At 43.9% G+C, this 288,358-nt stretch overlaps 1 long non-coding RNA gene and 1 pseudogene across 1 annotated transcript; both read right to left on the reverse strand.

The window, feature by feature from the left end:
• Positions 1 to 17,379: 17,379 nt before the first annotated feature.
• On the reverse strand, positions 17,380 to 237,007 carry LOC144825169 (uncharacterized). The gene is made up of 3 exons (XR_013609310.1): positions 236,947 to 237,007; positions 233,141 to 233,223; positions 17,380 to 18,195 (listed from the first exon to the last, which is right to left on the reverse strand). It is a non-coding gene; the product is annotated as an uncharacterized LOC144825169 (long non-coding RNA).
• LOC144825725 (U2 spliceosomal RNA) lies at positions 96,814 to 96,948 on the reverse strand (annotated as a pseudogene).
• Positions 237,008 to 288,358: the final 51,351 nt, after the last annotated feature.

A 288,358-nucleotide genomic window follows, 5' to 3' on the forward strand; every position in this document is an offset into this window, starting at 1 on the left:
TCCAAAAGCTAACACCTGCCCTGAGCAGTTCTTAGCCATGTTAACCAATGGGAGGTGGATAACATGGCTAAGAGCATTTGCTCGATAATGCATGAATATCGCTGACTTTTCAGCGATATTCATGCATTGCGGCCGTTTTTTATCGCATTTGCGATAAACCTTGCTAATAGCAAGGTTTATCTGCGATAAAAATCGCCGATGTGCGGCGATAATTTTTGTCTCTAAACAAGTTAGAGACAAAAATTATCTCTATTGGTTGGTAATATGCCCCTTAGTTTGGTCAGGATTTAAATTTATATCGCTGTATGTTCTAGGAGGTGGCGTGGTAGTGGTAGTGGTAGTTGTTCTTTTGGTACGTGATATTGTTCTTTTGAGGGAAACTATATTTGGCATTTGGGTAGTGGCTGTTTTAGGTATTTGAGGAATCTGTTCTTTTAAGATTACGCTTGTTGGTTTTTGGAAACCTGTACTAGCTTCTTTAATGTTTTCTAATGCTGTTCTAACTTCTATTTCAGTTATGTTTGGTGGGTGGTTGTGTCTCTGGTATAAAGGATTGTTGCTTCCCTAGTTGTTGCCCTTCCATAACATTTGTTGGAGTAATTTATGCAACATTTCCAATTAACTTTCCGTCCAAATTGTTTCTCTTGGGTATAAGTGTGACCCATGTAGCAGAGTAATAGTTTTCCTTTTTGGCTGGTAACAAATTCAGCTCCTTCTGTCATTTTGTTGTTTGTTAATCTATAAGAAATGTATGTTATAGTTATTTAAAATATAGATGTATTTATATTAAGTTAAATTTAAAAACATTTCTATTGTGCATGTTTACCTTTTTGGCAATTCAGTCTTTGATTTTGATGTTCTTTACTGTTTAGTTGTGGTCTGTATTTTCTGTGTTTTCTTTACCTAAAAAACAAAATGCATTTATTTGTGTTAATTGTTCTGATATATGTTTTAGGTTGCAGTTACAGTTTTTGCTATAAGTTTTAGGTTACACGTATTTTATGTTTTTATAAAAGTCTTTGGACATACTTACTTTGTTAGTTGTATCTTGGTTTTCTGAGCTCTGTTCTCTGTTCTTTGTCAGTAGAGTATTCTGTAGTGGTGCTACAAAATAAAAAGTAGATATGCATCAGTAATTGGATCATGTTTGTTATTTTTTTACAATTTAGCAGTTAGTTTCAGTGGGTTCATTTTATTTACTTACTTTTTATTTACTGATTTTTAGGTTGGGTTTTGTTGTTCTTGTAGGTGTAGTCGAATGTATTCAATGTTTAGTTGTGGCCTGTATTTTCTGTATTTTCTTTATCTGTAAAAATAATGCATTTATTTGTGTTAATTGTTTTGATATAATATTTTCGGTTGCAGTTGCATTTTATGCTATAAGTTTTAGTTTAGACTTATTTTATATTGTTATAGAAATGTTTGGACATACTTACTTTGTTAGTTGTATCTTGGTTTTCTGAGTTGTGTTCTCTGTTCTTTGTTAGTAGAGTATTCTATAGTGGTAGGAGAAAAAACAAATAGATATGTATTAGTTATTGGATCATGTTTTTTTTTAACATTTTAGCAGTTAGCTTCATTTAGTTTATTGTAGTTACTTACTTTTAATCCTCTGAATTGTAGGTTGAATCTTGATGTTCTTGTAGGTGTAGTCGAATTTATCCACAGTATTTTCTCCAGTCGTATTTTGTTTCAGGTGGTTTGTGTTTAGTGGTTAATTGTTTATATAGTGGTTTGGAGTTAGTAATTAGTTTGCTATTGGTCAATTTATATTTGCAGTGTTTTTATTGGTTAGTTTGTATTTTTGAAAATATGTTTGGGTATTTATTTTCCATATAAGGCAAACGCTAATTAATATTTTGGTGAGATAATTTTATATAATTTTTTTAAATAGTTTTAGTTACATTTGTATCGAATTTAATATATTTTAATTGTGAAATGTAAATATATTTATAGTTTGTTATGAGAGATGTGTAATTTTGTATTAATCATATTTTTTAATGTTAAAAAGTGTTATTGTATATTAGTAATTATTTTCGATATTTCTAAATTAACGATATTTTTGTTGTCGATAATTTTACTCTCAATATTTTTTACTTAGTGTGTATATTTTTTAGTAGTCGATAATTAAATCTTTCGATATGTATGTTGTCGATATTAGTGAGATCGATGTTTATGTAGGTTGATATTTAATTTCCGATATTTTTGTAAGTTTTTAGTTCTGTATAGGATGTCGATATTAATGCTTCCGATACTTTTGTGTCATTATTTTTGTAGGACGATATTGTGTCTTTTGATATTATGTCAGTGATTCCACTCATCAATGACCACAATTTAGATATTTTCTTCCTTACTGAAACATGGACTTATTATCCTTAGTTACTCAACATGTCTCTTGCCGAGGTGACAAAATGGGAGGTGGAGTTGTAGTTATTGGAAAAAAGGGATCTCTTCTACTCTTCAAACCGGTCAACTAGCTGACAAACTATCTTATACTTGCATTCTGTTGTATCATGCTCCCGATACTAACTTTTGCCTATATTTTGCTGACTCCCTCTCAACACTTGCTAGCCATACTTCTAAAATTGATCTTCTCAGAGATTTTACTATATAGACGGACAAACCCAAGCTGCCCATGTCAAAAACATTTTATCATTTAAGATGAATCCCTTTTTCATGTAAAATTAATTCTGTCCCAAAGAACTGTATTTGCCATGCACCACCATGCATAGAGCATACTTCATATGCCCTCCTCGTCTTCTATTTTGATATCTAAATTATCTCCACTTCCTCTCACCTGGAGTGACCAAGAGTCCATTTCTTTCTCCATCATGGCCTCCAATATTGGTAGCAAAGTTCCCAGCTCCACTTCGAATCCCTAGTGTGCTTTATCACATGACTGTAGTGGAGGGCTGGATAAATAATATTTCTCTTAAACTGAATTGCTTAAGAAAAGAAAAGCGGTTCGTCCATCTTGGTACCTCCCACTATTCCAGTTGACAAAACTTTATCTTTCATCACTCAGAATAATCAAATATCATCAACCTCTTTTTTGTATTTGAAAATATTGCTTAAGGTTCTTGCTCTTCTTCCCCAGATCTGTTGCTTCTTGGTTTTGCAAGATATTTTAGGATTGCCTCTTCACTACTGCAGAACTGCATATTTTGGCCTTCCCAACTACCTTATAGGATGATTGCAAAGTATTCCAAATTCAGCAGCAAGAAGTCTGCTCACCTTGCCTCACAGAACTCATATCTCATATTGCTTGGCCAAACTCCATCGGCATCCAATGGCAAAAAAGATCACCTTTAAGACCTTACATAACTTCCATAAGGTCATTAATAGGTATTAGAGGTGTTATGCTGGATCATACTCACGTAGCAATCATTACAGGTGAAAAAACACAAATAATCTTTGAGATTGGTTGTAAACGATGGTACTGAACTATACTGCAAACAGTCAATTACCTGCACTCATGACCAACCTAGTTTTTCCATGCAGTGACCTCCACTGCACTGCAGAGGCTGTATGGGGTATCTCTGCTTTATTTTGACCAAAAGGTGTGTTTAATAGGCTATAGGGCTTATAATTACTAATGCAGTAGACCTTTGTCACGATCTTGTGATTTCACCATTTGTGATGAACAGGATGTGCTTCATGTGGATGGGCTTCATGCATACGTAGTACACTGTCACGTGCCTGGTGTGATTTCTGTGTGTGTTACTTACCAACAGAATAATAGGGCATGATGAAGATAAAGTTCAATCAAAGGGACGCCCATTAAAACATGGTTGACTACTGTGACCAAGATCGGGAATAGTATACATTGTGGTTGGTGGCAGCTGATTAACAGGGCTGACGTGCAAGCCTTTTTACTCCAATTTGAGAAGGTTGCCTAATGTCCCCTGGCAAATCTATCTAGTCTGCCATCCCCTGATGAGATATGTGTGTGTATTGTGTGTGTTTGCATAGCATGTTGTGGTGTGAGTGAGGGGTTGGGCTAAAGGAGACCGAGAGTACTGCAGTGTATGAGTAACTCTAAGAAATTGGTTATTCATGTAAAGAGTGAGTAGGCTGGGATAGGTGTCTTCTCTGTCCCTCTTTATGTCTCTGTAATGCTGCTTCTCTGCTTCTCTCTACATAGACAACTGCTGGCAGGTGGCTGTGTGTCTGGTGGAGATCCCAACAAGTCCAATGGAACTGGAAGGGCTACTTCCTGGATTAGACTAATTTGGACATGTCAGCCTCTGACCTGCAAGGAAGAACCGATTTTTCACAAAAACTCTAAGCGAGGGAGTGGCCACTGCTATACATGAACAAAAATGATATTCTGAATATCCATACTGACCTAACGCTGCCAGCTCTGGCAGAAGTATACTGGAGCCCTGTGATTACTTAATTAGTTAAAGGATTAACTGAGCAGAATCCACTGCCCATGGACACAATTGAGGTTTTTCATCAACAATAGACCTAAGACACTGGTGACTTTTCTTCTCATTGAATTGGCCTGAGTGTGACAGGGATGCCCAGCTGTGTCTCACTGTAGATATCCCAGGGGACTAAAGTTGTGCCTCACTGAGGTGTCCAAAAAGGCCGAACATGTCTCTCTTTGCTTGTCTTCCTTTGCAAAGGGGAAGTGGCATAGCGGTTCTGACTAGAATGTCTTTATTGGGGCAGGGGCAAAACTTACTTCCATGAGGTTGGTCCCTGTCTGTAGTGCCGCAGTGAGGAAAAAAACAATACTATGGACTGAAGCTCAATCCTGAGAAATTACCAGTTGCAGAGATTTATTTAAGCATCCATTCATCACTTTTGTTGGTTTTTGGAGTTACGGAAAGCAGACACACTGCAATTTGAATGTGAATATCTCAATCAGAAGTAAAGGTACTGTTATTGATAATCCAAAGATATATTCATTGTTCGTTGCACAACTAGGCTGAAGCCTTACTCATTAGAGGATACAGGTGATTTCTCTGGGATCTATCTGATGTTCTTGACTTCATTGAAATGTTATCATCAAGAAGGCATTTAAAGAATTACTGGATTCATTCGGCACACATCAACAAGGCATCAAGCGGCCATTGACATTCCGCCTACTGTCCATAGGAGGGCTTGCCATATTCTCTTGCGCTAAGATTCACTAGGGAATTTCTACCTGCTGTTTTACACTGTATTTTAAAGAAGTGCAGCATATTTTTAAGTCCAGGGTAAGTTTACTGTCCTGATGGTGGTTTTGCTATGCAACAAGCCCCCTTGCCCTTTTGGTTTGGATAGGGTATGATTTGTGAGTTCTGTGGCCAGTAGACAACTTTCAAAGACTTTGCAACTCCTTTTTTCTCCTGGTTTTGGTATCCTTAGGTTTTCTTTCCTGGGGGCTTTTAAGCTTTTATTTGGAGGTTGTGTTGCTTGGGAACAGGTGCATCGGGGGGGGGGAATGGGGGGGGAATGTTGCACGGGGTTGTCGCTGGAACAGGTGCTGGTGTGGTGCATTAAGTTTTATCTGAGATATAATAAGGTGGTTTGCATTTATGAAGGAACATAGATTGTACATAGTTAGGTAGGTTTAGAGAAGTTAGGAAGGGCAAGCTTGTTTCATAATTGTTGCAAGGGGGAACATGTTTAGGGGAGGGGGTGGGGGGTAAGGCAGGAAGACAATATTTAGTGAGGATTAGTTTTGTACGGCACAGGCCAAGTGAATGTTTTCATAAGGTGCACCTGATTCCAATAAAGCGGCCTTTTTCACACCAACAAGCTAGTCTGTGGCTGTGCTGCCCCTCCTCACTGCGCCCCAAAGGACATGTTGCCAGAGTAAATTAAAACAGTCTTCTAACTGACTCCCAGATCAAGTAGTATCTTTGGTTTGCTGTCGTGTCTGCAACTTTCCGTAGAGCCTGCCTACCTCACCTTCAAAGACCCCACAGCGGAAAGGTCCTGGAGAATCCTGTAGTTCAGTAGTAAGAATTGATGCCAGCCTTACTGGAAAACGACAAGGACTTTGGAACCAGTTGAGAAACTTGTGGTTACCTGATATGGGCTGTGCTTACGTGGACTTCGGTTGTGAAGGCTTGTCGGAGCAAGTCCCGAACACTGACAAGTAACAGTACAATAGTGTTGCATCTTTATCACCATTAAGAAAACATTTCCTTTGGCAACTTTGTGAAATTGATGAAGAAAGGTGTCCCAATCATAAGTACTTTATCTCTTCAAAAGCTGTTTAGGGTGAGCTCTGAGAACTGCAGACCGAACTCATGGCTCTCTCACCAAATGTAAGCTGCTGCGTCCAGGAATGCTTTCAAAACCTTTGCAACAGAAATAACAACTGAAAGTTAGTCCAGATTACATATGATCATCTCTTTGCAAAAAGGCAGTTTTTCTCGGGCTACAGACATTTGGTTGCAATATACGAGGTTCACAGAGACATAGAATCCTTAGGGGCATATTATCAAGACGCAGCGATAATAATCGATGAACGCACTTAGCGCGATTTTTTCTATCGCTGGATTATATCGCCATGATAGCACTGTATTAACAATGCTTAGCGCATTGGCGATATAAAATCCAGCAATAGCGAGGAAATGGGCCAACATCGCTTAAAAACTAGCGAAAATCAATGCAAACGGACAAAAGCTTGCTGATACGACCATGTGGCCTTAACCCTATAATCCACCTCCCATGTTAAGTATGCCTTAATCCGGAATTTAGCAGACGTTAGTTTCCTGCATTAATGGTGAGTTAGCGTGATTATTTTTATCGCTACATTGGTCGGGCTTCCGTTGTAAATATCGCAAAGCTGCGTTAGTGACATTTTTCTCGTGAAGTTTGGTGTGGCACGCCAACTTTGCATCTCACTAACGATGCGAAGCGAGGCCTGAGTAAAATGGGTGCTATAACATGGAAACAAGCACCAGCGTGTCCTTGATAATAATGTAATGAAATTATCACCGCTTTTCATCCGAAAACGGATGCTAAAGTGGCGATAATATTATCGCCCCCTCTTGATAATATGCCCCTAAGTGTTTCTGACTTCAAAACTTCTTTGTCAGATTCAACCTCCTGATTTCACCCCATTGGGCTGATTTCTCCTTATCATTATATTTTAAAGGCAAAGGTAAAATTGCATACCAGCCGAGACCCCATACTCAATCTGATCTCATGACAAAAGTGGTTGGCCACCCTTCGTTCAAAGGTCCTGTTGATATCACGGGATCGACTTCATGATTTTTACCATTGCCCAATGATTGTTAGTGAATATCTTTTTCATTGTTCTTTATAGAAACAGTTTGACTTTAATACATTTGAACCTCAAATTATTATTTTTTTATGGCATTTTGTTAATAAATATTTACTCATTTTGCAGCGTACATGAATACAGCTCCTACTCCTCTGCCTCAACGGCGTTATTATTTCAAAAACTATCTACCGAATTGAAAATATGGATGGCAGGTAGCATTACACCTCTTAGTTACTCCACTCAGAAACAGTAACAGTTCAATCTTGAAAATATATTCAAATGTATTATTCCAAACTCATAATAAAGCGCAAAAAGCGTTCAAAACCTGTAAAGTGGTAGGCGGTAACCATTCTTGCCAATGTTTCTCCCTCGTCCTTGGGCATTTGGCAGAGTCAGATGGGTCAGTTTAGGTTCATACGTATATATAGCCAAACAAGAAATAGTGCCACCCATTAAATAAAGTGAATAATTGTATGAGCTAATTACACTAGTTAATCTTGCATTTTTGTGTTGCGTCTCACGGAACATATTAAACATACAGCAGAATTGGGAATAAACCCTCTGACTTGCCACTATCAGAAACAGGATTTTCAGTATGACAGGACATGATTTTGATGCAAAATAAGGTTGTAGTGACTACTGGGAAAATTCGAGTGCGATTTGCAAGAAGCAGCAACCTTGGACCTCAATTGTGTGAATTTGACTTTGTAAAATATCCAGGAGCAAACCTGCTTTTCTGGGCTTCAAAAAGTCTGGAAACAGATAGATTGTGACACATGAAAGGCTTGTCTACGGCCTAAAAAAATGCAGTCGTTAGAAGTGTAGAGTTCAACAAACTCTGGTTCTGTCACTGTAAACAAACCACCTCAAAGAACCATCCCTTTTCCTGGGATTTTGTGAACGAAAGGTCTATGTAAGAGTTTTTTTTTCTTTTAACAAGGACACATATCAAAGGATTAGCAGCAGTGAGTGTATGAAATGGACATTACAAGGCAAAATTCACTCTCCTTTTTTACGGTACAAAGGTTTCTTCCCTCTTGTTTCAATTCATCACAAGGGCATGCTACACACGAGGGTTGACTCTATTCACACTGGCTACTGGCACGTCCACTAAAGTAAGTTTATTGAATTTTGATAAATACGGACACGGACAGATACACGCCTATGCAGGCTCACTATAGGTACAGGTATATCTATAATTTGATGCTGATGGTTTTGCCACAAAGGACAGGATGCTCTTATTAATGTGGGAGGTGAACTGAGAATATCTAGGATTAAACTATCAAATCATATACTCACTCTTCTGTGCTCTATATACGCGGCCTATCTGGTGTCTGGAAGTGATTCGAAGTGGCTGAAAGTAATTATGGTGGTCCACTCAAAATAAATAAATGTTTATGTCCCTTCCATGTATTTCCACCATTTCCCCTCCATTTCACCTTTCTCTAGGTATCTCTTTTCCAATGGCTCTTGATTATAAACTCAATCTGAGGCCCTAATCATTCTCACCCTCACTACCTGATTTCTAGTCCACCTTTACCTGCTGCTGCTGGCAGGATCTCTTACCGAGTGTTGCGTCTCTAGATGATTATCTTGTATAATGTGTTACAAGCTTCCAGCCATTTTCGATATTTTTATTATATTGTCTTTAAAAGCGGAACTATCTGAAAAGCTGTCAAGAGGGCTGTACAGTCACAAAGGTAACGGCTAAGGACACGTTTGAGGCATCAGACAGAGCTAAGGAGGGACTGGAAGGTCGGTAATATGCAGAGCGGTTGCAGTTTACAAGGTATAGCTGAAGCAAAGGCTTATAGTCTGTGCTTAATTTGAGCCAGTGGTTGCCGCCAAGCACTTATTTTTTCCTTATCGTACATTTCTCAAGACAAGAGTCAGAAAAAACACAAATTGTGAAGATAAGGAAGAGAAATATGGAAAACATGTGACGAAGGAAGAAAGCGGAACATTAAAAGTGAGCAACAAAGGTAGGGGGTGTCTAGTACACAATTAAACAGACATGAAGTGGCGCCGGGAAACCCTTTGTGGGTAGCTGCGCGCCTTATAAGTGCTATAAAATAAATAAATAAATAAATTTAATACTAACAGTCTTGGCGCTCGGAGGTCCGACGTTTAATTGCGCTGGGCTTCTGAACAGAGCCTGTGCGCTCTTTCTTTTACAAAATAAGCACTTAGGGCCAGATGTAGGTAAATGTCATTTACCGATTCTTAATTACCGAATTTTACCGATTCGGTAATCAAGAATCGGTAAATGAGATGTAGGGAAAAAAATCGGTATTATTTACCGAATCGGTAAAATTTGGTATCGGACATTCGGAATTTACCGATTCAGTATTTACCGAATCGGTATTTACCGAATCGGTATTTCCCATTCATCCCTATGGGCCTTTTGGCCCATAGGACTGAATGGGAAATACCGAATCGGTAAATACCGAATCGGTAAATACCGAATCGGAAAGCAAGCAAAAGTGAAACTTAGGAAAACAGCCAATCAGGTGCTACCACCCTCCCCCTCCCTACCAGGAAGTGGCTACCCAGGCAGCTGCAACTAATTAGAATGTTCTGGAGAGGCAGTCAGAGCTGAGCAGAGACACAGAGCAGCAGGGAGAGTCGTATTTGAAGGTTTACCAACAGAAAACATGGCAAGCAGCAGTGAAAGTCAGAAGGCAGAAAGAAAGAGGAAAATAAAGTTCAGCAGCATGGAGCTGCAGGTACTTGTGGAGGAGGTAGTGCGAGTGCACAACAAACTTTTTGGCAGGCACTCCCTCACTGTTCCTGAGTCTGCCAAACGAAAAATATGGCTGGCAATTGCAGAAAAAGTTAATGCAGTGGGAGTCACACCCAGGAATATTGAGAATCTCAAAAAGAGATTTTATGACATCAGGAGCCTCACCAAGAAGAAGATGTCTGAAATAAACAAGCAGGCTGGTGTCACCCGGTGGAGGCAGAAACCCAGCGCCCCCCCCTGACTGACCTGGTGGAGTTGGTGGCCTCAACCATTGAGGCAGACAACGTCTTGGGACTTGGAGATGTGGACAGCTCAGCCAGAGCAACAAAAAAAGGTAAGACGCATGCGCAGCATGACACCCCATACCAACCTGCTTCCCTTTACCCTTTGTGGACAAGCCAACCCCAGTCCAGTACTGCCTGCACTACACAGGAGCAATGCATTATGGGAAATGTAGTCAGCTAATGTAAGACCATGTGTAACTGTGCAGACATCAGCAAGTCACTGAAAGTAATGCAGATAAATGAAAGTGAAATGTGTAAAGCATTTATTGTGGTGACTGTGACACAGTAGCACTCAGTTGATATACGCTTATTTATACCTAGGGGCAAAATCAGGCAGTAGACCCACAGACACAGAAGGGACTGCACCAGCGAGGGAGGAGAGTGAGGAAGCAGGGCCAAGCCAAGTACAAGCCTCGCAGGAGGAGGGTGAGACGACTGGCAGCGCCCATGAAGATGATACTGTACAGACCCCAGAGTTGCCGCACTCCCCACAGCTTTCACAATCCCCTCCCTTGGTATTCTCACCAGAAACCTCCCCATCACTGTTCCTGTCCACTCCTGCAACCCCACCAGCCAGGAGGCGTGTTGTGGCCCCACTACCAGTAATGGAGGCAGCAGAGGGTGAGGCTCAAGTCACTGTAGATGTGAGTTCTGCAGCACAGCAGTCCACAAATGAGCCAGTCACAGCGCGCAGAGGACAACGCAGACCCAGCAGTGCAGGTGGACGTGGATATGGCACTGTGTTCCGTGGGCTGGAGGGGAGCATGGTGCGCATACAAAGGATGCAGGGCAAATCCATCCAAGCCTGCCATCGGCAATCCGAGTCCTGAATGAGCAAATAGGAGACATGGGGAAGGGCATGAGAGACATTGTTGAGTCAAATAAGGAAGTTGCAAAAACGAATGCGGACATTGCAGCAGGGATGCAGCAGATGAGCAACTCAATTACACAGCTCTGCTCCAAACTAGACAGTCTGTCCCACACAAGGCGCAGGGAGGACCGTGTCCACAATACGGCCATCAATCGTCTGGCCACTGCCACATCCCTGCTATGCCGTAGGGGCATAAATATGCAGGAGGCCTTGGCACAGAACACGGCTGAGGTCACCAGGGGCATGGCCAGAATCACAAGTGCACTAGAGGCTATGCTGATTTCACACACTGCACAGAATCCTGCCCTGGACGTGGCAGAGGCTGAAGACAGTAGTAGCCGGAGCAGCATGGCAAGCGCTGTAGTGGAGCCACGGAGGAGTAGCAGGCGCCCAGCTGAGGCTGCAGGGCATGCTGAAAACAGCGACCAACATCCTAGTGGCTCAGGGAAGCGCGGGCGCAAGTGACATTACCGGTCATGGGTGAAGTTACCCGGGACATACAGTCCCCACGTTTATAATGTTTATTTTGTTGCACTTCAGTGCTTGAAAGTTGTGGCAACATTAAATTACGTTGTTCTCATACACAACCTGTCTGTGTCTCATTACTTACTCAGAAATAGTTGCGTGTAGTCTCCTCACGTCTGTATCTGCCATCACTTGGTGTTGACACTCCAGCAGGTTGTGTTTCAGGCACATCAATCTCGTCGTCATGATCCTCATAGTCTGACAACTCCACCTCAGTCCCCTTCTTCATGGCAAGGTTGTGCAACATAGCACAGGCAGCAATGATCTTACAGCAGGTGGTGGGGGTATACTGCCGTGCACCTCCACTCTTGTGCAAGCACCTGAACCTGCTTTTCCAGATACCAAAGGTACGCTCAACGACATTTCTTGTGCTCTTGTGTGCCCGGCTATATCTCCTTTGGCTAAGTGTTGAGGGGTTAAGGTTGGGGGTGAGTATGAAGGAGCGGAGGGCATATGCACTGTCTTCTAAAAGGAAATGGGGGTACATTACTCACATGCATACATGTACTTCTTACTGCAATAGTGTTAAAGGGGTCGAACACTGTGTCTTACCTAGGAGGTATCCCTCACCAAATCCCCTGCTGTCAGCCGTGCATAGATGCCGCTGTTCTGAAATATAAAGGAGTCGTGGGTACTCCCTGGAAATTTTGCCACAAGGTCAGTGATGGCGCACTTGGCATTGCAGATCACCTGCACATTGATGGTGTGGGTGGACTTCCGATTCCTGTATATATATTCAGTGGCAGCAGGGGGACAAATGGGAATGTGCGTGCCATCAATGCAGCCAATGATATTGGGGAATCGCGCCATCTGGTAAAAGTCAGATTTTGTTTGGACCAGTTCAGCATGGGTTGCAGGAAATGTTATATAATGCTCCATCCTCTGTAACATGGTGTCAAGGAATTTTTGGAAGAAGCGTGACAGGTTGCTCTGGGTCACCCCACCTACCGCAGCAACCACGCTCTGGTAGCTCCCAGACGCAAGCAGGTGTAGGCTGCACAGCACCTGCACGTGGGGTGGAATAGCGTGTGCCCTTGGGGTAGTGTGCTCCAACAGTGGTTGGAGGTCCCTGATGAGGTCCAAGATGGTGTCTGGGGCCAACCTGTACCTCTGGAGTATCTCTGCCTCTGTGAGCATGAACAAGGTGACCCTCTGTCTGTATACCTGCTCCTCTCTCTGCCATTCCCTCTCTTCTTCCTCCTGTAGCCGTAGCCGTCTTGCAATGACATAAAATGCCGCCATTGTGCAAAAAGAATTGCATTTTGGGTCCTTTTTTATAGGCTGCACCTGGTTACCACCTGATAACAATCCATGGTAAATACCGATTCTTAAATACCAAATTTCAAGCAAATTCGGTGTTTAAGAGCTTACCTACATCTCAATATTCAATTTTACCACTTCTTATTTACCGATTCGGTATTTTACCGATTCGGTAACTTTACCGATTCGGCAAATTTACCAAATCGGTAAATTTACCGATTCGCAAACTGTTGCGATTCGGTAAAGTTACCGGTTCGGTAAATTTTCTGATTCGAAATGTTTACCGATTCGGTAACTTTACCGATTCGGTAAATTTACCGAATCGGACGATTTTCAGTCTCCTACATCCCAAATGCTCAATACCGGTTGGTAACGGCCGAAAATACCGATTTTCGGCCGTTACCGACCGGTAAAGGGCTACCTACATCTGGCCCTTAGTTGTCACAGACCAGTAGCAGGGCGCCAGCATACCCAATCAGAACTAGAACAAAATGCATGCTACAAATTGACAAATCAGCAACATGGAATCATATTAAACCACAGCTAAGCACATGGCAGGGTTACAAGGCACTGAGTGCAGACAAGGCAATAGACAAAACATAATTGCCCTCACCCTAAAAGGTTAGTAAAAATTGAACGCGGCAGGCATACACAAAGCCTCAAACAACAAAAGAAGCTTACGTTGTTAGTGGTATTATAAATCCCAGCAATTGAGCTAAAAAGGGCCGAGGCTAAAAATGGAGTGGATAAAGAGTAAATAGTGCATTCTGGGTGAGAAATGTAGGGATGACTGGCAACAGAAAGTGAAAAAGAACAGTGCATGATATGACACTCAATTTATACGAAGTAAACAATGCCGCTTTATAGACAGGTTGACAGGGAATATAGCTGAAGCTCTTAGGTGATGAAGAGAAATTCAAAAGGCTTGCGCGGGGCTAGAGTAGAGGAACAGAGACCAAGCATCTCCTCTAACAAGGTATGCAGATGTCGTGTGATTAAACATCTACGTACAAACGATTCCCAATGAGCTGATAAAAAGTGACATAACAATTTGGAAAGGCACTTTGTTTACATGAAGGATGGCATTCTAGATTCTGGGAACAACGCTAGAGAAAACTCTGTAAATTGTAGTTTTCTTCTTAAAAATGGAATTTGGGTGAGATCTTTTGCCTTTGCCACACTGGGACTAAAAGCCTCCAGATATGATAACTTCTAAGAGAGATAGCTTTGAATTTGGAGGTTCAATGCTTTGCCCTAGAGGTATGCATTTCTCATTGAGAGGGGCGCACCAAACAGGAGCTATTTCATATAGACAAGTCTATGGGCGAATATTATTAGTACTGGCAAAGAACTGACAGCAACATTAAGAACATCTCTAACTAGATCTATTTAGTTTTTTTCCGTTAGGCCTATGAGAAGCACAGAATAATAATCAAGTTGGGAGATAACTATTGGCTCAGGTGCTAGTTTCAGATCCTTACATGGGAGAAAAAAATTAATTTAAGAAGATAGAGTTTGGCAGAATCAGTGGTAACTTGGAAGTGCCTCTGGAGGTATACATATACCTAAATAAGAAAATCTATGGATTTTGCAAAAGCAGTAACTTTTGGAGTGGTTTCAGCATTCATTCGGGTTTCAAGAAAGAAATACTTGATTGCTGGGTCAGATTCCATGATTAGGAAAAGGAATTTTGGGCCAGATGTAGGTGAGGGACATTTACCGACTCATAAATACCGAATTTTACTGATTCGGTATTTATGAATTGGTAAATATGAAGGAGGGAGATGTAGGGAAATTTTAAATTTGAATTACTGAATCGGTAACATTCGGTATTTACCGATTCGGTAAATACCGAATCGGTATTTCCTATTGATTACTATGGGCTGTGAAGCCCATAGGAATCAATGGGAAATACTGATTCGGTATTTACGGAATCGGTAAATACCGAATGTTGCAAGGGTGCAGGGGGTGTCACTTTGACACCCTCTAGCACCCGAAGTAAAGGCATGTGTGACATGTGGCACACATACATGCCCTAAGGGCATGTCTGTGTGTCACATTGCACAGTGTGCATGCACAATAGGATTGTGTGGTAAAATACCGACTCTTAAGGACCTGTGACACTCTCAGGAGTGTCACCTACATTTGGATTTACCGAATCGGTAAAATTACCGATTCGGTATTTTACAGAATCGGTAAATTTACCGAATCGGTAAATTTACCGATTCTGTAAAATATTGGCCCCTACATCTAAAAACCCAAATACCGGTCGGTAACGGCCGAATTCGGCCGTTACCGACCGGTATTTTCTCTCCTACATCTGGCCCTAAATCTCTAATGCATTATATTTTAGGTGCCTCCGTTCAATGCAATTCATTATTTAGTGGCAGGTAGATTAAATCTTGGTTGTATATTCAGGGGAGTCCAGTGTGAGACATATTTAGGTATCATCAGTGTATTGATGAAGCAAGGTGGCAAGATCTTAAGCAGTAGCCCAAATGATTAAACGCACAGATTAAAAGGCATGATGACTAAAGCCGATACCTATGTGACACCACACGAGACAGGGGTGAGATCAAGAGTCACCAATTTACTGTAATTGGAAGTACTGAGACATACATGAATGAAACCATTTCAAGATGACTTCCTTCCAAGCTGCCTATGTTTGAGAGTGTCTAGGAGAACTTGATGGTCAACAGTGTCAAATACACTGCAGTTAAATCCACTAAGATGAGAAGATAGGGGAGGCCTTCATTAAATGAGGTAATGATATCATTAACCACTGTTAGTGTGCAACTATCGTACAGTGGCTTGTCCTGAAACCAGACTAGGACATTTTAGGACTTTTTTTTCTGAATATGGATAATTAGTTTGGAGGAGGCAGATTTTTTTGTGACATTAGCAAGGAAACGGAGACCAGATATAGGATGGTAGTTTTTACCATCGGGGGATCAAGATTACTTTGATAAAGAAGGAGATAGGCATGTGCAACTTTAAAGTAGTTTGGCACAACACCATTTTGAAGGGAGGAATTATTGATAGCTAATAAGAGAATATGGAGTAAACAATATATTTGGCAATATGAGGCGGGATTGGGTCGTCATAGTATGGTGTTGGTTTCTTATGCGAGACAGGTATGTTATGTTATATGGGTATTTGTATAGCGCACGTACACCAACAGGCTTCTTGGCGCTTGACAGTGGAAATAAGGATTTCTTCAGAGAAAGAAATCTAAGAGGACACTTGCTTTATGTGAGAGTGGGATGTGGAAACTGCAGAAGGGATACCGGAACAGTTCTGAACTGATCGAGGATACAATATTAGAAATATCAAGTCCTGTCTGAGTTTGTTAGTTTTGTCAGAGAAGGATGATGCATATTCATTGCATCAGGGCCACAAGAGTAAGAGTTATTCATTTGAAATTTGATAGTATTAAAGTCTTTTGGTCTCTATTTAGAGAGGTTCACTCGAGAAGTGAGACACAGTGCTTTTGGAGAAAGGATGCATGACTAGTGTTGTTTTCTTTTTAGTGTTCCATGAGTGAGGAACAGAGGAGTTTTAGTGACTCTCCACAACCTTTTAGTGTCTTTGAATTCACTACTTTGTGACAACCACTGAAACTCTTTTTGTTCACGTTTCTCAAGGAAAGAGGGGTGATGTAATTGATGATTGCTTTAATACAGAAACTGTAGTTTTCAAAGAGAAGATTTGTGTTGATGAAGGCAGTTTGACCCCACATATAATTGTTCTTGGTTTGAGCCAGTGCAACAGCGGTTTGGGTGGGTATTAAGATTTGGATCAGGAAAGTATCTGAGCAATCTGATTTGATCTGGTCTAAGGTTTGGATCCGGTCTTGTTTGACATCAGTGAGGTCAAGGATAGGGCCTTTACCGTGGGTAAATGTGCGATAAACATGGAGGAGATCTTGGTGTCAGAGAAATGATACCAGTTTACACATTATGCAACAGACTACCAAGTAGGAACAAATTAAGTTACACAAACCAACACCAGGCACCATAAGCTAAGACCAGACACACAGGGCCTGAACCCATTACTCGCAAACCTGGATTTTTTAATTTAGCACAAACAGGTTTATTAATTGTGTTTAAGTGCTGCTGGATGGGGTAGATTATTCAAAATCATTCTTCAGAACACTGCTAGACCATGGGTGTCCAACATATAGGTCCAGGAGAGCTGACTCCATGCCAGACTCTCAGCACATCTACAAAAGGCAGAATTATGTAACATTTAATTTTTTTAGTCAAAAAACAATAAAGCAAATTCACAAAAGGTTGTAATTTATTTTTCTATATAAATATTAAAACATGGCAACCAAAATATTCATCCTCTGGGTAGCAATAAATTCAAATGTTCAAAAAAGAAAACATAAAAATGGGTTGGGGAAATAGTGTCCTATCACAGGTAAAAACAAAATTCGGCTTCAGCTTTTGTGCTTGCCCCCAGTGATACTTTATGCTCCTATTTTCTTTTGGACTGGGATGGATTTTAGGGGTTTAGTGGGAGGAACAGAGTCTGGGTGTTTTGGGGAAGAAGGTATTGGGGTATGGTGACCTCTTGGGGCAGGGTGAGGTTTTGGGGCACATTGAAGTATTGGGGCACGATGCGGTGTTGAGACAGGTGGGAGGTGGAGTAACAGGACCTGCTGGTGAAATTGGGGCAGGTGGGGCATTTGGGGCTGGAGGAGGAATCGGGCAGGCTGAAAAACAGGGGTAGACGTCCCAAAGCACCAGTGCCCAAGGAGCCAACACCGTAGACAGGACCTCTCTGTTGGGCAGACAGACATCATCCAGGATGTCAACTACTTTCATTGGTTGCTGACTGACACCCTGGATGGCATCCAACAATGCCCTCTGCCCTACAGAGATGTTCTTAAAAACCTCCAGTGCCTCCTCTGACACCAGTGCTGGTTGGATGCAAGAAGGGGAAGAGGTGCTCAGGGCGAAGGAATCTCCAGACCTCTTTCGGAGTGGGTGCTGGCTCGGTATAGGGGTGAGGAAGGAGTGAGGGTGGTAGTAGTGCTAGTTTTAGTGGTGGTTATAGGAGCAGATGTATTCTATGATGTTTCTGCTGCCACCACAAAGGGCTGGCCATGGTTGGAGGCCTCAGAGTATGATGGAGAAGTGACCTCCTGGCCAGCTCCCTCACACTCAGTGCTACTGGGTCCTTCAGCGTTGGCGGCACCTCCTTCTGACTTGCAGTGGCCCTCCTGCTGTTCTCCCTGAGAGTGGCCTGTGTCTCCCTTACTTGCAGCAGGAGGAAGCTAAATGGAGACATAGGCGCATGTCAGTTACAAAGTACAACAAAATATACATACAACTAAGATGTCCTGATTTATTTCAATCAATGTAAATATTCTGAAGAGAAGACAAGTAAAGTAACATCACTGAATATGTTAAGTCACAGATTGATGGTCAACCTAACAATTACAATGTAAGCAGATTCTTTTAGGACACAAAAACAGGGTGGCCTATCTTTAGAGTTTTATAGAGCGTATACTCTGTCACAAATGTGGTATAAATCCTGTCTGCCACATCACAAGTACCATAGACTATAATAAACTTATAATACTGTGGACAGGAAATCTGTCACATTTGCGAAGGAGTACCCATCTGTTAAACTAAGATTTTGGCCCATAGTACATACTGCTACATTAATATTTTTTAAGTTTGTAACAGGAATGCCCTCTGCATGGTGTTCAATCCCAGCCATGGCCTGTGTTCATAACTTCTAACACATTTTATGGACTATAAGGACTTATCATCAAGTACCCATGTGTATGTGAAGACTTAAGCCTTCTTAATGAAAATAGTCTGGTTATGCACTTGCCCACAACTTGCAAGTCCACAACTAGTATTCCTCCAAATAGCTGCCAAGGGATACTTGTCCATGCAATATAGTTGTGTATTTTGCGAGGTAAAACCAATGCATCATGATCTGTAGATATCTGATCATGCCCAACACCTTTTAGTGCTCCACAGGAGTGTAAATGTACTGACCACCTTGATGAAGGGGCTGGTTTCATGTTTGTTAGGCAGTATGTGCCGTCACTAACATGGCAGATAGCCAGTCCGCCATATTTCAAGTGCATTATTGCCAATGGCATTTGTAATAAAGCAGATGGGATATTCATCATGTTTGCGATGAAGTACTCTTTCTACAAAAATATAAATAAAATTCTTTCTTTTTAGATTCTTAGCTAACCTAAGCATACATAAATTAGCACTGATATTAATTTGAAAACGTTAACATGCAAACCTACATGCAGAAAATAAGTAATAGATTGTTAGTATTGACACAGAAACCACTGTCTACACACACAGGGGCATATGTACAAGGAGTTAAAGCCACTTAGCGGGACTTTTCCGACGGTTGTGCGGCACGATTTTTATCGCCTTATGTACAAGCTGCCGCTAAACTCTGTTAGGAGCAGTTTTTCTGCAAAAACTTCCATTCTAAAGGTTGCCACGTCTGTTATTGATAATGACATGCAAGGGAGGCGTTCCCGCGCAAAACCGGCTGTTAACCCCACTTCGCAATATTTACAAGGGGTTACCTGAACTTTGGAGGAACAAAAAAACTGCTGCTAACTGCAGTAAGAGGCAGTTTTTTAAGACCAGAAAATAGCTGGTCTTACAAATGGAGATAACACTTGGGTCCTCTTTTCAGCAGGGCTTGCTGCTGGACAGCGCAGCAAGCAATGTTGCTGCACTGTCCTGCAACAAAACTACAGCCAGGAATGCGCACCATCAATAAGATAGTGCACATTCCTGGGCCTCAGTCATGAAAAGTGTTGCAGCGCTGCGACAAGACATCGTTGCACACTTTTCACTACCCCCTTCTTAAAACACTATGGATGTGCGGTATTCACAGGCTAGCGCTCCATGACGCAAGTAATGACAGATACGTCTAGAATCCTGACATATCTGTCTGAGCTAAAGTCACGCATTGCTGCAGTCGTGTCACAACCATGATGCAACTCCAGCAATGCATAGGGCCAGCCTATCCATGTGGCACTGAGTCATCCTTACATCAGCCATTAGGCAGGCATAAGGTACTGATGCAGTGCCGTTCATGAGGGGTGACAGGGTGTCGGTGCAGTAGGAGATCCATCGGTGGCGGTTGCGTGCCACGGTGTCATCGTCTGTAAGTGTTGGCTGAGTGATGGTGCTGAGGAAGTTAACGAGACGTTCTTCGGTGGCCTTGTTCCATCTGTGAGGGGGCGATGATGACGATGGTGTACGGTGGGCATGGTGCTGACGTGATGTATGCTATGATGGTCGGTGCAGGAGAGTCCGGTGGTGTGGCTGTAGTTGAAGTTCCCAATAGCGGAGGAGACGTGCTCGACCGCGTGTCCTTCTATGTGGCTTGCTGCGGTGACGAGCTGCTTGAGTCTGATGTTGAGGAGCTTCCCCAGGAGGGGGTGTTGTTCTGGTCACTGTGGTTCTTCAGGTGGAACTTGAGTTCACTGAGTAGGATGTTGTCGGTGGATCGGAGAGCCTGGGGTGCAATGAGGTCTATAACGGTATCTGAAAATGGAGGTCCATGGCCTGGGGGGCCTGCAGATGAGAGTGCCACAGAGGATGGACTTGGGGTTGGTTCATATCTGGAAGTTGATGTGTTCCATGGTCACCGTTGGGTCATCAGAGTGCGTGGTCAGTTGGAGTGTGCTTCTGTAGGTGATGACAATGCCTCCACCTGGACAATCGGGTGGTCCTTTCGGGGTGATTTAGTAGCCATTAGTGATGGCGATGTCCGGTCCGGCACAGAGGTTGGTCCTGGCAGGCGATGTGGTGTCCAGGGTTGATGGGGAGGAGGGTGCTGGTGTTGTAGCGGTGGAGTGTCCGATAGGAAGGGTGCTTGGTGCTGCGCGCGTTCCATGGGCAGATGGACACAGACGGGCTTGCCTATGGCTTGCCTTTGGCACGGGAGACACCCATTACAACGCAGGCATTACATCGTAATACCTTTACAACGCATCCCAACAACGCAGGAGCTTTTACATCGTATTCCATTATTGTGAGGTCAGTAGGTATGGGTTTCGGGTGTCGGAGATGAAATTTGGGGTGTATTATGGGGTAAAATTTGAAATTGGGGTGCGCATTCGGGTCAAATATGATTTTTAGGGTGTCTTTTGGGGCTCAAAGATGAATTTTAGGGTTCAGGGTTTGCTTTGGGGTGCAAGGGATAGTTTTAGGGTTGCACTCACTGAAGTGGGAATAGTAATATTTACATCTCCGCTATCCAACACATTCCCTACTGTTGCAATATGCCTAGTATTAGTATGCATTGTAATGGAATGCGATCTAAAGGTATGCGTCATAACTTCATATATACCTTGGGCACACTAGTGGTACACCCGCTGTGCATGGCCGCACAGCGGACACCATTGATAAGTGCTGCGGGGGGACTGGACAGCTGGGAGATGGGAAACGCCAGAAAGGATCAATGAATGGGGTGTGGATGCGGGGGTGTGTGTGTGTGAGCGGCTGTTGTACATATTTAAATGAGAGAAATCTTACCTTGAGGCCGGGTCCCGTGTCTTCGTTGCTCCTGCTCTCCTGAGTCTGCTTCCAGGAACAGGAAGTAGACAGCCAGGCTCCCTCCCCTAAGCCAATCACAGCACTGCAATGTGGCATTGGGATTGGTCTTTGGCACCGGGACAAGGCGTTCATCCAGGGGCTGGAGGGGTATTTGGGCATGTTCTCCATTGAGGCTGTAATGCAGCCTGTATTGCGAACAGGACAGTGCACATGACTGCTTGGGAGACCTGAGTGGGCTGACGAAACAGTCATTGTGCACTTGAGTGGGCATGCCACTCCACACCTGCCCTGCTCCGGGAGTGGAGCAGCCCTACCTGGACTCCCGCCCGCAAAGGAAACATAGCACGATTACATCAGGAAGTTATCATCATGTGATGATATTTCTTCTTCTTGCACTGTTTGAAAGCAGTGGGACGACACTCTTCCGCCATAGCGGGTGAGCTGCCACTGGGGGTGTATCATCTACAGGTGCTAGGCCTGGGCGACTCGACCCCCGGGCCTCCTCCATTACGCGTCCCAACTTCTCCTTACCTAGACATTGACACCATGGTGCAATCCGCTGCAATCTCTCCAAATCTGTGACTCAGCCAGCAGGAGCCTCAGCCAGGTAGGATTTCACAAGCCTGGGTACAGCAGTCACTGGCAATTCCGCTGGTGAACTTCCCGATGCAGCTGATGCAGCATGGCCCCCTTAGGCATGAAGTTGCAGCGCTCCTACAACACACATTTGGCGCAGCTCAAGGGCCTCACCCTCCACAGCGTCCGGCCAGCACAACATCATCCGGCCTGTGATGCAGTGAGGCGCCGCCCGCCACTGGCAATCCCTTCTGTGCACCCTGGTGTAGTGGTGGATCGTAGTATGTGAAGCAGACCTTCCTACGTTGGTGCGCAGGAGTGCCTCTACCATTCACAGCTCCAAGGGACTCAAGGCGGTCTTCTCACACAGGTCAGCAACGTGTCTCCATGCGACCTGCCAGACTTCACCATCAGGTGCAGGTGATTGCCGCGCCTCAATGTCTACTGCCCCGGTTCATTGACTCCACAGTTTCTCCGCATGCCACTCCAGGCTCCAGACGCAGGTCCAGCGAGACATCCAGGCTCCTGGTGCAGGTCCCGTGAGGCATCCAGGCTCCAGGCGCAGGTCCAGCGAGACATCCAGGCTACAGGCGCAGGTCCAGCCAGTGGGGCATCCAGGCTCCAGGCACAGGTCCAGTGAGGCATCCAGGCTCCAGGTGCAGATCCGGCGAGGCATCCAGGCTCCAGTCGCAGGTCCTGCAAGGCTTTCAGGCTCTCACACTGGTCACCCTAGATGTTGGGTGGTTTGAGTGGGTTGTTGATGTGTGCTGCACTTGGCTCTGGCTGCTCCATTCTGCATTTCATTGGTTTTTTTGCCTATTTTCCATTGGGGTCGACTGATAGGCTATGTTTTCCATTAGAGGCAAAAAATCCTGAACCTATCGCCATGTAGCGACGGCTTGTAAATACGTTGCTAACATTGCAATATTTTTCAACGGTACACGGCGGTAAGAAAACTGCCGCTATTTAACGTTAGCAATAGTTTTCGCCAGTTCTTGTACATATGGCCACAGTGCCTGATTCATAGTTTTTGGATGAGTTACACTATGACAAATGTGACGATATTACAAGTGCATTCTATCTTATGGCACTTCTAATATAGATGACAGTATATCTGTCACACTTATGACACAGTATTCCATCCATCAAAGTATAAAGAAGGGCTTTAAGCAACATCAGTGCCTACATCTGTGATGAAACGTACCCCCCTTGTTCTGCTCCATGGCCTTCAGCTCCCCTTTCAAGTGAGGTTAGGCCCCTGCAAGAATGTGCCGCATCAAGAGGTCAGCGACCACTGCACCTGCTTTTTCTGCTTGGAGCACCTTCCCAACTGGTTTAGGGCGATCAGGCATGTCTAGCCCGAAGGTCCTCCTACCATTTTCTGTAATAGATGCTATGGCACCTATAGACCTCCCGGTGGTAGACACTCCTCGCAATGGCCCACAAGATGTTCTTCTTGTTATAAGGGCTGACTTATACAGAGGAGGATGCAAAGAAAAACAAAATGCTAATAACAATTATGTAGTGGCACACACCACACATTTAAAAAATACATTATTGAGCTATTATCGGAATATTGCGTAACATAACATTGGTCTGATTTCAAATTATTGGCCAATGATTTTGAACTTTTTGTTCAGGACATTACTCCATGTTGTGTGATGGCATCCACTGCCATACTCTCTCGCTTGGTGTATATAAACAACAGTAACATTTCTCTGTGGCATTATAAATGCATTTTTGAATCTGGTCCTTCATTATATTTTTTGGAGTGTGATACTCCATCACAAAACTGCCGCATATTCTGTCTGTATATTATATCTGACACTGGACATAACGGACTTTTAATATAACTGATGAGATATCCTTTTGTGATGGAATATCTCATCCCTCAAAATCTAAATCTGACCCTATGGTCAGATTTAGAGTTTTGCGGTTATAGGACAGCAGCCAAAAAAGTGTGAGTAGTCTTGGCCACCCTATGTAGTGTGTATAGACATCAAAATACTCTGCATAGGGTGGACAGAACATCCGCTACTTTTTGAAGGATCTTCGGCATCCACCTATCTCTAAATCAGGCCATTACTTTATTTCTTCTTTTCTAAAATGACATTTAAAAAGTGTTTGAAGATGTACATAGGTTAATTACTAGACATGTATTAAAAAAACAATTGTGTCTGTTGCATATTATATTTTTGTATATGTAATGTCACCAACAGTATTCACATTGCAGCCAAGTTATATGTGTCTGCATTCATTTTATTCAGTTTCTGATTTAACAAATATGTCAATCTAACTTGTGTAGTTATATCATTAAGTATTGCACTCATATTTTGCAGAGATGTCCATCTTCTACCCCAGCAAGATGAAGAAAGATACACCAATGTAATAATTGTGTGTATCGACCATGTACAAATATATAGACAACGCAGGATAGACACACCATTAAGAAGTGCAGGTTTAACCGCAACATCATATGAGCATGTGAACAGCAATTATAATACGACTATTTACTGGACATCAGAATTTAAACTGCCTTCCCGCCTATTGTGAAGATTATGGCAGTGTTACATTTCTGTACAACTGGTTCCATTAAAAAAACAGCGGGTGACTTAAATAGAACGCTTCCCCCAATGTTTTCAGTTATCCTCAACCATGTCCTGCATGTTATGCTCATATGCATCCTATGGATAATGCTACACTAAACAATATCAAGGCAGATTTCTATGGATTGGGAGGCACATACACGTGATAGGTACCATCTGTAGAACCCACATTGTATTGGTGCCACCTCATGATGGGGAGCAAGTGTACTGCAAAGGGAAGCATTTCACTCCATCAATGAGCAGGTAGTTTGCATTGTGGACATCTACATCACCAGTGTCTATGCAAAATGTCCAGGTTCGACCCATGACTTGCTGGTGCAATGCAACAGCTGCAAACTATAACAGATGTCAGGCCTTGCACCAAGTAACGCTTGTTTTGTTGGTAAGTCTCAATCATTAAACTATTACGAACTGTTAAACTGTTATAATTTGGCCAGCCACATAACAGCTCACTAACATGTGTTTTTGTGATGATATTTTTGAGGGCACCGAGGGTATCTGAGTCGTGCCTGGCTACTGCAACCCAATAATGCCAGCGTAAGTCCACTTCAATGATGGCCACGTGAAAAGTAGTGGCTATGTGGAGTAGAAATTAGGACTCCGGTAGGACCAGTTCAGGTGGCTGGACAAGAACAGAGGGGACATCCTCTGCTCTACTGGCAAGGTCCGCATGATTGTACTGTTTTTTTAAATGCTTCATAACATTATCCTGCAGAGGAATATACCATTCAAACCTGATGTGGGTTACGAGTGGCAACCCCAACATTGAAGTTAGTGACATGCATCAGCAAGATAACAGTGATGAGGATGAAGGACTGGCCTCAGGTGTGAACTCACTGAAATCATCTTTGCCGGATGGTAAGTGACTGCAATAGATGTGTCATTTGGTCATTAGGAATCTGGACATATCCTCCTTGATAATGAATGGTGCCTACTGCCAATTATTTTACTTTCAGAATGTGGCTTCTTGTTAGTTTCAAATGTCCTATTGAGATGATTAAATTGCTTGAATTTAGAAACAAAAAAATCTAATATCATGACCATGCATGTTGACAAGGTTTGTAGTTCAGCTGTAGAGAATGCCTTGCAAAAATGTTTGTATAACCATGACATTGGAAGACAATGTTAGCTTAATACTCATTATTTTATCTTCTTAATCCTTCCATGTTGTTCTTTCATCTGCTGGGTCACTAGGGAGGTACTGGTAAATACCTTCACCTGTCGCACAGATATTGGCTTTGGAGAGTTCTACAGAGCAAGTTCCTTCCCCTTGTTGGAATGGTGGTGATTTGGTTCACTGCATACTTCCTCTCAATCATGGAGTGATGCCAATGTACATGAGTTTCATGAAAGGGGCCTAGCACATGGTGTGCGACTAAAAATCAAAGTTGATGTTATCAGCTTTACCCAACCCCCTGGAAATCTAGTGTTTCCTATGCCTGTATCTGAGTGTAATGTGTGGAAAAACATGAGGGTAACCAAATGTTTTGGTGAAGACTACTATTTGGGCTCCTGCAGTATTTAGAGTGCCAGTTGTCACTGATATCTAACACTAATGTATGATCTTCACAATAGTTCGATTCCTCACACAGTTTCCATTGACACAATCATAACTAGATTTTCCTAACGCCTTATACATTTTTTCAATTCAGATCTGTACTTCCTAATGTTCTGTCTTCCCTGTAAGGTCTATATTTAGAAAAGCGTCTGTACACATTGTTGATGTGACCTTCTCCCTTGCTGGAGTTTTGGATGTCTGCCACATTTTTAAAATTGTTAATGAAAAATAGAAAAATATGTTAGTATGACTCTTATTGTTTGTGGTAATGAAATGTGTATTATCTGTCTAGACTGCATGTTTGGCAACGGTTTTAACTTTGATGTAAAGTATTTATGGGTTGTGACAAAATCAACTCTTTGCAAATTATTCCAAAAAGGAGGTTTTTACAGATATTATTTGTATTTAGTAATGATTTTATTTCAAAACAAATATATAAATGTTTCACCAGTTAAGACTCTGTGAGATGCTCAGAATATAAGGGAACTTTGATGCTGGATAAGAAAATTACAAATAGGCAACAGTTGTTTACAGTTCTTCCCCCAGACAGCACTCCATGAGCAGATGGGAGATGTGTGATCATGAGGTGGATTGGTAGAATTGTCCGCAAACTCACATTAGGACCTCACATTTTGTGTCTCTTGGGGGTAAATTCATTGGTGGTGTCTCTAATAGGGCTAGATGAATAACCCCATCTAAAGAACCCTGAGGTGTCCTGAGTGAGAACGTGGGAGGGCGGGTGTGCCTCTATGAGCACAAGTGTCCCTCTTTCTGTGGTGCTAATAGCTGGAGATGTTTCACGGACAGACTTAGCAGCAGATGGTGCTTGACCATGGAAAGTGACAGCTAAATCAGACACTGCTACAGTCAGTGTTTTGAAGCCGTTCTGGAACACCCCAGAATGTAGAGTTTGCAACCTGAGGTGAAACTACAGGATATTGTACTGGGCCGTTCAATGAGCTGGCCCAGTTGATCCTTCTGCTGCATAGCTGCACCAATCAGGTCTCTACTTACGGTGGTGAAGATGGTGACCACATCCACAGCCTCTCTCCCCACAGCAGGTCCCACTCCTGCCCTTTCCAAAGTACCCTGTGACCTTGACTTAGTGTGTATATACAACAAGAGAGGAAGGGAATGCTTGGCTACTCTCCTACCCCAAAATTCGTAACTATTAACAACAAAAGAGAGCCTACAAATTGTGAATTATTAAACGACAGTTTGTCTAAGATGAGGAACAACACAGTGACAAAATTGATTTAATTTAAATGGTCAAAAAACAAGGGCCTAAGTGCAGAGAAAAAGATTATAAAAGAACCCTCACTCACCCTAGTGGTGACATGCTTCATCATGGGGTTCAGTCACAGATGGGGCCGACTATCCCCACCTGTGTGCTTCAACGCCTGCATGTGCAGCGGAGCAGGTATGTGAAAAAGAAATGGTGTGAGTGATCAGTGATGGGAAAGTGTATTAAAAGATCACAGCTGTGCCTCAACAAACTGTAGTAAAGGCCAGTTGTTCACAATAAAAACAGTGAAGTTACTGGGATATATATTAAAATTCCAGTGACTTAATGTGGGTGGTCAACATGTTTCTGCTGGTTAACGCCATTTTGACTCAGCTTTCATCAGGACCCAAACAACAAAAAGAAAAACGTCCTATAGGGGTCCACACACTCTAAGGCGTGCCCACACCGTTAAGACTCCAGAGAAAAGACAAAAAAGGGGGGGGTTTATACTCTCCTCTTTTGGACTCACGGTTTTACCCGTCATCAATGTTCCTGCTAATCGTCAGGATGTATTCTGTGGAATAATCAGACAACAAACATATATATTATTAAATACGTCCCTAGCAGTTAAATGACCAGCTGAGTAACTCTAGTCCTATTCCAGTTACTCTATTTTCAGCACATTGATGTAATTTCAACATGTAATGACGCTATTTAGGCAAAAGTACACGATAATCAGAATATACATAGTGCCACCACTCCAATGGAGACATTGATCCTATTGAATCGAAATTCATGATTAAAATACCAGCTATCACTGAATCAAAGGAGAGAGGGAGGACTAGGTAAGCTAGTCCGGATCCCCGTAATTATATGTCAAAATCAAGAAGGACTAGCTAGGTTTTATAAAAAGAAGACTCAATGGAGTACGTATGTCAAGAAAAAACCGGTGGGTTTTTTGAAAGCCCTCACCCACCAACCTAGTTGGTGGCATGCTTCATCATCGGGCCCACCACAGTGGCACCTAACGTGCCCCGGGTGTGCTTCGACGCCAGATTACTGCGGAGCTGGTATAATTGCTGAGTGTGCAGTGTGGTGAGTGTGAAGGTGAAGATTAAAAAGCCATACAAAAATCCCAGCACCCGAGGGTAAAACTATTTTAATATACTGGGTCTCTGTTGGCAAATTAAAAGGCAGACGGACACGGTGGAGTATGGATTATGACCTCCAGTGTCCAGGGTCTACATGTTTCAGCCTGGCCTTTCTTAATTTTAAAACAGGCTTTCCTCAGGACCAAGTGAGTATGTGTGGGTTTTAAATAGATAATTTACAGTGAGTGTTTTTTGTTTTAATGTGTAGCACTCCCTACGGTGCTATATGGGTGAGAAGGGGCTTCCCTCTCGCTTTGACAGTATTTAGCGCCGCAGAAGGACGACAGGTCCAAGGAGGAACCAGATCGACATCTTCGGTCTTTTTCTCTGCCAGGCGACCCAAGAAGGCTTTGAACAGATAAATACTGTCAAAGCGAGAGGGAACCCCCTTCTCACCCATATAGCACCGTAGGGAGTGCTACACATTAAAACAAAAAACACTCACTGTAAATTATCTATTTAAAACCCACACATACTCACTTGGTCCTGAGGAAAGCCTGTTTTAAAATTAAGAAAGGCCAGGCTGAAACATGTAGACCACTGGACACTGGAGGTCATAATCCATACTCCACCGTGTCCGTCTGCCTTTTAATTTGCCAACAGAGACCCAGTATATTAAAATAGTTTTACCCTCGGGTGCTGGGATTTTTGTATGGCTTTTTAATCTTCACCTTCACACTCACCACACTGCACACTCAGCAATTATACCAGCTCCGCAGTAATCTGGCGTCGAAGCACACCCGGGGCACGTTAGGTGCCACTGTGGTGGGCCCGATGATGAAGCATGCCACCAACTAGGTTGGTGGGTGAGGGCTTTCAAAAAACCCACCGGTTTTTTCTTGACATACGTACTCCATTGAGTCTTCTTTTTATAAAACCTAGCTAAAATACCAGCTATACATAACATAAAAATCTAGTCCTCAACGCTGACCTAGGAGGCCACGGAGGCTAAATCCCAGACACAGGAAAAGCGGACTTTAGTCAAAAAAAGGGAGGGAGCACTTACGGTGCTTGCAAAATCAGCATGCCTCATGGACTCACAGTGTTGGGCATGTTTTCACTCCCAGCTCCGTCTGCTGAAAATCAAAAGATACACAATAGTAAGTGCAAGGGATTATCGCTATGAATACAACGTATACACTGTGAGGACCGCCCCAACGTAAAACCGGGTACTTCCTCACAGAGACTTCGCGCATACACTTACTGTGTGCCGGGAGACTCGCCGCCTGAAACCTGGTGTGTTTGTCACTGCAGCCCGGATCTTACCATCCACATTTGCTTAATGGTTTTTAAAGTTCCGTATTCCGACGTGTTCCGGCGTACTAGCGCGTCATCAGTCACGTGATCATGACGGTGTCACGCAATCGCGGAACTGATACATGCAGTATTTTGTTGTTTTTAACTGTTTTATGGAAACTTAGATGTACGTTTCGATATAGATCAGCCGACCTAATCGCAATTTTATTTGTCACAACGCTCATAAAGGAATGTAAATATTTCTATTTTCTTACTTCAAGTTCATGATAACGTGAGTACACTTCCGGTATATGCAAATCTAAAGGCTAGACCGCTAACCCCTTCACCGTAGTAAAGTTAAATATTAGTGATTCTCAAAGGATGTTTGATACAAACTATGGTGTCACAAGGATGATAACTTTACAAACTCGCAAAAATATGAAGGATTCAGATTCCGAAATTAAACAGATAATCATGTAAATTATTTAATTTCATATGTTGCAAATTTATGAACATCGGGATTTGAGGGGTTATTTAAGTACATTACCCCACGGGATATCATCATTAAGTCCCACCTGGTGAGACGCTAAGCGATGAACCCATCTCTGCTCCTGTTCAAATAACCTTTGTTCATTGCCACTCTGTAAATGTTCGATCACTGTCCAGTGGAAATTATCGGGGGAATGTCTGTGATCCAAAAAATGAGTGGTCATCTTGGTGTTGCTCTTCCCGCATCGTATGCTACTCCTGTGTTCGCATATACGTAATGTGACCATTCTTTTTGTCATTCCCACGTATCTTAAACCACATGGCCAAGTTATTAAATAGACAAAATTTGTTGTATTACAATTAGTGTGGCTTCATTGTTCCCAGATTCTATTGGGTTCCAAGGACAATGTTTTCGAACTGCTTGTGAAGGGGCAAACACTACAACTCCCGCAAGGATAGTGGCCCACTACAGATGGTAGGCCCCACAGATTCAGGACGTTTCTAGTCATTTCTGGTGTTTTCCGGGGGCGTATATGGACCAAAGCATCCTTGAGGCTTTTTGCTCTCTTATAAGAGAATAAAGGTTTGTCCCAACTGCAGGTATTGGATGTGAGAATCCTCCAGTGTTTGTTAATAATACGAGCCACCATATTTGAGGCTGTATTAAATGTTGTTACACAGGTAAGGGTACTTCGCCATTCACTACTGTAGGCTTATCTTCAAAAAGGGAATCCCGATTTTGATTTCGGGCCCTTTTGTAGCTTTTTGACAGAAGATGTCCAGGGTACCCTCGAATTTGCATCTTATCAGTAAGATCTTTGGCCTGTGACTTGTAGTCTTGAATATCCGAACAGTTTCTCCAAATACGGAGAACACTGTGTGGAGGGGGTTGGAAGGTGGACTTCAGTCTAAAATTCGTATCCCCCTGCGTCCTCTGTGTAGAGTCTGTCGTTTGTCTCTCAAAAAAGCTCTTAAGTCTTAATTTTCGAAAAAAATCAGTCAATTCACAACGTAGTCTAAAAATATCTAGGCGAGGGGTAGGGACAAACCCCAGACCCTTTTCCAAGATACTTTGCTCATCCTCTGTTAGGATTACATCAGTCAAATTGGTGACTAAACTTTCTGGTTGCTTGGGCCTGCTCTCTGATCCGCAGTTTTGCTTCTTGTGTTGTCGCCCACTGAGTCCGACTGCTCCCAATGGACCTGATTTTGTCCCTTTCGTTTTCCCCTTGTGCCCCGGCCCCTCCCTAAAAAAGAAGGTTGGAACATTGGGGGCTGATAGAATGGAGGTTGCATGTGGCCAAAGGGCTGATTCCAACCCATCATTGGAGGGAAAGGAATTTGAGGGGGAAATGTATTTTGAAAAGGTGGGCCATCTTGTTGGTATGGCTGCCAGTTAGGATTAAACATACCTCTACCCCTACCTCTTCCTTTATTCCTCCTGTTAGAACTCCCAGTACTAGAGCCACTTGATTGAGAGTCATCAGAAGCGTTGGAACTATAACCCGTTTTTGTTGAAGACAGACGGACATGGAGGACTTAGGTCTCTCTTATAGTAGAGAAGAGGTTGATGCGCTCTTAGGAGATGCAAATTTATTCGCAGATGCCTCAATATCCCAAACCATCTCCCAAACAACGGAGTGGGACAAATTGGGTGAATTGAAAAGAAGCTGTATCAGAGCAATTTTGCATGGTACAATGCTAAAACAATATTTACTGAAAAATACTGCACCCAAAGGTTTATTGGTGACTAACGCTCCAAGAATTTTTCTGGATGATGCGGTGTTCCGAAAGGAATGGGCGCAAATAGCTTGGCACTGCACCCGGGATTGGGCGATTCTTATAATTAAAACTGCTCTGCGACTATCAGAAGCCATCCAATTAGAAATACAAGTTACTGAAGCACACTTTAAAGCAACCCTGACGGGTTACAAGAAAAGATTGGATGATCTTAATAAAGAGCTCAATGATTACAAAGAAAATTTAGCCCAGTCAAAGGGACAGAAATTGCAGAAAGACCTTAAAAAGTGGGCATACGAGAAGATATATCCCTACTCGGTAGCCGAATATACCCCTTCAACAAAAACGGGTTATAGTTCCGACGCTTCTGATGACTCTCAATCAAGTGGCTCTAGTACTGGGAGTTCTAACAGGAGGAATAAAGGAAGAGGTAGGGGTAGAGGTATGTTTAATCCTAACTGGCAGCCATACCAACAAGATGGCCCACCTTTTCAAAATACATTTCCCCCTCAAATTCCTTTCCCTCCAATGATGGGTTGGAATCAGCCCTTTGGCCACATGCAACCTCCATTCTATCAGCCCCCAATGTTCCAACCTCCTTTTTTAGGGAGGGGCCGGGGCACAAGGGGAAAACGAAAGGGACAAAATCAGGTCCATTGGGAGCAGTCGGACTCAGTGGGCGACAACACAAGAAGCAAAACTGCGGATCAGAGAGCAGGCCCAAGCAACCAGAAAGTTTAGTCACCAATTTGACTGATGTAATCCTAACAGAGGCTGAGCAAAGTATCTTGGAAAAGGGTCTGGGGTTTGTCCCTACCCCTCGCCTAGATATTTTTAGACTACGTTGTGAATTGACTGATTTTTTTCGAAAATTAAGACTTAAGAGCTTTTTTGAGAGACAAACGACAGACTCTACACAGAGGACGCAGGGGGATACGAATTTTAGACTGAAGTCCACCTTCCAACCCCCTCCAAACAGTGTTCCACCGGAAATACTGGCTTTTGAACAAGCCGTGGTCAAGGAAATTGAATCCTTGGCACCCCCAAATCCTTGCAAAAATCTGACAGCGGGTGAATTTAAGGCCATACAAACCTTGCAGAAGAATACTGACATTGTAATAAAAAGTGCAGATAAAGGGGGAGGTGTTGTTATACAACACAAGAAGGCCTATGACCAAGAGTGTAGGCGTTTGTTGAATAATGAGACCAATTACGTCTTATTAAGAGAGGACCCATCTGAGAGTCTAAAATCTGAAATAGTGGAACTTGTGATGTCAGCGGAATATGAGGGATTGATTACCAAACAAGAAGCTGACTTCCTAACAACATCAGGGGGCAAAATTCCATATTTTTATACTCTCCCAAAGACACATAAAGGGATTCTTCCACCTCCAGGGAGGCCAATTGTCTCAGGGCTGGGCTCTTTGCTTGAGCCCTTGTCCAAGTACTGTGATTTCTTCTTAAGACCCATAGTTGAAACCACCAGTACGTACATAAAGGACACCAAAAGCTTACTAGCTATGTTGGAATCTGTCACTTTACCTGAAGGACAATGTTTTTTGGCTACACTAGATATCGAAAGCCTTTATACTTGCATTCCGCAAGATGCGACCATTGAGGTAATTGCCCACACATTAGAGACCAACCCGTGGGATTATAATACATCAAAGTCCTTTGTGGTTGAATGTGCCTCTTTGGCCCTGAAAAGGAATTTCTTTCAATATGAAGACCGGTTATATTTACAAGCCACTGGTACTTCCATGGGCAGTACCTTTGCCCCAAGTGTGGCGGGTTTGTATGTATTTAATTTTGAAAAGTTACACATTTTACCCGCCAACAACCCGTTCTGTGATAACATCATTCTATGGCAAAGATACATAGATGATGTGCTTTTGATTTGGAGAGGAAATGAGGAATCACTGGTTTCTTTCTTCACATGGGTAAATAATTGCGACCCGAATCTCAAGTTCACACATGAGCACAATGAGTCCACTGTAGTGTTTTTGGATGTCACCATTACAAAGGTTGCCAATGAGTTAAAAACCAGAACCCACTACAAACCGACCAATAAAAATAACTTGTTACACTATACGAGTTTTCATCCCCGACCATTGAGGGAGAATTTGCCATTCGGACAGTACCTCCGTATTCGGAGAAACTGTTCGGATATTCAAGACTACAAGTCACAGGCCAAAGATCTCACTGATAAGATGCAAATTCGAGGGTACCCTGGACATCTTCTGTCATAAAGCTACAAAAGGGCCCGAAATCAAAATCGGGATTCCCTTTTGGAAGATAAGCCTACAGTAGTGAATGGCGTAGTACCCCTTACCTGTGTAACAACATTTAATACAGCCTCAAATATGGTGGCTCGTATTATTAACAAACACTGGAGGATTCTCACATCCAATACCTGCATTTGGGACAAACCTTTATTCTCTTATAAGAGAGCAAAAAGCCTCAAGGATGCTTTGGTCCATACACGCCCCCGGAAAACACCAGAAATGAATAGAAACGTCCTGAATCTGTGGGGCCTACCATCTGTAGTGGGCCACTATCCTTGCGGGAGTTGTAGTGTTTGCCCCTTCACAAGCAGTTCGAAAACATTGTCCTTGGAACCCAATAGAATCTGGGAACAAAGAAGCCACACTAATTGTAATACAACAAATGTTGTCTATTTAATAACTTGCCCATGTGGTTTAAGATACGTGGGAATGACAAAAAGAATGGTCAAATTACGTATATGCGAACACAGGAGTAGCATACGATGCAGGAAGAGCAACACCAAGATGACCACTCATTTTTTGGATCACAGACATTCCCCCGATAATTTCCACTGGACAGTGATCGAACATTTACAGAGTGGCAATGAACAAAGGTTATTTGAACAGGAGCAGAGATGGGTTCATCGCTTAGCGTCTCACCAGGTGGGACTTAATAATGATATCCCGTGGGGTAATGTACTTAAATAAACCCTCAAATCCCGATGTTCATAAATTTGCAACATATGAAAATAAATCATTTACATGATTATCTGTTTAATTTCGGAATCTGAATCCTTCATATTTTTGCGAGTTTGTAAAGTTATCATCCTTGTGACACCATAGTTTGTATCAAACATCCTTTGAGAATCACTAATATTTAACTTTACTACGGTGAAAGGGTTAGCGGTCTAGCCTTTAGATTTGCATACACCGGAAGTGTACTCACGTTATCATGAACTTGAAGTAAGAAAATTGAAATATTTACATTCCTTTATGAGCGTTGTGACAAATAAAATTGCGATTAGGTCGGCTGATCTATATCGAAACGTATATCTAAGTTTCCATAAAACAGTTAATAACAACAAAATACTGCATGTATCAGTTCCGCGATTGCGTGACACCGTCATGATCACGTGACTGATGACGCGCTAGTACGCCGGAACACGTCGGAATACGGAACTTTAAAAACCATTAAGCAAATGTGGATGGTAAGATCCGGGCTGCAGTGACAAACACACCATGTTTCAGGCGGCGAGTCTCCCGGCACACAGTAAGTGTATGCGCGAAGTCTCCATGAGGAAGTACCCGGCTTTACGTTGGGGCGGTCCTCACAGTGTATACGTTGTATTCATAGCGATAATCCCTTGCACTTACTATTGTGTATCGTTTGAATTTCATCAGACGGAGCTGGGAGTGAAAACATGCCCAACACTGCGAGTCCATGAGGCATGCTGATTTTGCAAGCACCGTTTAAGTGCTCCCCCTTTTTTTGACTAAAGTCCACTTTTCCTGTGTCTGGGATTTAGCCTCCGTGGCCTCCTAGGTCAGCGTTGAGGACTAGATTTTTATGTTATGTATAGCTGGTATTTTAATCATGAATTTCGATTCAATAGGATCAATGTCTCCATTGGAGTGGTGGCACTATGTATATTCTGATTATCGTGTACTTTTGCCTAAATAGCGTCATTACATGTTGAAATTACATCAATGTGCTGAAAATAGAGTAACTGGAATAGGATTTACTCAGCTGGTCATTTAACTGCTAGGGACGTATTTAATATTATATATGTTTGTTGTCTGATTATTCCACAGAATACATCCTGACGATTAGCAGGAACATTGATGACGGGTAAAACCGTGAGTCCAAAAGAGGAGAGTATAAACCCCCCTTTTTTGTCTTTTCTCTGGAGTCTTAACGGTGTGGGCACGCCTTAGAGTGTGTGGACCCCCGTAGGACGTTTTTCTTTTTGTTGTTTGGGTCCTGATGAAAGCTGAGTCAAAATGGCATTAACCAGCAGAAACATGTTGACCACCCACATTAAGTCACTGGCATTTTAATATATATCCCAGTAACTTCACTGTTTTTATTGTGAACAACTGGCCTTTAATAAAGTTTGTTGAGGCACAGCTGTGATCTTTTAATACACTTTCCCATCACTGATCACTCACACCATTTCTTTTTCACATACCTGCTCCGCTGCACATGCAGGCGTTGAAGCACACAGGTGGGGATAGTTGGCCCCATCTGTGACTGAACCCCATGATGAAGCATGTCACCACTAGGGTGAGTGAGGGTTCTTTTAGAGAATAATCTTTTTCTCTGCACTTAGGACCTTATTTTTTGACCATTTAAATTAAATCAATTTTTTCACTGTGTTGTTCCTCATCTTAGACAAACTGTTGTTTAATAATTCACAATTTGTAGGCTCTCTTTTGTTGTTAATCGACCTTGACTTAGTGGACATGGGTGTAGTGCTTCCTGGCTTCATAGCAGATATTGTGGCTCTGGTTCGTTAGGAGCCAGGACAGGGGAGGTCAGAGCTGTTGGAGGGGTGGGGCCACAGGGGGATTGTGCAACATTGATGTTGGCAATCTGGACAGAACTCTGCTTCATGTTATAGGTCTTGTGTCCACAGGTAGAGGGAGAGGGAGAGGGAGAGAGAGAGAAGGAGAACAAGAGGGAGGGAGAGAAAGAAAGAGAAAAGGCAGAGGTAGAGGTCTAAGGTGCTGGCCAGCCAAACCCAATGGCTCAGGATAGTTCTAAGATGTTCTTCATTAACAGGTGGGCTGCTCCCACTGAAGGCTTGGGATTTTGGATCCTCAGGAAGAGTGGACCATGCTATAAAGGCAGATTACTGTGATCTTTGTGTGTTACCTGGAAAAAGGAAAGAAATGCATAATATGTTTGTTTTGCAGTCAAATTTAGAGAAGACGGCCAGCCCAGAGGTCATTCAGTATATTGAAAGGAACTTCTGTCACGGCACTTACTTTCATGGCCATTCACCAAACCTTTACAATGTTTTGGTTTCAGAAACAAATGTCCAAAAATGGGAGTTTGTTTCTGAAAAACAAATTACCTGTAAACCTTGGGAGTTTTCCCCTAGAGTGTGGGGGTCATTCCCTCTTTTCTCCAGTCTCTTACTGCCAGGTTTCTTCTAGTGGTGACAGACAGGAAAAATATTACACCATCCACCCTAAATAGGGTGAGCTGTGTAATGTTCTTCAGCCAATGGCCCTACCTCATTTGGGCCGTCAGAGGAAGTATTCTGTTTACAGAGCCAATAAGGGCTTAGTTGATGAAATACTTAAGTATTGCCCATCTCTAAATGCGGCGGCTGGGCCGAGAATTTGGAGGACAAGATTTGCGATGGAGTACCCTATCCACCCAACTCTAAATTGGGCTCTGAATATCCTCTCTTTCAATATCCTTTTTAATTTGTAGAAAGACACAAAGGCAGTGTAGAATGGAGTTTGGAGATATTACATTCAACTAAATTTCTTTTAAGTTACATGTTCATTCAAAGTCTTAGTTATAGTCTTTATATCTACCTAAATTTCCTACAGTTTTGGAATAAGCATTTGTGAGTAATTAACAGAGTTTACAGCTAATACATATAATGCATTTAGTCTTGATAGTGGGTTTTTTAAATCGATCATATGTATAATTTTCTGATGTTTTTTAGGATATTGTTATGGCACTTGTGATTTTTTGGCACTAGAAGTGATTTATGGTTGCATGGTGGCTGTGGCCTATTGTGCTCTTTCCCTTTTCAAGGGTAGGTATGCATTTTCTGCTGCTACGTGTGTAGTCAACTATTCCTCAGATACTTAAACACAAACAATTTTATGGAGTAAATTTCTTCGGCGCATCGATTTCTGAAAAAATTCAAAATTTCTATAATTTGGATTTTTGGTTGGGAGTATTGTGCTGTAGATGTAGTATTATGAGTGCCTTAACTTTGTCAAATAAATCATCTCATAATTTTCTTCTAATGTTTATGAAGCTTGTTTGGTTTGATTGTTAACATTTCATATATACCACAGCTTGTTGTGTTACTCATTGTAAGATCCCATTTAGGGCCCATATGGGAGGCCTGGGCTACTGGACCTGAGCCGTGGGGACTAGAGAGCTAAGGTTGCTTGACTCTCATGTCCCAAGTCCTACTATGTTGTACCAAAACTGTGCCAAGTCCAAATCCTCAGTATTAGATTGTCAATGGGAGTGATGGTAAGCAATCATGGACCTTTCAGGGAGGTTTATGTGGGAGTATACAGCACACTCATAAAATGACTACTGCCAAGAGTGCATTAAATATGTTCAACCCAGTGCTTCTGTTTCAGTAGTATCAAATACTTTATTTCAATATAAAACACAATTACAAACACACTAGAAACAATATCAGATAGACAATATGCAGGTATGAGGTGAATACATCTATGGTGGCAGATTCTCTGTGACTCAACCCACCCCTTTTTATAGTGTAGGGTCTACTAGGCAAGATACACAATGCATGTGCAGCACTACCGCCGAGTTCTTACTTAATATCTGTGACTGCTTTTGCTACAGACTTCTGATCAATCACCTGGCATTAGCTAGCTACGGTGGCTCTTCCACTTACATTATGTTCTTACCAGGGCTATGTTGCACATCAATTGAGTGACACAGCTGTACCACTCTGGACAGTAGGCGAGGGCTCTGCAGTATTCGTAAGGGACTTATATATACATTACTTTACTTCCACTCTGATGTAGATGGGGCGATGGATGTGGGCTTTTCCTTTTAAAAAAGATGAGAACTTCATTACATTTTCAAGCCCTCAACTCACATTTATGGGTGAGGATCATGTGTGCCACAGTAGTGTGTTTCTAGATAGATTCATAACACTTTTCCAATCCGTGACTTTGTTTTATGTATCATTAGACTCATGTGTTTTAGTTTAATTGGGTAAATACATAAAAAAACAGAAAACAGTGGTAGAAGAAAACCCAGAACTGGAACAGTTGTGCCATGGATTCATCTAGTCACCCTAGTACTACTGCCTAATTTTGACATGGCATTGTATTGGTACTTGAGAGCTAGCTGAGCTATCTGACTATAATGAGACTAGGTGCCTCTCACAGTGTGATGTGTAAATTGATAGATGTTGCAGTTACATAGAAGAGGGTGTGAGTCGTGGTAAAAATATGATGTCACACCTGTTTCAATCAGTTTGTGTGAGATACATTGAGAATGATGTGGCAGAGTGAGGAAATGGTGGCTTCTGATTACATAGGGAATGAGGAGAGTTGTGACAAACATCAGGTAGTATACATCAATGAACTGGTTGATATTATTGCAGAAATTTGCGTTAGGGAGTAGGGGTGTGGAGTATGGGGGGGTGAATTGATTAGTGAGAGAGAGCTAGTGTTTGTACTTGCTAGTCTCTACTCTGCATGGAACTCTTGTGATGCCTTCTCTATGGAGTATAGACAACACCTTCCCCTCTCAGAGCATGAGGCTGTGGGACCTTGGAGACACACCGCCAGTTGTCAGGGCCTCTTAGTGAGCCCCAGAAGCAAGGGAATGGACACTCCCCCACTGATCATTCCATCGCTTGCGGATGTCCTTTTGTGAGTGCCTGATGTTAGAGACAGCATTCACCTTTTCACAAAACTGGTTCATATTTCCTTTCTCTGCCTCACATATTTTACCTGGACCTGTGCTCCAATCAACAGGGGCTCAATCCTAATTATTTCACCCACAATCTCAATTAGTTAATTTTCTGGGAGTTTGGGTTGTCCTCTACCAGCCATGTTTGAATACTGTTAAACAGGAGCCCGATGCTGCTGCATTTTGTGAGTGGTATATGGTTTGTGTGGTTTGGGGAGTTGCTTTCGTTGTGGAAACTGCTGCTGTTGATGAGTTGAGTTTGAGCTGCCCTCCATCATGAAGGTCCCTCTGTTCCCACCCTGATGCCTGATGCCAGTCAAATGTCTGCCATATAAACATTAACAGAGGCTGTTTGACGATGGAGGAGCCAACGACTGAGGACTGAAAGACAGCTGACGGTCCTTCCTCTATATTTATAGATGGCGGACCATCAGGCAAAATGTTCAGGCCTGATGGATGGCTGAATTTGTTCTGCCATAATAAAGGAATGATGATCCATCCACAAATCTCTAATTCTGACCCCAGGTATTGAAAAATGGTAAGAGATTTAAGCAAATGTATGGTATTCAAATGTGCACATGTTAATATGCTTCGATAGGAAGCCAAGATTCTGCAGGTTGTTGACTCAGAAAGTAAGAGGATACTGAAGATCAAGGGTAAAAAGGCAACTAGAAAAAACATGTCCCCTCTGGTACACATCTCCGACCCTGACATACATTGTAAAGATGCCCTCATTTTCACTCAGTTACCAGTTGCGGCTGGCATCTACGGGGAGGGTACAATAATATAAAAAATAAAATGAAAATTACTGAACTCAGTGACATCCTCGCTCAGGACTTCTTCTTTTCCTGACACAGGAACCGGATGCTGGAACTCCCTTGGTCAGTCCTGGCGCTGCCCTCACCAGCATGAGCAGCACCAGGATTGGCTGGAGCGGCCTCACTCAGCACTCCACAGCGCTCTGGAGGCTTTGGCTGGCTCTAACCCAGCTGTCTTAAGACAACTGGGTTAGAGATGTTTAAAGTGCGCAAACACATTTCATAGACCAGACATCGGATGGACCCTCTCTTATATTCTCTTCTGTTTTTCCCTCTACCCCATTGGTGGGCAATGACTTTGATTTTGTTGGAACTTGTCAGCTGATTGGGAGATCGGGACTTTGCCTTGTGACCTCCTCTCACTCCAAGGGAAACCCAGATGAGATTCGGATAGCCCTAAAGTGGGAGTTTTCGGTATGGAGGGGTACATCATGTGGACCCTCCTTTTACTGACTATGACTACCAGCTATAGAGGACAGGCAGTGGTGGAGGCGAGACAGTTTATATTGGCAAGTCAGGCCCTTTTTAGCTACACATTTCTGGAACAGGCTTCTACTGCGTTATCCCACCTTTTCGTAAATGGATCTGCCAGTCTCCTGGCAGTTGGGTCCTTCGCTCATCCATTTAGGATATGGATGTTGTGGCTGTGTCCTTTTACAGATGCATGGAAGATGCATATATAGAGTGTATGTGACACGTTTTCCGTAGTCATATTTTGTATTTCCTACATCTAATTGGTACCTAAGATGGAGGGTTGGAGAGAGCCCATGTAGCAGCTGTGAATTGCAGGGCTCTTCCACGGCATTCCAGGGATGCTTTTTTGTGGGCCAGACCTTTGGATGTGGAGGAGAGGAGAAAGAGGGCCCCTTTGAAGCTACGGTGCTTCCTCCTGCCCTTCCTTGTCCACTGTTATCTGGAAGGGCTACCTTCGATACGTGCTTTCTCCTGCCCTTTTCTGGGCCACTGTTATCTGCAAGGGCTACCCTTCATAGGTTAATAAAAGGCTAATTAAATGTGACTTTTTTTACCCTTGTTTTGGACCTCACCTGCACACTTACAACTTCACACCAACCAAGAAGTGATAGAACTGCACAGAAACGATCTCAGAGCTGATTTAACAAATATGGGCCACAAGCTTCCATCAAACATGTCAAGATTTCTCAATCACAATCCGGGATCTCTGCACCAGATTGAAAAGAGCTGCAGGGTTGGGACATTTACAGCCAAGTCCCCTTGCCATGTTCATGAGCATAAACCTATGAACTTTATCAAGACAGGCATAAGGAACTGTCTGGAACATGCTTCAGAGGATAGGGTAGGTGTCCTGCTCTGGAGAAGCATTAGAGTTGCCATTGTCTAGAGGGGTGTATAGAGAAAGGGGGGATATAAAAGGGCAGAGACTGGAAGAGTCGAAGACTACCACTGCAGCACTAGGAAAGGACCCCTTCCTTGTGAGGATGAGACCCAGATATCACCAAATGACTCAGCAGTGTGAGAACTTTGAACTCCTGTGAACAAAGGTTAATGTGGAACTCATCTCCAGCTAAGTTCAGTTTCAGAACTAAACACGAAGGGCCTGATTACGAGTTTAGGTGTTATTTATTGCACCTGATAATTAATTATACCACGAGTGACGTTATTTATCCTATGTGAGAAATAACACAGATTACGAGTTTTGTGGGAATAAATTGACAATTTTGGTGTTTAAAGTACTAAAATCCGAATAGTATGTTAAATATCATGTGACTATTGGATATGGCTATCAGATATGTTAAATACGTTCAAACTCGTACTTCCAACCCATGCCTAAACTGGGGTTTACGCATCGGTTGTTATACATCAACCACATCATAATCAGGCCCAAAGAAGCCATGCAGTTCCCACAATGAACCAAGAGCACCGAGGAAAACCACATTAGCCAGACATTTGTATCCAGAACAAAGTATTCACCAAGACCACGAAGGGTGGTCACCTAGGTTGTTGTGGATTTTGAGTTTTGTGTTGAGAGCCGTGTTGGGAGCCATGAGACAGTGACTCCATCACAGCCTTCTTGACTGTTGCAAGCATTGCCTTCACACACATCATGCCAACACACTTGTGCACAAGTTAGCAGGATTAGCACTCTTGTGAGCCACCATGTTGAGCAGCATGACCTACCAGCAGAATACAGGAATGGCCTGCACCGCCAAGGAACTGAGACAACATAAAAGGTATTATCTATTGTCAGAAAATATGGGAGGGGGACACCAGATCTTCACCAAAAGGGTGAATAACATTCAGTACTTGCCCACAAGCTGGACAGTCTTTCTCTGAGACTCTCCAGATAAAAGCCCACTCCAAGGGTGGCGCCTATGTTACACTATGGCGCTAACCAGTTCCTTAGTTTCTTCTGTCCAATCCCGTGGAAGCAAGATATAATCTCAGACGTTAGCACCCTACGCCAACCAACCACTGACTCTGTACGAATTCTGACAGAAGACAGAGTGGATAAAAGAGGAAACGACGTCCTCCATTAGCCTAGTCCTTCTGTGTGCAGGTAATTCTCAATGGTATACTTTCTGATCAGTATGCAATGTGTCTGTGTGTATTTAACAAATGAAAAAGAATTGATAAGCTTAGGGTATTACAAGGTCTAAAGAATAATCTTGTTTACTTCCCCTGAATTTAGCTTACCAAAGACTTCCCTCTCTCTCACTTAAGACTTTGGACCTGATTTACATTTCAGTGGATAGGTTACTCCGTCACAATAGTGACAGATATCCTGTCCGTCAAAATATAAATTCCATAATATCCTATATCCTATGTGATTTAAATTTCGGAGGACAGGAGTAACCTGTCCACTGATATCTAAATCGGGCCCTTTTTTATGGGGGGGGGGGGTGCAAAACAATATATGCAGATGATGATCCCTAGAGAACCACAAACAATACCTTTACTGAATAATTCTGATAAAATGTAGTAACCTATGTTACTTCCCTGTAGGGACCCTTATATTACCTATTTAACCTTAATTTAAATGCGGGCCTATTCTATGATGTAATCAAGAGAAACTGTATGCCATGGACAAGGTGGGACTGGATTAGGTTGAAGCAACCCAGTAGGAGCTGCAAAGGGAAACCTTATTCTGAGCACACGTTTCTACAAACCTCCACAAATTACATTGTATCCTTGACTATTGTAGGCCCCCAAAAATGTCTTCTGACCAGATAAAGAGTTTTTCTCTCCTCTGGATGACTCGCTAAGTGATTAGAGTGACTTAACTGTCAAGTCAGTTTCTGTAATGCTTTGGTGGGAAGGAATAGGGCATCATTAACATAATAGAAATCACCTTTCTAGATTCATGATTCTTGTGTCAAAGCCTCTTTACTTTCCTCAGCCCTTTGTTCCTGTTGTATCTGAGTCACAAATTCATTAACTGACATAAGTCCCACTAGTGTTTTGGTGGGCATAATGGAAGGAGAGTCATCCAGGTTTTGAATAGGGTATCATCCATATCGTGATAAAATATCAGCCTTCCAATTCTTTTTTACTGGATGGAAAGTCATAATGGCACTTTGTGAAGCAGGAGCTTCCACAACAAAGAAGTGAGGTAGGTCTATATGGCTAAGCACTGGGAACGTGACAAATCATTCCTTCAAAACCTGAAAAGCTTTCTCAACTTCTGAACCTCATTGAAATTCTATCAATTTTTTCTGAAAACATGTTATGGGAGAAAGTACGGCTGAAAAACGATTGATAAAGCAAGTCATCATATCGCCCACTCAGCCCTGCAATCCAAATTTACAAAGCCCAGGCACGGGGGGGAGTTATTTATGGGGGAGAGTTATGGGGCTATATTCCGTTGCATAACTTGCTGACCACAGAAAATAAATTCCTCAGGCAGCTGACATCCCTCCCCCTAAGTACTCCTCTCCTGCCCCTGAGACTGGACCTGGGTCTGAGGCCCATTACAGAGGAACTAGGGCTTAAACCATTAATCTTTTGGCGTCGTCTTTGGAGCAGTCAAGACCTCACCACTTACAGAGCTGAGCTACAGGAATTTTTATCCCTGCCCAATGCCACCAAGACGCCTTGGTCAAATTACATCAAGAGTACTTGTGAGATCCTTGGACTACCAGAACTATGGTCAGACCCGGAAAGTACAAGCATGAGGATTCTGAGGAAAGCGCTGTCCAGAGCGTACTACGATAATATGCTTCTTCGAGCTCTGGATAGCACTCGTGAAGGTTCCCTAACACACCACTTCATTAAAATTAAAGACTCATATAACCTTGAAAGCGTTCTGGATGGCATGACTCCAGCTCTAACAAGAAAACTATTCCCGCAGTGGAGGTATGGGACCCTCCCTCTTGGGTCTTTTACCAAAGCATGGTCCTGTCGGCCTGCAACAGAGACGTGCCCAGCATGTGCCCATACAAAGGAGAATGATGTGCATGTCGTTTTCTTCTGTCGTGCCTACCGGAAAAGCAGGAAACATTGGCTTGTCCCCCTCCTCAAAAACTTGGGTTTTAGAACATTTTTACCTGCATACAGAGTTTTAAAGACTGATTTATCCCCGCCAATTGTGTTCGCTATAGCAATATTTTTAACCGCAATGTGGTATGCTCGCATCAGACTGTTAAAGGGGGTCGGAGACTCTTGACAAACTGGCATCCCTTGACTAACCGGCACCTCTTTTTACTAATTTTCTTAATTCTTAATGCATTTTATATTAATGATATATTGATATTCCGGATTATTAACTAATGTGATACATTTTGTACATCTTTTATGATCATGTGATCGAAATAAAGATTTGGAATTGGATTGATAAAGCATCAGTAAAAATTGGCAAAGCCTACAAAAACTTTACACCTCCTTCACTTATTGAGGGGATTTCCATTTTTTATTCTATCCATATGAATGCAGGCAGGAGAAATGACTAGCCCCAAGAATTTAACTTCAGTAACATGAAATATACATTTCTATAGTTTTGTCTTGTAACTTCTGCATATTAGATCTTACGTGGTCAATGTGTTCAGTTTTAGAATTTGAGTAGATCAAACTGTTATCAATATAGACCACACCACAATGGTCTATGAACTTGTGTAATACCTCACTTATAAAATATTGCATAGCAGCCAGGGCCTTGCACAATCCGAAGGGCAACAGGAGGTACTAGTAGAGATCAAATTTAGTTCGGAATGTCGTTTTCCACTCATTGCCCTCGTGGATGCGCACACAATGGAACACACACCCCTTTAGATCTAATTTGCTATAAATTGTTGTATTCTTTACTTGGTCTAATAAAGATAGGATCAATGGCAGGATAACTGTTTATTTTATAGAACATAATTTGGTGCTTGGTAATTTATGCACACACGAAGCACTCCTCCCTGCATGGGGACAAAAAATAAAGGTTAGGAGATTGAAGACTGTGATGGACAAATTAATCTAATCTCCAAAAGGTCACTAGGAATTCTCGAAGACGAAGATTCTCACGGTATAGATATAAAATATCGAGTTGGAAATGTCGACCTGCACTAATATCGAGTTGGAAATATCGAGACACAGAAATATCAACAGCAAGAATATCGGGGTCAAGAATATCGAGTATAAGGTAAGAAATAGTGTTTTTAAATATATCGGTCATTAATATCGCTTGCAAAAATATAGTTGTTAAAAATATTGTTTTTTACTTGGTCTAATAATGATAGGATCAATGCCAGAGGATACCTGTTTTGTTTTATAGTAACATAATTTGGGGCTTGGTAATTTCTGCACACACTAAGCTCCTCCCTGCATGAGGACAACAAATAAAGGCTAGGAGTTTGAAGGCTGTGATGGACAAAATTAATCCAATTTCCAAAAGGTCACTAGGTAATGTAGGGTAAAAAATATTAAGTATTTTAATATTTTAATTTATAATACAATATACATTTATAACATTTTAAATTAAATTATAATTATTATTTATAAATAGTTTTTAAGTAAATATATTACATTTTATTTATGAATGTTTACGTTTCTTTAAATTACCTTTTTTACTTATAATTGGTCAAATTTACAAATAAATCAGACTTTTCTTTAAGTCACATTTATTATTTAATTAATTTTACATTATTTTTTATACATATAAAAACGATATTTTGTACATCAATATTTTTTTTAGATATTTTTGTAGTTACAATGTTAAATATAGGGGGTCGATATTTTTGACAATGATATTTACGTCCCGATATTTGTGTAAGTTGATATTGTGGTGGTCGATATTCTGTCAGTGATCCGATTTTCACATTCTGCTAGAGCATAAATGCTTTGAAAGGAAGGTCTGCCCCCAGGTTGGAGATCTATATGACAATCGAAAGATTACTACACTGCACTAACCATTTTTGTCAATTAAATATTTAAAGTCCCTATAGGCTTCAGGGATTAATAACTTCGTGTCTCCCGGAGTGCATTGAAGACTCCCATGATTCAATTTACTTTCTGCATGCAATGTTTAAGGCAATAGGAAGATCTAAAGTTCTGTGATTGTGTTCGTAAAGATATGAAACTCCAAAAATTGCTCTAAATTTAAGTGCTGAAATTAGACCAAACTGGACCTGTTATTGATGTCCACTGAGAATCGTCATGGTTAGCTGAACTGTTTGGGTATTGATTGGTCCTGACGAAATTTCCCTGCCATTTATTGTACAGATTTTTTCTAACTAATCTCTAAGTAAAACATTGGTGTGGGAGCACACTGTTTCACCTCCCAGCAGGGTCGCCCCTAAGCATCATGGTAGATGCAGTCTGACAAGAGAGTACACTTGCAAAGTCTTTAGAGTGTTTCACCAGGTGGGTGCACATTAGTGCTGGCCATCTCTGGACACGTGTTTCTAGATTATTATCTGTCATCAGCAGAGATTAGGTATTATTTGGGGTTGCTGAGCAGGCTGCCGTATCCTTGGAACATAGTATATCTCCAGGCGCGCAGGTGCCTCTCCACAAGCTCGTCAGCCCACAGTGGCTAGAGGGAGCCTTCAAGTAGAAAATTGGCGTGGGAGCACACTGCTTCACCTCCCAGCAGGGTCAACCCTAAGCATCATGGTAGATGCAGTCCGACAAGAGAGTACACTTGCAAAGTCTTTAGATTGTTTCACCAGGTGGGTGCAGATTAGTGCTGGCCATCTCTGGACACGAGTTTCTAGATTATTATCTGTCATCAGCAGAGATTAGGCATTATTTGGGGTTGCTGAGCAGGCTGCCGTATCCTTGGAATGTAGTATCTCTCCAGGCGCGCAGGTGCCTCTCCACGAGCTCGTCCGCCCACAGGGGCTCGAGGGAGCCTTCAAGTAGAAAATTGGTGTGGGAGCACACTGCTTCACCTCCCAGCAGGGTCGCCCCTAAGCATCATGGTAGATGCAGTCCGACAAGAGAGCACACTTGCAAAGTCTTTAGAGTGTTTCACCAGGTGGGTGCAGATTAGTGCTGGCCATCTCTGGACACGTGTTTCTAGATTATTATCTGTCATCACCAGAGATTAGGCATTATTTGGGGTTGCTGAGCAGGCTGCTGTATCTTTGGAACTTAGTATCTCTCCAGGCGCGCATGTGCCTCTCCACGAGCTCGTCAGCCCACAGCGGCTCGAGGGAGCCTTCAAGTAGAAAATTGGTGTGGGAGCACACTGCTTCACCTCCCAGCAGGGTCGCCCCCAAGCATCATGGTAGATGCAGTGAAGCAGTGTGCTCCCACACCAGTTTCTTACTTAAAGGCTCCCTCGAGCCGCTTTGAGCTGACGAGCTCGTGGAGAGACACCTGCGCGCCTGGAGAGATACTGCGTTCCAAGAATACGGCAGCCTGCTCAGCAACCCCAAATAATTTTGCCTAATCTCTGCTGATGACGGATAATAATCCAGAAACACGTGTCCAGAGATGGCCAGCACTAATCTGCACCCACCTGGTGAAACACTCAAGACTTTCCAAGTGTACTCGCTTGTCGATCTGAACTTCATCTACCATGATGCCCAGGGGCGACTCTGCTGGGAGGTGAAGCAGTGTGCTCCCACACCAGTTTCTTACTTAAAGGCTCCCTTGAGCCGCTTTGAGCTGACGAGTCGGGGAGAGGCACCTGTGCGCCTGGAGAGATACTGTGTTCCAAGAATACGGCAGCCTGCTCAGCAACCCCAAATAATTTATTTTTATTTTTTTTTATTAAGAATTTCATCAGGATGATACAGTCAAAGTGTCAGAAAACAATCATTAACAGTAACTTCTCCATAGACAACATCTTTGATAAGTGTTGGTTCTTTGCATGTACATTCCATCATAATACAGTTCTATGACTTCAGTTCGATCCTTCCCATCTCGCCGCCTCATCCCCACTCTGTATCCCACCCGCCTCGAAAGGCAACCTGTCCAGTGAGAAATAAACCATATTAACATCATGCACTACTGTCAAGATTGGTATCTATAATTGAGATAAACAGTCAAGTATCGCTGGGCCCTCCCCAACCCAGATGTTCCCGCTCCAAACAGCCCCCCCCAGAGACCGTAAGCAATCTATAAGTATACTGTATGAATTTATGGGCTAGCGTCAGGGTCTGTGGTAGGGTGTGGAGGCTCACAAATATTTCCACGCGATTCGTTCCATTTTCCCCATATCCTAGACCATTTCTGGGGGCACCCCCTATTCAGATAGACTGCTCTTTCCGCCACCATTGCCGTGTCCATGTCGTTTTCCCACTGTGTTCAAGTGGGGGTTGTTCCCGACCCCCAGTTTCTTGCAATATTCCTTTTTGCTACTGCTAATCCCAGTGTGGTCCATGTCTGTAACGCTCTGTTAAAGTCTGTAGGCCTCCAGATGTTTAATAGGCAGCATCCAGGATCTAGCCGTATTTCTGCCTCGCCCACCTCTGAGATCTCAGTCAGTACCCGCTCCCAGTATGTTCGTATGTTAGGACATTCCCAAATGGCGTGGAAGTATGTTCCCCTTTGTCCACACCCTTGTAAGCAGATCGGATCTGGCGTGTGTCCTAGCTTGTGTAGCATAGTGCGTGAATAGTATACGCGGTGTAATACCTTAAGTTGAATTCGTTTCAGTCGCGACGGGATGGCTGCCTCCTGGGGGACGCCAGAGCATTCATCCAATCGGAGTCTTCTATATCCCCTATTTCCGCTTCCCACTTGCTGCGTAGCACCACCATGGGGTCTGGGAGATTATTTACAAGTTTACGATACGTTTGCGATATAGTCTTCTTTTCCAGGTAATCCGTGAGAAGTCTGTCCTCTAGGGGGGAGGATTCAGCAAGTGTAGTGCCTGCTGGGATTGCGCTCTGCAGCGCGTGTCTAATTTGCATGTAACTATCTCTCTGTATCTGCCATTCCATACTTATCTTGCAGGGCTGTAAATGATATTATTTCTCCTCTAACCCACAGGTCCCCTATCTTCGTGATGCCAATGAGGTCCCATTGCCTGAACCCCTTGGTGTTAGCCAGGGTACCCAGGCGGCGTGTGTCCCAGAGTGGGGTGGCCAATGTGAGTACTCCCTCCCATCCAAGGGCCCTCTGCGCTGCATGACAGATTTTGACCGTGTGTGCCGTGGGACCGGTGAGGGCGTGACGCCGTTTGTTTGTGTAGAGGGCCTTCATCAGTTTTGTCCACTGGTAGTATCTGTCTGTCAAGTCTGTAGGCTGGTTCATGGTGTGGGGTGTGAAGCCATTGATTCACTGTCATCAGTTGTGCCGCCCAATAGTACTGTTTGATACTTGGTAGAGCTATACCCCAGGATCAGTTTGGTGTGCGCTATTCGAGCCGGCTTTCCGTCCCACACAGGGAGGAGACCTCTGCATCAATTGCTTTAAAGTAGGATAGTGGGACCGGAAAGGTGGTGTTATGGAGTGCATAGAGAAACCTCGGCAGCCCAAGCATTTTATAGAGCGCCGCCCTGCCCAAAAGTGTTAGCGGAAGGGACCTCCAGTGTGCGACATCCGATCTGAGCCTCTGTAGGGGCTTCAATAAGTTTTTTTCCATGAACACAGATTCCTGCCGGGTGACATAGATGCCTAAATATTTAAATCCTCTGGACGCTGTCTGTAGTGTGCATCCAGGGGGGAGAGGTGGCGTTTGTCCGTGCAATACATATATTAGTGATTTCGCCCAGTTTATGGTGTATCCTGAGTAGTCACCGTATGACCTGAGCACGTTCATCAGTGCCACGAATGAGTCTTTGGGGGAAATGAGATATATTAGCACGTCATCCGCATACAGTGAAATGCGGTCCTCCCATCCCTCTCCCCACGTAATTCCGCGAATGAACGATTCCGTTCGCACTCTCACAGCTAGGGGTTCCAGGATAAGCGCAAATAGAAGCGGGGATAAGGGGCACTCCTGTCGGTTCCCGCGTCTCAATGCGAACTCCCTAGAGATATGGTCATTGGCAACCACTTGGGCCACAGGTGCTGTGTATAAAAGTCTGACCCAGCTACAAAATTTGGGGCCAAAACCCATTTTCTGGAGCACAGCAAATAGGAAGGGCCATTCCACAAGGTCGAATGCCATAGTGGCGTCTAATGAAAGGATGGCTGTGTCTTCCCGCAGTAGCGGGATGCGGTGGAGCACCCCATGCAGACGCCGAAATTAAGGGAGGTGTTGCGTCCTGGCATGAAGCTGGACTGATCCGGATGGACCAGCGCCATGAGGTGGGGTTGCAAACGGAGGGCCAGCAGTTTCGCCAATATTTTCGCATCTGCATTCATTAGAGATATCGGGCGGTAGGAAGATACCTGGTCCGGGGGTTTGCCCGGCTTGTGAATTGCTACGATAGTGGCCAATCTTTGGTCTTGGGACAGTGTGCATTGCGCTAAACATTCATTATACATGGGGAGCATGTGCGGAGTAAGCTTTTGGGCTAGTTTTTATAGAGTTCCACCGGTAGGCCGTTTGGACCAAGCGCTTTCCCGGTGTTGAGGGCCGTCAGTGCTTTTCCAACTTCGTCTGTCGTTAGGTCGTTCTCTAGCGCTTGTGCATCTTCTGCAGAGAGTGTGGTCAATGGGATATTGTCGAGGAACTTTAGACAGTCCTCCTCTGTCACCGTGTCCCGTGAAGTGTATACTTTTTCATAATATGCGGCCAGGTCGTCTACTATGTTAGGGGGATCTGTGATGGTGGAACCGTCCTCCCGTGTAATCTGAGCTATCCATCTTTACGCCCTCTCCTTCCTCTCTATCCAGGCTAGCATTTTCCCAGTTTTATCCCCCAGTTCATAGATCCTATGTAGTGTGCCCATGTGTCTTGTCCTTGCCACCTCTTCCGCGTATGTCTTGTATTATTGGGTTGCCAGTCGTAGAGTATGGGCAGTGTTGGGAGAGGGGTCCAGTGTGTGGGCCATCTCTGCCTCCTGTACTGCACCCTCGAGCGAATCGTGGTGTTCCCTCTGTTCCCTCTTGTGCCTAGTGATTGTGGATATAGCTTGCCCCCTAATGACTGTTTTGTAAGCCTCCCAAAGAATGGAAGGTGAGGTTACCGAGGTTAGATTTTCCTCAAAATGGAGATCTGTGGAAGTTTGTAATGCTTTTGCCATTATAGGATTATGCAAATAGCCTGGGTATACAGGGTATATCCGTCGTCGTCGAAGGAGATGCGTGGTGTAGATGAGTTGGATCGGGGAGTAATCCAATATTCCTCTTGGCAGATGGTCTATGGCTGCTATCTTCTCTGGGGTTATCGACAGTGTCAATATGTAATCTATACGGGAGAGACTGTTGTGTGCCCCTGAGTGAAATGTATAGTGGCGGTCCCCTGGGTTTTTGAGCCTCCAGGCGTCTATAAGACCGATGGCCTCTAGAAACTCATTAAAGACTTGAGTGGGTCTGGTCAGTTCTCTGGGAGGGCTGCGATCTATGGTAGCATCAAGTACCGCATTAAAGTCGCCCCCTATAATTAATTCTCCCTCAGGGAGCTCAAGCAGGAGTTTCCCAAGGTCTTGGAAGGCTCCCTGATGAAGTGTGGGGGGTATGTACACCAAGACTATATTATAATTACGACCTACCCACTGACAAGCAATCGCAGTGAATCGCCCCTGATCGTCTGTCCATGTGCGTTTCAGTATTAATGGTTAGCTTTTGTGTATTAGGATACCTACCCCGCGTGACCCTGAGGAGAATTCTGCATGTGAGACCATTTTAAATCCCCACCGGTTCAGTGCTTTGCAGGCCATTCCCATTAAGTGTGTTTCTTGGAGCATGACCACCGCAGGGTTTCGTCGTTTCAGGTACTGTAGGACTAACCCTCTCTTAATTTTGTGCCTCAAGCCATTCACATTCCAGGAAATTAGCATAAGGGGGGGGAGACCAGTCGCGGCGACTGGGGATTGGTGCCCGGTGATTCAACGTCTGCCATTATGCCTTACGTGTAAGTGTACCCCAGCCATCGTAATGGTCGAAGGAAACCAGCTTATCTTTATGCCTCCGTGCATGGGGTAATGTAGTCGGTTGAGCAAAGGAGCCATCGGTGGAGCAATGAGCCATGTAGTGATCAAGAAGTATTTAAGCAAGAGCCGGTGTGTCTTCAACAGTGCGTGTGTTCGCGGCGGTAGTGTCCAATAAGTCCAGTAGGAGTGACTATGGAGAAAGTCAAGAACAATCAACAGAAACCAGAAACAAAACAAACGTCTGGTCACTAAATCCCTTAGCCCCCTCCCCGCCCCCTTGTCCGATGGATCTACAACCTCCCACCTATCCAGCATAGAACAAAAAGTAAGAAAAGTCAATGCATTCAAAACCCATACCCCTGTGGAAAATTAGTGCGTTTTGGTGAACATTATCTGCGCCATCTTGCCTCTTCCCCTGATGCCACACTTTTGTCGTGCGCGCCCGCCATTTTAAGATGCCCCGATCAGAACAAACCCTTTTGCATGCCGCTGGCCCCTGACATAGCCCTTTGCCTTCGCTAAGCCTGCACGCTGACCACCCCCTGCTTGCACCTGCCTTGAGTCATAAACCCCTCTTCGGCACTGCTCTGCCCCAGGCCCTCATCCTGTTCCCAGCGCGACACCTCCCTGCTTCCCCGTCATGACCTCCGGCCCTTGTTGATGCAAACCCCTTTTTCCCGTGTGCCCGTTTGTCTTCCCCGTTCCCAGGCCGACACCTAGCTCTGCCGATACCAATCTCTTGCCCCTCCCCCTACAATAGGAAGCTTCCCTCCTCAAAGGACCCCCGAGATGATCAAAGCCCCCCCCCATCCCACGAGATCCGATCGAAACCCGCACACTCCGTGAATCGGCGGAATACCCAGCTGCGCAATGATCATCACCTGTTGTGAACGGGGCGGGGACTTCCACTGTAGCCTTGCATGGGAACGGGCTGGGAAGGGGGGATTCTGAGGATGTCTTTCCGTACATCAAAGTATCAACGAGAATGTGTTACATGTAATAAAGAGATAAACTTGTGTATAAGAGGCCAGGCCTCGGGGATGCAGTTAGAGCACCTCAGAACGATACCTTCTGTCCGTTTCGTTGTGTTCTCCTCCGGAGAGAATAAAAACCTTGTTTCCTGCTTTTCAGTCTCCAGCGCCTGCCTCTTCATTGATTTAAATAACTAGAGGGTCACAGAGGCAATACCGCCGGGCAAATATCGATTGTCCCCGACCCGATTGAACTTTTTACAATTGGCGTCCCAAGCGTGGGGCCCATCAGCGACTCGTGGATCCAGTGGGAGAGGTCCCGACGACAGAGTGAACGACTGCAACGATCGGGAGAGCTCTTGCCCAATAGACCCTCGTCTGGCAGCCGATCATCCGAACTTCACTAGTTCCGAACAGACCTCTCTCGAGCGATCTACGGTCCTGACTGGGAACCATCAGGAGTGCCGTGAGAAATACGAGAAAAAGAGGACGATCGGGCGCTGGATTCGGAAGACAAGAAACTGTCCACATGGTCCGGGTAAGGTCGTGTTGCCACGACAAGTTGCGAAATTTGTTTTGATTGCTTGATTGTTCAAAATACTAGTATTGCTCTGTTTTTTTTTATTTAGAGATTCACTGTCTGCAAACGGAGAAACAACAGGCTCCCTCTCCCTTTGCAAGCAGTGGAGGATAGGTAGGGTAGCAGCCGTGCTTGTTCTTTTTCTCCCCCACTCAATAATTGCTTGAAACTGAACTGTTGTTCACAAACTATTGTTTCCTGGAGATTCCCTGTCTGCAAGCAGGGAAGAGACCACCCTTTTTGCAGATAGTGAAAAGGGTAGGTAACGCAGATCTTTGCGGTCCTACTCATTCTCCCCATTGTTATTTATTGGTCGTTTGGTTTTATATATTTTTTTGATCCATGAGGTATTCACTACCTGCAAACAACGTAGAATAGAAATATTCTGTCTAGTCTTTGCACCTAGTGATAAGATAGGCAGTGCTGACTTTTTAGTCCCTCGTTACGAGCCGTCATGTCTGTCTTCTCCCCACTGATAAATAGCCTGTTTAGCCCGGACCGGGTGTTAGAGGTGGACCATATAGCTCCACTAGAAGGCACCCCTAATAAGGACATGTTCATAAACTATGGGTTAGTCACCATAGCTTATAATAAATTATGGCACAGGTATACCGAAGATAGCCAAGACAAACAGTGGCCACTGGCAGGATCCTTTGACCTTGATAAAATAGAAACGTTAGAAATAGCCCTTCGAAATAATAAGACGACGCAATTATGCTCGACAGTCTCGGTATGTGGCGCAGAGAGGCTACGAAACGACAGAGAAAAGACGAGGATAAACCAAGTAGGGAAATATACCGACAGGACAACCCCAGGACACCGCTACCCACAACTTATCCCCCGACACTATGCAAAGGACGACCAGACTTAGGGTCAGACCAATGCGCTTTTTGTAGGTATGTCGGACACTGGAAAGCCCAATGCCCGACTCTACTGAGCGTGAGTAAAGGCAAAGGGCCGACAAGAACGACAGACCGACAGTACGAGAAAAGGCGCGAGACAGAGAAGAACCCGACTTACATAGACAGACCAGACAGAACCACCACGTTTGACTATGCCCGATGGCACAGATTTCGCCAGGAAAATCTCAGCGGCATGCTCAAGTTCTCCTAGGTCGGGCAATGTCAAGACGGGAACCCAGCCTCGTTTAAAATTCACAGACGGAAAGAGATAATTATGACCAATAACTGTTTTTATATTTGTCTTGGGTCTTTGTATGTCGTACTTGTACTGTCCCCCGTCTGAGTTCGTGTGTATGTAATGTACAAATCTGCGTCATCCCTCTACACGTGTTTCCGTGTTACTCGACCCCTGTTAGCAGAAACTTAGCATAAAAGCAACCTGGAAAGAAAGAAATGATAAAACAAAATCCGTAGACCATTAATAAACTTGAACTTTTAATTTAACACAACAAACAAGGAATAATAACGATAAACTGTAGAAAATGAAAGTCAAACAGAACATTCGCCCCCCCCCCCATTCTGGAACCTTCCAAAGTAGGGCAGGGTTACGGCTACGCCCAACCAACGGCAACCCATATAAGGCGAGCCCCGCCGCCAACTCTCGGTCAGGAAATCTTAACGTATGGGGGAGCCGGAGGAGAGGCAGGAGCCCGCAGCCTGGGCATTTGCAGGTAGTCCCGCCACATGTCTCCTTGGCCGGCCGCAACGGGCCTGGAAAGACTAAGGTAGTCCCGCCACATGTCAAGAGGAGAGCGAGGCACCTCTTCCTTTTCTCTTCCGTCACAGCCGCAGCAGTCCTGGACGGCGGGATGTCCTGCACGTACCTCCACAACAATTTGTCCAAGTTGGGCTGGGAGGGAGAGGCGACGCGGACGAGCCTCTCCCACCTCCACCGGTAGGAGGTTTCCCAGCCCCCAGCCCGACGCCGAACACCCCCAGTCAGGCGATGGTGCCCATACTTCCACAGCACCGGACACACCATGGTGGCACCCCAGTATTTGCGCAGCACCGAACGTACAATGGTGGCACTTGGGGAACACCGGATGTGGAGAGGCCTTCATGCGGGGCGATGAAAAGGAGCGGCATGGAGTGCACCGGGAGAAGGAGACGATGTGAACGAGTCTCCCTCGCCCCCCCAGGTGGGGGCATCACAGCTGCACCCCAGCTGGACGTCCCGCTCTCACAAAACAGGGACCTCTTCCTTTCACTCCGAAGGGTCTCTTCCATTCTTGCAAACTCGACGAGAGTGGCCCCTGTAGGGCCTCAAAATGGCGTCTGGATCCGCTGGAAGGCGGGCCCCGGCCACTAGAGTAACTTTGGCCAGCCGTATAACTCGAACATTTGTCCCATGGAGCACGAGCCCCCATCTCCGACAGCATCTCCGCAGCCTTGAAGATCATACAAAGGTCCCCGGCGGAGCCTTCGGCCTTTGCAGGTTTCCGGTAAGGGACGGCTGCCTCGATCGCCAACGAAACTAACATGACATTGCCACACCTTCTGTTAGCGTGAATTCTAGAACTGCCGAAAAGGACTCTGGTCCAAACTGCCAGTAATGGAAACATTTCCCCCTGATGCTGCTTCCGGACTGTGCCGGCCCCGCCCAAAATGGCGCTGGTATCAATCGGAACTTACGAACACCTCGTGGTGTTCCTTCGCACTAATATAAACTTGATGTTCTGAGATTTTTGTGATCCTTTGTACACTTGGCTAGAAAAGACAAGGAGAGCTCACTCGACGAACAGTATGAAAGAATCCCCATTACAAATGTTGATTACAAATGTACACTGTATTATATTTTTATAACCGATGTAAACCCCATTTACGACGCACACGTACGGTATGCATATAGGAAATCTGATTACAACTATTGTGATTATGCTTCTGAATTATGAAATATATGCCCCCGAACCCCCAGCCAATTAATAGACGTTTTAGTCTCTTACAAATGAATGAGTAAAACTTTCCGATGTTTTTATTGTTGCAAACAACACCCCCCCCACTGTACGCACTTTAGCCATTGCCACGACCGACCAAATACGACCACACCCTCCTAATCCATATGCTGAAATGAATTTGCAAAATAAAGTCTTTGAAACTATGGACGGGTATTGCATGCTTTATTTTAAAACAATATGGGATGGGTAGGAAAGTTCTTTTTCTGTGCACCCTACTCTGCTCTCTCTTTAAGGTTAAAGGAAGATGGTTGCCCAGCCCTGGAGGACGGATCGGATCGACAACACGACACTCCGCCTTAAAAGTACGCGACTGACTCATGAACTCTCGCGTAGAGGAAGACCGTGACTTCCAAGGATGGGTAAAACGAATGGTGTAAATGAGGGAATGTAAAAGGAGGGTGAAATGAAATAATGTAAATATTGTAAAGTACAACGTTCCAAAGTAGCAGGGACCCAAGAACCGAAGAACTTTAGAAAGCCACGGCGTTGAAAGAGGTTTAAGGATCCCGATAGTGAGATATATCCATTGACTAGATACCTCGCACTAGGCACCTCTGGTTTCCTTTTTGTGTTTCCCCGCACACGCCCTACATGAACACACTACCCCCCCCTCGACTCCGAAAACCATATCCCCGGGGACCCTGCCCCAAGGAGGAAAGACGAGTAAGAGGTAAGTAAAGGACTTATGAATCCATGTATTTGAATGCGCGCGAATGCTGTCTCCCCCACCCCCCCCTTTTTTTCCTTCCTCTGCAGGTTACATCAGAGATTACAGCCAAGGTGTGGCGAAGATCTGAGACCTTGCCATGTCTAAATACACGAAACGGACTAGCGCCGCAGGGTGGTGTCTAAGCACGCCTGCAAACTACTCACGTATCGAACAGACCCGAAAAATTAGCACAACCTGATAAAAAGTGATCACCCTTAAACCAGACCGGACGAATGAACCCATGTCACGCATGATGCGAAACTGTGAGGGAATGTGTGTGTGTGACTGGGGCGTTGACCCAACTGGTCAAAGGACCGAGAATGCGAGAAAGTGCGACAAAATGGTACCTCCTTTTTTCTTCTTTCCTTTTCTCAAAGCACGTCCCCTCTACCCTGTCTAATGCTCAAACTGCATGATTACAAGATTCTAACGCGGACTCGTGAATACCCTTTACTGTGTAATGCACTAAATAGCCTTTCTTGAATGCACTGCCGCCCTCTCTGTTGCACGTGTACTATTTAGCCTGCCGTTGCACTCTCTCTCTCTCTCTCTCTCTCTCTCTCTCTCTCTCTCTCTCTCTCTCTCTCTCTCTCTCTCTCTCTCTCTCTCTCTCTATTTTTGCACTACCACTCTTCCGAGTGGTTAGCCCCGAAATTGGCAGATTGCCACCCCTAGCACACCACCTAATTGGCTTCAAATACCGTCAGTATTTGCACAAACGCTTGTCTTTAATACAATCACCCTGAGGCCGCGTCATTACCTCTCCTTTTCCGCTAGAAGTCAATGAACCCAGGTTGGGCCGTAAGGGAAAGGACAGGTAAGACGACAGAGGTTCCCTAATCTGGCCCGAAATAAGGGAACTACATGTCAACGGCTCCTATAGTATAAAACAAGGACCTCAGAATACGCGACCCTCCCCTCCCCGAATCGTCGCAATACCCAAACCAGAAAAACGATCACCCCCGTTACCTCCCCTGTCTATGTCCCTGGTTGTTTCCCATAAAACCCCTGTCCTTCCTAGTTAAGTAACCGGGCTGTAAAAGGTTACGTAGGACCCAGAATGATGTTTTACAAGGTTAACAGACTAGACCAAGGTAAAGAAATCATCAAAATGAACCCCGCAGTAGTTGAAAAACAGGATGCACCGATAGAAAGGAAATGTTTAGCCCTGTTCGTCTCTCAGCAAAATACCTGTGTAGTACCATGTTGACGACTCACTGTACCCTTTTGTAAATGTGAAACTCTAGAGAACGGCATATCTTTGCCAGATTTGTCTCCCGAAGGTGGGTTACCATCAGATGAACTGTCATGCCTGTAATAAATGATTATGAAGGAAAGTCGTAGTAAATCCAACAGGTCCGCCACCGGTCATTCATATGCCAGTTGTGAACATTAAATATAACGGACATTTTCATTCTTTGCCTGGAGCTGGGAGAGAAATAGACTTTTTGATTATCTTCATCTGCAAATTTTCTAAAGACTGTCTTTTCAAACTTGTTTAAGGGTACTGCTGTTGGAGGAGAGAAGGACCGGATGTGGGAGCACGAGGCCCGACTGCAGACTAAGGGACACCTGCGACATTAGCCAAGGCGAGACCACGACTGAAAGGAGCTGCAGGACGAGGCACTGTTTTCGGCAGCATGAAAAGAAAGGGTCGACCTGATGCCCCTGCTCGACGTCCAGTGCCTGTCGACAAGTCCCCGCTCTCTGAATTCCGTCGCACGCCCGCCCATTTGAAGTCTCTCGTTCCCCTAGTTTGTTCCCAATTTGGCCTTGCTCCATCCCCCTTTTTCCTCTGACCTACCCTATGGACTGTTTTGAACGCTCTTCTTCCATCGGAACTTTCTGACAATCACCTCAAAGGACACAGGGCGAAAAGGACCTTTCCGACCAGAAACGCGAGGAAAGGGTCGTGCCCTGCAACGCAGAACTTAGAACAGAGCTGGACTTGTAGCTCCACCGCCGGTGCTCAACAGCGCCAACGAAAGACCACAAAGAACAATGAGAACTCATAAAACTTCGAACATTCGACATCTTCAACCACCGTTTTGCTACGCCTCATTTCTCTCCCAGCCGCCATTGTATTGATCCTGCTCCAATCCGAATCTGAAACATGTATTAACCTGCCAGTTCACGTTATGATATGTACTTGCTGCTCGCCGTTTTTGTATTTCATTCCTATGACTTTCCTGCTTTATCAAATAGGTGCACCTCCTAAAAAAAAAAACTAGAAACCTCAAAATGTATTGTTTACAACTCTTTTCCATCTAGGGTTCCTACCGTTTTCTTTCTCATGCTCACCACAGTAGAACCGAATAGAAAATGAACCAGCAAGATGTCTTGAATATGTTAAAGGGAGGACTGTGGAAAATTAGTGCGTTTTGGTGAACATTATCTGCGCCATCTTGCCTCTTCCCCTGATGCCACACTTTTGTCGTGCGCGCCCGCCATTTTAAGATGCCCCGATCAGAACAAACCCTTTTGCATGCCGCTGGCCCCTGACATAGCCCTTTGCCTTCGCTAAGCCTGCACGCTGACCACCCCCTGCTTGCACCTGCCTTGAGTCATAAACCCCTCTTCGGCACTGCTCTGCCCCAGGCCCTCATCCTGTTCCCAGCGCGACACCTCCCTGCTTCCCCGTCATGACCTCCGGCCCTTGTTGATGCAAACCCCTTTTTCCCGTGTGCCCGTTTGTCTTCCCCGTTCCCAGGCCGACACCTAGCTCTGCCGATACCAATCTCTTGCCCCTCCCCCTACAATAGGAAGCTTCCCTCCTCAAAGGACCCCCGAGATGATCAAAGCCCCCCCCCATCCCACGAGATCCGATCGAAACCCGCACACTCCGTGAATCGGCGGAATACCCAGCTGCGCAATGATCATCACCTGTTGTGAACGGGGCGGGGACTTCCACTGTAGCCTTGCATGGGAACGGGCTGGGAAGGGGGGATTCTGAGGATGTCTTTCCGTACATCAAAGTATCAACGAGAATGTGTTACATGTAATAAAGAGATAAACTTGTGTATAAGAGGCCAGGCCTCGGGGATGCAGTTAGAGCACCTCAGAACGATACCTTCTGTCCGTTTCGTTGTGTTCTCCTCCGGAGAGAATAAAAACCTTGTTTCCTGCTTTTCAGTCTCCAGCGCCTGCCTCTTCATTGATTTAAATAACTAGAGGGTCACAGAGGCAATACCGCCGGGCAAATATCGATTGTCCCCGACCCGATTGAACTTTTTACACCCCCTCCCTGCCTCCCTGCCCGGCGGACTAAGAACCTTCCACCTCCCCAACTGAGCAGAGTTCTTGGTGTCCCAACTCAAGTGTATAGTTCGTGGGGGTGAGACTTCTGTGTCCGGCTTTGAGCCCCCCCTTCCATGACTGTCCGTGCAGCGCCGCATTAGACCAGCATGTCCTACCTTCAGGAGTCCCATTCCCCGGATCTGAATCCCACCTCGGCTGACCGTCCGTGACTGTGGGTTAGTAACTTCCCCGTTCCCAACTGGCCAAGGTCCATCTCAGGCCCAGGTCATGGATGTGGCCGCCTATCTCAGCGCGGTAGTCTCGGTTCCATGTTACAGGGTTCAATCCACATTGTCCATAGTGCGAAGGCGTCTTCCTATTCGGTCTCGTTGTGCATTTGCGGTCTTCCACCTCCGTTGTGCCGCTGCGTGCCCTGGTTCCTGGGTCCCCTAGCCGGTCTCCAGCTGTCCAACCACTCCTGTGCCTCCTTCGGCGATTCAAAAAACCACGTTTTTCCTTCCGATTCAACACGCAGTTTCGCAGGGAAAATCATTGAGTACTTAAGTTCTCGCACTTGGAGTTCTTTCTTTATATCTATGAAGCTTTGTCGTTGTTGCGCCACCGTCGCAGTGTAGTCTGGATAGAAATTGATTTCTGAGTTGTCGATTTCTATCGGCGGGTGGACACGTGCAGCCTGTAAAATAGCGTCCCGATCCCTAAAATTAAAGATTCGCGCCAGGATGGGCCGCGGTGGTGCTCCCGGTATAGGCTTTCCTCCCGGCACTCGATGGGCCCGTTCCACCGAGAAATAATTTGATAGTCCTTTTGGTTGGAGCCGATTATGGATGAGGTCTTCCACATAGAGGTCTAGGGCAGGGCCCCCTGCTGATTCTGGTACGCCTATAAGGCGCACGTTGTTGCGCCGTGAGCGGCCTTCTTGGTCGTCGAGTTTAGCTTTCAGCATGGCGTTATCATCTTCGAGTTTTTGCACTTTGCGCTGTAGGTCCGTAGTGTCTCCCAGGAGCCCTGTAGTTGTTTTTTCCACCTCCAAGAGTCGGTCTGACATTTTCGCAAAGTCTGCCCTCATCAGGGAGATGTCCATTGATATCGTACCCATGGAGGTTTGCATCGTCTTTAGCGCCGCCATTACGTCTTGCAGTGTTACTTTTTCTGCGTTATTAGACTCACTGTTCGGTTGAGGTGGCGTTCGTGGTGTTTCCCCTCTCACGTCATCCGGGGGATCTTTGCGAAACGCATATTTGTCCAATCTTGGGGCCTGTTGCCCTTTCAGCCCCTTGCCACTCATTATCGCTGACCCAAGGTATGTTGTGTGGGGTGAGGTTCGAGACGGTGGGGAGCAGCTTCATCATTTGTTCGTTATAGTCTTTACTTTCCCCGCGTACAGTGTAGTATTGTGGGAGGCACTGTTGTCGGGCGGGCCGTGCACCCGCAGCTAGGATAGTACTGTCTAATATGGTAGTCTTGTAGCACCCACCGCCCGACTAACTTGATGATGGTCGCTTTGCCTGCACGCACCGGGTCGGTATGTGTATACTGCCAGCTGTTGTCTCCCGTGAGGGATCCCTTCTCCTCTCAGTGACATCCAGGAGCTGCCGCTCCTCTTCACCGGCCACTCAGTCAACCTGACTATACTTTCGAGTAGCAGGGCTCCGTGGGACTGTACTGCAGAAGCCCAAGGTCTGTTTTGGGACGCGGCTTCACCAACGCGGGTCTCCTGCCCAGCGGGGGACGTCCGGTCCCACCATGCAAGTACCAGGGTGTTCTGCAGTCTCTCGCCTACCCGCTTCTTGTGGGGGTCCACTCCGAATCTTCCGGATCTGTGCTGCAACGTGTTTGCGCCCTGAGTCGTGCCTGGCAGCTGGTGTCTGTCGGCATCAGCGCGGCGGCTGCCGTTCCAGATTCCGAATCCCGCCGGCCCCGCCTCTACTTTAGTCCCCGGCTCTCGGCGCCAAAACAGGCCGCAATCTGCTCTTCGGTGCCCTTACGTCAATTTCAAAGGTACGGTCACACGGCTTAGTGCAATATGCACTGGAGGATGCACTGCTTCAGATGCTGCGCTGTAGTATCTGCATAAGCTGATAAATGATCGGATTTGTAGGAAGAGGGCTCTTCAGTCACAGAGCTTCGCTAGGTTGCGGCCATCTTGGCTGAACGCTAGCCACGCCCCCCAACCCCAAATAATGTTGCCTAATCTCTGCTGATGACGGATAATAATCCAGAAACACGTGTCCAGAGATGGCCAGCACTAATCTACACCCACCTGGTGAAACATTCAAGACTTTCCAAGTGTACTCGCTTGTCGATCTGAACTGCATCTACCATGATGCCCAAGGGCGACTCTGCTGGGAGGTGAAGCAGTGTGCTCCCAAACCAGTTTCTTACTTAAAGGCTCCCTCGAGCCGCTTTGAGCTGACGAGCTTGTGGAGAGGCACCTGCGCGCCTGGAGAGATACTGTGTTCCAAGAATACGGCAGCCTGCTCAGCAACCCCAAATAATTTTGCCTAATCTCTGCTGATGACGGATAATAATCCAGAAACACGTGTCCAGAGATGGCCAGCACTAATCTGCACCCACCTGGTGAAACACTCAAGACTTTCCAAGTTTACTCGCTTGTCAATCTGAACTGCATCTACCATGATGCCCTGGGGCGACTCTGCTGAGGAGGTGAAGCAGTGTGCTCCCACAGCAGTTTCTTAATCTCTAAGTAATCTCTTTAGCAAAAGGAAAAATTTCCTGTTGCCCCGGAGTCAATAAACATATCAACAGAGCCTTTGTTATTAGGCATCCATTTCAATTGCACAGGTAAATGAAAATGTTGTATCGAGCTTTCCAAAGAAGAATTACCCAATTCTGAAAAGACCTTTAAACCCTCCTCACCTGTAGCTTAAGTACTAACAATTATCGGGCACCCAAGTTTCCCTACTGCTTGACAACAGCAAAACTGCTCTAGGTTTACCTTTGGGCTTACTAGTACACTCACTAAGGTAATGTTCAATGGACCACTGCCTGTTCTTAAAAAAAAAACCATTTCATTTTCTTTTTTTAAACGCATCTCGTTTTGCTGCATTTCAAAAGAAAAAAATTGCTTTATTTAAAAGTAAACTCAGACATGGTGGTCTGCCAAACCCAGCAGGTCATCATCCCTAAAATGGCTCGGCTGTGATTCCTAGTTCATTTAACATTCATGAGGTAGGTCAATTTGCGACATACTAGGAATCTGTATTTGGAAATAAAAAAGTTCATACATTAGAAAAACCAATTTTCTAATTGCGATTCAAAGATAATTGCAATTAGGAAAGTGGTATTCCTAATGTTGATACATCAGGTCCTAAATCTCTTGGCATATGTTCAGACCAACACCCCCTATTCCTTCTCATGCTGATAAAACATTCCAATCCACAAAAGAATTTTTAGATTTCGAAAAAAATATGAAAAAATGAAAATGTCTGCTTCGACTCTAAAGACTTTCACTTGACTGTCCAGTTAGTTGTCATATCATGCTTCGATTACAGTAATACCATTATCACAGGTGTTCATAAAGTCTTCCTTGGTGCCACTTGAAGCCCTGAAGAACTTAAATTCCCTACTTGTTTCTGGGGCAAAACAATTTAACCACATCACCCAATTCTTGAAAAGTCTCCAGCAGAAGCAAAAGTCTCAGTAGCAGAGAGTTTTTTGACAGATACAACTTGGCTGTCAGACATAACTTCCCTGGTCGAGCCCTCGCTCTCTGGAACTCATTACTTGACAACCTCAGATGGCACGAAGGACTAGATTTTGTTAAAAATAAAAATTCTACTTGTTTAGCCACTAACATGATCTGTAATTACATTTCTTCTTCGCTTCTATTCCTCTGAAATCTTTTACAACGTTTCCCTTTCTTTACCGTATGTCAGCTCATACTACCTCTGCGCTAACTTGATCCTAGCTTTCATATAATCTGCACCTCCTCTGCTGCCCACTGTTCACTTTTTCAGACACCCATCTCTCTTCCTTCTGTGCCTCCCTCTCTTCTCCCCACCCGATTTCGTCTACCTCCTTACCTCTTTAGTTCACAGTCTTATGTTCTTTGTTACCCTTCCTGTGCATCGCCCGTTTATTCCTTAGCACCTCTCTCCCAAAACTATTAACTGTTAATTTCTTACTATCTGCCTTCAACCGTTGGTGAATCTCTGTTCTATGATTGTTGAATCTATGTGCGCTGCTTCCTATAGTTATAGTTCTTAGTGTCTGTTGTAAGGAGATGTTGGTCTCCATATTGCTGTTATATCTATAAAGCGCACTAACACCTGACTTCGATAGCCTCGCTATATAAAACAGGTTATAAATAAATGTCAAGCATGCATTGGTAAATTGTGCCCTACGATGGACTAAGTGCTATTGTTGTATATAGGCTAGCACCATGCAAAAGTATCTATGTCAAACTGACTGCATTTGCTTGTGTATGTTGAAATGTTGTTCACATCATTTGGACCCATGAACTTTCATTGCTTCCCTACAAGAAGAGAGCTCATGCTTTATTTTTCAAACTCTGCTCTCCAAGATTCTACAAAGCGACTGAAACTGACATGATGCAGTAATGAGTCTGTGGTGTGCAGCTGAGAAAATATCCACATCTGAGTGTGTAATGGAGGTTACGATCCATCTTTCTGAGAAACCTTAAACCTCACAGGACACCTCAATTAAGCAGATTACCCACGTCACTAAAGAACGAATTCTATGTAAAATACAGAAAGGCCACTTTGCTCATTAATTTGGAAACTCAAAATTACTGGAAGAATACAACGAGAGTGGGGGATGCACATCGCGGACTCTTCTAGCAGAAATGATATCTCCCAGGAAGGTCAACTTTTGCACGAGTAGATTTAGGCCACAATAAAGCACATATGAAAAGACATAATTAAGTTAAGATACCTTTGTGAAGGAGGGTCTCTCATTAGAGAAAAGTCATCCATTGATATACAGGCAGATGCATCAAAGAAAATACCGGGAGCAAACGGCCAGATTCTCAGAATCTGGCCGTTTGCTCCCGGTATTTTTGCATTTGGGATGCATCATCCCAAATGCAGAAATCGCAATTTAAGGAATCTCTAAATAGTGATTCCTTAAATTGCTCTTGCATTTAAGGAATCCCAAAATGACATTCCTTAAATGCAATGCATGAAACCCAAAAAAATAGCGACTTCGCTAATAGGGGGAGCCAATTACCATGAAGTTGAACTTCGTGGTAATTTGCTAAAACTTTGAAAAACGCACTTTTGTGCATTTTTCAAAGTTACATGTTGCGCACACACATGCCCTTAGGGCATGTGTGTGTGTAACATTTGTGCACAGGTCCATTTCAGGGGTGCTACAGGGTGTCCTTTGGACACCCTGGCACCCTTGAAATAGCGGAACATTAGCGATTCGGTAATAGCTAATCGCTAATAAGGAATGACTCCCCATTCATTCCTATGGGCCTTTAGGCCCATAGGAATGAATGGGAAAGCCATTCCTTATTAGCGATTAGCTATTACCGAATCGCTAATAAGGAATGTTTAGGAATCGCTAATAACATTGCGATTCCTACATGCATCCCGTTTTGCGAGCCTTTATTAGCGATTCCTTAAAATTCGCTATTAAGAACTCGCAAAACATAACTTTGATGCATCTGCCAGCTAGTGTTTATTAATCGCATTTAAGTCTTCATAGGGCTTTCCATGTCACCACTAACTATTTCATGTAAAAGGGGAGTCAGTTACATCATGACACTGTTGATGCAACACGTGTCACGCATGGTCCCTTTCTCTTTTCTTTCTTATTATTAGAAGGCCACTCCAGTAGTTGACATTACCAACACATTAATACCTAAAAATCTGGCTTATAAACATTAAAAATGTAAGGGGTGAAACAGCCTTTACAAGACAAACGCTGCATCTTTGATGAAGTATCAAAATCTTTGCCAAGGAACCCGTGGAGCTTGGATTATCGAGTCACAGCAATGCTCTGATAAGACTGTTGTAACTACTTCTAAAACGTGTTAAGAAAAATACCCTCAAACCCACCGACCATGAAGGCAAGCATATGCCGTCTCGGGCCTGATGGTCCATCATATACGCCGCAGTAACATTGAGCTCTTTACAATGGCAACCAGATCAATTTCATGGCAATATTATCTTTGCAACAATTATGAAAAACATTGTGTCTGTCACTCAGCTTACGTAAAGAACATCCAAGATAGATCTGTGGTGGTCAGGAATATTTTGCCAACAATTATCCGTTCTCAAACTTACATTACTAGCTGTCAGAGGGAAAAGTGGGGTAAAAGGGGGAGGGGGCTCTTATCTTGATGATTTTTAACAATGGGGGTAACAGGATCACACCACCTGTACCAGTCTCCCAACTTCCCCCCGCACCTGCACCAGCTACTCAACCACCCCCTCTTTCAGCTACTCAGCCCCCCCTAATGACTACGAGAAACCAATCCACTTTGATAGGGGGGAATAACAGTGAGGGGAGAAGTGAGACAAATAGAAGACCCTCAGTTAATCTCCCCACAGATTGTGCTCCATACATAGTAGTATTAACTAATGTACCTGGGGTGGATTCCCATCTTACTGAGTCTCGGATAGAACTCCACGATTCTCTGAAAAATAAATCAGTTTCATGGCTGAATAGAAACTGTGGGTTCCCACTCTCTTTCTCAGATGATATAATATCTACCCGCAGAGTTAGCTGGATAGGAAATTCTAGGAAAAATACTAGGGGGGATTGTATTATCGTCAATTTTAAGTATCCGCAGCATGTCGCTACAGTCCTGCTTAGAGCGGCTTCCTTACCAATTGTTGACAATACTGTATGTGCTCGCCCTCTTGGTTTCTTTTACAACCACCTTGGCAATATTCCACATTGACACACTGTTCTGCCCAAGCCAGTTTCATCTTTACTTAGGCGTGGTTGTGTTATTCCTCCCCAAACTGGGAATCAACCCGCGAATAGACTGGACCCATATCATTACAGGTTGCCCAGGCCAAATAGTCAATTTGATCAACCCCTCCCAGTGACCAACCAATATATTCCTCTATCATCTCTGGAGGAAAATTATTGACTGCCAAATATCCCGAGGACTAACGTACAGCCTTCACATTCCTCTTATAGGATTATGACATGGAATATTGCTGGAATTAAGGCTAAAGCAGGGAATGATATTTGGATCAATTCATTAAAAAGCTATGATATTATAGCGTTCCAAGAGACCTGGGATCCGACAAATAGCTTTTCTTTGGATGGGTACAGTCATTTTTGCATTCCAGCAACCTGTAGTGCGACAGGCAGCGCTAAGGGTGGCTTATTGAGTTTTTTTAAACTTGACCTAAAGGGCACATTAACTTTGTGTAATTCAGGATGTAAAACTTGTTTAATTGTGGAACTATCCCTTTCTGATACTCCTAAGATTTTATTTGTTATTTTTTATAATTCATGTGCCAATGAGTGTACCAGTTTAAATCTGGACCTTTTGGAGAAATTTCTGTCGGTCTATAGCAGTAATGTGGATACTTTTGAAATAATTTTTTTAGGGGACTTTAACATTCATCCCTGCAACCAACCATGTGCCAATATAGAAGAGGAGGGCCCCCCTTATTCTTCACATATGCATCCCGAACACTCGAAACGGGGTGAGGCCCTCGAAAACTTTCTGGCGAGATGGAATCTTTATGAGTCAGGTTGCGGGAAAGGTGGCTCTAGGATCCCCACATTTAAAGGAACAGTCGATGGTACTATTATTGATTATATTTTTATGTCTTCTTTTGTATTGTGTAAAGTTTTAATGTATAAGACTGAGGTCTCGGTCTTCAGTGACCCTAACCCGAGGTGTCAGTAGAGATAATACCCGCAGATTTATTAACCTTCAAAACTGTGACACATAAGGGTGGCCTAAATGTGATTGCCTAAGACCAAGGACGTAGGCTAAAATGGTCAAACATAGTTCCTGAAACTTTCCTGCAGGATGTACGGTGCAAGATTGAGGACGATGTGGCTATATGCCTAGAGAAGCAGGCTCAAAACATTCATGTGGTCACCGCTTTTGATAACATCTGTATACAAATTAACCAAAGCCTACTTCCTGTCCCCCGACAGACGAGACATCATGGTAAAAGATGGTTTAATAAAAGATGCTCCAGGGCACATATACTTTTACTTAAGGCACTGAAGGCTATCTCCAAAGATAGAGTAGAGAGAAATAGCCAGTTTAAGATCTGCATATAAGAAAGCTATCCAAGATAGGAAAAATGAGCTGAAAGAAGAGGCCTGGTTACAATTACTTGCCCCTGAGACTTTAAAAAATAGTGGGCAGTTCTGGAAAATTGTTAATCAACCGCTATTCTCGGCTGAGGATAACTCTCCCCTAGAGTCCAACATCCCGGACGAGGATTGGATTTCACACTTTGGGAAAATCTATTCTACCCCAGACTCGGAAAAACAGCAGAATAATATACTTTCTAGTTCTGAGGGTTTACATGTGACCTTTGATGAGATAGAGGTAGAAAGAGCGATTGAACAGACTTTAAAAAATAAAGCCCCAGGTCCAGACGGGGTTCCCTCAGATGTTTTTAAATGTGCCCTGAAATTTTGGTCTAAAATTCTGTGTAGTGTTTTTAACGCCCTGAACCAAAATAATATCCTGGTGTCTTGGAAAAAATCCATCATTATCCCAGGTTTTAAAAAAGGGAGATAGGCAGGACCCCTCCTGTTATAGACCTATCTCCCTAATAGATTCCTCGGTAAAAATTTTAGGACGGGTTGTTCTGCATAAATTAATGGACTGGCTCGACGATAGAGGGGTTCTGTCGAATTTGCAATATGGGTTTAGAACGAAAAGAAGTACTTTAGACCAATGTCTTAACCTGCAATTGCTTTTAGATAAATATACCAAGGCAAAAGAGGGGTCAATGTACCTGGGGTTCATGGACCTCTCATCGGCATTTGACCTTGTAAATCGGTCAAAGCTATGGCAAATTTTACTTGACATCGGACTAGATCGGGCCTTAGTTAATCTCCTGGCGGACTTACACTCGGGACTTCTGGCTTCTGTCCGAGTTACTGCTGAGGGGCGCTGCTCTAGCCATTTTAACTCAGAAAGGGGGGTCAGGAAAGGGTGTATCCTGGCCCCCCTTCTTTTTACGGTATACATCAACGCCCTAGAACCTGCATTAAAGGAGGCAACTCTTGACATACCGCGTATAGGGGAACTTGGTATTCCAGTTCTCCTCTACGCGGATGACGCTGTCCTTCTTTCACGGACGGGGGTTGGACTCCAACGACTGTTAAATGTTTTTGGAAATTTTATGGGATCCCTGGATCTTAAAATAAATGCAAAGAAGTCACAAATTATGATTATGGGGAGGTGCAGCAGGAAGAAGCAATTTAAATCTTTTTTCTGTTGCGAAGAAGAACTCTGCAGAGTGCCCACATTCCCCTATCTTGGGATTACTTTTGATGAGAGGGGGAATTGGGGTCCGCAACTCAAAAATAGAAATATCTCCCTCACAAGAACTACTTCTGCACTCCAGGGTTTCACAAAAAAACTGGGGGCAAGACCTATAGCTGCACTAATGAAGATATATAAGGCAAGATGTATTGCAGTAGCCACTTATGGTAGCTCAATATGGGGCTATAGTGTTTTGGATAGCCTACAGATGACCGAAAATAAATTCCTGAGATCAGTCCTATCAGTGCCACAGTCCACTCCCTCATACACTATCCATTCTAAACTGGGGGTAGGGTTCATTTCTGACATGATAAGAATTGCCCCCGTAATATGCTGGATGAAGACCTGGCTAAACCAGGAAATCTCCCTGAACCATATAATCATGAAAGATTGTCTCCTACTAGAAAATTCCAGTAAGATTCAGTGGTTGACATATATTAAAAATAGCTTTTTTAAACCAGGGATACCGGAGCTTTTCTCCTCCCCAGAGATAATAACATCTAAGGACATTTCACAAATTAAGGGAGCCATGGCACAGATGTTGTCTCTGGAGAGAGAGAGGAAATAGAGCTCAGAAAACCTACTGAAAGGGCTAATCTTATTGTTGCCAGTTTACCAGGACCAGAAATGTATCTTAATATGGTGAACCGTCCTTACCATAGGTTTCTTTTAACCCGTTTTCGTTTTAACCTGATCCACTTGAATCTCGGTCATTTTCTTAAATGGAGCACTCCTGAAAATGCATTGCCGTGTTCCTGTGACAACTTTTCCATTCAGAACACATTGCATTTTGTGATGTTCTGTGGTCACTTCACGGAATTAAGAAAGAAATTCCTGGTCCCAATACTTAAGGAGGCGGGGTTCTTGCAAGTCAAGCCTGCTCTCCTGTACTTGCAATTATTAAAGACCCCCGGATCACTTTTCATGTCGCTAGTTATTTAGTGAGTGCTATTAGAACTAAGAACAGGAGGATGATTAATTGTACTTAAATGTCCATGGATATACATTAGAATAATGTTTGCACTGTATAACTGATAGCTAGGGTGTCTAAATTGGTTGATGTTTTTATTCTATTTATTGTGATTTTATAAAATTTTATGAAATTGCTGAGAAAATTTTCTAATTGGCTTAATATTCTTCTTTTTATTATGTGTATGTGCTGTATTGTACCATTGTCTTTTTATGATATTGATTTATCGAAATAAAGTATTCTGACTGACTGACTAACAATAGAGGTCACATTATTCATGCTCATTAGTGCTATTTCTCATTTGGAAACGGAAAAAAAGATTCAGAGAGAGCTTGCCCAGTTGCAGAAGATTGCTTCAGTGCACTCCATCCCTTGTCTCATGAGGACATTGCTTAGCACCTGTCCACAATGCACCCCCGCTCGATATCCGGCATGTTGAAGTGATCAGAATCCTTAAAGCACAGTCAGTGAAGGGGACAACCCAAAAGAAGGTTGGGAATCAGGGGCACTGTAGCACGTTTATCCTGGGGATCCTCAGACTGATTCCAATAGGTGGAGATGTACAGTTTGCAAAGCTCGATCTTTATGTCTGGCATGTGGTAAGAAGGTATTTTTGCTGTAAATCATGTGCCACGGAAGCCACTTTGAAGCACCACACCACAGTCTGAAGACGATACAAATCAAACACTGTGGTGTAATTGATTTGTTATAGTAGCCAGTAAGACAACTGAGTACACACTGTATAAGACGGAAAAAACGTATGGAGGCTCACTGAGAGCTCTGCCATTGACAATCCAAACATAATTAAAGTGAAGCTCGATATGAACCCCGCTGGGGTAACTAAAAGTCACAGCCACGGGCGTTATTTTGTTAAGTACTCTCCATGTTGCATTCAGGAAGAAGGCCAGGACCATGTACCAGTAGTGACATTTGCCAAGCTAGAAATTTACCATACTGACAGTCTGAATCACAAGCAGCGATGTGGAAAATATACCAAACACCACTAATATCCTTGGTTGGGTGGCAAAAGAGGCAAGACAGAAGCGATATTTTCACGTCTTCTAAAACCTGAAATTAATTGAAATTTCACACATCTAAGACACATCTAAGACAGGTCATAGCCTGACTTGTTTTCAATAGCGCGATTAAAAAATATATATATTGCTGTGAGCTTCTGGAACCACTTCAATTGCTACCAATAGAACGTCTCTGCACCTTCAACAGATACAGGTGGAAATGCAATGTACAAAATTGGAGCAAAAAAAGAGATGGGGTTTATCCATGCCGCTTGCAACATTCATTGATGCACATTCCTTTGAAGATATAAGAATAGGAGTCTCGAGTGTGCTTTATTGAATTGCTGGCTTTGTGATCTGTTTAGGGAGTGATGGCAAATTTCATGTTGCATGAATTAAATTGAGATTGTACGCATTTCTAACGGAGCATTTGCTGTTTTCATTGATGTCACTGCTAGAGATAAACTCTACTTGCAGGAATGATTGAGGCTAGATATTCATTGTAATAGTGCTCTGGTTAACACCGTCAGTGCAGTTCTGTCAACGTTTTGCAATATACAAATATATTAGGTGTATGTATGAAGTATTAAATAAACTGAAATATCACGGCATCCCCACATTCTGAACCCCCACCACCATCCCATGACAAGCAGGACCCACAACATCAAAACATGTAGGATAGTTAATGGTGAAGTCCGGTGAAGAGCAGAAAAAGTAAGACTACCTACAAACATACCCTCAACTAGAAGTCATGTAAATTCATAGAGGAAACCTTCAACAACAAAGCAATAGCACAAGAGTGCCTCCATCTTTTATTGAAGTTTAAAGCCTCGTTTCTACTGCTCATTTGAGTGATTTATTTCTCCGGTCTTCAAGTCTTTAGTGAAATGTAAAAAGAGTGATAAAATGTTTTCAATAATATTAAATCATAAATGAAGCATTTACACTGTGTGCAGCAACACTGCTACAATATGCCAATAGAAAACCCTTGTCAAACGAGGAAAACAAAATTAAGTGAAAGACCAAGATAGTAAACACCAAGGCACTAATTCATAAAGCCGCTTGACCATCTAAATTTAACTTAAATGTGAAAATAGCAATTGTTTCGAGTGTAAAACCATTTTCGACATTCAATGTGGTTTCACAATCGCGAAAAGATTAACTCATGCAAAGATTTCTGTGTCAGCAAATTGATTCCCAAGTGTGGAGAGTGTTGTTCCAAACTGGGATGGCCTCTGGAAGTTTGGGAACGCCCACAAACATATTTTTTTGTGAGTATTCGCAAACCTTCTCCTTCTATGGCGGCGGCCATATTGGGTGTGGCTTCAATCCCCCGCGCTCTAGTCGCGCATAAAAGGGGTTTCCCGAGCCCGTTTGCTCGTTTGATTGAGTGTCTCTTGTGTCCCTCCTGAGGGGGAAGCCGGGAGGTTGTGCTGCTGTGTTTTTAACCTGAGTAGAAATTTAAAATCACTGTAAAATCGGCGTTTCTTAAACTTTGCTGCAACACTGCCCCATCAGCTTGATTTAAGAAGCTCTTACTGCTGACTCCTTCCCCCTCTTCCCTGTTGCCCTGGGCCACTCCCAGCCGAGTATCGACGCTGTGGAGTTGGTCCCAGGTTCAGACAAGCGGTGGCCATATTGGGTGTGGCTTCAATCCCCCGCGCTCTAGTCGCGCATAAAAGGGGACGTTCATGCATCCGCGCAGCGGACGCAGGCAGCCGACGCGCCGGACCTGCGCCGGAGTCGTGCCAGAGTCCTGCCCGCCTGCGCCCGTCAGCGCCAAGGAGGCGCAGGAGGCCCCCACCCCCCTTGTTTATTCCTCTCATGCTCTTAGGGACCTAGACGGTGCATCTGATGCACTACCTCCGAGGATCCTAGATTCTATCTCTGCACTTGGCATTGCGCGGAACGTGCCTCCTCCCTCCCCTGGCACTAAACAGTCATCTGATCTCAGTACTACTGAAACACGTATCCGGGTTTTATACTTAAATACACGCTCACTGGTCAAGCATCAGGTTGATCTCTTTCTCCTTCTCACGACGAAAGGCCTGATATCCTTTACTTACCGAGACCTGGCTGACTGATGATTCTCTCCCTGACATCTTAGCAGCTCTGCCCCCGATTATTACCTGCTTAACACGAACCGACCTTCTGGTCGTGCCGGCGGTGGGGTGGCAGCTGTCATTGGAAAGGAGTTTAAATTCATCTCCACGTCTTCTTTCACCCTTACTGACGTGGACAATCTCATCATTAGGCTGGAGACTGGAGAGGGAGCTCTCACCACTGTCATCCTCTATCGTCCCCCCCACCCTATGCCTTCGTTCCCTGCTGCCTTCAGTGAACAGCTAGCTAATCTACTCACTTCATCTGCTTGAGTCGCCATTTTTGGCGACTTTAACTATTGGTATAACGATAATGATGCTGGTCCTCATGCGGCTGAGTTATTCGAAGTCCTTACCAGCTTCAACATGAACCAACATGTTACTTCTCCCACTCATACTGGGGGCCACATCTTAGATCATATCTGGACTTATAACCTCACTCCCTCCTATCCTGTGATCATCCCTTGTATCTGGTCCGACCATCATTTGATCGACACGGTGATCTCAGTCAGGGGTTGCATGAAGGTCCCTCCCATGGCCGGTGGGAATGCCCGTAAATGGAGTACTCTTGACTCTCAGGCATTCCTTTCGTTTTTGGCTGAGACTCGTCCCCCGCTGTCTAATACTGCGACTGTCCATACTCTGGAGGAAGACCTCACTGGCTGGATCATCAAAGCCAGCGATCGTTTTGCCCCTCCCTCCAGATTTCCTCGCTCCCGGCACAGTAAGTCCCACAAGTGGTTTAATCCCACTTTGAAAGCTCAGCAACTCGAACTGCGCCAAACGGAACGTAGGTGGAGACGCAACTACCTGCCCATCGACAGAGAACTATATGTTGCTGCGAGAAAAAAATATAAAGATGCAATTATGGCAGCTAAAGCTCTTCACATCTCGGAAAGGATCCTCACTGCTCATAATAAACCCAAGGAAATCTTTTCAGTCATGAGGGAGCTCATGTCTGATGCAAGGACTCTCCCCTCTCAGACTCCGACGCAAGAATCTTGAAATGCCTTAAATAATTTCTTCATCGAAAAAATCGCCAAGATCAAGAATACTATCCCTTCTGTCTCTCCTGATGATATGCCAGCTTCCCCCCGAAAACCCGCTCTCATTACTCTCTTTCCCAGCCCTCGACCCCAGCACTTTGGCTAAACTTGCTGCTCGGGTCAAATCGGGCGCGCCCAACGATTGCTGCCCTCCCTCTGTTTTCCGTGACATCTGCCTGTCCTTACCGGACTGCATCTTGCCTTTGCTAAATGCCTCACTGGAGGCAGGAGCAGTGCCCAATTCCTTCAAGGAGGCTGTCCTTGTGACCTTATTGAAGAAGCCTGGAGCTGACCCGGACGATCTCGCCAACTATCGGCTTATCTCTCTCTTGCCCTACCTATCCAAACTCCTGGAGGCACATGTTACTAGCTGCCTATCTGAATTTATCGAGTATTCCAACTTTCTCGAACCTAATCAAGCTGGCTTCAGACCAGCCCATTCCACCGAGGCTGTGATCCTGGCAGTTATGGATATGCTTAGGGCTAATGCCGATAAAGGGACATCACAGGCGCTCGTCTTATTGGATCTGTCGGCCGCATTCGACACAGTGGACCACAACATCCTTGTCCACCGTGCCGAGCAAGCCGGCATCCGAGGCCTGGCTTCTGCCTGGCTCAAATCTTTCTTGTCGGGCAGAATGCAGGCGGTCGGGCTAGGTCCCTTCACAGCCGCGAAGGTCCCATCCATCTGCGGAGTGCCTCAGGGATCTTCCCTGTCCCCTCTGCTTTTTAATCTCTACCTTCAGCCGCTCATTTTGTCCCTGAAGAGGTGGAAGGTCACCGTATTCAACTATCAGACGATCTGCAAATCATCTTTCCGCTTAACATCCCAATGCAGCTCTTTGCCAAGCAGTGATGCTACACATCCAACACTGGATGAACTCCCACCAGCTTAAATTGAACCCGGGGAAGACCGAGTTAATCCTTCCAGGAAACAGTCTCACTCACTGGGGCCCACAGTTTTGGCCGACTGAGCTTGGCTCCCTGCCCGTCCCGGCTAAGTCAGCAAAGAGCCTTGGGGTCATAATTGACTCGGAGCTCTCTCTTAAGCCTCAGGTGGGTGCGGTTGTGTCATCATGCATGTTCCAACTCAGAAAAATCAGGAAAGTTCTCACCTCTTGACCCCGGAGGCTCTGATACAAGTCCTGATTGCCTTGGTGCTCTCCCGCCTGGACTTTTCAAACTCCCTCGGCCTACCCAAATCCCTCCTTAATAGGCTCCAGATTGTACAGAACCAAGCGGCAAGACTGGCCTATAAAACCCCAAAGTGGCAATCTGCGAGACCACTGCTTCGCAGACTCCACTGGTTGCCGGTGGAGCAGAGGACTGCATTTAAGATCGGCTGCCTGACCTTCAAGGCTGTGTCCGGGACCTCCCCTGCCTTTCTCAAATCACTGGTCGTCCCCTACCGCCCGGTACGTAATCTCCGTTCTTCTCATCGCCTACTGCTAGCTGTCCCTCCTACCAAACTTAAAAAATCTGGCGGTCGGAGATTCGCTTACCTTGCTCCCTCCTTTTGGAATCAGCTGCCCCTCTCGCTCAAATCTGCCAACTCCCTCCTGGCATTTAGAAAACTTCTAAAAACTTACCTTTTCACGCAGACAGGCTAGACCCCCGTCTCCCCATCTCACAGCACTCAACCAGCGTCAGGAAACCTTTGGTGTCAGTGCGCTATATAAGAGCCCCTTAAGATAAGATAAGATAAGATAAGATCCATTCCCGCTTGAAAATCGTCAAAGATTTACTGTTGGCAAGCACATATGTAAATCCCCTTTCAGTACTGAAACAGTTAGAGACCTCCATAAATAAATAGAGTGTCGGGGAATGTGTTTTTCCATGGGCAAAGATAATCTTAATAAAGAAAAATAAAAGAAGTTAGCAAGTATTGTTTGTAGCATGGAACAACATTTATCTGTTGAGATAGATGCTGGAGAAACATGAAGATCGGAGATGATGGCAGAGGAGAACATTGGGTCCCGGCACACTGGGGTAATGTTGGAACCAACTGCAGAAGCAAATGTCATCAGGAACTGCTTGCATCCAGCGGACAAGATGGAGACTGGGTCTTAGATACGCCCTGGAAGATGCAAGGAGGCTGAGAGGATAGCTCTGCATCCTGTCTAGGAAGTGATGAGTCACAGAAAATAAGGCATGATGGCTTTCAGATCCACATGGTGAATGAGAGACGTCGTCGAAGGAGATCAGGAGAACTCCATGGACAGTTCCAAAATTTCAGATATAGCATCAAGAGGAATGTGTTAGCCACTCTAGAAACATGATGGGATAAGGACAGTTCTCACGTCCAGAACCCTAATCACAGAGAAGAAATGAGGGACCAAAGGCAAGGCATACAACAAAAAGTCAAACAGTATACTAAAGCAAGGCAAATAGCAAAGAGAGGGTTGTTAAGCCCAAACTCAGGATAGTCAAAGAGGAAGATCTGAACCAGAAAGAGAAGCTCTAACTCTCCATATTTCTTCAACTCCAGGCAAGGGTGGTGGATGGAAATGGCGTGGAGGCCGTTTGAAGCTTATAATAGAGGTAGACTTGAAACAGAGTAGGAGGCTTTGACACCCCATCTTTCGTTCATTACAGATTGACCGAGAACAGTTCTAGGATGCTGAATAGTAGCAGATGGGAATCACCTCAGAACTATGTATAGTGTTCCTCCAAATTCTTACATTCTGTGTTCCTCAAAATACCATTCTGAGAGTGCTTATGGAAACCCTGGTGAATCTCAAAGCATCCAAAACAAGTGTAAATCTATCAGGACTCGAGATTTTGGCGTGGTTCCTCTGGCGAAGATAATCCGCCTCTCTCCCCATGATAAAGATCAATTCAAAATGGTCAGGCGATTTCAGTTGATGTTTCCTAAGTTAAATTTGCCCGGCGTAAAAACGCCTCTAATACCATACGAAGTTATTCAATAAAGAGGCAGGCGCTGGAGACAGGAAGACAGGAAACAAGTTTTATTCCGACGGAGTAGAACACATCAGATCGGACAACAAGGTATCGTCTCGAGGTGCTCTCCCAGCCTCTTTGAGACCTGGTCTTTTATACACTGGTTTAGGACATGTGAACGTTCTTTATTACAACAAGGGCATTGTGAAGTATGAGAACGACATCCCCGGCACCCCCCCAGTTCCGGCCCATTCCAACACATGACAACAGTAGAGGCCCTTTCCCCTCATATGATTGGGAGGGGGCTATCACGCAGCTGAGTGTTCTGCCGATTCCTACGGAATGTGTGCGCCTGATCGAATCTCAGGGGGTGGGGAGGTCATGATCAATAGTGGCTCCTTTCAGGAGAGGCGAGTGCATACAGTAGTGGGCAATAAACTGTATCCTCAGGCTAAAGGATGACCAGCGGTTCGTACAGGCAGTCGGGCTCAGAGGAAGGGGTCATCAAAGGAGGGGTATTCATGGACGGAAAGGAGGTGTTGGTCAGGCGCAGGATGTGATTCCCTGAGACAGAGTCATGGGAGGGGAGGGTTCATGACTTGTGCATGTGAGTGCGGGGGCAGCCAGGGTGCGCAGGGAAGGCTTGCAAGGTTCAGGGAAGTGTGCTGACGGGCGATCGTGAACAGGGAGACCATGGTACCTAAAATGGCTGTCGTGTATGCTCATACGTGAGTCTGCAAGATGGCGTAGATGATGTTCAGTACACGAACTAAAATTCCACAGTCCTCCCTTTAACATATCTCGCCAGCTTGTCAGTTCGGATCAATCCCCATGAGACCACGCACCTCTATCTCGTATAGGGGACTCATGTGCTCAGTTTTAAAGTTCAAAGTCTTTGGGCACATACAGTTGGAAATGAGTGCACATAAATGTGGTAAACATTGAATACCTAAGCAACACCCACACAGTATCATGATTGGTATCAATATAAACGTAAACAATCTCCATCCCCAGTCCTTCAAAGTGTCCCAGAACCAGCCTCCAAGCGACCATCCTTCCTGCTCCTGGTGAACCTCTGAGGACAGTCTGTGGAGGTGTTCGATTGCTTTGTAGACTGAAGGTGAGTTATCTGGCACGTAGGTGCAACAGCTGGAGCCGATGATGCGGCATGCACCTCCACGGTCGGCCAGAACCACATCTAGAACAAGGCGGTTTTGAAGAGCCACCAGGCGGACTGCCTGAAGCTCAGCCGTGTTGTTAGCAAGGATGCCAGCGGTGATGTTAATGGTTGTTTCTACTGCCTGAGTCAGGTGTCGGATAGCGCGGCTATTTGCCATTGGTCCCCACAGAGGAACAAGTCCCTTTGCTGCATCCAGGAACTGTGCTCCGGTGGAGTCGGCTTGTTCAACATCTCCGGCGCGCTTTTGCCGGTGGTGGTAGGCTGAAGCCACATACGTGGGAGGAAGAATGAAGGCGATGTAGCACGTACCCCTCCAGCCTTTTGGGAGCCAGGTGTAAGCTTTGGTGCCACAAACAAAGTACATATTCGGGGAAGCAACAAAGGAGGGGGGGTCAGCTGAGACCAATGTTTTTGTGATGCGGCAAGAACTGTGACCCACCAGCTGCGTTCCTTGTCCTTCGAGGCATACGAGTCCTGTGACATTGATGACAGACAGGGCCACGGTCAGGGTGGCAGCCGTTTGTTTCCGCAGGTGGGAGAAGGTGGGTCTGGCTGGATTGTGGAGCACTTGCATTTCGACCCTTTCTTTGGCAGGGATGTTCGTAAGGAAGGTTGAACCTGAAATTGCAGGACAAAAGGGAGCAGACGTCTTTCCTGTTTTGTTCAGCCAGAACCCATAGTAGAAGTGTGACACTGTTTGACCAGAAGCGGCGTTGTCCTTGTGGCTTTCCTGCATGAGGATCAACCAGGCGAGGCAGGAGCCGTGAACTGAGAAAGGAGAAGGGATGAAGGGGATGGAGTGTCCGGTAGCATGTGGGAGCAACCCACATATCCAGCAGTTCGTGGCATTTGCAGCAAGGTTGTGCTGGTGCAACAGTTGTACGAAGGAATTGTTCCAGAACTCCTTACGCCTTTCTCGGAGCTGAGGTGAAAGGGTGATCAGGTGGTGCTCTTTCATGGTGTTTGGCTGGACAGTGGTTGGCAACATCTGGTGAGCGGGTGTGCTTTCCTCCAAGATCCAGAAGGAAGTCATGAGGAGGAGGCAAAAGAGGAAGACAATGAAGAAAGCGATTGTCTTTGATTTGTGCAAATTATCAGTCTTCGGGTTCCTGTAGCGGGTATTTCCTGTTGCTTCCGACGTCTTCTTATCTGGCGCTTCCATCATCTTCTTATCTGGCGCTTCCATCATCTTCATCTTCAAGGTGCTCGGTAGTGGGCAGAACCACAGACTTTGTTTAGCTTCTCTCCGGGTAACCCTTGGTTGCTTTGGGTCACCGTTCTGAGATTTTTAACTTAGTCAGTGGCCTACTTAGCCGAAGCTCCCTCCTTTCGACGCAGGAAATACCCTTCTCGGGAAGGCACAGTGGGATCAGAGTGTTTTGCAAGTTCAAGTGCCTCGGTATCAGGATAGCAGTTCAGTGATGGTCGGTCTTTATTCAGGAGCTCTTCTTGGGTGCTGACGTTGTCTGTCGTGGCCAGGGTCGAGGAAACCTTCTTGCAGTGGTGTGCGTGCAGCCAGTTCTTCTTCCCCTCCACTCGAAGAGCCGTTCGAGTGGTGATCAGTACTTGCCAGGGGCCCGTCCACCGGGGTTCCAGACTCTTCGCTCGTTGAAAGTTCCGGATTAGGACGTAGTCTCCCGGTTGGATATCGTGACCGGGACCCCTGGAAGCATCGGGGATGGCCTGCTGCACCTGTTGATGAATGACAGACAACGTTTTACTTAATTTGTATAAATAATCTGACAGCAGGACGTCGGGGACGTCGTGAATGGAGGTCGGTTTGGGGGCAGTCCAGAGGTTCATAGGCCGCCCAAACACAACTTCGTAGGGGGTCAAGTGGTGCTTAGTGGGAGTGGAAAGCATTGATAGTAATGCCAGTGGAAGGGCATCTGGCCACTTAAGTCCTGTGGTGGCCACTATTTTTGACAGTTTCAGTTTCAGTGTAGCGTTGTGTCGTTCAACCAGGCCAGCGGATTGGGGGTGGAAGACTGCATGGAACCTCTGTTTTACCCCCAACCCCTTCAGGATTAATTGGATAACTTCAGCTATGAAGTGGGGGCCATTGTCGCTCCATAAAATTCGACAAAGGCCGTAGCGAGGGAAAAACTCCTTCAGTAGTACTTTGGCAGTAGTCATGGCAGTGTTATCTCGGGTCGGATAGGCTTCCACCCATTTGCTGAAGGCACATACAATGACTAATACGTACTTCAAGCCTTGGCACCTCTCTAATTGGATGTAATCCATCTGGAGGACCTCAAAGGGGTGGTCGGGGATCCCAAACCCTCCCCGGGGTACCACAGTTCCTTTCCCGGGGTTGTGTTGTAGGCAGATAAGGCACTGCTGGACCAGGCGTTTGGCCGAGTCGGGGATCTTGTTGTTGTGCCAGACTTTGGAAATGAGTTCAATCATGGGGGCAGAGCCTATGTGTGCAGGGGAGTGTGCCATTGTCAGTATGGGGATCAAATATGCATCAGGCAGCAACCATTTGTTTGTGTCTTTTGTCCGCCAGCAGCCTTCATCCTCCCTTAGACCCACCCGCTCCCACTCAGTCAGTTCGTGTGGTGTGCTGGCCGATTGGATGTCCCTGATCGTTTCCCTAGCGTCGGTCCATTTTTCTGCTTGTGACCTGGTCACATACATGCGTGTCGTTGTCCTATTCTCAGCTGTGGTTCGGGCAGTGATGTCGGCTAGTGCGTTTCCCTGTCCAACTAAATCTGTCACTTTCTTGTGTGCCTGGCACTTGATCACTGCTAATTGTTTGGGGAGAAGAACTGCTTCAATCAGGGCGGAGACTAAATCTCCGTGAAGGATGGGCGTACCGTGGGACGTCAGGAATCCCCTTTCCCTCCACAGGAGCCCAAAATGATGAACCACCCCGAAGGCGTACTGGCTGTCCGTGTAAATGTTTGCCGTGGTTCCTGCCGCTATATACATGCTCGTGTGAGGGCAATTAGTTCTGCTGCCTGTGCGGATCGTTGTGTGATGCGAGCTGTTTCAACTACTGTTCGAGCTGTCGTCACCGCATAGGCAGCAGAAGTGGTGCCGTCTGGGAGTTTGATACAAGAGCCATCTACCCATAGTTCTCCATCAGGATCTGTAAAAGCAATGTCTCGGAGGTCAATTCTACTCCTAGTCTGTTCGTCCGTGAGGGTCACACAGTCGTGTATAGGGGGCACGTCGGGGTCATTTTCGGGCAAGGGTAACAGTGTAGCAGGATTCAATGTCGTGCATCTCTTCAGGGTGATGTGGGGTGCAAGTAGAGTCAATTCATACCCTGTCAGTCGTGCACTAGTCAGGTGTTGAGTCTTGGTCTGGTTCAAAAGGGTGTCAACTGCATGGGGCACTAATACCGTGGGAGAGTTCGAAAGCACAATTCCCTCACTCTGGCGGATAGCGACAGCAGCAGCGGCTACTGCTCGAAGGCAGGCAGGTAGAGCTCTGGCGACTGGATCAAGAGTGGCAGAGAAGTAGGCACAAGGGCGTTGTTTGGCGCCGATGGGCTGAGTTAGAACAGACAATGCGCATCCCTCCCTTTCGTGAGTGAAGAGGGAGAAGGGCTTGGAGTAATCTGGTGTTCCTAGAACGGGTGCCGAGCAAAGGGCATCCCGCAACTCCGTAAAGGATGCTTGGCATTCGGGAGTCCAAGGGAGTGGGAACGGAACATCTTTGGCCAACAGGGAAAGTAGGGGTTTTATAATGAGACTGAAATTTGGTAACCATTGTCGGCAGAAAGAAGTAAGGCCCACTAATGAACGGACTTGCTTCTGTGTTTTTGGAATGGGGGTGTCTAGGATGGTTTGGATTCGGTCGGGCGTAAGTTTCCTCCCTTCTTTGGACAGGAGATGGCCTAGGTATGTTACTTGGGGCTGGCAGAACTGCAGTTTCTTTTTGGAGACTTTGTGGCCATTCTCCGCAAGAAAGTGCAAGAGTTGGATAGTGGCTGTGATTGCAAGTGGAGTGGTGTCGGCCGCCAAAAGGATATCATCAACATATTGGATCAACACCACTCCATCTGGTAGTTGGACGGCGTCCAGCTGTCTTTTGAGGGCCTGGCTGTAAATGCTGGGACTTTCAGTGTAGCCCTGGGGAGCTCTACAAAATCGGTATGAACGTTTTTTTTAAAGTGAAGCCGAAGAGATAACGGCTGTCTGGATGGATGGGGATAGAGAAAAATGCATTTTTAAGATCAATAACGGTGAAGGTGGTGGCAGTGGACGGGATGAGGGTCAGAATGGTGGCGATGTCTGAGACTACGGGGTACTGTGGCACCACCACTTTGTTGACTTCTCGCAGGTCGATGATGAAGCGGTACGCTTTCTCATCTCCCTCACCTTGCTTCTTAACAATGGGTAGGATAGGGCTATTGCAGACATTACTAACCACTTCCTCTACCACTCCTGCATCTACCAAGGACTGAATAATCGCTACCAATGCCTTCTCGCCTTCGGGCGATATCCGGTACTGTGGGAGATTCGGGAGTATTGTATCTGGTCGAACAGTTATGTGTACAGGATCGATCATCATTCGTCCTACATCCGAGTCGTTTCTGGCCCATAGGTACAGGGGTAGGGTATCAAGCAAGGATAGGTCAGCATCTGCTATGGTGTACATATGTCGTGCGGGGTAGGGTCTGGGCATGCTCGGGTTGTCGTACAGGATGACTCGGACTCCATCCGGGGAACACCTAATAGTAGCGCGGAAATGTTTCAGTAAATCAATACCCATAATGGCGTCAGGGGAGTTGGAGGAGAGCAAAAACGTGGTGTCAGTGGGATTGTTTCCTAGGTCAAAGGAGATAGGTACAGATAGGGGATTAGTGGAGGGCGTTCCATCGAAACCTATCGAGGTAATGTGTGAGCCAGACAAGGGTGCCCTTGGAATCAGTCGTTTTGATAATACACTACGTGTTGCTCCAGTGTCTACCAAAAATTGAGACTTTGTACCCAGGACCTTAGCAGTGACGTAAGGACCTTGCTGGTCAACACAGAGCTCGACTGGATCCCTCCCTTGCCCCTGGCAGTCCTATGCAGAGTCGTGAGCATTGTTGCAGTCGGACTGTTGGCACTGATTCTGTCGGGGGCGGTCAAATGTGTTTGGTCTGCCAGGTCGGTCATTGGTGGTGTCGTGGGTCTGCCCTCGCCTCTACCCTCCAGTTTTGGGGCCATTTGCCATGTCCCTTGTCTCTTTATTTTTAATCAGTTCTCGAAGGGCCGGGCATTGGGACTTCCAATGTCCAAATTCTTTGCAAAATGCACACTGGTTCTCATCGAGGTCGGTTCGTGGAGCACCAGGTGTGGGGTTGCGGTCTCTAGGGGGCGAATTCCTAGGGGCATTCGACTGGTAGTTTCCCCTATACCGTTCCCTTCCTGTAGTCACTTCATGTAATTGAGCAATCATCACTCGTTCCTTTAAGTCCTTTTTCTTTTTCTCATTCGCCCTCTCGTTCTCGTTCTTTTGGTGTTCATAATACTGAGCCATCTGAAGGATAGCTGCAGGTTTGGAGGCTCCCCAACTACTCTCACTCGTCTGTAACTTTTGGGAGACCTCTTGCGATAGCCCCTTTACGTAGTTTTGCACGAATAGGTGTTGTCCGGTTGCGGTGGTCATGTCTTGGCCACTGTAGTCGGAGAAAACCGTCTCAAATCGGGAGAAGTATTCTGATACGTCCTCCTGAGGTTTCTGGCGGCAAGCCGTGACTACCGACCAGTCTACCTTCTTTTCTGGGATCAACGTCTTTAGCTTCTGCACTATTTTGTCGGGGAGTTCCAGTATGTCTTTTACAGGTTTCTATCCGGGCTCTCGCTGCCCATCTAGTTCAGTGAGTTGTTTCCAGGTGTGTCCGAACAGATCTGTGTGGTCGGCTTTCCGGATTTGCTTCCACACATCAGCCGGTAGACACAACCGAAAAATAAATCAATGTCCGATAGAGTCATTATGGTTGAGACCAAGGCTGTGCCTAGTTCGGTATAAAATGCTGTAGGGTTCTTTCTTAAATCGGGCAGGGTTTGCCTGAAAGTTAAAATATCTTGCCGATCCCATGGTTGGTAAACCCAGTTGTACACAACCCTCCCTTTTGCATCTGCGTGGTTGATATCATCGTTTGTTCCCTGACCTCTTGGGGGAACCCAGTAGGGGGCGGCTTCTCTGATAGGCATCATAGTGTTGGCTGCTTCTAATGAGGGCTCAATCGTCTCAGGGACTGTGATCTTGACCTCTGGTTTCTGTTCCGCGAGGTGGCGGAAAACCTCAAGCGTTTGCATGAAGAGGTCCGCCACATCGCTTTCAGTCCCATCTCCAACATCGACCCTTCTATATAGAGCCGTTAGTTTAGCAGGACCCTTATTCTGGTACCTATCCTCATAGGCGTTCAGGGTGTGGTAGCTGAACCGTAAAATGAAATGCCGTCTGTGACTACCGGCATGTGAATTGTGCATATTCATCGCATACTCTTCGCTCTCCTTCCGTTCTACCAGGGTCTTTGCTATCTGGTCGATTCCATCCCGCTCATCTTTGCTCAACCTATTTGGTCTGGCTGTTAGCTGTTTGCCAGTCTCGAGTTCATCTGGTGTTGTTACCAATGCGGCCGGTGCGAAGGCCGTAAGAGCCGGGGCACTAGCGCTAGAGTCACCCACGCCTGCACTTTGAACTGGTAAGTGTTGTGCTAGAGGTAGGCAGGGAGCATATGGAGGAGGCATGTAGATAATTGGAGGACCGAGCAGTAACTCGTCATTTGCCCGCTGTTTGGAGGGCATCTCCGGGTAGAGCGTAGGGGTGGTCCTGACAGGGCATTGGCCTGCCAGTCCTGATTCTTGTGTTTGTTTAACTTCCTCTCTTCTTCTTATTTCTTCATCTAGTTCTTTTGCGGCCAGATGGGCTGCTTTTCGTAATCCTTTCACTGTTTTTGCTTCTTCTCTTTTCCTTCGCTGTTCTGCTTCTTTGCGCCACATGCCAATACTATCGAGCATAGTGGGCGTTACCTTATTTATTTTTACAGCTGCTTCTAGTGTTTTTATTTTATTTTCATCAAAAGAACCTATCAGTGGCCACTGACTTTCAGGATCCTTTTTTGTATATTTATGCCATAACTTACTATAAGCTATAGCGACTAGTCCTTGCTTAGTAAACATGTCCTTATTAGGGGTGCCTTCCAGTGGAGCTGGATGGTTCATCTCTAATAAGCGGTCCGGGTTGACCCAACTATTAACCAATGGGGAGAAGATAGGCATGACGGATTACAATGGGGGGCAAAAGCCTGCACTACCTATCTTTTCACTACTTGCAAAGACTGGACAGAATATTCTATTCTACGCTGTTTGCAAATAGAGAATACCTCCAGAAAGAACCAATTCCAAACAGTCAATGTTTGGACAAACAATCAATCAATGAGGAACGAAATAGGCACGACGTGTTAAAGGTTTGCGTTACCTACCCTTCACTATCTGCAAAGGGAGAGAGAATATTCCTATTCTTCCCCGTTTGCAGGCAGAGAAGATCCTTAAGAGAACCAACTTCGAACAATTCAATGCTCGATTCAAACAATCAATCAATGGGGAGAAAAAATAGGCACGGCAGATTACAATGGGGGACAAAAGTCCGCGTTACCTACCCTTCACTATCTGCAAAGACTAAACAGAGTATGGCGACTCTGTGCTTGTTTGCAAATAGAGAATCTCTCAGAAACAATCAATAAGTAATACTAGTATTTTCAAACAATCAATCAATCAATTTCGCAATTTGTCGTGTGTCACGACCTTACCCGGACCGCATGGACAGTTTCTCGTCTTCCGCTTCCAGCGCCCGATCGTCCTCTACTCTCTGTTGCTATCGCGGCACTCCTGGTGGTTCCCAGTCAGGACCGTGGATCACTCGGGAGAGGTCTGCTCGGAATCAGTGAAGTTCAGATGATCGGCTGTCAGACGAGGGTCTATTGGACAGGAGCTCTCCCGATCGTTGCAGTCGTTCACTCTGTCGTCGGGACCTCTCCCACTGGATCCACGTGTCGCTGATGGGCCCCGCGTTTGGGACGCCAATTGATAAAGATCAATTCAAAATGGTCAGGCGATTTCAGTTGATGTTTCCTAAGTTAAATTTGCCCGGCGTAAAAACGCCTCTAATACCATACGAAGTTATTCAATAAAGAGGCAGGCGCTGGAGACAGGAAGACAGGAAACAAGTTTTATTCCGACGGAGTAGAACACATCAGATCGGACAACAAGGTATCGTCTCGAGGTGCTCTCCCAGCCTCTTTGAGACCTGGTCTTTTATACACTGGTTTAGGATATGTGAACGTTCTTTATTACAACAAGGGCATTGTGAAGTATGAGAACGACATCCCCGGCACCCCCCCAGTTCCGGCCCATTCCAACACATGACAACAGTAGAGGCCCTTTCCCCTCATATGATTGGGAGGGGGCTATCACGCAGCTGAGTGTTCTGCCGATTCCTACGGAATGTGTGCGCCTGATCGAATCTCAGGGGGTGGGGAGGTCATGATCAATAGTGGCTCCTTTCAGGAGAGGCGAGTGCATACAGTAGTGGGCAATAAACTGTATCCTCAGGCTAAAGGATGACCAGCGGTTCGTACAGGCAGTCGGGCTCAGAGGAAGGGGTCATTAAAGGAGGGGTATTCATGGACGGAAAGGAGGTGTTGGTCAGGCGCGGGATGTGATTCCCTGAGACAGAGTCATGGGAGGGGAGGGTTCATGACTTGTGCATGTGAGTGCGGGGGCAGCCAGGGTGCGCGGGGAAGGCTTGCAAGGTTCAGGGAAGTGTGCTGACGGGCGATCGTGAACAGGGAGACCATGGTACCTAAAATGGCTGTCGTGTATGCTAATACGTGAGTCTGCAAGATGGCGTAGATGATGTTCAGTACACGAACTAAAATTCCACACCCAAGGCAGCTCAACATAAGCCTATATAAAGACATTTCTAAGAATAATACTATCCCTGGGGAAAGAGAGGTAAAAAGGGAGAGATAAAGGTAAAGTTCTGTCATTATGGTGACTCAGAAATGCAGGAACTTTCTATAAAACGAAGCCTTCAGGTTTCTGTATATTACATAATGACACCCACAACCACATCCCAGGATGGTGTTTACCAAGGTAGGGTGGAGGAGGAGCTATAACAAGCCACACAGTTACCAGGATAAAAGGCAGAGAACTGAAATGGAGGTAAACCTAGGTCATGGAAGTCTTCAGTCTTTCTGGAGTCATGCAGAAGATGGAGCACATGGTTGAATATACTTGTTTTGGTAAGTAATTCAGAACTGTAGGCATACAGAGGACAAAGGGGAGACAACCATATAAGTGGGAGCTAAACAGAGGGTACAGAGAAGGGGAATAACAAAAGTGCAGGGTCCCCAAACAAATGAGAACTGTAAAAGAAACAGAGGAAGCCCAACACCCGCTGTTGCCAAGCTTCAACTACTTTTGACTATCATGTTTGCTGTTCTTTTAACTTATACTGCCTTTGATGCCCCAGAAGTGTAACTTTCTACTAAAGCACCTGACCCCTCAGGCCTAAGGGTTCTGAGCCCTATTCACTAAGGGCTTTCTCAGTCGCCACTTCCTTGTCTTCTGGAGTTTCTGCCTCTCTATATGTGAACCAGTGGTGTAACTTGTTTTGAAGTATAGTGTTCTACGTACATGTTGGTGTTTTTGAAATACTTTTCCTTTGCAAATGGGTTACCACCCCAATTTGGGGTTCAGTAACTTTTCAATGAATTTCAAAAGCTATTTAGGCCCTAAACCATTGATACATACAGATATGAATTGCTATTTGGAAGAGACGCCTATAACATGCCGCTTTTAAATAGCCATTACTTATCCATTTCTAAATCCAATTATTACTGACTCCTAAAAAAGATTTAGTACATTGCTAAAAGCAGTTTTTATGAATCCCATTGTTTGTGGCTGAAAAACGACTTTGTACATCTGGCCCCTGGTGAGTTAGGTTTCCCATTATCAACACCTGGGGGTCAATTCCGATTCGGAAAAAAAACGTCCGTACGATTTGTATCCGGAGCCCTCTCCGTACGAATCGTACCCGTCCGTCCGAGTCGCGTAGTACGATCCGTATTCCGTGAATCCGTCCGAATCGTCGCGATCCGTACGTATTGCAAGGCTGAAACCGTGAACCGTACGACTCGTACACATGCCGTACGACTCGTACACATGCCGTACGACCCGACGAGTACGCTCCGGACCGGGGTATGAGGACGCGATTCGTACGGTCCACGTCAGGTAAGGGCGAGTCGTACGGAAAAGCACACAAACACATACACACCGTACGGTCCGTACCCCCCATGATCGCAGGGGTACGCACTGCACCCCTGCGATCGTGGGGTGTACGAGCCGTACCCCATGTACGATGGGTGTACGAGCCGTACCCCATGTACAATGGGTGTACGAGCCGTACCCCATGTACGATGGGTGTACGAGTACGATGGGTGTACCCATCAAACATGGGGTATGGCTCGTACACTCATCGTACATGGGGGACGGCTCGTACACCCATCGTACATGGGGTACGGCTCGTACACCCATCGTACATAGGGTACGGCTCGTACACCCATCGTACATGGGGTACGGCTCGTACACCCATCGTACATGGGGTACGGCTCGTACACCCATCGTACATGGGGTACGGCTCGTACACCCCATGATCACAGGGGTACGGTGTGTACCCCTGCGATCATGGGGGGTATGAACCGTTCCCGGGGGGGCTGTTCCGTACCTGTTGCGGCGCAAACTCTGCTTTTACGGCTGTTTTCAGCTCCCGTAGAAAAAGGGTCGTACGGTGCGTACCCGACACGTATCGTACTTGCTGGGTTGTAAAAACCAGCCACGAACCGTACAGATGTGGCGCACAGCGGGTTCCGAGGGAGAATCGTACGGAGATTAGAGTCGTACGGTCTCTGTATGACTCGTACGGAGTACGGCTCCTGGTACGAATCGTACTTCGTCGTACGTACGGGGGACGTTGCAGGGTACGATTCGTATGGGAAAAACTCTCCGAATGGCTATTCGGAGCGGTTTTTCCTGAATCGGAATCGGCCCCCTAGTGTCTGAGGTTGCTGGGATGGGCAACTTGAAGGATGCTCTGCCCTTCAAAGTGAACCAACCAACAACATTCTCAGCCTTAATGGATTTAATGCTGCAAAACGATGCACAATAACGACTCAAGATATTAATTCGACAAAATTGTACTCAGCATACATGGCCTATCAAACACCTGAAAATGGCAAAAGTACGGATCCTACTCAAGAATCCATGGAAACTGAAGAATCAAGAAAGGCACTCTCAATGGAAGCATGAGAACAGCATAACAAAACTGGGTTTTGCATTTAATGAGGAAAAGCAGGACCTTTGGTGAGAGCTTTCCCGCGGTTGCTCAACGCATTTTTGAATTACAGACTTGAGAGGAGCTTGCAAATTACTGAAGTGTCCGTTACAAACAGAAATCGTAAATTTTTGCAAGATACGATTGCCACTTCCCACAGACCGGTCATGGATTTAGCTCTTATTAATTCCAGAGCATCCAGATGCTTTATGGATAATCAGTTTAAAGCAGTTCCACACAGTGGCGTAGCTTGCTTTTGTGTCGCCCACAGTGGTCACTGGGTTTGCCGGCCAGCAGCCGCATGAAGAACGGGGACTGCTGCTGGCGAGTTCTGTGACGGCCGCAGGTAAGAGAGGGGAGGGTAGGCTGCTGCCCCCAAATCTCATGCCAGACCGCAACACCTGCCCCTCCCTCCCCCCCTTGCTACACCACTGGTTCCACAGATTCTTGTTGAGGAAAAACCAGTGAAGGAAGAAATGCAATGAACTGACGGGGTTGCTCTCATGTCCGAAGTCTACGATTCAAGACTCTGCCTTTACTCACGGCCACTCAGACGGGCATATAGCGGATTCAATTTGATTTAATAGATGCTCTTTCTTTTTCCATCATACTTGGCACTACATGGTTTAGGAAATATAATCCTCAAATTGAAAGGAATACGCCAGAGCGATTCCTAAATTCATCATACTATAAGTCTTATTTTTTCCTGACGTCCACGATGGAAAATACCCAGGGCCTGATCCACAAAGGTAAGTTACAATTTTGAGCAAGTTTACAATTTGTAGTAAGTTTACTACTTTCAGTATGGTATTTATACAAAATATCGAGTTGTAAATATGGGGATACTGAAATATCTGAAAAATATATTGTGATGCAAAAATATTGGGATGCAGAAAAATAGTTGTCAAGAATATCGAATTTTTAGGTAAGTAATATCATACCCAAGAATATCGCTGTTGTTAATATTATTTACAGTGATAATACAGTTGTAGAAAAAATCATGTTTTAATTATCTTAATGTGTCTTAGTTCATAAATTAATTTTATGTGGCATTGTTTGTAAAATTGTTAATAATCGTTTTAAATATAGTTTACAAATGTAAATGATTCTTTTTTTATTTCATTGATAATAGTAATTCATAGTGTAGTAGTAGGTAGATAGGTTTATAGGAGTATTGGGTGGGAAGGTAATTAAGTAATAATGAACAATTAATTATAAATGTATTATTTCATTGCTTTTTAATTATATAAATTGTACAATAATTATACTTTTGAGTAAAATATTAGGTTCAGGTTGTTGGGTTTGTAGGGGTATAGTGTGGAATGTTAAGTAATTAATAATTAACAATGAATTATTAATTTACTATTAGTTATTTATTTGATTATTAATTATATAAATTGTGTAATAACTTTATATATTAGTTATATTTTACATGTGGGCAGTTGGGTTTGTACAGATATAGGGTGCAAAGCTAATTAAGAAATAATTAATTATCAACTATATATTTATTATAAATTATGTAAGTGATACTTAATTATGCACATTATGTAAGATTGATTTATTTTAGTTATATTTCAGTAGTGGATTGCTAGATTTGTAGGGGCACATGGTGGCACGTTAATTAAGTACAAATTAATTAACAAATAATTGTTAATTTATTAGTTACTTGATCATCAAGTATGTAAACTGTGTTATACCTATTTATTTTAGTTACATTTTAAGTGTGGGCTGCTAGTTTTGTGAGAGTATAGTGTCTGAAGTTAAGCGATGAATATATAATTTGTTATAACAATTGATAAATCAATTATTACATTATTTATTAATCATGTACATTTTGTAATTGTTTTTTACATTTTATCTATATACTTAATTGGGTAATTAAAAAAATTCATGTAATGAGTTTTATATTTGTTCTAAATTAATAGGGTTATTCAATATATGTAATGCGTTTGAAATGAAGTACTTTCCCTACTGTTGCACAGACTAGAGTGGGAATAGTAAATAAACCCCCTCCAAAGTCCAACGCTTTCCCTACTGCTGCACAGACTGCAGTGGCAATAGTAAATCTAACCCAACCGAAATGTATTGCTTTCCTCCTGTTGCACAGACTGGAGTGGAAAAAGTAAATCGTACCACTCCAAAGTCCAACGATTTCCTTACTGCTGCACAGACTGGACTGTGAATAGCAAATATTACTCCTCCGAAGTGCAACTCTTCCCCTACTGTTGCGCAGACTGGAGTGGGATTAGTAAATGAAACCCCCCCAAAGTCCAACGCTTTTCCTACTGCTGCATAGACTGTATTGGGAATAGTAAATATTACCCCTCTGAAGTCCAACGCTTTCCCTACTGTTGCCCAGACAGGATCGGGAATAGTAAATTGTACCCTTCTAAGTCCAAAACTTTCCCTACTGTTGACCATTTTGGAGTGCGAATAGTAAATGTAACCTCGGTGAAAGCCTAAGCTTTCACTACTGTTGCTTAAACTGAAGTGGGAACAGTATATCTATTACGCACAGAATTCAGTACTTTTCCCAATATTGTTTAAATATATCTATTATTAGTATTATTTTTTAAGTTTTATATTATTTATATATATTTGTATTTTTAAGTACGGTAGAAAGACAGTTTGTTCCGTAGAAACAATGGAGACTGGTTAAAGAGCATGGTTGTCGTTTTTGTGGGGGAATGAGTAAGATTATATGTCTGAATATAAAATGCAGTGAAGAGAAATGCAAAGGACAGAAGTGCGCTTTGGGGTGAAGGTCTGATTGATTATTTTGCAGTAGTACTGTGATTTATTGTTCAATTATAGGCAGCGCAAGGCAGATATTTATATGGGTGGATGGTTTTCCATTATGAAATTAAACTAATAGGTGAATTGTGGGCGTTTACATTTCCTTTTGGCATGAGACAAGCAATGCTAGATGGAACGCTACTGGACTTAGCTAGCATTTAGTATCGACATGGCCACATGACCGTAGGATATATTCTTATATATATTTTTATATGTATTAAACTGCTTTCCTAAGATCTTTGGATCCCCTGTTGCCTTTTTGTGTATTAAACTGCTTTCCTAAGATCTTTGGATCCCCTGTTGCCTTTTTGTGTATTAAACTGCTTTCCTAAGATCTTTGGATCCCCTGTTGCCTTTTTTGTGTATTAAACTGCTTTCCTAAGATCTTTGGATCCCCTGTTGCCTTTTTGTGTATTAAACTGCTTTCCTAAGATCTTTGGATCCCCTGTTGCCTTTTTGCCCGAGAGCGCAAGACATTCATTTTGTAGATTTATTTTGGATATTTTTATATATATATATATTTATTTTTAGGATCCCATATCACTGGTATTGAATGATCACAAAAGGAGAACTTTTTTCGATGCTTGCTATAGCATCACAATTTGATCCAGTTGAATGGACAAGGTGAGAATATGACAAAAAATAAGAGATTTTTACTTAGGACTTATTACATTGCCTTTCAATTGTGATCAATTCAGATATACATTCTTTTAAAAGATATGATGACTACTATGGAGATTTGGAATAATATAAAGTTTTAAAATCCCAAAAGAAAGAAGAAGGGATCTCAACACCCTTATTAGAGTAAGTGTATTCAGAACTCAGAGTTTAGAGAAAGTTGATTAAAGAATGTTACACATGAAAATGATATAGTCATGAATTGTCATTCACAGGTAATTGTTTTAGGAAAAGTGCTATACCTAAAGTCCAGAATTCACATTTGAGTACTTCACGTAATAAATGAACAGAGAGACAAACGTTATTATCTTAAGGTAACTATTTATATGAATTGAACATGTATTATTGAGAGGTAGAAACAAGTGCAGCCAAAATTTTGAATGAGCTAATGTGTTTCCCTGGATAGGCCTATACAATTTCTTTTAAGTTTATAACAAAGTTATTGTAAATATTTGGTTGCATAGTTCTAAACAAACTATGTCGAAATGTCTATGGTAAATATATTTTCTTTACTACAGTAAATGTGAATTTGTCAAGATTATGTATTTTCCTTTTCAGCATATAATTGGTTTATTATTGTTTTTCTGTCCTTAAGATAAAGTACTGATGTATATTTGATGGTATTCTGTTAACAGCCCTGAAGAAGCGCAATGTGCATGAAACACGGATTGGGTGTGGATCATATCTGCAGTATAAAGATACACAACAAGTAACTCAATAAGGAAGAACAACAAGAAAACTATGCAAGACTGTGCACTGTGTAACTCTTGTTTACATCTCAGTACTGTTATTTTGGTTTAGATTGTAAAATACTGGTGGGGATTGGTATACTGTGATTATAGCACTGGGCTATATTCCTTTTACACAAACGTTGCTTATGACCAAATGGCTCCACTTCCAGCACTCTCGGTCGGTGCCGACGTTTGGAGCGGAACCATGCCCCGCAAAAATCTTCTATCAACAAGTTTTACACTGCACTCCTGGAGTTGATTCTGCAAATACCTTTATGCATCACAGTTATGTGGGTCCCTCACTTTGCTTCTCTATTTATACACAATTCCTACTTAGCTTTTAATGGAGAATTGTGGAATATGCAGTTCTAGAGAAAGTGAGTTTGTTAAAAACATTGGTTACATTGTGCACATTTTTTTAAAGCGCTATTTCAGTTCCTTATATGCAACTGAATGGTGCGGAATTGGCTAACACCATTTCGATTTTCAATTTTATGTTCCAGATCCGACTATTGCCAGTTTCTATGGGGTCTAAATGTGTATTCATCATTTTCCTGGCTATATTCACTGATGTCACACTGGGTCCCCGAGTGAGTGAGGTGTGTAGTCAGGACTACTAGTAAGCCCTGGGGATAGATTGCATGCTTGCCCAATTAGAGATTGGGCCTACACTATTAAGGTGCGACCATCGGCTGATCATTGAACTACTATGTCCCTCTTGGGTGATTAGGGTACACCCTGAGACTGCTGCCTGAAAGGTATAGAGGGTATGAGCGCACATTGTGTTCCTAGTCTTCAACGACTCATGGGGAGAAATAAGCAGGCGGGGCCACCCAGGGGAACATCACGGAGCATTATACAACCCCGGCCGCCACCTCACAATGTGCTACGAGGCATACTTCTGGCAGGGTGATCGAGGAACTGACCAGACGGCAGGGGAGTTTTCGAGGGCTGAGTGACTTGAGGCTCTAGGGTTGCCCTGGAAAAAACAAAATAAAGACTGTGGACCTTGAGGTCAATCTCTTATGCACTGACTTCCACAAAGTCTCTGATTAAACTGCTCAGATACTACACTTGATCTTAGCCAAAAGGCAGAGAAGCGATTCCACAAAGTCTCTGATAAGGTACATCTAGCAGAGGGCTCCATCAAAGAACTGCAAATAAAGGTGTCTGCCTTGAGGAAGCGAGTTGAGGCTGAAACCGTTATGTCTTGCTCTGTCGCCCTGGAGGTTAGGGTGAAAGATGTGATGGGGCGCTCCGGTTGCAACAATGGAGTCTACTGGGATTCCTAGAGCAGGCTAATGGAACCAACACTGAGCAGTTTGTTGAGGCTTGGATTAGGTTTACCCTAAAGCCCAGTGGGCTGTCCCCCTTGTTCATCATTGAGAGGGCACACCATACACTGTTGGCTATGCCATGGCCTGAGGCTCTGCCACGGGCCATCATTGCCTGTATTTTAAACTATAAAGATAGGGACTATATCATTAGACTGGCCACAGACACTGATATTGTTAAATATGAGGACCCAGATTGCACTAGTAAAAGTCCAGGGAACCTGGAAGACATTCCTGGAGGTAAGGCCAAGCTTCGCTTGATGGACCTCCGTTACATGTTGTTAAACCCAGGTAGACTGAGAGTGCTTTCAGGGGGCACATCTCACTTTTATAATACTCCTGAGGATGTGGGACAGTGGTTGGAGGTCTGGGACAAAGTGCCTACGGAACGCGCTGGCTCCTGGAAGTCTGGAACTTAGAGGTTGTCCACTCACAAGAGTTAAACTGGATGATGAGAGAGAGGCCCGACACTGACCACCGCCAGTCCCATGAGAGGGCAGATCTTGTTAGAGTGGAGATACTGGATGACAGCACTATGGCACTCACCTGCCCATATCAACAGCTCGTATCGGGAGCGCCTTTGCTGTGGGCAAGACCTCTGGCCCCTGGTCGGAGTCACTGCCCTCCCCTGTGCAGCTCCAACATTAAGGTTCTGCCCGCCAGGTAGGTGTTCGAAGCCCTCGCCACCCGCAGGCTCCTGCCTGCACCTCATCCCTGGTGTTGTAGTGTAAGGGCCCCCTGTCTCCTGCTATTCCACTTGGTTATGTGTCTTTTGTCTCTTGCATCTTTTCTCATCTCTTTCTAGTTGCCTCTTTCATATTGCATTTCCTTCTTTTTGCCTATCTTTTATCTCTTTGCCTCTTTTTTCATTTCTTTCTATTGCCTCTTTTCCATTTCTGTCTCTTTTGCCTCTCTTTCTCTTCCCGATCCCTCTTCCCGCACTCCCAACCGCTCCAGCCCGTGCGTCCCCTCCCCCAGTATGTCATTCCCGCCTCCCAAATGACTGCCCTCCCATGACCCCAGTTAATGGCGGCCGCTGCGAGGCAAGGACAGCAAGACCTCTGACCCCTGGTCGGAGTCGCTGCTCTCCACCGCAGCTCCACTGTTAAGGTTCTGCCCTTAGCGCCAGCTTGAGCCCTTCAGGTAGGTGTTTGAGGCCCTCCTCTACCCGCAAGCTCCTACCTGTGCCTCATCCCTGGTGGTCTATTGGAAGAGCACCCTGCTCTTCTGCTATTCCGCTCAGTTCTGTGTCTTTTGTCTCTTACCTCTTTTCTCATCTCTTTCTAGTTTCCTCTTTCATATTCCATTTCCTTCTATTTGCCTGAGTCTTTTGTCTCTTTGCCTCTTTTTCATTTCTTTCTATTACCTCTTGTCCATTTCTGACCCTTTGCCACTCTTTCCCTCCCGCTCGACTCTTCCAGTGCTCCCCACCGCTGCAGCCCCCATGACCCCTCCCTCTAGCATGTCCTTCCCGCTCCCGCCTCCAAGCTGACTGCCCTCCCTCCGACCCCTACTTAAAGGTGGCTGCTGCGTGGCAAGGAGAGCAAGACCTCTGAACCCTGGTCAAAGTCACTGCTCTCCCCCACGCTGCTCCACTGTTAAAGTTCTTCCCTTAGTGCCAGCTTGAGCCCTCCAGGTAGGTCCGTCCTCCTTGCCTCCACCGATGACATCCGTGCCCTCCTCGACCAAGGCCACACGGCAGCCCTCATCCTCCTGGACCTAACAGCAGCCTTCAACACCATCTCCGACCACACACTAGCCACCAGACTCCACAACGCAGGCATCCAAGGAAAAGCCTTAGCCTGGATACATTCTTTCCTATCAGGCAGAACACAGAGAATAAGACTCCCGCCCTTCCTCTCAGAACCAACAGAGATCAGACGCAAAGTATCCCAAGCAGCCGCGGGCCGTGGAGGGAGTTACGGTGGGGCAGGGAGGCGGGGAGAGGGAGGGACAGGGTGGAGAGGGCTAAAAACCGGCACATGGATAATTACAGGTAAGTAAACAATTTAAATAATAAAACGAATTTCCTAGCGCGCACTGCATCGCAAAATGCGATGCAGTGCGCGCTACGAAATTCGTTTTATTAATTAAATTGTTTACTTACCTGTAATTATCCATGTGCCGGTTTTTAGCCCTCTCCACCCTGCCCCTCCCTCTCCCCGCCTCCCTGCCCCACCGTAACACCCTCCACGGGCCGCGGCTGATCCCAAGGATCCTCCCTCAGCCCTACACTCTTCAATGTCTACATGGGCCCCCTCGCAACCATCGTCAGAAACCATGGTCTCAACATTGTCTCCTATGCTGATGACCCTCAGCTCATCCTCACCAAGGAACCCAACATCACCAGGCACAACTTCCAAGAAGGAATGAAAGCTGTTGTGACCTGGATGGCCAACATCTGCATGAAGCTCAACTCTGAGGAAACAGAAGTCCCCATCATTGGCTCCACCCCCTCTGCATGGGACAACACCTGGTGGCCCCGCCCTTGGACACCCACCCACCCCAATAGACCACGCATGTAACCTTGGAATCATACTCGACTCTTCACTCACCATGAACCGCCAGATTAAAGCCATATCCTCCACATGCTTCAACACCCTCCGCATACTACGCAAGACATTCAAGTGGATCCCCCCCAACTTTAGGAAAACCATCACCCACACACTCATCACCAGCAGACTGGACTATGGCAACGCCCTCCATGCCGGAATCAACAAGAACCTCCTCCACAAACTCCAGACCATCCAGAATGCCGCAGCCAGATTTTTCCTCAATATCCCACGACACAGGCACATCACCCAACACCTCCACAACCTCCACTGGCTCACTGTCAAGAAAAGGATAGCCTTCAAGGGGCTCACACACGCCTATAAATTCCTCCACAATACCAGACCCCAATACCTCAATGACAAACTCTCCTTCTACACCCCCAAGAGAAACCTCCGCTCACCTTACCTCACCCTAGCCACAGTCCCTCCCTTCTACAGGACCAGAGCTGGTGGACGATCCTTCTCCTACCTCACAGCCAATACCTGGAACAAACTCCCCCTTCATCTCTGATGGAGTCCGACACTGCACCAATTCAGAAGGGACCTCAAGACCTGGCTCTTTGAATGACCCTAATGGAACTGCTCACTCCCCCCTCACCAGTGCCTTGAGACCCTCACGGGTGAGTAGTGAGCTATCCAAACCCCTGATTGATTGATTGATTGATTGCTTAATGGATTCAGATGGACACTTTGCTGCTGACCGAATCAGAAGCTGGGGGTAGATCCTTATGATGCTGTTGTACTTTGTGTATCATTTGTATAACAACTCTTGCTTTTTCCTTTCCAGGAAGGACTCATCTCATTTCCTCTGTCACATAATTTTGATTAGGAGTGCGGAGGGAGAGCGCGCATCCAAGGATTTATTGGGTTACATCAAAATAGTTGTTGTGGCAGAACATTCTGTTTAGGCTTCATGTTTAAGTTTTACATTTGAAGGAAAGATGTCATGTATGTGGGGCAAGAACTATATTGGATTTACAGTGTCAAAGGTTGTTGTTACGCTGCATTTCCGTGGAGGGGGTAGTTCATGGACCCCGCTATATGGGGTCACTTGTTAGCAGTTTTGGCAGAGCATGTATCATGACAGTCCAAATGCTTTTGAGTCCGGCGGTGGTGGCAGGGTTTGAGGGGGTGACATACTATGCCTATGGCTGAAAGAATCAATAGTCAAATGGAATGTCTGCGGGCTCTGAGGATATTCCAAACGCTATATGGTCCACTCTTTTCTTTGACACCATAACATTCACTTTGCTTGTCTGCAAGAGCTCCATCTGGGGGCTGAGAAGACCCAGAATTTTCACAAAAAGTGGAGGGGTCACTGTTCTCTGCTTCTTACTCATCCTATGTCAGAGAGGTAGTTATTCAGTGGCTCGTGGTCGCTTTAAGCATACTTACAGTGAGGCAAATGACGAGGGAGGGTACGTCCTGCTTCAGGGCACCCTAGCTGGGAAAGAGATCACGCTCTTAAATTCACACAATCCCAGTATTGATGAGGACATTTTTTTGAGGGTATACAGGACACGTTGGCAGATGGCGTTGGCTCCTCCATATTGTGAACTGGGGACTTCAATTGTGTTTTGGATGGGACAAGGGATCGTTGTCTGCCAAGGAGGGTTCTGAACCATTGATCAGCCGCGGCCCGTGCAGGTAACAGCAGTGGGGTGGTAGGGCAGGGTGGGGAAGGGGGGTTCTGACAGATGATGACAATTTATGATTTACTTAATTTCCCCTTGTGGTCATCTGTCGAATTACCCGGTCCTACCGCCCCACCACTCTTAAGTGCATGGGCCGCGGCTGCCACTGATGGAGGACTAACTGAGCAGAGCAATGCAGATTTTGGGCCTCTTTTATGGATGGCAGATGTTGCACCTGGACAGCTGAGAACCTATGTGCCAGTTTCAGACGCATAATGCTTACAGTCGACTGGACCACTTCTTGGGAGGTGTAGATCATTCCCGGATAGGCGCAGTGATGCACATGGTCAGGTCCCTCTTGTATCATGCCCTGGCTTTACAATCTCTGGACTGGGATGGGAGGTTGACTGGGTTTCAAGCATGGCGTATGTCCTCTGCTTTCCCTACGGATGTCACTTATAGGGCAGACTTAGGGATGGCTGTAGGGAATTATATATCTGAGAATTAGGGGAGCACAAATACCAGTGCCCCAGAGAGGCAGTAGTAAGGGGGAAGTTCATAGCCACTGCTTGTGGTGTGTGCAGACAACTCATAGTGGATTTGAAGACTCAGGAAAGCCAGAAACTGGAAGTGCATACAGCAGAAGTGCACGCAGTGACTCCGGTGACCCATAGAGAGCTCCATTCCCTTTGGGACATTCTGGACAAACCTGCATTCAAGTCCAATCACCAGATGTTGCATAGGGAAGGGGATAAATATGGTAAGCTGCTGGCTTGGGTCTTATGGCGGGAAACATGTGTCTATGTGGAATGCACAGAGTCAATTGCAATGCCGGTGGCGAGATATCCTGTCTGCCCTGGTGGACCACTTTAAGCTAGTGTATATAGAGCTGGCCCATGGGATTTCATTGGAGGAGTTGGGTGCTGCCATGAACTTTCTTAACAAGTCTAAAGCACTGGCTCATGATGGATTCCCAGCAGAGTTCTATTGCACTTACTCTTCCACTGTCAAGGAGAAACTAGTGGAGGTCCACCAGAAGGCAAAAGGGAAAGGTCTTCTACAGTTGACCATAAGAGAGGGAGTGGTCTGCGGACCCCTCCCCATACAGTCCTCTCACCATACTTAATACAAATCTAAAGTATTGTGCAAAATCCTTTCGAGTAGGCTCTGTGGAGTAGTCGGAGATCTGATCCATGAGGACCAATGCTGTTTCATGCCAGCATGTAGCACCACTCTCAACCTCTGTGTGCTGGCTTGTGTTCTTCATGATACTTTGGATGGGGAGGGGGAGATGGCCTTAGTCTCCGAAGATCTTGAAAAGGCATTTGACACTGTGGATTGGGCCTTTTTTAATAGTGGTTCTGCATGGAATGGGGTTTGGACCCGATTTCTGTGCATGGATTCATTTACTATACACTGAGCCTTCTATACATATCAAGATGGGGGTGAAGTCTCTGAAGCCTGGCCAGTGGGATGGGGCACTTGCCAGGGTTGTCCTCTTATGCCTCTTTTGTTTGCTTTTGCAATTGAACCTCTTACGCTGTTATTGAGAGCGTAGCTCAAACCCCGGAGGATCAAGGTGGGGGACACTACCCACATTGTTTCGCTGTATGTGGATGATGCATTGGTATATGTGCGTACACCTTGGGAATCTGTTCCAATCCTAATGCATTTATTGGATACCTTTGGTTGGGCCTTGGTCTTAGGATCAATATCCATAAGTCACGATTGTTTCCTTTGGGTGGTCTGGTTGGGAGACAAAGGGACCAGCTCCCGGATGTCGGTCTCTGGTGGGAATTGGTTGGCTTTCGGTATTTGGAAATCTGGATTACACATACTGGAGGCACAGCATCAATGTAGGAATGTGGACAGGGTTCTGACGGGTTTGGAGAACTTCATTAAATTCTGGAATATGCTTCCTCTTTCGGTGATGGGCAGGGCAGCCATAGCAACAATGTTATTCTCCCCCACTGTCTGTAGATTGTGCAGAACTCTCTGTTCCAGATGAGGAATTGGTTTTTCCGAAGGCTGAATAGCGTGCTGGTGAATCTCCTTTGGGCAGGTAAGTGCAGAAGGGTGGCGTATGCAACACTGAAGAAGTATTTGGAGGATGGGGGGTTGGCGGTCCCAGATGTGCAGTTTAACTACTACAGAGCCCATCTGCAGCATGCAGCTAGATGGCTTATATAATCGGAAAATTGGGAGAAATAACTCCTAGGACTGAACTTGGAGGCAAAACTTAACCCCATTTGTTGATGCGAGTGGGCAGGACCAGACTCCGGTCCTGTATCTGCTTAAGAAGAACATGGGGGTGGTCCAAAATGAAACCCGTACAGCTCCCTCTATTAAAGAGTTAAAATAGTGGGGTCTGGCTCTATTTGGGAATATTGACACAACCATGTCTATGGAGCAATTGCAGGAGGGGCGATGTCTAGTGGCAAGGGATTTTTCCCCCAGCGATACCTTCATCTCTTTCCAGGATGCACAAGAAACTTGAAATAGGACCAGTCCATTTTTTCGCTATGTAAAGTTATAGAGTGTGGCAAAGGAACTCTGGACAGATTTTCCTGAGGCGCCCCGGCCCCCTGGTATCCTGGACGGCCACTTAATTAAGCACTTTTACAAAGTCCCCAGGAGTGATATGCAACCTCAGCAATTTCTTGCACTTGGGGCCTGGGAGAGAGATTTAGGTACACCCATCTCTGATTCAACAGCAGGTTTATGCGCCTGCATTTTCATTTCCTGCATAGTACTTACATCACCTTTTATAGCCTCAACAAAATAGACCCCACTAGAGAAATTACATGAGCACAATGCGGGAAGGTCAGGGCCACTTTCATGCACTAAGCATGGGATTGCGCACAGGTTCAGGATTTTTGGGAATTAGTGGTGCCTTGCTTAGAGCAGGACACTGGGGTCCATGTTCCACGAACACCACTCACCTGTTTATTGGGAGGGGTGATCCGACCAAAGGTACACAAGATCCCATATAAACTGGTCCAGTTGGCCTTATTATTGGCAAAAAGAAGAGTGGCCACAGGGTGGATGGGCACCAGGGTCCCGCTGCTGACATCTTGGTTGAGAGACCTGTTGGAATGGGGGTGGCAGAGGATTGTCACACATGGATGATGGGGCTGCTGAGGCCATTATGCTGTGGGCCTAATTGCTGGGTATGTTTCAAGACAATGACAATGCTTCCTTCAAGAGTAGCTCTGAGGCGGAGGTTTAATTTGAATATGAACTGCTGTGTATGTATATTTTCTGTTGACCAAGTACATAATGGGATTTCCTTGTATAACGATCGGCTTGTTGCCTTGGTTTGCTGTATGCGCGGCTTAGGGCATTTTGTGGTGGCAGGATGATCCCACCCGTGGACCCGGTACGCTTCTTGATTCATGTGTTTGATTTCAGACGATATATAGAACTGTCCGCATGCATTGTGTGTTTTGTTGTTTGCTTAAAACCAATAAAATACAGTTAGAAATGTACATTATATTAATGTTATATATTAAAATATTCAACATTTATGATGAAAACTATATGGGACACAGGGGCCCAACTTCAGCTGGCTTCGAGGGTGGCATCCACGCTCGTTTCCACCGGTGCATGCACACTAGTGGGAAAGTAAAGCAGGTATAATTGTACTTCCACTAGCACTACCAGTGGAACATTTTCTTTTCTTTTCGGAGACTCTCATCCCCGAGACTTTCAGACCGACCTTGGGCAGGTCATGCAACAGGAGGAGCTCTATATTGTTATAGAGACGATTACTGGAGAGGTGGACAATATACTGGGGTGTGGAATAAGATCACCAGAGACATCCTACGATGGATGATGACAGTGACAGACATGCAGGCCGTATTCTTTTGCAGAGAGCGCAGGGGGAAATGCCATGAGGGATTCGATGGTATTTACAACTGGAAGCCCCGCGCCAGCCTCACTGACCGCCCCTCTGGGTCCCGGTTCAAGTTGCGAGGCAATTTTGTTTGGACATTACTTGTTAGAACCGGGCCGGCTTGCCCTCTGGGATTTCCTTTCCAGTCTGTGGCGAGTGGGGAGCTGAAGGAAAGATTTCTGGATGCTGCGAGCTGGGGCTGTAATTCTAAAGTGAGTGGAGAACATGAAAAAACGAACTGTGCATTTGGGCTGACTGTATTACAGCGCTTGGGGAGAGACAAGTAAAGGGGAAAGTTACACGCAAATTGAAGCGCTTCCCTTTAAGAATGTCATTGCATTTCCCCCTGCGCTCTCTGCAAAAGAATAAGGCCTGCGGTGATAAAAAAAATCATGTGGGTCATTTGAAAGTCAGAGACTCCTCCCGTGATCAAGGCTTGCAGAAGCAGAAACGTTGGGAAAGGGACGCCTGATGCCTTCGTGCTGTTCCACATATTAAATGATATTACAGCAATCCAGCCAGAGTCAGTGTGCCTCTTTGTTTGAAGGAGGGATTCGATGGTATTTACAACTGGAAGCCCCGCGCCAGCCTCACTGACCGCCCCTCTGGGTCCCGGTTCAAGTTGCGAGGCAATTTTGTTTGGATATATATATATATATATATATATATATATATATATATATATATATATATATATATATATATATATATATATATATATATATGAAGAAAGCAGTCCAGATTCCGAATAGATGTCGGAATCAACGGTCGGGACCTCAAAATGCCTCGCAACCAGCAGCAAACACAGCCTCAAGGAAAATAAATCCACCAGTGGAAACAGGGAAGACGTAGTTTTATTTAGGGTGACGCGTTTCACTCTACAAGAGAGCTTGTTCACACAGCGCGCCAGAAACAAAAAAAGTGTTTATATAGTAGGCAAAAACAAAGGACTCAAATGAGAAACACCAATGCTACACGCCTTCTCAGAGTAATAGGCATAAAGAATTGACTACAAAAGAAAACGTGGTGTGGAAACAAAATAACTAAAAGCATATCCAGTAGAATACTGAAAAGCTCACGGTCACAAAAATGTACACAATGTTTAAACATACTAGAATGTAGCAGGTATTTATATTATATACACAGGAATAATTTACAAAAGGGAACAATGTATTTACAATACAAGATGACGGCCAATGCCATAATGACCCTTTCTGAGGCAAGGCTGTTCAAATATACAAGAACAAGAAAATGATGACATAGTGCCAAAATAACCTTGCCTAACTGAACTTAAAATGAGCAGCTAAGAAAAAGATCCTGTGCAAAGAATTACGAACATACTACAAAAGTGTAAATGGGACCTCAGCAAAAATAAGAAAAATAAATAATAAACCAAAGTCGAATGAGCAATGAAATAAGAGAAAGCAGAAAAACAAAAATGAAATAATAAATGGGTGATAGTAAAAAAGACAAAATATACACGATATATATAGTGAGCTACAGCTTAGAGGAGAATGCTTGACAAGACCCCACATAATTACTTTGCATACAAAATGTTACCATTAGATGTCAAATATAACAAGAAAAATCATTTCAATATCAAAAAAGACCACCTAAATCAAGTATATACAAATGAAGGTTAACCAGCCGGCCAACCACTTTGTGATAATCTACGTCACATCAGAAAACATGAATCAAGGTAAGAATGATTTCATAAATCAAAACCTGTCACCATACAGTTTACAAGAAATTGCTCAAATCTTCGGTCAAATTTAAACCATTTGGGGCCTTGATATCTAAGGCAAGAATTAAATGAGATTCTTTCTGCCGAAGAAGTTTCATCCTGTCCCCTCCCCATCCGGGTTGAGGTACAGAGCACAAAACTGTATATTCGAGATCCCTTAATTTTTTATCGTGAACAGCTCGAAAATGTCTCGCGACAGGATAGTTGTTGTCGCTATTGACAATAGCACGGATGTTTTGCAGGATCCGTTGGTGTACCGGAAGTTTAGTACTTCCGATGTACTCCAAGTTACATGTGCATCTGAGTTTGTACACAACATATTCCGATCTGCATGTAAGGTGTTCACGAATAGGGACAGGTGTGGAGCAAAATGCGGTGCAATAGTAGGTACTATTTTTGGCAAAAGTGCAGGCTCGGCACGAAGAGCATCGGAAGAACCCAGTTTTCATGGTCAAACTTTTTTTAGGCTGACCCTCCGGACTGGCTCTGTCAAGAGCATCTCGCATGCTGGGAGCTCTTCTAAATGTAATGTTAGGTCTAGTGGGCAATATAGGTCCAAGAATGACATCCGTGAGGATTATAGGCCATTCTGAGGTAATAATGCCCCTAATTTTGTGCTCCTGGGTGCTATAGTTGGTAATAAGGCGCACAGTGCTATCAGTAGTGGAGACCTTTGGAGCCTGGGGCATCAACAATGTTTTACGTTCAAAACTGCACGCCTTGTGGAGAGCCTTATCAAGAATGGAATCAGAGTAACCCCTATGAATGAACCGTTGTCTAGATTCATTGAGACATCTTTCCAGGGAGTCATTTTCACTGCATATTCTGCAGATACGAATGAACTCCCCATAGGGGATGCTCTGAATTGTGTGGCCAGGGTGAGAACTGTGAGCATGTAAAATTGAGTTGCCTGCAGTAGCCTTTCTGTGCAGGCAAGTTTCGATTTGGTTGTTTTTGATGAAGATGTTTACATCAAGGAATTCAGCTGAGTCGGTCGTGATGGTAGAGGTGAACTTGAGATTAAGAGAATTCATATTGACCTCTCTAACAAACATTTCAGCTTTGTTCACTGATCCCTGCCAGATGATACAGACGTCATCTATAAAACGCCAATAGTGTTTGATGTGAGGTAACCATCGGCGGTGTGTGGATTTGAGCTCGTGCTCCTCCCACCAGCCCACATGCAAGCATGAGTAGCTGGGGGAGAAACACGAGCCCATCGCCACACCGCGAAGTTGTTGATATATCTGACCCTGGAACTTAAAAAAGTTAGTAGTTAAGCAGATATTTAACATTTCCATCAACATAATGTTATGCTCACGAAAACAAATGTCTCTTCTGTCCCAAAAATATTTACATGCTTGCATGCCATGTTGATGGTGTATCGACGTGTACAACGATTCGATATCCATTACCAAAAACAGTAGATTCGCATTCCATTCCACTTCCATAAGTTTGACAAGAAAATCCGTAGTGTCCTTAACAAAAGATGGAAGATTCTGCATATGTGTCTGCAGAAAAAAGTCTATATATTTGGAGATGTTTTCATTATTGCTTCCAATAGCAGCTATAATAGGACGACCTGGAGTAGGTATAACTTGTTTGTGAATTTTCGGTAGAAAATACAAAACCGGTGTGTTGGGATGCTCTTTTACCAAAAAATTACATTCGTCTTTAGTGAGTAAACCTTTTCGCTTCCATGTGTGGATTTGTTTGCGTGTAGACTCATTACATTTGTTCATCGCAAACTGGGAAGTTAAATGATAACAAGAGGAATCATTAAGGTGTCTCTCGGCTTCAGTGATGTAGTCCTTAGTCGACCATAGCACAGTATTTCCCCCCTTATCAGCATTTTTAATTATAATGTCTTTGTTCTTTTGAAGTTTACTCACCAATCTATGGTATTGCTTGTCATTATATTTAGATTGATTCTTCTTGATTCCTGTTTAATGCTTTTAATTCAACAATCACTCTGTCACTGAAAACATCCACCGAATCACGGGGCATGATTGGTAGAAAAGTAGATTTTGGACGAAAAGGAGTGTTTGCTGAGCGGCTTGTCACAATACTTTGACTCACAGTAGGAGTGGGTTGTGAATCATTCTCAAAAGCTAGATCCAGCAAGTTTTGTAGCCCCGCTACAACTTGGACTTTCAATCCCGGTGTCATCATATTAACTTTGGCTATAGACTCAGTTTGATTCCTTTTGGCTTCGAGTCTAAAGTATTTAATAAGTTTAATCTTACGGATAAACTTATAAATATCAATCCTGGTCTGGTTATATGAAAACCTGTTCGGTGGACAGTATGACAACCCCAGAGAGAGCAGTTGCTGTTCTTTTGTAGTCAAAGGAAAGTCAGTAAGATTGATGACAGTATTCTCTACCGTGGTCGTTAACTTCTCCAGTTCTTTTTTGCTTTTCCGCGTGTGGTATTTACGTTTGAAGAGGACCCTCCTTGCGTGCCTGCGCTGGCTGTTTGATAGCCTGGTTTGCTCTGAGGTTGCCGGGAGCGCAGGGAATAACGCCGGTCCTCGCTCACAAAATTAAGTTCATCTATTAATGTGAAGTTTTCACAGTTGGTAAGACCTTCTGCTGATCTTACTTGTGTAACGTCGTCTTCACTGCCGGATGTGAGCGAGTTCAACGAGAGATTGTCACTACCTTCAGATGGTATCGTGCTGGCAGAGGTTGATGGTTGATTGGCTTGAGCGATGCCTGCATTAGCCACTGCTTTACGTTTTAAATTGTCATATTTTCTCGAGAATGTAAAGATTCTCCCTGTGGCATAATCGTTTTTATCTCTGGCGAATTTTGTGATTTTCCGCTCAATGATGGTTTCTTCCAATTTTTTTATCCTTATATCAATCTCTGCCTTGGTTTTGGTGATCAGATCGGTCTCTCCTGATGCTTCCAATAGACCATTCACTCGGTCGATTTCAAGTAACAGTTTGTTTCGGTCAGATTCAGCATACTTGATCAAAATATGCACACTATTCATTGAGTATTTCAAGTTGTTTTCCGCCCATTCTTGAAGCATCTGGGGGTCCGGATTCTCATACGTGGGGACAATAAGTACTCTTAAGCCCCGCGGTATTCTGTTGGCATCCCTATATTTCTCAAGGGATTTCTTCTCCCACCATTTGGAAATTTCACCACGGAGGAGTTTTTCTAATGTTTTTAGTAGACTTTTCACATTGTTATCAGCCGAGCCTGGTGCCTTGTTTGTTTGTTTAGGGGCAAGAACAGGGAGACTGTCAAAGCGTGTCTCAGCTGTAGCTTCTCTGTTTCTTAGCGCGTCACTTGAAATCATAGTCTTGTGTTTAAAATACACATACGTCTAACTCGGAATGAAAAATAACAATCCGGGACCCTGTGTTTTAATGAAGAGGCAGACTGCTGGTAGAAGTAAGAGGTAATCCCCACACCCACTACTGCGTGAATAATACCACAGCCCGCGTGAAGCAGAGGAGAAAAGAAGAAACCTTACCGGAATCGGTGTCGGGTTGTCCTCCAGTCGGCCGACCGGCGGAACGAGCCTTCCACCACGCCTGAAAGGTTAACAACTTCCTCACTCGCAACGCGTGGCAGCTGATGCAAAATTTCAACGCGTAGACAGGGGGCACAGCAAAGGCAGAATCCAACGATTCAAAAAACGGAGAGGCGAAGCAACACCTCGGAAGCAGCGCCGACACTGTGCCTCACAGAACGGGGAGGGTCCAGAAACCGGGAGCAGCCAATCCCGGGAGAATTGAATGAAGAAAGCAGTCCAGATTCCGAATAGATGTCGGAATCAACGGTCGGGACCTCAAAATGCCTCGCAACCAGCAGCAAACACAGCCTCAAGGAAAATAAATCCACCAGTGGAAACAGGGAAGACGTAGTTGTATTTAGGGTGACGCGTTTCACTCTACAAGACAGCTTGTTCACACAGCGCGCCAGAAACAAAAAAAGTGTTTATATAGTAGGCAAAAACAAAGGACTCAAATGAGAAACACCAATGCTACACGCCTTCTCAGAGTAATAGGCATAAAGAATGGACTACAAAAGAAAACGTGGTGTGGAAACAAAATAACTAAAAGCATATCCAGTAGAATACTGAAAAGCTCACGGTCACAAATATTTACACAATGTTTAAACATACTAGAATGTAGCAGGTATTTATATTATATACACAGGAATAATTTACAAAAGGTAACAATGTATTTACAATACAAGATGACGGCCAATGCCATAATGACCCTTTCTGAGGCAAGGCTGTTCAAATATACAAGAACAAGAATATATATCCAAAACTAACAGGAAGCCCAAGTGAAGCAGATCCACACGAAGTTGAATAGGCACGTTTTCTTTATTTGCATCCATTTCACAGCTCGATCCCCAAAATGCTCCGAGCACAACCTTCTATCATAAGAGCCTGACGCGTTTCAGGAATTGTCCTTTCATCAGAGGCAAGGTTCGAAAGTTCTGAGAAACAGTCTCTGGTCGTACACCTCTTCAAATACAAATCACCTGCCAAGTGGGCGTGGCCTATCTTGCACTGCATTCTGTGCCTTGTAGTGTACTAACCCTCTTCCCACAGTGGGGCTGCTTCTCTGACTTCTCAATAACCACTATTGTTCCCCCAGTGGGTTGAAGGGCAGCGCTGGGAGCCTTCGGAGAGCGCTTTGTAGCTGCAAAATCGTGCCAAAGCAGCGCCCCCTGCAAGGCGCCAGTCTTTGCTTCGTTCCGTGGCAAACTCCTGGAGTGAAGCCTGCCTTGGACCCTGGTCACAGGTGGGGTCCACCTCTCGACCGTGCAGCAGCCGAAAATGATCCAAAACTAACAGGAAGCCCAATTGAAGCAGATCCACACGAAGTTGAATAGGCACGTTTTCTTTATTTGCATCCATTTCACAGCTCGATCCCCAAAATGCTCCGAGCACAACCTTCTATCATAAGAGCCTGACGCGTTTCAGGAATTGTCCTTTCATCAGAGGCAAGGTTCGAAAGTTCTGAGAAACAGTCTCTGGTCGTACACCTCTTCAAATACAAATGCATTCTGTGCCTTGTAGTGTACTAACCCTCTTCCCACAGTGGGGCTGCTTCTCTGACTTCTCAATAACCACTATTGTTCCCCCAGTGGGTTGAAGGGCAGCGCTGGGAGCTTTCGGAGAGCGCTTTGTAGCTGCATAATCGTGCCAAAGCTTGATGTGTGAACAAGAGCACTTGATGCTCTAAACTCGTCGCTGTTGAAAGGTCATCAATAAATCTTACCTTGCCAAGCTGTGGGGTCCGTTTCTTCATTTCGCCGCTGTGGCGGAGGTTTTGAAGATTGCTGACATATATATATATATATATATATATATATTCACAGAAAAAACCATAGGTTATAGACCATATATAGTTAGGAATTAGCATTTACAAAACCTTGAAAATTCACTGAAAAAACCATAGGTTATAGACCATATATAGTTAGGAAATAGCATTTAGAAAACCTTATTTTACTCACACAAAACCATTGAAATTCCATATATAGTTAGTTGCACTAACTATATATCGCGCACCTGCAATCCACTGCTGATGATGTCACATATTACATCATTCATGACATGGTCAGTGACATCACTGATGACATCACTGATGACATCTCAAATGACATCACTGATGACATCACTGATGACATCTCATTTGACATTACTGATCACATCACTGATGACATCATTCATGTGATGATACAATGAACCTCTTCAGACTCTAATATAACCTTAGATACACTCAGTGTAAACAGACACTCACAGACTGTCACTCATCCATGGAGTTACTCACACACCTAGTCAGTCTTGCAAAGAATCAATCACACCTCGATTTCCTCAACTATATAGTTATACACACCTTACTTATTGGAACATATAATAACACATATTTACTCTGTTATACAATCCCTGATACAAGTTCACAATAATCCATACAGCCACTCACACATTCACTGGCTCTTATGCACAGTTATTTATATATGTCAACTATCACATGTACTGTGTTTTACATATGTACTTACTTTGACATGTAGCACTGAGATATCCATTCACTCACCAATACACTCATGCACACAGTCAACCGCCCATACAGATGTTTCCACATGCACTTTTGAACCCATACATCTAGTGAATCAACTGCTCACACATCTATGCACAGAGTCATACACCTCCCAGACACCCACACACACACTCAGTCTCCCATACAAATACTTGGGCAACTAATCAATAACCCATATAGTTAGTCATATAGCTAATGATCAACACATGCATCAGATTACAAAACAACAGACACAATGATGCACAATTTAAAACAGTTTAGTCACTAACCCATGCACTCAGTGAGACACATTTAATCACTCACTTATACAGTCAGTCATGCACCTACTAAATCCTTCATCCAGACACTTATACATCCACTCATTCTTCAATATGTAAGACATATTTTAACTTTACAGAAGCATACAGTCACTGGATGTTGTCATCAGTGATGTCATCAGTGATGTCATTTGAGATGTCATCAGTGATGTCATCAGTGATGTCACTGACCATGTCATGAATGATGTAATATGTGACATCATCAGCAGTGGATTGCAGGTGCGCGATATATAGTTAGTGCAACTAACTATATATGGAATTTCAATGGTTTTGTGTGAGTAAAATAAGGTTTTCTAAATGCTATTTCCTAACTATATATGGTCTATAACCTATGGTTTTTTCAGTGAATTTTCAAGGTTTTGTAAATGCTAATTCCTAACTATATATGGTCTATAACCTATGGTTTTTTCTGTGAATTTCATTGGTTTTTTAACAGCTAATATCTGTAGCTGTAAAATGTATTCTTCTTTAAATCCAAAAATATATTTTATATGTTTATGAATATTTTTTTTTTTAAATATTTTTTTTTCTTCGTTCCCGCTTCGCGAATCAGGAAGCTTCCCGTTAGCTGACCTTGATGCCGCGAAATAGACCGCGAGCCGGTAAACGTTTCTTTACCGCAAGTGCCGCGTTAGAAAACAACATTGTGACGCCTCCCGTCCGCATGACGTTCCACGTTGTCGCTTGATACGTCATATGACGTGCTACGTTAGCGAACTGGTACGCGAAGCGAGTGCCAAAGCGCAGGTTTCTGGAAGCAAACAGGGAGGCCCTGCAAAGCGCTTAACGTAAACACAGCAAGTCATGTGACTTGGTAATAACACTTTTCATTGGTTCATTTCACTTTTGGTTTCCTAATGATGTAAGACTAGGTCATATAATCTAAAATGAACACTTTTGATTGGTTGAGAACTCTTGTTTTTCCCAAATGATGAAAATCCCTCCTTCTTTCCTCACTCTGACTTTCATCATTGTGAGAGAAAGACCCTTTGTGATCACTGAGCAATGGCTTCTTTAGTAGCTTCAGCTGGTGCTTCCCCACCACCTCCACCACATCCAAGGAAGAGTGGACCACCTGCTCAAGTTGTAATTCAACAAGAAGAAGAAGAAGAGGAACAGGAGGACGAGCACGAAGAGAGGCAGTTTTTGCCTGAGCAGCCCAAGACGTCTCACCGGAAAGAAAACTTCATTTGGCAATTTTTTAAAATTCCCAAAGGTCAGAAAAAAGTAAATGCAAGATACGTAACTTGCCTTATATGTCAAGATAGACTGTCCAGAGGGACCGACAAAAAATACAGTTTCGGAAACTACACAATGCATCGCCATATGACTAGGTGGCATCCTAACAACTACAGTGCTGCACAGTTTCGGAACGACCTAGATAATCTCCCTATTATGGCCAGAAGATCTGTTGTACCGGAAGTAACGGGACCAGAGGGCAGGGAGATGGTGCCAAATATACAAATGAGATTTGGTGAAGTAAAACACACCTGCGTATTTTGCGATGGATTCATTTCCTACGGAGAAAGAAGCATCACTCTGATCAACAGAGCTATTGACTATCATATGCAAGTTTGTCCGAAACGCCCAAAATAATAAATACTTCTTTTTTTTGTTTTGTTGCTCCTGTTGAGCCCTTTACAATGAATCGTTTTCATTGCCCCCTCCAAGAAAAACCCAAAAAAATATAAAACTGTTCCGAAAGATTCAAAAACAGTAAAAAAATGTTCAGAAAAATAAAAAAAAAAGTTCTTTTCAGAACTACCTCCCCGTTATTAAAAAATTGGTACAATATTTGGAACTGTGCCAACCTCTATTTCTCTTAGTTCGCTTCCTAGTTCGCTCGCTGGTACGCGAACTGGAAGCGAACCAAAAACAGTAAGTATAAGGGAAGGAAACACACACTTATGTTAAAAGAAAGACAGCTATAGGGGAGTAAACTAGAGATACTATTACCCATAATCCACTACTGATGATGTCACATATTACATCATTCATGACATGCTCAGTGACATCATCAGCAGAGGATTGCGGGTTTCTTGGCAACATGCCTTATCCACGGTTTAATAACGCTGCCTTTTGCTTTATATAAGTTTTCAAATTGTATGAAATATATACCAATAGGTCTTTATGAACCTTTAGGTAGTGCTTTTGTTCATGAGGTCTGGTCGCTTCCATACACATACAGATGTTTCAAAGATGATCAAGAAGTTTATCTGAATGGAGAGGAATGCACTGAGACGCCAGATCATTCACTAATGTGTAGGCACATACAGTTACACGATTCATGCAACAAACACCGACCAAATATGGCTTGCGTGTTGCAAGGCACGCCAGTTCCTGCTATCATCCCCACGTTCAAGTTGTTGGAAAATGGTAGTTATTTGATGCTCAATAATGAAGATTGTTCTGAGTTAATTAAAAGTATTCCTTTTATCGTAACAGTAAGTGAACGGGTTATTTGCTGCAGAAATGTTCTATTTCCTCCCACACATGAACATAGGGAGTTTTCAATCTGGCCACAAATACCAACCTTGGGACACGTTTCAACGGCATGACAAGAATAAGAGCTCTTTTGTCTCAGAGAGAGGTGGCCTTGAGTTCGGCCCGTGAAACTTTCGTACTTCACATAGCGAACACCCGTACACAGGTTTGCCTTTCAATTTCAGCAACATGTTTCCGACTATCTTTAACGCATCCTCCACAAAATCCCTGGCACACTTTTTTAAAGTTGTTACCAGTGGTCTCGTGACTTCATTTGAGAAAATCTTTGGAGTCATCCCTGCTCCCTTTCATTCCATTTTCTCCACTCTGGTTCGTGGATTGCATTTTTACTTGCATTACCAGCGGACGCTCTTGTGCTTTTTTACATTTTTAAATATGGATGTCCCTCCTATGCAACCTCCGACCCTGCAGCTGCTGACACTGTTCCGCAATCGCATGCTAGAATATTATGGCACAATGCCGTTGGCGATATTAAGCACGGCATATGGATTATCTTTTCGGTTCTCCTACTTCACCTGTGTCCAGCCTGTATTTCACTGCCTGACCTGTGATTTCGATTGGGCCATTGATTTGTGTCTCTGCGGACCGGTTTCTCCTGACGTCGACTTTAATCAGCTGATGACTCCTATCATTACTCACGAGTTGATTTGTCCTGGCGAAAGGATTATGGCTGTGGCATTGATGCATGGACTACTTGGTCCCTGGAATTTACTGGCGGCAGCACAGTCTTTCTTGGAACACAGCTTTCTTGAAAACCCACCGAGCTGTCCTCTGATGGTGATAGAGGATCCGGTGCTGGGAGAGCACGTATGTTCTTTTCCGCTTTTAAATTGGATGGCTGAACTGTTTTCGGATGAAGACGGTGACTTCCTATTGGAGGCTGTTGCAGCTTATTTTGCATACACAGTTATGTCATAGACCTTTTTCATGTTTCATATGCTGAGTACTAGCATTTCATTGACAATTCATTGACTTATTTGTCAAGTTTTTATTATTTACCTTGCCTATTGGCTTAAGACTCGATAAAGTACTTGGCTGTTTTATTTTTCTTTAGCATTGAATTTTCCTAGTTTTTAATGCTTTACCTTGCGGACCGTCCACATATAAACTTGCAATCTGCTCTCATGAGATGGCACTTCTATTATCTTATTCAGTTCGTTTCCGGATCATGAGGAGGTGTCATCTAGGTCCTGGATATCTTTACACCGTGTTAAGTTAGCATGGGCTCATTACCGGTTTAAACGCCATTTTTCCTTTTTTGCAACTTCTGCACACGACACTTAGTTGTTGCTTTAGCTTTCCACCTAGTAGTTCATCGTGGTTTACATGAGAATAATATGTTATTGGTCTACTATCTGCTTTACTTGTTAAACTATATCTGTACAGCGAGTGCTAAAGTTTCAAGAACAACACGATACAGAATTGTTATGAGGTCTGATCTCCACGACTTCATACTCATAACATAAGTGCAACTTCTGCCAATTCTGGGCATGAGGCGGGTTTTATATTGCTTTGCCGAACACACATACACAACAGTTGATGCGGTTCACATGAAGAGAGAGCTGGTGTATGCTGATGTGATTCCTTCAAATCTAAGACACTAAAGTATGGGCACGCCCTAAACCAACACAAAGAGACCTTCTTAGCAAATAATATAATATGTGTATTAGGGAGGGTGAGATATAAGCAGCCGCGGGCCGTGGAGGGAGTTACGGTGAGGCAGGGAGGGGGAGAAGCAGGGTGGAGCCCTCTCTACCTTGCCCCTCCCCCTCCCCGCCTCCCTGCCCCACCGTAACTCCCTCCACGGCCCGCGGCTGCTTATAAGTGTTGCTAACTCTTATTCATTTACAGCATGTTAACATACTGTCACCATTCGCTTTTTATGTACTAGTAACTATGCTGGTAATTTTGCTACTGATAATATGTGTACTTGTATTCTCCACCCTGCTTCTCCCCCTCCCCGCCTCCCTGCCTCACCGTAACTCCCTCCACGGCCCGCGGCTGCTTATAAGTGTTGCTAACTCTTATTCATTTACAGCATGTTAACATACTATCACCATTCACTTTTTATGTACTAGTAACTATGCTGGTAATTTTGCTACTGATAATATGTGTACTTTTATTATCTAAGGTACTACGCCTGAGAAGACGGCATTAGTAAATAAACATTTCAAATACACATGTGTTCTTCTTAACTCCATGTTCTGGTTTCTAAGAAATATATAACGACCGACTGTTCATGAGTTCCACGTATCCTGAGGTACTATAAGTTCATATTCTGGATTGTCTAAACATTGAGAGTTTGTTATATCCAATGTGACACTGTACCTAGCTTGCTAAATAGTTTTTGATTACTAACGTGAGTTTTGGGACACCCTAATTCGCCGAGGTTCCAATCCTCTGTCCACAGTTCTGTGTGAGAACAGAAACCCTGCGACAGGGGCACCCCCGACCCTTGCTGGACCTTCATCACACTTGCGATACAACTCCAGCAATGCGCCACCTTTACGGCACAGATACATCACGCATCTGTGCTGTTTTTGCCCCATGATGCGCCGCATTGTAAATGCAGCACACCATAGGTGACGGAACAGCGGCACAGAATGACTAACACATCCCTGGTGATGCGCCAGTCATCATAAATCTATCCCTATGCTTCTTATCTTGTTAGAGATGAACCGCCATATGTATCATCAAAGTTATTTGCATTTCCTAAATAGCGAACTTTAAGGAATACATAGCGATTCTTTACCATTCCTAGTTTGCGATGAGCTATTTGCTAATTAGCCGAATGTAGCCCAATGAAGCCCAATGTAGCCCAAAGATGGCCGCCAGACACACAAAAAAACAAATGTAGCCCAAATATCAGCCAGATGTAGCCCAACTATAGCCCAGTGACAGAATGACCAATCAGCTTCGCAAACCTCCGTTACGCGAAGCGGAGCGCTGTTACAGATATATATCTTTTTTTGAACGTTAATTTCTCAAAATCCACTGGAGCACATATATTGAGACCTAGCAAAGGCACATCGGGCTACCAGTCCCTAATATTTTGCCAAGTTTCGTGCAAATCCATTCAGCCGTTCAATTATTATTTTTATTATTTTTTTTTGCCCCGCGGGGCCCTTTTAAAACCTCCACATCAAACCTAGGGGGTCAGCGAGGATCTACTATGCCCCCTTATAGTTATTTCCCCCTTTGTTTTGACCTCCTCTTGTCTCTCGATCCTACCGAGAGACAAGATGGCGGCCGCTACGGACTGTTTGGAATGTTGACAGACGCCGGAGAACCAATCAGCTTCGCTTCACAAAGCTCCGTTGCGCGAAAAGTCCGCGAACCAGAGCGCTAACCGGTCCGCTGTTACAGATATATATCTTTTTTTAAACGTTAATTTCTCAAAATCCACTGGAGCACATATATTGAGACCTACAAAAGGCACATCGGGCTACCAGTCCCTACAATTTTGCCAAGTTTCGTGCAAATCCATTCAGCCGTTCGGGCTAAAAGTGAGGCCAACCGCCCTATGGAAAACTCAATGTTAAAAACACGTTTTGGGACCCCCCTTTTTTCTCGGCCCCCACTGGACGAACCCCCCCCAAATTTTCAAGGGCTGCTCAGAAACAAAATGTGCCATTTTCCTGAAAATTTCAGCCAATTCCGTCCACAAACGCCAAAGTTATTAGACATAGAATTTTCAAAAAACCCATAGAGAAAAAATCCTAACTATATATACCTACTGGCGACCGCCAGTAGGTAATATATATATATATATATATATATATATATATATATATACACTTTTTGTTTCTTGTTTGATATGTACTTTTGTTATGCACTTGGTAACACAGAGCGCTCTATTGTGTATTCATCCATTACCAGGCCTGTCAATCCGCTTGGGGCTTACATTTCGATATTGGACAAGTGCAACATTATCCGTTACTGGCCCACTTTGGGCTGCAGTCCTTTTTGATGCAGCAGACATTGGGACCATATGGTTATGAGGGAGCAACATTTGTCGTCACCTGGATCCATGTGGTGATTTTCAGACACTGTGTCTCCATTTGTAATTCCCACCTCCCGGTCTTACGCACCTTCCTGCCTGCCTTCAACCCAATGCATCAGTCAAACATAAAAAGCATGTCAGTGACCGACCTGAGTGACACACATTTATTTTGTTAACTCACATTTCCATTTAGATATAGTTAGACATTATAAGATGGCAACTGCATTTCAGACTTTACAGTCCTACGTAGACATCGAGCACATACGCATTGTCCTACTTCTGTGTTTAGCCTCACATATGTATTGACCCTCTGTATTTTATCTCACTGTGTGATCGCTGCATGGTCGAAATGTGTTACGCTGGGATTTATGAAGGAATACATCTTGTTTGTATTGCATCTCCATGATTTTCCTGAGACTGCGCTTCACTTGCGATTTGGAGTGTAAACTATATATATTTATTGAAAAATGATATTTTTGTATGCTTTTAACAATATTTGTGTGAAGCTATTTTTGGGGGGATATTTTTGTACTTCCCATTATATGTATAGGGAAGCAATACTGTTGTAATCAATAGTTTTAACACAGTACTTTTGTATCACAATATTGTTGTTTTTCATGTTGTGTCACTGATCCATCTGTATTCATAAACTCCGAGTGTAAACTTACTACAAAAGGGTAAGTTACATGCCTCCACCCCCAGAGTAATAACAATGACTTACTTCTATATGGGTAGGTGAGGTCCCTCCCTAAGCCAGCCCTGACCCCTTCTTAACACCCTCTTTCTCTTCCCCAATCCCATCCTCTTTAGTAGTAAGCCTCCCTATTTTCCCACCCACTCCTGTATCCCTCCCAGATTTACTACTATGATCTATAATTCCATGTGTAGAGAACTTCCCACATATAAGTACAGATAAAATGTACACTTTGCCTACACTTACACATAACATATTAAAAAATGCAGTATGTGAATCAGGCCCCTAGTCTATAACCTGCTTCATTCTGCGGCCGGTTTTTTCAGAGTCTGCCTAAGGAAAAAGGGAAGAAAGGGTGATTCCACCACAGTCCAAAGAATTTGCAGACTTGTTCTGAAAAGTGGGAGCCGAGTCCCTTCCTTCTAATTGACGCTATGACTGCAGGATTGATTTGATGTCGGAAATGGCTAATCCTCATGGCAAAATGTATATCCCTTGATAGAAGGACAAAGGTCTTCAGCGGTATTTACAGAAGAATTTGGGGAAAAAACTTAATTTGCCACTTCACTGCTCCAGCAGCCGTGCTTATCTTCTTGGTAATAAAAGAAAATGAATATTCAACATGCATAGACTTCAGAGAGTTGAATGCAATTACCATACGGAACCGGTATCTTTTGCGTCTCATTTACAGACATCTTGAGCACGTCAAATCTGCTAAGATAGTCTCTAAGTTAGATCTTAGCAAAGCATTTAACTTAGTGCGGTTTTATGAGGGGGGGATGAGTGAAAAAGGCATTTAACACCAGGTATGGGCATTTTAAATATTTGGTTATACCATCTGGCATCTGTAATGCCCCATCACTTTCCAGCATTTTGTAAATATATTTAGCGACATTTTGGATGTGTACATAGTGGTATACATGGTTGGCATTCTGATTTACGCATTTATTCTGGAGCAATATTGATGGAAAGTCAAGATTAAGGAAGCTTTGCCTGTATTTCAAAATTGTACTACACAAAAGAAACCAGGGGGTCTAAATGCCAGCTAATCTGGCTAGGCCGCTACTCTGGACTCGCAGAGTCTCAGGGGTGCTTAAGTCACCAAAGGACAGCCTCTACAATCGGGGTGGACAACTACCAAAGTATGAAAAAACACCAGACACAGTACAGACCTCAAAGAACAGTTCAAAACATTGGGTTACAAAATCCAAACCATTTAGTAATGGATGACCATCAAAAAGACTTGATGATCAGTCATATCATCTGGCCATCCCAGGTGTGAATTGGCTAGTCCCCTGATCATTGGGACAAAAGCACCACACCGTTAATTGCTGGTCTTGGATTTAGTTTGCCAACATATATACGCCGCCATCAGATAGCTGATCTTTGATGGTTAAAAAAGTTTCAGTGCAACATAAGACAAAAAATAGTGAATTAAAATAGGGGGATGTGTCCTCCATACACAAACTTTTATTCTTTAGCCGAACAACAATCCCTAATTAAAAAACAGAACAGTGCAGACAGCAACAAATATCTGTCTAATAACGGACCAACATGTTTCTGCCTGGTGGACGACCTGTCCCATGGCTTTCATCAGGGCCTCTGCTCTATAGTTAGTTGCACTAGTTATTAAGGAAACTGTGATCAAATCATAACAACATACCAAAAAAGTTCAATAATAAAGGTTGGAAACGATACAACCTGTACCAATCCAAAACACTATTCCTCCATGTCAATCGAAATGCATGATTCTATGGAGAGAACATAGAGTGATTAATGTCATGTAACAGTGTCTGCTATATCAAAGACTTCGAATTTAATAATCAATTTTTGCTCACCCGTCGTGACAGGGAAAAAGACCTCACCTCACCTGGACCATGCTCAGGTTCCACGAGGCCCGCACTATGGAAATAAAAGGAATACAACAAAGAGTATGGAGACATATTGAAGCTAGTAAATAGGCAATTCAGATAATGTCCCTCAGTCCCCTCTGTTATGCATATCAACTTTTATCCACTTCTAACAGAAAAACACTTTATGTCACCTGATAGAGTATATGCCCAGTCTCAAAATATCCCCTCAAGAACACATTGTTTCTCTTCTTAGTACCTCTCTGAGACAGAGTATCTTACATCCCTCTAAAGGCTGATATTACCTACTTGTTTACCAGTAGGAAGAACTCTAAGGGGGACCTTTGTCTCTAAATCCCTGGAGTATAGAGGTACACATGTAACCCATCGTAAAAGAACTGTAGGGTTTCCAAAAAGTCATCTGCCTTACCTCTCCGTCGGTACCTCAAGCTCAATCCTGAGTCTTGGGGGAGGTACCGATCTGGAGATGCCAGGCAGTTTATGTGCATCAGGGACTACTTGCAACTGCACCTGTATCCATGCGCGTTAATCAGTGTCTCGCGCATCATCAAAACAATAGTAATAACTACAAAGGAAGAAGACGCACACCTATTCAAAATAGAGCATATTTCTTTATCCGATGTGCGCTTACCATTCGTTTTCTTCAAGAAGCTAACCTCGCCTTGGTTAGTACAGGAACAATGTACTAACGCGATCACTCTCGCGTAGCGGACTACAAAATGACGTCATGCTGTCATCTTTTGTAGTTCCACCGCGGAGTGCGTTGTTCTATATTTTCAAAAGGGGCTCTTGAATATCTTATCTAGTGATGGTTATGGACCAGATACTTATGGTCATACCTGATTTGACAGTAATAAAACCATCTACATTTCCTCATCAATGAACGGAAAATATAGTTGATACTAAACTACAAAGTGACGTCATGGCGTCCATTTTCGTAGTTTTTTATGCCATCTCGTTTTTTATTTCTTTTGTATAGACAACTTTAAACTCTGTCTGAGCCCAGACAGAAACAGTAATTTTAAGGCTGTATAAAGACCGAGGCTGTATAAAGACCGAGATATAACAGATGCAGGGGCTTGCTCATATAATAAACTTTGTGTTTAATTCCCTGATATTTACAACATAGTTGTTAGGAGATAAGCCTTCAATTTGAATACCCTGTTAATTTCCGTATCATTTTTTGAGTATGTAAATTTAAACTTTGTCTGAGCCCAGACAGCAGCAGTATAACTGTAGATGTATAAAGATGTATAAAGACCAGGCTGGATGTCTTATACCGGATGCAGGGGCTTACTCGTAGAAACCAACCTTATATTTAGTTGCCTAGTATTCTCAACCTAATAGTTGGGAGATCAGACTCAGATTAAATTCCCTGTACATCTAAATCTAATAATTAGGAAATAAGTCCTGCATCCATATACCATCCCCTACCGAGTGTTCTATGTTACATCAAGGTCTACAGATCCTCCGATAATGCATGATGGCATAACCTTAGTGTATGGATCAGTTTCTACAGGGAGGTCCATGGGATGTCATCTTTCAATCCCTCCGCATCCGTGCGGAGCTTAAAAATCAATTTCTGCTCTTTTTGGAACAGATATCTAGAAACATCACTTATATGCATAGGTATAAATGGCTTTTCCAGGACTGTCCACTGAAAATCTGTTTCACAATGTTGCTTCTCCAAGAAATGTCTAGTAAGCTTCGTCATAGATTTTTTACATCGAAAGGAGCCCTTATGCTCTAACATTCGTGTCCGTACCTTACGGGTAGTCATCCCTACATACCTGATGGAACAGGAGCATGTTAGCAAATAGATTCGATTGTTACTGTTACAGTTGCTGAAATTTAACTGCGACCAAGGTCTGTTGGTACCTATATCTATTTCTGTAGAGTGCTTGGTCTGAGGGCAAACTGAACAGATGCCACAAGGGTGGTGTCCCACCACAGGAGGAAGATTCCAAAGGGTACCCAGTGCTCTTTTGGGAGTCTCCTTAGGACGAGTGTGTACAAGGCGGTCCCGAATGCTACATGCTCTTTTAAATGCAGAAAGGAGCAAGGCGATCTTTTCGTTACTATGATTAAGGATCCGCCAGTGCTTTCTGATAATTCTCTGGATATTGTTACTCCAAGTATTGAAGGTACTTACAAAAGTGAGCCTACCAAGAGGAGGTTTAGGAACCGGGGGTTCTAAAAGAGCATCCCGGTTGTTATTGATTGCTCTCTTCCGAGACTTCTTAATCAATCCTCTTGGGTAATGTCTCTCTTTCAATTGTAATGACAATTTGTTGGCATGAACATTAAAATCTTCCTTATTGGAACAATTCCTCCGAACTCGTAGGAACTGACCGTACGGTAAATTTTCACGTAAAGATTTAGGATGTGACTATCAAAGAGAAGTAAGGAATTTCTCGCCCACGGTTTTCTGTATAGCTCACTCTGTAGGCCAGTAGGTGTAACATATATAGACAGATCTAGGAAGGCTAATCTTTCTTTATGGGCCTCCACCGTAAACTTTAGATATTGGTTCCTGCTATTTAACCATAGATGAAATTCATTAATAGAGTCTATGCTCCCTCTCCACACCACCAACACGTCATCGATGTAACGCTTCCACCATCAAATCGATGCGTGGAATGTGTTGGTGGGGGTGAGTACGTGCTGTTGTTCAAAATGATGCCCGTAGAGGTTTGCTAGGCTTGGCGCAAAAACGCTGCCCATGCTTGTGCCCGATGTCTGAAGATAAATCTTATCTTCAAATCGAAAAAAATTGTCCTTCATGGCAAGCCTGGCTAGAGCCATAATGAATGATACCGGTGTTATGGTATCACAGATATTATCCCTCAGGATGGATGTAACGACTTCTAGGGTCTCATCCTGAGGGATAGAAGTATACAAAGACTCTACATCGAAAGAGACCAATAGGTCTCTTTCAGGATCAAACTCAATTTGGGGCAGAACACGTAGGACATCCTTTGTGTCCTGGAGGTAGGTAGGCATCTTCTGTACAATGGGCCGTAAAAATACATCAACGAAGGAGGATAGGGGTTCTAATGCAGACCCTATCCCGGAAATGATGGGCCTTCCGGGATGCTTACGACAACTGAATGATGAACATGCATACTTGACCTTACAGCAAGACCCCACCGAAGATGTCATGAAACAGATCAGGGTCCTGGTGGAGGCGGCATCATTAGAAGGATGGATTACTCGGAATGAAGCAGCCTTTTTGGTAGCTGAGCACCCGGTCATATCATACTTTTATATTCTCCCGAAGGTGCATAAGCCTCAAAGGCCCCCTCCCGGAAGGCCCATCATTGTATACTTCTATCCCTCAGGATGAGACCCTAGAAGTCGTTACATCCATCCTGAGGGATAATATCTGTGATACCATAACACCGGTATCATTCATTATGGCTCTAGCCAGGCTTGCCATGAAGGACAATTTTTTTCGATTTGAAGATAAGATTTATCTTCAGACATCGGGCACAAGCATGGGCAGCGTTTTTGCGCCAACCTAGCGAACCTCTACGTGCATCATTTTGAACAACAGCACGTACTCACCCCCACCAACCCATTCCACGCATCGATTCGATGGTGGAAGCGTTACATCGATGACGTGTTGGTGGTGTGGAGAGGGAGCATAGACTCTATTAATGAATTTAATCTATGGTTAAATAGCAGGAACCAATATCTAAAGTGTACGGTGGAGGCACATAAAGAAAGATTAGCCTTCCTAGATCGGTCTATATACGTTGCACCTACTGGCCTACAGAGTGAGCTATACAGAAAACCGAGGGCGAGAAATTCCTTACTTCTCTTTGACAGTCACCATCCTAAATCTTTACGGGAAAATTTACCGTACGGTCAGTTCCTACGAGTTCGGAGGAATTGTTCCAATAAGGAAGATTTTAATGTTCATGCCAACAAATTGTCATTACAATTGAAAGAGAGCCATTACCCAAGAGGATTGATTAAGAAGTCTCGGAAGAGAGCAATCAATAACAACCGGGATGCTCTCTTAGAACCCCCGGTTCCTAAACCTCCTCTTGGTAGGGTCACTTTTGTAAGTACCTTCAATGCTAGGAGTAAAAACATCCAGAGAATTATCAGAAAGCACTGGCGGATCCTTAATCATAGTAACGAAAAGATCGCCTTGCCCCTTTTTGCATTTAAAAGAGCAAGTAGCATTCGGGACCGCCTTGTACACACTCGTCCTAAGGAGACTCCCAAAAGAGCACTGGGTACCCTTTGGAATCTTCCTCCTGTGGTGGGGCACCACCCTTGTGGCATCTGTTCAGTTTGCCCTCAGACCAAGCACTCTACAGAAATAGATATAGGTACCAACAGACCTTGGTCGCAGTTAAATTTCAGCAACTGTAACAGTAACAATCTAATCTATTTGCTAACATGCTCCTGTTCCATCAGGTATGTAGGGATGACTACCCGTAAGGTACGGACACGAATGTTAGAGCATAATAGCTCCTTTCGATGTAAAATATCTATGACGAAGCTTACTAGACATTTCTTAGAGAAGCAACATTGTGAAACAGATTTTCAGTGGACAGTCCTGGAAAAGCCATTTATACCTATGCATATAAGTGATGTTTCTAGATATCTGTTCCAAAAAGAGCAGAAATGGATTTTTAAGCTCTGCACGGATGCGGAGGGATTAAATGAGTACATCCCATGGATCTCCCTGTAGAAACTGATCCATACACTAAGGTTATGCCATCATGCATTATCGAAGGATCTGTAGACATTGATGTAACATAGAACACTCGGTAGGGGATGGTATATGGATGCAGGATTTATTTAATAATTATTAGATTTAGATGTACAGGGAATTTAATCTGAGTCTGATCTCCCAACTATTAGGTTGAGAATACTAGGCAACTAAATATAAGGTCGGTTTCTACAAGTAAGCCCCTGCATCTGGTATAAGACATCCATCCTGGTCTTTATACATCTTTATACATCTACAGTTATACTGCTGCTGTCTGGGCTCAGACAAAGTTTAAAGTTACATACACAAAACATGATACGGCATTAGAAACTAATGGACGCTATGACATCATCTGGAGATTAACAGGGTATTCAAATTTGAGGCTTATCTCCTAACAACTATGTTGTAAATATCAGGGAATTAAACACAAGGTTTATTATATGAGCAAGTCCCTGCATCTGTTATACCTCGGTCTTTATACAGCCTCGGTCTTCATACAGCCTTAAAATTACTGTTTCTGTCTGGGCTCAGACAGAGTTTAAAGTTGTATATTCAAAAGAAATAAAAAACGAGACGGCATAAAAAACTACGAAAATGGACGCCATGACGTCACTTTGTAGTTTAGTATCAACTATATTTTCCGTTCATTGCTGAGGAAATGTAGATGGTTTTATTACTGTCAAATCAGGTATGACCATAAGTATCTGGTCCATAACCATCACTAGATAAGATATTCAAGAGCCCCTTTTGAAAATATAGAACAACACACTCCGCGGCGGAACTACAAAAGATGACGGCATGACGTCATTTTGTAGTCCGCTACGCGAGAGTGATCGAGTTAGTACATTGTTCCTGTACTAACCAAGACGAGGTTAGTTTCTTGAAGAAAACGAATGGTAAGCACACATCGGATAAACAAATACGCTCTATTTTGAATAGGTGTGCGTCTTCTTAATTTGTAGTTATTACTATTGTTTTGACGATGCGCGAGACACTGATTAACGCGCATGGATACAGGTGCAGTCGCAAGTAGTCCCTGATGCACATAAACTGCCTGGCGTCTCCAGATCGGTACCTCCCCCAAGACTCAGGATTGAGCTTGAGGTACCGACGGAGAGGTAAGGCAGATGACTTTTTGGAAACCCTACAGTTCTTTTACGATGGGTTAGATGTGTACCTCTATACTCCAGGGATTTAGAGACAAAGGTCCCCCTTAGGGTTCTTCCTACTGGTAAACAAGTAGGTAATATCAGCCTTTAGAGGGATGTAAGATACTCTGTCTCAGGGAGGTACTAAGAAGAGAAACAATGTGTTCTTGAGGGGATATTTTGAGACTGGGCATATACTCTATCAGGTGACATAAAGTGCTTTTCTGTTAGAAGTGGATAAAAGTTGATATGCATAACAGAGGGGACTGAGGGACATTATCTGAATTGCCTATTTACTAGCCTCAATATGTCTCCATACTCTTTGTTTTATTCCTTATATTTCCATAGTGCGGGGCCTCGTGGAACCTGAGCATGGTCCAGGTGAGGTGAGGTATTTTCCCCTGTCACGACGGGTGAGCAAAAATTGATTATTAAATTCGAAGTCTTTAGGGTGACACAACTCTGTTTTGAAATAGCAGACACTGTTACATGACATTAATCACTCTATGTTCTCTCCATAGAATCATACATTTCGATTGACATGGAGGAATAGTGTTTTGGTTGGTACAGGTTGTATCGTTTCCAACCTTTATTATTTAACTTTTTTGGTATGTTGTTATGATTTGATCACAGTTTCCTTAATAGCTAGTGCAACTAACTATAGAACAGAGACCCTGATGAAAGCCATGGGACAGGTCGTCCACTAGGCAGAAACATGTTGGCCCTTTATTAGACAGATATTTGTTGCTGTCTCTCTTGCACTGTTCTGGTTTTTAATTAGGGGTCGTTGTTCGGCTAAAGAATAAAAGTTTGTGTATGGAGGACACATCACCCTATTTTAATTCACTATTTTTTGTCTTATGTTGCAGTGAAACTTTTTTAACCATCAAAGATCAGCTATCTGATGGCGGCGTATATATGTTGGCAAACTAAATCCAAGACCAGCAATTAACGGTGTGGTGCTTTTGTCCCAATAATCAGGGGACTAGCCTTTTCACACCTGGGATGGCCAGATGATATGACTGATCATCAAGTCTTTTTGATGGTAATCCATTACTAAATGGTTTGGATTTTGTTACCCAATGTTTTGAATGGTTCTTTGAGGTCTGTACTGTGCCTGGTGTTTTTTCATACTTTGGTAGTTGTCCACCCCGATTGTAGAGGCTGTCCTTTGGTGACTTAAGCACCCCTGAGACTCTGCGAGTCCAGAGTAGCGGCCTAGCCAGATTAGCTGACATTTAGACCCCCTGGTTTCTTTTGTGTAGTACATATAGTGTTGCTGGGGATATGAACCAGGCGTGGGTCTTTAATTTTGAATCCCTTTGACCCTCTCTCCATTGTTTGTTTGTGATATTGTATTTCAAAATTGCCAAGTATCTTCTTGGAATATATCATGTGAAAGTTAAGGCACTTTTAGAATGGCCTTCTCCATAGAGTGTTAAGGAAGTACAAAGATTCATTGGATTTGGCAATTTTTATCTGCAATTTATAAATAATTTTTCTCCCATCATCCAACGCATTGCACAATTAACTAAATAAGGAATACAGTTAACTTGGGGAGAAGAACAGGAAACAGCCTTCAACTAGCTTAAAGACACCTTAATGTCGGCACCAGTTTTAAAATATCCGGACTCACTTACTGCCCTACGTAGTAGAGACTGACGCCTCGTCCTTTGGCATAACAACAGTACTGTCACAAAGAGAATCTAAGACTAACGAATCTCAACTTGTGGGATTTTATTCCCGAACATTGATATGGAGAATAACTACGCTATTTATGACTGAGAACTCTCAGCAATCCAAGCGGCATTTAGGCAATGCCTCAAAATAACACTCTAAATAGGAGGGATGGTATTATGGGTTACCCTCCGACAGCCAGTACTCCGTTGGGCTGTAAGAGGAGTATGTTGAAGACAGATTGAGAGTAGGCTCCATTGTCAACATACTTATGGTCTCTAAATCGGGCACGCAGACCTTAACTTTGGCAGAGAAGGTACTCCCTTGCCATTGCCACAGAGTAGCCTGTCCGCCAAACTCTAAATCAGCACCTAAATGTCAGCATTGTTACTTTGGCTCTCTGGCAACAGTCAACCCTAGTCAGAAAAGAATCATAGAACAAGTTTCAAAAGACGTTTTGGTGGCTGGTTTGATGATTACTATCAATGCAGCTGGAGTGCTTTAACGACTGCCCACACCTCAACATCCTGGAATATGATCTCCATAAACTTTATTGTTGAGGTATCTCCATCAAAAGACTACACAGCAAGCTTGGAAATATTAGACTACTTCACTAAGAGGGAACATTTAGTCTACTAAAAATGCTACCCTCTGCAATGGAACTGCCTAGAGTCTTTACCATGTCTTTCATCTGCATAGTCTACCTGAAATCATTATCACCGACAGTGGAACACCGTTCGCATCACATTTGTGGACTCAATTAAAAAAAGAATAGGTACAAAGAACCTCAAATCTATGAGTTACCATCCACAAACTGATGGTCAGACAGAACAGTTAAACCAATCACTTGAAACATACCTGCATCATAGTGCATGTCACAAGTCTGCCCCATTGCCTGCACTATGATATTTGTAGACAGTTCTAGCACATTGTTTCGGTGTCCTACTTCGTGCTTTGCCTCCAACCAGTTGGGGCTGATATTCTAATAGTGGATTAAATCAATTTTTTAAAAGCATTTCTCAGGAGTGTGTTTGTGGATGTGTCATGGATCCTCGGGTGCACTTTGAACAGCATTAGTAATCTGGACCTTTGCTTTACAGATGCCAGTGATTGGATTTGAGTTGTATTTGTCAGTTATCAATTTTCATGATGGCTGCATGGTCGAAGTGCAAATTACAGAAGTTCTTAGTAAAGTCTCTTCTTTTTATGGGATTCTGCCTGACTTGCAACTTCAATTCATATTATCTTGCAATGCATCTCTTAGGAATAAGAAAGGTACTTTTACTATAGGGTTGGTTGTAGGCAGAATGAATTGTCATCCTCAAATGGCAATACTAATGTTAAACTTAATTATGATGAGAAAGCTTATTGGTTATGAATTCTGCACATTAATTAAGTATATGTTTACAATTTTGTATATCATTTTAGCAAAGGCTGATTTTGATAGTTTTGTCGTTTCAATTTTTACAACTAAGATTTTGTGTTCATTATCACTTTTTAAAAACACATTGTATGTGTAAGACCATTTTTGTAAGTTGATCAACAATTATTCTATCTAGATACATTTTAAATGACCATGGTACAACCGGTGGTATTCTTAGGGGCATATTTATGGGATTGTAATGCAAGGCAGTGCAGCAAGTCAGCTTGCTGCATTGTGCTGTGTTACAACGAACGAGCAGAAATATGCCATATTTATGGCAATACGCTGCATTCCTATTCTTTCCCCGGTGCTGGTGTACAAAGAGATGCCTAACGCCAATGCAGGCATGCTTGCACCATGGTACCAGGGTAACTGTGTTGCATGCAGGATTGTTTTTGTGCAGGATGAGACAACTTCTTACTCAAAAACAATCTTGAGAGGCATATACCTCTTTCTATGTGTGCTGTAGAATGCAGCACACGTAGAAAGAGAAAGTAAAGTGGAAAAATAAAGATATTTCACCTCCTTAAGCCTCACCTGAGAAGGTGTATCTTTTGGGCACATTCCCAGGCCTTTCAATTTTGGTAAATTTGGGAATGCATCAAAAACTAAGGGAGTTGCATGGGAACACACACGCAACGCCCATGGAAGCACCTTCCCAGGGCAAAATAAGAAAAGCAGTGAGTTGAGCTCTTTGAGTTACTCCAGATTTATGAAGCTACTCTGGGCTATGCAAAGTGGCCTTGCATGGGTTCATAAGTCTCACTTTTGAGTTGCGGCACTTTTGCTCCATGTTGAGTGGTGAAAGAGCAACACAGCTGAGCAAATAAATATGGCCCTTAGTGTATAAAAGGCAAGTCATTAAACCTGGTAACTGTCTAAATTTCACCTAGAGAACCTATTGAGGCATTTCCCTGCCTCTTCATATTTTTTACATTGTGCCATATCTCCAAGTGCGAGTTCTAGAAGGGATGTGGTGAGCAGCCTAGTAATAAGCATTGGCAAAGTCAGTATGCCTGGCTTTAATGTGCTAACACATGTAGCAACATAATAAAAAGGAGCCAGCGAAGAGGACAGAGGCTACAAATGAAGCACTCCTGTGTTGGCACAATACATCCAAAGAACCAACAGCATTAAATGAGAGACAAATACTCCACTGGGCGGAGTCAGGATATGAATGAGAAGGTCTAGAGCCAATGGCTGAAAGAGGCTGTGAGAAGAAAGGCAATTATTCAAAGGGACAGACCAATGCCCACTATATATACATACTTCTAGCAAAATGTCTGCTTGACAGCTGTAGTTACCACCTCTTGAAACAATCACAAATCTGGGTTTTCTTCTAGTGGGTGTAGGTTGATTAATGTCTAGCTCCTGGATGAAGAATGCTGGATGACATTCCAAAACAGAAGCAGTAACAAGAAATGCAGAAGAGGTGATTCCCATACTAAACTTCGACCACCAGCTCAGAGGAAGCGCAGTCATTCTGCCACCCTGACAGGGTACTAGGCCTTTTTGAGAAATGGAAAACATTATATGGTGTGGTTGCGTGACCTCACAGTGTAAAAGTGTCACAAGTCCATATCAGGTCAAGTTAGGTTTGCTTGTAAAGCCTTAGGTCAGTCCTGGGTAGCTGTGGCTCAGAGTAGTCAGGCTTTATCAAAGGAAGTGTAAAGAAATTAGAAGCACAAACACAGTAAAACTAAAAGTAAATACACTAAAATAAAAATACAACACCAATTTATAAAAATGGGTTATACTATTACCTTTCAATAGACACCTGAATGACAAACATCTACAGGAGGGATCCGGAGAGATATATTTGAGAAGAAACAATAAATCACTGCATTTTCACTCAGTGCAAGAATTTATTGTAATAGATCACAATAGCGATTTAGGGTTAGTCACAACAAGAACATTGAAAACAGCTATCTAGGCACTTTTTGGGGATGCCAAATCAAATTGGGAGCTAGTCACAGGGGCCATTCAGGTCGGAGGGGACAGTTACCTGTCGGTTTTAGCAATCTCTAGTCCAGTTCCACCTCCTTAGGTAGGACCGCTATTGAAGTCAATGGAGTGGTCCTGGTGCTAGAGATACAGGATGCTGAAAGATGCTGAAGATTCTGGGGATGCCGAGCTGGTGCTCTGGACCTGTTTGTGGTCACCCCTTGGTGCTCGGGCTTGTGGTTCATCTTTGGCCTCAGGGGTGGATCACCAACAGGGTCCAGGCGATGCTCAGTGCAGGCCCAGTTGCCATTGGTCTACTGGTCTCCGGTTACAGCAATCTGAGCAGTTTCCTTTGGATGGCTATAACTTTCTTGCAGGGTGCCCAAACTGCACTCTGATGGCCTTCATGGGTCCAGCAACTCAGGTTCACCTCATGATTTTTAGGACTTGGTCTCCCTGACTGCAACTCTGTATCGAGCAGTGGCCAGGCTTCTTGGCACTGGGCTCTCAAGGGTGCAGGTTTCTCAGCTTTTGTGGCCCTGTGGCTGTTACAGGGAGTCAGCCAACTGACTTCACAAAGCTACTTCTTCTGTCTGGTAATCTTGGGCAACTTTTCCACGAGTGGGGCATCACAGGCATAGTCCTCTCTTTGCCGGTGCAGTAGGTGCAGACCAGTATGTGCTGCAGTCTTTCTTTGCTGGGTCCAGGGAGCAGCAGGACTATCCTTCTTCCAGGACCATAATGATCTATGGTCGACAGCAGGGGTGCTACCTTAAGCCTCGCTTAGAGCCTTTGGTATGGTTGCAACTAACTAATGGAATACGAGGTCTCTTCTGGTGTGATGACTACTTCATGTGAAGTGTGTGTTGTAACCTTTCTCCTTCTTGCCAATGGTATGTTCCCCTCCTGTTCCTTTGGTTTCTCACTCCAGGAGCTCACAGTAGAATGTTGACACCTGTGTCAGTTGTGAATAGTGGATGGCCAAATAAACAGGCGATGAATAACTGCGAAGGGGGCAATTTGGCCATGTCCCCTCTGTGTGCTCTCTCCAGTTACAAGTTCAATAACTAAAGAAAAGAAGGGACTCACCTGATATTTGTTGTACTTGGACTAAGTGAGAAGACTTAAGGTTGAGTGATTGTTGTACAGTTAGCGGAGGCAAGGAAGTTGCAGACATTCATCCCGGCATCTTATGTGAATCAGGTGGAGATCCTTATCAACGGTATGCAGTTTGACTTGTGAGCGGCGGTGCCTCAGCGTGTACCTATCCTTCAAGCACACTTTAGGAGGATATCAGTGGACAAGCGAGTGTCGTCACTAATCTCAAGTAATGGCCGCCTCGTAGTGTAAGGCTACGTTGTGCTGGATTGTTCTTGCAGTCACATGCCTGCCTCTGCCTGACCAGTGTGGGGAAGCATCCGTCAGGGTTGAGGAGGCACAGGAGTCATTCCTTGAACTCGCATTGCCATCGGAGTTTCTGTTGGAGGATTCCTCTTCATCGCTCCGTGGTGAATGCAGGCGAGTGCAGGCGAGCGATGTTCAGACTGAGGGAATTCAGAATAATTCTCTGTGAGAAGGCGGAGTAGCGCTTTCCATTCCCTGGCACAATTCCATGGCACAATCCTTTTTAGGAAACGCGGTGAGAATCTGGAACTCCCTTCCGCCGCAGCTCCGGACCACCACCTCCTCCCAGGCCTTCAAAACTAACCTCAAAGTTATCCTCCGTCAAAGACACTTCCAAATGTAATCCATGCCCTCTCTATTATCTGAAGGAAGCCCTTCCGTTATAGAAAAATCTACTGTACATGACTTTGGAAGTGTCTTCCCAGTGTGTTCTTGTGGTTTGAGAGTCTGGCATTTATTGCGGTATTATCTCTCTACCTGTGTTTGTACTCGTGTGTAACATGCACCCGTCACTTTCTCTTGTAACACACTGTTTTCTACCTCTTACATTTGTTTTATTTTCGATACCTGCAGAAGTGCCATCATGACCTACGTAATGTTTGTTCTTGTGCTTGAGGGCCCTCCATATATTGCAGTATTATACCTATGTTTACTTTGTACGCTTTTGTAACCTGCACACGTCACTTTTTCCTCCTGTAATGCACCGTTTGCTACCTTTTATATTTTGTTGGTTCACGATTGTCACTTTTGTAATGCACCGTTTGCTACCTCTTGTATTTTGTTAACTCACGATTGTCATTATTGCTTCATTCAATGTAACATTTGCTTTTGTTTTTGTTTTTTCACTTGTAATGTTCTCATGTATCAGTTCTGTTCCTATTGTGAAGCGCTCTGACACCTTCGGGTAAAGTCTGCGCTATATAAAAACGCACAAATAAATAAATAAATAAATAAATCCCTCACCCAGCATATTCCTCTGCCTTTCCGGGGCAGTGTCTCCTCCACCCATCCTGTCAGGGGATGTGGAGTGTGAGGAGCGGGGAGACTGATCTCCTGAACGTGCGCACTTCTCAGTCGGAGAGCTGGAATACTAGCTTTCTTGCCTGCGCCGTGTCAGTTCTCTGAGGTGAAATCGACGAGGGAGTTGTAGCCTCGCCAGGCTTTCCATGTGTGTTCTGGCGCACTGTGAGTAAAGGGGATAATAATTATTCCATGGCCTTTCTGACATTCTGTGTGCTCTTTCCAGTCACGTCCCCTGAGATTGACGAGGGAGCAGAAGCCAGTTTAGTTCTTGTGCATTTTGCATAAGGGGAAACACATTTTTTTCTTTGCCATTCTGACAGCCTGCCGTCCAGTTACGTTCCCTGAGGTGAAATTGACAAGGGAGCGGTGCCGCCAGATTTTCCAATCTAGTTCTTGTACATTTTTAGTAGGGGGAGAAGTTAACTAATTCTTTGCCATTCTGACAGCCTGTCGTTTTCTTCCCTTCTGGCTTACCTAAGTCCCCTTGTTCCTGCAACACATTCACCGTGGTTGGTTTTAATCGTAATTTTTGCAATTTTCATAACTGCCACCGCTCCACTCCCTCATCACAGGCTTGGTTCTCTTATACAATCCTACCATCCCCATATATATATATATCTTTGGGGACAAAGGACATATTCTGTCCAAGTCAATTCCACCAGTTGAGTTCTCCTTGATGATTCTTATATAGTTTTCCGCTTGGCAATCCTACCTACCCACTATGATGGCGGCAGCAGGCATGAGCCAACCCCCATCCTTTTTAAATGAGGTTGGTGAACCCGAGATAAGCTGGAAAGAGTGGGTAGAATTATTTGAGTCCTATCTTTTTGCCAATGGGGGAGAGCACTTCACTTCCATGCGCAAGCAGCAAATTCTTCTCCATAACTTGGGAGTGTACAGGCGCAAAATATACGAGACATTGCCTGAACCAGAAAGCGAGGGAGGAGAAGCAGTTGAGGGTATGGACATTTTTTAGAGCACCATGGTCAAACTAGAGGCACATTTTTGGGACAGAATAAATGTAGTACTGGAAAGACACAAGTTTTTTGGAAGGGTGCAAGGGAAACAAGAATCTGTGTCACTAACTATATTGCGGCATTGAGAGGTCTCACCCAATTGTGCGAATTTGGCAATCTCACAGATTCACTTGCAAGAGACCAGTTGGTGCGGTGCACTAACAATATGCGCATCCAAGAAAAACATTTGGCAAAGAACCTCAACCTAAGAGAGGATGTTGCTGTAGCTAAGTCAGTGGAACATACCACCAAGTGCATTAAAGAAATGAAGAACTAAACGGATGAAGTGGCCAGTATCCAGGAAGAGGGAGAGAACAGTGAGGTTTTAAAAGTAAAGAGTAAAGAAATATTATACATCAAAAACACCAGTAGTGAGAGAAATGTAAGGTGTTTCAGGTGTGGCAGTAGAAATCACCTAGCTAATAATATTCATTGCCCTGCTAAAAGTGTTACTTGCAAAAAATGCAATAGAAGGGGACATTTTGCAAGGGTGGGCAGAGAAGGGGAACCCCATGTCAAGGAGGGTGGGGGGTGTAGAAGGATCTTGGGGCAAAGAGATAAAATGTGTACTGCCTATCGAGAGTAAGTATGTATTGCAAGTTAAAGATTGCTCAGGAACTGTCAATATTATTTACCCAAAGTGTGATGTATCCTTGAGTAACTATGTTGGCAGATTCATGTTCCCCTTTTACGTTGTTAAATAAGAATGATTTTGAGTGCTTTGTGGAAAAAGGTACAGAAAGTAGACATCTTGCCCACAGGTTATAACAAGGAGACCATACCTCTGCTAGGTATGAAGGAGATGCATATTGAATTCAAAGGCAGAAACACATATGGGAAGGTATACATTGTAGAGTCAGGATCCAACCTGCTGGGCATCATTCTGGATCCAAACAAGGAAGAACAAGTCCTACTTATGGCAGAAAATGTGGAGGGTGGAAGTATATGTGACGAGGTCCCAGGATTGTTTCGGGAAGAGCTGGGTCTTTTACAGGATTTCCAACATAAAATAAAACTCAAGACCAATGCCAAACCTGTAGTACATAAACTGCGCCCTGTGCCACAACAAATGAGAGAGCCCTTGAAGAAAGAGCTTAACATACTGTGCAACATGAGCATCATAGAACCGGTGGAGTGTTCTGAATAGCTGGCGCCAGTCGTGATCGCAGCCAAGGCCAGTGGAGAGGGCATCCATCTATGTGTAGATTTGAGGAGCCTCAACGAGAGTATATGGGTAGAAAGACACCCACTACCAAACATAAATGAGATGCTCAGCACTATGTCCCAAGCGAAGTATTTCAGCATCATTGACCTATCGATGACTTACCATCAGGTGGACTGCACCCAGAATCTAGACCATTCACGCATTCATAACCCCGCATAGGGCGTACATGTTCAGAAGGATGCCTTTTGGATTAGCATCCACTGCGGCAGTTTTCCAGAAGATCATGCAGCAAATTTTGAAGGACATAAACTGTTCAATGTGTTTCCAGGACTATATCTTGGTGTATGGTAGAAACGGGGAGGACCACAACACCACCCTTAGACTCGTTTTCAAAAGACTCATGGGTGCAGGGTTGACAGTAGAGATGTCTAAGTGCAAGGTAAGGGTTACGTCGGTCGACTACCTAGGACATTCAATTTCTGAAGAAGGATTTAGACCTAAAAGCAACCTTCTCGGTGCTGTGAGAGATGTTCCATATCCAAGAAACAAGGAGGAACTCACGTCCTTCTTAGGGTTGATGGAATATATGGCCAAGTACATTAAAAACTTTTCATCCAAATGTGAACCAGTACGAGAATTACTAAAGAAAGAAAAGGAGTTTGAATGGAATGAACAACATAAGTGTGAAGGAGATGCTCTCAAGGAAGAGATCTTAAATTAGCTGGCTTTAGGTGTATTTGATCCACATGGTAAAACCATCCTCACAACAGATGCGTCCAACAAGGGTCTGGGGGCCACCCTGTCTCAAAGGAACAGGAAAGAAGAAAAGATTATTGCCTTCGCATCCTGTTGTATTACAAATTCTGAAACAAATTACTTCATAATTGAAAAGGAGGCCCTGGCATGTTTCTGGGCAGTGAAGCATTTTAAATTCTTCCTCTCACTTCCATTTTCACTGTGAAGGGTATGGGAAATTGAACTCCACACATCGGAAAATGGATATTGGGTTTAGAGAATTTTAACTTCAGAGTGGAGTACGTTTCGGGCGAAGATAACAGAATGGCAGACTTCTTATCTAGAACGCCTTTGGAAGTGGAACAACCTGAGGAAATGCTTGACAGCCCCATCATGATTGTAGATAACCCCGCCATTACAGAAGATGAATGGAAAAAATGCATGGAGGATGACAAGGACTTGGGAAGACTGAGAGCTGTATTGAGAGAAGGGTGGCCTAGCAAGTGCAGTGATCCGGAGGCAGAACTCAAAGACTTCTGGGAAGTCAGGAACAAACTGAGTGTCACAAAGGACAGAGTCTATCATCAAAACAAAGTTATACCACCTGTGGGCCTTAGAAGAAGAATAATGGATCAAGCGCACGAAGGACATTTAGGATGTAACATAACCAAGAATAGAGTTTGTGCTAATTTCTGGTTCCCCAGGATGGACTCCATGGCAGAACAGTTGCTGAAGGACTGTGGGGCATATTATCAAGACAGGCGATAAAATTATCGCCTCTTTAGCGGCAGAAACTGACGCTAAAACGGCGATAATGAGCTTGATAATATGCTCTATGGAATTTCAATTGAAGCCCATGTTAGATGTGAAGGACATCTAACCTGAGCTTCAATTGAAATACCATACAGCATATTATCAAGCCCATTATCGCTGTTTTAGCAGCAGTATTCTGATGCTAAAGCGGCGATAATTTTATCGCCTATCTTGATAATATGCCCCTGTGTTAGTTGTGCCAGAAGTGATAAATCTGAATCCTTATGCAAGGCTCCTCTGTCCCCTGTCACGGTGCACCTTAAACCGTGGAGTAAACTGGCCATGGACATAATTGGACCCATGGACAACCTGGGGGTCCAAAAGAGGTTCATGTTAGTCCTATTGAACTACACCTCCCATTGGGTTACTCAAAAATGTACACATCGGATAAACACTAATCCAGTCCTGGTTTTCCTCAAAGACGTGTTCTCTAAGGAGGGCATACCCTCCACCCTTATCACTGACAATGGGGTGCAATTTACGTCCTAACTTCTGAAGGAGTTCTTAGAGAATTTGAACATCAAACATAAGTTGACTGCTCTATATTGTCCCAAAGCCAATGGCCTAATTGAGAGGGCAAACAGACTAATCAAGGAGCACATCCAACTGGCCATTGCCAACGGTCATGACCTAGAAACATCTCTGCGTGACTGTTTGTGGGCATACCACACCACGCCCAACATAGTAACTGGAATCTCCACTTTTGTTTCCCTCAGGAGGAGAGAACCGTGCACCAAACTTGTCCCTAGTGGGTTGGGTGGAGGTAGGGCTGTGAATATCAACCATGAGGAGTTCGGTAGAAAGGTTGACCTGCACTAAGCTAAGTACAAGGAATGGTACGACAAAAAGAACGGGGTCAAAGCCCCCACCTGGAGAGTTGGTGATGTCATGCAGATCAAAAGAAGTGTGAAGGAACCTCATGGCCTAAGTAAATTCTACCCTCTTGGTCACATTGTATAGGGATTCAACAATGTTGTTCAAATGGGTAATGGTGGAGTTGTGACAAAGTTGTCAAGTCCCATATGGTTTCATCATAAGTATCCCTGTGTTGAATCTGTTTAATCATATAGGAAGGGGGGTGTTGTAACCTTTCTCCTTTTTACCAATGGTATGGTCCATTTCCCTCCTCCCCTCCCGTTCCTTTGGTTTCTCCTTCGGGAGCTCACAGTATAATGTTGACACCTGTGTCAGTTGTGGAGAGTGGATGGCCAAATAAACAAGACTTCTAATTACATAGGTTTCAGACATTTGTTATTATAACAGTGTGGCATCTAGCTATCCCATGGTGCACTATTCTGCCTTCTCCCAACATGCTGAGGCGCCCCTCTCTCTCTGTGTGAAGCTCCCAAGACCAACCCAGAGGTGTGGCTACTTGGAGGCTACACTCCCCTTGAAAAATCAGTTTGACAATGGTCTTTCCCTCTTTGCCTGAGATGCCAAACTTTCTGCCTAAACAATAGAGCAGCCCCTTTCCACTGTAACTACCATTTGCTCTTCAAATGTGGCTTACCATTTGGAACTTTTTTAGGCTCACACCCACTCTTACCATCCTGCCTGGAGGAAGTCACACCTCTTCCCTCTGCAGGTTCTTAGTTCATCTTCATCAGAGTCATTCTCATCACTCCCCAGGTGGGAAGCAGGCTGCCTCAAGGATAGCAGCATGCGAGCAACCGAAAACGGATACTGGAAATCTTTGGTAACAAAGTGATAACTTTCTATATTTGCCATTTGTAAAAACTATATGAAATTTGACATAAGCAACAAGTCAGGTTTAATGCAGCAATTATATTGATACCTTGAAGTACCAGGTTTAGGAGACCCATTTGGAAGTAGGCAAAGCTGTTATCAGCATGTAACTCCATGCTTGCCAATGGGGCTACTAGATGTGCTACAGTAAAAATGACAATGCAGGATTCTTACAGCCTAATAAAATTAATATAATGCACCCCATCTTTAGTGCTCATTAAGCCTATCTTAGGGGTGACATACAAATATTAACAAGCATTTACAATGCAATGGTTTTGCCTTTGTTAAAGTTTGAGCTATTGGCATTGCTCTTGACATTATTTTTATTTATGTTTTTTTTTAACATAAATAAATGGCATTGTCATTTACCATGCCACTAGCTTTATCTCTCGCGAATGACACACAAACACCCACAGAGAGCCCCCCCACACACACACCCACACCGAGCCCCCCACACACACACCCACACCGAGCCCCCCACACACACAGCCACACAAAGCACCCCCACACAGAGCCCCCCACACACACCCACACAGAGCCCCCCCACACACTGCGAGCCCCCCACACACTGCGAGCCCTCCCCCCACACACTGCGAGCCCCCCCACACACACCCAATGCCCATATGCTTTCAACTGTGTCCACACGCAACAGTAATTTCCTAACAAACCCACCCATGCCCCTACCTAGCTGCCTTCATTCTAACCCAAAAGCACTTCCCAATTCCCCTCTCGAGAACTGTCCCTCAGCACCACATAACCACTCCTACCCAAAAATAATATATATATATATATATATATATATATATATATATATATATATATATATATATATATATATATATATATTACCTACTGGCGGTCGCCAGTAGGTATATATAGTTAGGATTTTTTCTCTATGGGATTTTTGAAAATTCTATGTCTAATAACTTTGGCGTTTGTGGACGGAATTGGCTGAAATTTTCAGGAAAATGGCACATTTTGTTTCTGAGCAGCCCTTGAAAATTTGGGGGGGGTTCGTCAAGGGGGGGCCGAGAAAAAAGGGGGGTCCCAAAACGTGTTTTTAACATTGAGTTTTCCATAGGGCGGTTGGCCTCACTTTTAGCCCGAACGGCTGAATGGATTTGCACGAAACTTGGCAAAATTGTAGGGACTGGTAGCCCGATGTGCCTTTTGTAGGTCTCAATATATGTGCTCCAGTGGATTTTGAGAAATTAACGTTTAAAAAAAGATATATATCTGTAACAGCGGACCTGGCAGCGTCCCAGGACGCGTACTTTACGCGCAACGGAGCTTTGTGAAGCGAAGCTGATTGGTTCTCCGGCGTCTGTCAACATTCCAAAAAGTCCGTAGCGGCCGCCATCTTGTCTCTCGGTAGGATCGAGAGACAAGAGGAGGTCAAAACAAAGGGGGAAATAACTATAAGGGGGCATAGTAGATCCTCGCTGACCCCCTAGGTTTGATGTGGAGGTTTTAAAAGGGCCCCGCGGGGCAAAAAAAAAAAATAATAATAATAATCGAACGGCTGAATGGATTTGCACGAAACTTGGCAAAATATTAGGGACTGGTAGCCCGATGTGCCTTTGCTAGGTCTCAATATATGTGCTCCAGTGGATTTTGAGAAATTAACGTTCAAAAAAAGATATATATCTGTAACAGCGCTCCGCTTCGCGTAACGGAGGTTTGCGAAGCTGATTGGTCATTCTGTCACTGGGCTATAGTTGGGCTACATCTGGCTGATATTTGGGCTACATTTGTTTTTTTGTGTGTCTGGCGGCCATCTTTGGGCTACATTGGGCTACATTGGGCTACATTGGGCTACATTTGGGCTCCAACATATATATAGGCCAATGTAGCCCAATATATATTTTTCAAAGTTAATTTTCGTAAAAACCACTGGAGCATATATCTTGAGACATAGCAAAGGCACATCGGGCTACCAGTCCCTACAATTTTGCCAAGTTTCGTGGAAATCCATTCAGCCGTTCGAGCTAAAAGTGAGTCCAACCGCCCTATGGAAATGAAGGAAATGAATGGGTAATTTGTAATTAGCAAATAGCTAATCGCAAACTAGGAATGGTAAAGAATCGCTATTTATTCCTTAAAGTTCGCTATTTAGGAAATGCAAAAAACTTTGATGATACATATGGCGGTTCATCTCTAACAAGATAAGAAGCATAGGGATACATTTATGATGACTGGCGCATCACCAGGGATGTGTTAGTCATTCTGTGCCGCTGTTCCGTCACCTATGGTGTGCTGCATTTACAATGCGGCGCATCATGGGGCAAAAACAGCACAGATGCGTGATGTATCTGTGCCGTAAAGGTGGCGCATTGCTGGAGTTGTATCGCAAGTGTGATGAAGCTCCAGCAAGGGTCGGGGGTGCCCCTGTCGCAGGGTTTCTGTTCTCACACAGAACTGTGGACAGAGGATTGGAACCTCGGCGAATTAGGGTGTCCCAAAACTCACGTTAGTAATCAAAAACTCCTTAGCAAGCTAGGTACAGTGTCACATTGGATATAACAAACTCTCAATGTTTAGACAATCCAGAATATGAACTTATAGTACCTCAGGATACGTGGAACTCATGAACAGTCGGTCGTTATATATTTCTTAGAAACCAGAACATGGAGTTAAGAAGAACACATGTGTATTTGAAATGTTTATTTACTAATGCCGTCTTCTCAGGCGTAGTATCTTAGATAATACAAGTACACATATTATCAGTAGCAAAATTACCAGCATAGTTACTAGTACATAAAAAGCGAATGGTGATAGTATGTTAACATGCTGTAAATGAATAAGAGTTAGCAACACTTATAAGCAGCCGCGGGCCGTGGAGGGAGTTACGGTGAGGCAGGGAGGCGGGGAGGGGGAGAAGCAGGGTGGAGAATACAAGTACACATATTATCAGTAGCAAAATTACCAGCATAGTTACTAGTACATAAAAAGCGAATGGTGACAGTATGTTAACATGCTGTAAATGAATAAGAGTTAGCAACACTTATAAGCAGCCGCGGGCCGTGGAGGGAGTTACGGTGGGGCAGGGAGGCGGGGAGGGGGAGGGGCAAGGTAGAGAGGGCTCCACCCTGCTTCTCCCCCTCCCCGCCTCCCTGCCTCACCGTAACTCCCTCCACGGCCCGCGGCTGCTTATATCTCACCCTCCCTAATACACATATTATATTATTTGCTAAGAAGGTCTCTTTGTGTTGGTTTAGGGCGTGCCCATACTTTAGTGTCTTAGATTTGAAGGAATCACATCAGCATACACCAGCTCTCTCTTCATGTGAACCGCATCAACTGTTGTGTATGCGTGTTCGGCAAAGCAATATAAAACCCGCCTCATGCCCAGAATTGGCAGAAGTTGCACTTATGTTATGAGTATGAAGTCGTGGAGATCAGACCTCATAACAATTCTGTATCGTGTTGTTCTTGAAACTTTAGCACTCGCTGTACAGATATAGTTTAACAAGCAAAGCAGATAGTAGAGCAATAACATATTATTCTCATGTAAACCACGATGAACTACTAGGTGGAAAGCTAAAGCAACAACTAAGTGTCGTGTGCAGAAGTTGCAAAAAAGGAAAAATGGCGTTTAAACCGGTAATGAGCCCATGCTAACTTAACACGGTGTAAAGATATCCAGGACCTAGATGACACCTCCCCATGATCCGGAAACGAACTGAATAAGATAATAGAAGTGCCATCTCATGAGAGCAGATTGCAAGTTTATATGTGGACGGTCCGCAAGGTAAAGCATTAAAAACTAGGAAAATTTAATGCTAAAGAAAAATAAAACAGCCAAGTACTTTATCGAGTCTTAAGCCAATAGGCAAGGTAAATAATAAAAACTTGACAAATAAGTCAATGAATTGTCAATGAAATGCTAGTACTCAGCATATCAAACATGAAAAAAGGTCTATGACATAACTGTGTATGCAAAATAAGCTGCAACAGCCTCCAATAGGAAGTCACCGTCTTCATCCGAAAACAGTTCAGCCATCCAATTTAAAAGCGGAAAAGAACATACGTGCTCTCCCAGCACCGGATCCTCTATCACCATCAGAGGACAGCTCGGTGGGTTTTCAAGAAAGCTCTGTTCCAAGAAAGACTGTGCTGCCGCCAGTAAATTCCAGGGACCAAGTAGTCCATGCATCAATGCCACAGCCATAATCCTTTCGCCAGGACAAACCAACTCGTGAGTAATGATAGGAGTCATCAGCTGATTAAAGTCGACGTCAGGAGAAACCGGTCCGCAGAGACACAAATCAATGGCCCAATCGAAATCACAGGTCAGGCAGTGAAATACAGGCTGGACACAGGTGAAGTAGGAGAATCGAAAAGATAATCCATATGCCGTGCTTAATATCGCCAACGGCATTGTGCCATAATATTCTAGCATGCGATTGCGGAACAGTGTCAGCAGCTGCAGGGTGGGAGGTTGCATAGGAGGGACATCCATATTTAAAAATGTAAAAAAGCACAAGAGCGTCCGCTGGTAATGCAAGTAAAAATGCCAATCCACGAACCAGAGTGGAGAAAATAGAATGAAAGGAAGCAGGGATGACTCCAAAGATTTTCTCAAATGAAGTCACGAGACCACTGGTAACAACTTTAAAAAAGTGCGCCAGGGTCTTTGTGGAGGATGCGTTAAAGATAGTCGGAACCATCTTGCTGAAATTGAAAGGCAAATCTGAATTAAAAGTATTCCTTTTATCGTAACAGTAAGTGAACGGGTTATTTGCTGCAGAAATGTTCTATTTCCTCCCACACATGAACATAGGGAGTTTTCAATCTGGCCACAAATACCAACCTTGGGACAGATTTCAACGGCATGGCAAGAATAAGAGCTCTTTTGTCTCAGAGAGAGGTGGCCTTGAGTTCGGCCCGTGAAACTTTCGTGCTTCACATAGCGAACACCCGTACAGAGGTGCAGACCCTTTTCAATTAACTCAGAACAATCTTCATTATTGAGCATCAAATAACTACCATTTTCCAACAACTTGAACGTGGGGATGATAGCAGGAACTGGCGTGCCTTGCAACACGCAAGCCATATTTGGTCGGTGTTTGTTGCATGAACCGTGTAACTGTATGTGCCTACACATTAGTGAATGATCTGGCGTCTCAGTGCATTCCTCTCCATTCAGATAAACTTCTTGATCATCTTTGAAACATCTGTATGTGTATGGAAGCGACCAGACCTCATGAAGAAAAGCACTACCTAAAGGTTCATAACGACCTATTGGTATATATTTCATACAATTTGAAAACTTATATAAAGCAAAAGGCAGCGTTATTAAACCGTGGATAAGGCACGTTGCCAAAAAACCCGCAATCCTCTGCTGATGATGTCAGTGAGCATGTCATGAATGATGTAATATGTGACATCATCAGCAGTGGATTACGGGTAATAGTATCTCTAGTTTACTCCCCTATAGCTGTCTTTCTTTTAACATAAGTGTCTGTTTCCTTCCCTTATACTTACTGTTTTTGGTTCGCTTCTAGTTCGCGTACCGGCGAGCGAACTGGGAAGCGAACTAAGAGAAATAGAGGTTGGCACAGTTCCAAATATTGTACCAATTTTTTAATAACGGGGAGGTAGTTCTGAAAAGAACTTTTTTTTTAATTGTTTTTGTTGTTTTATATTTTTTTTATTATTTTTCGGAACATTTTTTTACTTTTTTTGAATTTTTCTGAACAGCTTTATATTTTTTTGGGTTTTTCTTGGAGGGGGCAATGAAAACGATTCATTGTAAAGGGCTCAACAGGAGCAACAAAACAAAAAAAGAAGTATTTATTATTTTGGGCGTTTCGTACAAACTTGCATATGATAGTCAATAGCTCTGTTGATCAGAGTGATGCTTTTTTCTCCGTAGGAAATGAATCCATCGCAAAATACGCAGATGTGTTTTACTTCACCAAATTTCATTTGTATATTTGGCACCATCTCCCTGCCCTCTGGTCCCGTTACTTCCGGTACAACAGATCTTCTGGCCATAATAGGGAGATTATCTAGGTCGTTCCGAAACTGTGCAGCACTGTAGTTGTTAGGATGCCACCTAGTCATATGGCGATGCATTGTGTAGTTTCCGAAACTGTATTTTTTCTCGGTTCCTCTGGACAGTCTATCTTGACATATAAGGCAAGTTACGTATCTTGCATTTACTTTTTTCTGACCTTTGGGAATTTAAAAAAATTGCCAAATGAAGTTTTCTTTCCGGTGAGACGTCCTGGGCTGCTCAGGCAAAAACTGCCTCTCTTCGTGCTCGTCGTCCTGTTCCTCTTCTTCTTCTTCTTGTTGAATTATAACTTGAGCAGGTGGTCCACTCTTCCTTGGATGTGGTGGAGGTGGTGGGGAAGCACCAGCTGAAGCTACTAAAGAAGCCATTGCTCAGTGATCACAAAGGGTCTTTCTCTCACAATGATGAAAGTCAGAGTGAGGAAAGAAGGAGGGATTTTCATCATTTGGGAAAAACAAGAGTTCTCAACCAATCAAAAGTGTTAATTTTAGATTATATGACCTAGTCTTACATCATTAGGAAACCAAAAGTGAAATGAACCAATGAAAAGTGTTATTACCAAGTCACATGACTTGCTGTGTTTACGTTAAGCGCTTTGCAGGGCCTCCCGGTTTGCTTCCAGAAACCTGCGCTTTGCGACTCGCTTCGCGTACCAGTTCGCTAACGTAGCACGTCATATGACGTATCACGCGACAACGTGAAACGTCATGCGGACGGGAGGCGTCACGATGTTGTTTTCTAACGCGGCACTTGCGGTAAAGAAACGTTTACCGGCTCGCGGTCTATTTCGCGGCATCAAGGTCAGCTAACGGGAAGCTTCCCGATTCGCGAAGCGGGAACGAAGAAAAAAAAATATTTAAAAAAAAAATTATTCATAAACATATAAAATATATTTTTGGATTTAAAGAAGAATACATTTTACAGCTACAGATATTAGCTGTTAAAAAACCAATGAAATTCACAGAAAAAACCATAGGTTATAGACCATATATAGTTAGGAATTAGCATTTACAAAACCTTGAAAATTCACTGAAAAAACCATAGGTTATAGACCATATATAGTTAGGAATTAGCATTTAGAAAACCTTATTTTACTCACACAAAACCATTGAAATTCCATATATAGTTAGTTGCACTAACTATATATCGCGCACCCGCAATCCACTGCTGATGATGTCACATATTACATCATTCATGACATGGTCAGTGACATCACTGATGACATCACTGATGACATCTCAAATGACATCACTGATGACATCACTGATGACATCTCATTTGACATCAATGACCACATCACTGATGATATCATTCATGTGACAATACAATGCATCTCCTCACATTTTAATATAACCTCTGTTTCACCCAGTGTTAAAAAGAGAGTATAATTTTTGAAACCATTGACACACCAATACTAGTTACTACATACGCACTCACTGATTGCTACGTCTACACACACCTTCACTCATTCACCCATACAATCATTCATACATACAATCACTCATCTTTACAACACTATCATATGCACTCATACACCTATACAGACACTCACAGTCTGCCACTCATCCATGGAGTTACTCACACACCTAGTCAGTCCTGTAAAGAATCAATGACACTTCCATTTTCTTGTCTATACAGTTAAACATAGAGCACCTTACATTTTCAAACATATACTAACACATACTTACCTTCTTATACAATCATTGATACAAGTACAGATTGATCTGCACAGAGTCACACACCTCCCAGCTAGCCACACACACACTCAGTCTCCCATACAAATACTTGGGCAATCAATCAATAACCCATATAGTTACTCATATAGCTACTGATCAACACATGCAGCAGTTTACAGAACAACAGACATAATGATGCACAAATTAAGACAGTTTAGTCACTAACCCATGCAGTCAGTGAGACACATTTAATCACTCACTCATACAGTCAGTCATGCACCTACTAAATCCTTCGTCCAGACACTTACACATCCACTCATTCTTCAATATGTAAGACATATTTAAACTTTATAGAAACAAAAAAATCACTGGATGTTGTTATCAGTGATGTCATCAGTGATGTCATTTGAGATGTCATCAGTGATGTCATCAGTGATGTCACTGACCATGTCATGAATGATGTAATATGTGACATCATCAGCAGTGGATTGCGGGTGCGCGATATATAGTTAGTGCAACTAACTATATATGGAATTTCAATGGTTTTGTGTGAGTAAAATAAGGTTTTCTAAATGCTAATTCCTAACTATATATGGTCTATAACCTATGGTTTTTTCAGTGAATTTTCAAGGTTTTGTAAATGCTAATTCCTAACTATATATGGTCTATAACCTATGGTTTTTTCTGTGAATATATATATATATATATATATACACATATACATATATTGCAGTTTTATATAGCTCGAACTTAACCCGAAGATATCAGAGCGTTTAACAGACAAGCACATTATTTTTAGGCAGAGGGGATTACGTGATTTGCACAGAATAACAATGTTTAGGCCTGCCGCCAGACCGTAAACTGGTTCGTTCCCCATCTTAAAAGTTGGCCGGCCCAGCCGTTAAGCCACAGCCTCTAGCACCCTCTATCTTTACATCATTAATCTCGTGCCCCTCACCCCTCCGGTGGCTCCCTCCATCGTCTCGGGATCAGCAGGCTGCGCACTGAGATCTCCAAACGGCTCCATCACGAACAGTATCTTCTGGGTGACGTCACGCCGCCACCCCCACCTTGAAAAAAGAGCTTGGGCTGGCAGCGGAAGAGGAGAATAAAACACCACACAGAACACTAAATAAAAATCTTCCGTTGCTGAGAACAATTGATACCTCAGAGACATTTTAGTATGTTAAAAAAAGTAACATTTTCGGTAATTTATAAAAACATATTTAGTTTAAAATATAATACAACCCAGCAAACACATTTTTACTCCTATGAGTGGGGCTTTACCATCGTTTACCAGGTTTTTCAATATACCCTATATTTGTTTTTGTTTTTGCTTTGAGAGGTCACCTAAATATCCCGATTCATTCCAACCGCTCCGTCATCGATTTTTTAATCCATCAAGTGAGCGTCCGTCGTGCTTTCCCTTCCAGAACTCTTCCACCTGTGATCATGTGCAGCAGAGGTTTGAGATCCATTCTGACCCTAGTGGGAAGAGCCCCATAGACGGTCCCTAAAATGAGTGATTCCCCAGCGGCGGACGGTGGCCTCGTTTGCTATTATTCTTTCATGGCCTTTCACTTTTGTGCAGCTTTTAGCCCCACATGACTGGCACCTGCAGTGACACACGCTCCCTTGTAGACATTGGAATGGCCCTTTCACGTCTGCAAAGACACTTTCAGGCTCCCCCATAGAAATACACTTCTTTAGGACTCTCATCGGTACAGCCACTTCCACAAAGGTATACACATATATTGAAAAAAATTCAGCCAATCCAAAATCGCTCCTTTTTCTCCGGTCGAGGAGTCGCCTCATTTGTCTTCTTAATAATCTTTTTAGGCTTGATACCATTCACAGAAATATTAAACCCCAAAACAGGTTACTTTATCTTTCTGTTCCTGAAGTGTGCTTCTTTATTGTCAATGTACGCCACTCTGCTCCGCTTACAAAATAAGTCCTACGGGCTCAAAGATTTCCTTGAGATGCCTATGCTCTCTCCAACAAGGCTGCTGAGTACTCTGGAGTTTCACCTCATCCTATTTCATTCACCACCTCGCATTCCCAGACTCGTACCTGCTTTCTCCTGATATCACACTTTCGCCATCGTTCATTTCCTATTATTTTCTACCTGATCTGCATTCTCTTGTCTTCAGCCCGCAGTCATCAGCACACACAGGCCAGAGAAGGCACCAGAGCATCATTTCACATTAGCAACACCCAGTGGCAGAGCACAGGAGCTTGGCAGCACCCTGAGGGAGGACAGACTGAGAGTCCACAGAGAAGGCACCTCGAATGGTGGGTCCTCTAGCCTTGTCCTGCACTCGTCTCTCCGGGTGGGACTTGCGTGGATTGCAGACCTGAAGACACAAACGGGAGTCGGGATAGGGACAAGTCTCTCTCCTTAAGCATGACTTGCCTAATATGAACTAGTGTGACCTCACACAAGTGTGAACTCAGAGTTTGCTTCCTTGTGCAGCACTCCGTGTGTGCGCCATCTGCAACCAGGGACGCTCAGTTCACCTCTGCCCGTCTATACTCTGCAACTAACAGTGTTTCCCTTGTAGAAAGGAATCTCACCTATGTTGATTTACTTTAAAAAACAAGCACCTACGAGGACACGGGGGGGGCGGGAGAGGACACGGACGGCGGGAGGGGGGCGGGAGAGGACGAGGGGGGCGGGAGAGGACACGAACGGGCGGAGGGGGGCGGGAGAGGACACGGACGGGGGGAGGGGGGCGGGAGAGGACACGGACGGGGGGAGGGGGGTGGGAGAGGACACGGACGGGGGGAGGGGGGCGGGAGAGGACACGGACGGCGGGAGACAAATGACTGAAAGAAACGCTGGCTCCAAGCACGCTATTAAGGAGCAAAGTGCTAACAAAAAAAGTTCAATAGTTGAGAGTCCACAGAGAAGGCACCTCGAATGGTGGGTCCTCTAGCCTTGTCCTGCACTCGTCTCTCCGGGTGGGACTTGCGTGGATTGCAGACCTGAAGACACAAACGGGAGTCGGGATAGGGACAAGTCTCTCTCCTTAAGCATGACTTGCCTAATATGAACTAGTGTGACCTCACACAAGTGTGAACTCAGAGTTTGCTTCCTTGTGCAGCACTCCGTGTGTGCGCCATCTGCAACCAGGGACGCTCAGTTCACCTCTGCCCGTCTATACTCTGCAACTAACAGTGTTTCCCTTGTAGAAAGGAATCTCACCTAAGTTGATTTACTTTAAAAAACAAGCACCTACGAGGACACGGGGGGGGCGGGAGAGGACACGGACGGCGGGAGGGGGGGCGGGAGAGGACACGGACGGCGGGAGAGGACACGAACGGGGGGAGGGGGGCGGGAGAGGACACGGACGGCGGGAGGGAGGCGGGAACGTGCCGGCAGGATCAAAATTCCACCAATGAGCAGGAAGGCAGGTGCCGGCAATGCCGGACCAGATTCAGGGGCGTTCCCGGCTTTTGGCTGACGTCGCGTGACATAGCCAAAAGGGAAAAATTCTCGGGAACGCCCCCGAATCTGGTCTGGGATTGACAGACAGAGCCCTCTACCAATGGCTAGCCTCCATTTATGGAGCTAGCCAATGGGAGGAGGGGGCGGATACCCGACCCCACATAGAGATATCATTAGATTTTGCTAGCGCATGCGTACTTCGTACGCATTGCGTAGGCAAAACCTAAAAAGGAATGTTTGGGCTGGAATGGCAAGGTCGAGTTAGCATATTAAAAACCGCTCTGCCAGTCTCCAATAGCAGACTGGGAACCATGCTTTGCTTTGCCACACTTGTGGTGGCACAATAAGTGCTACAGTCCATGAGGGACACTTAACTTACAGGCCCTGGGTATCCCTGGTACCTTTTAATAGGTACTTATGAGTAAATTAACTTATGCACTTTTGGGGTAAGCCAATTAAACATACACTTTTCAAGGGTCAGTGCGCTAGCACTGGGGCCTGGTTAGCACCTCCTAGTGCACTTTCAGAGTTGAAAAACCAGCAGCATCAGTCCAAACGTTTAGGGATGATCATGCAGAAAGAGACATTTCCTTACAGTCAGAATACTGTACACAGAAATACCTGACATAAATACCATGCTCTAAATATTGTTTACAAACATATCATCTCATTAGTTGTAGATTTTCTTTTACTAACCCGAATGGGGTGACATGTTTTTACATGCTGTTCAGAATACAATATTCATGTCAGGCAATATAATGACAAAAGTGAACACAACGAAGGGGGGAGCCCTTATAACCCACTAGAGCAAGGGCTACACCACAAATTATGCGAAAAGAGGAAATAGATCTAGCGGGACAAATGTATGCAGTAAATGCCACAGCCCACTTTTTATTTGTGGCTGATGGCGGGGTAGCTCACTTGCTGTGGTTATTTTTTTTTTTTTAAACAATTATTGGGGAGATATGGTTTTAACTCAATAATAAAAGCTATTGCTGAGTCAAATCTAGGGATGTACAAAATTTAGACTGACACTCTTCGGAGTGTATTAATTGCATAGAATCAAAATAACAAAAATCATAAAAGGTCATTAACAAACCATGACGTATTTCAACTCCCAATCAACTTACAAAATATACACAAACTGATAACAAAACATGTAATGTACTAGGTGAAATGGTTGTTCGCAACTGATGGATATCTAGCCCTTATTAAGGGCACCAACAGAAAGGAACTTCTACCCGTAATAGCATCAAGTTCTTATTAGACCATCTAGGGCCAGATGTAGGTAAATATATTTTACCGACTCATAAATACCGAATTTTACCGATTCGGTATTTATGAATCGGTAAAATATAAGGAGGGAGATGTAGGTAAATCCAGATGTGGATTTATTTTTATATATATATTTTATATATATATATATATATATTTTATATATAAATATATATATATAATATATATATATTATATATATTTTATTGATATAGATTCGGTAAATACCGACCGGTAATGCCCATTCATTCCTATGGGCTTCAAAGCCCATAGGAATGAATGGGCATTACCGATTCGGTATTTCACAAGGGTGCAGGGGGTGTCACTTTGACACCCTCTAGCACCCCCAAAACAGGTTCGGGTGCCATGTGGCAGGCATACCTGCCCTAAGGGCAGGTCTGCCTGTCATATGGCACAGGTGTGCATGCACACATGTGCATGCACACCGGAATCGGTATTTTACCATCAAATTGAATTTGATGGTAAAATACCGATTCTGTAAGGCTTGTGGGACTCAGAAGAGTCCCACCTACATATCAATTTTACCGAATCGGTAAAAATACCGATTCGGTAATTTACAGAATCGGTAAATTTACCAATCGGTAAATTTACCGATTCTGCCCCCTACATCCCAAAATCCATTTACCGGTCGGTAACGGCCGAAATCGGCCGTTACCAACCGGTAAAAGCCTACCTACATCTGGCCCCTAGTGCATTACAAACATTAATTGGCATCAACATTAATTCTGTGGTCTAGCCCAAAAGGGTTGGTATCTTTTTTTAAGGTAATGAATGGTGCTGGTCCTAAATGGTAAGAGTCAGCGTATTTCGGCCTCCAAGTTGTGGCATCCTCAGGACGAAGAGGGACCGGAATCACCCAAACTTTCAAAAGAACACTATATATGGATTTACAATAATGGTTGGGATACACTATGAAATAAGTAATGTGACATTTAAAAGAGAAGAGGTCAAGAAAGTAGGTCTACAGGTGTGCATCTTATTAGATAGCTCTTTCCCAGCCACACCGTTCTGTGTGTCATTCAATTGTGCAGGTCGCAATGATGTAAATCATGCCTAACCACCCGAAACAAATTTAAATGAACAAAGTGTTGTGATAAAAATAAGACACCATAGTATGCATGTGACTCAACTCTGAACGCAATTTTCAAGTAATACCTACATAGAGCCTGCCCCACAGAAGTGAAGGGGCATGCACAACGGTATATATACGGAATCATGATTTGTGTAGTGTGGGGATGCAACAAAGTGCACCTTGAGATAAAAAAGGGGGATCTGCTTACCTACATGGTTAAACCATCAAATCTAAATGAGGAATGAATAAAACCAGAAAAACAGTGAGTGCCCTGTCAGAGGACCCTAGAAAATATAGTGCAGCAGACTGAAGGGTTATGAGAAAAACGTACTCAGAATGTACGCAAATTCCGTGTTCCATCTCAATGTATCTTTCTTCAAAAGAAGGAGGATATCCGGGATGATAACTCTCTCCTAAGTGCAAAAAATTGACTGGTAAATGTGAGGCAGAGAGAAGCTTGCAGGCGGGTCATGCATTGGAAATAATGCAGTACAAATAAAAATGACTTACTGGTCAGTAGTGTGAGGAACTGCATGTGTCAGTAAAGAATCTTGAAATTGAGTCCTCGTCCTTATTCGCTGTCGCACTAACTAATAGTGCGGAAGACACTACGGCTACTGCAACACTATAAGTTATTATGGTTTGCAATTGTATACCTAATATAAAGTATTACCACCTAACAAAAAGTCTAGATGTAGGCATGAAACTTGCAAATGAATTAGCTCTGCGTAAACACGTAAACCGACTTTAAGCATGATGCTGAAGCAATCCTATGTTGAAACCTCGACATAAACTCATTGGGCAATAGCAATTGTGCACAAATTGATTAATTGATGAACTGAAACTTTCAGGGAGTTAAGTAATCTAGCGATAATATAGGGATGCTGATAACAACAACACACATTAGAAAATTAAAAGGGGTTTAATTGCTGGAAAAATAATTGTAACAAGAACAAGTGATGGTCAGAATGCAGAACAATATCATACATTCACCCCAGTACAGAGATCTGGGCCTAAATCCATTGTTTTTTTGCTCCTCATGCCATTCCAGTTTGCACCCAGCCATATGCAAATCAGTCTTGACTCTGCGCCCAATGGGAACAGTCCAGCCCGAACTGCCAGGCCAGGTCCTCCCTGGACTGCAAACAAGCATCCTAAGACCGGTTTCGGGCTTTCACCCCTCATCAGCCAGAATAGCTTGACTCCAGTGGCATGGAGAGCACGGGACTCAAGTCTGAGCATACCGTCCCACTGGGGGTGTCAAATGCAAAAAGAACACTTGATGGTAAGAATGCAGAATAAAGTCATACATTCACCCCAGTACAGAGATCTGGGCTTAAATCCATCGTTTTTGTCACTGGATTCAAGCTAGCCTGGCTGATGAGGGGTGTTGCCCCGAAACCGGTCCAAGGATGCTTGTTTCTGGTCCAGGGTAGACATGGCTTGGCAGTTCGTTCTGGATTGTTCCCATGAGGCACAGGGTCAAGACTGATTTGCACATAGACGTGTCTGAACTGGGGTGGTGAATTGAGCTAAACAATGATGATGGATTCAACCCAGATCTGTGACTGGGGTGAGTGTCTCTAAGGTTTCAGTGCGCCGTCCATCATCTCCTTGTGTTTGCTTTGTTCGCCTTAAGTTGGCAGGGTATGCCCAGATGTGGGTCCATTGCCCACTTTGCCACTAGATTCAAGATAGCCTGGCTGATGTGGGGTGTTACCCTGAAACTGGTAGCAGGATGCTTGTTTCCAGTCCAGGGAAGAAATGGCTGGCAGTTCGATCTGGACTGTTCCCATGAGGCACAGTGTCAAGACTGATTTGCATATAGCTGTGTCTGAACTTGGGTGGCGAAGTGAGCTAAAGAATGATGATGGATTCAACCCAGATCTGTGACTGGGGGTGAGTGTCTGAAAAGTTTAAGCGCTCCGTCCATCATCTCCTTGTGTTTGCTTTGTTCGGAAAAATAATTGTAGCAATGTTTATTAATAGCTGACTGGTTCCTCTACTTAATGGTTTTTCGGACCAAACCCCATAGTTTTACTTCTCCATTTGATTTTTTTATGCTCTGCAACTTGTAGTAAATTTTGAATGAAAAAATTATACCAGCCAATGCAACAGTGTGTTTTTTCTGGAAGAGCTTTCTGCTGCAGGACTTCGCATTAGCGAATGGCTGCCTTTTGTTGTTTAATTGGGCTCTTTTGAATCTAGTGCAATTAAAAGCCAATACCCAATTTTTTGTACATATCTGTTTTTTATATTTATATTTTGGTCTGAGCTCATGAATGTCAAATAAGAAGTTAGAATGTTTCCAAACAGAAATGAAATTGTGTTGTGGTGTCTCTATGAGTGGTCGGGGATATCAATATTTAAACACACAGCCTACTCAACTAAACAACTTCTACAGCAACTGTAGCAGCCATGTGGGGACTTGACAATGTTTATCCTTTGCTGTGTGTGCATGGCTCACCCTCCTCCTGCCCCCAGCAGAATCCGTTGCTCCTGGCTTCAACGTCAGCTGTCAATACCTTGCTATCCATTTTCAGCAACATCCAGGCATTACAGTCAGACGAGAATACTGATTAGTCAACACAATAAACCCAAAAGAAGAATTTTCACCCATAGTCACGATGGCCATTAAAGAACATCAGAACTAACATGCGGCCTTTGCTTGGTAGGCACCTAGTATGTTCTTCTAGAAACTAGCATATTGTTTTGCCTCAGCCCCAAACTGAGGCAAATTGTCCCAACTTGCTGTGGCAACTGACATGACAAAGTGTACCCTTTTTAGGTCTCATCTAGGCAGCGCTTGCACTGTCTCTTTGAGACATGCTATATTCAGGATATGGTATCAAAAGGTATTGGATCACGCACTCAGTTATGTTCAAAGGTTAACGTGAATAGTCTATAATGTAATTCAAATTTAAGGGCGTGCACTGAGGTATCATCCCCTAGACCTGGGTGTATTGGAAATCACCACAGTTGCACCTCCCCGCCGGGAAGTGTCCCTCAATATGCACTGCCTGAGTCCAAAATGGCAAATTTAATCAAAAATAAAAAATGTTTTAAACAACGATATTGAGTTATTCAAATGATTCTTTTGAATCCATTATCCATGCTCCATTAATCAAACGTGCATTAGCCCCAATGCACACACACACACCAAATGCATTTTGGGCAGATAGACCACCCTTCTTCAGGGGATAATTTCCTAAAAGATCCGAGAAGGAATGAATGAGATGACAAGCATTCCAAAAAACGAAAGAAAAAAGTGATAGTTTGCTTGTGTGTTAACCCCTTCGCTGCTGGCGTCGGCCAATGGCCGTCGCGCGCACTACCTTCGTAGTGCTGCGCACGTCCGTTGGCCGACGCGGCCCCGCCCACTGCGCTAAACCGCCACACCGCGGCGGAATTGCCGCCACGGTTAAGTTGTTAAGCAAAACATGCAAGATAACTTTAAGTGTCTTGTGGCTGTCCACAAAATTAAAAAATTAAATTAAAAAACAACATAGTGACTGAAAAAAATGCCAAAAAGTGCTGTAACAAAATTGAAAACCGGCATTGTGATGTTGACAATAGCCGTGATGTGGAGTAAAAAGAAACTAAATACCGGGTTGCTGTGACAAGTGACACGCGCTGTGGTGACTGTATCGAAATGAGGTGAATATACAGGTTGCAAGGCAATGATACATGAATGTATCAGTCCCGACACAGTGTTTTTTTAAAACTTTATTGAAATGTTTTCATTAACAGAAATAAACAGAGACATCATGTTATGGATCAATGATCACAGTGTACAAGGTTATCCTCAGACTTACATTTTCATTACCAGTAGTAGTTACATAACATACACCCACATAACTGCTCACAGCTTCGTCTGCTGATATTTAGGACACCATCCTATCACATCAGAACAGTAACATCAATACTTCACATTGTATCGCCCGCCTGCTACCACCAAGCTCCACCTGCCAGGGATGGGGGGGTCCCAAAAGAGCTACCAGACTGTTAGACTTTAACTTGCCTATGCAGCAGGCAGTCTCCAGTCTCACTCAGGACCAGGGGTGTCCACACTTCCAGACTCATTATCTTTGGAAGTCAGATAGGTTTGGTACAATTCCCAAACATTTTTAGGTTGGTAGCGCAGGGGAAGATCACTATAATTTTCAGTTTCAGTGCTGCAGTACACCATATCTCTCAATCAGCATACCTTAGTGGGTGCCGGACCACAAGACCAGCACATCGCCACTCTGAGTCTTGCAATCAGAAGCCCCATGTTGACCAGGTGCCGTACAGCTTTTGGCAAAGGAGTCAGCATAGGGTCAGGAGTCAGCACAGTAGCGATGATGTCTCCCAGGATTTCAAAGATCTGGTCCCAGTAGTTGGCAATACACGGGCACAACCATGCCAAATGCAAAAAGTCAGCCAAGTCTGTACCACAGCGCTCACAGTCAGCCGAGTCGCGCAGCCCATACCTGTATAGCCTCTCTGGGGTGTAGTATACCCTGTTAAGAAATTCGAAGTGTATTAGCATGTGGCGACCATTTAAGGAGATGCGTTTATTGCTCTCGCAACAATACTTTCATGTTTTGTCATCAATTTCTTTACCCAAATCCTCCTGCCAGGCCAGCCTTGCTTTATTATAGTGATTTTCCCTGTACCCCTGCACCAGTTTGTAAATATTGGATACAATACGTACTGGTGTGTCTATTTTTATCATGAATGTGAGTGGGGCTACCTCAGGCGGCTCATCAAGGTCGCTGCTTCAGATCTCCTTCCGCAATTACCTTGCCCTACAGAATTGAAATCTTGTAAGCAAGGTGTCATGTTGGTCCGACGTCCCCACATCATCCCATATCTTAAATTTGCCCTCTGTGCACATATCACCTATTGTGATTGGAGCTAAGTGCCCGGGTAACTCCCCTATCTTTGCATGGCGGCAGCCAGAGGCACCACTCCAGTGGTGTCAATGGGGAGTATAAAATGGCTCCAGCCTGTAGCTTCAGGAGGTGTTGCCAGGCGTGTGAAGTTGAGTTGATAGAATCCAAAATTCCAGTTCTGTGATCTGGAGGATTAAACAAAAGGGGCGGGAGCAGCGACGCCACAACTCTTTCAATCTGAATATGTGGAATACCGGCAGGGCCGTGTACCCAGTAGTGTGCATGCACACTTTGTGCCAGTCCTGACACGCTGTGTGAAAGCACACTTGTGAGATATATACTTATGCTCGCACAATCATACAAATATTCACTGCTTCTAAATTTGTGTTACCATATTGCACTTGGGTGTTTATCATGCAGATCTCAGGAAGCCAGACTTTGGTGCTTGCAACACGGATAAGTAAAGATGCAACAGAGACGCCGATTAATGGCCATATTTAACCAAGAAAGTGAAAAGGGTACTTTCGTGATCACCCGAAAAAAGTGGTGACCATCTTAAAGTGGTGTGAATGTGTATAAGTGTTCAAAGTATATACTGGTTCACTCGCTTTGACCAAATATAACGGAGAACTAAAAAATAAGAAAGGATTCATTTGATTGAACATATACAGAAACGAGTAAATAAAATTAAACAAAGAAACAGAAATGAGTAAATAAAATAAAACAAAGAAATTGCATGGTGACTCAGAAAGAAAGAAATCTAAAGACACTGGAACAGTGGTACATATAAAACGTTGCAAGTATCATAACGATGTTACAGGGGCACAAGAAGTGTGTTACTTGTATAGATAAGACAGACAACACAGTTCACAGGTAACAGCTGTACTCAATACAGTCATTGAGACCGTGTGGCAGCGAAGTATTCATCTTCTTAATTCAGAACGTTTCACGCTGTATTAAGAATTTGCAGTTGTCTCTTCCTTCTTTGATGTCCACAACTTCACACACTAAAAACCGCAATTGTCTGATGTGATTGTCAGTTGCAAAATGTGTAGCCACCACTGATTTAGGGTTTCTGATGTTACTTTTGTGTTCATTCAGTCTTGATCTGCCTTTAAGTTTTACCAATGTATCCCAGCCCACATGAGCATTTCAATAAGTACAGCACATTTTTCGAGTCACATGTGGCTGTAGTGAAAAGTCTGATCTTGTAACCTTTAGTTGGATGATTAACTGTGTTTCCATGTATAATATTATTGCAGTTCCCGCAGTTATGGCATGGTATTGTGCCTTTGTACGTTGTGATAAGATTGTCTGGTTTTTATAAAGGATGTGTTGAAATATCGTTGTTTAAAACATTTGGATGTTTGATTAAATTTTCCTCTTTGGACTCAGGCAGTGCTTATTGACGGACACTTCCCGGTGGGGAGGTGCAACTGTGGGTATTGAGGATATGGGCATAAAGCTCCACCTACTTTCCGCCCATTTGTAGGTCGAGCCTGAACAGCGCATCCGCTGTAGGTGATCTGTTATATCTTCATTGTGGAGTCTGACTCCTCCTATGGTTAGGATTGGGTTGTGTGTATGTCAGTTAAAAGTTGTAGCCTGCAAAGGGCTACTCGTGGGTGCATGTCTCACCTCTTCTGAAAAGTTTACTCCCGTGGATTATTGCCGCGGGAGCGAGCAGCTGCGCGCCAGGTGGCTGTTACAGAGGGACGCACGTTTGCTCTGACAGCTCTTCTCTTGATGTGTATTTGTCTGGCACGAACAGTGCATTCAAGCCGCCGACTATGGATTGACTTGATGACTTTCTCCCCCGTTTTGTCAGCATGCTTTTAATTTGATTCCTGTAGTCTTTTATTTACATTACCGCGTCTATTTACATTACGCGTCTCACAAGCATGTATCACTCACAAGGCTCTATACACTAATTCCCCTGCATTTCTCGCCCAGAAACTTGTGGTATCCGGAGGAGCTAGAAACTCCCGGTCCACCAAAGACCCTGGAATCTGGGACCTCTCGTTCGTGTAAAATGTATATACCTGTTTTTATCCCGAATGTTTCCACCCCCCTCCTAAGTCTTTTGTATACAACTTGTTTATTCTGTAAATCGCTCTGATACCCTAACGGGTCAAGTTTGCACTCTATAAAACACTAAAATAAATAAACAAGTAATCTCCCCGTCTTTCCCCACCCCCTCACACAACACTGGTTGCCCGCCCCCACCCTTCTGAGATTGCTGCTTTTAATGAAAACTTGAGCAAATATATAGTGTGAGGACAGGGTGATTAAGAGATTTTATTCTTTTGCCTTCACATGTCACACGGAAACATGACGTTTGCTTCATTCCTTAGCTTTCAAAAGCAGAGTTGTTGGGAAAAACTGAGCCTCCAACCAGCACGCTTGCGGGAAAAAAAACGTACAATCGTGCCTTCTCTGGGGTGCACCAAGAATATAGAACTTACTCCTGCCTGCCATTAGAAGAATTCCGTCTCTGGCATGCTTTAAAAATGAGGCCAAAATCTTCGTAATGGGCAAATTCCTCACCTAACTCTTGCATTGCAATCACCTCGGAGACTTTGTTCTACTTCCTATTACTGCCACAACTTGGATTATCCGGATGCTATAGACCCGGCACCTCCGGGCATCCCACCCTGGAATCTGGGACCTCTTGTTCGTGTAAAATGTATATACCTGTTTTTATCCCGAATGTTTCCACCGCCCCTCCTAAGTCTTTTGTATACAACTTGTTTATCCTGTAAAGCGCTCTGATACCCTAACGGGTCAAAGTTTGCACTCGATAAAACACTAAAATAAATAAACAAGTAATCTCGGTGTGTTTTCCCCCCTCACACAACACTGGTTGCCTGCCCCCACCCTTCTGAGAACGCTGCTTTTTAATGTAAAGTTTAGCAATTATATAGTTTGAGCACAGGGTGATTAAGTGATTTTATTCTTTCGCCTTCACAAGTCACACGGAAACATGACGTTTGCTTCATTCCTTCACTTTCAAAAGCAGAGTTGTTGGGAAAAACTAAGCCTCCAAGCAGCACGCTTGCGGGGGAAAAAACGTACAATCGGGCCTTCGCTGGGGTGCACCAAGAATATGGAACTCACTCCTGCCTGCCATTAAAGAATTCCATCTCTGGCATGTTTTAAAAATGAGGCCAAAATCTTCCTAATGGGCAAATTCCTCTCCTAACGCTTGTATTGCAATCAGCTCATCGACTTTGTTCTACTTCCTATTACTGCCACACCTTGGATTATCCGGATGCTATCCACCTGGCACCTCCGGGCATCCCACCCTGGAATGTGGGACCTCTTGTTCGTGTAAAATGTATATACCTGTTTTTATCCTGAATGTTTCCACCCCCCCTCCTAAGTCTTTTGTATACAACTTATTTATCCTGTAAAGCGCTCTGATACCCTAATGGGTCAAGTTTGCACTCTATAAAACACTAAAATAAATAAACAAGTAATCTCCCCGTCTATCCCAAGTCCCTCACACAACACTGGTTTGCCCTCACCCTTCTGAGATCGCTGCTTTTTAATGAAAATTTGAGCAACTATATAGTGTGAGCACAGGGTGATTGAGTGATTTTATTCTTTCGCCTTCACATGACACAGGGAAACATGACGTTTGCTTCATTCCTTCGCTTTCAAAAGCAGAGTTGTTGGGAAAAACTGAGCCTCAGGTACGCTCTCCAATTGGCTTCCTCAATTTGATTAGCGCAGCTGCCACAGACTTGTGATGCTATTACGCTGTACGCGCTGTGTTGTGGGTGGCAGTGTTTTTATGCATACATCTCAACACTCCGAGCCCATAAGGATAATGAAGTCGGGTGTATGTGTTCGACTATCCCATTGAAGGTAGTAGTGAGGAAAAGTTAATTGGGAGGGTGACGAATCTTTGCTAGCCGAGTTGAGTGACCCAGCTGAAATTTGTGGTAACCATTTGGGATGGTGGAAAACAACACTAGGGCTTTGCTGAATGTGAAACGTATACATGTGTGTAACGTGGCTCTCAAGTGGGGCATAAGTGATGTACAAATAATGTTATTAACTTGTTTTAAGTCGATAAGTTGTCATATAGATCTGGTGACTGTACTGATGAGTATAATAGATCTTGTGACTATACCGATGACTAAGATAGTGCAATATGTTTGGTGCAATTTGAGCCAGGCCCACTACTTTCATAGTAAGCTTGACAGTTTACTGCAGCATTTATATTGTGTTTACTACCCCTATGTGTGTTGCTGAAGCACTTGCCTACATGAGCGGCATGCTACACAGAGTAGAGTGTGTGGTTGGAGAGATAATGTTTTGATCCTATGCGGGAAGTGTTTCCTGGCCGTGTGTGATGACCACTGAGGTGCTGTTATGGGACGCTGTCATAGCAGTGTGTTGGATGACGAAGAGCAAGAGACAGATGCATAGTTTTATGTTTTTCTGTATGCTGGTAGCTTTGAACAGCTCTCCATGTACCTTATGGGTTTTCATGATATAGATAAAATCTGAGATTTTGGTTATAGTTGTGGTCCTGAGCTGCCATGGTTGGAGGGAGAGAGAAGTGTTGGGATGGACATTTTTACTATCCCATGTGAGTGTCAATGTGAGATGTAAAGAAGCGGTCAGCTTGTACTGATATTTGGGACCTGCAGTGAATAGACTATGTAAAGCCCTGCAAATTGTGCAGTAATGTGTAATGTGTGACAGATCTCTTCAGTTATTCCATTCCTGTTCATTTGATGATATTTGTTTTTTGGTTTTACAGTGCTGGTGATAAACTACCTTCACAGCAGATATGTGACTAAGAGGTATTAGTTACAATTTGTTGTTCACAACTGCATGTTATGGTTATATATATATATGTGTGTATATAAATATAAATATATATATATATATATATATATATATATATATATATATATATATATATATATATATATCCAACCAAAGACCCCTTCGTGAACAAAGCCAGAGGACACAACAGGGAAATTACGGGACGCTTAAATGACAGCTTGGTGTGGCATAATGTATTTCGGCAACTAAACAAATTGCAACATCCCTGGAAGAAAATCTTACATGCTTTCACGCAGTCACTTCAAAGAATCTCCTCAGTAGCCTCACCATTCAGCTAATTCACACCACTGTACTGAATGCATTTCAGCGTTAGCCTTCCTCAGATGCCGATAGTTTGACCGGGAACACCCCGCCTTGCACCCTTGATATTCGCAGGTCAGTTGATCACTTTCAGTTGCAGTTCGGTATTGAAAGAACAGCTCCCATGATACATTGTTCTGGTAAGTACCTGAGGGGATAAAAGCTGTAAATCCTGGCAAGGAGTGGGGATATTGTAAATGTTCAATATATATTTATATATATACATTTATATTACACAGCAAAGAAGAAGAAGATCGCACTCCAGACACCAGGAATTTTCGTAAAGCTTGTTTATTCAAGTATAGTGAAATCCGCCACCATTCACCACCCAAGAAACGTTTCGAACTAGAAAAGTTCGGTTTCACGGTATAGTGAGTCCGTTTTCAGTGTTACTTTTATATAGTGCAATGTGAAAAACCACAGAGGTGCATTCTGGTTATTGAATTTTCAAGGGTATCAGCTTAATTTCAGTTTTAAATCAAAGTCTATCAACTTTTAATTCCTGTTTCGCATTCCACACGTTATTATTGATTTGTATTGGTCTACTGTGACTGTATGTCTGAAGGTTTTACATCCGATCATAGTGATATTTTGTCAGACTATTCAGTTCTTTTTACGATTGACCAGGTATAGTACCTTCAATTCTGTTTGCGAGTTTTATATAAGGCCCAAAATAGTAGAGGCCATGCACAGTGCTAACGAGGTATAGTAACTCCTCATGACCAATTATCCATGGTGTGTGAGATGTCAATTTGTAAATCATGCGGGGTATAGTACCCAAAGTTGTTCAGATTGCTGCCATTGGAATTAAAGATGAACATGCATTTCTTCATCCCCATTCAGGCCGAACTTGGTTTTAAATCGAATAATGAGGCACGATTCCAATTTTCTCAGTTTCATTGTGCGATTTCTGCCTCTTTCATTAGCAGGTACAGTTGCAATTCCAAAATAACGGATGTTTTCACAATTGGTGTTATGTTGTAGATGAAGATGTTTAGAGATTGCATATGTCATGTCTTTGTTATGGATTGCTCGGAGATGTTCCAGTATTCGCTTTTTTAACGGACAGATTGTACTTCCGATATATAGCGGATTCCACAGGTGCACTCAATCCTGTTCACTACATACATTACATATGGTTTCGCACATGTTATTCTTGCTGTAATTTCAAATGTTTTTCCCCTAGAGTCCTTGATGTTAGACACTGATCTTCCAATTTTACAGGCTTTACATTTCCCACAGTGTGAGAATCCTGTTTGTTTAGATGTTAGCCATGTTGTTGGTTTTGATGCTGAAAAATGGCTTCTTACCAGTTTGTCCTTTAGAGAAGGAACTTTCCGATATGTTATCTGTGGATGATCCCCAAGTAATGTGCCTATGTCAGGATCTTTTTCAAGATATTTCAATACTTTGAAAGAATTTTTCGGATCTTAAAACTTTCCTTACTATAGGTCAAGATCAATCTCGTAGTTTCATCATTTGTTGGCTTTGCTTTGTTGATGAGAGTTTCTTCTCGGGAGATTTTTTTTGCTCGTGTTAACCCTGTTTCTACATCACTGTACTTGTAACCTCTTTTCAAGAAACGTTTTTTACTGTCTTCAAAGCTTTTTTCTGTCATTTCATCAGTGGAAACGTTTCTTCTCATTCTGATGAACTCTCTATACGGAATACTTTTGATCAGTTTTGACAGATGGTAGCTTGTTCCATGGAGGATGCTGTTGGTGGACGTCGGTTTTCGATAGATCTTTGTTTGTATATGCCCCTCTTCAATGTACACTTGGACGTCTAGATATTGTATTTTATTGGAACTGATGTTGTATGTAAATTTCAGTCCTAGGTCATTGGTATTCAAAGTTTCAAAGTATTCTTTGAAATCCTTTTGACTTCCGTTCCAAATTAAAAATAGGTCGTCAATGTACCTAAGCCAAAGCTCAATTTTGGCAGTGTGTATTTTGTTATCCTCATTCCATGCCACACATTTCTCCCACCAGCCCATGGTGATGTTTGCATAGCTGGGGGAAAATTATATTCCCATGGCAGTGCCACGTTTTTGATTGTAGATTTTATGATTGAAGAGAAAGATGTTATTGTTCAGGCATAGCTTGACCATATCCAGCAGCATTTTTGTGTGTTTCAATTCTTGGATACTCCTTTATTTTAAGAAGTATTCTACGGCTCTGAGACCAATGTCATGAGCTATAGATGTGTATAAGGATACAACATCAATAGTTACAAGTTGGAAACCTTTTTGCCAGCCTGTGTTCGCAAATATCCTCAAAAAGTCCCCTGTATCATTAATATAGGAGCTGAGGTTTGTCACTATTGGAGCCAGATATTTATCCACATAAATGGAAATGTTCTCATATAGCGATTGGCAACTTGGCAGTATAGGCCTGCCAGGTAGATTGATCAAGGTTTTGTGTACTTTTGGGAGGAAATATGTGGTTGGCATTACTGGGCTTTCATTAAGTAGAAAGAGAGCTTCATCTTCATTTAAAAGGCCATCTTGTTTTCATGTGTGAATTCTTTTTGCTAGATCTAATATTAAGTCATTGTTTGGATTTGATGGTAGTTGGGTATAGTTTTGTTCATTCCCTAGTTGTTTCATGGCCTCTTGAATGTAGTCCGTCGTGTTTAGTATCACTACATTTCCTCCCTTGTCCTCCGGCTTGATTGTTATCTTCTCATTTTTCATCGATGTTTGATAGTGCCAAGCATTCATTTTTAGTCAGGTTTTCCTTTTTATTGATTGATGTGCTATTCTCCATTTTCTCCAATTCTGTTATAATGAGCTTGTGGAATTGATCAATTCTGTTTCCAGGGCAAAGAGTTGGACAAAATTTAGACTTAGGTTTTAAGCCAGAGCTTTGATGTCTATTCGTTCTTATTCCAAGGTCTTCCACTATCTGAGTTTCAGTTAATTCATCAGCTTCATTGTCAAGTGCAAGGTCATATACAGTTCTTTTAAATTTGTTATGTCTTCTATGACTAGTGACATTTGTTCATTGCCAGTGATTTGTTGACTTAGTTCTCTTGTTGTTGTTCGCTTTGCGAAGAATTTTTTCAATTTCAGTTTCCTAATCTATTGTATAGGTCTATTCTTGTTTCTACGTAATCGTGACGTTGTTCAGGACAAAAGGATAGACCTTTGTTGAGGACACTGGTTTCTTCTTTGGTGAGAGTATAATCAGAGAGATTCATGATAGGATTTTCCTTCATTTGAATGTTATTTATTTTCTTGCCATTCTGTTGCGTAGTAGATCGTCTTTTGTTTTTTCCTTTGCCTCTATGTGTTTTTCTCCTCCTTTTAACTCCGTGGTTTGATGGTTTGTTTTCCCCTCTTCCTCGACCGCGTCCTCTCCCACGTATTTTTGGGGTTTGTTGATCCAAATAGATTAGTTTCATCTCGTCTAAAAAATGGGTCCGTGTACTGGCTCTAGATGTTTGTTCTTCTTCACTCCAATCTGATTCTGATTCGCTGACGTATGGTTTGTCTGTGTCAGTCATTGGTAATTTTCCTTCATGCAGTGGTTTCTTGAGGCCTTCAAAGCGTTTTGCAAACGTTAGAATCGAACCTGTTTCATAATCCAATTAATCTCGTCTGAATTTTCTTTATTTGCGTAATTCCACCTCGTCTTCATATTTGTCCAAATGTTTTCCATTTCTTTACGAAGTTTTCTGCTTTCATCATTTTGATTCAGGGCTGTGATTATTTCTTCCAGAGCTTGTATGTCTTTATGTAGTTCCTCCACATCTTGCTTAGCATATTTAATGATGATAAGGACCATGTTCCTGGAACAGCTCATGCTATTATTTGCCCATTCTCCCAGCATTGCTGGGCGTGTATCCGGATGATTTGGCAGTGTGAATATTCGTAAGCCTCTCGGAATGCGATTGTATTCAATATATTTCTCCAATGTTATGATTTCCCAGCTCTTTGATATTTCTTTTTTCAGTAATTTCTCTAATTGAAAAAATAATTGTTTGATGTTTTTTACAGGGTGTTCTTTTCCCGCAGTGTCTCTTTCTTGGGTTTGTTCATGTGTACCCTTTTTGAATAAAGTTTCCGCTTTTTGAGATCTTTTGGCTGCCCGTGCCTCCATTGCTGATAACCTTGAATATGTTAACCTCACTTTAAGGTGGTGCTATTTTGGTGGCGGATGCTTGCTCTTCCTGTGTACTTTGGCTATTGTGAGATTTATTTTCGTCTCAGAAATAGTCCTGCGCTACAACGTCTTAAGCAAACAAATGTTTAATATCGCTTTTCCTTTCCGTGTGCCCCCCGAATCCTTATTACCTGGTGGGTCCTCTGATTCAGCGGTGTCCTCCCGACTCCGCTTTGGCAGTGTTCCCAGTCCAGGAAATGAAGCACTGCGGTTTCAGCACGTCTTTCTGGTTCTCTGCGATATCCGTTTGTCAGCATTCAGGGATCACCGTTGTATGTACATATACATACATATATATATATATATATATATGTATATATATATATATATATATATTCACTGAAAAAACCATAGGATTCACACCAGTTATAGTTAGGAATTAGCATTTAAAAAACCTATTAAATTCACAGAAAAAACCATAGGTTTGACACCAGTTATAGTTAGCTGGAAATTTTACTGACATAAAACCATTGAAATTCCCACGTTATAGTTAGCATTCAGGGATCACCGTTGTATATACATATACATACATCTATATATATATATAATTATATATATATATATATATATATATATATATATATATATTCACTGAAAAAACCATAGGTTTCTCACCAGTTATAGTTAGGAATTAGCATTTAAAAAACCTATTAAATTCACTGAAAAAACCATAGGTTTGACACCAGTTAAAGTTAGCTGGAAATTTTACTGACATAAAACCATTGAAATTCCCACGTTATAGTTAGTTGGACTCACTATAACTCGCGCGCCCGCAATGCACTGCTGATGATGTCACATATTACATCATTCATGACATGGTTAGTGACATCACTGATGCCATCACTGATGACATCTCAAATGACATCACTGATGACATCACTGATGACATCTCAAATGACATCAAGTTTTGTGGAAATCCATTCAGCCGTTCGGGCTAAAAGTGAGTCCAACCGCCCTATGGAAATTAACATGGGGAAAACATGTTTTGGGACCCCCCTTTTATCTCAGTCCCCGCTTGACGAATCCCCCCCAAACTTTCAGGGAAGGAGCGGAGCGGAGCTGGCCATTTTCTTTGAGAAATTCAGCCAATTCCGTCCATCAACGCCAAAGTTATTCCCAATAGAATGTTGCGGATTTCCTATGGAAACTAGGTCCTAACTATAACTACCTACTGGCGACCGCCAGTAGGTAATATATATATATATATATATTACCTACTGGCGGTCGCCAGTAGGTATATATAGTTAGGATTTTTTCTCTATGGGTTTTTTGAAAATTCTATGTCTAATAACTTTGGCGTTTGTGGACGGAATTGGCTGAAATTTTCAGGAAAATGGCACATTTTGTTTCTGAGCAGCCCTTGAAAATTTGGGGGGGGTTCGTCCAGTGGGGGCCGAGAAAAAAGGGGGGTCCCAAAACGTGTTTTTAACATTGAGTTTTCCATAGGGCGGTTGGCCTCACTTTTAGCCCGAACGGCTGAATGGATTTGCACGAAACTTGGCAAAATTGTAGGGACTGGTAGCCCGATGTGCCTTTTGTAGGTCTCAATATATGTGCTCCAGTGGATTTTGAGAAATTAACGTTTAAAAAAAGATATATATCTGTAACAGCGGACCGGTTAGCGCTCTGGTTCGCGGACTTTTCGCGCAACGGAGCTTTGTGAAGCGAAGCTGATTGGTTCTCCGGCGTCTGTCAACATTCCAAACAGTCCGTAGCGGCCGCCATCTTGTCTCTCGGTAGGATCGAGAGACAAGAGGAGGTCAAAACAAAGGGGGAAATAACTATAAGGGGGCATAGTAGATCCTCGCTGACCCCCTAGGTTTGATGTGGAGGTTTTAAAAGGGCCCCGCGGGGCAAAAAAAAATAATAAAAATAATAATTGAACGGCTGAATGGATTTGCACGAAACTTGGCAAAATATTAGGGACTGGTAGCCCGATGTGCCTTTGCTAGGTCTCAATATATGTGCTCCAGTGGATTTTGAGAAATTAACGTTCAAAAAAAAGATATATATCTGTAACAGCGCTCCGCTTCGCGTAACGGAGGTTTGCGAAGCTGATTGGTCATTCTGTCACTGGGCTATAGTTGGGCTACATCTGGCTGATATTTGGGCTACATTTGTTTTTTTGTGTGTCTGGCGGCCATCTTTGGGCTACATTGGGCTACATTGGGCTTCATTGGGCTACATTCGGCTAATTAGCAAATAGCTCATCGCAAACTAGGAATGGTAAAGAATCGCTATTTATTCCTTAAAGTTCGCTATTTAGGAAATGCAAATAACTTTGATGATACATATGGCGGTTCATCTCTAACAAGATAAGAAGCATAGGGATAGATTTATGATGACTGGCGCATCACCAGGGATGTGTTAGTCATTCTGTGCCGCTGTTCCGTCACCTATGGTGTGCTGCATTTACAATGCGGCGCATCATGGGGCAAAAACAGCACAGATGCGTGATGTATCTGTGCCGTAAAGGTGGCGCATTGCTGGAGTTGTATCGCAAGTGTGATGAAGCTCCAGCAAGGGTCGGGGGTGCCCCTGTCGCAGGGTTTCTGTTCTCACACAGAACTGTGGACAGAGGATTGGAACCTCGGCGAATTAGGGTGTCCCAAAACTCACGTTAGTAATCAAAAACTATTTAGCAAGCTAGGTACAGTGTCACATTGGATATAACAAACTCTCAATGTTTAGACAATCCAGAATATGAACTTATAGTACCTCAGGATACGTGGAACTCATGAACAGTCGGTCGTTATATATTTCTTAGAAACCAGAACATGGAGTTAAGAAGAACACATGTGTATTTGAAATGTTTATTTACTAATGCCGTCTTCTCAGGCGTAGTACCTTAGATAATAAAAGTACACATATTATCAGTAGCAAAATTACCAGCATAGTTACTAGTACATAAAAAGTGAATGGTGATAGTATGTTAACATGCTGTAAATGAATAAGAGTTAGCAACACTTATAAGCAGCCGCGGGCCGTGGAGGGAGTTACGGTGAGGCAGGGAGGCGGGGAGGGGGAGAAGCAGGGTGGAGAATACAAGTACACATATTATCAGTAGCAAAATTACCAGCATAGTTACTAGTACATAAAAAGCGAATGGTGACAGTATGTTAACATGCTGTAAATGAATAAGAGTTAGCAACACTTATAAGCAGCCGCGGGCCGTGGAGGGAGTTACGGTGGGGCAGGGAGGCGGGGAGGGGGAGGGGCAAGGTAGAGAGGGCTCCACCCTGCTTCTCCCCCTCCCCGCCCCATCGTAACTCCCTCCACGGCCCGCGGCTGCTTATATCTCACCCTCCCTAATACACATATTATATTATTTGCTAAGAAGGTCTCTTTGTGTTGGTTTATGGCGTGTCCATACTTTAGTGTCTTAGATTTGAAGGAATCACATCAGCATACACCAGCTCTCTCTTCATGTGAACCGCATCAACTGTTGTGTATGTGTGTTCGGCAAAGCAATATAAAACCCGCCTCATGCCCAGAATTGGCAGAAGTTGCACTTATGTTATGAGTATGAAGTCGTGGAGATCAGACCTCATAACAATTCTGTATCGTGTTGTTCTTGAAACTTTAGCACTCGCTGTACAGATATAGTTTAACAAGTAAAGCAGATAGTAGACCAATAACATATTATTCTCATGTAAACCACGATGAACTACTAGGTGGAAAGCTAAAGCAACAACTAAGTGTCGTGTGCAGAAGTTGCAAAAAAGGAAAAATGGCGTTTAAACCGGTAATGAGCCCATGCTAACTTAACACGGTGTAAAGATATCCAGGACCTAGATGACACCTCCTCATGATCCGGAAACGAACTGAATAAGATAATAGAAGTGCCATCTCATGAGAGCAGATTGCAAGTTTATATGTGGACGGTCCGCAAGGTAAAGCATTAAAAACTAGGAAAATTCAATGCTAAAGAAAAATAAAACAGCCAAGTACTTTATCGAGTCTTAAGCCAATAGGCAAGGTAAATAATAAAAACTTGACAAATAAGTCAATGAATTGTCAATGAAATGCTAGTACTCAGCATATGAAACATGAAAAAGGTCTATGACATAACTGTGTATGCAAAATAAGCTGCAACAGCCTCCAATAGGAAGTCACCGTCTTCATCCGAAAACAGTTCAGCCATCCAATTTAAAAGCGGAAAAGAACATACGTGCTCTCCCAGCACTGGATCCTCTATCACCATCAGAGGACAGCTCGGTGGGTTTTCAAGAAAGCTGTGTTCCAAGAAAGACTGTGCTGCCGCCAGTAAATTCCAGGGACCAAGTAGTCCATGCATCAATGCCACAGCCATAATCCTTTCGCCAGGACAAATCAACTCGTGAGTAATGATAGGAGTCATCAGCTGATTAAAGTCGACGTCAGGAGAAACCGGTCCGCAGAGACACAAATCAATGGCCCAATCGAAATCACAGGTCAGGCAGTGAAATACAGGCTGGACACAGGTGAAGTAGGAGAACCGAAAAGATAATCCATATGCCGTGCTTAATATCGCCAACGGCATTGTGCCATAATATTCTAGCATGCGATTGCGGAACAGTGTCAGCAGCTGCAGGGTCGGAGGTTGCATAGGAGGGACATCCATATTTAAAAATGTAAAAAAGCACAAGAGCGTCCGCTGGTAATGCAAGTAAAAATGCAATCCACGAACCAGAGTGGAGAAAATGGAATGAAAGGGAGCAGGGATGACTCCAAAGATTTTCTCAAATGAAGTCACAAGACCACTGGTAACAACTTTAAAAAAGTGTGCCAGGGATTTTTTGGAGGATGCGTTAAAGATAGTCGGAAACATGTTGCTGAAATTGAAAGGCAAACCTGTGTACGGGTGTTCGCTATGTGAAGTACGAAAGTTTCACGGGCCGAACTCAAGGCCACCTCTCTCTGAGACAAAAGAGCTCTTATTCTTGTCATGCCGTTGAAACGTGTCCCAAGGTTGGTATTTGTGGCCAGATTGAAAACTCCCTATGTTCATGTGTGGGAGGAAATAGAACATTTCTGCAGCAAATAACCCGTTCACTTACTGTTACGATAAAAGGAATACTTTTAATTAACTCAGAACAATCTTCATTATTGAGCATCAAATAACTACCATTTTCCAACAACTTGAACGTGGGGATGATAGCAGGAACTGGCGTGCCTTGCAACACGCAAGCCATATTTGGTCGGTGTTTGTTGCATGAATCGTGTAACTGTATGTGCCTACACATTAGTGAATGATCTGGCGTCTCAGTGCATTCCTCTCCATTCAGATAAACTTCTTGATCATCTTTGAAACATCTGTATGTGTATGGAAGCGACCAGACCTCATGAACAAAAGCACTACCTAAAGGTTCATAAAGACCTATTGGTATATATTTCATACAATTTGAAAACTTATATAAAGCAAAAGGCAGCGTTATTAAACCGTGGATAAGGCATGTTGCCAAAAAACCCGCAATCCTCTGCTGATGATGTCACTGAGCATGTCATGAATGATGTAATATGTGACATCATCAGTAGTGGATTATGGGTAATAGTATCTCTAGTTTACTCCCCTATAGCTGTCTTTCTTTTAACATAAGTGTGTGTTTCCTTCCCTTATACTTACTGTTTTTGGTTCGCTTCCAGTTCGCGTACCAGCGAGCGAACTAGGAAGCGAACTAAGAGAAATAGAGGTTGGCACAGTTCCAAATATTGTACCAATTTTTTAATAACGGGGAGGTAGTTCTGAAAAGAACTTTTTTTTTTATTTTTCTGAACATTTTTTTACTGTTTTTGAATCTTTCGGAACAGTTTTATATTTTTTTGGGTTTTTCTTGGAGGGGGCAATGAAAACGATTCATTGTAAAGGGCTCAACAGGAGCAACAAAACAAAAAAAAGAAGTATTTATTATTTTGGGCGTTTCGGACAAACTTGCATATGATAGTCAATAGCTCTGTTGATCAGAGTGATGCTTCTTTCTCCGTAGGAAATGAATCCATCGCAAAATACGCAGGTGTGTTTTACTTCACCAAATCTCATTTGTATATTTGGCACCATCTCCCTGCCCTCTGGTCCCGTTACTTCCGGTACAACAGATCTTCTGGCCATAATAGGGAGATTATCTAGGTCGTTCCGAAACTGTGCAGCACTGTAGTTGTTAGGATGCCACCTAGTCATATGGCGATGCATTGTGTAGTTTCCGAAACTGTATTTTTTGTCGGTCCCTCTGGACAGTCTATCTTGACATATAAGGCAAGTTACGTATCTTGCATTTACTTTTTTCTGACCTTTGGGAATTTTAAAAAATTGCCAAATGAAGTTTTCTTTCCGGTGAGACGTCTTGGGCTGCTCAGGCAAAAACTGCCTCTCTTCGTGCTCGTCCTCCTGTTCCTCTTCTTCTTCTTCTTGTTGAATTACAACTTGAGCAGGTGGTCCACTCTTCCTTGGATGTGGTGGAGGTGGTGGGGAAGCACCAGCTGAAGCTACTAAAGAAGCCATTGCTCAGTGATCACAAAGGGTCTTTCTCTCACAATGATGAAAGTCAGAGTGAGGAAAGAAGGAGGGATTTTCATCATTTGGGAAAAACAAGAGTTCTCAACCAATCAAAAGTGTTCATTTTAGATTATATGACCTAGTCTTACATCATTAGGAAACCAAAAGTGAAATGAACCAATGAAAAGTGTTATTACCAAGTCACATGACTTGCTGTGTTTACGTTAAGCGCTTTGCAGGGCCTCCCTGTTTGCTTCCAGAAACCTGCGCTTTGGCACTCGCTTCGCGTACCAGTTCGCTAACGTAGCACGTCATATGACGTATCAAGCGACAACGTGGAACGTCATGCGGACGGGAGGCGTCACGATGTTGTTTTCTAACGCGGCACTTGCGGTAAAGAAACGTTTACCGGCTCGCGGTCTATTTCGCGGCATCAAGGTCAGCTAACGGGAAGCTTCCTGATTCGCGAAGCGGGAACGAAGAAAAAAAAATATTTAAAAAAAAAAATATTCATAAACATATAAAATATATTTTTGGATTTAAAGAAGAATACATTTTACAGCTACAGATATTAGCTGTTAAAAAACCAATGAAATTCACAGAAAAAACCATAGGTTATAGACCATATATAGTTAGGAATTAGCATTTACAAAACCTTGAAAATTCACTGAAAAAACCATAGGTTATAGACCATATATAGTTAGGAAATAGCATTTAGAAAACCTTATTTTACTCACACAAAACCATTGAAATTCCATATATAGTTAGTTGCACTAACTATATATCGCGCACCTGCAATCCACTGCTGATGATGTCACATATTACATCATTCATGACATGGTCAGTGACATCACTGATGACATCACTGATGACATCTCAAATGACATCACTGATGACATCACTGATGACATCTCATTTGACATCAATGACCACATCACTGATGATATCATTCATGTGACAATACAATGCATCTCCTCACATTTTAATATAACCTCTGTTTCACCCAGTGTTAAAAACAGAGTATAATTTTTGAAACCATTGACACACCAATACTAGTTACTACATACGTACTCACTGATTCCTACGTCTACACACACATTCACTCATTCACCCATACAATCATTCATACATACAATCACTCATGTTTACAACACAATCATATGCACTCATACACCTATACAGACACTCACACTCTGCCACTCATCCATGGAGTTACTCACACACCTAGTCAGTCCTGTAAAGAATCAATCACACTTCCATTTTCTACTCTATACAGTTAAACATAGAGCACCTTACGTTTTCAACCATATACTAACACATACTTACTCTCTTATACAATCATTGATACAAGTACACATTGATCTGTACAGAGTCACACACCTCCCATCCAGCCACACACACACTCAGTCTCCCATGCAAATACTTGGGCAATCAATCAATAACCCATATAGTTACTCATATAGCTACTGATCAACACATGCAGCAGTTTACAGAACAACAGACATAATGATGCACAAATTAAGACAGTTTAGTCACTAACCCATGCACTCAGTGAGACACATTTAATCACTCACTCATACATTCAGTCATGCACCTACTAAATCCTTCGTCCAGACACTTATACATCCACTCATTCTTCAATATGTAAGACATATTTTAACTTTACAGAAACATAGTCACTGGATGTTGTCATCAGTGATGTCATCAGTGATGTCATTTGAGATGTCATCAGTGATGTCATCAGTGATGTCACTGACCATGTCATGAATGATGTAATATGTGACATCATCAGCAGTGGATTGCGGGTGCGCAATATATAGTTAGTGCAACTAACTATATATGGAATTTCAATGGTTTTGTGTGAGTAAAATAAGGTTTTTTAAATGCTAATTCCTAACTATATATGGTCTATAACCTATGGTTTTTTCAGTGAATTTTCAAGGTTTTGTAAATGCTAATTCCTAACTATATATGGTCTATAACCTATGGTTTTTTCAGTGAATTTCAATGGTTTTTTAATAGCAAATATCATAAGCTGTCGAATGTCAAGTACGTGGTAAGAATTTTTTTTTTCGTGTTTATGCACACTGATCTGCTTTGATTGCTGCCCCCCACCCCTCATTTCTATTAGGAGTACTCTCTCTTTGCAGATAGTGAAGGGTAGTTAACGCAGCCCTTTCCCCCTTTGTAATCCGTCGTGCCTGCTTCTCTCTCCATTTGATTGATTGTTCTCTTTGGTTCATTCTCTATTTACAAACAAGCACAGAGTCGCAATACTCTGTTTAGTCTTTGCAGATAGCGAAAAATCGTGTAAAAAAACAAAAGGAATCGAGCAAAATCAGTAGGCCACTAATGGGATCTCTTTTGACCTCGCTAAAATAGAAACATTAGGAACAACCTGTTGAAAATAGCAATGCGTATGTATATAAACGGCGTTCATTTGTGTTCACAGTACCCCTTGTTGATTGTTTCAATCGAGCATTGAATTGTTCGAAGTTAATTCTCTTAACGATCTTCTCTACCTGCAAACGAGGAAGAATAGGAATATTCTATCTCCCTTTGCAGATAGTGAAGGGTAGGTAACGCAAGCCTTTAACACGTCGTACCTATTTCATTCCTCATTGATTGATTGATTGTCCGAACATTGACTGTTTGGGAATTAGTTCTTTTTGGAGGTATTCCCTGTTTGCAAATAAACGTAGGAAAATCTTTGCAAGTAGTGAAAGGGTACGTAATGCGGACCGTTCTCCCCCGTTGTAATCTGTCATGCCTATCTACTCCCCACTGATTGATGCACCTTTTTCACCCGGACCATTTACTAGAGATACGTCATCTGGCCCGACCAGAGAGCACCCCTAGTGAAAAGGACATATGCAATAATAACGAAGTGATCACTGTATCCTGTTAACAGAAACTTTACCATGAAACAACCTGGAAAGAAAAAAATAGGAAAACGAAAATCAGTAGGCCACTGATGAACATGAACTTTTATTAAACAACGAACAAAGAAACGATAACATAACGTAATGATAAAACCTATTAATGTCCTAGAAACAAGAAAACGTTAAAATATGCCAGTGGTGAGAGACCAGAAAAACAGTAAGAGAAACCAAATCACCCCTCGCTGTCCCACCGCCTGCCACGCCAAAAAAATCGATAGACTAGGGAAAATGCAAGTCAGTAGAACATCCACCCCCACTCTGGAAACTTCCAAGGTGGGGCAGGGTTCCGGCTACGCCCAGCCGGGAGCAGCCCATATAAGGCAGGTCCTGCTGCCACGCCTCGGCCAGGAGATCCTAACGTAGGGTGTAGCCGGAGGAGAGGCCGAGACCAGCGGGACCCGGCCAGGGGATTGCCTTTACAACGCTGAACAGTTGCAGGGGGGGGGAATGTCTCCTCGACCCTCCCCTCTCTCTCCCAGTCCGGCCGCGGTGGCCCTTGAGAGTTGCAGGTAGTCCCGCCACATGCTCTTCCGGTCCGACCACCAACGGTCGGGGGGCCGAGGCCGACGGGATCCGGCTGCAGCCGATAAACCAAGAAACCCGTTCATGGGGCCAGAGCCAGGGGCGTCCGGCCGACATCCACCGGAAGCCCGGCCCGAAGACGGACGGGACACTTCTTTCTTTTATAATGGCTGCGACAACACTGGAGGGGGATGTCTTGCACATGCCTCCGACCCCCCCCTCGTCCTCATCGCCTGGTCCGGCCATAACAAATCTCAAGCGAGACGCCGTGGGGTGCACTGGGAGGGAGAGACGGTGCGAACAGGCCTCTCCCGCCTCCCCAGGTGGAGGCTTCCCAGCTGCACCCTCAGCGCTCCAGGCGGTGGCATCCTAACAACTACAGTGCTGCACAGTTTCGGAACGACCTAGATAACGGTTCTTCCACTGTGGCCATGCTGCAACGTCTCGCCCGGCAGGGTGGAGCCCGTCCGCTCATGTGACCCCGCGATCGCCGGTAGCTGCCGAACTCTCAAAATGGCGGTCGACCTGGCAAGAGCGGGCCCAACATAAAGAAATGGCCCGGTCACTGGTTGACTCCACCACCGTAGTCCTCCACGACCTTGAAGATTCTAGAGGAGCCGCGGGAGTCTCCGACCCCCGATGGGGAATGACTGCCATGATCGCCCGTGGAGTGACGAAACTGTATCCGCGGGACGTCGGCGCTCCCATGCTGGCGCCAGCCTCACTTTGAATTACTACAATCCTGCAGACCTCACTTCCGGTGAAAGCACAGTGTGACCCGGTAGGAAAAATTATTGCACCCCCTCCCCTTTTTGACTGATAGTTCAAACCACCGATCCTTTCCTTTGCCCTTTTAACGGAACTTTGGACTGCCTCCCCCTCTTTTACATTTTCTAGAGAAAACAAAACATTAACCACTACATTAGCATAGCAGTTGACACCAGAACTGTTTTCAAATTGAAAACCAACAACATCTTCAACAGAATCCTTTTTGTTTCTGCTGTGACCCTGCTACAGCACAGGCATTGTCCCCAGCAGTAATTCTGCAATGCCGGTAAGAATAGCTGTGGTGCCTACTGGACTCACTCACCCCCGCGGCGCCCCACGCCGTTTTTTGCTGGGCGGCAACTTACTAGACATCACTTTCGTGCCATCTAGATTTCAGCGCGTTCTGCTGCCTTGGAACTATTCGCACAACAGACCGCTACTGACAAGAATATTTCATTATTGGTGCTGTCAATTTCAATAAATCTATTGGATAATTAAAAAGAAATTGCCACGGTCTCTTCGTTGTTTAAATGTTCTTACTGTTTTTGTTTTGTTGTATATATTTATATGTTATTAAAGTTTTATATTCCTACTACTTTGTTGGAGTGCTATATATTTTTAATGTGACACATAATTGTAAAAACTTTGATGTACAAAGAGTCATTCCTGGAATCTTCCGCTTCAGGCTCGGTCCCCTCCCCAATCACAATACAGGATGGTTTTCAGATAGTAGGAACGCGTGTGCTGTGACGGATCACATCGGGTGTGGGCCTTGATCTACTATAACTCCTTTGAAGAGGGGTGATTCTTTACAGCTGGGGCCATAAACTACATCTGCAGGGCTAGCTGATAGCCTAGGACCGGCCTGGACATTCGGACACAGAGGAAGAGGAGTGTCAGAGGGTGCGGTAGTGAATAGGGCGAAAGGGAGGTGTCGGGCGGGCACAGAGTGTGATTCTCAGGGAAGAGCAGCGCAGATGGGGGAAGGTTTATTGCCCATGCATAAGACAGAGAGCGGTGGTGACCAGTGCCTGGGGGAGATGCTTACGAGGGTGAGGAGCCATGCTACGAATCGACAGCGTGCAGAGAGTGGGTCTGGTCAAGACATCTAAAATGGCTGCCGTGCACGACAAAAGTGTGGCATTTTAAAAAAGGCAAGATGGCGCAGACAATGTTTTTCAACACTTCCTCATTTCCTTCGAATCGAACGTTAACAGACGTTGGGGCATATTACCAAAGTTAAGCGATATTTATCGCTAACGATGCTTACCAACCAATTTTTTACCACTAAGCATCGTCAGAAATTATCGAAGATAAACCTTACTATTATCAAGGTTTATCGCAAATGCGATAATAAACGGCCGCAATGCATGAATATCGCTAAAAACTCAGCGATATTCATGCATTACCGAGCTAATACTCTTAGCCATGTTATCCACCTCCCATTGGATAACATGGCTAAGAACTGCTCAGGGCAGGTGTTACTTTTTGGAGATATTCGCGCTTAGCGCGAATATCTCCAAAAGTTGGTAATAGGAGATAGATATCTTGCATGTTGTAATGCAAGTTATTGTGGTATATGGAACTCATACCATAATCTCTCAGGAAAGCAGAAACTGATCCTTTTGGGACCGCCTAAAAAGGCCTAGGGGGTGAGGAGTACTCTACTTTGCCCCCTTTTCACGTTCCGAACTATTTTATTTTACTCTCTTCTGTAATTACACAAAATACCAGCGATAAGATGCATCGGAGACACACACTGAGAGAAAGGAGGCCGGAGATGAAGAAGACATGTCAAATACACATTGGAGATAATATAGTGGCAGAAGGGAAGTAAATATGAGTAAACTTACCATGTAACATAAAAATGTTGCACTCTATACTATAAGTCTCATTTTATACTACAATCACTTCGCTACAACCTCATAAATTAAAAATAAAAATAAATAATGTCTCAAACAATTTTTGATTTCTAAATATAAATTTATTCTTCAGAATTTTCTAAATTTGAAACAACTAGTAACATGTCCTCATCAGTAATTTCCTCTTCAATCATCTCATCTGGAATCTCCTCATTAAAAGTCTGCAATGATGATTCTTGTAACTCTATGGTCTCCAAACACTCGATAAATTCGCCATCAAGAGATTGATCAAAAAAATCATTCAAGTCATCTCCTCCTTCTGACAATATTTCATTATTGGTGCTGTCCATTTCAATCAATGTAGTGGAATCATTCAAGTCATCTCCTCGTGACAATATTTCATTATTGGTGCTCTCAATTTCAATCAATGTAGTGGAATCATTCAAGTCATCTCCTCCTTGTGACAATATTTCATTATTGGTGCTGTCCATTTCAATCAATCTAATGGAATCATACAAGCCATCTCCTCCTTGTGACAATATTTCATTATTGGTGCTCTCAATTTCAATCAATGTAGTGGAATCATTCAAGTCATCTCCTTGTGACAATATTTCATTCTTGGTGCTGTCCATTTCAATCAATCTAATGGAATCATACAAGTCATGTCCTCCTTGTGACAATATTTCATTATTGGTGCTCTCAATTTCAATCAATGTAGTGGACAATTCAAAAGAAATTGCCACGGTCTCTTCATTGTGAGCCATTTTATTTTGAAATTGCTTGCTGTAAATTGCAGAAAAAAATAATCACTTTCATTTATCGTTTTTAGTAATACATAATATAAAACTAACTTCATCAAGTATTTAGTATAACAGAAGGACTGCAAATAAATAACAGAAAACATTTTTCAAATTATCTTCAAGTGTACAACATAGTTCCCCTTACAAATTAACAACTCACCTTTTTAAAAGTAGCAGAAGTGTTAGTACTGTGTAAATCAAACACCAGAAATTCACCACCAAAAATTCCTCACAAATGTACCTCAGACAGTAGTATCACAAAATGGCTGTGGTTTCCTCTCATTTGACATATATACATAACCAATTAACTTTCATCACACACAAATACAAAACCAAAGTAACATTTTAATTGGTTCTAAATTTCAACACTTTCAAATGTGTTTTCCCCATGCAATTTTCCATAGGACATTTACATACGTCTACAGCCTGAATGGCTGAACGGAATTACACCAAACTTGGCAAAATGGTACATCAAACCTAAGAGGTCAGGAAGGATCTACTATGCCCCCTTATGGTCATTTCCCCCTTCGCTTTGGCCTCCTCTTGTCTCTCAATCCTACCGAGGGACAAGATGGCGGCCGCTACGGACTGTTTGGAATGTTGACAGACGCCGGAGAACCAATCAGCTTCGCAAAGCTCCGTAACGCGAAAAGTACGCGAAGCGGAGCGCTGTTACAGATATATATCTTTTTTTCAACGTTAATTTCTCAAAATCCACTGGAGCACATATATTGAGACCTAGCAAAGGCACATCGGGCTACCAGTCCCTAATATTTTGCCAAGTTTCGTGCAAATCCATTCAGCCGTTCAATTATTATTTTTATTATTTTTTTTTGCCCCGCAGGGCCCTTTTAAAACCTCCACATCAAACCTAGGGGGTCAGCGAGGATCTACTATGCCCCCTTATAGTTATTTCCCCCTTTGTTTTGACCTCCTCTTGTCTCTCGATCCTACCGAGAGACAAGATGGCGGCCGCTACGGACTGTTTGGAATGTTGACAGACGCCGGAGAACCAATCAGCTTCGCTTCACAAAGCTCCGTTGCGCGAAAAGTCCGCGAACCAGAGCGCTAACCGGTCCGCTGTTACAGATATATATCTTTTTTTAAACGTTAATTTCTCAAAATCCACTGGAGCACATATATTGAGACCTAGCAAAGGCACATCGGGCTACCAGTCCCTACAATTTTGCCAAGTTTCGTGCAAATCCATTCAGCCGTTCGGGCTAAAAGTGAGGCCAACCGCCCTATGGAAAACTCAATGTTAAAAACACGTTTTGGGACCCCCCTTTTTTCTCGGCCCCCACTGGACGAACCCCCCCCAAATTTTCAAGGGCTGCTCAGAAACAAAATGTGCCATTTTCCTGAAAATTTCAGCCGATTCCGTCCACAAACGCCAAAGTTATTAGACATAGAATTTTCAAAAAACCCATAGAGAAAAAATCCTAACTATATATACCTACTGGCGACCGCCAGTAGGTAATATATATATATACATATATATATACATATACACATATATACACATATATATACACATACACATACACATATCGCCAGTAGGTATATATAGTTAGGATTTTTTCTCTATGGGATTTTTGAAAATTCTATGTCTAATAACTTTGGCGTTTGTGGACGGAATTGGCTGAAATTGTCAGGAAAATGGAACATTTTGTTTCTGAGCAGCCCCTGAAAATTTGGGGGGGGTTCGTCAAGGGGAGGCCGAGAAAAAAGGGGGGTCCCAAAACGCGTTTTTCCCATGTTAATTTCCATAGGGCGGTTGGACTCACTTTTAGCTCGAACGGCTGAATGGATTTGCACGAAACTTGGCAAAATTGTAGGGACTGGTAGCCCGATGTGCCTTTGCTAGGTCTCAATATATGTGCTCCAGTGGATTTTGAGAAATTAACGTTCAAAAAAAGATATATATCTGTGACAGCGCTCCGGGCAGCGCTCCGCTTCGCGTACTTTTCGCGTTACGGAGCTTTGCGAAGCGAAGCTGATTGGTTCTCCGGCGTCTGTAAACATTCCAAACAGTCCGTAGCGGCCGCCATCTTGTCTCTCGGTAGGATCGAGAGACAAGAGGAGGCCAAAGCGAAGGGGCAAATGACCATAAGGGGGCATAGTAGATCCTCCCTGACCCCCTAGGTTTGATGTGGAGGTTTTAAAAGGGCCCAGCGGGGCAAAAAAAAAGAAGAAAAAAAAAACGAACGGGTGAATGGATTTGCATGAAACTTGGCAAAATTGTAGGGACCGGTAGCCCGATGTGCCTTTGCTGGGTCTCAATATATGTGCTGCAGTGGATTTTGAGAAATTAACGTTCAAAAAAAGATATATATCTGTGACAGCGTCCCGGGTAGCGCTCCGTTTCGCGTACTTTTCGCGTTACGGAGCTTTGCGAAGCGAAGCTGATTGGCTCTCCGGTGTCTGTAAACATTCCAAACAGTACGGAGCGGCCGCCATCTTGTCTCTCTGTAGGATCGAGAGACAAGAGGAGGCCAAAGCGAAGGGGCAAATGACCATAAGGGGGCATAGTAGATCCTCCCTGACCCCATAGGTTTGATGTGGAGGCTTTAAAAGGGCTCCGTGGGGTGCGCCTGGTTAGCGTAACGGGAAGCGGACTAGGGAGCATACTACAAGGAAACAAGAATGATTGACTTTTAACTTATTGTATGTTTATAGACTTTTTTTTACTTTTTTTTCTGCCGAGTGACGTCTCGGCCTATCTCCACGGGATGCAGTCCCTACCATCTCGGCGCTTAAGCCCAGGGGGACCGGTAGTGTGGGAGAGATAACGTCTGTTAACGTTCGATTCGAAGGAAATCAGGAAGTGTTGAAAAACATTGTCTGCGCCATCTTGCCTTTTTTCAAATGCCACACTTTTGTCGTGCACGGCAGCCATTTTAGATGCCTTGACCAGACCCACTCTCTGTACGCTGTCGATCCTTAGCATGGCTCCCCACCCTCGCAAGCATCTCCCCCAGGCACTGGTCACCCCCGCTCTCTGTCTTATGCATGGGCAATAAACCTCCCCCCATCTGCGCTGCTCTTCCCTGAGAATCACACTCTGTGCCCGCCCGACACCTCCCTTTAGCACTATTCACTACCGCACCCTCTGACACTCCTCTTCCTCTGTGTCCGATTGTCCAGGCCGGTCCCAGGCTATCAGGTAGCCCTGCAGATGTACTTTATGGCCCCCAGCTGTAAAGAATCACCCCTCTTCAAAGGAGTTACAGTAGATCAAGGCCCCCACCCGATGAGATCCGTCACACCACACGCGTTCCTACTATCTGAAAACCATCCTGTATTGTGATTGGGGAGGGGACCGAGCCTGAAGCGGAAGATTCCAGGGATGCCTCTTTGTACATCAAAGTTTTTACAATTATGTGTCACATTAAAAATATATAGCACTCCAACAAAGTAGTAGGATTATAAAACTTTAATAACTTATAAATATAAACAACGCAACAAAAACAGTAAAAACATTTAAACATTTTTAGGAAAAAAGAAGGAACAATGGTCAGTAGCGGTCGGTTGTGCGAATAGTCCCAAGGCAGCACAACGTCCTGAGTTCTGGACGGCACCCAGGTGATGTTGCCTGGGTGCCGCACTGGTTTTGGGTATCCTACAATGCTGCTCCGAATAACGGCGTGGGGCGTCCCGGGGGGTGGCTCGTCAGTAGCGGTCTGTTGTGCGAATAGTCCCAAGGCAGCAGAACGCGCTGAGATGTGGATGGCACCCAGGTGATGTCAAGTAAGTTGCCGCACTGGTTTTGGTATCCCACAATGCTGCTCCGAATAACGGCGTGGGGCGCCCCGGGGGGGGGGGGGGGGTGAAGCGGCGTGAACGGGCCTCCCCAGGTGGAGGCTCGTCTGCTGTAGTGGGGCGCCCCTTTACCGTTTCAGTTGCCATTCCGTGGGGCGTCCCGGGGGGTGCGGGGGGAGGCCTCGTCAGTAGCGGTCTGTTGTGCGAATAGTCCCAAGGCAGCAGAACGCGCTGAGATGTGGATGGCACCCAGGTGATGTCCAGTAAGTTGCCGCACTGGTTTTGGTATCCTACAATGCTGCTCCGAATAATGGCGTGGGGCGCCCCGGGGGGGGGGGGGGGTGAGGCGGCGTGAACGGGCCTCCCCAGGTGGAGGCTCGTCTGCTGTAGTGGGGCGCCCCTTTACCGTTTCAGTTGCCATTCCGCCCGCTTTTGGTACACTGTGGCAAAATACGCCATTCAGCTGAGTTGCGCCCACTCTTGCGGTGCAGCGATAGGCGGCTGCCACAGGACTCTCAAAATGGCGGCAGGCTCTTTCCTTTTTGGGCCTGGTCCACTGAAATGGCCCTGGGACACTTTGGAACTCGGACGCTTGTCTACTAGGTCTTGGACCCCATTCTCGAAAGCGTCCCCTCAGCCTTGAGGATTCTACAAAAGTCTTGGGGGCCCCCGACTCCTGCAGGCTTCCGGTGGGGAGCGGCTGCCATGATTGCTCGCGGAATGACCACGACGGAGCCACGAGATGGTGGTGCTCTCATGCTGACGCCAGCTTCAGTCTGAAACATCCAGAAACAAGGTGGGGCTTTCATCGTTTGGGAAAAAAATAAGTTTTCATCCAATGAAAAGTGTTATTTTTAGGTCATATGATCAAGCCTTCCATCATTAGGAAACCAAAAGTAAAATGAACCAATGAAAAGTTTTATAAACAAGTCACATGACCTGTTATGCGGCATAGGGTATAAAAAGCGTAGAAAATCCGTTGGCACGTGAGGCGGCGTCAGTAGCGGACCGATGTGCGAATAGGCCGAAGGCAGCACAACGCGCCAAGATCCGGATGGCACCGAGGTGGTGTCTAGCAAGTTGCCGCACTGGTGTGGCCATCCTACAATGCTGAAAGTCGGCGTGGGGCGCCCCGTTGGCCTGTGAGTTCGCGTCAGTAGCGGACTGATGTGCGAATAGGCCGAAGGCAGCACAACGCGCCAAGATCCGGATGGCACCGAGGTGGTGTCTAGCAAGTTGCCGCACTGGTGTGGCCATCCTACAATGCTGAAAGTCGGCGTGGGGCGCCCCGTTGGCCTGTGAGATGGCGTCAGTAGCGGACCGATGTGCAAATAGGCCGAAGGCAGCACAACGCGCCAAGATCCGGATGGCACCGAGGTGGTGTCTAGCAAGTTGTCGCACTGGTGTGGCCATCCTACAATGCTGAAAGTCGGCGTGGGGCGCCCCGTTGGCCTGTGAGATGGAGTCAGTAGCGGACCGATGTGCGAATAGGGCCAAAGGCAGCGCAACGCGCCAAGATCCGGATGGCAACGAGGTGGTGTCTAGCAAGTTGCCGCACTGGTGTGGCCATCCTACAATGCTGCGCCGAAAGTCGGCGTGGGGCGCTCCGTTGGCCTGTGAGTTCGCGTCAGTCAGTGGGGGTTGTTTGAGGATCTGACTGCATTGGAAAGCAATGTGATGCTGTGCGTCGCCCCCAAGATGAAGGTTCCTCGTCTGCAGTGGGGCGCCCCTTGGTGTTTCACTCGCTATGCAGCTGAGTTGCGTGCGCACTTGCGGCGAATAGGCAGAAGGCAGCACAACAATGTTTTCGGAATGGAAGACACCACAAGGCGCTGAGATTCGGTTGGCACCGAGGTGGTGTCTAGCAAGTTGCCGCACTGGTGTGGCCATCCTACAATGCTGCTCCGAATAACGGCGTGGGGTGCCCGAAGGGGGGGGGAGGCGGCGTGAACGGGCCTTCCCAGGTGGAGGCTCGTCTGCTGTAGTGGGGCGCCCCTTTACCGTTTCAGTTGCCATTCAGCTGAGTTTCGGCCACTCTTGATGCTACAGCGACAGGCGGCTGCAACAGGACTCTCAAAATGGCGGCCTGTTCTTTGGATTTGGGCCTGGTCCACTAAAATGGCCCTGGGACACCTTAGAACTCGGACGCTCACATTTTTTTTCCTTTCCTCTACATGCAAAAAAGGTAAATGCCCGGTACGTTACCTGCCTCATCTGCCACGATGTACTCTCCAGAGGAACCGAAAAAAAATATAGTTATGGTAACTATACCATGCATCGTCATATGGAGAGGTGGCACCGATTAATTATAGTGCTGCACAAAAGAGAGATTTGGAGGAGAACCCCCGACCTGCCAGTACATTCACCAAAGAAGTGGCACTGACAGCATCAGAGGCAAGGGAAACGGTCCCAAATATTTAGAAGAACTTTGGAAAGATTAAAATGAAATGTTTAGATTGTGGCAAATTAATTTCATGTGGACAGATGAGTGTTACTCTAATAAATACAGCATATGAACATCATCATAGTCGATGGTTGGTAGAGACATTTTGACTATATCCTGGACCTGCCCGTCCTCGCCCAAAATGGCGCCGGAATAAATGGGACTCGTAACTCCTTGTTGTGTACTGGTTGCTGAACCTTGAAATCACGAGATACGTATGCAGTTTTGAAGCACATGGCGGGCGGGGACGAGAATTGATTGAATATTTCGACATCCCTATTGATATTAAGTTCTGATGTGTTATTGATTACTGTACTATTGAAAGTTCGAATTAACGTCACCCATGGTACTTGCCCGCAAATGTATATCTAGATAATTTTATTGTAACTGGCTCTGTCGTATTTTAATTATAAAATGTACGTCCACCGATTCCGCAACTGTTAGACACCTTAGTTCTTGCAACCTAATGGCCCGCCCGTTACGTTCCTCTACAGTGTAAATGTCTACTCATCATATACGATTACAGTTTGCTCCGTGGCCGGCCCACGTGGTTATAGGCCCGTATTTGTATACTGACATTTTCACAATAAAGGTTTTTAAAAGAAAACATGGTAGTAGTATTTACATTGGTAAAGTTTTTAATAATAGTCACTGTTTTAGAATCAGTAAAAGGCAAGTGAAATAAAGCAGTCCAATTTCATGAAGGGTAAAAGGTATAATACGCAGGAATGCAGTAAAGATAAATGGTCAAGGGCTGTTGTGTTTCTACTTCTGCAACATAAAGTGATCGATAAGAATCTGATATTCAGGCGTATCGGCGACTAAGACAGCAGGCCGAGCCTCTTTTGCTCAACGGCTCCGTCATGGGACGAAGAAACGTCCTTTTTCTCGAAAAGGGAATATATTTTACTTGCAGGACAGTTGTAAATTTTCCGGGAAAGTACATTAGCCTGGAACATTATAACATATGTTTAAGAAAAAATCATGTTCGAAAGTAGTAAAAAGCGTAATTTTTAGGTCATATGACCAAGCCTTTCATCATTAGAATAAGAAAAGTAAAATGAACCAATGAGAAGTTTTATTAACAAGTCACATGACCTGTTATGCTTACGTTACGCGCTGCGCGCCGCGCCCCAGATCGCTTCTGGGAAGCTGCGCTTCGCGCACCGGAGCACTTCCGGATGCGCTAACGCGGCGCGTCATATGACGCATTACGCGACAACGCAGGTCCAGAATATAGTCAAAATGTCTCCACCAACCAGCGGTCGGAACACAACCCCTTTCAGCAGGCTAAATAGTTCTGTTAAATGACAACAGAAGGGACAGGCAACAAGAACCATCAGTCAAAGAGGGGAGGGCAAGTTCTTCTCTACCGGGTCACGTTGGGGCGCTACCGGAACTGATCGAATTGGTAGTCTAAAGTGTTTCTGGATGTTTCAGACTGAAGCTGGCGTTAGCATGAGAGCACCACCATTTCGTAGCTCCGTCGTGGCCATTCCACGAGCAATCATGCCATTTTGAGAGTCCTGTGGCAGCCGCCTATCGCTGCACCGCAAGAGCGGGAGCAACTCAAGTACATGGTGAGCGAGACGCTGTAGTCGAAAGAGCGGGCGGTAAACAGCTGAATAGCGGAAGAGGCACAGTGTAGCAAAAGCGGGCGGAATGGCAACTGAAACGGTAAAGGGGCGCCCCACTACAGCGTGTCTTTAGGTGAAACGGATTGTGGGACAAGGTCAAGAATGGAAGAGTCACCAAAAGGCAAAAAGTTCCGCTTGACCCCGGGAGCCGGCCACCTATGTCGGGGGCGATCGCAGGCCACACCAGGGCAACACGACTTGCGGAGGGGGCCGGAGCCAAGCGCCCCCTCCGAGTTCGCGCCATGAAACCGTCCCTCGGGGGCCTCCGTCAAGCGGTTCAGGGTGGCACCGCATCACATTGTTTTCAAATGCAGTCACGTCCTCAAACAGCCCCCACTTACATTGAGAATAGTGAAGCTGTAGCAAGTACAAATAGGCTTCAGACAGTGTTACAAGCACTCCTCAAAACTTTGAACTATCAGAGTGCATGAGTTTCATGCTCGATCGATTGAGCTAGCCGGATCGGGCAACAAAAAGTATAAAATAGTTATGTAAATAGTTATTTAATAAAATGTTTTACCCTGTTACTTTGCTGGTGTGTTGTATATATTTGTAATATTTGCATAGAGTTTATCGTTATTTTGGGCGGGGTGGGTGGCGGAGCCGAGCTGTCTTGCAGCCATCATGGTGTGGAGCTCAGTTCATCTCACTAGTTTCGTATTTCTCATGAGGGGTAGTTCCTAATGTTTCTATTTTAGCGAGGTCAAAAAGAGATCCCATTAGTGGCCTACTGATTTTGCTCGATTCCTTTTGTTTTTTTACACGATTTTTCACTATCTGCAAAGACTAAACAGAGTATTGCGACTCTGTGCTTGTTTGTAAATAGAGAATGAACCAAAGAGAACCAATTCTAAAACAGTAAATGCTTGGATAACAATCAATCAAATGGAGAGAGAAGCAGGCACGACGGATTACAACGGGGGCAAAGGCCTGCGTTAACTACCCTTCACTATCTGCAAAGAGAGAGTACTCCTAATAGAAATGAGGGGGAGGGGGGGGCAGCATTCAAAGCAGATCAGTGTGCATAAACACGAAAATGTTTTTACTTACCACGTACTTGACATTCGACAGCTTATGATATTTGCTATTAAAAAACCATTGAAATTCACTGAAAAAACCATAGGTTAGAGACCATATATAGTTAGGAATTAGCATTTAAAAAACCTTGAAAATTCACTGAAAAAACCATAGGTTATAGACCATATATAGTTAGGGATTAGCATTTAAAAAACCTTATTTTACTCACACAAAACCATTGAAATTCCATATATAGTTAGTTGCACTAACTATATATCGCGCACCCGCAATCCACTGCTGATGATGTCACATATTACATCATTCATGACATGGTCAGTGACATCACTGATGACATCACTGATGACATCTCAAATGACATCACTGATGACATCTCAAATGACATCACTGATGACATCACTGATGACATCTCAAATGACATCACTGATAACATCTCAAATGACATCACTGATGACATCTCAAATGACATCACTGATGATATCACTTTTGACATCTCATTTGACATCAATGACCACATCACTGATGATATCATTCATGTGACAATACAATGCATCTCCTCACACTTTAATATAACCTCTGTTACACCCAGTGTTAAATACAGAGTATAATTTTTGAAACCATTGACACACCAATACTAGTTACTACATACGCACTCAGTGATTCCTATGTTTAAACACACATTCACTCATTTACCCATACAATCATTCATACATACAATCACTCATCTTTACAACACTATCATATGCACTCATACACCTATACAGACTCTCACACTCTGTCACTCATCCATGGAGTTACTCACACACCTAATCAGTCCTGTAAAGAATCAATCACACTTCCATTTTCTAATCTATACAGTTAAACATAGAGCACCTTACATTTTGAAACATATACTAACACATACTTACTCTCTTATACAATCATTGATACAAGTACACATTGATCTGCACAGAGTCACACACCTCCCAGCCAGCCACACACACACTCAGTCTCCCATACAAATACTTGGGCAATCAATCAATAACCCATATAGTTACTCATATAGCTACTGATCAACACATGCAGCAGTTTACAGAACAACAAACATAATGATGCACAAATTAAGACAGTTCAGTCACTAACCCATGCACTCAGTGAGACACATTTAATCACTCACTCATACAGTCAGTCACGCACCTACTAAATCCTTCATCCAGACACTTCTACATCTACTCATTCTTCAATATGTAAAACATATTTAAACTTTACAGAAACACACAGTCACTGGATGATGTCATCAGTGATGTCATTTGAGATGTCATCAGTGATGTCACTGACCATGTCATGAATGATGTAATATGTGACATCATCAGCAGTGGATTGCGGGTGCGCGATATATAGTTAGTGCAACTAACTATATATGGAATTTCAATGGTTTTGTGTGAGTAAAATAAGGTTTTTTAAATGCTAATCCCTAACTATATATGGTCTATAACCTATGGTTTTTTCAGTGAATATATATATATATATATATATATATATTCACTGAAAAAACCATAGGTTTCACACCAGTTATAGTTAGCTGGAAGTTTTACTCGCATAAAACCATTGAAATTCCCACGTTATAGTTAGTTGGACTCACTATAACTTGCGCGTGCAATGCACTGCTGATGACGTCACATATTACATCACTCATGACATGGTCAGTGACATCACTCATGACATCACTGATGACCCCATCCAGTGAATGTGTGTCTTTGTGAAAAATAAATATTAGTGAGTAATGTTTAAATATTTAAATATATGTATTAGTGTTTCACTTTGAGTATAAGTGGCTGCATGGGTTGGTGAGTAGCTACATGTGTATGTATATGAGTTATTAGATGTTTTTCTTGGTATCAGTATGAGTGTTTGTATGGTTTAGTGGGGGTATTACTTAGCACATAGATGCATGAATGACTGACTCTCTCTTTGTATGTGTTTTGAAGACAGCATATGTGCAGGACTGTATGGGTGGATGAGTGTGTATATGTGTGTGTTAGTGACTGAATGACTGTCTCACTAGTGTCTTTATCAGTAACTACATATGCTTTTATCTAGTATATGTGAATATTGATGTATATAAGTGAGTATATGTGAGAGTGAGGGATTGTAAGAGTTCCTGTTTAAATAATTATGTGTTTATATAAGTGATTTTTTAAGAGAGTAAGTATGTGTAAGTTTCCTTAGAAGTGAGGTGGTAGTGTGTGTATAGTTGTATATGTAAATAAATGGATGTTTAATAGTTTATTTGCATGTGTGAGTATGTGTGAGAGTATCTTTTGGATGACTATCGGTGTGTAACAGGATGTATAGGTGTATCACTACATATGATGAGTAAGTATATGTATGAGTGACTATATAGAACTGTTTGTGAATGAGTGGATGTGTATATAGATGGTGGAATTACTGAATTGGTTGTTATAACTGGTATGGGTATCTGCATTTTTTTGAAAATTTTATTTTTTATTTTTGAATATGTGTTTCAAGGGTTACATTACAGTGAAAGGAGGTCTGTCACTCTGTCACAAGGATGGTGTCATCAGTGATGTCATGAGTGATGTCACTGACCATGTCATGAGTGATGTAATATGTGACGTCATCAGCAGTGCATTGCACGCGCAAGTTATAGTGAGTCCAACTAACTATAACGTGGGAATTTCAATGGTTTTATGCGAGTAAAACTTCCAGCTAACTATAACTGGTGTGAAACCTATGGTTTTTTCAGTGAATTTAATAGGTATTTTAAATGCTAATTCCTAACTATAACTGGTGTGAAACCTATGGTTTTTTCAGTGAATTTCAATGTTTTTTTATAGCAAATCTCTATAGGTATGAAAAGTAATATTTTTTTAATTACGAATTTTATATTGTATAATTATGTAAAAAAAAAATTTTTTTTTTTTTATATAGTTGAGCGTCCTGATCGCGCTATTGCCGCGAACGAAAACAACATCGTGACGTATCGCGCAGCCGCGTGATGCGTCATATGACGTACTGCGTAAGCGCACCCGGAATCTCGCGATCGCATACGATCGCGCAACGTCTCGACTCGCTTACGCCATGCGCCCCGGGGCACGCCCCGGGGCGCGTAGCGTAAGCGCGTCGGGTTATGTGATCTGAAAATAACACTTTTCATTGGTGCAGATCAGTTTTGGTTTCCAAATGATGAAAGCCTGGATCATGTGACTTGAAAATAACACTTTTCATTGGTCCAGAACAGTTTTGTTTTCCAAATGATGAAAGACCCCACCTTTTTTCCTTATACTGACTTTGTCCTTTGACTGAAGAAGACCTGTTTTGAGTTCTATCTCTACTCTTTACTAGTATAAAATGGCTACAGTAGCAGCAACAGCTGGAGCATCTGCCCCACCACCACCACCACCACCACCATCTAAAAGACCACGAGAAGATTACATTGGTGGTCAAGAGGAAGAGGAGGAGGATGATGAAGAGGAGGCACAGACAAGGCAGTTCCTGGCTGAAGATAAACAGCCCTACAAACCTAAAGAGCACTTTGTATGGGAGTTCTACAAAATCCCAAGGGGTTTTAAAAAAGTCAATGCTGCAAAGGTAACTTGCTTGATTTGTTGTGCTGAGCTGTCCAGGGGGAACCCTAACAAAAAATATTCCTTCGGGAATCATACAATGATTCGCCACATGATGCGTTGGCATCCAAACAATTACTCTAATGCAGAGTTAAGGGACCTCTGCAGTAAGCTACCCCCATCAACGTCTAGACCCTCAACATCAAAACAACCCACTCCATCGGGTCCGGGGGCAAGAGACACATTGGCTACTATTCAACCTAAGTTTGCCGATTACAAAATCGTGTGCAAATATTGTGCGTGCAAATATTGTAACAAGACACTTTGCTATGGTGAGCAAAGTATCGAACTTATCATGGTTGCTGGTGATAACCATAAGTGTCCAAGAAAACCCTAATTTTTCCTGATTTTTTTTTGCTCCAGTGAGCCATTTACAATTCCCTGTTTTCTGTTTCTCCCCATAAAAAATACAAAAAAAATATAAAAGTGTTCAGAAAAGCCAAAAAAAGTACAAAATGTTCAAAAAAACATAAAAAAATATAAAACAACAAAAAGAAAAAAAAACAGTTCTTTTTAGAACTACCTTTACTTTATAAAAATAAACCTATATTTTTAAAGAATCTCTGTCAATCTTTTTTCTGCAGGTTACGCGTACCGGTACGTGCACCGGGGCGCGCACCGAGGCACGCACCAAAAATAAAAAGAAAAAAAAATTAATGAAGGAGTTAGCATGAGGGAAGAACACAAAGAGAGTAATGTTAAGAGAAAGAGAGCTACAGGGAGAAACACAGAGGGATTGTTTATTACATAGTAAAAAACAGAGAAGGTGTAATGGGTGAAAGTGAGAAAAGTAAAATGAATAAGGGAGCGAAAGAAGGGGCGAGAGAGGAAGAACACTAAAGTAGAGATAGTGGGAGAATGTGAATGGGTGTTGAAAGAAAAAGAAAGGACAGTAAAAAATGGAGAATGAAGGGTAGTGGCGGAACCGGGATAAATGAAGAACGGTGAAGGAGGGTGAGAAAAGACCAGTTAGTGTAAGTAAAGAGGGGTGAAAGAGGGTGAAAAATTGAATTAGGATAAGACATGGGGAGTGACAAAGAGAAAGGACAAAGAGAGTAAAGGAAACAGTGCCTGAATGGGTTTGAGTGAAACAGCAAAGAAAGGTAAGTAATGCAGTGTGTGTGACTTATAGGGATTCAGTGGGTGTAGGTCGGGATATGGGTGTCTAAGGTGTGTCTGTGGGTGTGGGTGTGTGGGGTGTTTCGGTGTGGGTGGAGGTGAGGGTGTGTGAGATATCTGTGAGGGGTGTATGGGTGTGGGGGGTATCTGTGTGAGATGTATGTGTGTGTATGGAATGTGTGTGTGTGTGTGTGTGTGTGAAGAGTGTGTGTGGGTGTGGGTGTGTATGAGGTGTGTGTGTGTGGTGTGTGTGGGGTGTATGTCAGAGGTGTGTGTATGTGTTGGGAGGGGGATGAGGTGTGTGTGTAGGAGTGAAGTAAATAATTAAGAAAAAGAGAATGAGTGAATAAGTAAAGGAAGGGAACAGAGGGTAAGTGAAGTAAAGAATGGGAACTGAAAGAAGTTGAATATGAGAGGGGAAATAGGGAAAGGGGAGTAAATATGGAGAATAAGTGAGGGAAGCAGAGTTAAGAAACAGAAGTGAGGTTCGATGAGAAAATATTAGTGAGGTTAAAGCAAAGGGTGATGACAAACTACATTTTTTTAGTCACACTTACCATATAATTAATGTAAACTTAATTACATGTTTTTACTACACTTTGTATCTATGAAAGAGAGAAGAAAAAATAAGTTATAATTAGTAAAATATGTATTTTAAATTAAAAGATACAAATGAAGAGGTTAAAAATCATAACAGTGTATTTAGAAATAAAGTAAGAGTGAAGGACACAGAAAGGGAAATAAAGTAAGGTAGAAGGACAAAAAGAGAGAAAAAAATAAAAAGGAGAGCAAATTACTAAGAGTAAAGAATATAGATTCACTGACACCGAGGAAGAGAAGAACAGAGAAATGAACTGAAGGTAAGAAAGTTATTAAAACAATGTGAGTTAGCAAAACTAAATCAGGAAACAGTAGTAAGTAAAAAGATAATGACTGAGACAGAAAAGAGTCTAATTAAGGATGCATTTAGAAGAATGAGGAATAGAAGATAACTGAGAGTAAGTGAAGAACAGTCATAGAGTGAAGGGATGAAGGGAGAGAGGATAATATAGAAGGTTTGAGGGAAATAGATTGAGGAAGTTAGTAGACAGACACACTAAGAGAAAAACTGAGTGAGGTGGAGTACAATGAGTGGGAAAAGGAAATGAGTAAGGGAGCAAAAAAAGGAAAGAGAGGAGAAGATGAGTAAAACAGTGGTACTGAGAGAAAATCATTTAGTGATGAAAGTAAAGAGAAGGACATTGAAAGAAAGGAAATGAGGGATAGTAATGGAACCAGAGTAAAAGAAATGGGATGAAGAACGATGAGAGAGGAGCAGTGAAGTTGTTGTAAAAGAAATGATAGAAGGTAGATAAACACAAGTGAACATAACACAAGGAAAGTGAGGCACTGAGGACATAGAAGTAGTGAACGAAAAATAGAGAGAAGAGGTCAAAAGAAAGGAGCAAAAAAAGATAAGCGAGGGAGAGTGGGTGAGTTATAGTGATAGAGTGCGATAATACCGCTGAGTGAGTAAACAGGAATTACTAAAAGAGCAAAGGAGGAAAATACGGAAAAGGAAAGTAAAGCAGAAAGACTGAAACCTGAAAAGTTATGCAAGGGAGAGAGGCGATGCAGACAGTTGAAATGAGAATGAGGGGTTGTCAAAGAAGTGGAGTAAAGGAACGGGGGTTACAGAGAGTGAGAGAAAGACATTATAAGTGAGTAGAAAGAGCTGAAAGAGGATGGAAAAAGGAAAGTGAATGTCAGAGAATGGGAATACAATTTATTTTACACAATCCAAAGTATAGAATAACTTGTACAACATGTTACATAGTTTATTTTTGCTGTTCTCAGAATATATTGAATTTCACTTGAAACAGTGAGTTCAAATTACTCATCATATGACAGCGGGAAAAAAAACCACAATCTAAACGATTGTGTTTAAAAAAAAAACTTAGATACTGACAAATGACAAATGTACACTAATCTTTGATTGACTTACTTTTCCTTGAGGCCAAATAGTATATCATGGAGGTCCTTTTTTCATTGCAAAGTACTCTGCTGTTCACTAAAAAATTCATTTAATCGACTTTCTAGAAGAAAAGCTCCAAGAACATCTGAAATATTTTCATTATTTTCATATACTCCTTTTTTTCAGTCATGACTCTTTACTCATTCCTGTACCTTTTCTTTTGGCCAAATAGTGTCAGATGTATGAGTATATTTTCAAATTAATTCTAAGAAACTATGAAAATACCTTTTTTCCGACGTTCTGAAAGAAAGGCTAATACAACATTTTCACAATATTTAAGTATTTGTAAAACCATCTCTGACTCACTCATGTTCATCATTTTGTATAATACTAATATCACTTACTATGAGATCCACTTACAGTACCTATATGACAAGTCAATTTTTTATATTACCTGGATCACTTTTACTCAGAATATATTTTTAAACAGCAAAATAACCTTTATTAACTGCTCCCGTCTTCATAGGCCAATTACCTTTACTTAAATTTTGGTTGTAAAAACACTAGGTATGAATTTTTTAAGCCAAAAGCCAAACGTTGTTTGAAAGTCAAATGAGTGTCGTTACAGTGGGTCCAACCTGTACAACTTTTTAAATACCATGTGTAATGCCCTGATGTTGTAGAAGGACCGTCATGAAAAATAATAGCTACAGTTGCAAAGGTTCTTCCTGATATTGATAACTGAGAAGCCACGAAATTTTTAATAGAAGTTGTCAATTTACTTCCATCAGGTCTACATCGTTGGAACATTAAAATGACATACTGACCATAATTTTGTAGAAATAATGTGGACAGCATTGCAGACTTACATTGGGTACACACCATATTGTGATCCGCTGCTTTAACTAGATTATTAAAAGGCACTGATTTGCAGTCTGGTAAAGTCAAATATATAAATCTTTCAGTGTCTATTCTAGTAGTACTTGATGAAGTACAGCTGTCGCAGTCATGCTGCCATTGATAAGAAAGGCTAAAAAGATGTTTTATATCTACACCTTCATCTTCCAATACATCAAACATATACATTAAAAAATCCTGACAATCCTGCTGAATATTCTGTGAAAATTGATTTTGACCAGAACATATGTTCCCAACAGAACAGAAGCAGCCATGTCCGATATGGAAGCAGCCACTCTAGCCTCTTCCTACGATACGCCACCCTCCGACTCACCTAAATCCAAAATACAAGTGATCACAGGTCTCCGACAAGACCTTCCCGTCACAAAACACCCGAGACCGCCCGTCCTGACCACCATACCTAGGGCGCCCAAGGAAAAGAACGCCAGCAACAAAAAGCCTTTTACCAATTGCCTACTCATCAACTATAGGTCGGCCTCCTTGCATGCAACAGAACTAGCAGAGGCCATCCTCTCCCATGACATCGACATTGCCTTCCTCACGGAGACCTGGCTCAACAAGCTATCCCCTCCATGCCTAGACATGCTTGTCCCCCCGGGCTTCTCCCTCATTAATAAAGACAGAAAAGACCAGAGAGGAGGAGGGATAGCTATCATCCATAAAGACAACATCGCCATCATGGAAACAAACTCATTCGACTACAACTCATTCGAATGCCTCTCAACCAACATCAAGACCAATGACAATGGCTCCTTACTGTGTCACCTTCTCTATCATCCTCCTGGTAAAAACTCAGAATTTGGAGAACAATTAGCCGACCTGATAGCTCAAGGTGCACTTGGCGATACCAACAATATAATTCTTGGTGACCTGAACCTACGGTGGAACGAGACCAACAATCCGCTAATCCAATCGCTATCCACTCTCCTCTGTGACAACAATCTAACACAGTACTGCACAGAAGAGACACACTACAAAGGAGCCACCCTCGATGCCATCATCGAGCAAAGAAACAAAATCACTATCAATCACATACTTCCCGTTGACTGGTCAGACCACCACATGATCCTATTCCACATAAACCAACTTACTCTCTCTCAACCGGAACTACGAGACCCCCCCAAATGGCTGCGAAACCTCTCCGATGTTCCAATGGGAGTCCTCGAAGAAGAGATAAGCTCACTTCTCCCAGACAACACTAAACACCTCTCTACTAATGACCTCACTGACTGTTACAATGCCAAGCTAATTTCTATCCTCGACAAAGTAGCGCCCCTAAAACTCAAAAAGAGTAGAGTCATCCCATCCAGGTCATGGTTCAACTCCGAACTCAACTCCGAAAGAAGATTCCTAAGAGCCAAAGAAAGAAAGTGGAGAAATAACCCTTCTTCTATTCTTCGTGACCAACTCAAATCAGCGCGCAGGAAGTACAACAATCACATAAAAAACAAAAAATCCAGCTTTTTCCGCTCAGCACTGGACAGTGCCAAAAACAGACCCAAGGAGCTATATAGCATCACCAGACAACAAACCTCCAAGCCCATACCCTCCTCGGTGCAGGCGTCCAAAGAACAATGCAACAAGTTCGCCAAATTTTTCAAGGACAAGATTACAAAAATCGAGCTCTCACTGGCCGATTTCAACACGCAGCACGCAAAGAGCAATGCGGCTCGGTCACCAGACCTCCCACCTGTCCTCTCTCCTGGTCCCTCCCCCAATTCCTGGCTCAGTTTCCATCCTATCCAAGAAACTGAGATAATCACGCTGATCGCCACCTCCAAACCCTCAGCCCATATCCTTGATCCCATTCCTCCCCTACTGACCAAAAAAATGAAGCACGCTCTAGCCCCGCTCTGGAGCACAATCATAAATAGCTCCCTGAAAAGCGGAGTGGTTCCTGACTGCCTCAAAATGGGCCAAGTCTCACCCCTGTTGAAAAAACCCGGACTAGATGTGACAGATCTAAACAACTATAGACCTGTGTCAAACCTCCCCCTTCTCTCAAAAACACTTGAAAGATGCGTACTACATCAACTGACCCAGCACCTGGACAACATCAACCTCCTGGACCCCCACCAGTCTGGCTTCAGAAAAGGCTGCAGCACAGAAACGGCGATCCTCAATATCATCGACAATATACATGGATCTCTAGACTCCGACCAATGCTGCCTCCTCATTCTCCTTGACCTCTCGGCAGCATTTGATACTGTTGATCACAAACTCCTCATAAGGACTCTCCAAGAAAGAGCCGGCCTTGGTGAGGTTGTCCTCAAATGGTTCTCCTCCTTCCTCCACAACCGCACACAAAAAATAAAAATAAAAAACTTTACCTCCGACCTCCAACAAGTAAACAGGGGAGTCCCTCAAGGCTCGGTGCTTTCACCGCAACTCTTTAATATGTACATGGAACCTCTTTCCAAACTACTCAGAAAAGCCAACATTCACTTCCATCTCTATGCAGATGATACCCAGATCTATCTGGAAACAACCTCTCTCAAAGACATACAAAGACTCAATGATGTCTTGAAAGATGTCCAACGTTGGCTCACAAGCAATCACTTAAAACTTAACCCTGACAAGACAGAGACACTCCTCATCTCAAATAAGGAAGACAACCCACAAATTGCCGAGTGGTTAAAAGCCATTGATGCACTTAATGGAAATCCCTAGGCATTACTCTCGATCCAAAACTGAATATGACGAGACACATCAAGAATTCGGCCAAAAACGCGTTCCTTAGCCTAAGACTACTGAACAAATTAAAACCCTACATTCCGCCCAATGACCTCAAACAGGCCACCCAATCTCTGGTTCTGTCAAGACTGGACTATGGGAACGCAGTCCTCTCAGGAATTCCAAAATCACACTTGGCTCCCATCAAAACAACGCTACATGCGGCTGCTAGAATGATCACCGGTATCAAGAAATATTATCATATCTCCCCCGCACTCAAGGAACTGAAATGGCTCCCAGCAGAAATTCGGATTAGCTTCAGAACAGCTTGCCTCACCCATAAAGCCCTTCACACCGGCAAACCAGATTACCTGGCAAAAAAACTCATAAAAGCAGGTCAGTCCAGGAACCTAAGAAGCTCTAACTCCCTTCTACTCATCCCAGCTAAGACCAGAAAGAAAAAAACTGCTGACCGATCTTTCACTGGAAGCGCTCCCAGAATCTGGAATGCCACCCCCCGCATATCAGAATCATTCCCTCTTATGTAGAATTCAAACGCCAACTCAAAGACCTGTTCCTCAACCGCTCCTTTGGAAATGGATAGTGGGGAGCAATTAACAATGATCGAGCTCCGCTCCAGCTCTAAGACTCTGAAGATCCTTGAAAATGTCATTTACTTCAATGTGTTGCTCTTTCATTATTTATTTTTTTTTTTTCTTCGCTCCTCTGTGGATATGTCTCCCCTCTATTCTTTATCTGTTGATTATCTGTGCTGTACCTACTGTAAAGCGCTCTGATACCCTGGAATCTGGCTAGCGCTATAGAAAACTTCTTAAAAAAAATATATATATATATGTCTAAAAGATTTCGAATTTCTGAAACACTTTCTATTTTTGCTCTATCACTGCTACATTTCTCAAACACGGAATTCAACAAACAACAGAATCTTTGATCCCGATTTTCAACAATTTGTTCTTGTATATTTTGAAGAAAAAAAACAACATTAACCACTACATTAGCATAGCAGTTGACACCAGAACTGTTTTCAAACTGAAATCCAACAACATCTTCAACAGAATCCTTTTTCTTTCTCCTGACAATTACAGTTTCATCTACTTTTTGTCTTTTTGCTACTACCTCACGCAATTATTCTTATTTCTTCTTTTTCGGCCTACCACACGTTTTTCAAACAGAGGATATTGAGGCAAATGTGGAGCATACTCTCTTCTTAACCTATTGTATTCTTTAACACAATCTAGATCTGCACAAATCTTTGTTTCATCACACTCAATCAAGTACAATCCTGATAAAGTTCTGACTCGTGATAATGCCACATATGCCATACCCTCTTTAAACACAGAACTTCCAATGTTCACCAAAGCGCTATCTACACTTAAACCTTGAGATTTATGAATTGTCACCGCATATGCCAAACAAATAGGAAACTGTTTTCGGTGAACATATAAGTCTTTCACAAGCAAAAATCTAGCTGAACAACGACAAATTTGTTCTATTTCATCAATGCCATCAAATTTAATTTTTAAAATTTCAATTCCATCTCTATTTTTGTAATTCACAAAACCAACAACATGACCCATTGCTCCATTTACCAGACCTCTTTCAACATTTAAATTCCTTCTCAAAATGATACGACAATTTAAACACACATTCAGAGTCTTTTCAAAACCAGCAGTTTTAGATATAGTCTTCTCTAATGATCCCAATTTTGATTTCAAATTTTCCGACAAAATAATTGTTGCTCCCATATGTTCAATTTTATCTATAGCTTCCAGTTTCACTATCTCCTCATTTTCTAACTTTAACATTTTGTTGTTGAACATGGAACATTCTTTCAGAGTTGGCAACAAACATATGCCAGATTTCTTCTCGTTAATTTTCTTAAAAATATTCTCTGGAAGAATGTTTTCATTTGGGTACAAATTTGAAATTAATCGTCCATGTAAAGCTTCTTTCCCTTGCTGACTTACTTTTCCGATTCTTACATCTTGTAGAATATTTTTATAATCTTCATCCTTTGCCTGCCGCATATTTTGAAGCAGTTCTGCATATTTGAAGTTTAACCATATATTAACGTTTCCAATGCTTCCTAGGCCCTTCCTGGTATCTTCATGCGTGAGCATTTTGAACACAGGTTGTCCTTTCACTGGAGTCAACTGCAATAGATCTCCAAAAACAATAATATGTTTTCCTCCAAATAAGACATCATAGTCTGTTCTAAGAATTTCTTGCATTCTCAAATGCACAAAAGCAAGCATTATATTTGACACCATGCTTACTTCATCAATGATAAGAAGTTTCATTTTCTTCAGGACTCTCGAAACTTCGGAACACGCATCTCCAGATAGCTTCTGATATTGCAATTTGTTATCATGCTCCACTGGCAGCATCAGTAAACAATGTAAAGTAATCCCTTTAATATTATGTGCTGCCAGCCCAGTTGGAGCGGTAACAACACAAGATAGCGGTGATTCAGTCCTTTTCTGCAGATAAGTTGCAATTGCTTTAATCAGAAAACTTTTTCCAGTTCCCGCTTCTCCACTTACGTACAGTTGGACTGGTTTAAAAGATGTACATGAGCACTCTTTTTTCTCATGAGTGAATCCATGTTCAATCTGTTCTGTGACTTCGTCATATATCTGTTTCTGTTCAAGGTTTAGTTGTTTCACCAAATCTTCTAAGTTAACTACATCATCTTGAGCTTGTTCCATAGCTCTTTCCACCTCATCCATGGCAGTGGCAGCTTCATTTTGAATAATTGGTCCTCCAAGTGGATCCTGACTCAGAGAAGCAGAACTCTGACTGTCTTGAGAACTATCTCTAGCAATCTCTGCAGCAATTGTGGCTTCTTGCTCTATTTCTTCGTTCAACATTTGCAGATAATTTGGAAAAACAGGACATTCTATGGTATCCTTGGTTGCATTAAAAGAATCTTCGTAACAGAGAAAATCACCAAGTAGTTCCTCTTCTGTACGCCATGGCTTAAAGAGTTGCAAAAGAGCTAAATAGTAAAATTCCCTTTTCTCTGGATTTTCGCAACTCAATTTTCGATGATTAATCAAATGACCTTTTCTCTGTTTCACTAGACATCCTTCACATCCAATGACAGCATATATTCCATTGTCGATATCTTCTCTGATGTTCCTCTTATAAATATATCTTTGCAGAACTTCATAGAGACAAGCGTGCTCAAGATAAGGACTTCTATTTGGATAGTATGTATCTAACATGTTTGTCTTCAAAATATCTGTACTTTCTGGTTCTTTCTCCGCCAAATACTCTATTTCTTGTACAGATTTCAAAACTCGATTTTGTGTTGCAGCAAGACCTAGACTCACCCAAATGATGGTTCTAGATTTGGCATAGAGACTTGCTGATGACAATCGATCAGAACATTCATATGCTCCAATTTCTCGATGCGACATAATCTTCAGACTGTAACTGTATAATTTCTTGCTTAGACTCTTTTCATGTGAAATGTCCTCCCACATTTCCTTCAGTTCTGTCTTTTCTTTTTTTGTGATATAAGACGTCACATATCGAGCCACAGCAATAGAGTTGTCAGCAACGAATTGAATATCCATTTTAGCATTCCACATGGACAAAATCACTGGGTTATAGTCGTTGATGTACTTGGACTCTTCGTTTCTTTTTAAATTGTATGTATTTTTTGGTGATTTCCTCGTCACAGTATGTCGCAGAGAAGACATCAAATTATTTACTCTTCCTTTAGAAATCACTGGCCGTGGAAAGCTGAAACGACATATTGTGTAGAACTTGTCCTTGTTTCTGAATTTTCGACGACAGTACTTTCCACAACGATGGGATTGAAAGCGTAAAACTTGTTGCCTTAAACTGTTTTCTTCGGTAGTTTTCGGAACAGCACATGTTGAATACTCTTCAATGAAGCTCATCACTGTCTCATCCGAATCTGTTCCAAATGTGGGTGCATCTTTAATCCACAACAACATATGTATATGAGGAGCACCTCTCGCTTGATACTCCTTTCTCCAAAAGAAATCCAAAACCTCTCCAAGTGGAGGATTTTTTTTGTTGGTAATAAAAGACATCATAGCTTCAAATCTATGATTGAAATATCTGCACACATTCACTGGATCCAAAGAACACAGTTCTCCAGCAGTTTTGAAATCTATATTTTGAATATTTGCATTTGCATCCCGTAGAAATTGAAGTAAGTCGTCCCATGCATACTCAGCACAGCTAAGAGTAAGGAACCATGTAGGAGTTCCTAAGTTTCTTAGCATACATTTCAATTCCCCATGACGACGGAACCAATACTCATTTGTACCACGCTGACATGCCATGAGATTGATTAAATGAGATTCCAAAATATTATCTTGCACATTCACTTTCTCCATAAAGTCCCTTGCCGAAACATTTTGCAAATGTGCTCCACTTTTCAGTATATGGTTTGCTGCATAAGAAAGCCCAGACAAGTCACTTTCATACAGTAGATGAAACAAATAGGTATACATTGACGAAACCTTGGATCTTCAGCATATAATCTTACAGTTCGATATTCAGATGCAGGAATTTGAAGTGGTCGATCGTCATATCGTCCACCTCGACCTGTTGGAAATAGCTGTGGAAAACAACGAGCTTCCAAACTTTCTTCCCATACACTAATGGGACTTCCTTTTGCTGCTTTCATTTGAAACAATTCAATTGCATTCCCCATTACTTCTTTGGAATGCAAAGGATGAACAGTATAATGTTCATATATTTCTTCACTTCTAGACACATCAACTTTTTCAATTTGGCCGCCTGAACAATCACTGTCTTCATCTGCAGCTGTTTCCTCTGCTGCAACACATACATCTTTGTAATACTCATTGTTTTTGACTAATTACAACGTTGCCTTTTTGACTTTCCTAACATCCACTAAATCTTGCCAGATTTTCTTACTCTTTGTCGGAACCCCATTAACTAGAATAACTAAAGGTTCCTCTTCTACTTTTTCTATACCAATTGTATCAATATTTTTTTTGAAATCTAGAGGCAAATAAACAACTCTTCCCTTTAATCCTCTCTGCAAATCTGTAGGAGGCAATTTCCCTATCTTAGGCTCCATGCGAACAAATGCCTGAAAAGGATGGACACATTGAATCAAAATAGACTCATATGTATTTAAATCCATCAATTCACGGGGAATGTCTACCAACTCCAGATTATTATGAACAGCTCTAGCAGGCATTCTGTTTTGATTTAATTTATCATAACAATATTTACAAATACGCTGATCAGAACTCAAATCAAAACAATTCTCCACCCACAAATAAGTTGCAAAATCCTTCCACTCATAATTATTTATCTTTTCACTTTTTACGTATAAATCAACTAATCTATTTTGATGCTTATAATGACTTCGTCGACAACACACACAAGTACAATTCGGCTTTTCACTTGATTTCACCTTAAACCTGGTAATTTCCTGCTCAAACCTTTCTGTACTTGAAATCTGTACATTGTCTTCCACATTACCTTGAATTGCTGTGTCAATTTCTACACTGTCCTCTTTTTCACCAAAATAACAAATCTCAATTTCTTTACAAATCTTCTTCACATCTAATTCAGTTCCATGCAAAAGAGCACTGTTTAATTGTTTAAGCTTAAGTGCTGGACTTTTTGCATAATACAACATTCTCACTAATTTCCTCATTTTGGTATGATGCACTGCTAACATCCTAAAATGATGAAAAACACTCTGACAGACTTTTCTAGAAAGACAAGCCAGTGAATGCCCTTGCAAACCTGTGTTTTCTCTCACTCTGCAAGGATCTAAGTCTTGCAACAACTTCACTTTCTGCTTTAGACTTTTCTTACTATATGTACGTAAGAAATTACAAAACAAATCAATTGATTCCTGTCGCACACTACAAATACGACTACACTTCCAAGTGTACACTGGACCCTTAGTACGTCTCCCTAAAACTTCATCAGTTAACACCTCTTCTGGTTCTCTAGGCACAAGTTTCTCTTTTTCAATCGGACAACCGTCTTTCACTTCATACGCTCGACCGCTGGTGTCAACTGCATGCACTAAATCATTCTACTGGAAGTAACTCTCCTCATTAAAAAATGGCTCACAACTTGAACTGTGCATCCATTCTCCTGAAAAAACTTTACAAAAATTAGTACGATTAATTACTCTTTTCCATCTACTGTTTGATTTGAAAACATAAATTGTCTTGTTAAGTGTCCTAATTTTATTAATTATTAAAATAAATAATGTTTTCTTAACTTCAAAAGCCTGACCAACAATCTTCTCTACACTTTTCTTTTTCTTATAAAAAGCAGCTCCCTGTTTACCTTTCCTAATATTTTTTAACAACTTTAAAACCACCTTATTGCGAAACATTCGTTTACGAATGTCTCTAAACTGATTCTGCCTTCTATTCCTATACATATTATTCTCTCCTGCTCCAGTTGTAGGATTCTTTGAGGGTCTCTCCTTCCTTTTCAAATTTACTCTCTCATTCTCTTTTTCTACATGCTGTCCGACATTTTTTTTTTAACGACATATGTTCCGTAAGAAAGACTTAGTTGTCTTACCAGGAGCTTTGTTCCTGTTTTTTGAAGTATTTGTTGTTGAAGAGTGCTGTAATTCCTTACTCTTGAAATCTTGATTTCAATCTGTGTTAAAGAAAAAAATAGCACATTATAGACCACTATTATCAAACAACAAAGCAATGACAAAAAGCAAACGGTCTATTTAGGGTTACAGATCAAGTGAGGATTCTCCAAGGGTGCAGAAGAGGTGAGACCTGTATTGAAGAGTGTAGTGGAAGAGAGGTATGTCCACAGGTACAAAGAAAGTGAGACCTGTGTCTAAGAGTGCAGTAGGAGATAAGCTTCATGAAGTCTAGTCCACGGCACTCTTACACACAGGCTTCACCACCTATGTTCCCCAGGAAAGGCCTCTCTCCCACTACAATCTTAAACACAGGCCTCACCTCGTCTGTCCCTCTGGACATGCCTCACCTCATCTACACAATCTACTTCCTAATCTAAGGTAACACAGGTGACATTATTGTGAAAAGATGAAATATATGTATTTAATCATGCAGACACTATTTATTCCTTCTCAAAAAACTAAAAGTCATTGTTTTCCACCAAAATCGTTTTTTAAATAACATTTTAGACACACACTGCAGGTCCTATGTATAAGCATTCAGTGTCCATGAGTACAGTGGAGAGGACTAAGCTCCTCTCACCCTTCGACAAGCCTTACCTCATCTCTGTCGTCTGAACAGGCCTCAATGTATTGATTATAATTGATAGTAAGTAGGTGCAGATGAGGTGACGCATGTCCAAGGGTGTAAATAAGCTGAGGCCTGTCTAACCATGCAAATTAGTTGAAGTCTACTCAGGGTTGCAGATGAGGTAAGGATTGTCTAGGGGTGCACAAGAGGTATGGCCTCTATTGAAGAGTGTAGTAGAAGAGAGGTCTGTCCACGGGTGCAAAGAACTTGAGACCTGTGTCTAAGAGTGCAGTGGGGGATAGGCTTCATGAAGCCTAGTCCACTGCACTCTTAGACACAGGTCTCACCACCTACGCTCTCCAAGAAAAGCCTCTCTCCCACTACAGTCTTGAACACAGGCCTCACCTCCTCTGTCCCTCTGGACATGCCTCACCTCATCTGCACAATCTACCTCCTAATGTGAGGTAACACAGGTGACATGATTGTGAAAAGGTCAAATTTTTTTATGTAATCATGCACACACTATTTATTCTTTCTCAAAAATGTAAAAGACATTAATTTGCCCCAAAAATGTTTCAGTAGTGCAATGAAAAGCTTATACATATGACCTTTTCTCTGTTTTTCAAATTTTATTCTAAAAAAAGATTATGAGGCCTAAGCAAGAGTGCAGATGTGATGAAGCCTGTCCAGGGGAGCACAAAAGGTGAGGCTTGTGTCCAAGAGTGCAGTGGACAGGACTAAACTGGAGTAGTGTGCAAAAATAAGATGAGCCTCATTTATAAAGCCCTGCATCAGTTTTCCACTGCTGATGCGTCACTTTTTGTGACGCATTGGCGGCATAAAACATGTGCCTTGTTGCGCCATATTTAAAAAGTGACGCATGTAGGTAGATGCGTCACTTTTTAAACCTCTGCGCCACATTATACCTCTGTCAGGTGTAATGTACACAGAGGGGTCATTTCTCCGCAGAAAGCCTACCAAGCATTACCAAAAAAATGACACAAACCAACAGCAAAGAAGCTCAGTGTGCTTCCTAATCTGAGGTAACACAGGTGACATGATTGTGAAAAGTTCAAAAAATTTTATGTAATCCTGCACACACTATTTATTCTTTCTCAAAAATGTAAAACTCATTGATTTGCCACAAAAATGTTTTAGTAGTGTAATGAAAATCTTATACATATGACCTTTTCTCTGTTTTTCAAATGTTATTTTAAAAAAAGATTATGAGGCCTAAGCAGGAGTGCAGATGTGATGAAGCCTGTCCAGGGGAGCACAAAAGGTGAGGCTTGTGTCCAAGAGTGCAGTGGACAGGACTAAACTGGAGTAGTGTGCAAACAAATAGATGAGCCTCATTTATAAAGCCCTGCCTCAGTTTTGCGCTACTGATGTGTCACTTTTTGTGATGCATCGGCGGCATAAAACATGTGCCTCACAGCAGGCATAAGACTGAGGCAAACGCTTTCACATGGGGCTTTCCCCATGTGAAAGGATTCTGACACCTAAGCAGGAGTGCAGATGAGATGAAGCCTGTCCAGTGTAGCACAAAAGGTGAGGCTTGTGTCCAAGAGTGCAGTGGACAGGACTAAACTGGAGTAGTGTGCAAAAAAAGATGAACCTCATTTATGAGGCCCTGCGTCAGTTTTTCACTGCTGATGCGTCACTTTTTTTGACGCATCAGCGGCATAAAACATGTGCCTTTTTTGCGCCATATTTAAAAAGTGACGCATGTAGGTAGATGCGTCACTGTTTAAACCTCTGCACCACATTATACCTCTGTCAGGTGTAATGTACACAGAGGGGGCATTCCCCCGCAAAAAGCCTCGTAATAGTGACGCAGTGAAATCTATGAGATTTCACTGCGTCACTTTTAGGACACTGTTACATCAAAATCTTGCACCTGCCTCACAGCAGGCGTAACACTGAGGCAAACGCTTTCACATGGGGCTTTCCCCATGTGAAAGGATGCATTGCTGGAGTTGCGTCACACACTCCAGCAATTCGTCACTTTTGCGCTTACAGATACATCAGAAATACTGACTTATCTGTAAGTCCTAGAAACATGATGCATCATACATTAAATATAATGCATCATTGACGCATCGCTATTTTCATAAATAACGCTCTCAGTGTGCTTCCTAATCTGAGGTAACACAGGTGACATGATTGTGAAAGCTTTAAATTATTTTATTTAATCATGCACACACTTTTTATTCTTTCTCAAAAATGTAAAAGCTATTAATTTGCCCCAAAATCGATTTTTCAATAACATTTTAGAAACACAGTGCAGGTCCTATGTACAATCATTCCATTTCAGTACTGAAAAGTCACTATTTTACAAAATACATTTCCTATCTCTTGCAAACATTCCTACCAAGCATTACCCAAAAAAATGAAACAAACCAACAGCAAAGAAACTCAGTCTGCTTCCCAATCTTAGGTAAAACAGGTAACATGATTGTAAAAGAATCAAATATTTTTATATAATTATGCACACACTATTTATTCCTTCTTAAAAATGTTAAAGCCATGGATTTGCACTAAAATCGTTTTTCAATTACCATTTTAGGAACAGAACACAGGTCCTATGTACAAGCATTCATTTTCACTACTGAAAGGCATTAATTTGCCCTAAAATCGTTTTTTATTTAATATTTTATGAACAGAGCACAGATCCTAATACAAGCATTCATTTTCACTACTAAAACCCATTGTTTTGCACTAAAATCGTTTTTCAATTAACATTTTAGAAACACAGCACAGATCCTATATACAAGCATTCATTTTCACTACTGAAACCCATTGATTTGCACTAAAATCGTTTTTCAATTACCATTTTAGGAACAAAACACAGGTCCTATGTACATGCATTCATTTTCACTACTGAAACCCATTCATTTACCCTAAAATTGATTTTTAAAATAACATTTTAGATACAGAGTGCAAGTCCTATGTACAACCATTCAACTTCACTACTGAAACATCACTATTTCGCAAAATACAAATCCTCTATTTTACAAATATAGAAACCATGCATTTCCAAAAAAATCACACAAACCAACAGCAAAGAAAATCAATGTGCTTCTTAATCTGAACTCTCCATCTGAATGAATCATAACTCACCTTTACAAATGCTTTAGGAGATTCAGAACAGTGTCAGATACACACACCAATATTTCTTTAGCAGAGCAAAAGGTATGTTCTCCAGGCACTGCAACCATTAATGGCACAGAAAACCTCCAATTCTATGTCAGGACCGGAGGCTTCAGATTATGCTTTTCTCTCTTCGCTGTTTATTTTACAAAACCACACAGCAGCCAGAAAAGCAACTTATTTTCTCGCAAAAAATATATATGTCAAACACCCAACATGGGTTAAGCATATAACATGAGAAAAAACACATGGGATAAACCACAACTCCCATCAACCCAAGAAGCATAGTCCTTTCATAGTGTCCATGACGTCAAGGTAGGGCGTCCATCTTAGGCTCTCTTCCTCTTTCTTCGCTGCTTCGCAGCCAGTTAAGTGCCTTTTTCCCTCTTCTCCCGCATAATGGGTGTAGCGGGATGGTTTGGGTGTTGGCACTGGGTTGTTACTTAAATAATTGTTGGGCTCCTATAGCGGGTTTGCACGTTTGTGTTTTTTCCCTTTCAGAGCCCGTGTTTCTGTGCTTTGTCGCGGGGACGTTTTCGCCCCTGACGCGACTGTCCCCGGAGTTGCGGCCTGCTTCTGTGGCCGCCAGAGGGCGCCGTCGCGTCTCGTTCTCCCCGGCGCGGCTTTCCCTCTGACGGGAGCCGCGCTGAGGAGAGTGACAGCGTCTGCAGCCTTCGGTTGCCGCCTCACCGTGACGCCCGGTCAGGGTTGTACTGTCCCTTGCTTCTTGACGCCCCGTGTGGGTCTGTATTGGCGGATTACCGCTCCTGACGCCTGCGGGCTGTACCACAGCACAAATTTGTTCACTTTGCCCCAGCTGTTAAGTGCGCTAGGGAGGCGGCATTGAGCCCGGTCTCGTGTGAGAGGGCCTGAGCGTACTGGGAGGGGTGCTGCCTCTCATGCTTCTGGGTTCCCAGATCTGAAAACGTTGCTAGCCTTGGGTTAGCCCATACCTTCTGGTACCTGCAGCCAGTCTTAAACCTTCCCCTACCCTCGGGCTTTAATCATGGCGGAGGGGTACTATGTGGAGGAGGAAGAGTCCCACCAGTACCTGGGGGACGACGAGTTTTACGAGGCAGTTGACTAGTCTATTTATAGATGTGTCCAGGAGATTGTGGGCCCTATGGAGGATAGACTCTCGGCCCGCATAGTTGAGGAGTGCGCGAAGTTGGCCCCGGTACCCCTGGGGGCCCAGGGGGCCTTCCCCACTTCTCCTGAGGGCAGACCCCCCGCCCCCAAAAAGGTGTGTAAGGCTGGTGGCTCGGGGGCTGCGCAGGGCGTGGATAAGGACGCCTTTGAACGCCTCAGAGACGCGTTTTTGGCGAAGGCGACCGAACCCGAGGCCTCTGCGTCACTCCCGGCCCCAGGCCCCCCAGCGTCGACGGTGACAGCCCCTTCCACTCCGGGAGGGCTCTCCCCGGTGGACACGGACGATGACGGTGACTCGGTGCGCTCGTGGCGACCGTCCGGATCAGCGGTTGAGTTGCCCCACGACGCCTCAGGTATGTTGGATCCGGATGATATCATCCATCCGAGGTCGGCGGCCTGGGCGCCGGGCGACAAGGTCGCGAAATTCGTGGCGGGGCGCCTACGCAAGCCACTTGAGAAAGAGGCACGTAGCTGCCTACGGGGAGAGTGTCCGCGACCTACGCTGGAGGGTAAGGTGGCCATGACCCCGGAATTGGACGGCAAGATGGCCACCTTTATGGCCAAGTTTGTCAAGGACCCCCGCAAAGGCATTGATCGCTCATGGCGCTCATGCCAAGATAAATTGCTAGACACCATAGGCCCCTTGACCAAGATACTTGATATGGCAGAGGACGCCAAGGTCTCTGGTTCCGCCATTTCACCTGAGGTACTTTCCAATTGGGCGCAGAGGGCTGTCATCTTCTTGGGAAACGCCAACTGCGCCCTCTCGACCGAGCGTCGACGCTCCTTGCTAATCAAGTTGGATCCCAAATTGGGAGACTTAGCCTCCTCGGAGGCAGGAGCGGTGGCTCAGGGCGGTCTATTTGGAGACCCTTTCATTAAGGAACTCGGCAAGTTCGTTTCCACCTTCTCCTCCCTGGATAAAGCCCAATCCACCATTAAGAGGGTGTTTAATCAGCGTTTTTCCAGGGGGGCCGGTCGCGGTAGGGGCCTCGGGACCGGCCGTGGCGGCCAAAATCAGCAGAACAAGGGACATGGCTCCGGCAGAGGCCAACAAAATTCCTCCGCCAATTACAACACCTTTTACCCTTCCAGAGGGCAACGCTTCAGAGGAGGCCGCGGCACCTACAGGAATGACGCAGGAAGCGGCAATTCACACGGTGAGTGTTATCCCGGCGGACAGCGTCCGCATAGGGGGGAGGCTGGCTTGTTTTCCGGACTCTTGGTCAGCGCTCACGAACGACGCATGGGTTCTTCAAACCGTGCGCGGTTTCCACATAGACTTTTACGACCGGCCTTACCAGCCGAGGGATCCGCGCCCCATTCTCTTTTCCCAGGCGGATGCCAGGTTGATCGACGAGGAGGTCTCGGCGTTGTGCCGAAAAGGGGCCGTCTGTCTATCGACAAGGCATCCGGCAGGTTTCCTCAGCAATATTTTCCTTGTGGAAAAGACGGACGGGGGAAAGAGACCGGTGATAAATCTCCGGGAGTTCAACGGTTGGCTGGTCTACAACCACTTCAAGATGGAAGGCATCCATCTTCTGAGGGACATTCTCTTAGCCAACGACTGGATGGTTTGTTTGGACCTCAAAGATGCCTACTTGGTGGTTTCTATTCACCCGCCACACAGGCGATTCCTTCAATTCCTCTGGCGGGAGCAGGTATACGAGTTCACTGCCCTTCCTTTCGGGCTCTCCTCGGCCCCATGGTGCTTCACCAAGCTGTTGCGCCCGGTGGTGGAAGTCCTTCGGAGCCAGGGCATTCGAATGATTGTCTACCTGGACGACATCCTCCTCATGGCGCAATGCCCCAGGATGTTGACCCTTCAGCTCAACCAGACGATCACCTTGCTGCAAGACCTGGGCTTTATTGTCAATCAAGACAAGTCTGTGTTGACGCCTTCCCAGCAGATGGTGTTTCTGGGGTTCCAGGTGGACTCGGTACGGGCCACCTTGAGCCTCCCGACGCGGAAGATGGCCAAGATAAAACATCAGCTCCGACAGTCGATCGGCAAGTCTCACACTTCCCTGCGTCAGATCGCCAGGATTGTGGGCCTTCTCTCGTCCTCCATCCAGGCGATCTTTCCGGGGCCGTTACATTTTCGGGCCCTGCAATGCCTGAAGGCGTATCACCTCAGGCGAGGCCTCTCCTACGACCAGTTAGTTCCACTAACCGACGAGGTGAGGGAGGAGATGTCCTGGTGGCTCACCCATATGGAGGCCTGGAACGGCCGGGCTATTTTCGGTTCGGTGCCGGATTTGGTCATAGAATCAGATGCCAGCAGATCGGGCTGGGGCGCCCGTTGCGGCGATTTCTCCACAGGCGGAGGCTGGTCGTCAGAGGAACGGCAACTTCATATCAATTGCCTGGAACTGCTCGCGGGCTCCTTCGCGGTTCGTTGTTGGACCAAGGACGCGGCGACGTCGTGCGTCCTTCTGCGAATGGACAATGTCTCGGCGGTTCGCTATGTAAACCACCTGGGCGGCTCTCGGTCCAGGGCGTTAGCGAACCTGGCGAGGAATTTCTGGGACTACTGTCTCGCGCACCAGGTCTCGGTGACGGCGGAGTACCTACCGGGTCAAGCCAATCAAGTGGCGGATTGGCACTCGAGATACCTCAGGGACTCGAGCCTGTGGAAGCTGGACGCTCGGGTGTTCCTTTGGTTGGACACCCTCTGGGGCCCTTTCTCGGTGGACCTTTTTGCGTCCCGCCTCGACTTCCAACTGCCGAGGTTCTTCAGTTGGAGGCCGGACCCCATGGCGGAGGCGACGGATGCGTTCCTCCAGGACTGGAGCCAGGGGCGGCCTTATGCCTTTCCTCCCTTTTCCATGGTGATGAGATCAGCGGCCCTTCTTCGCCGCCAGCAGGCGGACGTGGTTATGGTGACGCCTTGGTGGAGGTCTCAAGTGTGGTTTCCGGTTCTTCTGGAACTTTCTTGGGATTCTCCAATCCTACTCCCCCCGTTTCCTCGCCTTCTTCTCAATCCGTAGGGGACGCCACATCACCTGATAGAGCAGGGTTCTCTCCGCCTCATGGCGTGGAGACTTTCCGGCGACGCTGGTCGCTCCCGGGGCTTTCGGGCCTGGCTGAATCCTTCCTGTCAAAGGCATGGGCTAATAGTACCACGAAGAGATACCGGTCAGCCTGGTCCAGGTGGGTTCGTTGGTGTGTTCGACGGGACCTGGATCCCTTGGTCGCAGGCGTCGTTCACATTTTGAATTACCTGGCAGAACTGGCGGAGGGCGGCTTTGCTTACCGGACCATCAATACTATACGCTCAGCGCTCTCGGCGGCCCACGAGCCGTTAGATGGAAATCCGGTGGGGGAACATCCTTTGGTTTATAGGCTCCTTCGAGGAGTTCGCCTTAGTCTACCCCCGGAACCGAGATACTCAGTTCTTTGGGATGTTAATGTAGTTCTGAATCTATTCCTGTCGTGGCAACAGAACAGATATCTTTCTTTGAAAGAACTTTCGGCGAAACTAGCCATGCTTTTGTGCCTGATTTCTTGTCGCAGAGTGTCCGATGTCCGAGCTCTAGACATCTCGGCAAGAGTTTTTTCCCCGGATGGGGTTACCTTTACGGTGGGTCGTCGTACAAAGTCCGCAACGAGATCTATATCTTACCCGGCCTTTGTGGACGTCCCCAAGCTGTGTGTTGTTCGGTGTTTGAAAGCGTATGAGGATGCGACGTTGGAACTTCGCCCTCCGGGCGAGAGGCAGCTTCTGATTGCTTTGCGCAAACCGCATAAAGCGGTGTCTTCTCCCACCATAGCCCGCTGGGTGCGGTGGGTGTTGCAGGAAGCAGGTATTGATACCAAGCAGTTTGGGGCTCATTCGGCCAGAGGGGCCATGGCATCGAAGGCTTTCTCCTTGGGAGCGCGTTTGGAGGACCTAATGCGGGCAGCGGATTGGTCCTCAGACTCCACGTTCAAACGGTTTTACTTTAAACCAGTAGTGGATATTGCGAGTCTGGTGGTCAGTCAGCTTTAAACCAGCATAATCTGAAGCCTCCGGTCCTGACATAGAATCGAAATTTGCCTAGCATAGTAACGGTAAGTTTCAATTCTATTAAGGACACGGAGGCGAGGATTATCCCACCCTCTTCTCCTACGGATTTTCCCTCTCCGTATTGGTGTAAGTAAGACTTCTTATTGATTTGCGATGCTTTGCCTGTGCATTGTTATTATGGCTTTTCGTCCAGTGGACCTTCTTTCCGGTCAGTGGACTTGACACCGCTGATGCTGTGGTTCTCTTTCCTTTAGGTAATGAGGCGAAACAGGACCGAGGTTGAGGTTACGTGTCTCGCGCGAAGAAAGAGGAAGAGAGCCTAAGATGGACGCCCTACCTTGACGTCATGGACACTATGAAAGGACTATGGTTCTTGGGTTGATGGGAGTTGTGATTTATCCCATGTGTTTTTTCTCATGTTATATGCTTAACCCATGTTGGGTGTTTGACATATATATTTTTTGCGAGAAAATAAGTTGCTTTTCTGGCTGCTGTGTGGTTTTGTAAAATAAACAGCGAAGAGAGAAAAGCATAATCCTCGCCTCCGTGTCCTTAATAGAATTGAAACTTACCGTTACTATGCTAGGCAAATTTCGATTCTACACACATATTCCTCATGGTAACCAATCAAAACTCTTCCCTCTCTATTTTCAAATCAACACCCTTCCCCCCCTCAGCCCTTTCTACCTGTTACCATAGCAACTCCCTCCTCACTGAGCTTCCAGGGTTAAAAGTTTATTCTACAATGTTGCAAATCAAATCAGCAAGCATGTTTGACCTCTCAATACACCAGCTTATCCACTGCAATCTTTCTTTAAATGACTTTTTCTTAACCATTCAAATTACATCTTTCACATAACAGAACCATGCACCCTAACTTTCAGTTTTCAACTATCTGAATCCACCAATCATTGCTTGTGATTCAAGAGCACTGAAACTCCACAGTTTTTTTTTGCAAACTCCTACTGTTCCAACTGCCATTTTATTCCTACACTTCATCTGACTGCACCAGAACCTCCTCTCACCATGTACTCTCTCTGTATTATTGGACATAGCTACATTCACTGGGCTCAAAGGTATGCAGCTACCAGAAATTTTCACAACCTTGATTTACCAAATGTGCACATAAAATGGATTGGCCAAAGAGGATTGAGATGTCATCAATTGATACCATTGGTGAAAACCTTTTACCATCTGCCACACCCTGACCTCATAATTTTGCACTGTGGTGGAAATGACCTTGGCACTTTGACTGGGGTAGGTCTGGAGATGCTTTTAAAGGACACCTTTGGGAAATTGACGACAATTTTTCCACAAACTGCCATGGTATATTCCAATATGTGCCAGAGACAGAAATGGAACTGGTCCAACCAATTTTGTCCACAATTTGAGAAAGCACGGAAACATGTGAATAAATCTGTTTCTGCTTACATGAGAGACTATGGAATGGGTTCAATATACAACAACTACTTGCGTTACAACATGCAAGATATCTACAGAGCAGATGGTGTGCACTTCTCAGATGAGGGGAATAGAATATTCCTCCTGAATTTAAGACTGTGCATTGGTACCTACTTGTAGGTACCTAAATCAGCCACAGAACCCAAAAGCTCTCTTCAGGGCTACCCTACCTCTGATCACTCTAAATGATTTTCTTTTTCTAACTTTTTTCACTATTTTTCACCGAAGTACGCTCCCCGGTACGCTTCCCGGTACGCGTACCGGGCGCTCCCCCCGCGAAAAATTGAATTTTTTTTCCCGCCTATATGGGCCTCCTAAGACCCCCTCAGAAAACCCAGAGGGTCAGGGAGTGCCTACCATGCCCCCTTATACCCATTCCCAACGTTGTTTGTCCTCCATTTTCTGTCTCAAATCTACGGAAACACAAAATGGAGGACTCCCGTAGCGCTGCCGGTACGCGTACCGGGGCGCGCACCGGGAAGCGCTCCCAAAGATTTTAAAAGTTAATTTACATAAAAAACACTGGAGACACTTTCACCAAATATAGAATAGGCCATACTACATACCAGTCCCTACCATTTTCCCAAAATTGGTGGAATTCCATTGAGCCATTTGGCCTGTAGCCCTCTCTAAATATCCTGAGGTGAATTACTTGACAAAAACACATCTGAAGTGTTAGAATTTACAACCAATTAAAATGTTACTTTCATTTTCTACTATTATTTCATGACATTTGATTGGTTATGTACATGAATATATATAAAGAAAGAGAGGGAAACACAGCCATTTTGACTACTACTTCCTAAAGTACATTTCAAAAGGATTTTCACTGAGAACTTAAACTTCTTTTTCAAAGATAAGATGTTATTTTGAAAACTGAAGTATGTTTTGCACTTTAAGTTAATTTGGAAAACAGTTTCTGATAGTTATATACGATCCCTCTGTAATAGTTATAGATTGAGATAGGCTTCTCTGTTATAGTTATGGATGAAGTTAGGCTTTATGATATACACTTTTTTATATTTCTACTTCCAGCCTGATACCATACACTGCCCAAAGATAACTTCACTGTTAAAAAATGAAAACTACCTGTCTGAACTTAAACCCAACAGTGCCCTATCTCTACTGATATATTTATTTTTTATGCAAATTACAGCAAGAAAATGGAAGGAGAGCAGAATATTTCCTTCAAAATTGTTCTGGAGAACAACGCTGAAAAAGTTATTGAAGACAATGATGACTTAAATTTCATGGATGAATCACGGGACTATGAATTAGTTAAATGTGTAGAAGCAGTAGATTCGCTGATTGAAAATGAGGAAATTTCCGACAATGTGTTGTTAGAAGTTCTGTTAAATTTGGAAAAAAAATCAGAAAAATAAATTTATATTTAATAACCAAAAATTGTTCGAGACATTATTCATTTTTATATGTAATTCATAAACTAGTACCAAATTGATTATAATGTAAATTCAGACTTATAGTATACTGTGCAACTTTTTTATGTTACATAGTAATTTTGCTCATAGTTACTTCCTTTCTCCCACTATATTATCTCCAATGTGTATTTGACATCTCTTTTTCATCTCCTGCCTCCATGTTCTTTCTGCTTTCCTGACAGACTATGATATGGATTCCATATACCACAATAACTTCTGTAACAACATGCAAGATATCTACAGAGGAAACGGTGTACATTAAATTTAAGACTCATCATTGGTACCTACATGTTGGTACTTAAAACACCCAAACAACACAACAACTCTATGCAGAGCTACCCTACCTCTAATCACTTAAAATTATTATTTTACTGTTTCACTGGGTTTTCCCCAGGGTACGCTCCCCGGTACGCTCCCCGGTACGCGTACCGGGCGCTACCCCCGTGAAAATCGAAAAAAAAACAATAATTCGTTTTTGGCCCCCACATCAAACCTAGGGGGTCGGGGGGTGTACCCTGCCCCCTTTTGGTCATTTCCCCCTTTGTTTTTTGCCACCTCTTGTATCTCGATCCTACCGAGACACAAGATGGCGGCCACCGCGGACTGTTTCGAATGTTTACAGACACCCGAGAGCCAATCAGCTTTCCGTGCGCAAGTCGCGTAGCGCGCCCAGTGCGCTCCCCGGTACGCGTACCGGGGCGCGCTTATAGATATATATATTTTTTTTAACTCAAATTACTCAAAATCCTCTGGAGCACATATCTTGAGACATAGCAAAGGCACATCGGGCTACCAGTCCCTACAATTTTGCCAAGTTTGGTGAAAATCCATTCAGCCGTTCGAGCTGAAAGTGAGTTCGACCGCCCTATGGAAATTAACATGGGGAAAACACGTTTTGGGACCCCCCTTTTATCTTGGCCCCCGCTTGACGAATGCTCCCCAAACTTTCAGGGAAGGAGCGGAGCGCCGCGAGGCAAAGTTAAGGAAAATTTCAGGCAGATTCCTCAACCGGCGCCAAAGTTATTCCCAATAGAATGTTGCGATTTCCCTATGGAAAACAATCCTAACTATAACTACCTACTGTCGACCGCCAGTAGGTAATATATATATATATATATATATATATATATTCATGCTCCAGGTATCCCTTTCTTGGAAATGCACTCGCAGAGGTTGGTGTCACAATCCTTTATTAGGAACAAACATCTCCCAACGCTGTAGGGATTACAGCATGTAAAGGATTGTGACACCAACCTCTGCGAGTGCATTTCCAAGAAAGGGACACCTGGAGCATGAATTTAATACGCGGCAGTCCTTGCTGCGGGGAATGCACCACCATAAGAACTGTGGGCCACGGGCTGACTTGATATGACCTGTGATGTGGGACTTGGTTGGTATCGCATGAGCATCGCCACGCTGGGGCCCATCTGCGGGCTCTTATAAAGGACTGTAAAGGGCAGCAAGTGAACATTGATGTGCCTAATTGTGGGTGTTATTTTTCAGGACACACTACAGGACCCAGAATGCTTTGCCCCGAGATGGGCGTGGGATGTGTTAAAAATGTGGGTGTGTCCCTTTACATCAGTCGAGCCTCTGAGGAAGAAGCAATCTGCTTTGAAACGCGTAAGGCTTTTCGACATGCTGTAATCCCTACAGCGTTGGGAGATGTTTGTTCCTAATAAAGGATTGTGACACCAACCTCTGCGAGTGCATTTCCAAGAAAGGGACACCTGGAGCATGAATTTAATACGCGGCAGTCCTTGCTGCGGGGAATGCACCACCATAAGAACTGTGGGCCACGGGCTGACTTGATATGACCTGTGATGTGGGACTTGGTTGGTATCGCATGAGCATCGCCACGCTGGGGCCCATCTGCGGGCTCTTATAAAGGACTGTAAAGGGCAGCAAGTGAACATTGATGTGCCTAATTGTGGGTGTTATTTTTCAGGACACACTACAGGACCCAGAATGCTTTGCCCCGAGATGGGCGTGGGATGTGTTAAAAATGTGGGTGTGTCCCTTTACATCAGTCGAGCCTCTGAGGAAGAAGCAATCTGCTTTGAAACGTGTAAGGCTTTTCGACATGCTGTAATCCCTACAGCGTTGGGAGATGTTTGTTCCTAATAAAGGATTGTGACACCAACCTCTGCGAGTGCATTTCCAAGAAAGGGACACCTGGAGCATGAATATATATATATATATATATATATATATATATATATATATATATATATATATATGTCATAATATGCCGTGTCAAACCATAGGCCAGCCCTTCAAGTTTCAAATATTTTTCTATTATACTGTTTGCATTAGCTGCTTTCCCTGCAGTTTGCACAATCTTAATACATGAAATATTTCGTTGATCTGCAACGGGGAGATTATAAACTAGGGCCCCCATTTATGAGGCCTTGCGTCAGTTTTGCGCTTCCAATACGTCACTTTTTGTGACACATCGGCGGCGTAAAACATGCCTCCTGTTGCGCACTATTTACAAAGTGACGCATCTAAGCAGATGCGTCACTTTGTATAAGTCCCTGCACTACATTATAGCTGCGTCAGGTATAATGTATTCAGGGGGGGGGGGGGCGTTCCCGCGCAAAAAGCCTCGTAGAAGTGACGCAGTGAAATCTATGAGATTTCACTGCGTCACTTCTAGGACGCCGTTGCATCAAAATCTTGCGCGTGCCTCACAGCAGGCGAAATACTGACGCAGGCCCTTTCACATGGGGCTTGCCCCATGTGAAAGGACGCATTGCTGGAGTTGTGTCACTTTTGTGACACACTCCAGCAATGCGTCACTTTTGCACTTACAGATACGTCAGAAATACTGACGTATATGTAACTCCTTGCGACATGTGTCAAACATTAAATATGACGCATCAGGTATGTCGCAAGGAGGGCGCACTGAGAAGTGACGCATCGCTGCTTTCACGAAGCGATGCGTCATTTCTAATAAATGAGGCCCATGGATTGGTAATCCATGCCTTTCTGCCTTTCTTTAGGAGTAGTTTACAGTACTGCATGTAAATTTCCCTTCATCAGCTCCATACAGAGTACAACCTAATCTGAAATTAATATAGTAATTTCTTTGTCACATTTCAAAGATACTAAAGGTATATATGCACATAGCTATTTGAATGTACTTGTGGTACTGTCTTGCATGCAGTGCATTATGGGTAGGGTGGATTTACCATATTTTCGGCAGGGTGCTTTACCATATGTGACCAAATGTTTGATGCTCATAAGGGACCTCTAGGAGCAGCTTGCAGTACTGCACCTAGATAAACAGTGCTGGTGCCTTGCTCGCTAGGGACCTCTAGGAGCAGCTTACGGTACTTCACCTAAACATGCACTGCTGGTGCCTTGCTCACTAGGTACCTCTGGGAGCAGCTTGCGGTACTGCACTGAGACATGCAGTGCTGGTGCCTTGCTCGGTAGGGACCTCTAGGAGCAGCTTACGGTACTGCACCTAGACATACAGTGCTGGTGCCTTGCTCACTAGGGACCTTTAGGAGCAGCTTGCGGTACAGGACCTCTAGGAGCAGCTTGCGGTACTGCAACAAGACAAGCAGTGCTGGTGAATGCTCACAAGGGATCTCTAAGAGCAGCTTGCAGTACTGCACCTAGACATGCAATGCTGATGCCTTGCTCACTAGGGATCTCTAGGAGCAGCTTGTGGAACTGCCCTGAGATATACAATGCTGGTTCCTGGATCACTACATGAGCCTTTGCAATGCACTAGGTCTCGCATTACTGAAATTATGATCTATTCGCGTAGCATTATTATTTTCAACGCCAATACCTCAAACTATCAGTATTGCGAGACTTACTGCATTGCAAATACTTGTTGGAGAAGCCAGTGGTGTTTCAGAAGAAGCAAGGGGTGTGATCTGTGGAACTGTACTCTAGTAAAGCGCAGAGAAAGCAGGTCTGTCCTATGCCATGAAGCCATTGACTAAGCAGAAACTGATCAACATGTGTAAGAAGTTCTCAGAGAAGAACCAGAGCTGGGTCTCCCGTGTTACACAAGCGTGCTTTAAGGCGGAACCTAAGGCAGGTTAGCTAAATCAGTGTGATGTTAATCCGAGTTCATTTTACAGACAGACTTCCTGGGCAATAGCAACTGCCAGGAGTATTAGGGTTGGTCGGGCTCTTGTACAGACCAATCAAGAGGGGGAGCAGGCTGGAAGAAAACAGAACTTTGCCATTAAAATAGATAAAATGGATGGACAAAAGGCTTCTCTATATGTCTGTTCAAATGAAAACGCTTTTACCAGCGGCAAAGGCCTAGTGGAGGTGCCTTTGTACTGCCAAGGTCCCAACTGTCCCTCTGCTTAATGATGAAAGGTAATTTAGAGCATGCCTGCCAGCCATCACACTAAGGGTTTTTCAACTGTTATTCAGCTGCCTGAAAGGTAAGCCACGGGCACATAAACAGCAGAGAGTTTGTAATTTCTCACCAGAAGTAGAGGAAGTCCTGTACCTGGGGAAGAAGAATCGTGATGAGCCTTAATATAATTTGAGATGATTATTACACACAACTTTTAGCTAATATGCATTGCATCGCTGCTCCTGCATTCCTTAGTTTTAAAATGTTGTTTTAAAACCTATTGCTGTGTTTTTTGGGGCTTGTATATTCAGAGGTATAAAACTTTGAATCTTGAGCATGCAAATTTTACAGGAGCTGCAGCCCACTTTCTCCACAGCACTGCCCACTTCCTTCACTGCCAGCATTCACTGCCTTCATGGGCAACGCCCAAAAGCAAGTATCTTCCTGAAAGAGGGGTTCAGTATGTTGTCCCCAGAATAAATTATACATAATTGAGGTCAAATAATACATTGTCCAACCTTATTTTTACTTACGTTTGCTAAAAAGCAAGTCTGTGAAAGGTACTCTAAAAGTGCACATCAGAAATATTCCAATACGTTCGCAGTGCGGTTTGGAGAAGGGCAAGGTCTGGGGTATGTGAAGAGGGGCTTTGTCATTTGTTTCACTGGTTGAAATATACGACGGGACTTACAAATATATCATGTAACACAATAAAACAAAAGGTACTCTGGACAATTACATCGAGATAATATACTTGAAGGAACCACTTACGAGGGGTTCAGGTGCAACTGATGATTGATTGAGTTATCTCTTCAGAAAAATATTTTTTAGAAAAAGTCGTATAAAAAGAAATGTTATTATAGATTGTAACCTGCTACTAGTGTTAAGTCTTCAACCAGCAATGCATGTGCATACTTTATAAATACCACAATAGAAATATTCATGTGACTTACCCTGCTTTCTCAAATGTATTTTTCAATACAGGTGATGAATTGCTTAAACAAAAGGGACTAACTAATCTTCGAGTTGTATGTGATTTCATAGAAAAACGATTTCATGAAATATAATTACTGAGAAACCATTACACCCAAACTGTTTAATAAACATTTTCAAGATAAATTGCATTTACCATTTCATAAAAGACAATTCATAGAATGGCTTTTTTTTCGATATTGGCTTTTACTTGCCTATTTTTTAAGGTGTAAATACAACTATTTGTGGAAAATATGCCACTTTGTTCTCTGCAAAGTTCACACTGATCCTTTATGTCTATACCCTCTCTATGTATAGCTTTTAACCACCCCCCATTGTTATAATCTTCTGTAGTACACAGTCCGGCCCAAGAAAGCTCTGAGCTGTTTCTGGGTAGTTAGAGCAACCCAGTCCATGATGGTCTGGATTTTTCTCTGCAATGATTGAACCTGACCTCCACCTACAAGGCGGCCCAGGTACACAACCTGACTCTGCCCTGTCTGGCACTTAGTAGCCTTGATGGTTAGGCCTGCCTTCTGCAGGGCCTCCAAAACATTTCTCAGGTGGACCAGGTGATCCTCCCAGGTGGAGCTAAAGACAGCAATATCATCTAGATATGCTGCACAGTAGTCTTCCAGGTCTGAGTTCACCAACCTTTAAAAAGTGGCAGGTGCATTCTTCAGACCAAAGGGCATTAGCACAAATTTGTAGTGCCAACTAGGGATTGAAAATGCTGTCTTTGGTTTTGCATCATCAGCTAATCTGATCTGCCAGTAGCCAGCTGTAAGATCAAATGTGCTCAGAAACTTGGCTGAGGCCAAAGTATCTATGAGCTCCTCTGCTCTTGGAATTTGATGGGCATCAGTCCTAGTGACTGCTTTGAGACCTCTGTAGTCAATACAAAACCTCATCTCTCTCTCTTACCACCCTGGGTGTGAGGCTTTGGTACCAAGAGCACTGGACTAGCCCAACGGCTATCTGAGGGTGTAATAACTCCCAAATCCAACATGTTCTGGACTTCTGTCCTGATATAGTCCCTGACATGATCAGGTCCCCTGTAAATCTTACTTTTAACAGGCAGACTGTCCCCAGTGTCTACTCCATGAGTGCACCAGGTGGTCTGACTTGGAGTCAGAGATAACATATGTCTAAACTGACTGAGCACTGACCACTGACCCATCATCAGGGTTCTGTGAGAGCAGGTCAGGGAGAGGGCCACTCTCCTCCTCCTGTCCCTCATCAGTAGCCATGAGCAAGCCCATGTCTGCCCTGTCAACATATGGTTTCAGTCTTTTGACATGAAGCACCCTATGGGGCTCCTGGGAGTTCCTAGGTCCACCAGATTGGTAGGCTCTCCCTTCTGTTCAACAATAGTGTAGTGTCCACTCCACTTGTCTTGGAGAGCTGCTGGGGCCACAGGCTCTAACACCCACACTTTCTGTCCTGGCTGGTAAACAGTCAGTACAGCCGCTTGGTCATGCCAGGCTTTCAGTAATTCCTGACTAGCCTCAAGGTTTTTAGTTGCCTTTTTCATATACTCAGCTATCCTGGAGCGGAGACCAAGTGCATAGTCCACTATGTCCTGTTTAGGGGGTTTGAGAGGTAACTCCCATCCCTCCTTCACCAGACACAATGGGCCTCTTACAGGATGCCCAAACAGAAGTTCAAAAGGGCTGTAGCCAACCCCCTACTGAGGAACCTCCCTGTATGCAAACAAAAGGCAGGGTAGCAGGATGTCCCATCTCCACCAAAGCTTTTCTGAGAGACCCTTGATCATACCCTTTAAGGTTTTGTTGAATCTTTCAACTAAACCATTGCATTGTGGGTGATATGGTGTGGTGAACTTGTAATTCACTCCACACTCCTTCCACATTGAAAGCAAGTAGCTGGACATAACGTTTGCATCTCTATCAGATATAACCTCCTTAGGGAAACCCACTTTTGAGAAAACTCCAAAGAGGGCTCTTGCCACAACAGGTGCTGTAGTGGTCCTAAGGGGAATCGCCTCTGGGAACCTAGTGGCATGGTCCACCACCACTAGGATAAACCTGTGCCCAGATTCAGACTGAGGATCCATTGGTCCAACAATGTCAATCCCCACTTTCTCAAAGAGAACCCCCACCATAGGTAGAGGTATCAGGGGGACCTTTGTGGTGCCACCTGCCTTACCACTGGCTTGACAGGTTACACATGAGCGACAAAACTCCTTTGTGTCTTCAGACATGTGGGGCCAGTGAAAGTGAGGGATAATTCTGTCCCAGGTCTTGTTCTGGCCCAGGTGTCCTGCTAAAGGTATAACCAACCTCCTGGCTGCACCAGGGTTGGAGTCTCTATTCTCTGAATACAGGAGTCCATCATCCCAATAAGTCTTATGGGTGCCACTAGCATTCCCAGCAGCCTCAGCAGCAGCTTGCTGTCTGAGGGGTTCAAGAGAAGGGCAGCTCAGCAGCTCCTGACTCAGATCTGCCCTGGAAGGGCCCCCTGTCCCCAAGAACTCAACCTGATCAGGCTCAAGCTCCTCTGGGACAGTTCCTTCTTCAGGAGCACAATCATCTCCCTCAAGAGACTGATCATCACTTTGAGTCAGGGGAGAGGCACTGCCTTAACTCCACTGCTCCTTTTCTTGGAAGGCGCCTGGTCCATTATTCCGGAATCCAGGGCCTGGTCAGTGTTAGACTTTTTGACCTGTGACCTAGTCACAGCAAGCACATGTGCAGAGATCCCTAACATTTCTGAATGGGCCCTAAACTCCACATCAGACCAGGCTGAAGTCTCTAAATCATTGCCAAGCAAGCATTCTACAGGGAGGTCTGCACTTACCACAACCTTCTGAAGGCCAGTTACCCCTCCCCATTTTACAGAGCTTTATATAGTGCGAACTTGACCCGAAGGTATCGGGTAGCAGAGCGATTTATATTGCACCAGTTGCATTTTACGAGGACACATTCATTATTGTTAGGCACTTAGATGGTATTAACCTACGGCAAAATAAGCAAATAATACTGCCAGAGAATGTGCCGTATTCTAGTACATAACGTTCCTCTTCTTGCTGCAGCATGATGATGCTAAATCAGGTACGCTTTGCCGCATAATAACCCTGCACCTAATTATAAGTGGGTCGCAAAGAGCAGGGGGAAACACGGAAATGGAAGGGACGTTGCAGCTGACATTAGAGTGCTGACTTCAGAGGCTCTTTGTGTAAGCTGCGTTTTTCTGAGCTTGGACTTGTGTATACTGCGCAGTGCGTGCTAAGCAATCCCAGCATAAGGCTACTGCCAAGGAGGGAGGAAGCACCAGAAAGGAGTCGGCTTGGGTTCCCATTGGGGACTGATTACTCGTAAACTGGCACTGTGGCATGAGACTGACTTTTAAAACAGCCCTTGTTTCTCAGTCAGCAGAAGGAGCACGCTGGACAATGTAGGCACATATTTGACACAACAAAAATGTAACTACAAGCCCCAGCATGCTTAGCGCTGTAACTTGGAACAGCAGGACCGGCCCAGAGTCATCCTCAGAGCATGGGTCCAGTCGGCAGCTATGCCATGTATTAATTGTCTGACGTCGACGTGAGAAACAGGGTTGAAGCCAGTTGACTAATGCAGTATATTTAAGGGAAGCAAGTTTTGGAACTGACTATAATACATTTTGGCTGTAGTTGAGTCCCGTGAGAAAGCTGAAGAATTGCAGCTTCCTGCTTATATCGGATCAGTCTTGCCTCGGTTGCAGTTGCAGACATTGCTATTCAGAACCGTGGCCTACAATATATTCAAAAGGCACCACCTTACCCATTTCGACATGTCTCCACCACACACATTCATAACACAGGACGTCACCGCCTCCCAGTATTTTTCAAGCAATGGGCAATCCAACAGCATATGAAAGAATGAGCCGTTGTATCCACACACACTGGAGCACAACGCCGAATCAACCCTGCCAATCTTAACCAGTGTTGTAAAGCCCAAGATTTTGAGCTATATTAGTTAGTAGCCCATCTTTATTTTATGGATAGGTGGTTTGATGTTGAGGGCTCTAGTGAAATCATAATTATTGGGAGGAGTTTAAGTACCAGAAAATGGGCCAGTATATGAGGTTGCACTATGGAATATCAACCCACAGAATATCGACCTACACGAATAATGTGGCAGAATATTGAGGGACAAAATATTGAAAGGTAATTGCATATAGGGACGTATAGATTTACTGTTCCTAACTCCACATTTACAAACCTTGAAGATATATATATTTATAGTCAAGGTGCAAAGGTGTGGAGTTAGGTATAACGAACTATACTCACTTAGCTGTCACTATTTTGGTTTTAATATTTTACCTTGATATTCTGTGCCATCAATATTCTGGTTTCGATATTCAGTGTGCACACCATACATGATTTGGGGAGACAGGAAACTGGATAATGATGTCCTTGGAATGATACATACAGCTAGATACTTTGGGGACAGGTGTCTAAAACGGGCATCAACAAAGTTGCAAGAAGCAGAGGAACTACCATTGTGGTGTATACCACACTTTGAAAGAAGTGGCTACCTGGGTGGAATCTAAAGTATGGATGAGGGCTGGGATAACTGGGATGAATGACATGTGTATCAGCACAATATTGAGGGGCTTTAAGGAGTAAGTAGGGTAGTTCTTGTATTATGGTGCTGGGGTAGGAGAAATACACTGCACTGGAGGCGTACTGCAGGATGAACTGCCTACCCATTAAATGTTGCACCATGTGCTCACCATCGGTGGTGGGAAGAAACTAGTCGTCATACTATATAAGACCCTTTTACAGTTGTTGCACTGTGACATAGAAGATCTTAGAAGTAAACGGGAGGGCAATGTAGGCAGAAAGCTATAAGACATAGACAGGAGCTTAGCAGCTGGACACCGTTTGAGGGTCTCCCGGAACTCTATCCTGAAGCTTTTGCATACAGTTTTCTGCACAGAAGTTCCTTGATCCCTTATAGGCTAAGTAGAATATATCCGGCCAACATGACAATAGGATGGGGGAGTGGATTTTAACCACAAAGTATGGGCAGGACTCCTTGCTGCTGTTTATAGGATCAAAGTAACAAAGTACTTACAAGAAATTACTGAACAGGAAACATGCCTATTGGAGCGCGTGACAAGAAATTAAAGCTTTAAAAATGCAGTAGGTCTCGCCTTTTATTAAGTTAAAGCCATTTGCTTTGCTATACAATACCATTAGCAAAGCAAATGGCTTTAGTTTCTCAAAGGCAAGATCTATTGCATTTTCAATGCTTGTTAATGATTATTCAATTTTTCTCCTGCACCACATTGCCTGCCATAGGCGTAAAATCACCTTCATTTTTTTAAAAGATTATTCCAATTACCTATGCACTTCTCTGAGTGCCACAAGTGTCTCCTTTAGAATAGATGGACATAAAGCAAAGAGCTATATCTATATGTTGTGTTATCCTGATTGGAAATTAGGTTTTATGGGATGGTGGTATGGTTTGACTTTAAAGTGGATGATTATTATTACCTAAGTAACCAACCACACTAAAATTGCCTTTGTCTGTACTAATTCAAACAATGTCATATTTCTCTAAATGTTTTTATTCCGTGGTTGCTTTTAGGTGTACAAGAGAATAAGAGACATCACTCGCAGTACTGCCTAACAGAAGGCCTGCAGCAATGTTCCCTCTATTTGTTTTCCACTGTGTGCGGCAATATAAGGTCTCTGTGCGCTATAGCCAAGGGTACTCATGCCAACAAACCATTCATGCGAGTGCAGCACACAGCTACCAAAATCAGTACCATTTCAAGTACCTTTGCCGGAATAACTAAAGTACATAAAGACAGAAAAGTCATGTTGAAAATGATTACAGGCTTTTTTAATCTAAAGTCCTGTTTAAGTACTACTTCTAGGCCTTTTCATACTGCTAAAACATAATCAAATGGCTGGTATTTTACATTTTAGAAAGGTGGCAACCCAACCTTTCAATAAGAAAGGATAAAATAAAAAACACCAGTTACAAGAGACGAGACAGATAGCACATAGGTTAGTCATCTTTCTGGGTGAAAATAAAGGCCTTTTGTACGCAAAGGCCAAGACAATACTTAAATAGGACTGCATATAAACTCTTCTCAAATTATTTGGAACATTAACTTTCTGTCTGTGTTTGCTTTAATTATAAGTCAGTTATTATTAACGAAGCTCTAGAGCAATAAGAAGAAATATAAGGGGAAAGCACATTCAATAAATGTGCTCTAGAGGGTATGCTTAAGGATCCCCAAGTAAAACTTAAAGAAAACAAAGGCCGAAAATTCATGTAAACGTCTGTTAAGTTTGTCTTCTATCCAAGAGATAAATACCAGTCATTGGTATGCAAAGGCCCGTAACATCTCTGTAAGCCTTTGTAACATGAACATTCTGATTGTGTTCACTTTAACTATTAGTCAGGGATCACTAACACAGCCGTAGAACAATACATAATAAGAAATATTAATGGAAAGCAGATTGTAATATGTTCTAGAGCTGCCGTAATAAACTCTGCCTAATAATTAAAGTAAACAAAGACAGAAAAGTAATGATAAAAAAGATGCTGCATTTGTTACAAAATTAAAGACTGCCAGTAAAAGAAGCCAAACCAGTGAGTATCTGTTGGCAAGATAAGAGGTGATTAGCAATGACTGGATGTCTCTGTAAAACAGACTCCCTGGGACTGACGCCCACCAACCTGGATAATATCAGAGCAAGCAACATAAGTAGGAGCCACCTGCTATGAACTCTGTGATCCTTCTGAAACTCAGAGGCCTGGAATAACACTTCTCTGCAGCAATGTCCTTGTGCTCTCTTCAGTAATTTGCTCTTCTGCATGGGCTGCCAATGTGTGTGCTGATCTGCTGAGAAGAATGATAGTTTTTTCTCCTTCCATGCGTTTTTAAATGCAGCTCTCATGAACCGTGTTATACTCTCGCCTAATATAGGCAGTGGCGTGGGAGTGACATGCATGCTTAAAAGTAGTGTCTGAGTGCTGGGGAAAGGTTGGTGCGCATGTGGGCATGAGCACACCCTACAGCGAACACTGGTGTCAGTCCTCAAATCTCTTCTGCTTATGCAGCTTAGTGCCACTCCCAACTTAGAGCTTTAAGAAGGTCCCAAAGAAAGTTGCTCCCAAGAAAGTGGTCATTGAGAAGAAGCAACTTTTCAATAGTGGCATGCCGACCATAACCTTTTTCGGGAGATGTGTTACTGCCAGGCCAGCCTTCAGGGAGATACCTGGAAGCAGCACTGCTGCATCAACAGCACCACCCCAATCTAATCCCAAGAAAGTGTCTGTCAGTGGGGCAGCCACTGCAATCATGGCGATGCCGACGAGCAGTGATGCTGAATTTGATTTGTAAGTTTCAAAAAGTAGTACCCAATAATTTCAGGAAACAGAGCAAAGTGGACAGCAGCCGCAGCCAGCAATAGTGCATCTTCCTAAAGTTGGAGCAGAACAGTAGGTTGATCTTCTTACCGAGCAAGAACCTCCTCTTTTAGAATCATTGGTTCCCAGAACTCCAGCAAGGAAAAGGAAGGGTACTAATCCACCATCATCTCAAAGCACCACTTCTGAAGATGATATCAGGGACATGGAGTGGACCCCATCTGAGTCTGGAAGATGGCAGGAGAGGCAAAGGAAAAGAAACATTTGTGAAAGCCTTAGAATTTGGAAATGGGATGAAGAGGAGGGTGATGACAACGGTACTCATTATGGAAGCTAACACAGAGAAGTCTGACATTACTATTTAACCTGCTCCAAAGGATGTGCACAGGTAGCACCGCCAACTCACTTATGGGTCCCAGCTGAGGCCAGTACCAACACCTACCACAGTAGAAGTATGTCCTGCAGAGAGGCAATCAACGACACACCCACCAACCTCCAGTTCTTCTTCAGTCATTGACAGTAACCCTGTAAGAAAGTAATTCTTTATTACAGTTAGCAAACAGGAAGAGAAAAATGCAAAATGCTCCATTTGCTACCCAAGTGTTCGTCAAAGTAAGCCTTGTTCACATTATGGTACTGGAGGCCAAACGACACATATGAAAAAACATCAAACAATCCTGTGCGAGGAGCACTTTAAAAAAATTGCTGAATGTGGTTGTGGTGGTGAAGGTGAGGAGAGCCGGGAAGCATCAGCTACAATATCAATCACAGTGGGAGGTGATGAGGAAGAAGAGGATGACTTCCTCACAATGGATATCTCAGAGTCAGATAGAGTCACCACGGAATACAGCGACTGCCCCATGACGGACATTGAATCTTACCACCAATTACTTCTCAAAAGCCACCTGCGTCAGTGGCCCCAAATAAGAAGAAAATCCAGGCTACTATTATGGGCATGTTTAGGCAGGAGGGGCCCTACGAATGCAACCACCCACCAGCACGTTTTGTATATTGGGAAATTGGCAAAAATGTTAGTGCTGGACCTCCTCGCTTTTTCTTTTGTGGAAGGAGTGGGATTCTTATAATTTGTAGCAGCCATCTGCCCGAAATGCAAGGTTCCAAGTCTGACCTATTTTGTCAAAGTTGCTGTCCCAGCCACTGCATCACAATGTGCTGCAGTTGGTTGGAAAAGCTTGCAGCAAAGTGCTCTTCACACTATCCGCCTGATGACAGGCATGTGGACCAGTTATCAGGCGATTGATTACAAGTGTGTTACTGCACACTGGATCTCTTTTACGGGAGCAAAGCAAAAGCTATCTACAGGTCTTGGCCCTGAAGAAAGTTTATTGAGCCTTCGGCAGCATGCAACAGTGGCCATGTTCACCATGGAGAAATCACATACTGTTGCAAACATATTGGACAAGCGTAACAGCAAAGTATATGAATGGCTGCGATCCAGAGGTCTCATAATTGGATTCGCTGCCACAGACCAAGGCAGCAACATCGTCAACACCATGGCAGACGGTGGCTATATCAGGGTCCTGTGTTTGGTGCATTACATCAACCAGTTTGTGCAAGACTTTCTAAAAAAAGAAGACATAGTCAGCAACATGCTGACTACCTGCAGCAGAATCTGCACTCATTTCAGCCATTCTTTTAAATCCCAGAAGCAGTTGCAGATTATTCAGCTTGCTAATAGAGAGCCAGTTAAAGCCCTGATACAGAAGGTGCCAACACATTGGAACTCAACCTACTATATGTTGCAATGTCTGTTTGAGCAGTACAGACAGTTCAATGACTAGTTCATTCAAAGAGGAGGGGATGCAATAGGGAAAGCTATAACCCTGGACATCGACCAACCAGGCCCAGTCAAATGCCTGATACAGATGCTACTCCTTTTAGAGGTTTTCACAATGGAAGTTACCAAGTACATGGGCCAAGCAGTCCTGTTGTTACATCTGCTACAGGACCCGCTAAAGAAGGTGTCTGAGAGGTTCACACTGGCAGGTTTGAATGAAAATCAAGAAGCCTATGCCTTGGTAGAGAGCTTAATCTTTCACTTGTGTTGTAGTGCAAGGCTGCAAAAAGACATCATCTTGTCCAAAGAATACATCTATGCCACACTACTTGAGCCACAGTGTAAAAAACTTCTCCCCACTTTCATTCCTTTTTCTGAGGAGGATGTTTCAAAATACAAGAGGTGGATTGTTGAGCAAGCCAGAGACCTGGAAGAAGAACGGCTGGAACTTAGAGTCCCACTCCACAGTTTTGGGGTGCCACCTTCAACTTCCAGAGAGGGCAGTTTTGTCTCACAGTAACGAACACCAGCCACAAGAACACCAGCAACAACAGCAACAGCAACAGAAGAATGGGACCCAACCTGCATTGGCTTGGTTTCAAGTGGCAGGTCTTAAGCAGGCATGGGTATAGTTCGCAGCTTTTTGCTACACGGAACTCAGCGAAGTTACAAAAAAAACTACATGAAGTTCTGGGAATGGAAGTGCGAACTGCAGTTTGTGCTGGTATTCCTGCCGCTCAGGTAGAAATTCTACCGGCAGCTCAAGCTCGTGAACTTACTGTTCACGATCGCAAACGGTAGCGGGGAAAAAACTCCGATGCAGATTGCAAAGCGGAGTTTTCTGCACTCCGTGATCTCCGCGGAGTGCAGAAAACTCCACCAACTCCGTGAACGGCGCAAAGTTCACCACCCAGGCCTAGCCTAAAGTCCAGTGCATAGGTGAAGACAAAAGAGGTCGAGCAACTGGTAGCACCAATGACAATTCAGAGTATGTTCTAGGAGTATCTGGATGGTTCAAAAGAGGTCTATGTGGATCAAAACCCATTGATGTATTGGAATGGGAAGATTCACCAATGGCCAGAGCCTAGCAGGCGAGCAATAAAGTATCTGGCTTGTCCTGTAGCCAGTGTGTCTGATGAGCATGTGTTCAGTGCAGCTGGCACAGTAGTTACAGTGAGAAGGATCAGTCTCTTGCCTCGAAACGTGGAGAAATTGACCATTGTCAAAATGAACTAACATTTCACACCATAAGATTACACCATTCTTGAAACAGCACAGGAGGAGGAGGAGGAGGATGAGGATGATGATTGGTCAAAATCAAGTGTGTTAGCTGACTAACATCTGGGAGTACCACCTGAGTTTGAGGATTAACTCTATTTCCTGAACTAAGCATTCCAGTGCCACCATAGAACTTTTTTATTACTTCTCAGTGAACTAATTTCTTTCCCAAAAAATTAGCTAGTGGAACATTATGTTTGTGTCTAGATTTATGCTGCCCCACCATTTTTTAGTCACATATATGGCCGAATCGGAGTTGGACCAGTGTGTAGGGAAGAAACCTCCACAATTCCTTCATAACATTGGAGACAATGCCTGGCTCCGTCTCATGCCTACCCTTTGGTGCATCACTTAGCAGGGCTGCCTCAGAAGATCATTGATTTAACAGAGCACCAATGCCAAATTTGAATGTGTTACCTGTGTCAAAGATGCAATTATGTACCTAACCTACCGTTGCTTGGATTTGAAGAGGTATCTACAACTATTGCAACAATGAGTGAGTGATTGTGAGTGATAATTGATTATTTAGGTGGCAGACAGTGCGGGAGGGTGTACAATTAATAGTAAACTTGATTTTGACGAATTGCTATGTTTGGTGCCTGATGCTGATACTTTTTCCTAAGGTGATTGGTCGTTACAAATTTCCTTAGTGAAAATGTACCTGTACAGTCTACTCCTTTGTTCGGGTTTTTTAGAGATCAGATCGTTCACTTTAGATAACAATCACAAATCTGTACAAAATACTGTAATTCTGTCCCTCTACACGTCTATCTTGCTCGGGTTGGGACTGGGATGGAGTTGCTTGGTGTCAGGAGCAGGATGGAGGGACTCCGTGCGGGACTAATTCAATAACAGCTAGAAGAAAGGAGCTATCAACTTCAAAGGACAACCATGACTCTGAAGCCTAGTACTCAGATATGTGGAATGGAGAGAGGTGCATTGATTTGGAAAATGCTGCTGAGTGTGTGCACTGGTTGCAAAAGTGAAACTCCAAGTCCTCGTCTTTTTTGCTCTGCCTCTGAGTCTTCTTGGTACCCCCCTCATGAAGCCTACCTTCCTTCTGTCCTTCTCCTTGACTCTACAATACCGTTTCTGTTTTACAATCTGCAAGCCTGCTCCTGTCCTGCACAAAGGAAAGGCAAAAGCTGAGCTCAACACTCCTGCTTACCTACCCAACTGGTTCAGACAGGCACCCAAGAGCGATGGACATTCCCGAGTAGAATGCAGATACACCATCAGTATCATTTTTCTTTTACCAATCATATTTTTGGAACTGGGTGGGTTCAATGCACGCCTCCATAATTTGATTATTTCCAAACCTAGAGGAAAGAACATTTAGATATAGAATACCATGGGTCTCTAGGGCAGACAAACTGTTTGCAATGCATTTCACTGAACTGTATCATACTCATTCCTTTGTTATATTCCACAAAAGACTGATGATGATGTGCTGCTCATCGCGCTGATGAATATTGTTCTTGTGTTGTGTTTGTCTTTGTCACACTTTTTCCCAAATCCACTTTCCCATCCATTCATCAAACCCCCAACCATCTTCCCCCTGGCTGTGTGATTCCTTTTGGAGGTGTGCCTTAATTTACACCAAATATACCACACACTTGGTGGGGGGATGTGGTTAAATGCGACACCAACTCACTACTGCATCTTTTATTACCTGAGCAACAGCCCAAACCAGCCCCGCTTACCCAACCACGTATAAGTAAGAAAAGAGCGTCATTCCTCAATGTCAACATCATCATTCTGGCCTTTGTTATGCATAAATAAAACGCTTAACCTTGTTGACTACAAAGTACAGACCTTGAGTACATTTTTCCTAACTTGAGCATTTCAGAACTTTGGTTTTCAAATTCCATGTTCACCATTGCTCAGAATAATTTAGTATTGCTAGTTTTTTTAATATGTAGTATTCTTTGATGTAACATGGTGGTAGTTGCCTGTCCTCGGTCTTTCTAAAGCTAGAATATAACTATATATGTATAACTTACTAAATCTAGTTTGTTCTTTCAATTTGGTTGCCTACGATCCTTTTGATTAATCCTATACTTGCCTGATCACTTTGGTGGGAGTGGGACCTCGCTGTGATGCCTTCACTATTAGCGCACTACCACTCCGATAAATAAGGCACCTTTGGAAACTCTTCAGTCAGATGTTCAAAGTTTGATAGAGGGGGCAGCTGCCAGTCATCACTTCATCTATTCAGGTAAGAGAACTATGGGATGAAGTGAACTACTTTACTGTACGTAACTAACTACTACTGCAGATGAGGTAAGTAATTGTTTATCTGTGTTTCTGTAGGCAATATAGGGAATGGCAGCATACTACCTGGCAGTCCAGCCCGAGGTAAGAGCGGTGGGGCCCAGCGGGGGGATTTCGACTGGCGATAATGAGGGAAAATTAATTATTTATTTAATTTTCCCTTATCATCGTCCGTCAAAATTAACCTCCCTCCCACTGGGCCCCACCGCTCTTAACTGCACGGGCCACGGCTGCTAACTGGCATACACTTTGATAAATAGATTAAAAAGACAGGCTGTGCGAAAAGGCATCAACGCAAAGTTAAAGTAAAACCTCCTAAAAACTTCAGACATAAAATGGATAATAAAGATTCCCTCTTTAATAACAATATCAAATATAAAACACACCCTCTCCACCCACAACTGGCCCACCCCTCTCCCACATCTTTCCCCCACAACCAATGTCCAAAATAAATAGAAATTTCCATATCCATAAAAAAGAAAAATGCTTTGCTCAAATTCCCACCCTTTTCACCCACAACTCTCTCCCTTCAAAACAAAAAATGTAAAAAATGGCTAATAGATGGCATTCTCTGTGAGCGTCTCTAGGTGTTGAATCTGCACCTTCAAGCATGCCATCCTACAGCCCAAGAGTGCCAGTACATGCATCACGCGGCGATGGTGGAGCCAGTCTGATAGGGGGTGGCACAGGAGAGGACACGGGCAGCTCCAAGATGCCGACTGCACTGATGTGGCCTGGAGGCTGCAAACACAGGCGGTTGGCTAGTGGAACTGGGCCAAGGAGCAGCGGTGTATGCCAGGCTCTCCTCGTCTACACACTGGTAGTGTGCCCTGGCGGCTTCCACCTCTCCCACCTGAGCCAAGATGTGATCTGCCGGGTCTGTGGTGGTGAATCAGCAAGAGTAGCTATATCAAGAGCGAAAAAAAAGAAAAAATACAAATTGTAAAGAATGTTCTGTGCAAATACTTGTTTTTTTATTATATAGTGGCACAGTATAAGTACATTGCTGGTCCCCTAGGTCCATTGGAATTTTTGATGTGATTAGAAAAGTCAGAACAATGCGGCCTCATCTACAACAAAGCAGCGATTGTCTTCACTATGCATATGCCTTAACCAAGCATATGCATGGTTACGGCAGTGCACAGTCTAGTGGCTGCTGGGCGGACGCAGGAAGGATCAGGAGAGCCAGAGGAGGAGGTGAGGTAAGTGTGGCTGGGTATTGATGGAGTGGGGGTAGTTTGTATCGGTGGAAGGGGACAGTTTTCAAGGCTGGTGGGTCCTGTAAGTTTTTATGGCTGGGGAGTCTGGGTTGTTTTCAGGGCTGGGGGGTCAGAGTAGTTTTCAGGGCTGGGGGTCACTGTCGTTTTCAGGACTGGGGATCGGGTTGTTTTCAGGGATGGGGTGGGGTTGGGGTTGTTTTTAGGGCTGGGGGGTCGAGTTGTTTTCGGGCTGGGGTGGGATCCGGTAAGTTTCTTAGGACGCAGGGGGTTCAGGGAAGGGGCAGAGGGTTGATTTTTAGGAGGGGATTCGTTTTAGGTGTCAAGGCAGGGGCTGGGGGTTGGGGGCTGTTGTAGGTTTCAGGCAGGGATTGGGTGGTTTTTAGGGATTTGGGGAGGGCGGGTCGTTTTTCGGACTGGGGCAGGGACGTTTTTAGGGTTCAGAGGGGAGAGGATTGGTTTTCAGGAGGAAGGGATAGTTTTAGGACTCAGGGCAGGGGCAGTGGTGGGGTAAAACGTGCCTGTCGTCTTAACCACAGATATGTCTTTGCCATACATACCGTAATGAATATTTTGTGGTAAAGGCATGTGTGGTAAAGGCATATGCCTGATTAAGATCTACGTAGTTGAGACTGCATTAAACCGGCATACAAGGTAAACACATGTGTGGTTCCATCACACAACCGTTTTGGGGCGACCCTGTAACACTGACAGGTCCAAAAAGCACTTTAAAAAAACATTTTGCTGCAGGAGCATGACGGAGCCTCAAATCCATGGCAAATTCTTTTAAAACAAGCGTGGACTCCAGTGATTGTTTACATTATACCTGCTAGGTGAGCATGGTCCCAGACGCACACAGGCTCTTTTTTAAAAAGGAGTGGGGGGCATGGGGCCCCTTCATTGGGCTCTATTATTCCCCATGGACCATCACCCCGCCGGGGCTTATTTGTAATAACATGGGGGAGCCGCTCGGACCTCCTAAAGCCCCGGGAACCATCACCTCCCTGGGTCTATAAATACATTTTTCCATGGGGGGTCGCATGGGGCCCCAAGCCCCAAGGACGACCATCTCCCTGGGGCTAAGTTAAATATGGAGCAGGGAGGTGTGCTGACCCCAACCCCCCATTTCACAGTAACCACCACCTCCCCGGGACTTTCTTTTTTGTTAAAAGGGGAGGGGCACATGGCCCCCCTCCCAGCCTGTTCTTGGCCCCGGGGACCACCACCTCCCCAAGCTGGCCCATGCAAACAGAAGGAGGGGGCCACACTGCCACACCTGGCCCTGGAGCCTCACATGGCCCTGAGGACCGCTACCTCCCAGGGTTGGCTCCTGCTATGTACCGGGATGCCCACCCCAAGGACACAGCTGGAGCCACACATGGCAATGCGGACCACTACCCCCTAGGGTTGGCCCCTGCTTTGTCCCAGGATGCCCACCCCGCAGACACAGCTGGTTGCTTTAGCTTCGCCGGAGCTCACAGCTCCTGCCAAGCTAAAGCAAACACTCCAGTTCCAGCAGGCGGGAGCTGTGAAAGTGCTCCTGCACGCTGGTAGTGGTTTTTTCATCTCTTTTTCTACTGGCAGACATGCAGGTAGGGAAAGAGATGAAACTATTGCTGCTGCACGGAGGGGGTGCTTTTCCAGCAGCTCCCTCCAAGCAGGAGCAATGCTGGCTCCCACACAAAAGGTGAAAAGCGGACAGAATGAGGCAAAATAAAGGTCAGAAAGAGGCAGAATAATGGTCAGCAACAAGCAGAAAAAGGCAGAAGAAAGGTGAGAAACAAGCAGAAAGAGGCAGAATAAAGATCAGAAACGAGCAGAAACAGGCAGAATAAAGGTCAGCAGTGAGCAGAAAGAGGCAAAATAAAGGCGAGAAATGAGGAGAACAAGGCAGAATAGAGGTCAGAAACAAGCATAAAGAGGCAAAATAGAGGTCAGAAATGAGCATCAAGAGGCAGAATAAAGGTCTCCAATGAACAGAAAGTGGCAAAATAAAGGTCAGCAATGAACGGAAAGAGGCAAAATAAAGATGGGAAACACGAAGAAAGAGGCAAAATAGAGGTCCGAAACAAGGAGCAACAGGAAGAATAAAAGTCAGAAACGAGCAGAAAGGCGGAATAAAGTCACAAATGAGTAGAAAGGGGCCAACTAAAAGTGAGAAATGAGCAGAAAGAGGAAAAATAAAGGTCAGCAAAGAGCAGAAAGAGGCAAGATAAAGATCAGAAACAAGCGGAAAGAGGCAAGATAAAGGTGAGAAACGAGCAGAAAGAGGCAGATTAAAGGTCAGGAACAAGCAGGAAGCGGCAAAATAAAGGTCAGCAAAGAGCAGAAAGCGGTAAAATAAATGTCAGAAACGAGCAGAAAGAGGAAAGATAAAGGTGAGAAACTAGCAGAAAGAGGCCGAATAAAGGTAATCAATGAGCAGAAAGAGGCAAGCTAAAGGTGAGAATCTAGCAGAAAGAGGCCTAATAAAGGTCAGCAACGAGCAGAAAGAGGCAGAAAAGAAGGTCAGCAATGAGCAGAACGTGGCAAAATAAAGGTGAAAAACGATCAAAAAGAGGCAGAATAAAAGTCAAAAAAGCAAAAAGAGGCAGAATTAAGCTCAGAAACAAGCAGAAAGAGGCAGGATAAAGGTAAGAAACTAGCAGAAAGAGGCAGAATAAAGGTAAGAAAGGAGCAGCAAGGGGCAGACAGAATAAAGGTAATTAACGAGCAGGAAGAGGAAAAATAGAGGTCAGAAACCAGCAGATAGAGGCAGAATAAAGGTCAGAAACTAGCAGAAAGAGGCAAAATAGAGGTCAGAAACCTGTAGAAAGAGGCAAAATAACTGGCAGAGTGAGCAGGAAGAGGTAAAATAGAGGTGAAAAACGAGTAGCAAGAGGCAGACTAAAGGTCAGGAGCAAGCAGAAAGAGGCAAATAACAGGCAGAATGCGCAGAGTAGAGGCAGGAAACAAGGAGAATATTAGTGGAGGGGGCAGCAGAGAATAGAAGACTGCAGCAAGCTGGATAAGAGGGCTGTCACAGCGGTAGCTGGCACAAGGACCTGCTCCTATGTGCCAGCCTACTTTTTTACTGTGCACCCACTGACAGAGCCACTCATACACACACTTACAGACCCACTCACAAACTCCTGCAGAACTCACAGACCCACTCAGAGACTCACATACCCACTGAGAGACACTCGGACCCTCATGCACCCACTTACATAGCTATTCAAGCACTCATTCACCCACTGACCGATCCACTGACAGACTCACACACTCATGCACCCACTCACAGACCCACTCAGGAACTCACACACCCACCCACTCAGAGGCTCACCTACCTTTTACAGCCACTCACACACCACTATCAAAGGTTACAGTTAGGAAATATCATTAAAAAAGCGTAGAAAATCACTAAAAAAACAAAGGTAACAGGGACGTTATAGTTAGGAAATAGAATTTAAAAAGCCTTAGAAATTGACTGAAAAAAACGAAGGTTAAAGGGACGTTATAGTTAGGTTAAAATTTCACTCATACAAAACCATTGAAACTCAGCAGTTATAGTTACCCAGGTTAACTATAACTTACGCCCCTGCAATGAACTGCTTATGACTGCACATATTACATCATGCATGACATAGCCAGTGATGAGCAAGTTACTTACCTTCGGTAACGCCTTATCTGGTAGAGACAGGATCTAGTCGCAGATTCCTTAACTTAGAATCCTCATCAGGTGCTAGACTAGATTTGGAAATATTTTCTGCAGTATCTCTGCGATTCTATAGAGGGCATCAAGTGACTCCGTAGTGACGTCGTCTCCCGAATGTGATGTAATCGAAGTCCATATGAACCCTCCGCTAATAATAATAGTAGTAATCCGGCATTTATAGAGCGCTTGGTTACACCTACTGGTGTGTCCCTGTGCTAGGAAGCAGTTTAACGCTGGGGCACATGTAGGAATCTAAGTCTTGTAGAGCCAGGTTTTCAGACCTCTTCGAAAGGTGGATTCTGATTTCTCTGCTCTTAGCAGAGGTGGGAGTGTGTTCCAGCTTTTGGCCACCAGGTAGCCAAAAGAGCAGGATCCCATCCTAGCCCTTTTTATCTTCGGTATTTTGAGCAGGTGAGCTTCTGTTGATATTAGCTGTCGGCTAGTATTATAAGGGGTTAGAAGATCACACAGTTAGCTGGGGCCTTTCCCTTGTAAACTCCGGTGGCAGAAACACATGGCCTTAAAAAGAATTATTTTTTCCACTGGTAGCCAGTGCAGGGAGTCAAGGGCTTTTGTGATTGAGGCACGCCTCGGTAGATTAAGGACTAGGCGTGCCACTGTGTTTTGAATTCGTTGGAAGGTGTTGCACGCAGCATTTTGATGCACCCAGGTACAAAACATCCCCATAGTCCAGTTGGGAGGTCACCAGGGCGTGGACTATAGTTTTCCTTGCTGACACAGGGAGGATGTCTAAGGTTTTCCTTAGCATTTTGAGTGTGCCAAAGCATTTCCCTGCTACCTTTCTGGAGTGGGCTACGGAGGATAGCTTTGGATAGACCACACTCCAAGATTCTTTATCTCTTAGGTGGGTGGGAGGATTCCCCTGCAGCGCTCTAGTCATCAAGCACATAAAAGAGCTCCACAAGCAGGCGCGAGTCTTGCTGAATGTTGTTCCCTCCTGAGGCGGAAGCCGGGAGGTGGTGTGGTGTGTGCTAAGCTAATCTTGCTCTCATGTTTTATTTTGCCTGATTGAAAAGGCAAATACCTTTTTTAACTTCGTCGTGCTTTTAAGATTAAAATCAAAAACGTACTTGGAAAGCTCATTACTGACCTGGCCTGCTATTGATCAGTCGGCATCCCAAATCGCTAGCTCACCTAATCGCATTCTGGTGCCCAGCCGATTTAGGGCTGAGGCACACGACCTTGAAACTAGCTGCGGCCATCTTAGGTGGGTGGGAGGATATTCCTGCAGCGCTCTAGTCAACAAGCACATAAAAGAAATGGTGATGCCTCCGCGACGCGGACACGTTCTGCGGACGCGCCGGATCACCGCCGGAGTCACGCCAGAGTCTAGCCCGTCTGCGCCCGTCCGCGCCGAGGACGCTTGGCAGGACGGGCGGGCGATCTTTCTCACTCAGTCACCAAGCAGGAGTCAGATATGCTCTCCACCTTGCTTTCTCTTAGACCGCCCCCCTCGGCCGTGCCATCATACTATACCTCCTGAGGGTATATCCACCAACAGATGTGGCTTCAATCCTTCCATACCCGCCCGCCTCAGACAACCTAGAAAACATCAGGCCAGGGCAAAGATTTCTGAAACTCTGGAAAATCTAGCTGGCTTTCTCATTAACGCCAGATCTCTGGTTAAAAATAAGATAGCATTCAATGAATTTGTAGTACAGAGGAAGCCTTCCTGGGTCTTTATAACAGAGACCTAGGGTTCTGATTCATCTGGCTCTGATCTAGTCGAGGCCATTCCTGATGGTTATGCCCTGACTAGAATGGACCGAACTGGGCGCAGGGGTGAAGGACTGGGAATTATCTGCAGAGATTGTTTTACCTGTCGTATTGACCCCCTCTCATCTCCTTCGGAGAACTACGAGGCATTGTATTTTACTATACAGTTGGCTCCCTCTGCTTCTTTTGCTGGTATCCTTTGTTATAGGCCTCCAGGCCCCAGGACTAATTTTTGCCATGATCTACTCACACTATTGGAACCTTTCATTAGTAGGCCTAAGTTTACCCTCCTTGGCGATTTTAATTTCCATTTGGAAATACATGATGACAAAGATACTAAATCCCTAATAGAGGGTCTAACCACCTGTGGGCTGAGCCAACTTGTTGATGGCCATAATCACCTTGCTAGACATACTATAGATGGTATCTTTTCCAATGATACCAGACTAGTGACTGAAACTCCGATCCCCCTGTCCTGGTCCGATCACAGGGCAATACCATTCTATCTCAACATGACTTGCTCTGGCCCTGATCAAGCCAACAGGAAAGTATGGGAACTTAGGAGGAATTATAACGAAGTATCCAACACTACACTTATCCCCTTCCTGACAGACATCCATCCCCTCTCTCTATCAGACGCGAATGAAGCTGCTCTGAGTCTGTCAGTTGCTCTTTCCAACGCTTTGGACACGTTAGCACCCCTCAAAAAACATTACTCGGCCAGGAAAAGTCCCTCGTCGCCCTGGTTCTCGGAACATCTAAGATTACTACGGCAGAAATGTAGACAGAAGGAGAGAGCCTGGTATGCCTGTCCTGATCTCCAGGGGAATTGTCAACACAAGCTAGCCCTGCGAGAATATAAAAAGGCCATTGCTGAGGAAAAAAAGAACTACTTCAGCAAGATTACCACCTCACTGAAATCATCTAGAGAGCTTTTTAAAATCATCGACACTTTGTCAACGCTTAAAGTCACTGATTCTGTCGTTGAGTCGCAGGAGCTCTGCGATGATATCGCAAGCTTCTTCCACTCCAAAATCTCTGACATTTATATTTCCCTCAAATCCCTTAATTTGGAATTGGATACCAATAGGGCACTTTTGCCCCCCCCCTCCCATCTCCCTCCCACAATGAGACCCCTGAATTGGGCTCCCCTCCTAACTTTTTTAGCTTCCCTCATTTGCCGCAGGATGAATTAAACCGCCTTCTTGATGCCACTAAATCATGCTCGCCTCTTGATCCCTGCCCTCTAAAAATCTTGAAAGCATGTAGGGAGGCTGTTCTTCCCCCCCTTCTGGAGGTTATGAACAGGGCCATTACAGAGGGGTCTTTTCCAACCCCATGGAAACTGGCAGTTGTTAGGCCTCCTCTAAAGAAGCCTTCCCTAAACCCTGAAGTCTTAAAAAACTTCCGGCCCATATCTTTGCTTCCAGCCCCTGCCAAGATACTTGAGGGCCATCTTAATTGTCATCTGACTACATACTTAGAAAAGATGGGCCTTCTGGACATTTCCCAGCATGGGTTGCGTGCTGCTCACAGCACCGAGTCTGCCCTCACTGTTGTAGTCAACAATATCCGCTCTGAGGTGGACAGAGGGCAGACCACTCTATTGGTGCTGCTTGACCTTACGATTCAGAAAAGGGGGTGGTGATGGACAGAGCATCTGAATTAAGCAGAATACTCATACCCAGTCAAAAGATCAGGGCTTGATCCATCACCGTTTTTTAGCTCACTGCACCATCCCAGTTCAGAACCTGGCTACATGCAAATTAGTCTGTCCCTGGCCCAGTGCATCATGGGAACAGGGCAGACCAAACTACCAAGCCAATTCTTTACTGGAAAGGAAACAAGCTTCCGGGGACCGGTTTCTGGCATTGCAGCCGTCTTCTGCCCGGCTTGCTTGAATCCTGATGGTGCAGTGAGCAAGGGACTCATGTCTGAGCATACCCTTCCACTCCTATAGTGGCCAAAACGATTCAGAAAAGGGGGTGGTGATGGACAGAGCATCTGAATTAAGCAGAACACTCATACCCAGTCAAAAGATCAGGGCATGATCCATCACCGTTTTTTAGCTCACTGCACCATCCCAGTTCAGAACCTGGCTACATGCCAATTAGTCTGTCCCTGGCCCAGTGCATCATGGGAACAGGGCAGACCAAACTACCAAGCCAATTCTTTACTGGAAAGGAAACAAGCTTCCGGGGACGGGTTTCTGGCATTGCAGCCGTCTTCGGCCCGGCTTGCTTGAATCCTGATGGTGCAGTGAGCAAGGGACTCATGTCTGAGCATACCCTTCCACTCCAATAGTGGCCAAAACGATTCAGAAAAGGGGGTGGTGATGGACAGAGCATCTGAATTAAGCAGAACACTCATACCCAGTCAAAAGATCAGGGCTTCATCCATCACTGTTTTTTAGCTCACTGCACCATCCCAGTTCAGAACCTGGCTACATGCAAATTAGTCTGTCCCTGGCCCAGTGCATCATGGGAACAGGGCAGACCAAACTACCAAGACAATTCTTTACTGGAAAGGAAACAAGCTTCCGGGGACCGGTTTCTGGCATTGCAGCCGTCTTCGGCCCGGCTTGCTTGAATCCTGATGGTGCAGTGAGCAAGGGACTCATGTCTGAGCATACCCTTCCACTCCTATAGTGGCCAAAACGATTCAGAAAAGGGGGTGGTGATGGACAGAGCATCTGAATTAAGCAGAACACTCATACCCAGTCAAAAGATCAGGGCTTGATCCATCACCGTTTTTTAGCTCACTGCACCATCCCAGTTCAGAACCTGGCTACATGCAAATTAGTCTGTCCCTGGCCCAGTGCATCATGGGAACAGGCGAGACCAAACTACCAAGCCAATTCTTTACTGGAAAGGAAACAAGCTTCCGGGGACCGGTTTCTGGCACTGCAGCCGTCTTCGGCCCGGCTTGCTTGAATCCTGATGGTGCAGTGAGCAAGGGACTCATGTCTGAGCATACCCTTCCACTCCTATAGTGGCCAAAACGATTCAAAAAAGGGGGTGGTGATGGACAGAGCATCTGAATTAAGCAGAACACTCATACCCAGTCAAAAGATCAGGGCTTGATCCATCACCGTTTTGTAGCTCACTGCACCATCCCAGTTCAGAACCTGGCTACATGCAAATTAGTCTGTCCCTGGCCCAGTGCATCATGGGAACAGGGCAGACCAAACTACCAAGCCAATTCTTTACTGAAAAGGAAACAAGCTTCCGGGGACCGGTTTCTGGCATTGCAGCCGTCTTCGGCCCGGCTTGCTTGAATCCTGATGGTGCAGTGAGCAAGGGACTCATGTCTGAGCATACCCTTCCACTCCTATAGTGGCCAAAACGATTCAGAAAAGGGGGTGGTGATGGAGAGAGCATCTGAATTAAGCAGAACACTCATACCCAGTCAAAAGATCAGGGCTTGATCCATCACCGTTTTTTAGCTCACTGCACCATCCCAGTTCAGAACCTGGCTACATGCAAATTAGTCTGTCCCTGACCCAGTGCATCATGGGAACAGGGCAGACCAAACTACCAAGCCAATTCTTTACTGGAAAGGAAACAAGCTTCCGGGGACCGGTTTCTGGCATTGCAGCCGTCTTCGGTCCGGCTTGCTTGAATCCTGATGGTGCAGTGAGCAAGGGACTCATGTCTGAGCATACCCTTCCACTCCGATAGTGATCTTTTGACTAGGTAGGAGTGTTCTGCTTAATTCAGATACTCTGTCCATCACCACCCCCTTTTTAATCGTTTTGGCCACCACAAGTGTGGAAGGGTATGCTCAGATGTGAGTCCCTTGCTCACTGCACCATCAGGATTCAAGCAAGCCGGGCCGAAGACGGCTGTAATGCCAGAAACCGGTCCCCGGAAGCCTGTTTCCTTTCCAGTAAAGAATTGGCTTGGTAGTTTGGTCTGCCCTGTTCCCATGATGCACTGGGCCAGGGACAGACTAATTTGCATGTAGCCAGGTTCTAAACTGGGATGGTGCAGTGAGCTAAAAAACGGTGATGGATCAAGCCCTGATCTTTTGACTGGGTAGGAGTGTTCTGCTTAATTCAGATACTTTGTCCATCACCACCCCCTTTTGAATCGGCTTGACCTTACAGCAGCATTTGATACCATGTCCCCTTCAACCCTGGTAGACCGGCTGAAGGGGATAGGGGTGGGGGGAAGTGCCTTGAATCTCCTATCCTCCTTCCTCTGTCAGAGACACCAAAAGGTTAAGCTCGGTAGCTTTCTGTCTCCCTCTCAGGCCGTGCAATGTGGGGTTCCTCAGGGCTCCTCCCTGAGCCCTCTACTATTCAACGTTTATGTAACCCCACTTGCCGAGGTAGTAAGATCATTTGGGTACCAAATTCTATCTTATGCAGACGATACCCAGATTATCATTTCCACCACCTCACCGTCTAAAGAGGATGCCTCCAAATTTCGAACGTGTATGGAGGCAGTCTCGCAATGGATGGTGCGTAACTACCTAAAGCTCAACGGAGAGAAGACGGAGGTCCTAATCTTTGGAGGAAGCCACAACATTTGGTCGGAAGATTGGTGGCCCCCCTCTTTGGGGGACTGCCCTCATCCAACCAACTCGGCCAGGAACTTGGGCGTTCTTATAGATTCAGCCCTCTCCTTTGACCTTCAGGTTAACAGAACAGTATCCACCTGCTTTAATACCATCCGAATGTTGAAAAAGATCGCCCCCTACTTGTCACCTGACGCCCGCAAGCAGTCAACAGTTGCCCTGGTACTTTCCAGGCTTGACTATTGCAATGCTCTCTATGGGGATATAAATAAGAAATCTCTCCATCGTCTCCAGATGGTTCAAAATTCTGCAGCCAGGATGGTCCTAAATCTTCCCAGACTATCATCTGCAACTCAGGCTAGGAAGGATCTCCACTGGCTACCTATAAATGCCAGGATTTCCTTCAAGATCATCTGTTTGGCTCACAGGGCTGAGTTCGGATCAGGTCCTGAAGGCATAAAAACTCTTGTCAGTCCCTATTCCCCCAAGAGAACCCTCCGTTCGTCCTCAAGAAATCTGCTTGACGTTCCCAGATTTAAAAAGGCGAAATGGGGAGGAAGAGCCTTCTCTACTTTGGCCCCTAAACTGTGGAACAATTTCCCCCCGAACTCTCCAGCCAACCCTCTCTGGTGATTTTTCGGAAGCTCCTAAAGACTTGGCTCTTCTCTCAGGCTTATTAACTCATTCTCTCATTTCTATTTTGTATATCTCTATGTGTAGACTGCGCCTTGATGCCCCCTGGGTTAAGTTTGCGCATTATAAATAAACTTTCATTCATTCATTCATTCATTCATTCAGGTAAGGGGACCGGCCCTAGCCTCTGGGGCCACCAGGCTGATCCCCAGATAGAGGGAGATTTATAAATGATCATGACCTCCGTCTTACTCCCATTCAATTTTAAGGAGTTGTTTGATATCCATGAGGCCAAATCATTGAGACAAGAAGAGAATTGTGTTGCTGTCTCTCCAGAATCTTGCGCGAGAGTTACCACAAGCTGGGTGTCGTCCGCATATGACACCATAGGGATCTTATATTTGTCCATAATATCGGCCAATGGGCCGATGTAAAGGTTAAAGAGTGTGGGGCTCAATATGGTACCTTGTGGAACCCCTTGGAGTAGTGGCAGGGTGTAAGGGTGTGGTGCCACCTGGAAACTCCGGTCCTCAAGAGGTATGGACTCTGTTGCAAAGAGCAAAGCTGTCTCAGCTGAGAAAGATGCTCTGAAACCTGATTGAGTAGGGTGTAGTACCTTGTGTTTGTCAATATGAGCCACTCATTGCTTATTTACAACCTTCTCTGTGATTTTAGAGATGTATGGAAGTAAAGAGATGGGCCGGAAATTGTCTAACAGCTCGGGGCTGGCTGAGGGTTTTTTCTTTAAAGGTATGACAATCGCGTCAGTTTATTCTGCGACTATTTTTCCACCAACAATGCAGAGCCATTTTGAGAGACAGTCTCTGGAAACCATGTGCCAAAAATGGAAAGATTTTGTATCAACAAGTACAGATTGAAAGAACTGTAGTAGTATGCACAGAGGGGATCTTGGAGACAACAGGGCCCTCAGTTCGCAGAGCGGGGAGGATCGATAAGGAATCTGTGGGGTGAACACCCTAAATATCGATTCCAAAATATAGACTGCCCAAAATATCGAATCTAAAATATAGACAGCCCAAAATATCGAATTACTAAAATATAGACAGCCCATAATATCGAATTTAGGGTATGAAATATCAAATTCCATAATATCTCATTTAAAATATCGATTTCCATAATATTGAATTTTTTATAGTGTTATGTGTGGTAGTATATGTATTAATTTTATAATGTATGTTTATTTTTTTAAGTAATGAATGTTATGTAATTTAATTTTTGCGTAGTTTAATTCCATAGCGGGTTGTGGATTTATAGGGGAATAGGGTGGGAAGTAATTTAATTATAGTAAATTGAATATACATTTTTATTTCTATATATTGATAATTAATTGATTGATAATTCATTTTTTATTGGTAATTAATTTTTATTAATTGGTAATTAATTTGTATTGATTGGTAAATAATTGTTATTAATTGATTCATTGTTAATTATGTTAATTGTATTTATTTGGATTGGGTTGTGGGTTTATAGGGCAATAGGGAGGGAAATTATTTAATTGTAATACAGTTAAAATTATTTTTATTTATATGTATTGATAATTAATTGATAATTAATTACTAATTGGTAATCAATTTTTATTAATTAGTAATTACTTTTTTAATTGGTAATTAATTTGTATTAATTGGTACTTATTTTAATATTTTTTTTTATTGGTATCGATAATTAATTTAATTTAATTGTAATATTAAATCATTACTTTCCCTACTGTTGCACTCTCTGGAGTGGGAATAGTAATTATTACCCATAAGCTATCCAACGCTTTCCCTACTGTTGCACTCACTGGAGTGGGAATAGTAATTTTTACCCCTACGCTGTCCAACGCTTTCCCTACTGTTGCACTCACTGGAGTGGGAATAGTCATTTTTCCCCTCCCGCTATCCAACGCTTTCCCTACTGTTGCACTCTCTAGAGTGGGAATAGTAATTTTTCCCCCCGCCGCTATCCCACGCTTTCCCTACTGTTGCACTCTTTGGAGTGGGAATAGTCATTTTTACCCCTACGCTATCCAACATTTTCCCTACTGTTGCACTCTCTGGAGTGGGTATAGTAATTTCTACCCTCCCCCCGCTATCCCACGCTTTCTATACTGTTGCACTCTTTGGAGTGGGAATAGTACTTTTTACCCCTACGCTATCCAATGTTTTCCCTACTGTTGCACTTTCTGGAGTGGGAATAGTAATTTTTACCCCTACGCTATCCAACGCTTTCCCAACTGTTGCACTCTTTGGAGTGGGAATAGTAATTTGTACCCCTACGCTATCCAACGCTTTCCCTACTGTTGCACTCACTGGAGTGGGAATAGTAATTTTTACCCTCTTGCTATCCAACAAATTCTGTACTTTTTTTTACATTACATTTATTATTTTTATATTTTAAGATTTATTTCCATTTTTTTAAGTATGTTTTATTTAATTGTTTTTAATATTTAATTAATTTTATATTATTTTAAATATATTTTAAAAATTCGATATTTTAGTTAACTATATTTTTAACAATCTATATTTTGGATTCGATATTTTAGTACTTACCTGTTTGTAGATAGGGATTCTATATTTTGTCCTTTGATACTTTGGGGTCGATATTTTGGGCATTCTATATTAGGTCCCTCGATATTAAGTCACTGAACCATCTGTGGCTAGATCCTGTCTATATCAGATAAGAAGTAACCAAAGGTAAGTCACTTGCTGATCTAATAGAGACATGTAGCGAGAGATTCCTTACCTTAGAATCAGATAGCCAAGCAATACCATCCTTGGAGGAGGGGCTGCAAACTGACCTCACAAAAGATCCCTAAATAGGAGAAGCGGGTCCAAAAGATAGAAGGGGGCCAGAATATCCAAAAAATAAAGGTGAAGCAAAGATGCTCACCGAAAGAACTGATCTCCAAAAAAGACTATGGGAAGCCCATAGGGAGTAGAAAGCTATAAGCCCTTGAGAAGTACGGTATAGAACCAGTAAAAGAAGAATCCCCAAAACGAGGTTCAACATAAGATCAGGGAACGCAAAGGGACCATGGACAATAGTCCATAAAGTCTAGGCTCAAAACCAAAGGGAAGGAGAATACACAGTGTGCTGAGCCTCAGCGAAAACATACAACAAATAAAGAGTGGCCACCAATCATCGAGGAAAGTATTCTGAGAAACAAATTTCGAAAAAAGGGAACCTCCAATCAGAAAATTATGGAGAAAGAGAAAGAGAGAACAATGAATGCTGAACAGTATGTCTAGAAAAACCATACAAGAATGATAAAAAGAAATCTCTCTTACACTGAGAACCTTGATAGATAGATATATAAGGCATCATCCGGAATAATGTAACAGAGACACTCATTGAAGAGAGGAAACGAAACAGACAAGTACGACCAAAGAAGGTTGAACCAGGTCACCAAGAAGGGTGTAGGCAAAATGCAGCGATGTAAACCTTATTGAAGGCTAGACAACCATATGGGCAAAATACACACATATGTATATACCTGAAGTAAAAGACATCTACAAGAGATCCATTCAAGAGTTAGGTATATACATGCAGAGACATATACATCAAAAGATAAATGTGTATAAGGATCAATATGCATATAAAAACATAGATATTCCCATAGACACACAAGTCATATGGGGTATAACAAAAGTATATCCAATCCTCCGAAGGTAATCCACGCCTTCTGCCAGTAAGCGGAAGGACGAGAAGTGGAGGAACAAAGGACATTCCAAGAACCGAGGTAACCAAGGAAGAACAGAGATAATGCATCCTACCATTGTAAAAGAAGATGTTACAACAGTAACTGAGGTGGAGACAAAAAGACAAAGCTGGAAAACAGCAACGCAATACCACATAAGAGTAGGAGATGGAAGGCATCACATCTACAGGAAAACAAGGGCAACCGTCCAAGAACCAACACCACCAACTGAGGAAGTGTGCCAGCAGGCAGTAACAGGTTAAACAAAGAATAAACAGCATGTGGAAAGTTCACCATGAAGAAGAAGACCATCAGGGTGAAACAAAAGGCTGGCAGAAACGAAGGCCAACACATAGGCGATGTTGACAATCACTCATTGTCCAACACATGGTAGCTTGAGTAACAGGTAAGAAACCTGACCAACGCTCAATGGAAACTTGAGACACAGGTAATAAACCTAACCAAAGTTGTAGACAAAAACTGGGAGTACAGACATGAGGGAAACAAACTCCAGGAAGGGGGAAAGGGCCCCTAACATTGGATGACCGTGCAGAAGCAGCTGAAATACATCTTTGGACCGAAGATAGGATATACCCAAAGAAAAAGTAATGAAATACCCCCAACAAAAAAGGGGGATAAACGGAACCTCTCCCAAACAAACGAGGAGGAAAAGGAGAAAGTAGTCCACCACATAGAAAAATGATGCCACGAACGCCGGGAGTGGCATACAGAGCTATGAGGGAGAAAACAGAATCTCCACCATCGAGGAGGAAGGAAAAATACAGGAAAGAAGGGAAAACCTAGCCTCCTGTGAAATAAGCATACCAAGACATGGATCCAAACAATTAAAAGGACTGGTGTCCCAGGTCAACAGAACTGAAAAGAACAGCAGACACAACAGCAACCCAACGGGTGCGATGGCAGATAAGTATAAAAAAAAAACTCACTGGAAACAACAGCAGTGGCTGTAACCCAATTTAGGTAGGTAAGAACACATAAAGGGTAAAACAGATCCAGATAATACCAAACTGCTGAAGATTAACAGCATCAGGAGCATGGTAAAGTAACAAGCATTTACAATGCAATAGGTCTCGCAGCATTAAAGTTTGAGTTATTGGCATTGTGTAGGCCAATGCGTTGCATAAAATTTTTAGCAAACTTTGAATTGGTGAGCAGTGAGAGTGTGTGCAAGAGTATGCTGTTCTTGAAAGCAGTGTGGTAGAGAGTGCAGGAATTTGGGTGACCTGAGCAATGTGGATGATGCACCTCATGCACAGGGCTGACGCAGTTATTATTCACACAGCTCTGATGATGCACCTTAGGCACGGGCTCACAGCTGTTATTATTCACACAGCTCTGATGATGCACCTCACGCACGGGCTCACAGTTGTTATTCACACAGCTCTGATGATGCACCTCACGCACGGGGCTGACGCAGTTATTACTTACACAGCTCTGATAATGCACCTCAGGCACGGGCTCACAGCTGTTATTATTCACACAGCTCTGATGATGCACCTCACGCACAGGGGCTGACGCAGTTATTATTCACACAGCTCTGATGATGCACCTTAGGCACGGGCTCACAGCTGTTATTATTCACACAGCTCTGATGATGCACCTCACGCACGGGGCTGACGCAGTTATTATTTACACAGCACTGATGCACCTTAGGCACGGGCTCACAGCTGTTATTATTCACACAGCTCTGATGATGCACCTCACGCACGGGCTCACAGCTGTTATTATTCACACAGCTCTGATGATGCACCTCACGCACGGGGCTGACGCAGTTATTATTCACACAGCTATGATGATGCACCTTAGGCACGGGCTGACGCAGTTATTATTCACACAGCTCTGATGATGCACCTCAGGGAAGGGGCTGACGCAGTTATTATTTACACAGCTCTGATGATGCACCTTAGGCACGGGCTCACAGCTGTTATTATTCACACAGCTGTGATGATGCACCTCACTCACGGGGCTGACGGAGTTATTATTCACACAGCTCTGATCATGCACCTTAGGCACGGGCTGACGCAGTTATTATTCACACAGCTCTGATGATGCACCTCACTCACGGGCTGACGCAGTTATTATTTACAGAGCTCTGATGATGCACCTTAGGCACGGGCTCACAGCTGTTATTATTCACACAGCTCTGATGATGCACCTCCGGCACAGGCTCACAGCTGTTATTATTCACACAGCTCTGATGATGCACCTCACGCATGGGCTCACAGCTATTATTATTCACACAGCTCTGATGATGCACCTCAGCACGGGGCTTACAGCTGTTATTATCCACACAGCTCTGATGATGCACCTCACGCACGGGCTCACAGCTGTTATTATTCACACAGCTCTGATGATGCACCTCACGCACGGGGCTGACGCAGTTATTATTCACACAGCTCTGATGATGCACCTCACGCACGGGGCTGACGCAGTTATTATTTACAGAGCTCTGATGATGCACCTTAGGCACGGGCTCACAGATGTTATTATCCACACAGCTCTGATGATGCACCTCACGCACGGGCTCACAGCTGTTATTATCCACACAGTTCTGATGATGCACCTCACGCACGGGCTCACAGCTGTTATTATTCACACAGCTCTGAAGATGTACCTCACGCACGGGGCTGGCGCAGTTATTATTCACACAGCTCTGATGATGCACCTCACGCATGGGCTCACAGCTATTATTATTCACACAGCTCTGATGATGCACCTCAGCACGGGCCATACAGCTGTTATTATCCACACAGCTCTGATGATGCACCTCACGCATGGGCTTACAGCTGTTATTATTCACACAGCTCTGATGATGCACCTCAGGCACGGGGCTGACGCAGTTATTATTCAATGAGATTATGAGGTTTTTTAGACCCGTGCACAGATCAAAGTAAATGAAGTCTGAATAACAAAAGTTCATATATTCAGGTAGGTGCTCCCAGGTATCGTCCTCTGCCCTATGGACGATTAAATTAATGAGAAAATGAAGTGCGATCAGGAAACTGATGGCATCCCTTAGGGCACACTATGAGGCGATTCTTGCCTTCACTTTTCAAAGAAACATCATGGTGTTCATGGTTGAAAAAACTTGTTTTATTCCAAGGTGTTCAATTTCGATAATGTTAATTCACATTGTCGTGATGAAAATATATTCCAATAATGTTTTCACATATTATCCCACATATTTTCTCCAATGCATTTCGGACAATAGTCCTTCATCGGGGAGCGCCTAAAAAAACGACATACAAAGCCTGTATCAGCTAATGTGCATAGTACATGTATAAAATGTCTGAAAAAACGTAAATGCTAAAGGATAAACAATTATGAAGATTCAAATAGGTGAATCATGCAGTAGAAAAGTGCTGGACTTCTGATTAATGGAGTTTGGAAATGGAAACGAAACGTGCCGTGTCCTAAGTTAGAAGAGTGGAGGGCAAACGATAATCAGTAAAAAAACGGAAAGACCAAGTGAGTTTTATAGAAAAATCGTTGTGTCCAAAAGATGACAAACCAGCGTGAGGAGACAAATAATAAAACGTTCGAGTGTTCCCATTCAAAGTGCCCGTTTAGAGTGGTGCAAAAAATGCTCGTAGAGCTTACCGGTGGCGGTGGGTTGAGTACACGACGGTTCAGATACTCCGTGGTGTGTTCTTCAATTGTGTACGGCCAATAATGGGTCGTCCTGATAAATTCATCTGACAGCAACGTCCAGACCAAAGGTAATTCAGTCGTGCAAAAGGAAACACGGGTGCGTGTACCTAGTCGTCTGGTAACGGCGTAGACTCCCCCATCTCGACCGAAGTCGAAGTCAAGTCTCGACCGAAGTCAAAGTCACTTCGGCCGAGACGAGGGAGTCTACGCCGCTACCAAGCGACTAGGTACACGCACCCGTTTCCTTTTGCGGGACTGAATTACCTTCAGTCTGGACGTTGCTGTCTGATGAATTTATCAGGACGACCCATTATCGGCCGTACACAATTGATCCATGTTTATTAACGTCTCTCATGCACTTCCGAATTACCTGCCATATTTTGATGTCTTGAGTCCTTCACCTGGATTCCTTTGATTTTGGAATTTCTTACTGGTTATCATTTATTCTCCATTGAATTCGCTTTTGAAAACCCAACCGGGTTGGAATCATCACCGGCTTAGGGAGTTTAATTTCAATCCATCAGGACCTGAGCCCTGAAGAGTCAGAGATTATTTGTCTCAGACGAAACACGAATCGGCTGGCCTTTTTCTGTGTCAACATACATTAAAGAACGGAAGAAATCTTACCAGATCGTGTCTTTGTGTCAAATACTAACATATTTTGTTTAACATTAATTGAATGTGTGCACAGGACTGTTGTAAATAAGTCACAAATTCATACTTAAAGTATGAATTTGTGACTTATTTACAACAGTCCTGTGCACACATAACGCCAAGACAATAATATTCTGAATCTATGCCTTGAAGTTGCTTGTAGCTCCTTGATTACGGTTTATAGCTCACTGTCCTATATTAACAGGATTGTAACTCATGAACTACAAGTAACACAATTATCTCTGTTACAAAAGTAGTAACCCAGTGAGGGTTTATCTATAATTTTATACCAAAAATAAAAATCTGTGATCTGTATGTTATGTTTTACTGTGCAGCAGGTACGTTAACACTCTATGCTACAACTCTGACTACACAAAACACAAGTATCTCCATCAAGTGCATTAACCAGCAGAGGTATCTTACCAATTTTAGCTCCTCAAAATTGCTGGGAACATAAATACCTCTGCAGCAATTGCCTTAACCTTGTAAGAAGTTTTAAAATGCAGGCTGTGTCTGATCAATTAAGTAAGCCAGAACAGTTTTGCTACCACATTTGTCCTTGTTGACATGATTGTACCAAATCCACACTCTTCCTTCTGCCACACTTTGACCTCAGATTTGTGGGATCCCAGAGTAATTTATTTCATTTTCAGCACTGTCTGGATGCAAAAGGAGAGTGCATATCACTAAGCGGACTTTCATCACGATGTATAGTAATTATCTTACCCTGGTCTAAATGTGCCTTCATGGTCTTGGGCCTTCTACTATTCCTGTGTGCATTCTACAAAGAGGTCCACTGAGGGTGCAAAAGGGCCTCCATAAAGTGATTCCCTGTTAGCATAACAGTACCTTCAGAAGTTTGTCTCATTTTGTGACAGGGCTGATCCCAACCATTTCTCCTTCAGTGAGCACCTTCTTTTGTGTAGTCAGGGAAATGTTGGATCTGGCCACCAGAAAGAATAATGAATGTCAAAGCTAGTGGTATACAGATCACCAACAAAGACTTGGGCTCTCCTAAAAGTGACACAGCTGACTAATAATGATACTCACATTCACTTTTGTATACCGCCTTATTTCATTTTTCCGTGCTGCTGTGACAAATTTGAAGCAATCGGGACTCACCCAAAACATTAAAACTCTACACTTTAGATGACACAAAACCCATCCACATTCATGCTCTGAAAGATTGGGCCTTACTAGTGGTCTACTTGTAAAATGCTTTGAGGCCTCAACAAGAGGGGCAGAAAACACTATAAAAGTGCTAAAATACGAATTGATTATAAATGGTAAAGGTTTATTATAGGCGACGTATCTGAAAAACTAATAGGGCTGGGTCAAAGTCAATCACATGATGGGGAATACTTCAATTATATAGTCATTTAGCATGTGACTGAATCAGTCTGAGCTTATACTCACTTTTATTGGTACCAGCCGGATATACAATCATCCTCTTTTCTAAGAGCATTTTAAAATCATTCTCTTTTTGTGAGTTTCCCTCATACCCTGACACATGGCGGTCAGAGCCAGATTCACGTGCTTTAAATGCACCATGCACTTTCTTTAAATAATTATTAGAAACTACAAGTCCTACGTAAAGTTCTGTTTATATCCTATTGTATTTTAAGCAAAACTCATGAGTGAAAATGTATTCTCATAACTATAAAAATATATTTTATTTTGATCATTGCTACTTACCCAAGCTGTTTTAGAAAGCTCCATTTGTCATTCATGCTTCCAAAACTACCCAAAGACAACTCCTAACCCTGACCATTACTATTTAAACACAGCAAAACAACATGTAAACAAAATTGGCTGTCGTTCGTTAAGTCCTCTCCACTTAGTACGTCAGAGCTACTCAGGTTTGGCTGAAACTCGTTTCTAAGAATAGAGACCAAGGCCACTTTTTTTTAAATCGCCCAATTAAATGGGACACGCGCACAATATGACGTAATTTTTCACTCCAAGTATCACGTATATAACTGTGTTGAGCGTTTTTTTAAATGATGATCAGACATGTCTAAATTCTATTACATGAGTGGTTATAAAAAGCCTAGTGGGACAAATGCCTTTTAAAAGAGGTTTCATGGTTGGAGATTCCAAATTATTATAAAGACGCTGAACAGCATGCATCAAAGTAGCACCTTTTGATTTTAATGAGGCTAGCTACTCACTAGTTGTTCCACGGTCGTTGGATACAACAAAGTAGATATAGTGTCTGCTTTTCTCACCTGGTGTTTTGCCAATGTTCCAAAACATAATTTTATACTTTTTTGGGGGGAAAATAAAACTACCTTTTTTGCATTCATTATTAATTTGTTAACCATGTTATAATTATATAAACCCCCCAAGGGCATTTGCGGGCCCCTTGGTGTGTGGTCTAAAATGTTAGTGTCATCACCATACTGTATGCAATGTTTATCCAACCTGGGTGTTTGGTTTCTTTCTACCTTAATGGCCTCAGGTAAATCAGCTTTATATGGATTAAAAACAAATATGGTAAACACACCGCCCTAGTTTAATCCTCTGTTGGTCATAATCTTCTTCGTAAATTACCCACTGTGAGCCAGTTTCAGTTGGACTCAAGTGATCCCGCAAAAAGCTAATGGGGCAGCTTGATAATATTGTCCATTCAATGGCTCTAGTCACCCCATCAAAGGCCATAATGGAAGACTATAAAACAGGCTGCTTTTCTTAAATATCACTGAATCATAAATCATCATGGATTGTGCCAATATAGAAGCAATTGTGTTACTTTCTGCTTTAAACCCAGTTTGCATACATGGGATCAGGTTTTTTGATTAGCGCAGGCCTGAAATCTTAAAAAAAAAAAAAATAACAACTTTATTTATCATTTTCTGATGTCAAAACTAGACAAAGTACATCTCTGTCAAGCTTTGAATACATATAGCACAAAGGTTTACTTACAATTTATTGCACATTATGGATCAATATTGAATACATGAAGCCGATACAACAACTTCCAGGTCACCGCACTGATAAAATCCCATCAACTCCCTCCTATTCCATCCCGCGCCCAGGTGCTACAAGCAGGCCTCCAGTATTTGTCGCAGACTCTTCCCCAACTCATACCTCGGTCCCCCTCCAGTACACACTCAACAGCGGTCCAATCTTGCAGCCTGCCCCAATGGCCCAACAAATTGTCTATAACACTGGAGTCACTGACACACTCTACTTGGATGCTCATCCCTCAGCGGACTGTACCACCACATCTGATGCCACGGGTGTTAAGTAAGCTTGATATGGCCCCCAGATATCCCACAGCCTAACCAGCAGCTGCATTAAGTCACTATAGACATCTGACAAAGTATTACACTACGTCATGTCAACATGCCACTCCTTCACTGTAGGGAGAGGACCCCTTACTCAGCCCATAGCAATCCATTTTCACTCCATGATAGCTTTACATTGTGAAAATGAGATCTTGTTGGCCACAGAGGCACCCACATGCAGTGATTCAATATTAGTGATTTAATAATGTTCAGGGACGAGTTGCCAGCTTCTAACAAATTTTAAGGTCTAAACTATTTACAAATTGGCATTTTTGGGGGAAAGCTAGATCTGCATAACTCAGCAATTTTAATCCCTGCCTATTTGGTTTCCCATACCGACAATTTATCATTTTTCTTTAGAGCGTTAATCACAATTAGAAGTTCAGGGTTGAAAGGTAGGCTCCTAATCTTTCTTTAGACTGGGTTTAGAATCATTTTTTGGTTTCTTAATTTGGAGTCAAGCCAGCTATTCCTTGAGACCTGTTAAGCTAAGAAATGGTGTTTGTTAGTAGGATTAGGTGTACCCAGATTTATGTTTAATTTGCCAGACTCCAAGCCATCATGATAAAATTCTGGATCAATGCTGAGCACTCGTCGGCCACAAGCCAATCCATAAGCTTCTCTGATATAACCTCAAACTAAGACATTAACTTTACCTGCTGACTGTTGTCCACATTACGAACTGAAGTAAATGTTGGATCTTTGAATTTGCCAAACATATATGCTGTACGGCAAAATCACTTTCCAATCTTGTAATAATTTCAAATGCCGTAAAATATATTAAATGTGCAGCAGAAATAAAAGTGCAATGCAGGGCAGCGTTTCTTTATCTAAAAAAAGTGTAAACTTCATCAGTCTTTCTGTAATAAATTATTCATTCAAAGAGCATAAAATAAAGGAATATTAACCCCTAAATAAGGTATGTCCCAAGGATCATGACATTGTCGCAAACAAACAAGATTTCTAGCCACAGATTCCTTACCTTAGAATAAATACCAAAGCAATCTCTCCCCGGAGGTGGGGATGTGGACTGTGTTACACTAAAAAGTCCTGGCAGTCCGAACATGTAAAATGCCCATTGCGCCAGACCTGACGTGTTTGGCAAATGTGTGAAGCGATGTCTACGTAGCTGCCCGATAGATATTCAGAACAGAGGTCCCCCATAGCTAAAGCAGTGGTGACAACTTTATCTCTGGTGGAATGAGCTCTTAAGCTCTCAAAGGGCTGGTTTTTAGCCACTGTGTAGCACATTCTAATACATCAGGCAATCCATCTGCAGATGGTTCTCATGTGAACTGTATTGCCTTTCTTCGCACCTGTAAAGCCATTAAAGAGTTGACTGTCTACCTGGAAGTCTTTAGTATAATCAATGTAAAATGAAAGCACTCTTTTTGGGCCCATATGGAGGAGTCTCTCCTCTTCCATGGTGAAGAAATTATGCAGTGTGCGATTCTGCCTGATGTGAAAAGATGTAAATACCTTTGATAAAAAAAGAGGCATGGGTCCTTGGGACCAGTGTGTCTAGAAAAAGGATGTCTACAGGGAATGAACCAAAAGGGCCTGCAACTCACTAACCCTCCGGGCAGATGTTAATGCTATATGAAAGCCAGTTTTGAAAGTCAGCATTCTGAGAGGGCAGCCGTGCATAGGCTTACATGGTGAGCACATGAGAAAGGTGAGGACTCAATTAAGATACCATTAGGGCACATTGAAGGGCATAGAGGGAAACGTGTTGTAAACCTTTTAGGAAACAATTTACAACAGATGACTCAAACAAGAAGATATTGGTCTGGCAAACGCAGTAAGGCCGAAATGGCTGAAAGTTACTCCATAACCATGCCCAAAGCAAGGCATTGCTGGACAAGGGATACGACAAACGAAAGGACTTCAGACAATGGTGCAGCTAGAGGAGCAATGGATTTGGCAGCACACCAAGCTACAATTTTGTCCCATCGGCAGGCATAAATTGTTTTGGTGGTGAGACGCCTGGCTGCCAGAAGGACTTCGCATACTTTAGGAGGGAGATCAAAAACACTCAATTGTCGCCGCTCAATCTCCACACATGTAGATGAAGAGTGTGCTGGTTTGGGGGCAGTCCCTGCCCTGTTGCTGACATAGAAGACCCTCCCAAAAAGGCAGCCTGACCGGAGGACAAATGCTCATGTTCACGAGTTTGGAACACAAGACCCTCTTTACCCAATCTGGGACCACTCATATGACTTGGGCCCAGTCGTTCTTTATCTTCTTGAAAACACTGGACAGGAGTAGTATCAGCAGAAAGGCATATAGGAGTCCTGAGCTCCACTTGAGATGAAATGCATCTCTGAGCGAGATTCGCCTTGGAAACTAAAACGCGTAGTAGTGCTGACATTGCTCATTCTCGGCGGTGGCGAACAGATTGAACCAAGGTTCTTCCCAATCATTGAGGAGACTCCATTCATGATCTGCGAGGCATTGATAGATCAGTTTGTCTGCTCTGAGGTTTAGCGAGCCCAAAAGGTTGAACCACCAGGAATATGTCCGGATGTTCCAGTCATGTCCAGAGATGTGGGGCCTCTTGACCCAGAGTCCACGACCCCTCTCTGCCCTGGTTTTTGCAATGCCACATGGCAGTAGTGTTGTCCGTGATCACCTGAACCAGCCTTCCCTTGATGAAAGGAAGAAAGGCTTTCAATATCAGGTGAGTTACTCTCAGTTCCATTAGTTTGATGTGGAGCTGAGACTCCCCAGAGACCATTGTCCTCTGATCCCCACCTCTCCAAGTTTGCCATCCCAACCCAGAAGTGTAGCATCTGTCACTACCATGAGCTCTAGATGGGGAAAAGAAAGGGGTCTGCTGTTGACACAATCATAGTCCATGAACCACCACTGCAGATGTTTAGCAATTCCCTCCGAAATCTGGACCTGGTCAGAGAGACTCCCCTGATGCTGTTCCCACTGGGACTTCAGATGCAACTGCAGGGCCCACATATGACAACAGGCATGTTTTACCACCAGGTTGCAGGATGCCATGAAGCACAGCAGTCTCAGAGTCAGTCTTACTGTAATCCATGATAGAGGCTGAAACATCAGAATCCTAGACCGAATATCCTGGACTCGCTGTAATGAAGGATGAGCCCAGAACTGCACTGTATCCAGAATAGCTTTGATGAATGGGAGCATCTGAGAGGGAGTCAGGAGTGAGTTTGGCATCTTGATAGTGAACCTCAAAAACATGCAGAATATCTGCCGTAGTCTTGGGAGCGAGGGGGTTACTGCCTGGGGCGAGCCCAGTAAGTCAGTTGTTTCCAATCCACATCTTTGCCGTATCTCTCCCATCAGCAACAGCTATGGGAGAGTATAGCCCAGGCCTCCTTTGGTACCTCGGGCAGCACTTGTGTAGTTGTATCCCACACAGTGTGGAAATAATGGACCAATAAGCATGCAATGTTCACGAACCACTTTGCCAGGCTGGGGAAAAGGAAAATTCAATTGCAAAAGATATCTAGCCTCTTGGATTCCCTATCTGGTGGTGTGGTAGGGAACATGCCTGGATTAATCATAGAGGTTGAGACCGGAAACACCAGGTTCTCAGGGGTGTGGTGCTGAGAGATGAAGGCTGAGTCCTCGGAAGGAGCAGATGGCGGCAGGAGATGGTCCTGTGCACAAGAGTGCCTGTGCAGGGCTTGGTCCAGAACCGAACGGAACATTTGTGAGAACTTCATTAAAGGAGAGTACGTTTTCAGATGAGGCTACCCTGGGCTGCCAGATCCTCGTACCAGATGTAATCAGCCATAGACTCTGCTAGGGGGTTAGAGTATCTATAGAGATCCCCGGATCCCTTCAATTCATGTTCCTCAGAGGGCCCGCTAGGAAAAACGGGCTCCATATCCAATTCAGGCCGAGTGGTCCTGGTTGGTGCCAGAGACGTTTTAAAACAACATCTGTCCAGCTGTGTATCAGAGATGGGAATTCCAGTGGAATTGGCGCAACCGATGCGCATCGGTGGCTCAGGTTATGACACCACTGGAACAGTCCAATTTTAGGAGGTTACAAAGCCACAGCCAGGGACGATCCAGATTCACCAATGGATCCTGAGGGACTGCCTGTCATCGAGGGTGGCCCCACCGGCGGAGCCCTAGTCAAAGACCCTTCCAAACCCAAGGGCCTGAAGGTGCTCCGGTGGGGTTCAACAATGCAAAAATTAGGCTCAGGGCCTCTGAAGATTCTCATAGTTGGGTGAGGGTTGTTCCGATCTGGAAAACCTGGGGAAGCACAGAAGTGATCCAGTGTCAGACGCCGACTCCATAGGAGCAACCCGGATGGGGGTCTGGATTTGCAGTCTTGTTCACTAGTGCCATCCCAAAAATGGGAGTGAGGCAGAGGAGTCGAAGAGCGCTTCGACTTCTTGGACTTCTTCTTGTGCAACTGACCTGAAGAAGTCAGAGATCATGATGAAGATCAGCACAAGTGACTCCGGGAGCAGTCCAAGTCCTTCCTCGCTAACGGGACCTGGAGCGCCATAGAGTCGCATGATGAGTGGCCAAAAGCTTCATGGCCCGCTTATGCATACCATTGGAGTTCATGGACTTGACACTCCATGCAGGCCGCAGACTTGTGGTCCTGCTCCAGGCACCACAGACACATGAAGTGGGTCTGTCACCAACGTATGTGTGTGGCAGACCCCTGCAAGGCTTACCCCAGTTGGTTTCATTTAGGAAACCTCTGAAATTTATAGAAGACATAAAGGCACACTAGTCGACACCAACAAAACATTTAAAAAAAGGCAGTCAAAAAATGACTGAGGGGAGCTCGTCCAGATCCACTCTTATGGCACAGAAAAGAAGGAACTGAGGTCAGCACACTGGGGTTGAGCTTATATAGGCACTGTACACATCACTTCTAGCATGGAAGTCGATGCCAAGTGGAGACAATGACGCCACCTATCAGCCCGCAAGGGGATTGCTAAAAAAAATTCAGATCCAGTTTGACGCCTGGGAAATATTCTAAGGTAAGTAATCTGCAGTTAGAAGTCTCAGGCAGATATGTATTTTAATTGAGGATTGGAGTTTTATCTGTAAACCAATTCAATCTGTATGTAATTCATGTATGGCCTTCTAGTTAACTTTCAGTGCTCTTGAACATTGTTATATTTGTAAACCATTTAGTCTGTATGTCCTGCTTGTATGACTTTCTAGATTGCTTTCAGTAATCTTGTATGTTATGTTCATATAGACATCTAACTTTTATATTACTAATTTGATCTATATCATTTATCCAAACCATCTGCCTGTCTATCTATCTATCTATCTATCTATCGATCATCTATCTATCTATCTATCTATCTATCTATCTATCTATCTATCGATCTGTCTGTCTTTCTGTCTAGCTACCAGTCTCTCTACCTACATGTCTGTCTATTTACCTGCCTATCTAGCTGTCTATCTACCTATATAAATACTTTTCTATCTATCAACCTGCCTATCTAGCTGTCATCTATCTAGCTATATATCCATCTTTGCAACCCTATCTGTTTATCTATATTTCCATATCTATCTAATGTATCTATCTATCTTTGTAACCCTATGTGTCTGTCTGTCTATCTAACTGCATGTCTCTATATCTAATTAAGTCTGCCTGTCAATTCTCAGTCATTCTGTCTACCTGTCAGTCCATCCATCCATCCATCCATCCATCCATCCATCTATCTATCTATCTATCTATCTATCTATCTATCTATCTATCTATCTATCTATCTTCCTGTCTGTCTATCTAACTGTCTGTCTATCTATCTGTCTGTCTATCTATCTATCTGTCTAGATACCTGTCTTGCTCTCTATCTAACTACCTATCTGTTTAACTCTCTGTTTGCTCTATCTCTCTATTATCGCCTGTCTGTCTGTTTAACTCTCTATCTACATGTCTGTCAGCCTAAGCGTCTGCCTACTCTGTCTATCTATCTAACAGTCTGTCAGTCTAACTCTCTGTCTGCTCTGACAAACGTGCAGCCTGCTCTGTCTGTCTAACTCTCTGTCTGCTCTAGCTATCTACCTGCTTGCGGGTATCTACCTATTTATCTGGCTGACCATCTATCTATACAACTCTATCTGTCTTTGCAAGCCTTCTTTTTTGCCTATCTTTTCAATGCTTCGTACCTATTTGTAATAAAGATTTACAAAAACATTAGCAAAAAAGCATTAGCCAAGAGGCTGGCCACCAATGGTAGATCAAATGACTTTATTAGGTTTGGTGTTATACGAGACCTTTTGATTTTACTAAAAGTATGTGCATAACATAGATAGATTTTCGGCCACTGTTGTTGTGTCATTCACATTTTTCTTCCACCCATTCCAGCATCATGCTGACTTCACTGTGAATTACGGCATGCTGCCCCTTCACAAGGAGTACATCCATACACAAAGTAGTCTTCTTCGGGGCAAGGGACTACTATAATAATGTGTGTTTTTTGCAGAGCAAAAATATGTTGGCATTCTACTTTTTTTTAGATTGATGAGGGACCAGCAACAACATTTTCTTGCAACAACCACCACAGAAGAAAACAACATTAGCTAAAGGCAAAAGGCTGGTGAGCAGTGTCAGCCCTCTTGGCTTTGCCAATGCTTGTTTGAACTGTAATTGTTGTTGTGACATAATAAAGGCCTTCTGCTTTGTTTTAAGAGCCACTGTATTTGCAAAGTCTTTTAATACAGACTCAGGACTGCTGGTGCTTTTAAACTATAGGGTACTAATAAATAGCTCGGGATATTTAAATGAATTAATTTTGAAAGAGTAATACTCCAAGCTGCAAATATATTTGTAGTTTCATGTCCAATTTGAAACATCAGATTCTTCCCAGGTGACCTTTGTCGTCTCTTGTATGAACCTGGCATTACCCTCAATGAATTAAATTCCTTCAAAGCAGCTCGAGTTCAAGTGTTTCACTTCCGCATAAAAGTGTAACCGCCTGTACATATACCTTCTATTTAGATGTTAGGAGAACCCCTGGATATATATGCAGGTGTGAAAAAGAGGATTCGTGAATTTTCAACTTCTTTTAATCTCTTGTCATACAAACCCGACCAGCGGAAGGTGACGCCAGTACGCTGACAGGCGGAAGCGAGAGGTGCTTTTTCAGCTTGGTCTGAAAACACTGGATGCGTTTCGCTGTCAGACTTGGAGAGATTAAATTCAGCTGCTGAAGGGGTTAGGGAGGAAGCTAGCAATAGAAACGTTGCCAAATTATTGGACATAACATCACAAGGTCGGCACAAATCGGCTTCCCATCTTTCCTGGATAATCCAGGGCTCTGGGAAAGTTTGGTTGCAGTCACGGCAGAACTGCTGGAACTGGGTATAGAAGCTGCTTTTGGTGACAAGGCAGGTGATTCGCATATGTTATTAGAGAGAATGGCGCGGCCACTTGCCCTCAATCATTAATAGGGCTTCGAGGGTGCGTAGGTGTAGAGGGGACAGTCTTGAATTTCTGAGCGAGCTCATCTACTGATACATCTATTTCCTTACTGCTCTCCTTCAAATTCCTCAAGCCATACATTTGATCGTCCTCATTGTCCTCCTTGCCAACACCTTCCAATTAAATTAGATACTTTGTTGTTGTACAGATTCTGAAAGAAGGTAAATGCTCCCGAGGTCATTTTAGTGCTTGGATACCAAAATATTAGATTTAGAGGATTTGTTAAGCTTACAAAACATCTTTGACAGAGAACTCCTCACAGCTTGGGGGGGGGGGGCGGAGAGGGGATTCAGACTAGTGTGGTTGGAACCCTTTGCCCAGAGGACCTAGATCATCCATAGTTATGTCTATGCATGTGATGGAGCAAGGACTCGTGTAAAAAGAGACTTGCTTGGATGCAATCTTCTCGTGTTACCTCTAACCCCATACTAAACTTGTATTGTGGAAAATAATGTGTATTACACAACATTTATAAATAAGAACAAAGCATTAACCAGTAACTCGAGAGTGATTCTAAGATGGCCGCTAACTGAAATTCTTTAGTGCGTATGCGTCTACTGCATCTACGTAGTATGACGTATCTTCGCTTGGAGGAAACTTTCTTCACTTGTGCAGTAGGTAACAACATGGCAGCTTGAAACTCACTTGCTTGTCACCTGCTTGCTGGAAAACTAAACTCAGCTATTTTACTAATGCTAATGCGGGGAGAGTAATAATGAGTAAATGGGATTAGAGTATAGATAGGTGGTATACAGTGAAACCATTTATTTTTGATTTTAACATTTGTCTTTTTGACTCTTTCAATAGTGCTTATTATGGGCCTAGAGTCGTGAGCCAAAGTCTATTCCCTCTCGTTCTGTCGCACATGCGTAGTGCAACCTAGCTGGAAGACGCCATGTGAACTTGATTTTCATCCAAGGCTTCCAATGGATACTTTCATGAGAACCGGAATGACAGTCTACCGAAATGCATGGGAACCTGCAGAATGTTTCATAATTTGTGACAATTACATTGTAAATACGGGTGGGAAATAAAGTTTGAATAAAGAATTAAGGGGATGGGGTTATTAACAAAGGGCTAACTGAAAAGAGTAATATGTAAGCATGGTGTCATGAGCACCTTCCCTGGTCTGTCCAATCAGAGTTAGTATTTTTGTAAGTTTGAAACATTAAAGGGTGGTACCAGAATACAGAAAGGAATAATTGAGGTAGCATTAGTTAGTTAGTGAGATTAGAGATGGAGATGCAGAAGCATGAGGCTGGGATGCTGTCGGAGTGATGAGAAATGCTGAAGAAGAATCGAATTACTGAACTTAAACAAAGTGGAAGAATATCGAGGAGGAAGAGGGTATCAGAGAGGGGTGCTACGCAAGCGTCGGTGATAGAGGTCGTCTGTCCTGTCCTGATTCCTGTCCTAATTCCTGTCCAGAAGCCTTTGTTCGCCAGATCTTTCCCGGGGGACCGATACCAATTCCTAGGCCTGGGAGTTGGTTTTCACACCATTTTCGGTAACTATAAAATATCTGTGTATGCCCTTATGTGCTTTTCTCTCTAACTTCTCCTTTTCATGCAGTGTCATTGCAATGTATAAATGAATGCATTTTGATTGATTATTTGAAATCTTCCTTCCTGTGAGAGACGGAGTTTGTTCTGTACTGTGTAAGTGGTTCACTTGAATTAATCTGAGATAAAACTTTAAAAGTCATCTCGACTCTGTGATCATTTCCAATGTGTAGGTATATTGAAATCTTATGTAATTTCACCATCAACTAGTTCAACTAGTGGTCCATTGACCAGAGGAAATAACTTTTTGAGCAGTGAAAAGATTAGTTAGGGAATAGAAATAACTAATCTAGAGAATTATCTAATCAATGACTCTAGCGGTAATTGCCAGTGTGTTGTGAATTGAATTTATGGGCCCAGGTGAGTATGTGGTGTTAGATTACCTGTTGCTGGTAACCCACTGATCACATGCATTTCACTAAGGGCCATATGTATCAAGCCGTTTTTGAATTGCAAAGGCCTTTGCGACTCGTAAACGGCCGTTTTGCATGTTTTGGGATGTATGAAACATTCCCAAAATAAGGAATTGCAAAGTTGTGCGATTCCCTATTTTGCCATAGCATTTAGGGAATCGCAATTTTGCGATTCCTTAAATGCTATGTATGTAGCATTTTTGGCTAGCGAATTATGGTTAAGAATTCGCAAATTACCAACAACTTTTAGTTGATGGTAACATGCGAATTCTTCAAAAAATGCATATTTTGGCATTTTTGTAAGGTGGCATGTGATGCGCACACATGCCCATAGGCATGTATGTGCGCCATTTGCACACACATGTACATTTCAGGGGTGCATCAGGGTGTCTTTGAGACACCCCTGCACCCTTGAAATAATTCTCAAATTGCGATTAGCAAATTGCGAATTCGCAATTTGAGAATTATTTCGCAATCATTCCTATGGGCTTCCTGGTCCATAGGAATGCATTGGAAATTATTCCTTAATTGCGAATTCGCAAAATGCGAATTCGCAAATAAGGAAGATTAAGGAATCTCTAAAAAATAGCGATTTTTTTCATACATACCATTTTGCAATTCCTAAATAGCGATTCCTTAAAAATCGCTATTTAGGAAATGCAAAATAGTTTGTTGATACATATGGCCCTAAGTTACAACTATTGTCAGGTACCGGGGGCCAGTTGACGGTCCTCCAATAAGGCAGAGTTATATGGCGCCATAATCTCTGTTTGTTTGCTAATAGCGGCAATCAAGTGGTTCGGAGTGAGTTATGGCTTTAATCTGTTTAATTTCTTTCTTTCAAGACTTTTATCATTGAAGCTAACATGGAAGCTCATGGCCAATTAATGGCAGTTATAGTAGCGTCTAAAGAGTAGCAATGAGTAGTCAGGGTCTTATTAATATTATTGCGACTCCTTCCATAAGAAGAGCTTGAGTCTAAATCAGAATCAGAGCAGGGCCTGTAATACAGATAGTTGGCTCACCTCAAGCTCTGGAATGACAGGGCCATCCTCCATAGCTCCCATGGACTACTCCCCGTGATGACTAGAGAGAGGTACACTAGTCCAAACTTCATTCAGAACGTCTTGATTCATTTGTAAGCATGGTAAGTGGATTTGATAGGGTGGTTTAAGCACTTGAATTTTGGGTAAAATGCTTGACTTCAAATGCCCACCACTTATAATTGGATTCATGTCTACTGTTAAGGATATTGCCGTCGAAGGAGGGGCTGTTCACAGATCGAGTTGCACAGCTAGGAATTTGCTAATGCCCTATATTAACTCCGCTGTCCAACATATGGGCGAGTGGAAAAAGTGACTTTCCTCAGAATACTTTTCGCCACTACTTAAGACCATATCTCCACTGTTGGTATGCTCATTGTCTTCCTTGTGGACCTAACTCGCATCATCGACTATAAAATGACAGCCACCTATTCAAAGGACGAAAGGCCCCCTCCACCCCCATGGACTTTTTAACTGCCTGACTTAAAGGGCTGCAGTCTACAGCTAAAGCTACCCCCAGGCTTTCGCTGCTGTGCTGCCTAGGGATCCTGAATGTACTGCTGCTGACCCGCTGTTTTGTTCTGCTAATAAATAATGCTGATGATTACAATCTAAAACTGGCTAGTACTGGCTTGTACGTGGATATTCATTCCCAAGAGCCTGCTTAGTTATAAAGTGTGTCTTTTATTTAAAGAGAGATAGATCCCCTCTCTACTATAAGACTGTTACTAAATGAATTAAACAAAAAGTGTCCTGTAGGTCAGAGTGTAAAACATTGAAGTCCAGCAGCCTGTATTATATAGCTGGAGGTTAGTCATGGGCATATCAAATAACAAATGATCATTGAAAAAATGAATTTTCATGACATTTAAGGCACTGTTAAGCATTATCAAATCAGAAATAAAATGGGCTCACTCGCTCTCTACAGTCCTTGAGCCATGGCTCCTTGCCCATGGCTCCTTGCCTTGCTGAAAATACGTGGTGAAAGAAAAGAAAAATATTTGCAGTGGGGTGATTCCCAAGCCGTACTGGGCGCCACCTTCCTCCTACCAAGGTGGCTGCACTCAGCTCTACTCACCTCCTACCAAAATCACAAAGAAAAGGCCCTACCAATCTGACATGCCAAATCATGAAACGCCAAGGCAGAACAGAAAGCAAAAGCAACGGCCATGGCTGCTGCTGTCTGTATGTAGACCAAGAAGAACTCAAGCAGGAATTCAGTTGCACTTGCCAGGATGGTGGGAGGGGCTTATGAATTGAAGTGAGGGAGTAGGACTCAGAGTAATGCAATTACGAGGTACAATCGACGCATTACCCCAGAGTCCCTCTTACGCCTTAACCCCTTGCATGCTCATGACGGAACGGTTCCGTCATCAGCGTCGGTGCTCCGGTGCTGATGACAGAACATTTCCGTCATGAGCCAATACGGTTTTAAACCCTTCAGCACTGCAGCGAAATTCGCGCAGCACTGAAGGGGTTAATTAAGTACAATATGAGATTTAGCAACAGGCCAGACAACTGAAGATAATGCTATACCCAAGACTGAACTTTTATTTCAGCAAAACAAAACATAACAGAAAATCAAGCAATCAGTTATATTACGTCATAGAAGCCAACGCTCTAGGCCAAAACACATCCTCTAATGAAGTGTTGTGATCAATTTGGAAATTATTAACAAAGGAGAAGGGTGTACACCAGGTTGCTGCCTTACACATTTCACTTATAGAGGCCCCTTGCAACTTAGATACAGATGCTGACATACTGCGGGTTCACCTACCCTGAAAACTTCAAGATTTACAAAATGTTGCGGCAAGACTTTTGAAAAACAAATTCAGTCCATGCCTGAGACTCTTTGAGAACTCCACTGGCTTACAGTGAAGAAAAGAGTCAAGTTCAAGGCACTATGCTAAGCTCATGAAACCCTGTATGTGCATGCCCCTGCGTACCTCAAAAAGAATCTTTCTTGGTACAAACCAAACAAGATGCTACGATCAACTAACTCCAAGACAGTAATCGTCCACAAAATCAAAAGAGAGAAGTGGGGCGGAAGGAGTTTCATCCATTCTACGGCTCACCAGTGGAACAATCTCCCTAAACGTTTGAGAAGCCAGCCTAATCTGCCTAGGAGATTTAGCAAGGAGCTTAAAACATGGCTATTTTCCTGTATATATTTCACACGATCCCGGCTGTGGAGGATGGGTGGCATGCAGTCCCTCATGTGCCTTAGATGTGAGAAGGAAGAGGCGACATTCCTGCACACAGTCTGGAGCTGTGGCGCATTACAACCATTCTGGCGTAAGATTGCGTCCTGCCTAGTCTGGGTTCTATCGTGGGATCTCCCATTTTACCCCAGGTTGTTCTACTTCACAGGACTGATGGGATTGACGGGAATCGTTATAAACAACATCTGCTCTGCCTAGCTCTCACCCTCGCCAAACGAGACATTGCCCAGTTGTGGAAAGGAACGACCCCTACAACAAAAGGCAGGTAGAAGAATGCCCTTAGACAGAAACATGAGAGCAGAAATTGCAGTTTTCCAGGCCCGGGCTGTCCCCAGAAGCATAGGAAAATATGGTCCCACTATGCGACTTACCGGGGCAATGATCTACCCCCTTTACCACCTACAGACCCCTCATAAGACTGCTCGTTTGTATCCAATTGACTACTGTGTAGCCTTGACAATGTAGCTCTATCGTCCGAGCATACACTCATTAAGATTTATTGAGTCCCGTGCGGTCTGGGACTACCTGCGCCATGTTTTTGTTGTCTTGCCTGCGGGTTCTGCAGGCATTACAGTTTTACGTACTTACCAGTACTTTTGTTTCAATAGGTCTACATAATGTATACAGTGGGCCACGGCCCATTATGTACCATGAGAATTCAATAAAATATGTTTTAAAAAAAATAATATGACACGTCTATTCAGTAGGCCTTAGTTCCAGAACTACTCATTAGATAGGGCTTTGGCATTAGAGCGAAGACGCCATCGGCATTCAAGCACTTAAAAGTTTAATCAATACCTGTTGGTAGTATCTGATGCACTGCCCCATAAGCCATTGAAATCAAGGTTCACACCTAATGGCGTAAAGAAGCAGTGGATGTCTTACCACCTCTTCTGATTGGCCCAAAATTGATGGACAAAGATTTAGACTGTCTCAGAGAGGATACCATATCTAAATAAACCTGTAAATCCTTTCTAACATCTAGGCAATAAAGTACTTAGACAGGCCTGGAAACAAATGCAAACAAAATCAACTCCTGCTGCCTGAAAAAAGGCAAGTTCATCTTCGTAATAAAAGAAAGTAACAAGGTTAGCACAGCTCTGTCCTGAAATATTTTACAAGAGAGGGGTTTATGAGAAAGCCAACCAAATTCTCTCCCAACTTTCTGGCAGATGTAATAGCCACTAAAAAGAGGATTTTCAAAATCAAGGCCCTGAGATCCACTTGGTCAAGGGTCATAGGGTTCAAATTGAGAAAAGGTCAAATTCCTCCACAAAAATTCCATATCCCATGAAGGAAACTGTTTCTGAGATGCAGGAGAAATGTTGGCCACCCCATAAACAGACGTGGAACCCGCCCATCCAACTCCCTGAAGTTCCCCCAAGAACTCTGAAAAGCTTAAATTGTGGCCCATTAGGCTTTTAATGCCGTTAAATTCAAACACAAAGAAGCCCCCTCCTTGAGGAACTGCAAAATGTGAGCTAGATAAGGGCCATCCTCCATTCTCCGATTCTCTTTGGAACTAAAAACCCTCCAATGCCTCATCCAGGATCGGAGTGCAGAACCTCTTAGAGAAGCTTGGAGAGTCAAAGCAATGTCATGCAAAAGACCCTTCCACTTTAGCCCTCTCCTTTCACCTTCCAAGCCCTCAAGCTTATCTTTCTCAGGAAGTGAAGAGACAACACAGGAACGAGAAAGGGAGAGGGCTCTATAGGAATCTCCACTCCTATGACACCCTAAGACTCTTCAGTGGTTCTGCCACAACACACTTAACAAATCAAGATTTTTTTTACATCTTATACAATTAATGTGATAAGCACACAATTGTATAACCACCTGTCTTGTCTAAACAAGGCATGTGTTTAGACAATTGTGTGCTTTTCACATTAATTCTATAAGTAAAAAAATTCTTGATTTTGTTAAGTGTGCTGTGGCAGAACCACTGTACATTTAATGCAATAGTAACCAGGTTCTGCACTTTACTGGGTATCCCCATTGATGAATACTGACCCTAAGACTCTTCAGCAGAGAATATCAATTTGAGCGGGGCCAAGCTGAAGGTGTGCCGGGCCATGTTTGAACACTCTCGGGTCCGGCGCATCTACAACCAGGCCACCCACCGTTGGACGGATCTCCTGGACCGGGAAAGCGACTTGCTCGACCTGCTCGGCGTAGAGATCCCCGGGCTTGGTGAGTAGTAGTAGCTATTTCATCACTACTCTGTTTTCTCCTGCTCTGTGTGTTATTATATTGCAAATTTTTGTTTTTTATCAAGAGCAATAATGCTGCCGATTACATTGTAGGTAAATTATATTTTAAAATCTTCTGTGCATTTCAGGTGCACTGCTCTCCTTCTCAGTAGCGTTGCTACTATGCTTATTTGTTTTCGATTTTGTGTTCATTTCATTGGCCTGAGAAATTATACTACTTTACTTTTGGTTTGGATAGGAGGACAATCCATACTACTACTGTTGCAGGGACAAATCTGCACAAACAGAACTATGGACACTAAATAGCGCATTGTTTATCAATTATAATAGGCGCAGGTAGACTTTCCACATACCTCAGTGATAACAGACTTTGAAGAACCCCCAATCTCCTTAGTGACTAGATAGTGTGGCAGAGTCATTTAGCTCCTGAATTCATCGATGATTGATCCCCAATGATGATTATCCAACGCAGGACAAGAGTACGGAGTCAGAGTCCAGAAGTGTCAGAGGCACGGACTCATGCGTGCAAATTGCAAAACCTTTTGCTCAGTCACTCTTGACCAAAAACCACAGAGTGTATTTAAGTTTTAAAGCTTTATTAAAAGTAAAAACATTTATTAAAAATCAAATTTGTCATAAAACATAAACGGTTGATTAAAAATGGAAAAGTGCTTAGTGATTTATTTCACACATTTATTGTGGGCGAGCCGAGCCCTCACCTGGTTTGAACTTTAATTTTTCTTTTGGTGCTGAATCGTTGGTCACTCCGTCCTAGTGATGATGATCTGATCTTGCTCTTGTTCTTAGAAGTGAAGCTTCTGTCTGTTATGAGAAAAATGGTGCGTGTTAAATAGCAAGCATTCATCAGTTGTGCCAAAAAGTGCAGCAAGATAACACCCTTCCCTGGAAAAAGGGACATTGTTACTTTAGAGTAGACAGTCACAAATTATTAGATTGGTTTCTGTATTCACATTTCTTCATTCCTAGACAAAATACTAGTGAGTGGTGTATGTCTATGACATCTAACATTCTTAAATGTACTTTGTAGGTGGAACATCTGGTGCCGGGGCCAGCGCGGAGGTGGAGCAGGACACTTCTGGGGAGGAGGCGTTGCAAGTGCCGGAGGAAACTGCTGTGAGGGTTGCCACGGTAGTGGCGTGCAGTGGTAAGCTCTTATAATCCTTACTTATTGAGATTGCAGACTGCAGATTGTGCTCTCTGCACGGGTGTAGTATATATGTTGTACAGTTAAGTTACTATACTGTTAAGAAGACTTTCAAATTTAGAACATAGTTTTTATCAACCAGGTAGTAGCCTCCTCTAAATGTACTTCAACTCAGCGGTGAATTTTTTTTTGAGAATCCAAATCAGATCTGAGATGAACTTGATGGATGGGATGAAAGAAAAGAGAAAGAAGGGTGTAAGTAAGTGTGGAAGGACGAGCACGTTAAAAGTAATGATGACTGACAAAGAAGAATGATACGTGTTTGATTGGTGCCCGAGGTGGCTGGGAAGGAATATGATGCATGGCTGGGTGAAGGATGAAGCAAGGATGGGTGAAGGAGAACAGCCTTGGTGGGTGAAACAGAAACTGTATGTGTGCGCAATATATCCTTTGGTTGAAATTCAAATGCAAGTCAAGCACGGATGAATGGCTTGCGGTTTCCCAAATAAAATGAAAAGGTTGTTTTCCCGTGAGAAAACATAAGGTTTGTCCAGATGAGAGACATGAAAAAGAATGATTGACATATAGTTTGAATGGATGGATGCCTGGATCATGGTACTATCTGACTCTTAGATAGCATATGTGTATCTAGAGAGAGTAGACGGTCACTGGATGAACTAAGTGTTACTTTGAAGAGCATGTAACACCGCACCCGCACGTCCGTTCCAGTGTAGGAAAGGCAAGGAAAAGAAGTTTTAATTTTGTCCGAATCTACCATGAATAGTAGCAGTAGTTTGTATTGCAAGCACAGCATATATCCGGCTATTACGATGGCCACTCACTACCTCCGTTAATAAGTTTAGTAGAACTCAGTCATTCATGTGTGGATGTATCACTGTTCACTCAATAAAAAGCAAAGCACCTAAAGTCATCCTTTATGTAAGCAAATACATACCATGTGCAGTGATAGATAATCAGATTATTTATCTTCTTCATTTTCCTTTTCTAGTATTCGTTGGCACGGTAGGGTGAAAGTTAAATTAATTAAGCAGTAGCCCTTGTAACAGAGTATTCTCAGTGCCACCCGTAATAGAAAAGTAAGAGCATCACCACCTGCATGTACTGGACCGGTACAGGAACGCAAGTCTGTCTCACTCATCATGGCGGGCGTCTGTTTTTCTCGGGTGCAAGTTGACTGCGCTTGCATTATGCCGGCTTGCAGAAGTTAACTTACCAATTTTGCTAAACAAGAGAGAAGAAGAAGAATAAGACTGGTGTACTGTCATAGTCGACTCTAATGGAGTGAGTCCATAGTGCTCGTAGAATTGATTCCTTAAACTCCCACTAATGTTAGAGCAAGGATGAAGAAGTGGGAGGTTAGATAGATACTGGCCACAATAGTTATGTACTGCGCTTGCAAGTTGCTAGTTCTACTGTGACAACTTTCTGCTGAATCATTTTGTGCAAATCTTAAAGAGCATTGGTTACAGACTATGTCTTTCTTTCTTCATATAGATGCTCCTTCCAAACCAACACGGAAGGAGCTGGCTAAAACGGCCCGGCAACGGAGGCTGGAGGAGACTGTCGCCGAATATCGGCGGCTGGTGGCCCGGGAGGAGGGGGACACGCAGTCGACCACAACCTCGACCGGTTCAGCTGCATCCTCCTCCGCGCTCCCTGGGTCAGCCAGTCAGCGCAGCAGGTCTCCAGCGGTACGGAGCCGGGGTACCGCAGCCACCCGCCACCGCCGAGCAGCAAAAAAATCAGCTGCCCCCCACAGCAGTACCAAAAAAAGGTTGCACCGTCTTTCACTCAGGGTGTCCTACCTGGAGCAGGAGCTGCTCAACACCAAAACCCTGCTCGAGACCCTCCGCAAGGAGCATGCCGACCTTGCCCGAAAAGTCAACAGCAGCCAGCAGTAGGAGGAGACTGTCCCTTGCCCCTTTTTTAAAGACTTCTGGGGGGTGGGAATTGGGAGTTGGGTTTTCTACTTTTTTGGACTTAGTTTTCACGGACATTCGTTGGGGTTCGGGAGGGGGGGATGGGTTGGGTCTTGCGGAAGATTATTTATGTTAGGTATATAAATATACTTTAAACTTTATCTTAGCATACGTGTTTTTTACTGCTTTTGAGGCTGGTGGGTGGGGGTTTAACAGTAAGTTTGTTTTCCTGAAACTTAAGTAAATGTAGCCGTACTTGTAAAGCGCACTGATACTCCTGAGTGTCCTGGCGCTGTACTCATACCGCTAGGGAACCCTTCCTGGTTTTTCCCCGTGAAATGTCCACTCCTGGGCATCCCCAGGGTGCACCAGGCATCCCTAGCGCTGTAGGGGGCCGTTGTGGAGACTAAGCAAGCTATTGCCCAGAGTTGCAGTGTGGGACCCATGCTTAGAGTAGGCACCGAGGTGAGAAATCAGGTCCGAGGAAGAATGAGCCCAAGATCCGCCGAGACCAGCCAAGGCAGGAATTGAACTCTGGTCCCGGGCCAGACCTCTGCATCAGGGTCTGCCACTCTAACCATTGAGCCACACTTCTCCACGAGTGGCATCTTGATTTAAGTTGTGTAAGTAATTGCCCAAATGTTTTCAAAACTAAGTGCCTCTCACAGAGTAAGTGAATTTAATAGTCTTAGGACCGTCAGTCTCTCGTCTCTCCTAATACTCCATTATACTACCTCCCCCCAAACGCTTATCTTACCTGTAATTTGTGTTTGGAAATAGGGCTAGGCACAGGGCTGGCTGCACGGAAAATGGCGATTAAGGTTGGCAATCCTGGGCGGATGAAATGCCATCATTGCGGTGGTACTAGTGGTGTTACACAGTGGCAGTTGCAGCATCTGAAAAAAAAAGAAAATGAAACCTTGTTTGTCCTAACCGTAGCATTAGAACGGTACGATAGAGAATATAGCAGGTGACAGTACACTAGAACAGTGCCACAATGTAGCCTAACAAATGGTAAAGTATTCAAAGTATAACTACTACTTGCGTTGAATTTCTTTGACATTGGCTACTTCTACAAGAAATAGTACTGAAGGTGAAGGACACAGCAGCGTAATAATTTGCCACGCCTAGGAGGAGGATGTTCTTGATGAGCAATCAAGTTGATGGCGCACATGAATATCTGCTTTCATTTGCCAATAGTCATGGGTCTGTGTCAAGCTGAGTAAGAATATATCCTCGGATTCCTTCACCAGCCTGTTGCTATGACCTTATCCTCCCCAGCAAGTGTGTGGAATTCTTGCTGTCATTTAGTCACACATCAATCAAAACCACACAGCCCGGGGGAAGAGGGTTAGGGTTTGGAAAATAGATGGGAATGGGGGTTTTTGGGAAAGTTTTGTTGAGAGAAGAAAAAAAAGCACAGCATGGACAAACAATAATTGAAGATAAACAAATCTTTGGGTACAAAGCTATCCATAAATCTTTTAAGTGACATAAAGGAAGTGCATGCACTACTGCATGCATGGTTACTGAAAAGTAAGTAGTACTTTAGACAACCGTGAATGAAAGAATGCGACAGTACAGGGCTGCAGTAATTATGCGTTTTCACTTGCCTATCTCTGCACTCAGAGAAACACTTCGTACATTAAATTAGGTTTAAAAAATAGCAGAAGTAAAACCTATACAATGGCTGTAGGGATGAATTTAGAAGCAGAGATCAAAGAAATGCAGAGTCACACTCATAGAAGTTCACAGCAATAACATTACTTAAAAGATAATTAGAAAAGAACGGATACTGTATCTGTATGTTGTTGTAGTTGTCCTGTTGAATTTGGGAAGTTGCATGCATCCAACCATTCCTCTTATTAGCGGGACTCCTCCATTCCATCTGACGCTCCGTCCATCAATTTTGGTGACCAGAAGACACCCTGTCCACTGCCTGCCTGGCGGATGCTGAATTGCGGCTCGCTAATGTGAAGCCTCACTTCATCCTTTTTTTCCCATTGCACAGGCTGAAACCCGGCCTGTAATTATTGATGGAAAAACAGGAAGTGGTATTAGAACCAACTTACAAATAAATATAAGGTATGTACGCTGTGTAGTGCGAAAAGGCACACTTTGAGTTTCCTAATAGACAGTACAATATTTTTGAAAGTGCGTACTCTGTCGGAGTCTCCTTTTGAAGGATAAATAAGTATGGGCGAATTAATTTAGCGGATTTTCCCCCTCAAGCTAGGTGTACTGTAAACTGTGTTTTAGAACAAAATTAGACCTTCCCAGCAGTGCTCCCAGACCCTTACTAAACCCAGTCGCAAAAATGTAGAAGACCTCCAATCAGATCTCAAAAAACGTGCGATACTGCTACCTGTCAGAGGCCTAGTAGAAAATGGTGACAAATCGTACTTTGAAAGTAAAGTGGGGGGGAGGAGCTTCGCGGGCATCCATGATGGTCGCGTGAGCACAGAGCTCCCGAGACCCGCGCCGCCCTTCGCAAATATCCTGCTTCTGAAGATGGGCTTTTGAAGGCGATCCTTGGCTGACCCTAATATTCCTTTCAAAATTGAAATCGGACGTCGGGAGCCACTTTTACATCGGCTCGTGCTTTTACGGCCTGCCACGGGACAGGGACGGGGGCTCTGCTGATCTTCAGACCGGGGAGTAGTTGAACAACAACGGCCAGAGGGGTCTTTCCCCAGGCGGCCTCACATCAACTTTCAGTTTCACTTTCCTACTCCGGGCTCTGATTGACTGGCATTCTTTTTGATCTACTCCGGATCTGGCTGACTTCACTCTACTGCTGTGTGCCTTCTTCCGTGAGGGTCTGGCTTCCAACCCTATTGGCATTTTCTCTCCTTTGGCCCCATTTCGTGTACTTTTGGCCTCATCGTGATTGGCCATTTTCACCAGGTCTCGAGGGCCCCTCCGGGGCTCTGTTTTCAAGATGGCCACCAAACCGGACACTGAGAAGCGCAAGACAAAAACGCCTCTCCGTGGGGGACTAACTCAATCTAATGTGATGGATCGCTACACCCATCCTAAGGGATCCCCCCAGCGGCACTGGCCGTACTCCTGAAGACCCCACGGTGGACCTTGCTGCGCCCGCAGAGGTATCGCTTCAAGACGTCATGAGTGCCATCATCAGTATGAAGGCCTCCATGGGACAGCAGTACGAGGCCCTCGCCTCTAAGATCGATACGGTGGCTGTCGATGTCACGCTGATTAGAGCGGACCTGGCAAAGACCAATGAAAGGGTCAAGGCGTTGGATCTGAAGACCTCCAGCCTGACGACTGATGTCACAGAGGTACAGACTGAGATCGGCAACTTGCGTTCGTCACAGGACTTGGTGGCCCGTCGGCTTGAGGAATTTGAAAATAGGGCCCGGCGTAATAATGTACGCATTATAGGTGTTCCGGAAAACCCCGAAGACGCCGCCACCGACACTTTGGTGGAAGACCTGGTCTCGAATCACCTCGCCCCCGCCGGTCTCAGTAAATTCTTCGCTGTTGAACGGGCCTATCGATTTCCGGGTGGGAAGCCGAAACCGGGTGCCCCCCCGAGACCCATTATTGCCACACTCTTCCATTTTCGGGACAGGGACGCTATCCTTCGGGCCTCCCGTGAGAGCGGCCCTGTGAAATTCGACAACACCACTGTGAACTTCTATCCCGATTTGACTGCACTGGTTCAGCGGCAGAGAATGGGGTTTCGGGGAGTGAAGCGAAGACTGCGCGATTTGGACCTTAAATACGCCATGTTGTTTCCAGCCAGACTACGAATCGAATATGAGGAACAAACGTTTTTCTTTAATCGTCCGGACAATGTCAGTGACTGGCTTGATTCCCTGCCAAAAAGAGGTGATCGAACTGAGCACCCCGGTCGAGCCGACGGTGGCTCGCCGGAGCAAGAGTGACACACTATGGTTCCCGACTTCTGACTTTTCCGCCTATTTGTCAGCTGAGTTTGAATAATTGTTCTTTTGTTCTATTCTGGATCGGCCCGAGGGTGGCGGGGGTGTAAGGGGTCTCTTCCTCCTCCTGGGTTTCTTTGTGTAGATTAGTTTAATGATTGGGCGACAGGCACACTGCAAGTTGGGGTGGCTTTTGAGTCGTACGCAGGGGTGCAGGGTGGGGGGCGTTGTAACGGGTTCATGTTGGGGGGTGCTGGGGGGGTGTTCGTATGTTTCCTTTTTTGTTCACAAGGCACTGTATTGTTTTTCGTCCATTCCTATCATTGGGTCCTGTGAGGGGTGTGCTCTGTCTCTTCTACGGGGATGGGGGGTAGTGAGTTGAGACTGCTGTCCTGGAACGTCAATGGTTTGGGAGACAGGATAAAACGTGGGGTTGTGCTGCAGTTTCTTAGACGCCATTCCCCCGATATTGTTCTTTTGCAAGAAACGCATTTAATTGGTAACGCATGCCAAGCTATGAATAGACGTGGATACCGACTGGTCGCTCACTCTGGATTCACTTACGGCTCCAGAGGAGTGGGTATTCTCATCCGGTCCTCCCTCCCCTTTGAAATTGATGATGTAATACTCGATGACAGGGGGCGCTATGCTGCGCTCACCGGTAGATGGGAGGGCAAGACGCTTTCCATACTCACACTGTACGTCCCTCCGGGCCTGCAGGCGTCCACTTTTGCTGACCTTGGGCGGCTCCTATTGGGTCTTCCTGGGGGTCTTCTGATCCTGGGTGGTGATTTGAACTCCGTGGTCTCCGGCACTTTGGATCGTCACCCCCCTAGGGATTTGGCTAGATCTCAATTGTGGCTGGCCGACCTGTTGGACACTTTTGGCATTATAGATAGTTGGAGGTTGATGCACCCTACGCAGCTACAATATACCTTTCACTCGGGGGCCCATGGTAGTCTTTCCAGGTTGGATTATTTCTTAATGCCAGCAGCGCAATTATCCTCTATCAAAGAGATTCGTCAGCTCCCGAGGGGCATTTCTGTTCACTTCCCCCTGTGGCTTTGTGTCGAGGCTGGGGTGGGGGGCGAGGGTAGAGTGGCTCCTATAAACCCCTGGTATCTTCGCAACCCTAAAACCCGCTCAGCACTGCTGAAATCCATTGACCATTACTTCGATGAAAATGTGGGGTCTGTTTCTTCCTCTGTCTCACTGTGGGAGGCCTTCAAGACTGTTATTCGTGGACATTCAATGTCTTTGATTGCTGCTTCCAAGAAGGCTAAATGTGAGGAACTTGTACGCATCGAAACTGAAATAACTGTGCTTGTAAATGCTCTTGAAGTTGCTGTTACTCGTTCTACATTGCATTCCCTCAGTTGGAAACAAGCTGAATATAGGGCCCTTGTGACTGACGCGGCGAAAGCGATGAATAGAGAGCAACAGGGTAGGATGTATGACTTGGGCGACAAGGCCGGTAAACTGATTGTGTGGCTGGACAAGAAAGAGAGAGTGAATCGTGTCGTCCCTGTGATTGAAAGGCCGGATGGTGTGTGTGTTACTGACCCAGCTGGTATTGTCGAGTGCTTTGCTGATCATTTCCAAACCGTATACGCCTCGGTCAGTGTTAGGGATGAGGAGGATTCCCGATTGTTGTTGCGAGACATAGCATTGCCTCATCTCTCTGATGATGATAGAGCCCTATTGGATGCGTCTTTTACTATAGATGAAGTCGCTGTTGCCATACGTTCCCTTCGCTCCGGCAAGGCACTGGGTCCTAATGGTTTGCCTATTGAACTATATAAGCTACAACCCGACAAAATGGTGCCCTATTTAAGGAATATGTTCGTTGAGGCTTTCGAATCTGGTTTTCTCCCCGTTGATCAGCGACTAGCTACCATCGTTGTGATTCACAAGGAGGGTAAGCCGCGCGATCGCTGTGCCTCGTATCGGCCTATTTCGCTACTTAATGCCGAACCTAAGATACTGGCGAAATTGTTAGCCCATCGGTTGATTACGGTGATTAGCGACTTGATCCATCCGGATCAATCCGGCTTCATTCCACACCGGAATACCGCCCTTAATCTTCGGAGACTTCACGGACCTCTGGCGAGAGCTGGGACTCTAACTGAGCCGGCCATTTTGGCCTCCTTGGATGCCACTATGGCTTTTGACACTATAGAATGGCCTTATCTTTGGGCGGCTCTCTCCAAATTTGGGTTTGGTCCGACATTCATCGCCTGGGTGAAGCTTCTTTATGAAAAGCCCCTCGCCCAGGTGGTTGTTAATGGTAAGGTCTCCGGTGTCTTTACACTTGGGATTGGCACCCGGCAGGGTTGCCCGCTGTCCCCGTTGCTTTTTTCCCTTGCTTTGGAGCCGCTGGCGGAGTGGCTCCGTTGGGAGCCTTCCATGAAAGAAATTAGGTGGACTCCCGACTTTGAGGCCTGAATCTCGCTATACGCGGATGACATCCTTTTATATCTTACATCCCCCAGAAATCCCTTAATGTGCTTTTTGATGTTCTGACCTCCTTCGGGAAGAACTCGGGTCTCATTATTAATTGGACTAAATCATGTGTCTATGTTCTGTCCGGTGAGCTTCCCCAACTGCCTCGTAGATTCCCGATTCAAATTGCTGATACTGGCTTTAAATACTTGGGGATTTATGTTTCCTTAGATACCGTAGTACGCTATGAACGCAATTTGCTACCCCCTCTTCACCGGCTCAAGCTTGACGCTGCACGATGGCGGCAGTTGCCTCTGTCGCCACTGGGTCGCGCGGCCCTTTTCAAAATGATGTCGCTGCACAGATTTTTATATGCACTCCAACATTTTTTGGACCCCATTCCATCCGGTTATTTTCGTGAAGTGGAGCACCTGCAGAGGTGGCTGATCTGGGACGGGCCTGCGCGAATCGCTCTGTCTAAGCTCACGCTTCCGTGGTATGATGGGGGCGTCGCCCTCCCAGATATCAAGCGCTACTATTGGGCTTCTCAATTAAGTGCTGTTAACCACGCAACTTACGCTCCTGGTCCTACCCCGGCCTTTGCCATGGACAAGCACCTCTTGCCTGGTGGGAATTTTAATAGAGCGCTATATTCCAAGGGGCTTCATAGGACGTTGACCGGGCCCACGAAAATCGCTGTAAGAGTGTGGCACGATGCGACTGCGGCCTTGGGATGGTGTGATAGGTTGACGCGTGCGACTCCATTGTATGCTTCCGAAGGTTTGGGCAATTTGTGGCAGACGAAAGGCTTTGATAAATGGGACATGATTGGTTTAAGTAATGTAGGTGACCTCTGGACTAAAGGCAATGGGAAGTCCTTCGAGGTGCTCAAGACGGAATATGAGCTTGGAGACAGAGAATTCTTTAGATACGCTCAGGTACGTCATGCTCTGCTGTCAGTTTTTGCTGTGGGAACTGCTATTCCCGAATCCTCGCCTCTCGAGGACCGTATCCTGGACGGCCACGTCCCTGATAGTACAATTTCACTGATTTATAAAAAACTGATCAACACCAGAATTGACTTGCTTGCGCACCTCAGGGCTTTATGGATTGCTGACGGATTGGAACTGGACGACGAGGATTGGCAGTCCGCTTTGTCCTCGCCTAAAGAGGTTGCCATACCCGCCCGCCTTCGGTTTGTCCAACTTAAGATCCTTCACCGTGTGTATGTCACTGGTCCGAGTCTGGTTCGCATGGGTTATTCGTTGGATGGGCTATGTAAGCCTGGCTGCGGCGTGATTGGCACCTTCCTTCACATTTTGTGGGAATGTCCCGAAGTGGCTGGTTTTTGGTCCCGAGTGCATACGATTATGGAAAATGTCACGGGGGGTCCGCTTCTACCTGAAGCCCGGCGCTGCCTCTTGAATGTATGGGAACCTAACGATTATAATGCTTCTCAGATCTGCTGGGCGACCCTCGGCAACATGGTTGCTAAGAGGGATATTGCACAGCTATGGGGTTCCCACAGACTGCCCACAGTACTGGCGTGGAAGGAGAACATGGACTGGTGCATGTTTAGGGAAAAAACAGTATACTTGTCCCGGGGCCGGCCCAAAAAGTGGAACAGAATTTGGTCACAGTGGAAAGCTTACCGTGGAAATATATGTACTCCCCCACATGACTCTACTCCTGATATCTCCTTGTCCCCCTAATTGGCATTCCCAGTGATTTGTATTGACTGTTTCCTCGCTGCCCCCCCCCGCTATTGCTTTTCGCTATACTGTACGTTTTGAACTGTTCGGAGCTGCTCCCGCATGGACTCAAGATTACCATCACTGTATTTTTGCCTTGTGTTTTTTGTTTTTATTGTTTGTTGTTAACTTCAATAAAAATGTAATAAAAAAAGAAAGTAAAGTAGGCCCAAATCCCCCCTTACCCACCATGGATTGTATTCAAACCACTTGCAAGCAAGCAAAAGTATCCATACCCAGCATTGCTCCAAGACTCTCAACCCCCCCCACAAACACCAGGAACCCCCACAAACAGCCCCCCGAAAACGGTAGATTGAGCGAAATCTCAGAAAATGCAAAAACTTTTTCCCCAGGGATTGTCTCCAAAACACTTTCATTCGGGTATTAGACCTTCCCAGCAATGGCCCCAGAACTGTCAACCCGGGCGAAAACAAGTTTAACACCCCCAACAAGCCAAAAGGCAAAACCCGGGAAAAGCCACACTTAGGAAACTTTGGGCCTACCTGGAATTCAGTCCAAATGCGCTCTGCAGCTAGGCCCCAACTCCCCTTTTCCAGCATGGATTTCCTGTAAAACAAATGCAATCAACATTAGAATGTGCCAGCGGTGCTCACAGACCCCAAAACACACCCCCAACAACCTAAAAGCCCCCCAAACAGCACCCCAAAGACAGGCAAGTGATCAAAAGCGCAAAAACTTTTTCTGCTCAGATTTTCTCCAAACCACTTTTAGCCGGTATTACCCCTTACAAGCAAGGCCCCCAGACCCGTGAACCCGGGCAAAAACAAGTTTCACCCCCCCCTAAAAGGCCGAAAAGCAAAACCGGCAAAAGGCACACTTAGGAAACTTTGGGCCTACCTGGAATTCAATCCAAATGCGCTCTGCAGCTAGGCCCCAACTCCCCTTTTCCATCATGGATTTCCTGTAAAACAAATGCAATCAACATTAGAATGTGCCAGCAGTGCTCAGAGACCCCAAAACCCACCCCAACAACCTAAAAGCCCCCCAAACAGCACCCCAAAGACAGGCAAGTGATCAAAAGCGCAAAAACTTTTTCTGCTCCGATTTTCTCCAAACCACTTTTTGCCGG

Source organism: Lissotriton helveticus, chromosome 3_1 (assembly GCF_964261635.1).
Source record: "Lissotriton helveticus chromosome 3_1, aLisHel1.1, whole genome shotgun sequence".
Lineage (NCBI taxonomy): Eukaryota > Metazoa > Chordata > Amphibia > Caudata > Salamandridae > Lissotriton > Lissotriton helveticus.